At 44.1% G+C, this 226484-nt stretch overlaps 1 protein-coding gene across 3 annotated transcripts; it reads left to right on the forward strand.

The window, feature by feature from the left end:
* The first annotated feature begins 7820 nt into the window (after nt 1-7820).
* Nucleotides 7821-198072, forward strand: NEDD9 (neural precursor cell expressed, developmentally down-regulated 9). Of its 3 annotated transcripts, XM_030314849.1 has the most exons (8): nt 7821-8007; nt 80185-80370; nt 169473-169919; nt 189153-189254; nt 189996-190097; nt 191063-192298; nt 193555-193644; nt 195720-198072. In XM_030314849.1, exons 2-8 carry the CDS (start codon nt 80359-80361, stop codon nt 196227-196229), a joined length of 2499 nt encoding a protein of 832 aa, XP_030170709.1. In that variant the 5' UTR covers nt 7821-8007; nt 80185-80358; the 3' UTR covers nt 196230-198072. The 3 variants fall into 3 exon arrangements, with proteins under 3 accessions (XP_030170709.1, XP_030170710.1, XP_030170711.1); XM_030314850.1 differs by lacking the exons at nt 7821-8007; nt 80185-80370 and adding an exon at nt 149547-149923; XM_030314851.1 differs by lacking the exons at nt 7821-8007; nt 80185-80370 and adding an exon at nt 160830-160975.
* Nucleotides 198073-226484: the final 28412 nt, after the last annotated feature.

The following is a 226484-nucleotide window of genomic DNA, read 5'->3' on the forward strand; positions in this document are numbered from 1 at the left end:
TAAATAACAAATCCAGCAAAGATTTATGGAGGATACTTTGTGTAGGCACGGGGTCATTTAGATGATGCATATGAGTCCTCATGAGGCCTGATAAGGTGCTTTAGGACAGATCTCAAGATCATGTTGCCAGAGCTCAAAATCTACTGATGAAATTTAAAAAGAACATTTTAGAGACCTTGTGGCCCAAAGAAGACTTGCCTACCTTCACAAGTCAGTCTCGCCTAAAGTCTTAAAAGCCCTTAGGGTTCATTCATCGTCCACCCAATGTCAACAGGAGAGGGCTACTAATTGACACTAGAGTTATTGATACTGGTGAGAAGCACAGCAAATAAGACAGTGAGACTCCTTAGAAGGTACTTGTAAACCACTTTAGTGGTTAAGAACGCTTAAGAATGTGGCTGTGGTGAGTTAAAAATGTAGAACATGCCTGTAATACCAGTTCTCACTTGGGCAAGAATTTGCTAGTTCTTATCACACCAACCATCTTCAGGGCTTTGAATGACCCTAAACTTCATTTGGCATTTGGACAGCACAATAGGTACTTTGCATGACCTGATTAGAGAATAATGCAGGGCTGTTTCCCACTAGGTCACTTTGATCCAAGGCTGAGCCAAATTCCCCCGACCTCTCTCCAGCCAAAACATAACCCCAGATAAATGAAGGATGTAGACCAGATTTTTAGAAGTAGGGATCTCAGTACTTTTCCTCATGTTTTTATTCATCAAATATTTGTTGGATACTGTAATTTTTATTCTCAGCTGTTCATATGTGTAAGAATTACCTGGGAGAGTTCACTCCCCGGCAAACTGGTTCAGCAATCCAAGGGTGGGGCCTGGGGAATCTGTATTCAACCAGCTTCATGGGTGATTCTGATGCAAGACCTCTATAGACCACTTGGTAAAATGTTTAGTCCCCAAAATGAATAAGCAACAGCTCCCTCCCATCAGGAGCCTTGAAGTCCGGGGAAGGCAGACGCACCATTGTGATGTTGTGTAATCAGAGTAATAGAAGCCTGGTGACAGAGAGAGGAAAGACACCCGTCCAGGGGAATACAGTCTTAAAGGAGGCTGCCACAAGGAGAAGAGGGAAGGGCATTGTAGGCAGGGGTATGGCTTTTATAAGGTCATGGTCATGAGAGTGTATGAACCATTAGGGACCAAGGAGCAGTTCAGGGTGATGGGAAGGTTAACTGGCGCTTAGGGGCAGACCAGCAGAAGATAATCTAAGAGGATACCATCGATCTCAATTCACCACTAAGTCCTTTCAACTTTATTTCACAGGCAATTGGGAGCTGGGGGAAGTTTTGAAATCTGCCTTTAAGAATAGCTAGCATCGGGCAGATGTTTACTCTTGAGGATGCAACCTGTGCCCAACAGCGTGCTGAGTATTAGGGGCTAGAAAAGGAAGGGTTGTCACAGGTAGGAATTGTCGTGACGGTCCAAGGAATGCAAGTCTAAGGTGGTGCCAGTGAGGGTGTACAGAAATAATTGGTCAACAAGATGTGAGATAAAACAAAACAAACACGCGAACAAAACCCCCAAAGAATTTGGTGACAAGTTAAATTGAAGAAGCAAGGAAAAGAAAGTTTGCAGTGTTTGGGGGCAGAGAGACAGCTATAGACTGAACGTTTGTGGCCCCCACTTTCCAAATTCATATGTTGGAGCCTAATCCCCAGCGTGATGGTATTAAGAGATGAGGCCTTTAATCATGAGAGGAGATGATTAGGAGGTAATTCTAATGATGAGGGGAGGTAATTAGGTCATGAAGATGGAGCCCTCATAATAAGATTAGTGCCTTATAAGAAGAGACACAAAAGAGATTGTCTCTCCTGCAGGTGAGGGTATAGCAAGAAGATGCGCCTCTACAAACCAGGAAGAGGGTTCTAGCCGGAACCAGACCACACAGACACCCGGACCTCAGACTCCCAGCCTCCAGAACTGCGAGAAATAATTGTTTCTTGTTTAAGCTTCCCAGCCCCTGTGGCATGTTGTGAAAGCAGTCAACACTGAGACAGAAACTAAGGGTTTGATAACGATGCTACTGGAGAGTGCAGGGGACAAAGACTTGCCCCACACCAGATGGGACCTGATGAGCCCACCCAGAGACAGCAGGAGAGTGAAAATATATGCAGTCCAATGGTGAGACGTGGGGGATGGTAAGTGGAGAAGGTGCAGTGAGCCATGAAGGAGGTGACCCAGGGCCGAGTAGGGTCCCCCAAAGAACGAACGAAGTGCTCTGAGTGGGAAGAGGTGATCAGTTGTTTGAAATGCCCACAGAGGGAAAGACTCTGTATTGCCTATTGGCTTCATCACCTAGGATGCCCTGGGTGACACTGACAGGGACAATCTCCATGGGGGCCTGGGGTGGGATCCGGGTGTCAGCTCGGTAGGCATGCAGTGAGGAAGGAGGAAATGGAAGGTGTGGCTGTGCGGGCCCAGGATGTCGACTCCTCTGTCAGAAAAGTCGAGCCTGCGAGGAAGAAGAGAGGAGGCAAAGCAAGAAAGTAGACAGAGCTGAGGGACTGAAGTTTAGGGCTTCCACGACTCAAGGTTTTTGCTTTATAGAACAGGAAGTCGTACCGAAAGTAGAGGAGGAATAAGTTGGAGCTTTTATTATATTTTTAAAATTTCATTGTATTAGAGTAAAATACTTGTATAAAACCCAGAGGGACCATAAAGCGGTGCGGGGGTTTTAAATACTGGGAATCAGGAAATATATGCATATACATATACATATATATATTTCTCAATCTTTAAAATAGTCATCTCGCCATATGCGGTTGTGAACGGAGGCTGTTCTGAGGTTGAACAGAACGAAAATGTTCAAGGAAGAGGACAAAGAGTCAGGCAGGGTAGAGAGACAGGTGGCTACAAATGATCACAAACAGCACATGACGGTCCCTAGCTGGGGCTGGGGTCGCAGTCAGGGGCAGCACGACAAACCTAGGGAGAAGCACGATTTTGATTTGATTGTCTGGCTAAGTGGTCAAGCGGGCCAAGAGGAAAATCCAGAAGTTCACTTTATCAAATCACCGCTGGACCTTTGGCATTTGATCTGGGAATCTCAACTCAGAGACGAACCAGCTAGACCGAAACCCGCGTTTTGGTATATTTAGAAAACAAATGAGCAGACGCCAGACAAACGGAGGAGTCTAACCTCTTCAACCCTCAAAGGCAGCAGCGTCGCTTTATTTTGTATATTCTCCCGAATAAGATGTTGTTTTCAAATTGCTACTTGCATGTGAAACCAGAATAGTAGTTTATACAGTTCCCTCAGAAACTGAGGGTAATAGGATCGTTTCAGTCTCGTGCTCTCTTTGTATGCACAAGCACGCTCAAGGGGAGACAGCCCATGTGCCCAATTGCAAACTGACAGTGGTTACATACATTGATGTAAACGCTTAGAAAACGTCTTGGAAAACTACCAGACAGATAGCAGGGGTTCGCTGTGGGCAAAGCAGGGGAGGGGATTGAAATTAAGGCTGATGGTCAAAGGCACTTTAGTTTTACCTGCACTGTTAGTTTTTTTTTTTTACAATATAAAAAATTATTACTTGTAGATTTAAACACTTAAATAAAATTTTTTTTAATGTTTATATATTTTTGCGAGAGGGGGAGAGACACAGCATGAGTGAGGAGGGGCAGAGAGAGAAGGAGACACAGAATCCGAAGCAGGCTCTAGGCTCTAAGCTGTCAGCACAGAGCGGGATGCGGGGCTCGAGCACATGAGCCGTGAGATCACGACCTGAGCCAAAGTGGGACGCTCAAACAACTGAGCCACCCAGGTGCCCCTTTAAAATGTTAAAAAAAATTATGGAAAAATTAACACTAACAAGATTTTCCCAATTATTATAGGAAGGGATCCAAAAACGGTTACCGTGCAGCAGAGGGATAGGTGAACAGGATACAAGTTATGGAGAAGTGAGTGCGTGGTGTTTGACAGATGACTAAAGGCAACGGATGCTCCCCAAGATCGCAATCTTGAAAATCTGCCGTCAGTGCTCTCTTAAAACTAATTTGGCCTTTCTTCCTTTGGCCCTCCCAGGTGCCTGCATTTCTTCAAACAGCTGTTCTGTGACCTAGAAGAATGGTTTCATCTTTGCAAATGCCACTTACTTCCTAAGGATAAATGTCAAAAAATGGTAGCGATTGCTCTTATGGTCAAGTGGCAATGCTAGAAGCTACAGCTGAAAGGGTTGGAGAATGCGCAGAGAATGAGGAGCAGGAGGATGGAAGAACCGAGTTCTGCAGAGACTATGGAGTCTCTAGAAGCTCACGTCAGTACTTAACCCAGGGCACGGCGCAAGGTGAGTGCTGGGCGCACAGTTGATGGACGGTGGGCAATAGTATGGAAAGAAGACTTGACAGTCCGTGGGAGATGCACGAGAAGACTCCTGAGCGACTGAGGGGCTTAGCTGAGCTGATTGGGGGAGAATTTGCAAGGAAACAAATCCGCCTCGGTTAACTGGGTAGCTGTGGAGCAGGAGAGAAAGTAGACTGTGCTTCCACTCATGGCTGGAAATGCATAAACACCCAAAAGAACAAGAACAAGGAAATCGACATTAATGCGTGCGCGTTGCTTAAAGAGCTGGTCATGAGGTTCTGGGATCCGGGACTGGGGATTTGGCTGATGAGAGAACAGGAGGAAGACAAAGATGTCCTGAAACAAGAAAAAAGGAGGGTTGCAAGTGGTAAAGGAAGGTCGTAAGGGCAAAAGAGGAAGGTGGATAAGGTTCGTTTTGCCATGCCTACTGGCCTGTAATGTCCCTTAGGGAAGGAGCTGATTCTCGTTCATTTTTAATTTTTCATAGCACTTGCTCAATAAATGATTTTGATGGCTGAGTGAACCCATTAATGGGAATAGTTATCTCACCGGGTCACCTTGAGGGCAGGTCCCGTGTCTTGGGGACTGACGTACCAACATGCCCAGGAAAGCTCATAGGAGTTTGTAGGAACGCAGCACCTACTGAATGGACAAACGAACTGGATCTTTCTGAGTTCTAATTTCTTCATCTAAAAATGAAAACCACAAGACTGACTGCCATTCTTGAGCAGGGATGAAGCGCACATTATAATACTAGACAACTTTGCTCTTGAAATTTGCCAAACCAACTCTGGGGCATGTTCATTGAAATTCCTCTGTGGGTAGCTGATTCCCTATGGCTCATACTGTATTCAGTCATGGAGGGAAATGAGTCACGCATAGGGAATCATAAACACACACACACACACACACACACATACACACACACACACAAGTTGGCCATGGATTTTTAAACTTTTTATCTTCTCAAATTCTCACTTCCCCCCCCCCCCCCCCCCCGTCCCCGCCTGCCCCTCAGACTTCACTCCATACAACAGTCACTCCTTGGACCAAATACCCATGACAAATTCAAAACAGTTGCCTGGGGTTTGGCTACTGCTTAGCAGGTAGTTATAAACCATGCAGTGGTGCGAACTGAGCCGGCATGAAGAAGTTAATTAGAGCAGTCAAGAAGATTGTTTAAATAAAGACGAAAATGTAAACACGATCTTCATTGGATAGAGTGATTAGAAATTACAGGTGTTTGTTTTTATCAGAGCCATCTGGGGCCTGTCAAAATCTTGACGCATGGCATAATCTGCCACTAATCAAAAAAGAAGAAAACAAACCCCAAAAAAAGAAGAAGGAAAACATCTAAGACCGTAAGTAGGAAAACAGACATAGAAAACCTTCATCTTTCCAAGTGGAAAAAAAATATTTCAGTTGTTTTTTTAAAACAAGTGTGATCTGTGTTTGGAAAAAGTCTGAACTCCTTAGTTCGTCTTGACAGACATGCTCTCTCTCCATTTTAAAGCCTCAGCCGTGGGACGTGCAGTGGGAAAGAAAGCCATGGGGATGTGGACAAAAGAACAGAGTTAAGGATAATCAAGTTGCCTATCTCAAGTGCTTGATGTAAATGAAGGCCAAGCTTAGCCTTCTTATATATCTAAGGTGTCACTGACTTATGGAGACAGCTCGATAGCATTCATCTTCGAGGTATTATGGATAACTGGAAATTATTTTTTCCGAAATTGACACACTTAAATTTATGCTGCTTAAATATCTAGTGGAGAAAATAGCACATGATATGGGATAACGGGAAATGCACGGAGGGACATTTTGAAAAAATATGTACTGTCTAGACTTCCGCTCTGCTCGATTTGTTATGGATATGCTGCACTAGAAAATAAAAATTGGGGAATAGGATAATTCTATCTCAGATCTGGAACTGTTCCTGGTATATAGCATGTATGTAAGAGTGGTGTTTTAAGGAAAAGAAGAGAGAAAGAAAAAATAGATGATACTTTTACCGTGAATGTTGCTAATTACACCTATGGATGCAATATTTATGTAAGGATTACCATGGATGTTCTTGTCATCGATTTATTTATAAGTCCTAATTACACAAGGCATTGAGCAGAGTGTTTTGTTTCTTTACTTAAATATGGCATCTGCTGGGGTACCTGGGTGGTTCCATCGGCTGAGCGTCTGACTTTGGCTCAGGTCACGATCTCGCGGTTTGTGAGTTCGAGCCCCGCGTCTGGCTCTCTGTGCCGACAGCTCGGAGCCTGGAGCCTCCTTCGGATTCTGTGTCTCCCTGTGTCTCTGCCCCTCCCCCGCTCATGCTCTGTCTCTCTGTGTCTCTCAATAATAAATAAACGTTAAAAAAATTAAATATGGCATCTGCTTATGGGTGAAGTATTTCCTTCATATGACTCAGGCCGGCCCAACACTTAAAAATAGATGACACGGATCTGAATTTCAGAAAAGTATTGCAGGATATTAAGACACCCAAAACGGCAACGAAACAGAAGTCACAAGAGCACAGTGGATACCATGAGCGGAGATCAAAGATGAGGGGCAAGGTCAAGGGCAGTGCTTTTCTTTGTGTTGACCCTGGAGCAGGAACTCTACCTGATCACGGGGGAGTATCGATCCTTCAAACCATCTCCCTCTCTCCTCAACCCTCTCTGTCCCCCAGGCCCTTCCTAGGCACCAGCGAGGGATGGGAAGTGGGAAGAGAAGGAAAAACCAAAGGACTGAGCTTATAATAATATAACTCACCACTAGTGATGATAGCAAACGCTCATATCCTGCCTACCTACTGACTTGTGCCAGCCACTCTTTGAGCGCTTTACATATAGTAACTAATTTAACTCTCGCAACAATCCTATGACTGTCCCATTTTACAGATGAGGAAGTTGAGGCCCAGAAAGACCGAAGGCGCTTAAAGGGTAACCACCAGGTAGTTAGCCTCAGACCAGACCACTTGTCGGCTACCCAGAGGCACAGCCAGAAGACAAAGGTTTGGGACTAAGGAACTTCCAAAGTCCTTTCCACATGCTCAGTCTAGGCCTCCATTCCACACTGGGATGGTCCATCTGGGTGCCTAGCACCGAGCAGGGTGCCTATCAGTGCACAGACTCAAAAAATACTGGTCGAATGAAAAGTTGCTTCGTGTCAACTTCTAGTGGAATTCTTTAGAGTCTATTAAGTCCATAAAACCACAAAACCCTGATTTGGTTGGCCTTAACATAGCCGAATGTTTGCCTCCAGGCAGCCTAGAAAGGAGTTTATGCCACTCTGCAGAATGCCATTGCAATGATAATTTAAAGATCACCTCTCTTTCTCAAAAGAGCAAGCAGTACCGATGAGAGCTAGATTTCTCACCTGCCCCTAAACTACATATCGCCCCCAGTGTATGAAAAAAAAAAAAAAAAAAGACACAGAGAGGAAATGAACTGAGACAACATCACTTGCAGCAACCGGAAGGAAAAACACACACAAACCCTGTTCACAGTCTATGTGTGTGGTTGCTCAGTAGGGTAATGCTTGCAGCTGCCTTTAGAATCTGGTGGCCGGGGCAAGACACAAGCCTCATCGGGATGAGGCAGGACTGAGCTCCCAGCTCCCACCTGCCTGACTGGGGAGAGGGAGAGAATACCAGTGAGACCAGACGATCCAGCAGCAGTGGCTCTGCCCTGGGTAAGTTCTCAGACACTTGTTGTGGCCTGACGGGGGGTGGGACTCACTCAGACTCTGACTTCCTGAGCTGGTATCAGACATCTGTTAGTGTTCCCCTCTGTTGACACCCCTGAACTGGAGCTGAGAGGGCCTCAACACGTCCCAAAGGTGGAAAGAGGGACTCCAGGATTCTTTCCAGTCTACCCGCAGGCACTGGCTTTAAAGCAACCTGAAACCTACACGATTCTATTTTTGAAATCATCGTGGGGAGGTGCTTCCGGGTGTGTAAGCTGGATGGCTCCTCCCCCTTGCTGCCCTCCGCAGAGAGCATACCTGTGATAACCTTGAGCTTTCGCTTCTCCTAACTTATTTCAATACTTCAAAGTGTGGGCTGTCACTTGCACATTATGATGGACTAAAATCATTCATAATGTCATTTTCAGTCCCTCTGGGACTCAGCCTGGAGGGGTAGGAAATGGTGATTGGGGATTGGACTCAGGGTTGATTGGCTCTGCAGAGAACTGGCCATCAGCATCATCTCTAAGGGCTTGGGGACAAATCACACTATGTTCTACCTGTTCGCACTGGGCCACCTCAACTTCTCCATCCTTTCTTTATTCTGTATTTACTAATTCCCTTGAGTCATTCATTCATTTGGTAGCGTTTCTTCCACAAAGGAATTGAGGCAGACTTTTCATCTTGCTGAAATCATTTCAAAATGAAAAACACGGACAACTTTCAAGGGAATGCCATTCGAAAAGCGTTGTATGTTGTTCAAAGCTGTGTGGACGTCGGCGGGCTGGTTTTCTGCCCTGTGTGCCCATGATGAGAGCTGAGGGTGTGTGCTCCGGTCTTCTTAACCCCTGTTTGAGGAGCTCCCCCCTCCCCCCCCCGCCCAGAATGTTGGTTCCCACCAGAAGTGAGTGTGAAGAGCCCATGACAGGACCCTGGGAACAAGTCAAGTGATTTTCCTCCTTGTTTCTACTTCCTTCCAGTTTGGGGATAAATTCCTTCCAATCTGCAAGGACATCCCTGTTTCAAGAGTGGGGCAAAGTGGAGCAGTGGAAAGGGCAGGATGAGAAATCAGCTTTGAGTTGGAGCTCCACCATTTCTCATTACTTAGTTCATTCATGGGGCAGCTGCTTTTAAGTCAAAACTTACATAAGATGAAGGAAAACGGACATTGCCCTGCTTCCAAAAAGTTTACGGCGCAGGGGAGAAGCAGACGTTAATTACTAATTACACAAATGCGATAAGGATCACAACATATTGTGGGGGAAGCTGATCTCGTCTGGGAGGCAGGGAGGTTTCTAGAAAGAAAATGAGACTAGAATTGAAAAAAAGGCGTAGGAGTTCACAAGGCTATGCTCCAGGCAGAGAGAACAGCAGAGACCATTTCCTGAGGTAGGAGACCACAGAATTATCTGGCAAAATCAAGGCCAGTGTAGCGGGAGGCGAGGGGATAGTGGGTCAAATTAGCCCGAAGTGCAGCATGAAAGATGCTGCTTATTCTAAAAGCCACGGAGAAGGTAGAGGGGTTCTCCACGGCTTTTAGAATAGGTGTGGAGGACGGATGGAAAGGGACCACATCTAGAGACAGGGAGACCAATCAGAAGGTGGAGAAAGTCAGCCAGGCAAGTGTATCTACGTGAATACAGACAAGAGTGGTCGCAGTGGAGACAGAATTACACAAATTTAAAAGTCAACTAGAAAGGAAACTCGACGGCACTTGGTGGTGGACAGAAAAGGAGAGCGAGGGGGGAAGGGTCAGAGATGACCCCCAGTTTCCCGGTTTGCACATTCAAACGGATCTTGATGCTGTCATAGCCAGTCACTGAGACTAGGGAAGCTGGTGGGGACCAGGCTTGGGTTAGTTCAGGTCTAGAATTGATCCAAATGCAGATGTCAGTCAGGCATTCGACACTGGCCAATATCTAGAGCTCAGGGGAGAGGTCTGGGGATCCTTGGCATAGATTTGGTAATTGCAACCATGATTGTGGGTGATACATGCTTGAGGAAAAGTATCAAATGGGAAAGGAGAGGGTGGCTTAGAATCGAATCTCAAGAAATTCTAACCTTTATTTTATTTTAGTGTTTGTTTTTGAGAAAGGGAGAGAGAGAAGGAACATGAGTGGGGGAGGGGCAGAGAGAGAGCTGGCAGCCCAGAGCCCAACGTGGGGTTGGAACTTAGGAACCACCAGATCATGACCTGAGCCGAAGTCGGATGCTTAACCGACTGAGCCACCCAGGCGCCCCAAGAAATTCTAACATTTAAATAGAGGTAGAGGATGGGGTGCCTGGGTGGCCCAGTCGGTTAAGCATCCGACTTCGGCTCAGGTCATGATCTCGCAGTTCGTAAGTTCCAGCCCCACGTCAGGCTCTGGGCTGACAGCTCAGAGCCTGGAGCCTGCTTCAGATTCTGTGTCTCCCTCTCTCTCTGACCCTCCCCTGCTCGTGCTCCATCCCTCTCTCTCAATAAGTAAATAAATGTTAAAAAAGTTTTTTTAATAAATAAATAAATAGAAGTTAGAGGAGAAGGAGCCCCCGCAAGAAGACTAGCGCAGTTCTTGAAAAGAGAAATGCAAAATTGCCACGTGACCCAGCAATTCTACTCCTAGTAAAACATCCAAGAGAACTGAAGACAGGGACTCAAATATGTACATGTGTGCACACTTTCCTAGCAGCACTATTCACAACAGCCTGAGATGGCAAGCAGCTTAAATGTCCATCAGCAGATGAGTGGAGAGACAAATTGTGGTATGTCCATACGCAACGGAATATTATGCAGCCACCAAAGAAAAAATGAACTACTAATACATCCCACAGCAGGGTTAAGTCTCAAAGGCACTGTGCAAAGTGAAAGACGCCAGGCACAAGAAGTACTTGATTCCATTTACATGAACTACCCAGAATGGATAAGTCAGTAGAGACAGAGTGCAGGTTGATGGCTACCAGTGGCTATTACTGAGTAGGAGATTTCCTGTGGGGGTGATAAAAGTATTTTGGAGCCAGATGCAGGTGGTGTTGGCACAGCATTGTGACCATATTGAACGCCGCTGAATTGTCCTCTTGCAAATGTCTAATGTATGTCATGTGAATTTCACCTCGATGTTAAAAAAGAAGACGACCGGGAAGGTGTAACCAGGGGTGTAGAACACAGGCTGCCTGACTTTGGGCAAATGATGCCTAAAATGATAGAGCCTCTTTCTCTGTATGTAAATGAGGGGAAAGAGCCCTCTTGGAATGCTGTGGTATGGGTCAAGCATGACACGTTTTTGAAGTTTCTAGCAGAGGAAGGGTGGAGTGAAAACAGTTTCCTACCTACATCCTTTGGGCCTCATCAGGACTGAACTAACTTCTAACAGCCTGAGTCTTTATCTCAGGACCTGAGAGCTTTCTCCAAGCCAAGTAGGGCCACTGTAATTGCTTAAAGGCAAATGAAAAGGCCCAGAATCCAACTCTCGAGTGGGCCGTAAACATCCCAGCCCCCTCAGGCCTGAGTGGAATAACTCTAAGACGCATGTTTTACCGATTCCCTAAAGTTTCCACGTGAACTTAAGCTCTGTTGCCACAGGGGTAGCCGGCTTGATAACTGACCTTTTATGTGCCGTCCCTTCTCACGACTCTTCCCTGGCTTCCTGCTCTCCAGCAAGGTGTCCTGGGATCATTGGTTAAAGTACCCGCACTTGAGGGGGCCTGGATGGCTCAGTCAGTTAAGCATCTTGGTTTGGGCTCAGGCCCTGATCTCCTGGTTTCGCGAGTTTGAGCCCAGTGTCAGGCTCTGTGCTGGCAGTAAGGAGCCTGCTTGGGATTCTCTCTCTCCTTCTCTTTCTTTTCATCCCCACCTTGCACTGTCTCTGTCTCTCTCAGGACAAATAAGTAAACTTTAAAAGTAAACAAACAAAGTACATGCACTCGAATATGAGTCAGGGTCTCCTTCTGGGGAAATTCAAGCTGCTACACAGCCCTGTGCATACTCAGGTCATGTCACCCACTGTTCCCCGTTTACTTAGGCATCTGCATTTTGATATCCCTCATATCTATTCAGGGCCATATGGAGGACGTCCTCCTCAGCCCCTTATGAGATCCTGCTTAGAGAAAGGACCCAGGTACACAGGGAGAGATCCTTTATTTTTTTAAAAGAGCTTATTTTTAGGGCACCTGGGTGGCTTAGTCAGTTGAGCGTCTGACTTCTGCTCAGGTCATGATCTTGCAATTCATGAGTTCGAGCCCTGCGTTGGGCTCGGTACTGACAGCTCAGAGCCTGGAGCCTGCTTTGGATTCTGTGTCTCCCTCTCTCTCTGCCCCTCCCCTGCTCTCTCTCTCTCTCTCTCAAAAATAAATAAACATTAAAAAGTAATGAAAATAGTTTATTTTTAAGTAATCCCTACATGCAACATGGGGCTCGGCTCACAACCCCAAGATCAAGAGTCACGTGCTCTTCCAGTGGAGCCAGCCAGGCGCCCCAGGGAGAGTTCCTTTAGAAGTAACATGTCCTGGGGCGCCTGGGTGGCGCAGTCGGTTAAGCGTCCGACTTCAGCCAGGTCACGATCTCGCGGTCCGTGAGTTCGAGCCCCGCGTCGGGCTCTGGGCTGATGGCTCAGAGCCTGGAGCCTGTTTCCGATTCTGTGTCTCCCTCTCTCTCTGCCCCTCCCCCGTTCATGCTCTGTCTCGCTCTGTCCCAAAAATAAATAAACGTTGAAAAAAAAAAAATTTTTAAAAAAAGAAGTAACATGTCCTGTGCAAAACTGTATCACACCTTACTCCAAATGCCCTCCATTTTCCTTCCGCTTATCTGTCTCCTGGCAACTCCTTTGATCAAAGTTTCCAAACTGTGGGGCACCACAGGATATACACAATACACAGATATAGCATACAATCATGCTGTCACTAGACCTTGCCACAGAAAACTTTTCCATTTTCACTCTCCTGATCGTTTGAGATTGGCCTGATCTTAACATTCTCTAACCATTGGCCATTTACCTTTTTAACAAGGAGAAAGGGAGCCTTGGACCATGAGCCATCAGCAGTCAACGAGAGCCAGCTAAAATTCACCAGCATAGTTTTGTTTTCCTGCATCTGTTTTCCATGATTATCTTCTATCAACTGTAGTGGCACTGGCTATTCACCTGCAGGAGTGGTATAAACTTTCTTTTAGTATAAGTAAATATCTTCAAGTTAAAAAAAAAAAAGTGAGCCGATTGAAAGGAAAAAAAAATCATGTTACTAATTGTGCTGGGAGCACAACTGATACGGTAGACACCGGGAGGCAGGACTTTGAGAGAAGACTGGCAGAGCTTCATTAGAGCGGGAGCTCCTCAAGGCCACAGCTGAGTCTCATTCCACCCAGCACCTGCCATGTGTGCGTGCCACAGGGCCACGAATGACAGGGACGTCCCAGGCTGGGGTGTCCAAGCCACCCTTTGCTGCAGACTGTTTTGATCATTCAAATCAACACTGCACCCACGATAGCTCCCAAATATCCAGGCAGTGATGATAGCTTGAAATTGACACCCTTCCCGGCTCCATTACATGGTGGTTCTGCCCTAAGGAAGCATCCTGGGGGGTCAGAAGTAAGTCAAGCAATGGTGAAGGGAGGTAACGAGTGAAGGTATCAGTACATCCACAATTCTTTTTCACCTTCGGTTCCGACTGGAAGCTTTGGTGAATGGAGGTCTATAACTCCGCTAACGTTCTCTTTGATTTTTATAAGCAGCTGTTATCCCCCAAGCCCCTCCCTTCGTTTTCCAAGGAAGATGATAAATGAGGATTAATAATCTGCACAAATTTCACTTTAGGAAAAATTTTTAGGTATTGGAAAACATTTCATACTACAAAGAAGCATATGTTACACATGCCTACCTTCTAAATAGTAATAGAAATAAACCTTACCAACCCTTGAGGCCTGATTCATGCCCCCAGCCAATTGTATCAGTTTCTACCCATGCCCCCCACAAAGGGAACTGCTCTCTTAAATTTTGTGTTAATCTTTCTCCCTTACTTTTCTTTTTAGATATGCCTCATATGTCTATAGGTACAGATATATCATATGTGGACTGTAAGTTATGTCTAAATTTATTTATATAAAAATTAACTAATATGTAATTTATGTGTATTGTATATGCTGTTTATTTTTTCCTGTTTGGTAACTTCAAGCAAATATGATCATACAGTATATATCCTTCCATGACTGGAACGTGTTGGCTCAACATTGTTTCTGAAGGTTAATCCACACCGATGCAAATAGGTGTTGACGAGTTATTTTGATGGCTGTATAGCATGCTATCAAGTGGACATATGACAGTCTATTTATCATTTCTCCCCATTGACAGTGCTAGGTAATTGCCACCGATGAAGGCTCAGGGTATAATTTCAGGAATGCTCCCCAGATCTCTCCCTCTCTCATGCACAAAACACTACCAGCAGAGGCGTGAGGCCTGGCTTCATGCTAGAAACAGGCTTCCACTGGAGGTAAGAGGTAAATGAATTAGGGAACCGAGAGCCAGAAGGAAAAAGACATCAAAGGAGAGGAGGGGCCTTAAAGGGGAAGGAAGAAAGAGATAAAAATGACTCCCAGAGAGAAAACATACTCCCAGGGGTGAACTGTGCTTCCTGCAGGCACATTAAGGAAGGTTTTCACTCTCAATGTCCACTTCCCCTACCACACAAACCCTCAGTGGGAGGGTCTATGTGAATATGGACTCTACAGAAGCATCCTCCCTCAGGTCCACGGATAGACTCCGTGACTGCTAATCTCGTTGCTAGATCCCCAAGAGAACCAGATTTCATGCCGTGCTCCCCTAGAGGCTTCCAGCTGATGTATTTTTAGATTTGTCTTTTCCTTAGCCTTATGGGGGGACCAATCATCTGCCACACATCAAGTGGTACCGTGTCCGTGAACCTTTTGTAACCTTTTGGCTACTTTCCATGACGGAAATTCCCCACCCACAGCTTCACTCTAAAGAGTGGAAATATTTAGAGGAAGTGATACTATTAATGTCTCAGCATCGCCCTGGGAAGTATTTTCCCCTAAAATTACAGTAGTAAATTGGTGCCTCCCATAACACCATCACAACACAGCTTTGACAAGTACAGTGTTCTCTTGGCACCTGTTTCTCTAGAGAGATGTACAGGTGCTTTGCATCACGAGAGAAATGAAACTTTGAGGAGGTAATGCTCTCTGGTCCTCCACCAGAGTGGAGAAATTAAGGTCAAGAGCTGTCGGAGGTGGGGAGACACCTGGGTGGCTTAGGCAGTTGAGCATCCAACTCTTGAGTTTTGGCTCAGGCCATCATCCCAGGATCCTATGATCGTGGGATTGAGGCCCATGTCGGGCTCTGCGCTGAACATGGTGCCTGCTTAAGATTCTCTTTCTCTCCCTCTGCCCCCCTCTCCCACTTGGGCACTCTCTCTCTATCTCTCTCTCTCAAATTAAAAAAAAAAAAAAAAAAGCAAGCTATCTGGGTTGTGTCACTGGTCTGGCTTTGGCGGCTGTGGGGCCTCGGTGAGTGAGAATGATTCTTGGTAAATAGCATGTGTTGACTGATTCATTGAGAGAGTAAATGAGTAAGGCATATTGAATTAGCCAGGGTTCTTTAGACAAGCAAAGCCAATAGCATGTGAGTATATGTGTAACGATACAGAGAGCTTTCTTTTAAGGAATCGGCTTAAGCTTCTATGGAAGCTGGCAAGTTCCTCGGAGACCCGAGGAAGAGGTGATGTTGCAGCTGAGTGCGAAGGCAGAGTCGGCTGGCAGAATTCTTCCTCAGGGACAATCAGTCTTTTTCTCTTAAGGCTTTCAACTGATTAGATGAGGCTCACCCACATCATAGAGGGCTATCTGCTTTCCTCAGAGTCAACTAATTTAAATTTTCATCTTACCTGACTAGTAACTTCATAGAAACATCTAGAATAATGTTTGATCAAATATGGGGATCTCTTGGCTTGGCCAAGTTGACACATAAAATTAGCAATCACAGATACCATATCTCATTTCAGAAAATCAGTTAGTTATTTGCTCAACATTAGTCAAGGGCCCCCTATGGGCGGACACTGTGCTGGGTACTGAGGATTCAACAATGAAGCTAAGTAGACAAAATCCCCATCTTTAAGGAAATCATGCAGAAGAGATGCCCAAGGAATTAAAATCCCTTGTAAGATTTATGCCTACAAGAAGCACTACAAAGACAACATGAGCCAATCAAATCCAATTTACTTGATAATATGGTACTGGGATATAATAAGGTTGTGTCTTCATGGAATTCCTGGTTGAGGAGGGACCTCAGATGTAAATTATAGAACGACCATAAACACATTTCAACAATCACACACAGCATGCTATCCATTGTACAGCTTTCCAAAGTACATATAATTCAGTTATAAATGACAGTGAGGATTAACAAATTGCATACAGTTGTATTTAAAATAAAGTGACTGAACTATTTTGTACATAGTTTTTTTTTTCATATTTCTCTATTTTTATGGCAAGATGGATAAAAGAACCACTTAATAAAGGTGTTATGATTTGAGAAGCACTGATTTGGAAAGGCTCAGCTAGGACTGTTTGATGATATTCCTTTGGTTGGTTGCTTTAAGTTATTTACTTTATTGGCCTCTGTTTTCATTGCACTCTTGGTATTTTGTCTGAAGCAAGGGCAGTTATTAGAAATAAAGGGATTAGTTCATTTTATTTAGAACTGAGAATCCATTTTTTAATTAAAAGTTTGTTTAATTGTTTATTTTAAGAGAGAGAGAGCAAGTGGGGGAAGGACAGAGAAAGAGAGGAAGAGAAAGAATCCCAAGCAGGCACCCCGCTGTCAACACAGAGCCTGATGCAGGGCTCGATCCCACGAACCATGAGATCATGACCTGAGCAGAAATCAAGAGTCAGACACTCAACTTCCTGAGCCCCCAGGCTCCCTGAGAATCCATTTTTTTTTAAAGTGATGAGGTTATCTGTGCCTGCTTGCTAAGTGCTGTTATGTGGCTCTGGGCCTATGAGCCTAGGCATGACTTACACTCTAAGAACATTGGTATTTTACTGGGATATTCGAGGGCCACAAGCTAGGGGTTATAATCCTATCCAAGTATCCTTGTGCCCTTTCCAGCCCTTACCAAAAACATTGATTGGTATACTTCAGACAGTGGAATTTTACTGAAGAAAGAAAGCATCATGACACTTTATCACGGATTATCCACCCCCTCTCAGGAAGCTTACCCTCAAGTTGAGGAAAAAAACCATACATTTGTTTGCAAAGCAAAGACCACGCCGCTAAGTGGCCTCCTTAATGTTCCCCTAAAAGGCCAATTATGCACCCAACTCAAGACTTCTGCACTGGAAGGACCTTCTGAGTCTTACTTGCCAGGCTCCCCCCTTCCCTCAGCAATCAGGTCACACCTTATCACGCTAGTCTTCCCTGATCATTTTATATATAATAAATATATATATTTATATATAATATATATTATATATTTATATATATTTATATATAATAAATAAATATATATTTATATATATTATATATAATATATATACATATAAATATATAATAACATAATATATAATATATAATAATATACTATATTATATATATTTATGTATATTTATGTATATTTATATATAATATATATTATTTATATATAATAAATATATATATATTTATTTATACATATATATATATGCCCCCAACACTCCCGCCATTACCTGCACTTACCACCACCTGCCATTGTAAATACCTATGTATTTGCTTATTTCTTGTTTACTCCTCTGGACTTAGTTTTGTTCACTGCTGTGTCTCTGGCATTGATAGGCGCATAACAATGGATGGATAAACAAAGGAGTGAGTGAGTGAGTGGATCACCAAGTGAGTGTTAGAGGCCAGTGTCACCATGAAGAAGGAGAGTTCTTTGAGTCAGGCAGGAAGCCTGCTCGGGAGAGCTGAGGCTCAGATGGCAGGCCTCGCGGAGTGGGAAAGATCTAGAAAAGCATGAGGAGATTGTGAGGGGGAATAAGAGGTGGTCTGAGCAGCGGATCGAGGTGGCTGTGCACCAGAATGCTCCTGGGGGACCTGCGAGCTGGTCCCTTTGACTTGTGTGCAGATAGTGGGAGGGCAGAGGCAGGAGACCCCCCCCTCGCACACTGAAAGAATGGGGGGCAGGCCTGGTTGTCCCTGGTGAGGGGCCAGGAGCCCGCCCTCTTGGACTGCGCATGCTGGAGGCAGAGACAGGCTTTTCCTCAGGAAAGCAAATTTGGACCTGTTCCAGTATTTGAATAACAGCCTGATTGAAAAGCAGAGTTCATCTCGATAGAGCAGAGCAAAGAATGTTTTGGGCCTGAGCAGTCTTCAGAGAAAACATGGCTGGCTGCTTGCTTCAGCCATAGGAAAAGTTCAGGAATGGTTTTGTGTGATGCCTTCCTCCAAGCAGGCCCGTGATTGGCCCTCCTGGGTCCCTGCCAGCATGATTTAACAACGAAATGTCTATTTCACAGTTAAACAAAGTGTTGCGCAGAGAAAAGGGCTTTTATATACATGAGTTAATACCCGCAGCAGTAATATTCCTTAGAGAATATTAGCTTCATTGTTGAATCCTCAGCAGTAATATTCCTTAGAGAAGTGCTGGCCTTATCTCTGTCTTATTTTCTCTCTGCTGAATAATTTATTTCTTAATGGCACGGAAGAGCTACCTGACCCAACACTCTCTCTTTGACTTCAACCTAGCATGTGTTTCTTTACTTTGCGGTGATTTGAAATGCAGTTGTGCCTGATATCGAAAGTGTGAACACTGTCACAACGTCCATCAGGAGGATCCTCATTATAATTTGGGAATCCACACTTACGGATTACTGTGCTTCTGGGGTTTTGTGTGTGGTTTTTTGTTGTTGTTGTTGTTGTTTATTTAAAAATTGTTTTTAAGTTTATTTATTTTGAGAGGGGGGGGCAGGGGGGAGAGGGGGAGGGGGAGAGAGAGAATCCCAAGCAAGCTCCCCACTGTCTGCATGGAGCCCGACTCGGGACTCAAACTCACGAACCATGAGATCACGACCTGAGTTGAAATCAAGAGTCGGATGTTTCACTGACTGAGTCACCCAGGCGTCCCTATGCTACTGTTAAAAAAGAATAAAGGTGATCTATACCACAAAGATACGAAAAAATGTGGACTAAAATCGAAGCAACAGATACAATAGAGCAGAGAGTATTAGCCTATTTTTAACAAAATGAGGATTATTAACTATCTTCTTGTAAACAACAACAACAACAACAACAAAAAGGATCATCAGAGTTCAGGAGATCTGGATAACCAGTGGAATACTTAAGAGGGCAGCTCTGGAGCCAATGGCCTGGGTTTGAATCCCACCTCTACCTCTTTCCTGTTGTGTGGCCTTGAAGAGGTTACCACTGTACCTTTCTGTTTCTCCGTTTCTCATCTGCAGAAGGGAGCTAAGAGCAGTAATACCTCACTCGGTGGGGTTCTTTTGAGTCAGTACATGGGTTTGAGGGTTCTATGAGTCAATCTACGCAAAACACTTAGAGCTGTGTCTGACACATTAAATGCTCAGTACGTACTAAGTATGAGGAAGAAGAGGAGGAGAGAGAATAAGTTTTCATAAAAGAGAAGGGGCCTAAAGAGCGAATAGGGTTCGACAAGAGAAGAACGCCAGAAGAGAAGAGTGTGCAAAAACAAAACCCAAACACTTCTCGGATGAATAAAATAACCCAATTGAATTCATCTCCACCTCTGTAAAGAAGGTCAAAAGGATATTTCATTACCTAGATGATAAACATGAGCTCATAGGTATAAGTATTGAGATGAAATATAAGGAGGATATCCTTTGTCCTCGTGGAGATCAGCGTGCATATCAGTCACCAGTCAACAAATATTTATGGATTCCCTACAGCGTGCTGAGCTACTTGGAAATAGTACCAATAGTCCCCGCCAGCATGGGACTTTGTTCAAGTGGGCTTAAAGTCAGAAAACTACTGGGGTGATTTCTTTCATTGTATGTTGATTTGTAACATACCCAAGTGTTTTAGTAGTTACCCCCGTGTGACTCAAATAGAAAAACAAAATCGTTGTATTTACCTCTTTAGAGACATAGACAACCCTTGATTTTCTGGGCTTGTGAGGAATCCCAGGAACTGATAAATGACATAATGTTTATTTTATCTGTAAGTTAAACAGATCGTCATTGCTTTGCCTTCTAAGTTGAAAACCTTACTCCATCTCTTGGGATTCCTAGTTATCCTACATTCCTATCCCTGCTTCTCAACTTGCAAATGGCCCCGTGGGCCCAGGGGAGAAGCAACATCCAGGTGACGCACAGGACGTTCTAAGCAGTCCCTTGGTCATTGAGCTGGGAGACATTGGCAATCACCTCATCACCCTCACCCAATAAAATAAATGCAAGTGAGTCCCTGAAACACGGAGGCTTCTTTTTTTTTTTTTTTTTTTTTTTTTTTTTGCTTACTACCCCTGACCACACTTGAGGAGGCATTTTGAGGACCAAGATCCAGGCTTACAAATCTCTGAGGGTACAGACAGGGGGGTCAGGCATTTCAGAGCTCTGCAGGATTTCTTTGCAAGAGGTGCTATGTGGAAGGTGCCAAACAGCTAGTGGCTAAATTTAAGAAATTGCGGTAATTAATTGGTCCAAAGGGGTATCACTCACTCTCAGGATTGCACTGCCAAGAATTGAGCTGGGGAGTTTGGTCTCCAGGGAAGAGTTAAAGATCAGACAGGAACCATTACAAAAATTTCCACTGAAAAATAAGTTCCTTGTAAGAGAAGCTGACAGGCTTACTAATTGCAGCTTACTCTGAACTTAATGAGTCTGTATGCGGCATTTTTGAAGAGAGCGCAGAGTGTTTGAATGATGGGGAGCAGAGCAGGGGGGGAGGGGGGGATGGGGTGGGGGAGGGGGGTGAAGGGCTCCGAGCAGATGAATCTGAATCTAACAGGCATGATGAGTGCCTTAGAATAATGATCCATTTTAGAGTGAGCTGCATTGGGAAGTGACGCAACTTTGCTTTCTCCAAGATTCGTACCAACAGCAAAGATTGATAAAACACATTTGTGCTGCTGTGTGTTTTAGAAGTTCAACCACATAATAACTGTAGCAGGCACATCACACTGTGCTGCTTAAATCTCAAACATTGCCTTGATGTAGGATGATCACAATAGAAAGGAATGTTATTTTTATCCAGCCATTGGTGAGGGTGTTGACTTCCTTAATCCAAGAAACTAAATCACTGGCCACTCCAGAGACTCTGACCTAAGTCTTCATTGATGCCCAATCACCTTTTAGACCGCTGCGTGTGGTTTGTAGCAGACCAACCCAGGAGGAAGGATTAAGCTGCTACAATGAGGAAAAGTTAATATTTTGATTGGTCATACAACTGAGTTTATTGCAATACCCTTTCCATTTGTAATTTAGCATTAAAAGGCTCTACGCTTGAGGTAACTTACCCTCCTTTCTGAATGCTCAATACAATGAAAACTAGGTTTTTATTTCACGTTTGATTTTTCTCTTCAGTCTTGGTGATAGCTAACGTTATCGGAGCGAAACATTCATAGCTAACATTTAGGTACTAATTTACAGTTCAGTCAGCACATTGACCCACATCATCTTACCCAATGTCTACTGGCGTCCTGGGAGCATTATTATATCCCCCACTCTACCAGTGATGAAACTGAAATAGAGATAGAATCAATGAGGTAACTCATGTAAACTTGGGCAGGTTGAGCACCAGATATAGCTAGGACTGAAACTCGGGTTTTTTCACTGAGTCATTGGCTTAAAAGAGTTTATCCAATGACCAGGCAACTCTTCCCAGTGGATCCTGACAGTGTACTTGCCTTTGGTGTGAGGACATTGATTTTTCTTAGACGAAAATACACTTTATTTCAAGATAGGAGGTTTTGGTCTTTATTTACACCTCTTCCACATTGCTTACATCCTGCTGACCAGCAAGGGCCAAGATTTCCCATGGGGACGTCTGCTGTACAGGTAGGTCCCATCTCCTTCTTTTGGCACTCGTTGTGACCAAGTCCTCTTTCCAGCTATCTAATATTCATGGGCTCCTTCCGATTTTACTTTGTCAAAACGTGCTCACAGGGAAGGATTTGATCTCACTGATTCGGCATCGCCAGGCCACTGCTCACCCACCATTTACACTGTAAGTCATATTTCTTCCTACGAAATAGGACGTTTGTTTCCCTACTGAAAGGAATTCGGAGGAGGAGATGGAGAAGATGAGGTTTTACATCAAGGGCATCTTCCATTACCGTCCAAATTCTGCCATGTAGGTGTAGTGAGCTTTAGCCAACTCAGCTCTAAGTAGGACATCTGGATCTATCGACTAGGGCAACACAGCAAGTTGCCATACATTTGCTCTGACATATAGCCAACAGGCATTGAACAGAAAGAGTGGTTTTTCTTTGAAAGCAGTGCAAGAATAAGTCTGTGGAATGCTAAGGTCATTCCGTTTCCTCAAGTGGAAAGAGACTGGATGTTTCTACATTAACTAGGGGGGTTGAAATGTAGGAAGGGGTGATTGAGAAATAATTTTAGCAACCAGAATGTTAGGTATTCTGCTGCAAGACAATGTGTTCCCGTCTGGGGGCGGGTGGTAGAAAATAGGGTGACCATGATGAAAGGGGCTCAACCCAAGCTGCCCAGCCCCTCTCTCCTTTTGCTTCAGTTCTCCTAAACACCCAGCCAGCTCTGCTGAATTTATCACCACAGTGTCCAGCCCCTCCGTGCTGGACCCAAGGAGAGAAAAGAGGCAAGGGAAGAGGAGAGAAAGCGTAGAGGCTCCATTTGGCATATAAAGCAAAAGCCTTGTTATAAACATTTTTGTCTAAAAAACAGTCATTGGGTCACCTGGATGGCTCAGTTGGTCAAGGGTCTGACTTTGGCTCCGGTCGTAATCTTGCAGTTTGCGAGTTCAAGCCCTACATCAGGATGTCTGTTGTCAGCACAGAGCCTGCTTCGGATTCTCTGTATCCCTCTCTCTCTGCCCCCTCCCCTGTTTGTGCTCTCTCTCCCTCTCTCTCTTTCTCTTTGTCTCTCTCTCTCAAAAATAGAATAAACATTTAAGAAGATAGTCATGGAGTTGCATACCATTCCCCTTCCTTTTCCCTCCTCATGGATGTTTCAATTTCTTGGAGACATCTTATGTGTCATTGAGCTATGGGAAACGTATGGTAGTTTTCCTGGGTAGTGGGCAGAAGAGATAGAGGGCTTGGTGCCTCATAATATGATATAGTTTCATTGAGCATTTAGTATGTTCTGAGCAAACATATCTCCTTTGACTCGCAATCCACCAATGAGGGAAGTATTATTATTGTAAGTTTAGAGGCTCCCCAGGAGGAAACAAGGGCTCTGTAGCTATCCTGCCTGGGTTCAAACCCTGATGGTGCCATGTGCCTGCTGTGTGACCTTAAGATGTTTGCTTAAACTCTCCATGAAACCGCCTCCTCACCTTTAAAACTGAGATGATAATAATGTCACACACGTGTGCCATGGATCCCCAAGCCCACCCCGTGTGATGACTCACTAGGGGGACTCAGAGGACTCAGCATATAGTCATATCCACACTAAGACCTATTATGCCCAATGGAATCAAGCTGAAATAAGCAAAGGGAAAAGTACATGGGGCAAAGTCCAGAGGAAACCAGGTACAAGCTACCAAGAATCCTTTCCCAGAGGAGTCACACGGGATAGGCTTAATTCCTCCAGCAATGAGTCATGACAGGTATGAAATGGTGTCTACCAGGGAAGCTCATCAGAGACTCAAGGCTAGAGTTTTGATTGAGGGCTGGCCACTTAGGCATCCTCTGTCTGGAACATAGCAAAATTTCAAACCCCAGAAAGGGGAGCAGGTGTTAACACAAACCACATTGTTTTTACAAACAGCTACAGTAAGTCATTCTTATCAGGGAATGGTGGAAACCTTCCTGAAATCCAAGTTCCCAGATGCCAGCCAAAGGCCAACCTTTCAAAGGCCAGGGCTTTCTAAGGATAGCAGCCCCAGACCTGCTGTGTTAACTCTTCTCTGTACATCATCTCATTGGATTGTTGTGAATTTAGATGAAGTAAAATACATTCAGTGCCTAGAACAGTGTCTTTTTTTTTTTTTAGTTTATTTATTTTAGAGATAAGTGAATGGAGGAGGGGCAGACAGAGAGAGAGAGGGAGAGAGAGAATCCTAAGCCAGCTCCCCACCGCCAGTGAGGAGGCCAACGCAGCGCTCGAACTCACAAATCTTGAGATCATGACCTGAGCTGAAGTCAAGAGTCGGACACTTAACCTACGGAGCCACCCAGGTGCCCCACAACTGTCTTATACTTGGGAAACCCTAAACATTTTTTAGCCATGACTATTAAATGGAAAAAAAAATTGCTAAGATTTAGAATAACTATGAAACCAAGATTATTCCATCAGGAATCTTAATTCACTTCTACCCGACCAGAAAACACTCATGCATTTATTCACGTCACACTAGCATAAGCCAAAGAGTATCCTTCAAACCCCAGCTAGAAATGGGGGTGGTATAAGTCCCTCCCTTCTCAGGCCCACAGAAGCTGGAGCCTTGAAGTGTAGCTGACTGTTTGGAAGAAATAATTTCCTCAAAATACACACAATGCCACACTATGATGCGGAGCCCTTCTTGGTCAAACATACTCCTAGAGTCTAGTACTTTAATGTCCCAAACGAGCATAGTTTGGACTTACCACGGCCCTTCCCTCCTACTCAATTCCCTATGCTTTGTTGATGTCCCTCATTTTTTCAGGATATGTATTCTTAATGCTCTAAGAATTTTCTTTCATGACCTCTAGATGGTGAATCTTCACATGATCATTGAAGTCATCCAATTGTACATCGTTTTCAGGCTAACACAAATCCTGGCAAAGCAACTTCCCCTGCCTACCCCCTCCCAGGGCTAAGCAATTAATCACGACTTTACATCACAGAATTCCCTCTACCTCATCTTTCACCAGGTTTTCACGTCTTTGGCTCTGCAAACGGGATGAGCAGGAGAGTATCCCACAGGTGGCTGTGAATGCAGTGTAGACAGCTGTGGCACAAGTTAATTCAGCTGAACTAGAGAAACCTCTGTATTGAAACAGAGTCTCTCGATTGAGAGGGATATTTTAGTCAAAAAAAGGATTTGGAAATTGGTCAGGGCTAGCTGAATCCTTTGAATTTTGCCTCAATTGTTAGATTCTATGAGAGAAACTTTGTAAGGAAGGAATTTTCGGTTAAAAAAGTGCACTATCAATGGTGATTGCCATATCATCATAGAGTATGATGAAACCAAGAGTCTTGGCACAATAGTTTATTTCAACATTAGGACAGTTGTTATGCATCTGTCTCGTCCAATAAATGAAGCTTTTGTAAACGTCTTAGTCATTTCTGTCCCTTATAAAGCTTTGCATAGAATTTATACATAGTGAATGGTCAGTGAAGATCTGTTCCTTTAACATTCAATTCCTAGTGTATTGCTATTAATAAAAGAGGTTCACCTTTGACTTGGTGGTTTATGACATATCCCAAGTGTGTAGGTGTGTATTTCCTGGATGATTGTCATCAGCCAGGGCCAAATTTTGACATCTACACAATCTCTCCCTCCAGTGAGAAAAGCAAGCAAGAGAAGGAAACTAAAATGAAAGAATAACGTGACCCGGGTTGTTCACTTTCGTAATTTGAAGAATAAATCATGGGACCCAGAAAAAAAAGAAGTGAAGCTCAGAGAACATCGAGGTCAAAGTATTCATTGCAGCTCTGGTTGCTAGTAGCTAGGCCCAAGGGTGTTACCGAAGGACTTAAGACATACAGAGAAGAAGGGAGACCTAGAGCACACAAAGCAGGAAGAGAGATGAAATGGGAGGCTGTTAGCATACGACCATCCATCAAGACTTCATTTTTCTTCCTATATAATCTCCCAACTATCCCCTGAATATCTGTGTCTTCACCATTGTCCAGACTAATTTTCCGCTTTCTACCCATGTACCAGACTTACCTCTTCTTTCTTACATACTCCTTCTTTCTTGACATCTTTTCTTGAATGTACCTCTTCTTTCTTACATACTCCTTCTTTCTTGACATCTTTTCTTGAATGTTCCAGCCCCTAGCCCCCAGTGCTTTCTCCCTCCTTCAAATGTACAGCTTCCCTTGTTAATATTAGATATTGCTTCTTAGGGCCACACTTAGATTACGTATAATCTATTATACATACATTAGACATGTATGAATATATAATTAGATCATATATATGCATGAATGCATATATGCATGTATGCGTATATGCATATATAATTAGCTCATATATAATTATCGGTGGAGATTATATATTTATATATAAACATATTTTTAAACATTTATATATAACTATATTTTTATATAGTTATATATAAATATTCTTATATATTTATATATAACTATATTTTTATATATTTATGTGCACATATATGCATATGTAATTAGATCATATATAATTATCAGTGGAGATGATATATATTTATATATATAAATTTTTTTGCTACACTTCAAAGTTTCTTTTTTTAATAGCAACAAAAGATTCTTTCCTTAATGAAATCTTTTCATATAATTGACATTATGAATCTTTGACTATAACATTTAATTATCACATATGAAACAAAGTACCTCATTTTTACATCATTAATTGTTTATAGTGATTTAAAACATGATGGGTTTTTTTTCCTTCTTTTTAGATTTGGAAATTTCTTTTTAATTGAGGTATAGTTGACACACAATGTTCCCCTAAGTTTCTTAACAAAAACTGACAGGTTTTTTTTTCTTTCTCAGCAGCAACACGCATTTCTTAACCATCTACTGTGAAGAGGGTAAAAAGAGGGCACCATCTAAGGTTTGATCAGACTTTAACCAGGATCCCCTCTCCTCCAATTCCTACCTCAATGGTACTGCCGTCCAAGCACGAAAGTTTCCTTTAGCAAAACCCAAAACCAAGCTCACTAAAGGTGGTTTGCTTTTTTCCAGACCAAGAAGCTTGATTCGGGAGATCATGCCTCCACTCTTTCATTGAATAAGGCTTGAGTACCCCAAAAGTAAATGGCACTAAGAAAAAGTGCCTCGTGTGCGTACACACAAACGAGCTTACACATCAGTAGGATTTGGCCAGTCTCTTGACTTTGAGTGGGAAACTGTGCTGTGTACCCTTTCTCTTCCTGCCATACTGCCCTCCTGTTGTGAAGATGTCAGCTTCTCACAAAAGATCCACGTAGGCATGGGGTGGTACCCCTTCCTAGCTAAGCAGTGACCACACCATTCTGATTTGTGAGGATTGTTTCATTTCCTCCTCTTCCCCAGACTCTTGAAATTATTAGCAGACTCTTGATCCTGCTCTCCTTTGGCTGCTATTTTGCTGATATCTGGTGTGCATTGTAGTTTAACCCTTTCTCATATGTCATGCCCTCTTTACCCGGAGTGAAAGGTTTCTTTTGCGTGATGTCTCCTTAATCTATCCATACTTCTCTGTTGAGTGGCACTGGAGACTGAAGCTTCTTCCAACAGCAGTTCCCAGGAACCAGAGAACTTGGAGCTGGGAAGGACTACTGTTGCCCTGCTCTGTGACACACTGGCAACTGAAGCCGGCAGAATCCTAGCATGTGATGGGCAGTTTCACTATGAATTTCACACCCATCTCTGCTGATAGAAGAGTATCCTCCCTTTGTCATGATATAGGCAGAAGTTTCAGAAAATTATTTCATAAGGCCTATCCCCCCCCCCCATACTGCCTCAAGATGTGGTTTGTCCCTCAGTGGCATGAGACAAGTCTCAGCAGAGTAGGTATCTGGAAACAAAATGGCGCACCAACATGGTAAGCTCTCTTGACTAGAGATCTTCATGACAAAGATGGTGTTGAACAGATTGGATGCCAACCTTATATGATAGATCTCTCTAAAGCCTGGGGTCAACAACATGTGGCAATTTCTTTGGAATATTTGGGATATTATGAAACAGAACATTTTTCAACCCTGCCTAACAATGGTTGAAGCAGCTCTTGAGAAACTGCTGTAATGACAACCAAGCATCAACACGGAGGAATATGTCCAGAAGGACATGAGGTAAAAGTCAAGTTCATGCAGGAGAATGAGGGGAACTTATGAGATAACTTTGAACTGGCTTATATGCAGTTATCTCTTTAATGTGAATTTACCAAAGATTAACTCACCAATACGGACTATGATGAAATATTAACAGTCAGTCACTTGTTCTGTAAAGCCTATTGGGTATGTCTTCATAATGCCAGAACCATTAGGTAGAAACTTCCTCCACTCTCTTCCTCAGAGAAATCCGAACATGATCGGTGACTTCTTAGACTCCTGAGCAAAGGCTCATTTGCTTCTGGATTCCAGGGGTAAACAGGCTCTATTGGAAACTTCAGTCTGCTTCTTCAACAATTTCCTACATCGAGATATATGTATATTTCCTTCTCCCTGTGCTCCTCCACCCCCACCCCAAAAGAAATCCTTGCTGGCTTTCTTCCTGTACCTCATCTGACTTAGGTTGCTGAGGACTTGTCTTCCCACATGGCAGGAACTTTGTATTCTCTCTGTTATCTACAGAAGCCCGTTCAAGTCCCTCAAAGCTTTACAAACTAGTGTGTCTCTTACAAAATATTTGGTTCTGACCCATCATAAAAAAGATGGACTTTTAGGACTGCCTAGTTTCCCCCCTAGCAGTGGTAATATGCATCATTAAGCCGAGATACTTTTGCCTTCTCTGTTGCCTGCAATGGTGTGAACTTGACTTCTTCCTATTTGAATCTCTTCAGTCTCTATGAATGGTGGGAGTTGTTTTCAACTTCTCCTTGCGACACCCTTCCCTGACCATCACACACACACACACACACACACACACGCTTTGTGAACTGAAAAAGTCAAGAGGCACTTATGAAGATTGAATTGCAGGCCATGTTTCCTCCCTCCTCCTACACCCCTCCCCACCACCACCCACCGTGTTTCTGAAAGCCTGTAAGAAAAATACCCCATTTCCCTCTAGACTGACTTGACTCTTCAAAGGGAAAGTCAAAACTTTTTCAGCCCTCAGTTTTATTTATTATCTAACATGATATTTTCCTGTCAGTCAGGTTCAGAGGTTTTTCCTGCAACACCCATGTCATTACCACACTGAAAGGGTTTTGGAGCCTTCCAGATCACACATGGCCAAGCCAGACCAGTTTGCACCAGAGAACCGTTCCACATCGGCAAGCATTTCTGCCACCATGGCACTGGGGGGAAAGGCAATGTTCCTGTCATGCTGTTGGCAATGTGGAATAGCAGAGTGACTGCTCCTTTTAGTTGCTGACTAGTCACCTCTGGAGCTGAGGCCCGTGGGGACCGCCTGAGTAATGGGCAGAGAAGGCCACTTTTGTTCGCTGCCCCAGACTTGGCCATTTAGCCAGGCTGCTGTTGTAGAGCTGATCTAGAAGGGACTATTTCTCCATAATGATATGCCCTGGTCAAAAGCAAACCCTGTTTCCAGGGAGGGGCTGGGATGGTCCTCTGTTTCCTGCGTTTGGGGGCACATATCTTGTTTTCTGGGGTAACTAGACGGTATACTAACTAAACAGCTATCTGCAATATTATCATGGTAGCAGGAGTCTGAAATAAAGAGATGGAATCTTTACATTTGATTATTATTACTATTTGTGGGTTTCTGGGCGCTGTTTCTTGCTTCGAGTAGTTACGTACAAGGTACAAAGCCACTTAAACACGATCTGAATGTTCCTGCAGAACTTGGACAGTGTGCTCCTGTATTTAGCAGCTAATAGTGGTCAGTGGCTTTCTTTCTTTTTTTTTTTTTTTTCAAACTTTGTTTGGGGTGTGTCTGCGTTGAGGTCTGGACTGTGGTCGCATGTAGGTCTCTTTAGTACAAGAAACATTTCTTGTACTAGCGAGGATGGGTGGGAAGACGGTGCCAAGTGCCCCACAGCTGGTCCAGCACCAACAGAGAAGAAACACAAGCCGAAGGATGCAGGCATGATTCGGGGCCCCGCACAGCCCGAGCAGGGATTGGAGTAGTCATTCTTGGGCTTCCAACATGATGACAAGTTTACCCACAGAAATGAAAGAGTTACAGCAGTCAGAGTATGTTTAGGAAATGTCCTGGCAAGTCCATTTACAGGTTTAAATATAAAGACATTAAACATTTACATATAAGCTAAAGAAAGAGAGGAGCTGGTGGGTGAAAAGCAAATCTGCCAGCCTCACAGAAAGAGAGTGACAGGCAAGCAAAATGGAGTCTTGGGGAGAGTTCAATGTGCATGGCTGGAGGCCCCAGGACAGAATGTGGCAGTGACCTCATTGTATTTAGCACAAAGCCCCTAAATCCCAGAGCAGGAAATCCTGTTGTTCCCCACCCTCTCCTCAGCAGAGGTCCCATGAGGCAGTGTTCCTTAGATAACCAACAGAAATCTTTCTTACGTGCTAAGGGGGATAGGTCACGGTATTCTTCGGAAAGTGGTGGGAAGGTCACTGTCATCAATGAAACGTTTTACCCACACATTGTTTCATCAATAATTTACCCAGAACTATGCCAGGGGGACGTGAGAGGGGGATGTTACAATGATTGCGAACATTCAAGAGAACAGAGAAGACACTCAACTAAGTTTATTATGGTCTACAATGACGCCTACCTGTGCGCGTCAGAAATGCGAAGTGCCCGTTCTGCCCCAGCCCTACTTGAAACAGAAGCCCTGCAGGTGGGGTCCCTCCAGCTGTTTGAACAAGCCCTCCTGATGCATGGAAAGTTAAATATGTAATGGAAACAGTACCTCAAACAATGGTGCGTCTTGGCCATTTGTGAGGTGTGTGGAAAGTGATTTATTATTAACGATAGTTAACATACCAACATTTGTGAATAATTTATATCTATGTCACCTGCAAAGATTTTTAAAAAATACAGATCTCTGGCTCTGCCCGATTCTGGCTGAGTTGGAATCTCCGGGTGTGGTGGCTAGGAATGTATGTAGGTTTAAAGTTCCCCAGGTGACTGCAATGATCAGCCAGGTGCAGGAACCATGGTCTGTAAGAGCCATTTGCCCTGTAACAAAGAATATTAAAGTGGAATTCTAAAGGGTGGTCCTGCAAAGAGCAGGTTTCCCTATCCCCAACAAATCTCAGGCATATTATTTTAAATTTTTAAAAATTATTTTTAATTTGATTTTTTTAATTTAATTTTTTTTTATTTTAGTGAGAGAGAGAGCATGAGCAGGGGAGAGGGGCAGAGGGAGAGGGAGGGAAAGAAGGAGAGACAGAGAGAGAGGGGGAGACAGAGAGAGAGAGAGAGAGAGAGAGAGAGAGAGAATCTTAAGCAGGCTCCACACTCAGCATGGAGTCCAACATGGGGCTTGATCCCACAACCCTGGGTTAATGACTGAGCAGAAATCAAGAGTTGGAAGCTCCACCGACTGCCATGGGCAGACTATTTTTATTTTTATTTTTATTATTTTTATTTTTGAGCAGAAGAGAGATTCCTCTGACCAAAGCAGAAGAGATTGCTTGCCACCCTTTTACCTTTTGCAGTGACCACTGTAACTCTTTATGAAAACCTGGAACTCCCTGATGGACCATCCGGTTTTGCCCGGGCCAAGGTGATTCTGGGAATGGGAGACTGTCAATTTCAAAACAGGGACAGTACCACTGGACAAACCAGGACAAGTTGGTAGCCCTAGGTCAGAGCCCAGATGAAACCCACACTTCTTGCCTTTGGGATGGTCATTTTATTATTATCACGATTCCATATTACTACAAGAAGAATTCAGTTTACTGGTTTTTTGTTAACTTTTATTTCCCAATTCCAGAAGAATTTAAAAGAGTGATACCATCATTGTCTATTTGGAAATACTCTTAAATTATCTAAAATGCTTTCAAAGCTATTCCTATGTTCACATCTGTACCTTAGAAGCCCTTGGATCCAATAGGCCATACATTACATCTTGTATATTCTGTCTTCTACGTATTTTGGTGGTATTCTCTGTTGTCCTATTTTGCCTTGCTCAGGTCTGTGTGTTAGTCAGAACTCTTTAGGTTTCCAAGAAACCTAACTTCTAGTGGCCTGAGAAACTATAGGGCTAGAATTATTAGCTCACGTGACAAAAAAGAGCTTTAGGCACAGCTGGATACAGGGGCTCAGTCTCATCAGGACTCTCTCTCCATCCCTGAGCTCACTCAGACAGGCCCTTCCAACATGGTACCAAGATGGCCCCCAGAAGCTCCTGGTGCACATCTTCTTCTCTCAGCAACCCAGCTGACTGCATCTTGTTCTCAGTCGTTTTTGTAAAAGACCCTAGGATCGACTCTTTGGGCTGACATGCGCCCATTCCTAAACCAATTACTGTGGGGCCAGGACAACAGAATATCCTAATTGGCTGTAGCATGGGCACTCATCAGCCCTTAGTCGCAGGAACTGAGAAGAGAGAAGAGTGAGTTCCCAAAGAAACACCAGAACATGGTTCCCAGAAGCAAGGGAGGAACACATACTAGGCAGATGAAAGTCCGCTGTAGTCTTAAAACTGAGTCAAGAGCCACCGCACCCCCATCAGGTCTGATTATCCCATCAACAGAGTGTCAGCTGGTTTCCTCCATCCCAAACCCAGCTGAGATCTGAGTACTCTTTTACCTAAAACGTCATGCCGCATGAGTCCAAGGCCATCATCACAGGTTCTAATTTTTAAGACCTGTACAACATTTGGCTGAAGCTCACAGCAGCCTCCAAGCCAAGGGCACTCTATCAAGATAGACTCTATCAAGAGCCTTTTGCTGGGTTTCCAAATTTGGAGCTTCTGAAAGTTGGGAGCTCTGACTCATGCCCCTGTGCCCTCTCTGGCCCCACGTCTTCCAGCTGGGTCTGTGACATGTGACAATTCTTGTCTTCAATGTGTCCCATAGAAAAGGAATAAATAGCCCAGAGCTCTTTCTTCTTCTTCCTTCCTTTCTTCCTGTAATTCATACTCAGGCCAACTCAGCTTTGTTCAAACCACAGTTCACACTGTCCTGCAAGTTCTGACACAGCGACTTGCTTTATGCCTTTAGTCTTCTGTTTAGCCAGGAGTGAAGCTTCACCCTGTGGCTAATTTTTACTCTGTCAACCTTATCCTTTGATAAGTTGAAATCGTAGATTAAATTGGCACAGAAATGCCAGCCCTCCTGAGACCTATGAATTGTGGCCACTTTGGCCCCCATTTTAGACCTTCCCTACTTTTACAAGTCGCTTTGTCTTATTCATCAGGAGGGTGGTGCTTTGACTCTTAAGTGACTCTGTTCCTTCTGGATCCGCCTAACCCTGTTCCATTTTATCGATTTATTTCACAAGTAATCGCATAATATATCCCAAATTTGGGTAAAGAACTTGTCAGTTCTAAAGGTGTGCTTTAAGAATGTTTATCTCACAGGAGCACCTGGGTGGCTCAGTCAGTTAAGCGTCCGACTTCAGCTCAGGTCATGATCTCACGGTTCGTCAGTTTCAGCCCCATGTTGGGCTTCTGTCTCTGCCCCTCCTCTGCTCATGCTCTGTCTCTCTCTCTCTCTCTCTCTCTCTCTCTCTCTCTCTCAAAAATAAATACACATCAAAAAAATTTAAAGAATGTTTATTTCACAAATTGATGAACCTCTCAGTCAAGTGGACTCTAACCAGCAATGTGGCCAGGGTGTCAGTTTCCTGTGGCTGCTGTAACAAAGGATCACAAAGCAGGTGGCTTAAAATGACACATATGCATTCTGTCACAGTTTTGGAGACCAGATGTCTGAAATCATGGTATTGGCCATACTTAATTCCAAACCTCTAGGGGAGGACCCTTCCTTGCCTCTTCCAGTTTCTATAATCCCAGCTTCCTTGGCTTGTGATGGCAAAACTCCAATCTCTCTCTGTCTTCACAGACTGTCTTCTGTGTTCGTGTCTCCAAATGGTGTTCTCCTCTTATCAGGACGGCAGTCATGTTGGATGAGAGCCCACCCTAATGACCTCATCTTAACTCAATTAAATCGGCAAAGACCTAATTTCCAAATTAGGTCACATTCACAGGTACTGAGGGTTGGTACTCAACATACTTCCCTCCGCCCCCTGACCCAGGAGACGTGGGGAATGCAGAACTCAATCCATAACAGGCCAGAAAGAGATAAAAAGAGAAAAACAAGGGACAGAAAAGTGACTCTGATGTTAGGCAAACAAAAAGGAAAGCCTCACTTCTCAGAGACTATTTAACCAGAAAAAGCTTATGACCCCTGACAGGAACAGCCAAGATGGAGGGAAGAGTGCCTAAGGATGGAGATAATGGCTAAAAGGAAAGGGGTCCCTTGGAGAGAAAAAAGCAGGTACCTGCGCTCTAGGGCCTACTAGGTGCTTTGCACATGTTTATTACATTGGAGCCTCAAATAGCTCTACCAAAGAATTGCTGATATCCTCATCTAAGAGATGGGAAAACTGAGGCTCCAAGTAAGGCAGTAGACCCAGGGCATTCAGCTGTGAGCGGAAGAGCCAGATCACCGTTTTTCTTTATTGTTAACAGCCATCAGTTCTTGCAGGCCTGTACCCACTTTGTACAGAGGACATTACCTAAATGATCTCAGATCTTCATAGTTCTGAATATGATACGGTCAGCGTTATACAGATGAAGAAATCGAAGCTCAGACAGGCTAGGTCATTTGCCGGTAAGTCCCACAGGTGTTAATCAGCTGAGCCAGAGTTCAAGCTCAGATCCTTCTGACTCTGAAGACCGTTCTTACCATTATGCCACGTTGCCAGGGGAGCGCTAAGGCATCCCGCTTAAGATTTATCTACCCTCAGCAAGAAGAAACTGAATCATTATAAGTGAAGCTTAACAAAACAAAGCACCAAGAGTCCGTTTGGGGGGAAACTGGCAAGAGTGAAGAGAAAGTGGTGAGCCAAGTGAGCGGCAGTGGGGGAGTTAGCTAGTCAAAGAAGCAGTGCCAGAGATTGAGTGTTGTAAGACAAAGCAGCCAGGCCCAGTGTCTGTGTAGACACCTCTACTGCCACCAGGAGAGGACTCATCTGCGTCATCTGTGCCCGGATGGCCGATTGAGCATCTGTGGTGTAGACAACCCACTTAGAGAGGCAAGAGGGGAAAAACCGGAGTCTCCAAGCCCCACGTTTCCAAGGAGAAGCTCTTCTATATCTATGAGAAGAGGTAGAGGGATCCGCTTGTTAACCCTGAAAAGGAGGAAATATGGGACGCAAGTGGGAGAAGAAAAAGTCTTCCAATATGAGACCACCGCAGGAGGAAGGGCAGGCAGACCAGTGAGGCAGAACCAGGCTGATGTTCCTGGAGTCCATCTTTGGACTCCACTTGGACACACATTTTATTAACAAGTTGACCTGCCTCACGGTGGAATGAACTGCCTGCCAGGGGGACCACCGAAGAAAACTTAGAATGCACCGTGCTGTTTAAAACCTTCAGACTACCTTGTCATCTCTGGGATGAAGTCCTACCTTCCTACCTCCTTCACAAGGACCAGAAGCCTCCTCCTGATCTGGCCCCTGCTTACTGGTCCAGCCTCAACTGCCACCGTTCCCCGCCTGGACCTTCACACTGCAGTGGGGGGGAGGGGGGCTCTTGGCAGCTGCCTAAATGAGCAACAAGCTCGGTCACATCCCCTTGATCTTGCCTGGTCTTCCCCCACGTCTTCGTCTTGCCCTTTCCATCTCTCTTTTTCTTCTTCCAAGCTCTTTTCCTTTCTGGTCTCTCTGCCCTGCACATGCTATAAAGTACCTAGAACTTCTTCCCTCCCGCCACCTTTTTTTTTTTTTTAATTTTTTTTTTCAACGTTTTTTATTTATTTTTGGGACAGAGAGAGACAGAGCATGAACAGGGGAGGGGCAGAGAGAGAGGGAGACACAGAATCGGAAACAGGCTCCAGGCTCTGAGCCATCAGCCCAGAGCCTGACGCGGGGCTCGAACTCACGGACCGCGAGATCATGACCTGGCTGAAGTCGGACGCTTAGCCGACTGCGCCACCCAGGCGCCCCCCGCCACCTTTTGATCTTCTTTGGGCTTACTCCTTTTCTTCCTTCAAGACTCTACCTCTTCCGAAAAGCCTTTTCTGATTCCCCCCACCCCCCCACCTTGGGTGACATTCAGTCCATGAGCCTGAGCATTCAGCTTCACTGTATTTATCTGTGCATCCCAGTCTCTTATCTTCCTGTCTGCTTTTCTCCGAGGGGTTAGCCACAGTGTCCAGTTCAGCACCTTGGTCCTACCCATTCCAGTACCGACTCCAGCATCCGGCACAGAGTAGGTGTTCTGTAGGCATAGTGACTGACTGGTGACATTGAGGGAGGCCAGACACAGTGACCTCTAAGTTCCCATTTGCTCCAAAGTCTGTGAGTCTATTTCTACTCCCACAGTTAGTCACAGAGAGGAAATTGCCAAAGCCAGATGACGCGACTTCTGTTTGGGGTTGCCCAGGTCCACCTGGTCTTTGCAGTTTGGAATCAGTTGAAAAAGAAACCAAACCAAGAGAAAAACATAGCTTTGATGAGGCAAGAGTTGCAAAATAACTAGTTATGTAAAGGTGATGGCAACCTCTGAGACTATCTTTGGTCTGTCCAAATTACCTGAGACTTTGCATGCTCAGCTTTGCATACGGGCCAAGAGGATAACCATCAAAATTAGATCAGGAGTGTTTAAAAGCCCCTTCTCCCTCAAGGTATTGCCTCTAGAGGTCAGCCTGACACCTGAAATCCTCACCTTAAATGATTTTTCTTTAAGATTGCATTTACTTGAAGAGATTGAATATAAATGAAAATATATTACCTACGTGGTGTAACCCTTACTGCCATTAAAACCCAACTATAAATGAATTTGTTGTTTTGTAGATCAAACTGTGTTGCCCAGACTAGCTCCTGAAGAGCTGTGAACCATTTACTTCTAAACGTTTCTAGTGTGATCTTCTCAGTTTACAAGGTTGGGTAAGACTTTTAGTCTGTACACCATCTGTTACCTCTTTTGAATCTAGAGATACTCTGAGGCAGGCAAACTGGGAGTTTCATCACAGATCTACAAAGAAAGAAACTGAGTCTCAGAAAGAAGGGATTGGCCCAGCATTGCAGCTCAGAAAGATGAAAACAAGTAGCCAGGTGTCCCCATCTTTGTCTCCACAGTGCCCCTCCTCGCACTGTACCTCTCAGCCCTGTTTTTTTGGCGGAGAGGGGTATTCCCTGGACTAAAGCCAGAGGCTGGAGGTAGGGCTGGGCTATGCAAGGCAGGCTGGCTAAAATATACCCTGGGCGCCCCTTAACCCAAAAGGGGATCTATGAAGGGTGAGAGGAAGGGGTGGAGGCATGGAAATGCAGCTGTGAAGACTGGGAATAGAAAAGATCAGTTGACCCTTCACAACTCAGCTTTGGGTCAGCACTGACTCAGTAGCTCTGGGCTCTGAAGCTGGCTGAGTGTGGGCCCCACAGAGGAAAAAGGTTTTCACACCTTCTCTACATGAAGACCCAAGAGCTGGGACCCCACTGAGCACAAACTGCTGCCTGCAGCAGCTAATGGGTTGAGCGATCAAAGCAAGTGGAGGAGTCTTGAAAAGCTGAGGTGGGTAGCTGCTCAGTTAGCAAACAGGCCAGATCCCCTCTGCAACACCAGTGCTCCCAGCCCCAACCTTGTTCCTTAAGGAGAGTCGCCCTGGCCACAAACAGAAACTGTAGAGATAAGTCAAAGAGAGTCAAGCCCTCTCTGCCTGCAAATCCTAATATGTGCATCCTAATGAGATTGATTCTGCCAAGTAAACAGAAGGGATTTGAACGCACACGGGGGTCTCTGAGCCTTCTTATGACCACACAGCAAAAGTAACCACAGACATTTGCTTCTTTAATTAAGAGCATTGCTGTTTCACTGGGTCCTTAACAGCTAACTGGTCCCCTCATTCTTGCGTCTTTTAAAGACTGTACCCATCATGGAATAGAATAGTAGGACTGAGAGAGTCTACTGAATCAGTATGCAGTGCAGAAAAAAATGCCTTCTATGTAATTAAAAAAAATACAGATATTATATTAACAGGCATTTTTATTCATTCAATGAACATTTATTGGGCACTTTTCATGTGCCAGACAGTATCTTTGCTACTGGAAAAGATGGACAAGGCTCCTGTTCTCATGGAGTTTATATTCTAATGATGCAGACACAAATCAGCCAAATAAATAAATAGATGTATTAAATGATATCAGAGGGTGGGGAATGCCATAAGGAAACTGAATGTGGGTGATGCATTGTAGGAGACACTTTAGATATGGAGGTCTCAGAAGCCATAACCCTTGAGAGCTGGGGTCAGAGCCTTAAGGCAGAGAGCAGGTGCAGAAGTTGTGCTTGAGAAACAGCCAGAGGCCAGTGGGGCTGGAGGGCTTGAGCCAGGGACAGTGGTACAAGACAAGCTGGGAGATTGGTTATGCCCTCATCCATCACACTGGCTTGGGCCTTTTGATCTCAGATAAAAATACCTTTCAGTAGTGCTGCTTTGCTCAGCACTGTATTGGTATCTACAACTAACACATGGTGCATTGTGCACTTCCTATTCAGAGAGAAATCTTCTAAACCTGTTTGTGGAGTTGAACAGAAGATAATCTCTCCTTCGGAAAACCTCTTTGGAAACTCGGCAGCTGGGGACAGGGGACTAAGAGCAGCTTCAATCTTGCATGGTCTGAAGTTCACTGGGAAATGGAGCCATCACCCTCTGTGACTGTGACAGTACGGGAGGGAGACAGATCCTCAGTGTGCAGAGCTAAAGCTGGCAGAAGGAGAGCGTCTCCTGTAAGGTTTCAAAAGGCAGCACGTGTGCACGCGCACACACACGCACACACCTGCTGTCTTGGTCCTTGGTTCTCCATCACATGCACCGCTGTCCTGAATCGAGATAACTCCATACACAAGTAACACAAAACCCTGAAATTCCTTCACACTGTCCAAAGCTTCACACTGTCAAAATAAGTCATAAATGTCATGGCTTCTTGTTACTCAGTTTTCTTGGCTTGATTTCAAAGCACCCATGGGCTCATCTTCTCCACCTCCCACCCCCCTCCCCCAGCAGCTCCCTATCAAACCTTCAATACTCCCTTGGGTGGATATTTTCTCCTTCTTTCTTTTCTCAGTATCTTCATGTTTATTTTCACTCCCACTCTTACCCTCTTCCCATCCTGCCTCACCTCGGTCCCCTTTCTTAGGCCCCCTTCCCAGTCACCTTATTCCAGACAGGATCTTTTACAAAATACTTTCTTCTCTGATATCTTCTCCATTCCCACAAGAATGCCCTCAGATTCCATTTCTTTCCATTGAAAGGGCTGCCTCCTGGGACTTATAATTCCAGTAGTCAGAAGGACACGGAATGAGAAGTATGAATATGCCCCTCTGATCCCCACCCCTGAGTCCCTCTCCCCAGTTTCTTTGAGTACTAATTCTCTAATGGGGGCAGGGACGGGAGTAGGGGAAAGTGGGGGATAAAAAAGAAGAGAAGAAATGTGTTGCTGTTGCTCAATGATAAGAATAAACAAAGTAGGGGAGACAAGGTAGCTGTTTTCTGAACTTTGGAGCAGGAAAGACTGATATTCACGTTGGGGTGGGTAAAGGATATGTAATACTGGCCAGTGCCCAGGCAGAATGTGGTCACATGCTGGACCGTGTGCTACGTGATCTAAGTGCAGTGGAAAGCAGTGCAGAAGGAGGTTGGAGTCTGCCTTGGAGGGAGTGGCACTGAGGTCACACCTGTCAGAGCCATCCACATGGCTCTGTACGTTGGAATCTTATTTCATCAACTATGGCATAAACACACCCTTACCTGAAATTAGGAATCCAGTTTTCCCTTTCCTTTGGAAGGGTGTGATGCTCAGGAGAGGAGAATGACGCTGTTGGAATTTTGTGTAAACCCCCTTCTGAACTTTGGTCCACCTTGATGGAAGTCTCTCTCTTCAAGGTAAATCTCTTCAATAGGGTGGACCTTCCGATAGGAAGAGAACGAGGTGGATTTTTCTCACTTGTCTGAAGTTTGAGGCTAAATGAGATGCCTTAATCTTTGGAATTGAGGCCGTATTCATATTCTAATATTATGTCCACTGCAAGTGCTTATCAGCACTTGTCGGTAGCCAGAGATGGGACAGGCCCAGCCATCGCAAGATCAATACACTTAGGAGAGTTACACTTACTAACACCATGACAACAAACCAGTAAGCAAAACAGGAAGAAGCCTTGCGGTGGTGTGGGTCTTGGAGTGACAAATATCAGGCCACTCGCCTATGTCCCTGCCAACTACAACCCCACTCCCCTCCTCCTTATTATCCTGACTCCCTGGTTATATACATCTCTATCATCTAGTGGTTGTATTTGTTGTAAACATCCATAGTCATGGGAGAGCCTGGGTAAAGCATCTCACATGACGAGCCAACTCCTGCTCATGTACTCAGTCGGCGTGTAACACCTTCTTTACTTACGTTTCCTCCCTTCTTTCTTTGAGTTGGACTAAAATCTGGTGTCTTGAGTTTCACGACATACTACCGTAGCATCACTCTAGCGTACGTATGCAATCTTACTTTTGATACAAGTAAAGAAAGTCAACTCATTTCTTCATTTATTCATATGTTGATTCATGTAATCATTCATGGAGCATTTATTGAGCAGGTGTTATGTGCCTTGTACTGTTGTTGGCAATGTTCAGCAATGAAAGAAATGAGAAAAGCCATTGCGCATCTGGCAGCTACGTTCCAGAAGGGAGGATAAGATAAGACGAATAAAATATATAGTGCCAACTATACTTCAATAAAAACACTCAAATTAAATTTAAAAAATATGGGTGCCTGGGGGGCTCAGTCGGATAAGCATCCTACTTTGGCGCAGGTCATGATCTCACGGGTTGTGGGTTTGAGCCCCACGTCGGGCTCCGTGCCGACAGCTGAGCCTGGAGTCAGCCCTGGATTCTGTGTTTCCCTCTCTCTCTGTCCCTCCCCCACTTGCATTCTCTCTCTCTCTCTCTCTCTCTCTCTCTCAAAAATAAACATTAAAAAATTAAATATATATATGTAGTATGTTAGTGATACATACTAAGGAGAAAACTAATGAAGGGAAACAGTGGGGTACAGTTTTAAATAGGGTGCTCAGGGAAAGGTTGCAGAGAAGGTAACTTAAATTTTTTTTAACCCACCTTATTAAGATATAATTTTTTGCTATAAAATTCACACATTTTAAGTGTACAGATTGATGACTTTTGACTAGTATACACGTCTACTACCTAATCAAGCTATAGGAAATTTCTAGCCCCCTAGAAAGTTACCACTTACCTTTTATACACAATCTCATACTCCCACCCCAAGATACCACAGATATTATTCATATCATTATTTGCTAATTTTTCCTATTTTAGAATGTAGTACAAATGGAATCATACAGCATGGCATCTTTTGTTTTGTTTTGTTTTTTTTTTTTTTTTTTGTATTTTTTTTTTATATGAAGTTTATTGACAAATTGGTTTCCATACAACACCCAGTGCTCATCCCAAAAGGTGCCCTCCTCAATACCCATCACCCACCCGCCCCTCCCTCCCACCCCCCATCAACCCTCAGTTTGTTCTCAGTTTTTAACAGTCTCTTACGCTTTGGCTCTCTCCCACTCTAACGTCCTTTTTTTTTTTTTTTTTTTTCCCTTCCCCTCCCCCATGGGTTCCTGTTAAGTTTCTCAGGATCCACATAAGAGTGAAACCATATGGTATCTGTCTTTCTCTGTATGACTTATTTCACTTAGCATCACACTCTCCAGTTCCATCCACGTTGCTACAAAAGGCCATATTTCATTTTTTCTCATTGCCACGTAGTATTCCATTGTGTATATAAACCACAATTTCTTTATCCATTCACCAGTTGATGGACATTTAGGCTCTTTCCATAATTTGGCTATTGTTGAGAGTGCTGCTATAAACATTGGGGTACAAGTGCCCCTATGCATCAGTACTCCTGTATCCCTTGGGTAGATTCCTAGCAGTGCTATTGCTGGGTCATAGGGTAGGTCTATTTTTAATTTTCTGAGGAACCTCCACACTGCTTTCCAGAGCGGCTGCACCAATTTGCATTCCCACCAACAGTGCAAGAGGGTTCCCGTTTCTCCACATCCTCTCCAGCATCTATAGTCTCCTGATTTGTTCATTTTGGCCACTCTGACTGGCGTGAGGTGATACCTGAGTGTGGTTTTGATTTGTATTTCCCTGATAAGGAGCGACGCTGAACATCTTTTCATGTGCCTGTTGGCCATCTGGATGTCTTCTTTAGAGAAGTGTCTATTCATGTTTTCTGCCCATTTCTTCACTGGGTTATTTGTTTTTTGGGTGTGGAGTTTGGTGAGCTCTTTATAGATTTTAGATACTAGCCCTTTGTCCGATATGTCATTTGCAAATATCTTTTCCCATTCCGTTGGTTGCCTTTTAGTTTTGTTGGTTGTTTCCTTTGCTGTGCAGAAGCTTTTTATCTTCATAAGGTCCCAGTAATTCACTTTTGCTTTTAATTCCCTTGCCTTTGGGGATGTGTCGAGTAAGAGATTGCTACGGCTGAGGTCAGAGAGGTCTTTTCCTGCTTTCTCCTCTAAGGTTCTGATGGTTTCCTGTCTCACATTTAGGTCCTTTATCCATTTTGAGTTTATTTTTGTAAATGGTGTGAGAAAGTGGTCTAGTTTCAACCTTCTGCATGTTGCTGTCCAGTTCTCCCAGCACCATTTGTTAAAGAGGCTGTCTTTTTTCCATTGGATGTTCTTTCCTGCTTTGTCAAAGATGAGTTGGCCATATGTTTGTGGGTCTAGTTCTGGGGTTTCTATTCTATTCCATTGGTCTGTGTGTCTGTTTTTGTGCCAATACCATGCTGTCTTGATGATGACAGCTTTGTAGTAGAGGCTGAAGTCTGGGATTGTGATGCCTCCTGCTTTGGTCTTCTTCTTCAAAATTCCTTTGGCTATTCGGGGCCTTTTGTGGTTCCATATGAATTTTAGGATTGCTTGTTCTAGTTTCGAGAAGAATGCTGGTGCAATTTTGATTGGGATTGCATTGAATGTGTAGATAGCTTTGGGTAGTATTGACATTTTGACAATATTTATTTTTCCAATCCATGAGCAGGGAATGTCTTTCCATTTCTTTAAATCTTCTTCAATTACCTTCATAAGCTTTCTATAGTTTTCAGCATACAGATCCTTTACATCTTTGGTTAGATTTATTCCTAGGTATTTTATGCTTCTTGGTGCAATTGTGAATGGGATCAGTTTCTTTATTTGTCTTTCTGTTGCTTCATTGTTAGTGTATAAGAATGCAACTGATTTCTGTACATTGATTTTGTATCCTGCAACTTTGCTGAATTCATGTATCAGTTCTAGCAGACTTTTGGTGGAGTCTATCGGATTTTCCATGTATAATATCATGTCATCTGCAAAAAGCGAAAGCTTGACTTCATCTTTGCCAATTTTGATGCCTTTGATTTCCTTTTGTTGTCTGATTGCTGATGCTAGAACTTCCAGCACTATGTTAAACAACAACGGTGAGAGTGGGCATCCCTGTCGTGTTCCTGATCTCAGGGAAAAAGCTCTCAGTTTTTCCCCGTTGAGGATGATGTTAGCTGTGGGCTTTTCATAAATGGCTTTTATGATCTTTAAGTATGTTCCTTCTATCCCGACTTTCTCAAGGGTTTTTATTAAGAAAGGGTGCTGGATTTTGTCAAAGGCCTTTTCTGCATCGATTGACAGGATCATATGGTTCTTCTCTTTTTTTTTGTTAATGTGATGTATCACGTTGATTGATTTGCGAATGTTGAACCAGCCCTGCATCCCAGGAATGAATCCCACTTGATCATGGTGAATAATTCTTTTTATATGCTGTTGAATTCGATTTGCTAGTATCTTATTGAGAATTTTGGCATCCATATTCATCAGGGATATTGGCCTGTAGTTCTCTTTTTTTACTGGGTCTCTGTCTGGTTTAGGAATCAAAGTAATACTGGCTTCATAGAATGAGTCTGGAAGTTTTCCTTCCCTTTCTATTTCTTGGAATAGCTTGAGAAGGATAGGTATTATCTCTGCTTTAAACGTCTGGTAGAACTCCCCTGGGAAGCCATCTGGTCCTGGACTCTTATTTGTTGGGAGATTTTTGATAACCGATTCAATTTCTTCGCTGGTTATGGGTCTGTTCAAGCTTTCTATTTCCTCCTGATTGAGTTTTGGAAGAGTGTGGGTGTTCAGGAATTTGTCCATTTCTTCCAGGTTGTCCAATTTGTTGGCATATAATTTTTCATAGTATTCCCTGATAATTGTTTGTATCTCTGAGGGATTGGTTGTAATAATTCCATTTTCATTCATGATTTTATCTATTTGGGTCATCTCCCTTTTCTTTTTGAGAAGCCTGGCTAGAGGTTTGTCAATTTTGTTTATTTTTTCAAAAAACCAACTCTTGGTTTCGTTGATCTGCTCTACAGTTTTTTTAGATTCTATATTGTTTATTTCTGCTCTGATCTTTATTATTTCTCTTCTTCTGCTGGGTTTAGGCTGCTTTTGCTGTTCTGCTTCTATTTCCTTTAGGTGTGCTGTTAGATTTTGTATTTGGGATTTTTCTTGTTTCTTGAGATAGGCCTGGATTGCAATGTATTTTCCTCTCAGGACTGCCTTCGCTGCGTCCCAAAGCGTTTGGATTGTTGTATTTTCATTTTCGTTTGTTTCCATATATTTTTTGATTTCTTCTCTAATTGCCTGGTTGACCCACTCATTCGTTAGTAGGGTGTTCTTTAACCTCCATGCTTTTGGAGGTTTTCCAGACTTTTTCCTGTGGTTGATTTCAAGCTTCATAGCATTGTGGTCTGAAAGTATGCATGGTATAATTTCAATTCTTGTAAACTTATGAAGGGCTGTTTTGTGACCCAGTATATGATCTATCTTGGAGAATGTTCCATGTGCACTCGAGAAGAAAGTATATTCTGTTGCTTTGGGATGCAGAGTTCTAAATATATCTGTCAAGTCCATCTGATCCAGTGTCTCATTCAGGGCCCTTGTTTCTTTATTGACCGTGTGTCTAGATGATCTATCCATTTCTGTAAGTGGGGTGTTAAAGTCCCCAGCAATTACCACATTCTTATCAATAAGGTTGCTTCTGTTTATGAGTAATTGTTTTATATATTTGGGGGCTCCGGTATTCGGCGCATAGACATTTATAATTGTTAGCTCTTCCTGATGGATAGACCCTGTAACTATTATATAATGTCCTTCTTCATCTCTTGTTACAGCCTTTAATTTAAAGTCTAGTTTGTCTGATATAAGTATGGCTACTCCAGCTTTCTTCTGGCTTCCAGTAGCATGATAAATAGTTCTCCATCCCCTCACTCTGAATCTAAAGGTGTCCTCAGGTCTAAAATGAGTCTCTTGTAGACAGCAAATAGATGGGTCTTGTTTTTTTATCCATTCTGATACCCTATGTCTTTTGGTTGGCGCATTTAATCCATTTACATTCAATGTTATTATAGAAAGATACGGGTTTAGAGTCATTGTGATGTCTGTATGTTTTATGCTTGTAGTGATGTCTCTGGTACTTTGTCTCACAGGGTCCCCCTTAGGATCTCTTGTAGGGCTGGTTTAGTGGTGACAAATTCCTTCAGTTTTTGTTTGTTTGGGAAGACCTTTATCTCTCCTTCTATTCTAAATGACAGACTTGCTGGATAAAGGATTCTCGGCTGCATATTTTTGCTGTCTAGCACCCTGAAAATCTCGTGCCAATTCTTTCTGGCCTGCCAAGTTTCAAAAGAGAGATCAGTCACGAGTCTTATAGGTCTCCCTTTATATGTGAGGGCACGTTTACCCCTTGCTGCTTTCAGAATTTTCTCTTTATCCTTGTATTTTGCCAGTTTCACTATGATATGTCGTGCAGAAGATCGATTCAAGTTACGTCTGAAGGGAGTTCTCTGTGCCTCTTGGATTTCAATGCCTTTTTCCTTCCCCAGTTCAGGGAAGTTCTCAGCTATTATTTCTTCAAGTACCCCTTCAGCACCTTTCCCTCTCTCTTCCTCCTCTGGGATACCGATTATGCGTATATTATTTCTTTTTAGTGTATCACTTAGTTCTCTAATTTTCCCCTCATACTCCTGGATTTTTTTATCTCTCTTTTTCTCAGCTTCCTCTTTTTCCATAACTTTATCTTCTAGTTCACCTATTCTCTCCTCTGCCTCTTCCATCCGAGCCGTGGTGGTTTGCATTTTGTTTTCCATTTCCTTTAAAGCGTTTTTCAGCTCCTCGTGACTGTTCCTTAGTCCCCTGATGTCTGTAGCAAGAGATTCTCTGCTGTCCTGTATGCTGTTTTCCAGCCCAGCGATTAATTTTATGACTATTATTCTAAATTCACTTTCTGTTATATTATTTAAATCCTTTTTGATCAGCTCATTAGCTGTTGTTATTTCCTGGAGATTCTTCTGAGGGGAATTCTTCCGCTTGGTCATTTTGGATAGTCCCTGGTGTGGTGAGGGCCTGCAGGGCACTTCCCCTGTGCTGTGGTGTATAACTGGAGTTGGTGGGCGGGGCCGCAGTCAGTCCTGATGTCTGCCCCCAGCCCACCGCTGGGGCCACAGTCAGACTGGTGTGTGCCTTCTCTTCCCCTCTCCTAGGGGCGGGATTCACTGTGGGGTGGCGTGGCCCGTCTGGGCTACTTGCACACTGCCAGGCTTGTGATGCTGGGGATCTGGCGTATTAGCTGGGGTGGGAAGGCAAGGTGCACGGCGGCAGGGGGGGCAGGCTTAGCTCGCTTCTCCTTAGGTGATCCACTTCAGGAGGGGCCCTGTGGCAGCCGGAGGGAGTCAGATCGCTGCCGGAGGTTTGGCTCCGCAGAAGCACAGAGTTGGGTGTTCGCGCGGAGCGAGCAAGTTCCCTGGCCGGAACCGGTTCCCTTTGGGATTTTGGCTGGGGGATGGGCGGGGGAGATGGCGCTGGCGAGCGCCTTTGTTCCCCGCCAAACTGAGCTCTGTCGTCCGGGGGCTCCGCAGCTCACCCTCCCTTTGTCCTCCGGCCTTCCCGCTTTCCGAGCAGAGCTGTTAACTTATGACCTCCCAGACGCTAAGTCGCGCTTGCTGTCGGAACACAGTCCGTCAGGCCCCTCCGCTTTTGCAAGCCGGACTCGGGGGCTCTGCTTGGCCGGCGAGCCGCCCCTCCGCCCCAGCTCCCTCCCGCCAGTCCGTGGAGCGCGCACCGCCTCGCCGCCCTTCCTACCCTCTTCCGTGGGCCTCTCGTCTGCACTTGGGTCCGGTGACTCTGTTCTGCTAATCCTCTGGCGGTTTTCTGGGTTCTGTTTTGTTTTTTTTTTTTAATTTTTTTTATGTCTATTTATTTTGAGAGAGAAAGCACGTGCGAGCAGGGGAGGGGCAGAGAGAGAGAGGGAGAGAAAGAAGCCCAAGTAGGCTCCACACTGCCAATGCAGACACAGATGTGCGACTTGAACTCACAAACTGTGAGATCATGACCTGAGCTGAAATCAAGAGTTGGATGCTTAACGGACTGAGCCACCCAGGGGCCCCCAGCTTGACATTGTTTGTGTGTGGCTTCTTTGAGTCAGATCCATCCATGTTATTTCACTTACTAGTAGTTACTCTTTCTTATTACTGTTGGTCCATTGTATGCATGTGCCACAACTAGCTTAATTATTTGATATTTCTGTTACTTTTCATTCTTTCTGTAGTTTCCATCTGGTATTATTTCCCTATGGACTAAAGGACATCCCTTAGTATCTCTTGCAGTTCAGGTCCGCCGGTGATTAATTTTCAGATTTTGTTTACCTGAAAACGACTTTATTTCACCTTTGATTTTGAAGAATATTTTTCTTCATTATAGAATTCTGGAGGGACATGATTTTTCATCCCAAACTTTAAAGATGTTGTTTTATTGTCTTCTAGCCTCTATTGTTTCTGATGAAAAAGTAACAACCTTTCTTAACTTTGTGCACCCGTATGTAATGTGTCTTTTTTCTGTGACTGATTTCAAGATTTTGTCTTTATATTTAGTGTTCTGTAGTTTGACTATGATGTGCCTACGTGGGGCTCTATCTTTATCCTTTCTGAACTTCTTGGATTTATAAGTCATTTTTCAAAAAAAAATTGGGAAGTTCTTGGCCACTGTTTCTTCAGATATTTCTTTCTGTTTTCACTCTCTTTTTCTGCGACACCAATCACACATGTGTTAAACTGATACTATTCCACAGGTTCCTGACCTGCTGTTCATTTTTCCTTAATATTTTTTCTCTCTTTGATAATTTCTACTGATCTGTCTCCAACCTCACTGCTTCTTTCTTCTACAATCTCAAGTCCCTCGGTGAGTGACTCACTTTAGGTCTTGCATAATTCTAAAATTTCCATGGTTTCCATTTTTCTGCTAAGATTCGTTATTTATTCACTCATTGGAATCTTTTCTTAAAAAAAATTAATGAAAATATTTTTAATTCTTTGAATATATATTATAAAACATATACACTTTAAAGCCTTTATCTACTAAGTCCATCATTTGGTCCATTGTAGAATCAGTTTCTTTTGACTACTTTTATTTTTTACTGTGAATGACACGATGCTGATTAATTTGTGTTTTTGCCTGTCTAGTGATTTATGATTGACTACTGGACACTGTCAATTTTACACTGTAGAGTCTCGAGATCAACATTGCTCAGTGGCACTTTCTGAATTAAGGAAAGTGGTCTATGTCTGCACTTTGCAATATGGTAGCAACTATTGAACACGTGAACATGACTGAACAACTGAATTTAAAAATTTTTTAATGTTTATTTATTTTTGAAAGGGTCGGGGGAGAGGGGCAGAGAGAGAGAGAGTGAGACAGAGGATCCAAGCAGGCTCTACCCTGTCAGCACAGAGCCTTACGTGAAGCTCAAACTCATGAACCATGAGATCATGACCTGAGCCAAAGTTGGAGGCTTAACCAACTGAACAACCCTGGTGCCCCTGAAGAACTGAGTTTTAAATTTCACTTAATTTTTGTTAATTTAAGTTTAAATACTCATACATTTACCCCCAGAACGTCTCAACCTTTATTGTATTTGCATCAGTATCAAGCCCATAGTAGCTTGTATTTAGTAAGCCTTGGATGGTTTGCACATGTACAATCCAGCCCTAAGCCATGGACTCAAGGAGGACCTGCCCACAGATATACTGGGACTTCTAGGGCTTTCTTTCTACAGAGATTTCAGCTTTTTTAGTTGGCTTGAACTCTGATCCCTGCCTCTTCAGCTCAGTGGGACTAATGTGCTTTGCTCAAATTCAGCTCTCTAGGTAGAAAGCTGAAAAACTGTGGGGCTCACCTCATGCTCCTTTCTCCCAGGTACTGAAGTCTTGTGCTATTTATTTTCCATTATCTAAAAGCGATCTTACCTCACCTACCTTGTCAAGTTTCCGAATTATTCATAGGAAATGAGCTAGTCTGAAATCAGTTCCATCACCATGGTCAGGAGCCCAAGAAATTTCCTCTTAAGTAACAATTTGAAGGAGATGAAGAGTATTGGAGGGAAGACAGTTTCAGAGAGAGGGGAAAGCCTATGAGAAGGGCTGTGAGGCAGAAGCATACTGACTTCTTCGTAGAACAGCAAGGAAGCAACTTGGCTGGAGTACAGTGAGCAAAAGAGAGAGTAGAAAATAGGGCCAGAGAGGCTGTGGGATGGGGAAAGAACTTGTTTAGCCTAATAGGCCATTATTAAGACTCTGGCTTTTACTCTTGTGAAATGAAAGCCATTGGGAAGTTTTGGGCCCAAGAACTAATTTGAGTTAGCACAGGATAACACTGTCTGTTGAGCATAGACCTTATAGGACAAACGCAAGGGAACAAGGGAAAAGACAGGAAGCTTCACTGGAAGACCATTGAAATAATCAAGTGACTAAACTTGCAAATGAATTAAAATACTGTATTATACAAGTTTCATGGCCAGGTTTTTGTCAAGTTTGTATAATTTAGGGCTCACGAAAAGATAGACATCTTAAGGCCTAAGAATATATCATCTACAACCAAATTAGCTGTATGACTTTAGGCAAGTGGCTTAAAATGTCTCTCTTTATTTTGGGGCGCCTGGGTGGCTCAGTCGGTTAAGCGTCCAACTTCGGCTCAGGTCACGATCTCACGGTCCATGAGTTCGAGCCCCACGTCGGGCTCTGTGCTGACAGCTCGGAGCCTGGAGCCTGCTTCAGATTCTGTGTCTCCCTCTCTCTGACCCTCCCCTGTTCATGCTCTGTCTCTCTCTGTCTCAAAAATAAATAAACATTTAAAAAAAAATGTCTCTCTTTATTTCTATAAAGTGGAGATAATAATATCACAGAAAGGATGTTAAGACAATTAAATTAGGTAACACATGTACAATTCTTTAAATGGTGACTTATGTGTATTAAGTGAGTGCTCATAAGTGATAACTAATACTCTCTGATAATTTGAATGTGTGATGATCATCTCTTCACTCAGGAGACATTGGCTGATTTCCTGCTCTGACCAGTTCTGGTCCGAAAGGCATATGTGCAGCTTAGTAAAGGAAACTGGCATGGAAACAATATCTTACAACAACGCTGAAGGAAACAAAACCTAAGTAGAGATACACATTTTCAGATCTTGAATGAAGAGGGAAACCTATTCGTTCCATTGGGGGGATCTTTGAAGACTTCAGGAAGACAGTCAGTTAGACTTGGAAGGATAAATGGGATGGATATTCTGGAAAGGAATGGAATGTATTTCACACATATGTGCTGCCTGGCCTATTTGAAAGTCACAGACCCACTGGGATGAGGTTCCATGCAAGTCATGGCTTCTGAAGGTCACTTGAATCTTGGCCACGGTTAATGTTTTAAAGAGTTTTTTAGACTCAACGTGAAAAATAATGAATTAGAAATGGTCACTATCCCCTTAAGTTCACAGTTAGAATCAACCATATAAAGTAGGACATAGTTATACTACAAATGAGTCACTTTATTAACTAATTTTAGGAAATGAGGTGAAAAGTGTAAGAAGAGTTTTACAGAACCAGAAGCATTTATCATTTATCTCTGTGAGAATTTAGGTAAGGTTCAAAAAAAATGCAAGCAGAGAAAACTCAGGTGACTCCTGAAATCCCAGTACAGTAGCATGGGTCACAGGAAGTAAATGGACACATTACTCAAAGGTTTTGATTAATGCATGTGGCCTCACATTTCATCTGGCCCAACATGTATCCAAGTGAGGCTTTCTAGCATAACCCACGAGAGGGGAAACATTTGATGACATAGGACCTACAGGGCCAGTATGGGCCAGTCCCATGCCGAACACAAGCTGCTTTGCTTTGGAGACATCTGTATAAAACATAAGGAAAGTCAGCCTTTCCCAGAGTTTAAAGCATATTTACCAAACTTTGGAGGCAAAGAGAGCATCTATCTATTTAATGGGATAAGAGCAGTGAGCAGGATCAACTCTGTCTGGGCTGTGAAGGGAACTTTGGGAATGCTTCCTACTTATATTGATTAAGAAAAGTCAGCTAGAAATTTATTAAGAAGAAGCAGAAAATATCTATCAAAGAAATACCATGCAGTCATCAGAAAGAATAAGCAGTGTTTGTATATTCTAATAATTGTATGATAAAATCAAGGCAGAATAGTGTTTATAGTGTATGATCACTTATGTAAAAAATGAAATATACGTATGCATAGACATAAAAGAGGTTGCCTCTGGAGAGGGGGAGTGGATGGCAGGGGCTGACAGGAAGCAGAAGACTTATTGTTCAGTCTATCCTGTGTCTTTTGAAATTAGTTCTAAATATACCTAAATTCAGACAATTTGTTTTCTTCAGCTGAAAAAATTAAAAAGTATAGGAGAAAGGAAAATAATGCCCACAATTTAATTGTCAGAACAGCTAGAACAGGACCTTCTTTTTCTTATTTGCGAAAAGAGCCAGAATCATGCCAGATGCTGGCCAGCACAACGGTAGTTCAACAGAGGACATTTAGGATAGCATCCTCCTCTCTGATATTACTTCACTTAAGGGCCCTTGGGTATATTCGTTAACTAGAACTGCTATTAAAAAATACCACAAACTGAGTGGCTTAACAAGAGATGTTTATTATCTCACAGTTCTGGAGGCTTATAGTCTGAGACCAAGGTGTCCCTGGGGCTTGTTCCTTCTTAGTGCTCTGGGGAAGAACCCATGCCTCTCCGCTAACTTCTGGTGCTTTGCTGGCAATTCTTGGCATTTCTTGGCTCATCGAAGCACCATCATGATCTCCACCTTCATTTTCACATAGCACTCTCCCTGTGTGCGTGTGTCTCTTTGCCCAAATTTCCCCCTTTCCCAAGAACATTGTATTGGATTAGTCATAATGGATTAGGGGGTCCACCCGAATGACCTCACTTTAACTTAACTAATTACATCTGCAACAACCCTATTTCCAGATTAGGTCACATTCTGAGGCATTGGAGGTTTAGGACCTCAACATACGAATTTTGTGGGGGCACAACGCAACCCACAACACCAAATGACATTTCACTTATCCAGAATTATATTGCTCACAGAGGGGAAGCATTTTGCAGTATGTCTTTAAGGCACAGCTAATGGGATACACGCCCCAAATGGAGGAAGTGGATAAATGTTGGCCCCAATTGGAATACCTTAAAATTTGGGCATGGCTTACCCTCCTCATCTGAGGAAAGAGAGAGTCTAAACTTATTAACTAAAAATCACAGTTTCTACAGCCAGAGCAGGAAATCAATGAAAATAAGTTAAGATTCTTTCTCCTCCCCTCTCCCCGTCCACACCAGCTAAGGGTTTATTCACTCTGTAATGTCTATGAAGCACCTACTCGGGTGTGGCACTCGCCTGAGATCTGATCACAAGGATGGACAGAGACCCTCCTGCCCTTCAGGTGGAGAAAAGAGACTCATAACATAATAATGATATTGCTATGGAAAATGCTAAGGTGGAGATGTGAACAAGACAGAAAACCCCTAACTCTACCTGGAGATGCCAAGGAAGGCTTCCTGTGGGAAAGTCTGAGTCAGAGAGTAAATGATGTGGGTGAGGGCAGGGCAGAGAGGAGGAAGGGAGAGCAGAGTCCCAGGGGATTCGATGCTCATAGCAGAAGGCCCAGACAGCCTTGGGGTGGCCTGGAATGGAGACACAGGAGTCGCATTTGAACCTTGGATGCACACAAGCTTCTGAAGTGTTTTAATCTTCAGCCTGAGGATTTTGGACACCTTTGTCCTACAGAACCCCCTGGAGGATTTGGGGAAGCCACTTGGTCAGTTTTCCTTCTCAGGAAGACCCTTAGGAGAGAGAGTGAATTAAGGGTGGGAGAGACTAAAGACAGGGTGCCATGCAAGGAGAAATTTCTAGGTGAAAATAAGAGCAATAAACTCTGGTAGGAGCGACAGGACTAGAAAGTACAAGGACTACTTACTTTGCATGAATCTTTGTTTTCTTAGCATTTTGTATGAATTTTTCAGATTACACACGCTCCATGTAAAAAATTTGGAAAACAAATTTTAAATGTAGATGGAATAAAATTAAAATGACCCTTAACTCCACTCCAGGAATAATCATGATTTTTCTGTGTATATCCCATTAGGTTCTTTTCCAAATCACACATATATATACATATATGTAAACATTTCCTCAAACTATTTTATAACCCACTTTCTCCACTCTGTATATATTTCCTCGTTCCATGAAGTGACTGTGCACAACTTGATTTCTAATGGATGTGCCATATTTATCTAGCCAGATTTGAAAAGTGTTACAGAATTCTAAATAACAGCAGGAAGTGATGGGTTAGCTGATGGGGTATGAGGGGAAGGAGGAAAGCCCGGACAGCCCCAACTTTTGAGCTAAAGCCTTTCTCTCTTTGGCTATCTGCTTGTTGTGGCCCGAAATGAAGGGTATGTCATGAAAAAGATACGGCAAAAGGATATGCGAGCGTATGTTCCATTCAATCTCAACAGTGGTGAAAATAACCACCGCTCGGGGCATGCAGACACAGCCCCATGTTCAGAAACTGCCAGAGCATTCATTAAGGTAGATGAAATGGTCTGCAATGAAATCCTCAAAGGATGTGGTAGATAAAGCAAATGTTCTCCTAAACACAGCTGCGGGCTGCCCAAATCCCTGCCTCACTTGATGAGCAATCTGAGCGAAGAAGCAAGTAGAGACAGCCTTCTCTGCCAGGAGGGGAAACTTCTCCAGGCTGTGTGGCCCTGGCCCGGCCTCTGCACCTGTCACTCACCTGATGTCTTCCCCACATCCTGGGAGGGGTTGTTTGTCTTACCACTCCCTTGGTCTTTCCACAGCTAGACGGGAGGAGAAGGAGTGGCTTTTTGCAAGAGAGGCGTCTCTGCAGGTGAGACACCGTAAGTCCAAAGGAGGTGAATAATGAAGCTTATTCATTTCTGAAGAATGAAAAGGGGAGGTATTGGGAGATAAACAGACTAATTAATCAGGCACTTCATGTTAGGCTCAGTTTGCTTTCCATTGTCTAATGCAACTCCCACACTCCTGGGCTGCTTTATCAGTTGAAATACAGTTTGTTGAAATATAGTTTGTGTCTTTTGAAGGATTGGGAGCTGAAAGACATCCCTCTTCTAATCTCGTGGATGGAACATAATATATTCCGTCACTTTCTGGGTTTTTTTTTTCTTTTTTGGTTCATGGACCAAGCCTCAGAACAAAATATAAATAATTTCTTCTCTTGCATCTGACAGGGACTTTCAGAAGGAAAACTTTCTTTCCTTTCTTCCTTCCTTCCTTCCATCCTTCCTTCCTTCCTTCCTTGACTGAAATGTATGAATTACTTCTGTTCTCACTTTCTCCTTTCATTTTTTATTTGATGGGATTTAACTACATCTTTAACTATGTGGAGCTGATATGAGGGAAGTATTAACTTCTCTAATAGCATTTATTCTGCCAAAGAGAAAATATGGGATGTGCCTAGGTTGAAAAGGTCTCTATTATTTACAACTCACTGAAACTCACCCATTCCATCATTAAGCATTTATTAACCTGATATTACCTTTGTGCCCGGCACTGTGCTAGGCATTGGGGAAGCAAGGATGACTGCATCGTAGCATCACCCCTGGCCTTCAGGATCTCAGAGTCAAGTTGCGGGGTAATTTCAATAGGACACGATGTGCACTACAGTGAAGTTAAACATGGAGTGCAGAAGAGAATCTAATTCAAGCGCTGTTGAGGTTGTCACAGAGAAGATGCAAATGAGTCTGAGGGGCGTGCATGTGCCAGAGGGTGGAGTTATAAGAGACCATGGAGTCCTTGGAGAACCAGAAAGATCTCAGTGTGATGGGAGCAAAGGTCAGAGGCATACATGTGGACAGTGAGCTCCCCTCTCCAGCCTGGAGGTAATGGAGGCCACAGGTGAATTTTAAAGATTTTAAAAAGGGGAATTATATGGTCAAATTCATACTCAGTGGACTATGCCTTGAACCAGTGTTCAGTGCACCACTCCATATGAGTGACGACATCATCTCATGTAGCTAAAAGCTGGAAGTCTGATTGGAAACACTACCCCACAGGTCTGGTGATGGAAACAGGAAGGTACCTCAGGGCTTATAACCCTGAGATGAAAAAATATCAACGACATTGCATAGACCTTATTGCTCTGCTTTTTCTTGGAAGGCAAACACACATTAAAAAGACCCTCCTATGCTGCTCACTGTTACCAACATTTTCTTTTTTAATCTTCTATCTTTCATCCTAAATGCTCATGAAAGACATGTCGCTTCTGGTCCAAGTACGGGCCAATGGCAAAGCTTTTCATGTTTGTTGACCCAATAATCAGCCATTACACTCTCAAGACTTAGAGTGGATCAGCTTAAAAACAGCTATTAGTGCATTTGAACTGCAGCCCCCCACCCCATATGCCTGGGCTTGCTGCTTCCACCAAGAAGCTCCCACTTCCATCCAGGGAGGTATCATGTTTCTCAGCCTGTAAACGCTGTTTGTGTCAAGTACGGTTTAATTTCAAACTCAGTTATGATGTTTAGCATGTATGGCCAGAGGAGACAAACCCAAAGGCTAGTGGCAAGATTAGCCCAGTGTTCTGTTTTGAAGAATGGCACAGGGGTCGTTATGGGAAAGAGATGAAGCCCCTTTGTGTGCTTGCCTCAAGAAATTAGCTTTAAGTACCGTAGTTTTCTCTAATCAAGGATTCATTATGGAACTGCCATTTTATATTTAAACATCTTTTGAGCTCTTTATTTCTGCAGCCTTTGGTACTGGGATAAAAAGCTCTTAAATCACCACCCCCCCCACCACTGCCACTATTACACTATATTAAGTAATTGCCATAGAATGAGTGTCTGTGTCCCTCCACCCCCTCCATTCATATGTTGAAGCCTAATCCTCAATGTAATAGTATTAGGAGGTGGACCTTTAGAAGGTGATTAGATCATGAGGGTGGAGTCCTCATGAATGGGATTAGTACTCCCATAAAAGAGACCCCAGAGAGCTCCCCTGTCCTTTACAGCATGTAAGGACACAGTGGGAAGATGTCTATGAATCAGGAAGAGAGTTCTCACCCGACACCAAATCTGCCTTGATCCTGGACTTCCCAGGCTCCACGACTGTGAGAAATGTACCATTTTTTTAATGTTTACTTAGTTTTGAGAAAGAGAGAGAGCGCGTGAGTGAGGGAGGGGCAGAGAGAGAGAGGGAGACACAGAATCCGAAGCAGGCTCTGGGCTCTGAGCTGTCAGCACAGAGCCCGATGCAGGGCTGGCACTCACAAACTGTGAGATCATGACCTGAGCCGAAGCTGGATGCTTAACCGACTGAGCCACCCACATGCCCTAGAAATGTACGATTTTTCTTATTGCTCCCCCAATGGACTAACACAGAAATTGCTACTGAGCAGTGGGGTGCTGCTATAAATGCAGCTAAAATGTGGAAGCTTTGGAACCAGGTGATGGAGAGTAGAAGAGTTTTGGGGTGCATGCTAGAAAAAGCAAACATTGCCAAGAATGTCCCACTACGGGTGACTGTGGTGAGGGCTCAGAAAGAAAAGGAGAATTGCAGAGAAGGCCTTGATCTTCTTAGAGGATACCTAAGTAATCATGGGCAGAATGTTAGTAGAAATGTAGTCAGTAAAGGCCATTCTGATGAGGTCTCAGATGGAAATGAGGAGCATGTTATTGGAAACTAGAAGAAAGGCCATCCTTATTACCTACTGGCAAAGGACGGGGCTGAATTGTGTTCTTGTTCTAGTGTTGTGGAACGTACTACTAGTGAGTGATGGAATTAAATATTTAGAGGAACTGTCTCTAAGCAAAGTGTTGAAGGTGCAGCTTGGCTCCTCCTGACTGCTGATAGTAAAAGTCAAGAAGAGAGAAAAGATTTAAAGATGAGATGGTTAAACAAAAAGGAAGCAGGATTTAAAGATTTAGAAAACTCTCAGCCTATCTATATTGCAAAAAGATGAGAACACTGGAAGTGTGGCCAGGCGACTATTTGATAAGGTTAGTATGGATCAGCCATCTCAACAGAAGCCAGGGGTAGTTCTCTAAGACAATGAAAGGATGACCCTGAAAGCAATTCAGAGGTCACTGGGGATACTACTCCTACCACAGCCTTGAGGGACAGAGTGATTTCAAAGCGTGGGGCCACAGAGAGCCCCAGACTTGGGCTGTATCCGGTGGAACCATGGCATGGACAAGGCCATGTGGGGAGAGCTGCTGGGATCCAGCAGAAAGCCATGGTGGATCATGGCTCGGCAGAGAACTGGGGCGGGAGCAGAGATGGAGCCCTAGCTGAGAGACACTGAGGGGCTGTCCCATTGAGCCATGGAGTGATGTTGGCACCCCAGTGGGCTGAAAAGCAGAGCGCTAAGCTGAAGATTATTATCCTTGAGGCTTGAGGTTTAATACTGCTTGTCCTATTAGAGTTTGGGCTTACAAGGTACCTGACACCACTTTCTTCTGTCCTGTTTCTCCGTAGGAATGGCAGTGTCTATCCTATGCCTGCCCTACCACTGTATTTGCAAAGCAGGAGACTTGTCTGATTTCACAGACTCACAACTGGAGAGGAATTTGCCTTAGGATGAACTTTGAGTCTTACCTGTATCTGATTTAGATGATATCTAGACAATACTTTGGAGTTTAGACTTCTGAATTGCTGCTGGAATAAAGTTAAGATTTTGAGGCTATTGCAATCAATTGAGGTATTTTATATACAAGAGGATATAAATTTCAGGGGGACAGGGGCAGAATGCTGAAGACTGAATGTCTGCACCCTCCCCATTCATATAGTGAAAACTCATCCCCAGTGTGATGGTATTTGGAGGTGGAGCCTTTGGAAGGTTGTTAAGTTATGAGATGAAGCCCGCATGAATGGGATGAGTGCCCTTGTAAAGGAGACCCCAGAGAGATTTCTTGTCCCTTCCTTCACGCGAGGACATAGAAAGAATATGTCTATGAGCCAAAAAGAGGTTCTCACCAGATACCAAATCTACCAGTGCTTTAATCTTGGACTTTCAAACTCCAGGATTGTGACAAATAACTTTCTGTTGTTTACAAGCACACAGACTGTGGTATTTTTTGTTATAATAACCTACGTGAACTAGGACAAAAAAACTTCCTTTCACTGTCCTAAATATACCTACCTTCCCCTCCATACCACTTTCTCCTCTGCCATGTTCAGGCAAACTAGAGACTTGTGAACAAGTCAGTACTCACAACAATCTATTTTCTGGGTTATGCATCTCTCTCAACTCTGTCTTTCTGAGCAGAGGAATTCTCATTGTTTCGTTGTTGTTGTTGCTGTTGTTGTTGTTGTTGTTTTAGCTCTTTTTATACCCAAATCCCCATATCTCTGATATAACTTTGGTGGACTTACTCTTTCAGTTTGATCCCCATTGTTCCCCCATGGGAATCACCAAAACGGATGCCACCAGGAGCTCCAGCTTGAGCCCTAAGGAACATTTAGGAAGACAGGGTTTGGTTTGGCCCGCTCTGATTTAGTTTACTTAGTATTTTCCCCCAATATCAAGAAATATAGATAGATGTAGCTTACCCAGTGAGGTCGGTGACTTCTGTAGAAATTTTTACAGTGAGTACACAATATTCCATGTATGCAAATTGTATCATAAGCTAGCCATTCAATGGATTATGTAAAAATAGGCCCTAAAACTCAATCCCCAAAGCAGGGCTAGATTAACTAGGAGGGATTTGCTTGCTTAAGGCACCAGCAGAATTCAAAACAAATGGTTTTGATGGACTTATCCAGAATTTTGTAAGCAGGTCAAAAAAAAAAAAAAAAAGTTGTGTTTTGTGGTTCAGTATTGCTTTTGTTTGGGCTTACATACGGGAGGGGGCACCATATTACTTCAGTACTTGGAGACTTGGTCTAAGAACTAAAAGCCTGTAGGAGAACAGGAGACAGGCTCGTCTTTGTCATATTCTTTGTCTTTCCCACTGCCCTTTGGTCCTGGTGTTCACAGAACACGTGTCTGAATGGGAATGGTTGAGTATTTGGCTTCTCTTCTCAACAGAATGCACATGATTAAAGTGAGCAAAGGTTACTTTTGCTACCTCTAGCCCATGACTTCACGTTCTCCAGTTTATTCTAGATATCTCCCTCTTAGTCTGCCGCTCAGTCTCATGGTGTCCCCTCCTTCAGGTCAGAGCCTTCAGCTGTCTGGGATCCTGTCAAAACATCTTGCAGGTCCATTAGTCATATTAAAACTCAGCATCAGTTCTTTATACGTTAAAGGTCATCTCCCTCCCAGGGTAACGTGATACCAGTATGGGTCAAAGTCTTAGCTGAAAAAGGAGTGTCTAACTGAAGAATTGTAGTTATAAACCGGCAGAGTAGATAACTGGGTAGGGCAGGCTATCTCTCAGTGCTTCCAAGCCCCCATTATATGGACCTACCTGCACTGTCCAGTATAGTAATCATTAACTGCATAGGACAATTACAATTTCATGAGTTAAAATTAAATAACATTTAAAATTCAATTCCTCACCCACATTGGCCACCTTTCAAGTGCTCAAGAACCACACGTGTCTCATGGTGAGCATGCTGGACAGCACCAATGTGAAACATTTCTCTTATCCCAAAAGTTCCACTGGATAGTGCAAGTTTAGACAATTACTTTCTTGGCCTATGCAGAGGTGGTCTACTCCCGCCCTAATGCAGGATTTCTCGACCTTAGCACTACTGACATTGTAGATTGGGTCCTTTTTTGTTGTGGGTGGCCATCCCTTACATTGTAGGGTATTTAGAAACACCTCTGGCCTCCATCCCCTACATGCTAGTAGCACCCCTTCTCCCGCTTGTGACCATCAAAAATAACTCCAGACATTGCCAAATGTCCCCTCCTAGGGGACAAAACTGCTCTCTGTTGAGAATGACTGCACTAAAGTTGGCTGATGCTTTGGGGAGCGGGAGACATCTGTAAGCACTCTTGTGGGCAAGAAGGAAAGTTGTGAGCAGGAAGTTGTGAGCTCTTAGAGGGTGGGGACTCTGCAGGGGGCAGGCTGTGCACATTTCAAGTGCTCTTGAAACATTACAGATGAGGAGAATGTCAGAGTGACGTTTATAGCCAAGAAAGATATTCTTCCCTGGTCTTGGAAATTCCCTTGATGCTAAATTGTCATGTGTTTCAAAGCTCTAAAGAACTGCAGGGAAGGCTGTAAATCCAAAGGAAGGCAGAGAAAAGGCCCAAGAGACAGATTGTGGGTGAGTTAACTTATTCCAGCAAAGGTGAATGGGGTTGCCCCCGGCTTCACTCTGGGATTTTCAGCCTGGCGTGCTAAGCCCCCTGTTCCCAAAGTGGCCATTCATGCACTAAATGGCCATTACTGCCTCATCAGCAGCTTGTCAGCTGTAAATTCTAATCCCAGGCCGGGTCTCTCTTCCCAAGACCAAAGTCATAAAGATGTTTGCCCTCACGCAGATCTCTGACATGCACTAGGCCGCCTGTATGTGTTTGTCTTTGGGCCCTCTTGAGAGCTTAGCACTTCTCTCTGACCCATGCTTTACGTGGTACACGTTGCTCCTGACCACGATGGCATGCTTGTGCCTCGCCATGGAATTCTGAAGCAAGACACTAAGGGTGGAATCCAAAGACTGGAGGACTTAGAAGTCTCAAGCAAGCAAATGTTTTTCATTATTTAAGATACTAAGGAAGCCAAATTCTGAAATATTTATGGCCACAGCCTCCTTTGTGAGTTGTCAATGACCTCTTTCCTTTTAAGAGGCATCTTCTGGAGAGGGAGTCCTCGGCCTTCTCCCCCCTGGGGCCACTAACTCACAGCAAAGCTGAATCCACCGTTCCATGGGAAGACCGGTGGAAAGTTTGTTTGCTACACACTTCTAGCTGAAATGAATGGAACCAAGCTCAGGAGAAGTCCAAGTTTATCACAGACGGCAAAGCAGAGACAAAGGACCACTACGTCAGCTGCCTACTTGTGGCTTTAATGTTGTTCCAATTGTTTTTCTGTTTTGAGGGACAATGTCAACCATCTCATAAATAAATGAAGATAATTATTCAACAGTTCTGTCAACATGGAAAGAAAAAAAAACACCCCATAGAATACTTTTTATACTTTATCTTGGGGTGAGGATGAGTTGCACAGTGTCTTCTTGGGTGACCTATGCTCTTTGCTTTTATCCAGGGGCTATCAAAATTAACGTGCTCCATCTGGAACTTCTGCCCAATGGCCTGACACCATGGAAGTTTGTCCAGTGTGACTTGAGACCTCTTCCATGTCTAAGAATTCTTTATATAGAATAATTAAAAGCTGGGGTGCCTGGGTGGCTCAGTTGGTTATGCCTCTGACTTTGGCTCAGGTCATGATCTCACGGTTTGTGGGTTCGAGCCCCACATCGGGCTCTGTGCTGACAGCTCAGAGCCTGGGACCTGCTTCAGATTCTGTGTCTCCCTCTCTCTCTGTGCTCCTCCCCTGCTCATGCTTTGTCTCTCTCTCTGTGTGTCTCAAAAATAAATAAATGTTAAAAAAAATTTTTTTTAAGAAGAATTAAAAGCCATTCTGTTAGTTGGTGTTTCCCAGTGGGGATACTTTCAACACTTTGAGTGGGCTGACTGTTCATCGCGACAGTGATCTCAAGGGTTATAACAGGACATATTAGCATTCCCAGATTCTGGGCACAAAATTCTAGGGGTGACTGCCTTCAGTCACTGTCACAACCAGGTGCCTCCTAACACATTCATTTCTCAGCACCAGTTAGGGGTATCTCTACCACCACTGAGTGCATTGCAAGAAGTTGGGACCCAGAGATACTGACACTAAGTGACTTGCTGCAGGTTACACAGCTAGCCAGTGGCCTAGATTGGTTGTGACCACACCACACCAGGACAGTGTCCATCTGTGTCTCTTGTCCTAGCACACTTATCAACAGTAATCCCTCTCACTCTCAAAGAAGTCCCCGTTTGGATAATAAATGATGTGGTCAGCCTACCTAAAAGTCAAGTCTCCTAACCATCAATTTATTACTTTTCTGCTACACAATCTTCCTCTTTCTCTCTTTTTTGTGGCTTTCACACACCTTTTCTCCTATCTGAGTCCGTTTCTTGTGTTCTTGCAATCTAGTGATCCTCAAAGTTTGGGTGGCTATAAATCACAGTGGTAAGTCCAGACTGCCTGAACTCTGGGGCCTTTCGTTCCTGAGTGGACAAGGAAACAAATCACCCCAAGAATAGGATCAACCAGGCCCAGGCGAGCCCACAGTCTTGATATCGACCAAGCCATGGACAGCTACCCACATGCTCCCACATTCTCAATGACAAAGGCTGGAGGGGGGCAGGAGCAGGGAAGCTGGTGAATTTTTTTTGACTTTTGCTTTAAATGAATCCACACTGGATTGAAAAGAAATACACTGTAGAACACCACCCATTAGGCTGTGCACGTCCAGCACGTTCAGATAACTCAAATATGGTATCCGTATTCTTTGATAACACTTTGAAATACCCTAGTGAACAATAAAAGTTAGGAAGAATCCAGAAAGTGTTTCTCATAACAAAATCAATCCCTTTTCCTCGTCTGCCCCACGGGGCCAAAAGTACCAGCGTCTTTAATTGGTATATCGGGACCACCCTCAGGAATTTCTTATGTGCTGGAAGCACACAATGCAATTTTGGTGGGGTCCTCCGCAAGCTGTGATCATGAGCTGAGGGCAGCCTCGTTCTGCAGCTGTGCTTGGTTTACTATATTGCTTTTAACTTGCACAGGAGCTAAAAATACTTGTGCAAAAAAAAAAAAAAAAAAAAGGCCTTCTGATAACAAAGCTCGGTGGACTTGGGCGAAGCTAGATACGATGAAAATTTCTCCATGCGGAGGTGGGCCGTAAAAATGGCTTCTTTTTAACGTAAGGAACTTGGCTGTACTGTTTAATGAAAAGGCTGTTGTACTGACAAGTCTTTCTAATGAGTACTTTTCCTGACAGCCTTGGAAATACCTCTTCACGGACTTCATTCACTCCACGGTGAACAACGCAGTCTCCCGTGCTAGCAAACCTCGGTCTGACTCCATTGTATCCCTGAGGAGGCTGTGTGATCTCAGGCACGTTACTTAACCTTCCTTTGGCCTCAGCTTCCCCAATTGTGAAATAAGGATACCAGCCTCCACCTTACAGATACTAATTGTGTTGGTGTGAAAGGCGGAAGACGATAATGCGTATAAAGTACTTATAATAGTGCCAGGCTCCTATTAGCTGCCGTTATGGTTATCTATTCCGACCCTTTTGAGATCAGTCGCGGGCCAAGTGCTGCACAAGGCCGTGGGACTTCAAAAGTTAATACGATAAAGATTCGGAATCAAGGTCTTTCTAACTTAAGGGTAGTAAATATACACACAAATACTTACATCGGGACGTTAAGTGGCACGTAAGGAGAGGCTATTTGCATCTGTGGTGAATTCTCGAAGGTGGATAAAAATTCTCCAGGCAGAGAGGGTAAGAAGGCATTCCAAGATGGCTCAAGTAACCATGTACCTAGAGAAAGAAAACGATGAGAGGAGAAAGAAAACCTAGAGGAGAAAACGATGATAACTTTTTGTGAAGTATAGTCAATACACAGTGTTACATTAGTTTCAGGGACACAATACAACAGTTCTACCCATTTCTTAGTGCTCAACATGGTAAGTGTGCTCTGAATCCCCTTCATCTGTTTTACCCATCCTCCCGCCCACCTCCCCTCTGGCAACCACCAGACTGTTCTCTGCATTTAAGAGCCTGGTTTTTGTTTGTCTCTTTTTTCTTTGGTTGTTTGCTTTGTTTCTTAAATTCCACATATGAGAGAAATCATACGGTATTTGTCTTTTTCCTGACTGGCTTATTTTGCTTAGCATTATACTCTCTAGCTCCATCCAGGTCATTGCAAATGGCAAGATTTCTTTTCTTTTCTTTCTTTTTTTTGGGGGGGGGGGCTGAATAATATTCCATTGTACGTATGTATGGAATATGTCTTCCAAGATGGATTCCACATCTTCTTTATCCATTCATCTATCAGTGAATTAGTGTTTTCATTCTCTTTAAGTAAATACCCAAGACTGGAATTATTGGATGCTATGGTAGTTCTATTTTTAGTTTTTTGAGGAAACCCCATACTCTTTTCCGCAGCGGCTGCACCAGTTTGCACGAGGGTTCCTTTTGCTCCACATCCTCAACAACACCTGTTGTTTTGTGTGTTGTTGAGTGTAGCCATTCTGACAGGTGTGAGGTGATATCTCATTGTGACTTGAATTTGCATTTCCCTGGCGATGAGTGACGTTGAGCATCTTTGCATGTGTCCGTTGGCCACGTGTATGTCTTCTTCAGAAAAACATCTGTTCAGGTCCTTTCCCCATGTTTCGGGGTTGTGGAGCTGTAAAAGTCCTTTATATATTTTGGATAATAACCCCTTATCAGATATATCATCTGCAAATATCGTTCATTCTGTAGATTGCTTGATGGTTTCTTTCACTGTACAAAAGCTGTTTACTTGGATGTAGCCCCAATAGTTGACTTTTGCTTTCATTTCCCTTGCCAAAGGAGACATATCTAGAAAAAATGTTTCTATGGCTGATGTCAAAGAAATTACTGCCTCTGTTTTCTTCTAGGAATTTTATGATGTCAGGTCTCACCTTTAGGTCTTTAATCCATGTGCAGTTTATTTTCGTGTATGGTGCGAGAAAGTGGTCCAATTTCATTCTTTTGCACATCACCGTCCAGTTTTCCCAGCACCGTTTGTTAAAGAGACTGTTTTTTTTCCACTGGTAAACTTTTGTTTTAGTTTCAGCCTGATTTTCACAGTGTGGATTATGACTAATTTAAAAAGGTAGGACAAAGCCTGTTGTTTGTAAGTTTTGCTCCCCTGTCTCCCAGCAAACACGATGAGCTGGAGACGTTGTGGCACCGAGAAGATCATTAGGTCAAAAGAGCACATCCCCCTGAGGTCCGAGCCATTCAGTCTTCTCTCATCTGGGTCTCAGCCCAGATCTGCCCGGAACGTTGCTTGGTGGCAGAGTAGTCCGTGATGGGCCAGCTCTCCAAAGTGCCTTCCAAATGCCCTCTGACCGGCACAGAAAGATTTTTTTTTGTGTCAAACGTTTCAGTGTAAACCTCAGAAACCAACATATACAGCGGGCTCCTTTGGCCATGTCCGTAGTGTTGTTTTCTACCCCACCACCTGATCAGAGGCACGTGATCGTTGATACCTTACCGAACCCGTGGCCTTGGCAGAGAGAATCATAGAACTGGGAAGGATAGGTGAGCTTGCCCACAGCGTACTCAAATGTTTCAGCTGGAGAGGTCCTGGGTTTCAGGTGACGTAGAGATGCTGTTTTCGGTTGAATGAAAGTGACCGTTTCAGAGATCTTCCCAGGAAAAACTGGCCAGGCAGTGGGACCATGAAGGTAAGGAGCAGGCAAAGGGGTACTACCAAGGGAAGTCACAGAGCGGCTGGCTTGGTAACCCCCAGGGGAGCCTGGATTCAGTGTCCTGGAGGGGTTCACCGGAGCTGCCGTATTTATACCTCTGAATCTCTCAGCCATTGGGTCAGCACTGCTCCCAGGGAACATCCTGCCTGCTGTCCGCGCACACAGGCCAATGGATTCCTACAGCCTTAGCACAGTCCGCCCACGAAGAGACACTGGCTCTGGCCTTAGAAAATAAAAGCACACAGGCAGAGCTCAGTGCAAAATGGAAATGTAGGCACCCATTTTTTTTAAAGCAAGAAAAAGATGCCATTAGAGGTACTGAAATAAAAGCGTTCCCCTTTCATCCACAGTCTCTCTTTTCACTTGTCACAGCTTGTTTTTTTTTTTTTTTTTAATTTGCTACTTCATGCCGCTCTAAGAAGAGGGACATTTAAATTTTAAATTATTAGCGTGAATTTTACCTTTCATCTCTACATTGTGTGATGCCGGTTGTAAATGCAAATACAAGAGCGTTTAACTCATGCTCATTGCCAAAATTACCCAATTTGCATATTTTGTTCTCACCGTCAGGGTGGAAAAGCTGCGCAAAACTAACTCAGCTGCTTGTATGTCATTTCTTGATCACGCCCATTGTACTAACAGTCGCCACCTTTGGCTTAGAAGGTAAAGAAGGATAGGAAGGAAAGGAGCTCAGGGCTAGCTAGTACAGGGACGTAATGTCAGTACGAATGGACGAAGGGTATTTTGGTCATTGGTATGTCTTAGCATGTCATTCCTTTCTTTCTGTGTTTGAAGCAAGTTTTGGTTCGGAAGGAAAGTGTGGCCTCTGGGGGCTGCCAGTGTCCCACCCTCTCCCAGCTTAACCAGTGGAAGACCACCAGTGGTGTTCCTTTTGAATCGCCAAGAACTGCCACACATGTGGGTCCACTGGAATCCCGGTTCCCGGCGAACACGCTACAAGCACGGAGTCATGAGAAAAGGCAGACACTCATATTGTATGCATCTCTTGTGTTCTTGTGCATGCTCTGTTGTCCCATCAGAGTTCACTTACAACATACAAGTTCAAAGAAAAACACTATTAAGAATTTTAATATGGTGGCAACAGAGCCTTTAAACCCAGCCTGGGGTCCTTCTGAGAAGGGTCACACATACCATGACGGTGACCTGGCAAGCAGGAAGACAGCATGTACGAAAATGCTAAAGAGACCCCAGGGCACGTGGGTGGAGCCCAGAGAAAGAAAACTAGGAGGCTGGGCCTGCACCCAGGGGAGTTAGTGCAGGAGGAGTCCAGAACAACCAAAGAGACTGATTCTCAGAGGTTACAGCCCTAGAGCACAAGGCATGTCAGGAAAGAGGAGACAAGAAGAGACAGGGGATCAAGTGGAGGGAACAAAGTCGGAGCTCTGGTTAGCCAAGACACAAGTCACTAACCTGGAGGCACTGGGAGAAGTCCATAAAACAAAGCCAAGGATCACACAGAGGGGCAAGATACCAGCAAAGGTTGTCATAAACCAATGGCCATTTGGATCTGATCGCATCCCAGAATGCTGAGCGCCCCAATGGCATCCCTGTAAGTGTGGAAGGTACTTGTCATGGGCCTGCGAGGGGCAACCTCCCTCCCAGATCCTTCCCACCGCTCCAACCTCCTGGTAGAAAATGAGACAATCACTCTCCCGCTCCTGCAGAGAGCACTTCCTTCCCCTTCTCCAAAGCTCTAGGAATGCTTGTCCCCATGGCTTCATTGTGGAAACGAGCTGGAAACTGGCCCCGTGGAACGTGTGACATGGAACGCGGTCATGGTGACCCGTCAGTTCGCAGGCCACTGGGTCCCGTGGTTCATCCATAAGACTTTGCAATAACAGCAGCTGGAGACTGTCACTTGGGCGGTGTGTAAGCCACCTGCAGGCCTCCTTCTGTCATTCATGACTCAGTCATCTGTGTTAACTCACAGCAGGGTTTCTAGACGTTGGCAATATTCACATTTTGAGCCAGATGCCCTGTGTGAGCAACTGTCCTATGCACCATTAGACGGTTAGCAGCACACCTGACCTCTGCCCAGTGGATACCAGTAGTGTCTCCCAGTTGTGACAATCAAAAATGTCTCCAGACGTTGCCCCATGTCCCCTAGGGCGCATAATCGCCCTCAGTGAGTCAGTGACTTAGAGTTTGTGGTCCCTGCTGAGGAACACACCTACAAAGACATCACTTTCACTATGTGCTCTTAGCTGACTTACTCCACCCTTTTTTTTATAATGCTTATTTATTTTTGAAAGAGAGAGAGAGAGAGTGTGTGTGAGCAGGGGAAGGGCGGGGAAGGAGATACAGAATCTGAAATAGGCTCCCTGCTCTAACAGCACAGAGCCCAAGGTGGGGCTCGAACCGACAAACCATGAGATCATGGTCTGAGCAGAAGTCAGACGCTTAACCGACGGAGCCACCCGGGTGCTCCTGACTTATCCCACTTGTCTGTTAACTTGCATCTTTTTTTTCTGAAAGCGTCTCTTTAGGGTCTCATCTTCCTGAGAGCACAATATCCCCCCCTCTTGGCTATGCTAATAGGGCCTTAGCTGGTAGTAAAGCCACGTAATGGATAAGTCTTCTTGTTCTTGTCCATCCAAAAGGAGTTACATGAGCCGTTGCAAACTGCTGCAAAACATGCATCTCAACGTGTATTTATTTTTGGGACAGAGAGAGACAGAGCATGAACGGGGGAGGGGCAGAGAGAGAGGGAGTCACAGAATCGGAAACAGGCTCCAGGCTCTGAGCCATCAGCCCAGAGCCCGACGCGGGGCTCGAACTCACGGACTGCGAGATCGTGACCTGGCTGAAGTCGGACGCTTAACCGATTGCGCCACCCAGGTGCCCCAAAACATGCATCTCAAGGTCTGCAAAGCTCACTGGAAGCTCACCATCCCTTTTTTTTTCTCTCTCTTAGGGCATAGTGTACGAATACCTGGCAAGACCTCTGTTTGCTAGCCTTGTCACATGTCTTATCTCATTTAATCCTCAAGGAAAAAGTATAGATAACTCCTATAAAATGCCATATCCATCTTTACAGATGGGAAAATGAGGCTGGCAGTTACGAAGTAACTTGCCCAACATCACCCCAGTCACCCCAGTAGTAAATGGATTTGAACTCCAGTTTTTTTGGCTGCTAATCTAAGACCTTCTCACTTCTACCAATGCTTTTCAACTTTACTGCACATGGGAATCACCGGGAATGGGCAGGGGAGGGGTGTGGAGATCATGAACAATGCAGATTCCCAGGCCTTCTCCCACAGAGACTCAGAAGATAGTTTTAGGACAGGTCCCAAGAATCAAGATTTTAATGTTTATTTATTTATTTGCGAGACAGAGAGAGAAAGAGAGCTTGCATGAGCAGGGAAGGTGGGGAGAGAATCCCAAGGAGGCGCCATGCTGTCAGCACAGACCCCAACGTGAGGCTCCAACTCATGAACCATGAGGTATGACCTGAGTTGAGATCAAGAGTGGGCCGCTGAACCAACTGAGCCAGCCAGGTACCCCTCCCCGCCAAGAACCAGGACTTTAAACAAGTGCTCCCAGTGATTCTAATGCAGATGGTCTAAATCCATGGCCTTCCCTGGAATCAGTGCCTACCCTGGTTAGATCATGAAAAGTCTGGATCAGCTCGGAAGTTGGATGTCTGCATACGTTAGCTTTCAAATAGTCTGGAAAACAAGGGTTACAAGACATCTCAGTATGATGTGTTTCCAGGAAAAAAAAAATGTTAGCAAACCATAAGAAGAAGAATATTTGGAGGGCTCAGTTCCCATTAGAATTCAGCAAATGCCCCAGAGGATCTCCCAAGGTTCAGATCTAGTTTAAGGGGGGAAAAAACGGCGGAGGCAGGTTAGACTTGCAGACTTGAGTTTCTGACATGAGATCATGAGCCAAATCAAGAGTCGGACACTTAACTGACTGAGCCTCCCAGGAGCCCCACAATTTGAGGTTTCTACACCTTAGTGTGAGTTTTGAGTCACAGTTTTCTATCTGCCTCAGACACGGTAACATTTTAGGCCTATTCTCCATTGCTGAATATTGAGGAATAGTGGACTTTATCACAGGGAAGGAATTTCCAGTCTCATTCTTATAATATTGCACAGGATAGTGGGGAAGGAAGGGAGGTGGTCATTGTAAGGACAAGAATAGATCTCACGGTACCAGAAGCAGAAATGCGGTTATGCTCCCAAGTTCCCATGTGGAGAGGGGCTGTGTGAGTGACTCAGTGCGTGTGCGTGTGTGTGTGTTTGTGTATGAAGGACTTTTGAGTCTAAACTTGGGTCAGGCATTCATCCCAGGTCCAGGCAGCTGTGAACAGTAATGTGCAACCATGTTGCCCAAACAGAAATCTGGAACCGACCTCTCTGAGTGAACAGGACAACCAAGGGCGTCTATTTGAGCTGGGGAGATGTTTCAAATGGCGTGTGCAACAACCCCAAAACAAAATGGCTTATCATCATTACTTTATTTAAAAAAAATTTTTATATTCACTTATTTTAGAGAGAGAGAGAGACAAAGTGTGAGTGGGGAGGGGCAGAGAGAGAGGGAGACACAGAATCCGAAGCAGGCTCCAGGCTCCGAGCTGTCAGCACAGAGCCCGACGCGGGGCTCAAACCCACGAACTTCGAGATTGTGACCTGAGCCGAAGTCGGACACTCAACCGACTGAGCCACCCAGGTGCCCCAACCACCGTTACTTTAATACCAAAAAAGATCATAAAAATAGAGCAGAAACCAAATAAATTCTCTGTGCCCAATAAACCTCTCATTGAAATCACCTCCCTGGCTTCTGAGGTTATCCCATCGCTGTGTCAGAAATAAAACAGGGCGAGCTGGGCAAATTTTCACCTCTGCCTCAGGTTCTCTTCAGCAGGTAGTTTCCTAAAAACTGGCGTATCAAAGAAGATCTGTAGAGTAAAGCAAACAGAAAAAGTTTTTTACATTTTTTAAAACAAAAGTGTCTCTTTCATGAGTATCGGAAAAAAAAAAAAAAAGAACCCAACAGATTTCAGGGCTCGCCTATAGGGCATATTTCAAAGTGATGTGTAATGTCACTTTAGGAAAGTGAGCTGTTTCTTTTTCAACCTACAGATAAAATGACCAGGGAGAAGGCAGCCAAGACTCTGAGTAATCTTATTGAGGGTTCCATTTTCTGAGTATGAACTTATGCTAGCAACAGCTCCTTAGTAACATGAAAACAAGCCAAGCTAGGCAGTCCCGCATTTATGAGACATAACCTCCAAGGCAGCAAAGTCTGAAGGCTAATTCTGGTTACATAACGTTCATGAGTCACCGATGCCATCAGATATTACAGACAACTAGACAGTCACCCGCCCTCTCCCTGCATTTTCAGAGCACGTAGGCTCCCATGGACCTCATTCATCCAACACTTGCCTTTCGCTCTCCCTTCTTGCCTTATTTCCTATCTTGTTCCTTTTCTTTTCTTCTCCACTCTGTGCTATATTAGTCAGGGTCCTCCACAGACACAGCAGTAGTAGCATGGATATATAGCTATAGATATTATGATTTAGTGTAAGGAAGTGAATCATATAAATATGAAGATGAACAAATCCAAAGGTCTGCAGTCCGTTCAAAAGTCAGCTGTATATATAACTGCTTATGGGTTTTCTCCCCACATGACCTTCCCCACATGACCCTGGAACCTAACATGTCGTGTTAAGTTCATCATTTGCTCCCCGACTTAATTCTGAATTTTCTTTCTCAGGATGATGCTATCATCCACCCAATCTCCTCCACTTCTATCTGGGAGACAATTATTACAAACACTCCCTCCAACCTCACCTTCGAATTCCAATCGGGTATTACACTTTATCCCCCGACTGCCTAAATAGCTACTTGCTCGTCATTGTTTCTGTCTTGAGCTTAATGGGGACCCTCTGGTTTTGCATCTGGATTTTAGCAAAGCTCTGTGATGGATTTCTCGCCACCTCCACACCAGCCGCCTTTCCAATTCATCCACTGGATTCACTGTGATTTTTACGACAAAGAAATGTGATCGCATTACTTCCCAGTCAAAAGCTTTCAAAGTCTTCCCCTTTGCCTTGAGGATAAAGTGGCAAGAAAATTTCAGTGGTCCAGCAGCAAGAGTTAAGACAGTGGGAGCTGGCATGGCAGGTTGGGGAGCGGGGGGCATGGAGAAGGAGACCTTAAGGAGATAGAAAGGGCAAGACCCCATTGCTGAGGCGATGTGGGCAGTGACCATAAAGAAAGCACTGACGAAAACCTCTCTGCTTCTGACTTGGATGACTGAATAAATCACGGTCCCGTTCTCCGAGACTGGGGACAGACACTGTTCTCTCTTCGTGGCCAGTTGCGTTACCTGGGTGGGGCGCCAATGTCTGGGGAACCAAGCCTTCAGGAAACCTGAAAGTTTGGGTGGAGATGAGTCAGAGCCTAGTAAAGAAAAAGAAATAAAAATTAATACCAGATGGGGAAAGAAGGCAGTTGAAAGTCCCTGTAAACAGCATCCAAGAACTCCACAGGAGTGGAAGGTGCAGCAATGTCCTCTCTTCTGCTAAGAGATTCCTGAAAATTTGCTGGCAGAGACCAGGAAAAGAATCAGGGCCGTGAGCTCAGCAAGACATTACCTAAGCGCAGAAGGGTTTAAAGGACCTCATAACTCCGACTTCCACCCTCGTTTATTTCACGATCATTGCCATGCCCTCTTTCTTGGTCAGGGTTTTGGCCGCAGTTTGGAGTATCTTGATGTTTGTAAAAAATCTTAAAACACGTGTTACTTCATTGCTATGCCCCCAGGGTGCACACGTGGATGTGCCCTTGGATGAACCCACAGCCCTGTTCGTCCCACTGTTTACTGAGTCTTACCCATTTGCAACAAAGGGAAGGCTTGTTTCGTAGATCTCGAGAACACACCTGGGAATTTCCAACTCACTTAAAAGCCAGTCCCTTGCAGGGATCATTCTGAAAGAACCGAGGTCACTTGAAAGGCTATACCCCAACATTTAAATGGCTGCAACTGGGCCAAACCACCCAGTTTGAATGTTTAGCCAAATTCCAGTGTGTCCGACGCATTGGGGTATTAAATCCCCGACAAATTCCTCTTTGGCATGGCCTGACGAGATCACGGGTATTTATTTACTGTTTTGACACAAATGGAAAAAATATATACCGTAACTAAAAAGAAGTTTCTTAGGGAACCTGGTTAGAATCCTGAATGAGGCCCAAGGGCAAGCTGAGGCACACAATCTTTCTGCCAAAGCACAGCAAAGAATCTGACTTTTTCTCTGCAAGCAGGTGGCTGATGGACTGTTTTATGAAGGGTTTTAATTAACTCTTTCTGTCTTAGTTACCTACCCAAATAAACTATGTGAATCCCAATATGGTAGAAGGCCTCCATCAGCTGGCAAGCAACATCTCAGAAAGCCTCCACAGCCCAGGGACATAAAACTCCCAAGGAAGACAACTTAGTAAGTGCGTAGTTTCCAGAGGCCTCTATTTCAGGTGCTGTCAGCAGCCAGACAGTGGAAAGCCAGTGTGCTCCGCTGAGTGCATCGTCCCAGTTCCAGAATCGCGTTCACGCGGAAATGTAAGGGGCACCCGGCTGGTTTTAGCCCCTGCTCTGTTCCTCTTTCCCCAGGTCTCCTCCTCTGGGGGAGCATTGCCCAGTCTCCTGATGAGGGTCTTTCTGACACGTTTGCCCTTAAGCCTGACCTCAGGATACTCCCCAGGTGGCGAAGGCGTAACACCTTTGATGTTCACAACTGAGAAATGCTTAGCTTCTGTGCCTTTTAATTACGTAGTGCTGCAATTTCACTGGCACCTCCAAGGCCTTATCTAAAAGGCACAGCAAAGTAGAAACATCACCAAGGGTGACAGGGTCAGAGATAGACTGAGACATAGAGACGGAGAGAGAAAGATACTGTTTATGGTCAATAACGCCTTTCCTGGTGTCCGACCAATTACATATCCAGGTGATAACCTATATGACATATGCAATTGAGGACACACGCTTTTCTGGCTTTTCATCTTGCACATGAGGAAACAGGCAGAGAAATGGCTGAGTTGCCCAAAGTCACACACAATGGGGACTAGGGCCCAGGTCTCCTGACTTCCAGGGCACTCCCTACCACGAACATAGCCAGCTGTATATGGCGGCATGGGAGATAGAGAAGGTTGGAGAACCTGGTTTATGCTAGTAGCTCCCCAGGTCCTTTCCCCTCAAGGATTCCATTTCAGGTCCTTCAATATAAGGTTCAGATACCACATAGAGAAACATCCAAGGATAAATAAGAAAAATGTAGACTCGGGGGTCCACTGGCTTCCATATAGGAAATGAAACTATTGGCCAGGAAAAGAGGAACTTAAGACAGACTGGTCTGAGGAAGTCACAGGACTGCCTTCCTCCACTGTGCTTACCCCATCCCGCAGGTACCTGTCCTACAAGCAGAAACCCTGCCATTTTTTAAATTTTTTTTTTCAACGTTTATTTATTTTTGGGACAGAGAGAGACAGAGCATGAACAGGGGAGGGGCAGAGAGAGAGGGAGACACAGAATCGGAAACAGGCTCCAGGCTCCGAGCCATCAGCCCAGAGCCCGACGCGGGGCTCGAACTCCCGGACCGCGAGATCGTGACCTGGCTGAAGTCGGACGCTCAACCGACTGCGCCACCCAGGCGCCCCAGAAACCCTGCCATTTTACCCAGGCCTAGGTCAAGAGCACTGCCCCCTCTTAATGTCTTGGTGGATTCCATCTCACCCCCTCCTTCCTTTAGAAAGAAGTTCTGTTTTTTGTTGTTGTTGTTGTTTTTTATCACCAAGACTTCTCACAGAGCTTCAGGGAGTTTACTTCAGCATATGGCCTCAGTCAACAAATACTTACTGAGCACCTACTGTGCACCAGATATCGAACTAGGTCCTGGGGAAACAAAGATGGCGCAGCCACAGTTATTACCCTCAAGAACTCATTAGCTGCACAACCTGTTCGTGCACAGGCTCTTGTTCGCACACAGGGCTCAGTCCCAGGTGGACAGTGAGCATATTTTTAACCCCCAAATTCCAACACATGGTGCTCAAAATAAGATCGCTTTTCTATTTTTTTTTTTTTTGAGAGAGAGAGCGAGAATGGGGGGAAGGGCAGAGAGGGAGAGAGGGAGAATTCCAAATAGGCTCCACGCTGACAGTGCAGAGCCTGATATGGGCTCAAACTCATGGACTGTGAGATCATGACCTGAGCCGAAGTCAGACACTCAACCTACTAAGCCCCCCAGCTGGCCCAAGATCGCTTTTCTAATGTGTAAAGTTTTAGATGAAACTCTTTAAAAGGCATAGAAATTAAATTGCATTAGTAAGTCTTTTATCAAGTCTCTTTTACTGACAAGAAATAGATTTCATTAAATCAGGCCTTTTTGAGAAAAATCTGTGCAATACGTTCGTCAAACCCATAAGCTTTGACTTGCAAAATCTTATAATAATAGTCTATTGTGGTGAGAAAGGATCTGAGATATCACCTGAGCCAGCAGATTTAAATTTTGTATTTCATTTTTTAAACAGCAAAGTGTTTTTTTAAGCCAAATATCACCAAGAGCCCCAAATTGAAACCAGTTAAAACTGGAATGGCTGTGGCCAAAGGAGAAGTGCAGAGCTCAGAACCCTTGCTTCTGATCTCCCCCTCTCATGTGCCACCTCTGCTCCCACAGATTTTGGAACTGCACACCACAGAAATGACAATCTACCAACTCCTCTTGTCCCGGATGAGGAAAGTGAGATCCAGAAAGAGCATGGCTTCATTTTAACTGATTGCATCTTCAATGACCCCATTTCCAAATAAGGTCACATTCTGAAATACTGGGAACTAGTTCCACCACATATGAATTTGGAAGGTAGGGGAGGGGGACACAATCCAATCCGTAGCATTGCTTCTTGCCCTGTTTGGATGTTCTTGGCCAAACAAGGAAGTCTCTGATACCTGGTCCTTAAGGGAAAGACGTGAGCATATTTGACAACTACTGGGAAGAAGTCAGGAAAGAGAGATGTCAGGCACATAGAGATATGTCCCTGAGTGGGCATTGAGGCCAGATGGAGAGATACGTTTTGGCACAAGAGGAGAGACACTTCCTTTATTGTCACAAGGAGGCGGGCGGGAGAAAGGGATGAGTTTGGATACAAAATGAATCAGCAGATGAGGAGGAGAGAAGTCGAGGGAGTTCACCTGAGGTGGTTCTAGCTTTCTTCATGAAGCAGGAGAAGACACTGCCTGCTGGGGCTGACAATGGACGTGGGAACTACAGCTCAGTAGGAACGAGGGTTCAGCAGAGGGACTGGCACTGAAACCGGGGACTTGAGGAGAGTGGAGAAAAGTTTGAAATAGTCCTGTGCATAATGGACCAGAGCCAGCTGTGTCTAGAGTATGCACCCACTGCATCATTACAGGAAGGGATCTATTACTAGAATAGAAAGGTGGGGAAATGAGAGGGTGAGCAAACCAGGGGGAACAGAAAGGGGCTGCCTGACAGTAACAAGGGCCCAGATGGCATGGGTGACCAAAGTTTATAGTGGCACCATCTGCAGGGTGTGTAGTTTTTTTCAGCAATGCTCAACAGCTGGGCTATTGATGTAGAGAAAGTAAACAGTTGAGTACATCCAGAGCTGGGCTTTGTCCAGGAGGGTGCATTACAAGGACAAAGGGGCAAGGAGGTTGAGGATATGAGCAAGGGGAAGGTGACTTGAGAAAGCTCAGGGACGCGAGTAGGTGAAGAAGAAAGTGTGCAGTGAGGAGGCTCTGCTCATTTCTGCACAAGAGGCTGGTGTACGTCCCTTGCTTTCTGTTGACCAGAGCACATGGTTATTGCTGCCTCCTGGAGGAACAGATGTTGCCAGATGTGACATGCTAACGAGCCACAAGCTGATGGGCTCCCCCAGCTAAACTTCCTCCTCTAGGGTGGTCCTAACTGGCCCCAGCTGGTCATTTGTGCCCAGTGCTGCCACAACTGTCAGAGCATGCTCTGGGGACATGTGTGCCTCTATGGAAGGAAGAGGTCAATACCAACTGCATATCTAGTGTATTGGTTCAGCCCCTGGGTCAGTCTGCTAATCAGTGCTATTTTAAAGTGGGCCATCCCTATTGGTTTGGGTTTCATTGCTGTGAATCTTCCAAGGGCATAGATCTTCTCTTAGCTGCCATAGTTCAAATAAAAACTGTGGCTATTACTGCACATATCATTGGTATTATTATATACCTCTACTGATGTTATTAGCACTCAATTTGAAACCCTAAGCTCCTAGAATCACTTCAGTATTTTCAGAAACAAATCACTGGGGAGAAAAAGAAAAAGAAACTTTTGAGTAGGACACTGAAATATTCCTAGTACGGCAAGGTTAAAGCTAAAAAGAAATGCCAAACATTGTCAGGAGCAGTGGGGTCCCCCATACCCCACTGGTGAGAATATAAATTAGTACAACCGCTTCTATTTTCCAGTAAATAAAATAAACGCCTATCTATCATCCAGAAAATTCCATTCTTAGGTATATGGACAACAGAAATAGATAAAGGTCTACCTAGCAGTATTATCCACAATGGCCTCATACTGGAGATGACTCAATTGTCCCTCCACATTAAAATGGATAGGTATCTATATATCTATACACTGGAATACTATATGGCAATGAAAATTATGAACTACAGCTGTTGGCAACAACATGGACGAATGCCATGAACATAACACTGAGCGGATGCAGTTAACATAAAAGAATACATACTGCATGATCTATTTTTTCAGAGCTCAAATATAGGCAAAAGTGACTCTAGTGTATAGGAATGCCAATTTAAGGGGTAAAGTCTAAAGAAAGGCAAGGAGGGGATTACCATGATAGGATAGTTACCTTTAAGCAGGATCTCCTCTAACATTTGTGGGGCTTAAATAGAGAACTGCAGACCATCGTCCTAGGCCTAAATATTTTAAAGTCAGTTAAACTAACACTATATGAAATAAAAGCTGCTTTATCCTCCACCTCGACAAATAACATCTTCATGGCAATCTGGAAGACCAGGCTGGACCCTAGGATTCTTGGGCTGCTTAGAGCTTGTCACTGGAACGTGTGGCACAAGAAGAGGTGGCCCTCGGACTCCCAGGCCGTCCGTCTCCTTCCATGTCTGCTCCATCCCATACCTCAAGGGCCCCTGTGTCCATGTATGTTCATCTGCAGCCTCCCGCACATATTTGCCCCTAGGCCACCCCTTGGGAAGATGGGCCTGAGGAAGAGGCCAGAAAGTGGACTCAGAATCATTTGGACAGGGAATCCCAATGTCCCAGTACTTGGTGGCTGGTCTAGAAAGGGAGACATAGGTTCCAGGTGGACACGGCCTCTTGACCTCAAAGATTCCTCTCTCCTTGGAAAGCAATATTTCTGGAGGAAATCTAGAAGCCTAAAAGCACGAGGCTCAACATAGGGTCCACGGGATGGAGTTTAGGGTAGTATTGCCTCTAAAGAAAGGGGTTGTATTGGGAAGAGGACCTGAAAAATTTCTGGGGTCCTGGCAGTATGCTGTGCCTTAACCTGGAAGGCAATTTGTGACAATTTATTAAGCTCTACATTTGTTTTATATAGTTTTCTGTATGTGTGTTATATTTCACAATAAAGAATTAATGAAATCTGTCTACTATCTATCTATCTATCATCTATCTATCACCTATCTGTCTATATATCTATCTATCATCTATCTATCTGTCTATCTGTCTATCTATCTATCTATTCACCTATTGCTTCTGGTACTGTCATTTATGAGATCCCTCTGTATCAGCTCTGAATGCTTGCCTTTAAGCTCAGACACCTTGTACAGTTAAAATGCCTCAAGGCAGGAATACCTCAGGGAGAAATGGAGACAATTCTGGAAACATAGTAACTCTCACTGCTGGTTTTCTCCACCATCTGGGGCCCAGATACTTCGGTGACCATGGATGGGCTCGGCAGTGCACGTGAGTCATGGGGCCATGTCCTCTTGCCTAGCCACTGCAGAGCGCCTCAGAGGAAAATTCTCTTTTCCCCATCTTAACCAAGATTTTAAATACTGTGTTTATCAAACCGAAATTACAGGAAGCTATTCCCATCCTAGCAGAAGTGAAAAGAGACCAACTCCCAATTATCCTCTGTTTGGAAAGCAGTTCTAAGAAGCCTTCCCTTCCCCATAAGGGCAGCTGGATAAATTCATTAGTTTGCTAAGCTTCTACTATGTGCCAGACACAGTCCTTATTTTTCTGCTCCACACTTCAAAACACCCATTTGGTTTTGATTTTTCATCCTTGATAGGAAAAACACTTTCCTTTCACAAAGATTCAGATTCCCGGTTCTCAAAGAGATTTCTGTGTAGCCCATGTGGTTTAAATATCAGGACTTTTCTAAGAATATATATTTCAACTATGGTCCATATGGATACACACACATTCACACACACACACACACACACACACACACACCATCCCCAAACTGAACTTTATAGCAGTGAGATGATGAAAGGGAAGTGAAAATCTGGCCTCTACTAACCAACCAAAAGCCCAGTCAACTTTTTTCCCCAAAAAAACAAAATTCTGGGCTTTGCATCTAAGCTGTTTAAAAGCCACATTGCCAAAGCGCCAGTTTTCCTCATTTTAGGGAAACAAGAAAAGCATATGGCTGCAGTGACCTTCTCGAGCTGTTGATGAGAGGTAGAGTCAGGGACATGCGGTGGCTTCAATATGATAAAAGCAACAACATAAAGAGGGATAATGAAGCAGTGGGGGGGGGGGTGGAAGAACAAGTGAAGTCAATGTCAGTCAATGGCAGGACTAAAATTGTAGACAACGGACAGTGAAGGCTCACTCACTTCTACCGTTCTGTCCCAATATGAAACACCTGGCAAATATCTACCCATCACTCAAGACTCCACCCCAAGTTTCCCTTCTCCCTCCTTTATGCCCTCACCAGGTCCACTTCATATTCTATCAAAGTAACTGTAGCATTTTACGGAACGATATATTTTTGGTTTGTCCTACTAGACTGTGGGGTCATTGAGGACAGGATCATATTTTATGCCTCTTCGCAGTTCCAGCCAATACGTAGTGAGGGTCCCATAAATGTCTTCCTTGGTTGCGTGATTGAATGAATGAATGAACGAACGAATGATGGATTTCATTCTTGGGAGTATGGATTTGGCTTTTCCAACTGCTATGATGCAATCCTTAAGTGATAAAAAGTGTCTCAGCCTCTGCCAAGGTTCACCCATTTTCGCATTTTTAACTTCTTCTCAGATTCAAGAAGCTGTGAATTCCGTAATGTCACACACTGGCATGAGAATATCGTGTATTCTTGAAACAGAGTTATGAAAAGAAAGACGCTGGTCAGGAGACTAAAACAGGAATTGTCCTTTTCAAGATCCGGAACTCCAACATTCCTTGGCTTCACGGAGAGAAGCACCTGCGAAAATGTGGGCAAGGGTGAGTAGTGTTGGAAACAACGTACATTTCATGCACTTCCTTTTTGTCCAGTTCAACTCAGACTCATTCCTGTGGAACAATAATCCAAAGGGTGTTCCATCCTCGCTCAGGATTGTAATTGATGTTTGGAATTAAAGGGCTAATTTCAGGTCACCGGATTTTGCTCTGTTAGGTGAATCTTTTTTAAATTTTTTTTTTCAACGTTTATTTATTTTTGGGACAGAGAGAGACAGAGCATGAACAGGGGAGGGGCAGAGAGAGAGGGAGACACAGAATCGGAAACAGGCTCCAGGCTCTGAGCCGTCAGCCCAGAGCCCGACGCGGGGCTCGAACTCACGGACCGCGAGATCGTGACCTGGCTGAAGTCGGACGCTTAACCGACTGCGCCACCCAGGCGCCCAAGGTGAATCTTTTGAGATGGATCTTTTGCCCACAGGAAATCCTCTTCCACTCAGAAATCTCGAGGGAGGCAGTCTTCTGGAATAAAGGCAGAATATTCCCCTTAGTATAACCAGTTCCCAAGCAAGTCTGAAAGTTATACTCACTGACAACTCAGAAGTTGATCACCTCGGTTAGATTAGCCAGGTCTCTGGTGCCTCCATTCTCTCTCTGCCCATCAGTGCTAAACCATCCCCTTTCCATACAGTCATTCCACAAGAAAGTCAATTCGGCCTGGGGTGGAGGTTAGGGTTAAAATAGTTGATTCGCCCATCTAACCAAGGCTTCTTAAAAGTTTTATGGAAATTAAGTTGAAGAAGTGATGTGTGATGCACATCTGTTCATTGACTTGGAAGCAGGCAGCATGGCATGATGCAGTGGCCCTGGGGTCAGGCAGAGCTGGACTTATGTCACTCTTATGCTGAGCAGTAGAGTGACCGGGAGCAAGTTGCCTGACTCTTTTTAATCTTTGTCTCTGAATTTATAAAATGGACATAGGAAGTTTGTCCTAAGGATTAAATGAGAAAACGCACATGAAGCAATGTGTGCTCAGAGGAAGAAAGGTTAATTCCCTGATGTGCTGGGATCCACAATCTGCTGTCCGTATCACATGGAGAACTGACCATCAGGACAAAATAGAAGGCAACTGGGCAGTCATGTCAATCCAAAAAGTGCCGTATTTCGTTTGCAGGAGAAAGGCTAGGAGTCAAGTAAAATCACAAATGTGTCTTTAAAATATTTTGATGAGAAATAAAAGGATTTGCAGGGGAGTCTTTAAAAACCAAATGGCCATATCACTGTAATTGCTTTTAAAATAGCGATCTCTTAAAAGTCCCTCTAGTCCTAAGATCCTATGATACAGAATTCTGTCACAGAATTGGACATTTCAGAAGCGTCAACCAAACTGAATTACAGTAGTCCCCCCCTTACCCGGGGTTTTGCTCTGCATAATTTCAGCTACCCACGGTCAAGTGCAGACGATGCATTCTGGAAGCAGATGACCCTCCTTCTGAGTGTCATCAGAAAGTCAGTAGTTACCCCTGTCATAATGCCTACGTCATTCACCTCGCCGCATCTCACTTAGGCATTTGATCATCTCACATCATCACAAGAAGAGTGAGTAAGGGACAGTAAGAGACAGGGACCACATTCACATAACTTTTATTACAGTATATCATTATAATTGTTCTGTGTTACTACTGATGCTGTGAATCTCTCGTTGTACGTGATTTAGATATTAAACTTTATCATAGGCCTGTACGTATGGGAAAAAGCATAGTGTGTATTGGGTTCAGTGCTATCTGTTTTCCGGCATCCACCAGGGGTCTTGGCGTGTATTCTTTATGGATAAAGAGAAGACTACTGTATGAATTCAAACTGGAGCAAATTACACTTATTTGTGATTCCTCAAGTCACAGGCATGAATATTAATTTCTTGGGGTGTCTGGGTGGCTCAGTTGGTTAAGTGTCCAACTCTTCGTTTCAGCTCAGGTCATGATTTTACGGTTCGTGAGTTTGAGCCCCGTATCGGGCTCTGTGCTGACAGCATGGAGCCTGCCTGGGATTCTCTCTCTGCCCCTTGTCTGCTCTCTCTGTCTCTCAAAATAAATAAACTTAAAAAATTTTTTTTAAATAAAAAAAAATAATTTCTTAATGAAGAGTGAAATAAAACCAGTTTCTCCTCATTTTTTTTAGACCTACTCAGTTTCACTCAATTGAGATGAAAAAAAAAAAAAAAAGCAACTTAGCAATTCTCTAAAGCAAGCCAGTATTTCATTCCATTTGAGTCCCTGCAATGAACATTAGCACTGTGGTATTTCAAATACATGTTGATTCTCAACTTTTGGTATTCTAGATCTGAAAACCAGATAATTCGACCACCTGAAGTCTTTAATTTGCTTTAGAACTATCTGTTCCAAGTCCAAGGTCCTTTTGGATCCTTAATTCCATCACTTCTGGGTGGGTTGGTTTTTTTTTTTTTTATGATTGAACTGTATTTCAGTGTTACACACATGTACACACACACGCATACACACTTACATGTAACTTCACACTAGACTAGGTAGAATGGAAATATTTGGCAGTTATTAGTATCACCTAATAGCAAAAGAGAGCATTGATTCCTTGTCGTCAATGCTTTCTAAAGATATATCCCTACTGGTCTTTGGGGGACAGGGTGCTGGCTACAGATCCAGATCTGAAGCAATACCGCCTGATTTGAATCCCAGCCCTGTCACGAATAAGGAGTAGGAGAAACTACTAACAAACTATTAAACCTCTCTGTGCGTCAGTTTCTTCATCTATAAAATGGGTGAAAATAGCACCTTTTGGGAGGGGTTGTTGTGATGAGTAAGCATGCAAATTGTTTACACATATGTTTGGCACATACTAAACCCTCAACAGAGGCTTCCAGTGAAACTCAGAGTTCTACGGCACATAGGAAGTAAAGTCTACACGGCTCAAAGAAATCACTAAAGGCAGAAGATGGGGGAAGCAGAGTGTAAAAAAGGCCTTGAGAGACTGAGCCTCTAGGAATCTGGGTCAGACTAGATTTGATTGCTCTTTTGAACCCCCTCTGCTGTGATTTGCTGGTTTGGGGAGCCACAATGAGGACACTGTGAGGTCATGGCCAGAAACATCCTTCGGGGAAACCTGTGCTAACCTTATAAATACTCTTAAAAGCAAGCCCTTTACCAAAAAGCTCAGCAAGTGAAAGCAAGCCCCGAGGTGACTGCAAATACCAATGTGGAGGGAAGGTGGAGAGCCCGTGCTCACACCTGGGGGGCCATCTGACAGCTGCAGAGAGGCTGGGCAGTGGGCAGTCTCCCTCTGTGTCTCTACATGAATCAGTGGTGTGCTGGAGGCAGCTGGTTCCAGCTTCCTGGAGCCCACTGTGTCCATGCGTCCCAGTGAGTTCATGTAGGTAACTCAACAGTTGCCATAGTGGGGGTATTTACACCACAGAAACTGGCAGACTATAACTCAGGGTATTTTGTTTTGTTTCACTGTCAGAGAGCTGGTAGGTTAATATTTCCCAGTGCACCACTGGGGATGATAGAGAAGCTGGCTCAGAAAAACAAGAACACTGGCAATAAAAACCTTTTAAACTGCAAACGTCTTCTTTTGACATTCCTCAGTCTTCCCCGTTATACTAGGGCAGGAAGTTGGCAGTTGGACATGGTCTGTCGTGGTTTATCTAAAGAAGAAAAATCCAGGTGGACTATTGCTTCACGGATGGTCAATATGTATCGATTGACAGGACTTGAAAATGTTGTCCTTTTTTTCCGATTAAATACACGTTCACCCCAGGTCTAAAATAGTCATCAAACTGCATTTACACCTGCCCTAGGTTTGTAAAGTCCCAAAAAGGGAGATGCAATGAAGTGGAGTAATTCACATACTCTTTTTTCAGCCCTTACAAATAGTATTTTGATTATTCTAACATATTTTAAGGAATGTGAAAACTTTATGTACTGAGAATGAATACCTTATGTCCCAACACTTGAAGGACAGCTTAACTTGTTCAGATTTCCAAGGTTGTTCCTTGAGAGTGAAGATGAAAGAATAGGGACTGAAATGAAGAAGTTCCTCTAAATCTGCCTTTATTAGTCTGCTCGGCTAGCCATAACAAGTACTGTAGACTGATGGCTTAAACAACAGAAATTTATTTTCTCATGGTTCTGGAGGCTGGAAATCCAAGATCAAGGTGTCAGTAGGTCTGGTATTCCTGAGGCTTCTCTTCTTGGTTCACAGATGGTCAAGTTCTCCCTATGTCTTCACACAGTCTTCCCTCCATGTGAGTCTGCATCCTAATCTCTTCTTGTTATAAGGACACCAGCCATATTGGATTGGGGCCCACCCACATTTTACCTTAAATGCTCTTTTAAAGGCCCTATATCCAAACCATGTCTTAAAAGACCAAATATAGTCACATTCTGAGATACTGTGGGCTAGAACTTGAACGTATAAATTTGGAGGGGGACACAATTAAGCCCAGTACACTGCCTGAACATAACCATAATTTATCCACAAGGAAAATTAGATCTAACAACATCACAGGTCACGTTCCTAAGAGAAGCAGACTCTGAAGAGACGGAGATTGGCCTGCAGGGGTTTATGGTAGATGCTCTCAGGAAAACCTACAAGCAATGAAGGCAGCAGAATTAGGCATAAGGGGACTGCAGTGAAGTCATGGTCAAGGCCCAGGATGACCACAGAACTCTCCAGGCACGTGGAGAGTTGTTTGGAATTGAAGCAAGGGCACTAGGCCATTTTACTCCTGCAAGGACTAGTCATGGGGTGTAGGCTGCCCCCAGGAAAGAGGCATGATATTCATGAACAGGCTCTCTTCAGCTGAGGACAATCTCAGGCAGACTCAGTTGAGAGTTGCCAATCACCTGGTCTTTGGGAGCTGACAGAGGATTGCTCAGTCAAGTGGAGTCTCTGGTCAGTGCACTGGGTATCTACAGTATAAGGAAGCAGAGGTTCCCCATGTGAATGAATAGATTTACCATCATCTTCTTAAGAAATTTCTCATAATACCTCTCAGTAGTTTAAATGGTGACCTATTATGAACCCTAAAACACTTGGCCCAATTCTGGGTGCATCAAAAATGCCCAGCAGAATGGTCAGGGTGTATGGCCTCATGGGAAAAGTATGCTATTTGGAGACAAAGAGATCTGGGTTCAACTCTCTTCCCCACTATTTACTAATACTCTTTACCCTCTCCAGATCTCCAATGTCTCTTCTGCAAAATGAGGATAAGTAAGCCAACTTTGTTAGACTGTTGGAAAGATTCAAAGAAAAAAATACACTTCAGGGTGTCGGGCACATGCTTGACAAAGAAGGCATTCCAAAAGTGTACGTTTCCTTCCCTTTCTTTAAGCAAAAAATTAATCAGTGGTAACCAATTTCAAACCAGAAATAGACATTTGGTCTCCTAACATGAGGGAAACTGTTTCTCAAATTCTGCACTTGATCTTAGCCAAAAGGCTGAGAAGTGATGTTTCTCAAATTCTGGTGTGATCAGAATCACTGGTGAAGATTGTCAAAACAGATTCCTGGATCCCATTCACAGTGAATCTAAATCAGGAGGTCTAAGGTGAAGACCAGGCATGTGTAATTTTAGCAAGCCCCATGGGGGTTTCTGATACCTGGAAAATCTTGAGGCCCCCTGCTTGAGGCTGTGGGTGTTGTGTCAGTAAGAATGGGAGTTCAGTGCTTAGATGCCTGGGGACATTTCCGCTGTCTTCATTGTCATTTAGTTCTGTGGATGTAGATGTACACATCTCATCACAAAGACTTCTCCCCTTGTATAAATACTGTGCATTCCAAAGCTAAAACATGCATAAATTATGTCAGCTATAGAATCAAACCAATTCTCTTTTTCAAGATGTAGTTTTATTGAGGTATAAATCACTACTACAAGGCAATTTAGTGCAGACAGGAATTTTACTGGGGGATGCAGATCCCCTGAGCTTGTCTGGAAAATGGGAAGCATATTCAGAGTTGCAGGTGTAAGAGCTGCGTGTCCTGCAAAGAAGCTCCGTCTGGACAGAGATTTAACTTTCTCATCTAAGTCAAGGTAAATGGAGTTCCTCTGGATGGGATTGCTAAAGGCTTTCTGTGTTTGATTAGGGATCACAAAGCCCATCTGTGCTGCAGAAATTATACTGTCAAAAAGACACCTGACCGGGGTCCAGAAAGTAAACAGGAGCTGGAACACAGAAAGTGACCCCTGAGCGCAGACGGGCTTTCACATCCCTACCAGACTTCCCCTGATTTAACATGGGGCCATGTGGTTTCCCAGTGTCTTCTGTGGCTTTCTTTTCCCACAGAATGAGGCCTCATTTGTTCTAAAATATGAAGCTTTGGGGGTTTCTCGAAAATGGTACTTTCACTCAGTAAAAATAAGTCAAGACGAAAACGTTATCTGTGGGAATCCATTCTGAAAATGGATTGAACTGAGAACATGAGAGAAATGGTCTGTTTTTCCCAAATGATCAGCAGCCACCCAGAAGTGGTCCCTTTCCCTATGGCAACAACAAAAATTCTAGAAGTAGCACAACAGAAGCATTACGATCAGCGAGAAGTCCAAGATGGCTCTGTGCTCATTGTTTCCATACTAACACCACAAGTCCGGGAGTTGGTGAGCTTCTTCTATCCTTAGACCTACTCTGAGTTCTTATCGATGAAGGAGGGTTCCTTACAACTTGCCTTTATTTTCTTTTAAAAAATATTCCTCTGGGTTTGACTAGGGCCTTGTAACACACACTGAGTCCTCGTTACACTAGAGGAACCATGCATCCCCTAACCTTTAAATATTACCTAGAGTCCTTTGCTCTTTCCCTGGCTCACTTAGAGAAGCATCTTCGAGTACAACATCCAATTAAGTAGTAGGTTTACATCTAGTGCTTCTTTCTTGTATTCACATCTCTTTCTGACTCAGCCCTGTACTCTGCCATTCTTTAGCTACACAGAATTTTAGGGCCGGAAGAACACATTAGTCAGGTTAGTATTACAATGAGCTGCAGTAATGAGTAAGCCCTATAATCTTGGCATTGCAGCACAATACAGTTGTGTTCTCACTCCTGTGATAGTCACTGGCTCTCCTGGGCAGCTATCCTCAGGCATCTGGGCGTCTTCCACCATCTCAGAGTCCTTCCCTTCCAGCAGCATAGATAAAAAGAGAAAAGGTATGGGACGTTTCAGCAAGCAGGCCAGGAAAGTGGAGAATTGGTCCACCAGCATTCCACTGATCCAGAGATGGCTGACAAATGTTGACAAGTACACAGATGCTAATAGTGTTTGTCTCAGAGAGTCCTTAGATGCCCCTTGGCTTTCAATGCCTTCGAGTGTTTTCTAGTTGAGGCAACCGAGACCCAGAGTTACACAGAGCCAATCAGTGACAGCTCAATTCAGTGCTGGCCAAAAGGCCTCTTGCCCATTCCTATTAGTTCCAATTAATGTATAAAAAGGCTCATAAAATCTCAAGATACAGTTGGAGCATTGTTTCTAGAACTTTCTATCCAGGACTCCAGGGTGAGGAGGACTATGACCACCCTGCTCCAAAACCCACAGTTCCGATGCAGTCCTGTCCATCTGAGAGCTGGACAGATGAATGTTTCAAGGAGGAAGCGCCAGTAGCAAACCCTAATTATGGGAAATGCTTCTTGGCTCCTAAGGATATAAAATTACTTTGCGGAAAGTCAAGAAAAATAGAAACAGAATACACTGTAAAGCTTTCTTCAGAGGCCAAAAGTCACCTAGTAAGCCTTGCATATTGTTCTTGATTCTGTCAAGATAGCTTACAGGGTGGAGACAGCTGATAGGGAGAGAAAGTCTGGATGGGGTCAGCCTGGTTTGTAACCATTATGTTGGCTCATGGAGGATATGTCTTGAAAGATTGTCCTCCCCACGACTGAGTTCAAATGAGAAGAGACAGAGACTTCCAGAAAATACCTAATAGAGGATAAAGAAATGGGTGCAGGCATGGTCTCTTTGACAGGTTCTAAACACTATCTGGAGAACAGTGGAAAACCCGAGTGGAAAGAACTCCTGTGTGGGAATCCGGATGAACCACATTTCTTTCTTTTTTTTTTTTTTAAGTGTATTTATTTTGAGAGAGAGAGACTAAGCATGTGCACAAGCAGGGGAGGGGCAGAGAGAGAGGAAGAGAGAGAGAATTCCAAGCAGGCCCCTGAACTGGCAGCACAAAGCCCGATGTGGGGCTCGATCTCATGAACTGCGAGATCATGACCTGAGCCAAAACCAAGAGTCAGATGCTTACCCAACTGAGCCACCCAGGCACCCCAGAACCTTTGCCACACTTCTGACCATCTATATCAATGTCTATTGATCCCTCAGGTGCATACCTATTTTTTAAAGTCTGACTTTATCATCACAAAGTTTGTATATCTGGATTTTTTGCCTGAATCTTAAAATTTTCACCTGGAGTTCTGATGTGGAGTCATTAAAGACTTTATGTTAGTTTTCATCAGTTTTAGGGAAGGAAAAGAAATAAAAATAATACATGCCACTTGGCTGGAAACTAAGGTGCTGGTTTAAACTAAACATTATTACACATAATGTATTTTATTACATAAAATACATAAATAACAGTAATAATAGAATTAGATTTATAGAGTGAGTGCCAAATTATATTACTTCATTTAACCAAAGCACAATCACATTTCCTAGATTCACTGATAAGGTATTAAAAATAGTGCAGAATGTAATTACATGTGCTTTTATTTCTCAATCTTTTTACCTCATTCTCAATACTTCCCCTTTTTTATAAAAATTTTTCATCCTTGTGAGTTGGGGGAACATTGTGTCCACGTTACTAACAGTCACAGTGAAGCCAGTGAGACGAATGGATTTGCTGAATCCCATGATAGTTTATGGCAAAGCTTGGACTCAGATCAATGGTCAGCATGGTGAGCAAGAGAAATGGAGGCAGGCTTGTTAGGTACCTCCAAAGAACTTGGAAATAAGGCAGCTCTCAGAGTTAAACTAGTAAAAGGCATACATAAAGTGCATAAACCTAGTAAAACAGAAAGGATGTAATTGGCCAATTGTGGAAGGAAGCCAAGAAACCATCCATTTATATATAAAAAAAATAGAAGAGGTAAAAGCATCTCAGACTTCAGTCCCACTGATCTGGGGGTACGGTAATGAGAAGGATGCACATGTGATTATAAGTTAGTAAGCAGAAAACTTACTAACTGCATTGTAACTGTTTGGATTAAGACTATGTGAATGAAGGAGTTGGTTAACCAAAAGAGCAGGAAAAAGAGCCAGAGGGTCATAGAGGCCCTCTAGATGGCACAGTCCATCAACATGGAAGCACCTAAAGAAGACACAGTCTTGGCAGTGTTGGCCAAAGCATTATGGTTCCCTTGATGAGACTATCTCTGTTAGGAGCAAGAGTGCCCAAGCCATTGACAGCAACACTCTAAGATCAATTAAGAGCCCTTTCCTTCTGATTCTGTGGACGCCAGGCAACCCTGTGATAATTTGGTTCCTCCTGACAGAACTGTCTCAATGCTTTCTGGTCTATCTGCCAGTGGTAATTATTATTTTAAATTACTGTCATTGTATCTGACGGCTATGAGCTGGTCCCACCCTAAGCACGCCAACCAAATCCCTTTTATGAACCTGAGAGACCTGAGACCATGATGTGTTCTTCAAGGTAAACACCACCTTCTAGAGTCCACCTGGGCATGCAGTACTGTTACGTAGCCACAGCTCAGGCTTCACTCTGCTCTTCTTGAACTGTCGCTGAACCAGCCTCGTGCAATTTTGACGGAACCATACGTAAAGTCAAGATCAGGATGTTCTAATAATTGACAGAACAATTGCCATATTGTAAGCCAGAAGCAGCCTGCAGAATAAAGGGAAGGAAAGAACCTAAACCACTTTAACAGGCCGCGTGCCGATTTTCTATTGTATCTGGGACCCTGCCACAGACAGCTTCATCAAAGATACCGAATAGTTGACAGAGTAATGTTTTCCAGGTTTTCTCGCACCTTATCCAATTGCAGTAATTGTTAGGTGATAAATACAGTGACAGCTCATTACAAAACTCAGCTTCCAGAAGCTGAAAGGTTAGGTGGCACCTCTCACCTGCTGGGTGATAGGTTAGCATCTTACCCCTGTCCCTTTCCACTCCCAACCCCACAGTTCTGTCTGCAGTCTTGTGCACTCAAGGCATTAGATTTCACACAAAGCCTTTTGAAGTGAAAATAAAGTCAGAAGGCTCTACTACAGAACCTAGGAATAAAACTATGTATAAAACTATACACAGAGGGCAGGAATGAAGAGGATAAAGAATATGGCCTGAAAACTTGAGAGCATTATCCGCAGTCTCTTCGAGTTTTTAGATTTGTGTGTGTGTGCACATGTGTGTGTCTGTGTCTCCCTGTGTACCTAGGGAAAGGTTTGTATATTCTTGTGTCCTCACACGTATATTCCTAAGTCTGTAAGTGCTAACTCTCTGGGTTTTTTTTTTTAGCAGTTTTATTGAGGTATGATTGGCATACAATGAACTACACATATTTAAGATGTACGTTTTGATAATGTTGACACACATATACAGTTGTAAAACCATCATCACTATCAAAATAACAAACATATCCATGATCCCCAGAAGTTTTCTTGTGCTCCTTTATATTTTTTAATAATTATTTTTTAATGTTTGTTTATTTTGAGAGAGAGAGAGAGAGAGAGAGAGAGAGAGAGAATGCATGGAGGAGGAGCAGAGACAGAGAATCCCAAGCAGGCTGCATGCTGTCAGCACAGAGCTGGATGTGGGGCTTAATCTCTTGAACAGGGAGATCATGACCTGAGCCCAAATCAAGAGTTGGATGCTTAACTGACTGGCCACCCAGGTGCCCCTCTTGTGTTCCTTTATAATCCCACCTTCTGCCCCTTCCACCTCCCATCCCATCCCCAGGAAACCACCAATCTGCTTTCTGCCATTATACATTAGTTTGCAATTCCTAGATATTAATATAAATGAAACATACAATATATACCCTTTCTTCCTGGCTTCTTTTGCAGAGCATAATTATTTTGATATTCATTCATGTTGTGGTGCGTATCAATAGTTCATTTTCTCATTGTTGCTGAATAGTATTCCTTGTAGGAGTGGACCACAGTGTGTTTGTTTATCCATTCACCTGTTGATAGATACCTGGATTGTTCCCAGTTGGAGGCAATTAGAAATAAAGTTCTGTAAACATTTGCAGAAACATTTTTGCATGGACACGTGCTTTTTTTTCTTTTCTTTTTCATTAACTTATTTTCAAGTTAGTTACCATACAGTATAGTCTTGGCTTCAGGAGTAGAACCCAGTGATTCATCTCTTACATGTGACACTAGTGCTCATCCCCAAAAGTGCCCTCCTTAATGCCCATCACGCTCTATCCCCCCTTCCAGCAACCCTCAGTTTGTTCTCTGTATTTAAGAGTCTCCTACGGTTTTCCTCCCTCTCTGTTTTTATCTTATTTTTCCTTCCTTTCCCCTATGTTCATCTGCTGAGTTTCTCAAATTCAACATATGAGTGAAATCATATGATACTTGTCTTTCTCTGACTGGCTTATTTCACTTAGCAAAATACGCTCTAGTTCAATCCATGTTGTTGCAAATGGCAAGATTTCATTCTTTTTCATCGCCGAGAGTGTTCCATTGTATGTATATACCACATCTTCTTTATCCATTCATCAGTGGATGGACACTTGGGCTCTTTCCATAATTTGGCCGTTGTTGATAATGCTGATATAAACATTGAGGAGCATATGCCCCTTCAAATCAGCATTTTTGTATCTTTTGGGTAAGTTCCTAGTAGTGCAATTGCCCTGCCATAGGGTAGTTCTATTTTTAATTTTTTGAGGAACCTCCATACAGTTTTCCAGAGTGGCTGCACAGTTTGCATTACCACCAACAGTGCAAAAGTGTTTCTCTTTCTCCACATCCTTGCCAACATCTGTTGTTTCCTGAGTTGCTAATTTTAACCATTCTGACTGGTGTGAGATGGTATCTCATTGTGGTTTTGATTTGTATTTCCCTGATGATGAGCGATGTGGAGCATCTTTTCATGTGTCTGTTTGCCATCGGGATGTCTTCTTTGGAAAAGTGTCTATTCATGTCTTTTGCCCATTTCTTCACTGGATTATTTGTTTTTTGGGTGTGCTTTGTTTTCTTTTGGACAAATTCCTAGGATGGATGAGTAGGTTCCATGGCAGATGTGTGTCTAACTTTCGAAGAAACTGACAAACTGTGTTCCAAAGTGGTTGTACCATTTTATGTTTCCATCAGTGGTACGTGAGAATTCTAGTCTAGTTCCTCCACATCCCTGCCAACACTATGTATGATTCGATTTTTCTTTTGATTTTAGCCATCCATATAGTTGTACAGTGATAGGTGTACAGTGATACCTTCCTATGGTTTTATTCAGCATCTCTTCATGTGCTTAGTTGACATCTGGAAGTCTTCTTTAATAAAATGACTATTCATATATCTTGTCTATTTTTTAATTGGGGTGTTTTCTTCTCATTGAGTGTCAAGAGTTTCTTATCTATTCTGGATGCAATTGCTTTGTCAAATGTATGTACTGTGAATATTTTCTTCCAGTGTTTGGCTTGTCTTTATTCTCTTAACATTGTCTTTGGAAGAGTAGACATTTTTAATTGTAATGAAGTCCTATTTATTAACTTTTTTTTAATGGACTATGCCTCTCAGTGTGGTGGCTAAGAAATCTTCACTTAATCCAAGGTCACAAACATTTTCTCCTATATTTTCTTCTAGAAGTTTCACAGCTTTAGGTTTTACATTTACCTCTGGTGCATTTTGAGTTAATATTTACATGATGGAAGGTATAGATTGAAATTCATTATTTTCTATATGGATATCCAGTTGTATCAGCACCATTTGTTGGAAGGACCATGTTTCCCCACCAAATTTTCTTTCTCCTTTGTCAAAAATCAATTGTCCATATATGTTATTTCTGGTCCCTTGACCTATCTTTAAGCCAATAACACACTGTCTTGATTCGTGTAGCTTTCTAATAAGCCTTGAGCTCCAGTGTTCAAATCTGATTCTTCTTTTGTAAATTTTTTTTCTTTTGTTTTGTTTTACTTTTGCTATTCTAGGTCCTTTGTGTCTCCATATGAAGCTTATAATCCACTTGTCAATTTCTACAAAAAATGCTTACTGAGATTTTGATTGGGATGGTGCTGATTCTATAAATCAATCTGGGGAGAACTACGTCTTACCAATATTGAGTGTTCTGATCCATGAATAAATTCTATCTTCCCACTTATTTAGATCTTCTTTAATTTTTCTTGGCAGAATTTTTTTTAGTTCTTAGTGCATAGAGAACTGTAAACATTTCTCAGTCACAAACTATAAAGGAGAACAACCAGTTTCTTCAAGACTGACAAGCTAAAGGCACCAGAGTCTTAAACCCCAGTATTGTTTTACAGCAATACAATGCAGGGACTATAAAGAGGGGATTTTGAGCATTAAATGAGAGAGCACAAGTATACAGTTTAAGATAGCACAGGCCATGGTTCAGACTGGCTGGGTTCAAATCCCAGGTCCACCATTTAGAGCTGAGCAATCTTCGGAAATACACAATCCCTATTCAACTCAGCTTTTTGATCAGCAAAATGCAGAAAATACTAGTACTTCCCTCATAAGGACCCTCATGAGGGTATGATGAGCTTGCTAAACAGTTAGAAATATCTTGTCATATTTTAAGCAACAAATAAATGTTAGCAATGGGTGTTGATTTTATCATTAACGGCACTTAACACAGCATCTGGAACATAGTAAGCAACCGATAAAGGGTAGATTTAATTATTAGCTTATATAACAAACTAGGCTACCTGGTTAACACCTTCACATATGCTTCACATCAATTTGAGTATCACAGGCTGAATTGAATTTGCTGGAAGGATGTTTGTTCTTTTTTTTAAGCATGTTTGTTTTGAGAGAGAGAGAGAGAGAGAGAGAGAGGCAGCAGGGGAGAGGGAGAGAAAGAATCCCAAGCAAACTCCATGGTGTCAGCACAGAGCCCAACGCAGGGCTCGAACTCATGAACTATGAGATCATGACCTGAGCCAAAGTCAAGAATCAGACGCTTAACTGACTGAGCCACCCAGGTGCTCTAGGAGGTTTGTTCTTAAAAGACCTGACCCTGATACTGAACACAGACTCCCCTTTCTACTCTTTGAATGTCGTATTTGAGAGTTTGCCTCAGACATACCCAACACAGGATCTCAACATGTAGGCAAATCTCCCACAGCTAGCTTTACTATTAGCTTCCTTAATTTCTCTTCCACCCATTTTGAGATCTAGAAGTCTGAAAGAGATTGTATAAATCATTCTCTCTCATCACTTCCAACATCCTTAGAAAGCTGACTCCTTCCTGATGATACACCTACTCTACCCCTGACCCTTGCTATAGGGCAGAGAAGTGTCCAGGTTACATATAGACTGGTTCTATGGGGTAGTTTTATGATGTGATCTGATTTCAAAACCCAGGAAGGCCCCGTGCACCTCTCGTCACCCCCCACCACTACTTTCCACCCCTGTACACACACACACACACACACACACACACACAATCTCCCCTTCTAGTTTGCTGACACAAGCTGCCTAATTGGAAACCCATGTCTGCACTTGATGACTCAGTTCCCTGTAAAATTGCAAATTACCTTTGAAGAAAAAAAATGATCATGAACTTATTCATGTAGGTGACAGTGCGACGTCATGGAAGCCCCAAACCAGAAGAGTCAAGTCTTGGGTTCTAATCTTAGCTGCTCTTCTCCCTTCTCTGTAACCTAAGATTCCACTTAAGCTCTCTGCTGTACCCTAAGGGGATGGTGCCATTTGAGTCATTCATTCACCCAGCAAATCTTACCACAGCCACGTATTGTTTTAAGTGCAGAAGACACAGCAGTGAGCAAAACGAAATCCCTGCTCCCACGGAGTTCCTATGCAAGTCAGAGAGATGGATAATAAGCAGTAAACACATATGTAATAGATCGTCAAGGGGTGGTGAATTGCAAGAATCAAAATAAAGCAGAGCAAAGAGGCAGAGAATGAAAAGGAATGCTAATTTAGGTGGTGGCAAAGGAAGTTCTTTCGGAGGCAGTGACAATTCAGCAAAGGCCTAAAGGAAGTAAGTGAGGCGATGTGAGGCAAGCTGGCAGAAGAACATTCCAGAATGGGGAGTGGTAAGTGTGAAGGTCATTTTGCTCGAAGTGTTTGAGGAAAATAAAGAGGCCATATGGTTGCAGTAAAGAGTTAGCTGGAGAGGGGTCTAGGGCACAACACATATGGGGCATTGCAGGCCAGCATGATGACTTTGGAGAGTGTGTGTGGTCTAAGGGACACGGAAGTCACTGCAGGGTTTGGAGCAGGGGAGTCACAAGATCTGACTTGTTTTCGAGCACTCACTCGGGCTGACGTGCTCAGGACAGGTAAGAAACAAATGTTTGGAACATAACATTAAACAATTAGATGTAGGGGAAGCATTTCAAACAAAGGAATAAGAAAAGAGTCACAGATGACTCTAATATTTTGGCCTGGAGAAGAAGAGGATGGCATTAACTGAGACACAGAAGCCTGAGGAAGAAGAGGGCATACCAATAGTTTGTTGGGGACATGTTAAGTTGGGCTCATCCATTAGCTATGCCAGGGGCAGGTCAAGTGGGCAGTTGTGTATATGGGGTTGGAGTCATGAGTGTCTGCATGATAATGGAATTTACAGCAGCAAGTGGCGTCACCTGGGTGGTGACTGTTGCTAGAAAAGAAAAGAATTCCAACAAGAAAAGGGGGGTCCAAACAAAAGATTCCAGTTTATTAGTGGGTTAAATGAGATGGACACCTAAAACAGGGCATTGGAGTACTTCAGGGTACACCCCAAGTACCAGAAATCTCAAGTAAAATGAGCTTGAACAATAAGAACGTTTATTGCTTAATAGAATTCTGGAAGAAGAGTAGTTCTGAGTTTGGTTAATTCATTGGCTGAATGATGTCATCAAGAACCAAGACCCCTTCAGCCTCAGGGTGGCTCAGTTGGTTAAGAGCCAGTCTCTTTTGGTTTCAGCTCAGGTCCTGACCTCATGGTTCACAGGTTGGAGCCCCGCATCAGGCTCAGTACTGATAGTGGAGGGCCTGCTCGGGATTCTCTGTCTCCCTCTGTCTCTGCCCCTTCTCCACTCTCTCCCTCTCAAAAATAAGCAAATAAGGGGCGCCTGGGTGGCGCAGTCGGTTAAGCGTCCGACTTCAGCCAGGTCACGATCTCGCGGTCCGTGAGTTCGAGCCCCGCGTCAGGCTCTGGGCTGATGGCTCGGAGCCTGGAGCCTGTTTCCGATTCTGTGTCTCCCTCTCTCTCTGCCCCTCCCCCGTTCATGCTCTGTCTCTCTCTGTCCCAAAAATAAATAAACGTTGAAAAAAAAATAAGCAAATAAAAACTTAAAAAACAAAGAAGCACCAAGGTTCCTTCATCTTTGGACTCTGCTATTCTCATAACAGCAAGATGGCTGCCGTAGCTCCAGATGTCACATCCTCCCACACCGTCCACAGGTGGGATAAAGAGAACAACCTTTTTCGTCTCTTTTTAAGAGGAAACTTTACCAGTAGGCTCCCCGCAGAATTCCCTCTTCAACTAAACCAGAATGGGTCACAAACTCACGCCTACACAAATCTTAGCAGGGAGCACATAGCCATACGCAACCATACTATTATAGACTCCGGGGGTAGAAGAGACCTGGAAAGTTCATGTATTTCCAATGTCAAATCCGCATGACTCTGTGCATTAGACAAGGTTCCAGAGAGAAGTATAGGACCTATCCAAATTATCCTAATTTAGAAGGAACTCAGAGGATCTGATGCCAGCCTAAGCTATGAGTGAGAGCAGAACACAGCAAAACCATGGGATAGTGCATCAGTCCAGGCTAGTATGAGAGATGCCTTCCTCCCCACATCCCAATAAGAGCTGAGACCTTTGGTCCAGGGGCACAGCCAGCCAACCCACAGCCACCTAGAAGGATGAAGGATGCTAGGGAATAAATGCTCTGCCTCACCCCCTTTCTCCCTCCAACTAGAAAACAAAGGTGAGACCCTGAGGCACAAAACAGAAAAGAGTGGAGAAGGTTCTGGAAGAACAAACAGAGGATATCTGGCTTGCCCCATAGGTAAGATCAGCCACTCTGAGGCCACTCGTTTCACCTAGGGAAACTCTGGCTTCTAGAAATATCCCAGTCAACCCAGGGAAGTGGGGGGGAGGTGGGTGATCTATATAGAACAGGCCTAATTCCTCATCCCTGTGACAAAAGTTGAGATGGAAGACATAGTCAGGTGTTAGGGCAAAAGTCATTAAGATTAGTTTAGTCCTTGACCCCAGTGTCCACTGGAGATGGAAGGTTGGGGTCTCCATGTATCTTTTCCTTAGCACGGTGCCTCTCCGCCAGAGGCAGTTTTGCTCAGTGGGAGACACTGGCAATTCCATTGTCACAACTTCAGGGAGTGCTACTGGCATCTAGGGGGTAGAGACCAGGCATGTCACTAAACATCCCACAAGGCACAGCGCAGTAACCGCCACAAGGAATGACGTGGCCCCAAATGTCAATAGTGCCACAGATGAGAAACTTAGCTGGTGTAAGACCTTCCCGAGGGGCCACAGCCCAACGTTTCCCCTTACACTTGGGCCGAAATCTTTGGTTTCATGGTGAGCTAATACAAAAACAGTACCAGGGTTCTTTGAGGGCAGGGAGGGAAGGGGTTGGTGGCAGCAGAGTTGCAGGGGTGGGGGGAGAGGCAGGAGAGAGAGGAGGGGCTCTGTGCTCACAGAGGAATGGCCCTTGTTGAATTTCTCTCAGTCAGTGCACAGCCCCCAGCCAATGGCGGGGAGCAGCGAGCCCACGGGCCACACCGGACCCCCACCAGCTGTGGGGCTGCATGCGAGCTGTATCACACCCCAACACCCGCTCTTCGCAGGCAAGCCTATAAACAAGAAAGCCAACCGCGAGAACATAAGAAAGAAATAAAAGTTGTTTGGTCTGCCGTCAGGAACAGATTGTTGGAATATCCTAACCCCAGTCCAAAAGGAACAACCAACAATAACAATTAGGAGACCGCGTCTGACGTTGAACCACACGATGCCTGCATTTTCCCCGTGCCAGGACCATTTCCAAGGGGACTAACCACTGGCCCCGTCCTGTGTTCTTACCACGGCCTGAGGAGCCCTCCTCTCTATGTAATCACCAACGATAGGACCCAAACACATGAAAATGTCAGCCGGGACCATGAATTAGGAGCAGGTGAACTTAGCCTCTGCTAAAGGTCAGCGGATGTATTTTGATGGACATGTGCTGTCACACCTCGATTCCTCTTTCACTTGGCATCTACAGATCAATCGAAAATACTGTATTTTAAGTGAGTCTTCCAGATACCTGTAGTTACCCTGTTTAAGAATAACCTTACTGCTGGCATATTCAGGGGTGGAAAGCTTTCTAAACGGTATACATTTTCCTTGCTTCGATAAACAAAGCATATTGACAATAATTCTAGCCTTTCAAGTGACTCAGGACAATTACTCTAATATAATAATAAGAAAATAAGATGTTCTCAGACCTTGGATCACTTTGCCCAGGCATTAAATGAACCCAGATCATGCCTTCCCCCACCCCACCGCCCTGCTTTGGTTCTTGTGCAAACCCTCCATAGCTCCTCTTTGCCCTCCCTACAGGCAGCTGTCAGAGATTACTCTATTTATATAACCAGGCCTGCTCACCCATAGGCCTTGCTTTCTAGCACTTGCTGCCGAGGGCTACGTTTTTGCAGCATGCTGAAATCCCCTGGGTGTTTAAAAAAATCGTCCACGTCTGAGTCTCATCTCCAGAGTTGTGATTTCGTTAGTCTGGGGCATGGCCTGGGCCAGGGGATAGTTTAAAACTCCCCCAGGTGAGTCTGTTGTGCGGCCAAAGCTGGGACCCACCGGAACAGGAATAGTCTACCCTGTTAGAATGAGGCAGAAAATAAGAGCGAATTATGATCCGAATGATTTTCCTATGAATAAGCTTTAGTACATGAACCTTTCTGTGATGTGTTTTGGAGCTCTTTGGGTCTCGTGTTCTCCTTTTTAGCTGTGCTCCGAGGAAGTGATTTAAGCAGGGAAAGGGGTAGAATGGATCGGTGGGTTAGCGTTGGGTGTCTCCTGTGCGGCTGCACAGGATCAGACCTTGACTGTGCCATTTACTTGTGACCTTAGGTAAGTGGCTTAATCTTTCCGGGCCTCAACCTCATCAGTAAAGTGCCGGCATTATTACACTATATGTTAACTAACTTGGATTTAAATTAAAAAAAAATAAAGTGTCGTGAGGATTCAGGGGGTTAGTGCACACAGAGGACTGAGCCTAGAGCCTGGCACGTAATAACACTTCACAAAGTTAGTGCTGTTAGTTCCGGACGCGGCATTCAGGCAGTCAAAGTGGAGAAAGGAGATGTGGGCGGGGCTAAGGGAACAAAGCAGGGGTGTCGCAGCTCCCGGAGAAGGGCAATGCTAGGAAGCTGTTACCAGCCCAGGCCACAGGGGAGAAGGAAGTGGTGTTGCCAGGATCCAGTGCAAGCCAAGGCTGTGGAGACACAGAGTAACTGCCGAAGATGGCGAAGGAGCAGGGAGGGAACAGGGAAGAAGTACCCCGACCTCTCTCTCCCGCTGCCTTCCATTGGCTGAGCCCCAGATAGTGGAAGGGAAGAGGCCCTCCGGGGCGGGGTCGGCATTCTGCGGCACACAGCTAAGCACAAACGGAAGGAGATGAATCAGAATGGGCAGGGAGGTCGAGAGAGAATAACCAGCACAATTTGCTGTTACTAATTGCTGTATGAGCTGGGAAGTCACCAGAGAGAGTCCTCCTGGCCCTAGAGGGGGGTGCATCTACCCAGCATGCATCAGCTGTAGAATCCAGAGTGCCGCCCCTCAAGCCACACTCGTTTCGAAAGAAAGGCGCCATCACCGCAGCCCTTCAGCACCAAACCGGGGTGGCTCAACATGGCTGCGGGCGAAAGTCCAATCAGAGCACTGGCATGAGCTTGATGGGAATTGCAGGGTCTTGCTCCGCCCTCAGCCCTGTGGAGCTGCCAGGGTTGCCCTCCGAACCCTCACTTCACTTGCTCTCCTCAGCTTCTTTCCCACCCCTGCCTGAAAGTGTCAGAAACAGCTCCTCCTTCACTCCCTCTGTTCCCTGAGCCACATTCCTGAGCCTGATTTGCAGCTAAAGAATTTCTTCTTCCATCCCTTCCCCACCCCCAAACACCACTTCTTTCCCCTCCCTCGTGAATGTTGACCTTTTGTCCAATAAAGACGGCAGTCTTCCAACTTCCCACTTTCTACTCAAGTGGCCCTTTCTCGGCTGTGTTTGCGTTTGCCCTACGAAACCACCCCCCCCCCCGCCCCCAACCCTCGGAGTCTCACTACCTGTCAAGTACTGAGTGACGTGAGCGGAAGCAGAAGCCCCTATCTTCCGGCAACTTCCATTCTAAGTGTAAGGGGTGAGAGGCAGTGCTCACGGGGACTGGTGGCTTTCCCCATAAACATCTAGGCAGTGTGATTGCACTTTATGTTTTGTCCCTGCACCTGATTGCAAATGAAAATGATTAACTTTTGGATTCACGGCCGGGTGCCCTGGCAACTTTTCATACTGGGCTGATACATGCACTTGATTGCCCTGGGAACCCTGCTGTGACCCTGTCTTCATTGACATCATCAAGCCTTTTCCAGATCCTCCGACTAGATGCTCCTTTACCAGATTAAATTGAACTATTCATCCTTATTACTACTCCATTATGTTCATTCCAAATTCTTTCGGATTCATGCTTTCCATCACATACACACTGTGCTATCATAACAGCCATCATCCGGCTCTGTTCCCCTTCAGAAGCCTGGAAGACGTTACTACAGGGCTCTTCTGAGGCAAGAGAGAAGATGAAACCCTTCCTGTCCTCCTCCCAGTACTCAGGGGCCTGTGAGCAAAAGCATCATAATGATGTGCCAATGTCCCCAGAAGGAGCTGGGGATGGAAGTGAAGAGACACCTGCTCGGGTCTGAGTTGGCAGGATTTTAACCATTGATTTGGGTTCAGAGTGGCCAAAAGCAGCTGCAGCAGGAACAGTGGCACTCGCTCAACATATAGGTCCTAGGGATTCGATGAATCCCTGCCCTCGAGGAGCTTACATTTTATTTTTATTTATTTGTATGTTTTTGTTAAGGTCTGCACTTTTTCTTAACATAGCAGATGCACAAGGTTATGTTAGCTTCACGGGGACAACTTAGCGACTGGACAAGTCTAGACCTGTTCACCAGGAGTATGGCCATCATCCGTCCCACTGCATGGCTGTTACGATATCATTGACTGTATTCCTTACGCAGGAGCTTGCATTTTAGATAAGGAGGGAGGACACAGTGTGCATGCATGTGCACACACACACGTGCAACACGCTCCCACCCCGATAACGTAGGCTGGCAAAGGATGAATGCCAATTCAGTAGTACATAAATAATAATAATTGGATTCATTTTTAAAATCTGTAATGCAGGGGCAGCTGGGTGGCTCAGTCGGTTAAGCCACCGACTTCGCCTCAGGTCACGATATCATGGTTTGTGAGTTCGAGGCCCGTGTTGGGCTCTGTGCCGACAGCTCAGAGCCTGCAGCCTGCTTCGGATTCTGTGTCTCCCTCTCTCTCTGCCCCTCCCCTGCTCGCACTCTATGTCTCTCTCTCAAAAATAAATAAACGTGAAAAAAACTTTTCTTAATCTGTAATGCAGGCATTTCCCTTAATTAAGACTCTTTCTACCCAGGTGATTTCCATTTCAATTGATGTTGGTGGGATTTTTGCTATATTTCCTCGTGTGTCTCTGTTTCCATATGCATAACTTTGGTGACTGAAAAATTTCTCCCACTTCCAAATCCTCGGATGTACTGTTTGACATCCTGAATTCATGACACATCCACAAATTTACTAACAATTTATCCGTCCATATCTAAGGATATGTCTTGGGATGATGTCTTTTTTTTAATGTTTATTTTATTTTTGAGAGGGAGAGACAGAGCATGGTGGGGGAGGAGCAGAGAGAGAGGGAGATGCAGAATCCGAAGCAGGTTCCAGGCTCTGAGCCATCAGCACAGATCCCGATGCTGTGAACTCACGAACTGTGAGATCATGACCTGAGCTGAAGTCGGACGCTTAACCGACTGAGCCACCCAGGTGCTCCGAGATGATACCTTAAGATTTAAATACCTTAAAGTAGAAATTGTCTAAAAAATAACTCCCCATTTAGGTAGGATGAGGTGTATGCCTTGTATCTGCAGTCCTCATTTTTTTCAGGGTAGACACTATAACAAAGCCAATTCCTCCAAGAACAGCCCCCTCCTCCTGTCCACATCTGTCCACATGTGTCACTGGCATAGGAAAGGCAAAGTCCAATCCTGAGCAATGAGTGATTCTGAAGAATGTCTCAGCTCTAGCCCATAGTGGTCGGCATACAAATCAACCATCAGTTCGTCATACTGACACCTGCTTTATTTGCTTTGATGCCCTGTCCATATTTCTGTCACAACACTCCTCAAAGAGGCTGTGCCTGCTGCCTGCACACACAGATGCCTCATCCCGCTAGACTGTGCACTCTTGGAGAACATGCAGGGTTCGGCTTGGCATTTCCAACATGGAACACAGTGTTATAGGCTCAGCAGGCCCAGGGAACTGTGGATGAATGAATTGATTGAATAACCAACTAATGGAAAATGGGAAATCATAGGCATTCATACTCCTGGAGAGCAGGAATGGACCGACGAGTAATTCTGAGACAGGAAGCACTGTCTACGGGGTCACTCACCTTCCTTGGCAAAATCACACCCCAGAGTGTAGCACCATTTGCACTGAGGGTTGATGACTGAGCTGGTGGTTGGGGTGTCCCATTCTGGTCTGGGAAGGATCTCAGGGGCACAGTCTTCATCACCCTTCGGAACACACGGCACAGACCCTCCCAGATGATGGAACAGCCTAGACAAGGACCAGATTACTTAGCCCCTTTATCACGTCCCATTTTAATAAAACTCTCTGTCATTACTCCCATAAAACTGGAAGACCACGTTATGCGTAAACTAGGGTAGGTTCAAAAGTTCCTAACAAATCGTTACTCCAATTCTAACCTAGTTCTCAGGTTTGACGTAGGAAGAGACAAAGAATTTAGTCTCAAAGGGACATTTGGATTTTGCTTGGAACACATTTCAAGAAAATTGTCAAGGACGATAAGTGCCGTAGCATTTTGCGATTTAATTGGAGCCCGTGGCTAAATCCCATCATTAGAAAGGAGGCAAAGCGCATTTGGATGTTGAAGTGTCACTAATGTTGTCGTCCTCCTCTCTTGGCTCACCCTGGCAAAATGCTAATGAAGCAGGAACCCATCCAACATGAGCAAGCCACAGTGTGCGCTGTGCACAGCACTTCTCCCTCATCAGACATAGAAGTCACATCCGTGAAGATAAAGTGTGTCTAAATGGACAGAGTCATTTTCCAGGCAACAACCTTGTATTGAATGATGTGCTAAGAACTACTCACAGGTAGGTGTGCTAAAGGTCACGGGGCGTCGATTCTGCCTCCAGTCGGACGAACAATGCCTCGAGTCATTTGAACCCTGATAACATTTACCCCAAACCTCAAATAAATAAAGTCATACTGAGTCACTGGCAGGAGATATCTGCCAGCAGGACAGAAGTAGCTGGTTGACTGCATTCAGGGACTGTGTAAAACGCAGCCTGAGTAAACAGACACAGATAAGCACAGCCATGGAGTATTCGCACCTCGGCTTTGGTGATGCTACGTGACACGTGTCACGATTCAGGTTGTCCTTGCTTTAAGCAAATTTAACCTTTAGTATACTTGGGTTTTTTTTTTAGAAACTAAAGAGGGACTATTCACTTAAATTTTTTTCATTTAACCAGTCTTAAAGAGCACCTCTGTGCTCGTAGTTATAATAATTTTTTTTTTAAGTTTATTTATTTACTTTGGGAGAGAGAGAGAGTTGGGGAGGCGCAGAGACAGAGTGGGGCAGGGGAGAGAGAGAGAATCCCAAGCAGGCTCCACACTGCCAGCACAGAGCCCGATGTGGGGCTTGAACTCACAAACCACGAGATCACGACCTGAACTGAAATCAAGAGCCAGACGCTTAACCGACTGAGCCACCCAGGTGCCTCAATTTTTTTCAAGTTCGAAAATACACATTTTTCAGGAATACATCTATCACCAAGTACACGTTTATAAAGAAAGGCAGATAAGTAATCAAATGACTATTTAATTGACAATATCGTAATCTTGGATACTTCTTTCAATAAAACTTCACCTTGCCTACACCAAAGAAACTGCTTCCTTGACCGAGCTAGACAACAACTGAGCAACAGAGACGTCTTTTGTTCCCACCACAGCACAGAGCCAACAGTCCCTCTGATGATCTGTCGCTAACCGAGACAAGGAGGACCGTGTGGCAGATCTATTCATCCGCCAGGCACATCGCTGTGGGGGTCAGCGTTTTGGCATGAACAAGCCCATGGCTTCAGGGTCAAGAGAGAAGCAATTAATCAAACCGCAGGGAAGAGAAATGAAAATCGAGCAGACAGTTACGAAGACCAGATAAGAGGAACAAGAGTCCAATATGTGCGTGGATAAACAATGCTCCCCTTTGCACGCTGAAGAATGTGCAAGAGGGTGAAGCCAGAAATACAGAAATGGTGCTCTCGGCTGCAGTTTCCAGGCATGGCTTTTCTCTCCCGAACTTGGAGCCCCCTCCACAGCCTCATTCCTCAGGCTCTGCACCTTGGTCACCCACCTCCAGTGTCCAGGGAAAGCCACGGCCGGTGCCAGGCCGGTGCAAGGATCCGAGCAGCCCAGAAATAGGGAGGGATGAGATAACAACACGCCTTCCGCCGTTAGTGAAGAATGGAACTCGCCCAGTTAACCATCTTGAAGGAAACGCCTCAGGCAATGGTGTTCTCCTTCTTTTGGTCCCATGCTCATACATCCAACCTTAATCTGAAACGTGGCAGTGAAAGGCAAACTGAGAAGTCCAATCCAGATCAACTTGCGTTCAATTGTGCACGGAGCAAAAAGGCCGAAAAATAGGAGAGGATCGTTTTGTTTTGTTGAAATTTCAAAAGCGAGTGTATCTTCTATTCCGTGCTGAATGTCACTGTGACACGTGGTACCAGCTTCGCCTTCCTTCCACCTGGCTTTGGCGGAAGGGAGAAGCCACAGTGTGTGATGGCCGAAGAGAGACCTGAGGGTGGACGTGGACGGAGTGCTTAGATCTGATTTGTGTCGTGCACGAAGCGAGCAATCCATGAGCTGCGGAGATCCTTTGTCTCAGCTTCCTGAGAGAAGGGTAGACGGAGTCCCCAGGTTCAGGGCCAGTAGAAGAACACAGAAGGAGACAGTCTTCCGGATTTTTGCATGCCAGCTCTTCACTGAACTGTCCTTTGATATGGCAACCGCCTTCTGTGGTGGGGCCACCTAAGAAGTGCAGGAGGAAATATCTCAATAGGAGAGCCAGACGGAAATACGCGATTTCAGGGAAGGGATGTGTCTTGCCCATTGTGGTTTTACAATACATGAGCCTAGTTTATCTAGCAGCAGCAAAAATGCACTCTGTATAATATTGTCATACTTAAGCTAGGCACGTGTTTATCATTTCCTTACCAACAACAGCTGGAGAAAACGGTTAAGTGAGATGTGGGGGGAGGGAGGGGAGGAGGATGGGGAGGAATCCAAACACCAGAATGGACAACCTGTAACTAACTTCCTCGGTAATGAAGCTCTAGATACCGTCATATGTCATCGCTGTCAAAGTGTCCTGGCTCTGCCTTTTTTCTTCTCAACCCAGAGTGAGGGTGGACAAAAAACAGGACGGTGAAAATAAAGCGGATAAAGCTAAAAAAAACGTTTTACCTTGATTTCTTGAAGTTCTGTATTTGCCCCCCCGCCATGGGGCCCTTGTTTTATTTCGGAGGTGCAAACTTGTAACTGCTTACAATGTATCCGTTGACTCTTCTCCTGGGGGACACTTGCCCCCCATGGAGTGCAAGAGCTGAGATTGCACCTGCTAACTGCTATGACCCAGATCCAGCCATGCTACTAAATCCCTCTGCAACTTGGGACAGGCTCACACTGCCTGAGTAGGACTTTCTGCCCTGCCAAAGGCTGCTAAAGCAGGGAAAATGGTTCAGCAAAGGATTTTGAACTCTTTTTTTTTTTTCTTAATTTATTTTTGAGTGTTAGAGAGCTAGTACGGGAGGGGCAGAAAGAGAGGGAGAGAGAGAAAGAGAGAGAATCCCAAGTAGGCTACCTGCTGTCAGCATGGAACCTAAGGCAGGGGTCAAACCCACCAACCATGAGATCATGACCTGAGCCGAAATCAAGAGTCAGATGCTTCGCCAACTAAGCCACCCAGGCTCTCCAGGATTCTGAACTCTTAAAATGACATCAACCAAGAGCACTGCTCCACTGCTGTTTCTTAATAGCTTGTCTTTCCTCCTACCATCACCTTGGCTTGGAATGACTTCTACCCCTCATTCACCCACCCCCACCCCCCCTTTGTTACCTAATTCTTTGTCGTCCTTCTAGAAGCCTTTCCTGAAATCCTCAAGCAGCCCTCTTGCATTGACTCCCTTCTTTGGATTCCTCAGTAGCCCTTCGAGTAAGAGTCTGGTAGGCTGTTAAGTTGGTGTTAACACAGGAGTACTTTGGCAATTTCTCCAAATTCAGTTATTTCACTACCTGAGTTTACCTGGGATATTCAGCAGAGAAACACATTATACCTTCTTGGTTAACAGCGACAACAAAATGCAAATACGCTGATGTGAACTGAACACACTCTTGACGTGCTCGGTTCACAGTTATACAGACATCGGTGTCTCCCTCACACAAAATGAATAACGAGGGTGACCGCAGCCAGGGTGAATGAGCCCTTCCCAGTCACCTGATTAGTCAGACCACTTAAGCTCGTTGAGTCTCTAGGACCGTTTGAGCTCATGAATGCAGACGTGACACTGATTGCTATTCAGGATAAAGTTAAGTGCCCCAGAGTTTCCTGGCTTCACCACTGGGTCACTAACAACTAAGCCTCGGTCAAGACCTTTCAAGGTCTCCACTCCACTCCTAAGAGTGTCTACTTGTTTATTTTAGGTAGAGAAGTGCTGCTCTTGTTCCTGGGTGCATAGTGGATCACTGGAAACTCTTTAAACTAGAACAGTGTGAAGATAGGTTGGAATCTCCAGCACATTAAAGCGAAGGCGGAGGAGAAACAGCATACTTTTATCTGCATTTGGTGATACAGTAATTACAGTTCCCCTTAAGAGCAGTTAATAATCACTTTCCATTTTGTAACCTAAGAGTAATGAACACTGTAGCTTTTCTTGTTAATTGAAGTTGACAGAATGCTAGAAAGAGCCTCACGGCACGCCCCTTACGCCAGGGGCATATTTTCTCTTTGTTTATCAATAGGGAGTGTTTGTTTATTTCTTTATGGCTTACCCTAGGTTTCAATGAGAGAAAGCAAAGACTTTATTCTCAGGAAAGTCCTTGGGGGAAAGTTCCAGTCATCTGTTGTGAGCATGATCTCAGTATGTAACCTGGCCCAAACCAATTAATAAGTAATCCATTTTGCCACCATAATCTGAATGTATCCTGGGAATAAAAACAGACCAAAATAACTGGGACAGCTACAGTTCTCTCCATCCTCTTCCCAAAGATCTCACCAGCCCTCTAAAGAGCCTAGGACATCAAAGGTCAGAAACTGACTGTCCATACTGTTCCCGACAGCAAGAAGAATGCCCATGACCTAACCAGACAGAGCACAGGACAGAACTGCAGGACAGGCATTCCACTGAAGGCTGTTTAGAAGCCAGAAGGTCTACCCTGCAAAGTCATCACTAATGCCCACCCCCACCTCCTGACTGTCCCCCATCCCGGTCCAAAACCTCCCAAGGACACCCTTGGTAATGAGTGGGTTAGATTCACTGAACTGCAGTGAAATTCAAAGGCCCAGGCTTACACAAAGCATTCAAAACCTAGAAGACATTTGGCTAGAATTGTGTTGTTTTGTTTTGTTTTGTTTCAGTCACTGAGCCGAATCCCTAGTCTGTGTAACTCAGGACACCAAGGTGAAATAGAAATCTGGCCTATATTTATATCTTACAACGAACTTCTCATTGCGTTGTTTATTGTGTCCTATTACTTGTAATACATGCTATAAAAATAAAAAACGTCATCATAAAAAAAAAAAGCTAGAAGAGAGAGCACCACTTTCATGTGACAAGGAATTTCAGAAATTTGGGCCTTTACTTTAAATTTGTAAATTTTAATGTCAATTTTCAACTTCACTGAACTTTGTTATAAACAAGTAAAATTTCTTTTCCTAATTTCAAGTAGATTTAAAGGAAGCTATGTTAAGGAACTAAGATACCATAGACTACTCCCATTTCGGCCAGCTACAATAAATATAAATGTAGCCCCCGTTCCCAAATACTGGAAAATTCTTTATTACCCTTAAAAGGCAACAGCTTTAACCCAGTCTTATTTTATATGTATGATCTTTTATTTCTCTGGTGTTCACAACAGAATGCCTTTTATATGTATATTTGCTACCTTTTACCTTCACTGATAGATAACCAACATTGAAATTGCTACCAGATAATTTATAAATCAGAAAATAATTCAATGCCAATTAATTGAAGATCCATTTTAATTTTCTGCCATGTTTCAGCAAACAAAATAAGTTACTCCTGTTGCCATGTGTGTCCCAGAAAATATGTCCTCTCATTTTTTTTTTCATTTGCCACGTTTTGGTTAGAGGTCAAGGAAACAGAGATGCTAATGAGGGGGGAGGGGCCAGCCAGCCCAGCTGCTGGCCTCAGGTTTCCAGGTGTGATCACCACATTCGACCATAAGTCCTACAAGTCAAAAAAAAAAAAAAAAGTTTCATCTTTGTTCCAGGACAAACCCAACCCTCAGGAATTTACTCAGATTAACCAAATGGAGAAGAGACGGACACACAACCTGTAGAAATCAGTTGAAAAATAGTAGGTGGGAAAGTCAGATAGAACCCAGGATGGTTGGTACCTCCAGAAAGAGCTGGTGCTCTGCTTTGAAATCCCAGAAATTTGCTCCTATCTGTGTTCGTGGGTGACATCAACCAAAATGCAGATGTGCTTAGGGTATCCTCTAGAATGACAAACTTACTAAAAATACAATGGACCAGAATAAGCAACCACACGGGTGTGATTATCTCCCTGGACTCTATGGGAAACTCTGCCACAATCAGAAGCCGATCTGTTGGTTCCTCTTGAGACACTGTTGCCATAAGAAACAGGTTGCTGGCCGTTCACATCATCCCTACCTGAAAACTTACAGGGAAAAGCCAAGTATTAACCAGAAGGGGAATGGGTGTCCTGGGAATCAGAACAAGAGGCCTCAATCAATGGAAGGTTAATAGAATTGGGTCAAAACATCCCAAGGCATCCATCTGATAATAGGAATCATTTTACCAACAGTGGCAAAAATAGAGTCTAATAACTATACTCTTCCCATTAGCTGTTTCTACATTATGGATTTCTTTGCAATTGAAAAGTCCCAGAGTGCCCAGCTGCTCCCCTCTTCCCCCAGACAGTGGGCAAGCCCATGGGATCACACTTCTGATTGTCCTTCTAAGTCTCTAAAACTAATCAACATCCTTCACGGGGCCCTCTGAACAGATCTCTTTCAAGTGTTTTTGCATTGGAGAGGTATGTTATCAGCTCAAGAGTTTCCCGTCAAGTTTTTCAAAGGCTCAGGTCAAATATCTCTCTGAGCCTGAAATCAAGTCTGTTTTCCCCAATTCCATACATGTCCCTGATACCTGATTCTTCCACCCACATACCCCACTCTGAAAAAGGGATGCCCCCAAACAATAGACAAGTCACTGAGAAAGGAATAAAAACATGGCAAATTAGTAAATTGACATACTGGCTTATGTCTCGAGTATGTGGGATCTCCTGAAAGTTGCCCTAGATTCATTGGAAAATCAGAAAAAGAAGGTTTCCACCTGAGACTTAAATTATAAGATCAATACATAGAGTCCAGAATACTTGAAAGTATGCTTATTTCTATGTTCTCCAGACTCAGCAGAATAGCTCAAAAATGCCATGTAAGATTGTCCCCCCCCCCCCACCCCCTGCTGCTGGAAGACGAGCTAGATGGGGCTGAGGGATGACTGCCTAACCCGAGGGCAGGGGCATTTGCTGGTATGAACACCAGGACTGTTGGAGGGAATGGTGGGATTATTTTGCCTCTTTCCCATTTCCTCGTACCCAGATACAAAATCAGAGAGCAGGAAGGCCTGGCTGTGAAAATGATTCGTGGGGCGCCTGGGTGGCTCGGTCGGTGAAGTGTCAGACTCTTGGTTTCGGCTCAGGTCATGATCTCATGGGCTCGTGAGTTCGAGCCCCACATGGGGCTCCATGCTGATGGTGCAGAGCCCGCTTGGGATTCATTCCCTCTCCCTCATCTCTTACTGTCTCTGTCCCTCCTCTGCTTGCTCACTCTCTCTCTTTCAAAATAAATAAATAAATTTTAAAAAATGATTTGTAAATAATATAGTGCTACTCAAATGTAATATAATTAGTGATAACTGACGTCTTTGTTAGTGATAATATAAAATACCTGAGGCTCCAAATGTTACAAGCACTTTCCATCTTTAGTAGGAAACTAACATTTCTTTCGGGACTAGTCAGGCCAGAGAGAACAATGATACATGAATCCAAATTAAGGATAAAGTCAGGAAAGGTGATGCTCTTAGAAAATGTAGTGAAGGGGTGCCTGGATGGCTCAGTCAGTTAAGTGTCTAACTTGGCTCAGGTCATGTTCTCGTGGCTTTTGAGTTCAAGCCCCACATCAGGCTCTGTGCTGACAGCTCAGAGCCTGGAGCCTAGAGCCTGTTTCGGATTCTGTGTCTCCCTCTTTCTCTCTGCCTCTCCCCTGCTTGTGCTTTCTCTCTCTCTCTCTCTCTCTCTCTCAGAAATAATAAATGAATAAACTTGAAAGGAAGAAAGAAAGAAGAAAGAAAGAAAGAAAGAAAGAAAGAAAGAAAGAAAGAAAATCTAGTGAAAACCAACACAAAATGCTTGTACTTACCCATGACCAGGAATAACCATCTTTGAGTGAGGCTGTAAATGTGTGCTAAGGGAGACTTAGGAAATACATAAGTCTGTCCAGGAAATATCACTTTGCAACTATTGGCAATTACATTGCATCTTGCTGGGGAAAGGCCAGTCTGCAAAAGAATGGTAGAATTCATGGGTCTGGATACAGGGAGTGGAAGAATGTGTCCCTGTCCATTCATGGGGGCAAGGGAGTATACTGGACGGAGAGAAAAGAATGCCCTAAGAATCTGTCTTAAGGTTTCTGTCTGAAATATGACTAGAGGGATACTAGCCCACTGTTTTTCAGATCTTTTGAGTATGGGAGAAAACTTTCAGGGGAGAAGGGGCTTTTTTTGTTTGTTTGTTTGTTTGTTTGTTTGTTTAGATCTTAGAAAGCTCTAAGATTTGCCCATAATATAATTGTTCCTAAAAATTGCCTGCAAAATTCCCAACATTAGACTTCTGTCTTATGAGGAGCAAGTTGTTCTCAAGGAGCTAAAGTTTACCAAGAAAATCCTTTAGCCCAGTAGTTGACAGCATATTTTCAGCATTTCATACATGTTCTTTATTTTCATTCTTTCTCATGGCAAGTGCCTACTGGAAGCCTAAGTTGTGCCCACTTGGTCCAAAGACTCAATTGCGTTAGGTTAACGACATCTATGTGTGTGGCTCCTAGTTTCAAATGTCGTGTATCACTTCAGTTTCCACTTTTCGTAAAATAGTAAGTATGAAACTGAAAAAAAAAAAGTCAAACACAAGTATCAGTGCAAAAGGACAACACCACCAAAACTGAACAGCTGAGGTAGGCAACATCCTCACGCAGTAGCCTGGGGTGTACTAGTCAGTTAATGTCTAAACGGCGTGCCCAAACGGCCATTTAGAGGGCCAAAATACAATGAAGAATAGTAAAGGCTCATCAAAATACACTTGTAGTAACCACCCCCCCCAATACAGTAATGTTTTGAAACAAATGCAGCTACACATACCCACGAACTAGCAGAGCACAGATGTGATTAGAGTCCTGACTTCCTCCACAATAATATTTCTTGCTCTAAATTAATTTTCATTCTGTCTTCGGAACTGTCTTCTGAGCCTCATCGGCTCAGGGTGAACTGAGAATGTTTTTAGGGACTGTAGAGTTGAGGCTCACTGCTGTGGTCGAGGGCACTGACTCCTGTAAGGCAAAGCCCCTTACCCTTCTTACATTTCTCTACTTAAATGCAATCTAGGGTTGTGGCATATAGAAATAAGCTTTATCATAAGCCTCAGATAAAATATTCAGATGGGATCAGTTTAGGGAAGATAATTGAAAAAAAGCAATTATCCTCCCCCCAGACAAGACCCATATCTCAATAATCATTGATAATAATAGCTGCATGTTTTTCTTATTGTCCTAGTTCCTCAGTGCTGCCCCCACAACCCCCCCCCCACCCCATGCTCTTGCCCCCTAGGACCTCTGTTGTAAATTGATAGTGTATGTAGCAATCAGCATATGCAGCTGAAAGCCAATGCCTCTGACAACCCTGGATACCCACGTTGCTCCCCAGTACCAAAGGACTCTATATTATCATAAAGCCAAGTCTATGTTCTTAAGCTACATACGATAGAGTTGAGTCAATGTACAGGTGTGGAGGCATTATGAAAAGATCTTTGAAAACCACCTGCCTGAAGCCAAGGAAGTTGTAGCTTTTTATTTTTTGCAAAGACATCTGACCTTATCAAGGCTTCAGACCAGAAACTCAGTTCATCAGTTCATCTGGCATCTAACGAGCCCGAGAGCCAATTTGTTCTTTGCGCGTTGGAGTCAGACGGTGTGTCACAAGCCATTTCCGGGGTTAGTTTCTTGAAAAGACACATCTGCAGGAAGCACTGGCCAGAGAGAAATGACCGTGGCTCAAATAAAGGAATTGACTTCAAGGAATCTTGACTTCAGGAAGAGGTCCCGAGAACAGCAGCCAGAGATGCTGAGATTTTTCTGTGAGGGCTGTTTGTAGTCACGAGCCAGACAGGTAATTCCAACACGTAGAGGTTTTCTTTGGCACGGGTGCTGTAAGAGCTGTTGGGCTGAGAGCAGAATCTCTACTCAGCTGACGCCAACCTGCTTCCATCTGTTGATGGCTCGTCCTTATGGCGAATGAGGAGAGGGTACGCTTGTATATCAAAATGGGTCCAGTCTTCCTGCATTAACTTCCTGCTTCCTGCAACCGATCTCTGGACCATCCGCTGTTTTCATGGAGATGTCAAATAGCCTGGCTGGGCTTGCTCGGCTAGTAAAGATTAAGATCGGAGACCGGCTCAGTCCAGTTGGTACTGAAGGTACCACTGAAAACTACATCGACCCTTGGTTAGACTTACCCCCGTGATCACAATGACAATTTCTCATCCCTCGGTGACAAACAAATTGATACTGTAATTAAGGATTAATTAGGGCCCAATAAAAAGCAGAGAGGTTGTTTTTAATAAACGTACTTCGGCTAAAAACTCTAGTGGCCAGAAAGAATCAACTTAGCTTCTTAGAGAGATTTCATCTTCAAATAGGATCCTTTGCCTCGGGGCTCACTCTTGTGAGTGAATTAGTTGTCTATATAACGGTTTCTTTTCTAAGACTTTAGAGCAGTTTTTCTCTATGCTGGCTTTATTGACACTTGGGGCCAGATAGTTCTCTGTTCTGGGGGCTGTCTTGTGCATTTATGTTTAGTAGCATCCTTGGACCCCATACATTCCTCCCACCTCAGTTATGACAATCTAAAATGTTCCCCAGAGGGGAGAGAGTGCAAAATCACAGCCAGTTGAGAACAATGCCTTGTTTAGGGCATTATTTAGTAAATACATTTCATCTGTACCAATGACACCTCTCCCCCAATTTCTTATTCTTAAGCCCTCCAAAAGAATTGCCTCTTGTTCTACAAAAAGATGACCAGCTTTAGTTTAAACAACTTCCCCGCCAACATGACTGGTCATAAGGACAACGCATTAATTGATCGAAATTACTATCCCAGGATATAGCTCTAAGACAAAAGTTTTGCCATCCACACACACTAGAGAACTAAAATTGAAAACTCTCTGTAGAGGTTTGTTGAAAGAATGAAATACAAGTTAAAGTCCAGCAAATACCCTTGAAAAATTCAAGTAATGTAGGAAACAATTTTGGTAACATTTAAAAATCACCCAAAATCCAACCAGGCAGAAATCACCATTAGTGATATTTGGTGGGCATTCTTCCAGACATCTTTCCAGGTACTTATACAGGTATAAAGCCAGATGAATATATGGAAGTTCGTATCCCAAATAACCCAGGATAAATTATCCCATGATTCCACGTTGACGTTTACAAAAATGAGATTATACTTATGCAGTTTTAAATTAAAGGATTCGATTGAGTTTTCAGATGAGAAACTAAAAACTGAAGTGGCTGATGAATTTCAGATCAATGTTTCTTCGCCATCTTAAAAGAGCTCCCTAAATTAAGACAATGTTTATGCAAAATTTTAAGAGCTGATGTTATTGTTATTTTTAAGCTGTCCCTTCCAACGTGAAGTCGCACCTACTGATTCCCTCACAGAAAAGATGAGAAAAGAAGTTACCATATTTTTTCCTACCCCTTTCCTCCCATCCCCAATTGGATTAGTTATAATATTTACCTGTGATCTTTTAGTTCTATTCTTTAGCCATACTTCCTACGGTTGTTTGGTCTCGCTTCTATTTTAAATGGATCCACAGCCTCTCAGTTCCTGAATTCTTTATTTTGATTCATTTTTTTTTATTTGGCTGGATTGGTTTTCAAGACACAGTTTTTATTCGCAGAAAGGACCCACAGATGCTGTATTTCTTGAGCTTTTCAACCCTTGATGATCTCTGCCTGCTGCTTTCATACTCAAAGGACAACTTGGCCAGAGATTCAATTCTTGGGTGACCATTTCTTGCCCTCAAGCTTTACAGACACCATTCTGTGATGACTACCGGAGTAGATGGCTGGTTCCTACTCTGAGCCCATGCTGGATGCTGGGGCCGGATGGCTCCACCCAGCACCCTGGTTCCTTCTCTCAGGGAGTCAATTACAGAGCCCACACCTGCTGTGATCACCTAGTGGTCACTGCTGCCATTCAGAAGGTGTAGGAAGCCTGCAGGCTCTGGGGCCAGTCTCTTCTTGCCTATCTACCCCGTACCAGGAACAGTCACCTCTTCATCTCTGACAGTGACAACAGGAGCAGACCCTTGTTCCTCTCCCACTGCCCTTTGTTCACCTCCAAGGAACACTGGTGACCACTCTTTCCCTTCTTCCCATTCTCTTCCCATGGAATCTAGAAGGCATAGGGCCATCTCTTCCTCCCCTTTCCTAGAATAAGCCAACATTTCTGTCTCTTCCAGTCTTCCTTCTGCTTAATTTCCCCACTCAGGACCTGTAATTGAGTTCCGCCCTTTGGGTGCACCTCATTACTCTAATGGGTACCAAAAGGTCCCCCTGTATACTCTTAACATCCCCACTCATTCCCAATATGTGCATATGAAATAACCAAGGATTATTTATCCCATGATTCCATACTGACGTTCCAGTATTAAGCTCTTCTCCTTCAGGGCAGATAACTCCCAACTTCTTCAAGTGTCACCCGGTTTACTCTTGCCTACTATCTCCCTCCCCCACAAATTTTGACTGTCTTTCGATCTACTATACACACAGAAAGGCCAGACTGCATGAATAGTTAACTTGTTAGATTGTGTCCCAAAGCCTCTTGAAACAGAATGCCCTACGCATGATGGCGTTTGGCAAATATTTATTGATAAAGGGGATATATTGAGAATTCTATTGATATGTTCCAGGGCGCACGAAAGAAAGGATGCATAAGGGAATACCAAAAGTGAAAGATCAGGATATAGGGCTTTAATAATAATAGTAATAAATATTAACTCAGCGCTTCTTACGTACACGGCAACTGCTTTAAGTTGTACCCACAGTGGTCTTGTCCAATTTCTACAATAACCCTAGGACAGAGGTCCTGTTATTGTCCCTGTTTGAAAGATAAGGAAACTGAGACACAGAGAAATCAAGATATTTGCCCAGGGTCAGAGCTAATAAGCGGCAAAGTCTAGACCTGAACCCATTAAAAGTAGGAGATGCTCTACGTGGACTATTTTGGGGAAAATGGGAGGCTCTTCATCTTGACTATGGTTTGCAAGGGTACAGGCGTAAGGAACCGTAAATCAAAATTTTGGTGAGAACTAATGAGCTTCCTTTCTGTGAAGAGGATAGGCCTCCATCTACCACGAGAGGTGAGAGGCTTCCTGTGTAAATGTCCCAGACAGAAATGAACCTTTCCACATGTGACCTTAACGCACACTCTTCCATTCCAACCAAACGATGGCCTCATGATGTCGAAGGCCAGGAATGCGAGTTGGGGAGGAGAAAATAACAGCCTGCTTTCACTTTCCAAGCACAAGCACGCCAGCCCAAGACGGCTCTGTGCTGTGCATTCTCCACAGCCCAAGAGGGCCATCCATGTGCCAGACAGATTAAACACTCGGGGAATTTGATACGATCACTCCTGGGAGGGGTTTTTTCCACTACTCTCTAATCCAGTGAAGCCCGGGCTGGCAAAAGGCAGTTGAATTGAGAGAGTGACTAAATATGCAGGGTCCTTGGAGGTTAGAATACAGTCTGTCTACGAGAGGAAGGCATTTTGCCTTTAGTCTGTCTGGATTTCTAATATCCACTGCAGACTATTAATCATGCAGACCAGACTCTTGAACTTCTTTGAATTGTTTTACATTTAATCAGAACCACCACCACCACCCCCTGCAAAAAAAAAAAAAAAAAAAAGAAAAGAAAGAAAGAAAAGAAAAAGAAAAAGAAAAAAAAGCTACAAAATCCTGCCTGATTATCTGATTTAAATGATTTTAAACATTGAAACAATGGTTTATCTGGAATACATACCCCACACTGAGCATATGTTTAATCGTTTTAAAATGGCCTCAAAGCCAGAAATGCAATCGCTGTGCATATCATGCAATCATGAGAATTAAAAATTAGCCAAGGACTTATTGTTCATTTCCTTTAGATTTCCTGCTCCGCTATTAGTTATCCAAGATTTTCACCATCAGGAATACAATGGGGAAAAATGGAATAACTTCTTTTCTATTATCATTTCCCTCTAATTTTATTGGATGAGAATCTGGCACAGAGTTTACACTTTAATGGATGATTCTATATGTTAAAATGTCACCTGATTTTATTTATGACCTTCAGATAAAGCAGATGTCATGATTTACAAAAACACATCTATCTGAAGTCCAGGAGTGTCGCTTTTCTTCGCTCCTCCACAAACCTCTTTTCCATGTATTTGCTAGGCTTTAAATTATTTTATTATTTTAACAAATCTATATTGTGTTTAGTTCAACAGTTTTCTATTTTGATTTTCTGGGCTGTGTGGATGGAAATGCTTTTCCCCAAGAACGCTATCCTGAGATAACAATTGAAGCCAAATTCGAACTGTGGAATGGTAGCCAGGTTCCAGAATAGTCTTAACCACACATACATTCCTAAACTTGCTTCAGGCAGAGAATCTGAGGAGTGAACAAAGTCTATGTTTTCCTTCTACACTCAAGGAGGGTAGATTGCGTGTTTCCACCTAAGGGCAGGGAGGGAATCAAGACCCATACGCTCTTGAACGCACAAAGTAGGAAGAAAAAAAGAGAGCAAACATTTACCTGGGCCAAAAGAATGTTGCCACAAACCTGTCAGCGATGCAGCCGCCAGAAATTTTCAAGGGGCAGAAAAAGTAAATCTTTAGAGCAAAGCCCCTTTGGTCCTCTCTTCTGGGAAGTTTCTCGTTAATTTCCTCCTGCCCTACCCTGGACATCTGAGAGCCAGAGCTTAGGCACCATGGACTCACAGCAAACAGAATCGGGGCCAGCGGGCTGCAAGGCAAAGGGACTCATTAAACCACAGCCCTTTGCAAATCTGGTCCGGGCAAATATTTGCTGCCAATTTTCCATGTTGGGGAACTCTCCAGAATACTGAAGGTTTTTGCTTTGTCTATTTCTTTAAAAGAAATGCTTCAAAATCAGATGAAGCTGAGGAATTGGGGAGGTGGTTAAGGTGGAGGTTTCTTCCAAGGAGATGAGCTCCCGATGTGACGTCCTCAGGACGAGACAAGAGTCTTACGGATCACAGCAGTGGCTGTGTGGTGGTTTGTAGGCCTCATCCCTGAGCCGGTGTGATATTTCCTTCCCCACACTTAGCCCATTTGGGGATTTGAGTGGAGCAAGAATTAGGGGAAGCAGGGAAACTGAGATAAAAACAAGGTATGAGTTATCAACAACCACGATATATCCTGGACCTTCCATGACCTATGTCCATGTAATCTCTCCAGTCATTCCCATCAAAATAGACAAACCTGCCAGGTAGTCGGCCTCCATTTTTTTTAATTAGGAAAGTTAAAGTTATAAACCAGGTACGGTTTATAAAAGAGAGGATACGATTTAACCGTTCTTTGAGGACAGTGATTGCGACGCATTCATCTTTGTGTTTGTAAAAAATTTTTTAAATGTTTATTTATTTGTGAGAGGGGGACAGACAGAGAGTGAGCAGGGGAGGGACAGAGAAAGAGGGAGACACGGAATCGGAAGCAGGCTCCAGGCTCCAAGCCGTCAGCACAGAGCCCCATGCAGGGCTCGAACTCACAAACAGTGAGATCATGACCTGAGCCGAAGTCGGATGCTCAACCGACTGAGCCAACCAGGTGCCCCATCTTTGTATTCCTAATGCCCTATATGACCTGTGGCAAATAAAATATATGTTGAATGAACATATGATTTAAAAAATGAATAAGCTGTTCTACCTCGATGACTGATTTTTAGCATAAACTAAGCATCCAAAGATCTGACTTCTGATCCTAGCCCTGCAAAGCACTACTGAGAAAGTTACTAAGCCTTCCAAAGACTCAGTTTTCCCATCTATAAAATGGAGCTACTAACTTCCTTTACTGAGCTTATGTTACAGAGTTGTTATACAAGCCAACAAGACACTGAATGAAAATGCTAGGAGACTTGAAAAGAGGAATGCAAATGTAAACTTTTTTCAGGGCTTTTAAAAATTTTTATCATTATTTATCATTATGGTCACTAATGATCACGGTCCTACACCCCCGGGGTGCTCAGCTTCTCAAATCTCGTCCAAAAGAACATGGCTAGTAGCCCCAACAAATCTCAGGCTGTGTCTGAACTTTCCAATTGGCTTTGTTTTTATAATAATGAAGAAACAACTCATAACACTGCATGCTTTGTCCCCACAGTGAGACAACCAGGGCACAATCAAATGCTGGAAATTATACAGCACCAACTCCAGGAAGAATTCTTCAGCAACACACACGCACGCACACACACACCCCAATACCACATATCCTTCAGCACTGAGAATGTTTGCTGATAGGTGTGAAGAAGGCCCACCCCCAGGAAAACTGAGAAATAGTTCATATTCCATGACTAGCCAACGGCATCTTCTTCCTCTTCAACACCGTCCCCACTTCCAGATGCCCAGGTCCTCAAGGGGTCAAGAACCCTCCAGACGTGTTCCCATACCTGCCCCAGTCCTGTCAGTCAGTTGGTTGATGCAAGCCCTTTGCTCAAAGCCGGCAGCGGGGCGGGCAGTGAGTGGGGCAAGAGATCATCATCTTCCACCCAAAGGCACACAGCTTTTAAGCGGAGAGTCTGGATTGAAAACCTGTTCCACCTGATTCTAAGTCTGCCTCGCTCTACTACTGCCTTTCCAGGTGTTTCTACCACAGGGCAGTTTGGGGGTCTGCTAAGGCAGAGATTTGCAAGGGGGAAGAAGGACTTTGGGGAGCTCTTCACTGTACATCTTCAACTCTGTTCATGACTATTAATCCTTGTATTAAACTCTTGGGTACATATGGCTGACTATGCTAGGCCTGGAGAAATAGAAAGAACTCGGTATTTCCACAATATAAGTGACTACTAGCCCTTTTATAGGGTTACCTTTGTGGTGTTGTTGTTGTTGTTGTTGTTTTGCTTTTTTGAGAGAGAAAAGAGCACATGTGTGAGAGAGAGGGGCAGAGGGAGAGAGAGAATCTTAAGTAGGCTCTATGCTCAGCCTGGAGACTGTTGTGGGGCTCAGTCTCATAACCATGAGATCATGATCATGAGAGACCATGACCTCAGCCAAAATCGAGTTTGATGCTTACCCGACCAAGCCACCCAGGCACCCTGGGTTACCTGTGTTTTAAAAGAGGAGCTAAATCGGGGCACCTGGGTGGCTCCGCTGAGTGTCTGACTTCTGCTCAGGTCATGATCTCGTGGTTTGGGAGTTCGAGCCCCACGTCAGGCTCTGTGCTGACAGCTCAGAGCCTGGAGCTGCTTCAGATTCTGTGTCTCCCTCTCTCTCTCTGCCCCTCCCCTCCTCACGCTCTGTCTCTCTCTCTCTCCTTCTCTCTCCCTCTCTCTCAAAAATAAATAAACATAAAAAATAAAAGAAGAGCTAAATGAAAGAGTTCTAATGGTACCATCCCCGACAGTAAGGCAAGCAGATAGGGAAGAAGCTTTGTTTCTATGGGGTTTTTTGTTTGTTTTTGTTTGTTTCAAAGGGGCCATCATTGCAACCCTGCTCCTAAACACCACACCATTTAGGTGACCATCCAACCTGACCTCTCAAAGTTTTGATGTGTTGGTATTGCTTTCAATGTCCTCATCCTAAACGTAAAAATGGCTGGCTAATATTAATATTTGCTCAGCATGTCTTAAAACAGTATCTGCCCCTATTATTCAGCAAATCAGAAATTATGTTGATTATTCCTAGTGTTACGGAAAGGGGAGGGGATGTGTTTCAGACCACACATGTTTGCGTGTTATTTCTGTGGGGTATCTTTTTTGGTTTGAGTAAGAGCGTGCAAACAAAATTCCATTGTATATACAGTCGATTTTGCTAATAGTAAAGCATGCCTACAGCTCTAATATTAAATTACTGTATGTACCCATAACATTATTCACAGAGGCACTCCCTTATAAGGCTGGTTTTGGGGTGGACAGGACTAAAAACTCACCTTCAAAGTCTGCCCTATCACACCGAGCTTTCATGGGTTTCTGTTGTTTTCAAGGATCAGATACTTGAATTACAAGAAACTGAAAAAGTAATTTGCTTTTTTTTTTATTTTTTTAAGTTTATTTATTTTGAAAGAGACAGGGAGCACCCAAGTGGGAGAGGTGGCAGAGGGAGAAAGGGAGAGAGAGAATCCCAAGCAGGCTCTGCTCTACCAGCACAGAGCCCAACATGGGGCTCGAACCCACGAACCGTGGGATCATGACCTGAGCTGAAACCGAGTCGGATGCTTAACTCACTGAGCCACCCAGGTGCCCCAATAATTTGCTTTTTTGAAAAGCTTGGGATTTGCCATTTCTGCCCCTCTTCCAGGCGGGCCTTCGGGGCAGAAAGGTCATTAAACTTGGGTTAACTGGGAAATGTTTCTGAGTAACAGGGTTCCAGGGAGAGAGCGCCTTCCACACATACCTTCCCTGCAGAAACGGCACTCCCTGCAAGGCTCTCAGAGCAAAGGTAATGGGAGGATCCCTCGGGCTGGCAGAGGGTTCTATTTTGTAAGGCTTCTCAGCTTGCCTGGGGACACGGGAAGAGGGGAGGAAGGGACACCCTACCTACCTGGCGGAGCACAAAAGGCCAAGCATGGTTCCCTCCCGACCTCCTTCCCGTGTCTGGCTCCTTCACACAAACTGCCCAGATCTGGGTCGTGTTTCCAGGTCCCCCCTCCATCCTGCGCAAAGAGACTCCACTGGACACCCCCCCCCCCCCGCCTCACCACTCCAGAAAAAAAAAAAAAAAACCCAGCAGCAGCACCAAGTGCCAACAGAGAGAAATGAGGTGTGCGTTTTCTGGTTTCATATTGCAGCTCTTCTAGAAATAACATCGGCGATGCCAGAAGCCTATGAAGTAATAAATAACCTTTCCCCCAGACGGTCACCAGCTTTACGTTACTTTGAGGCACAATCAGCACTGAAAGGTTTATGACTCTGTGTCCTGCGATCTGAATAGACAGTACCCCTTCTGAGAGTCTAATGACCTCAGTCGGCTTCACACTCACCCTGGTTGGGAAGTGTGGGCACGGTCACCAAGGGGGTGTCCTACGCTGCCTGCATGGCTTCAGGTGGTTCCAAACCTTCAACCTTTGGTTCAGATTCTGGGAGAAGCACACAGAGAGCGAACGAGCTTCTAAAGAGGTCAAACAGCAAAAACGCTTCTTTGTGTCAATAACCAAGTGACACAAAACTTAAATGTAAAGAATGCACAAAAAGCCACAAAACCACTTCCCTTCAACTTCTGGATAGCAAACGTGTTTGATTATTAAGTGAGGCCTGCTCTTGGTGAAATTCAGAGAAGAGCAATGACACCTTCTAGAGCAGGGCCCATCTGGGGTGCCGGGGCCCCTTTCTCACATGGTCCCGATGTGAGAAAAATGCCGAGAGGCAAGGAGTAGTGGCCAGGCTGAGCCCCTGAGCCTCCCTGCTCGGCACATAGCACCCTCATAGCCTCGTGCCCTGAGTCCTGTAACACCAAGGTTACACCAAGAAATGGACTGTTGTGTCAGCAACATGCTTGCTGCAGCGCAGTCTGAGTTTGTCGGCCTTCACCCTGGGCTTTGCTCTGACATGATTCATTTAGAAAAGGTCCGCGGTCGTGCGCCACTGGAAGTTGTACGCTTCCTCTTTCGGGATATGCCCACTCTGTAGAAAATGATCACTTGCGGTTATTGCCCGTTATTTATACATTCGTGTGAACAAAGGCTACACGAATGAGTTCTAAAAGCAAAAGACGGACAGAAGGACACTTGTCCACACGTGAGATCTTACTCACCAGGATACGAGACAAGGAATATAAAGATAACCTGTCATGCTAGCCGATTAACACACACGCACGCACGCACGCACAAAACACACACACTAAATACACACCCGGCAACTATGTTGTGCCTGGTGGGCTGCTGGACTGCTGGCAAGGCAGAGATGAAAGGATTCGGTTCTCATCCTGTTTGGAATGTTACTTGGGACCTACTCTTCTGTCGGGTTGAAATTCAACTTAGCGAACGTCTCATTGCTTCCAGTAAGACCTCAGGAGCAAGAGGACACAAGAAGATTTTCGGACAAAAGGGAAGGGGAAAGGAGCAGTGTCCGGAGGGGGGACATGGACAGAAAGACACAACCTTGTTCAGAATAATCATCTGTTTGGGGGGTCCTGGAGACAGACCCCGCCTAGGATTCCAGAGACCTGTGGGTTCGTTCCAGGGTTGTTTCTACGGAATGGTGGACCCTCCAAAGCTATCCTTTCCTTTCCAGGTCCTGATTTTCCCATGGCATAAATGAGGAAGGTAGAGTACACGGGGGTTCTCAACTAGGGGCAATTCTGCCTTCTCGGGAATATTTGCTGATGTCTGGAGGCAGTTTTGGTTGTCAGAACTGGGAGGAAGCCAGGGATGCTACCAAACACCCTACAGTCACAGGACAGCCCCACCGCCAAGAGTTACCCAGCCCAGATGTCCTAGTGTCAATATTGAAAAACTCTGGGCTGCACCATTCGAAGGGTCTGTTAACCTCTAGTAAGATCCACGTGGTTGATGGAACCCCCAAAATAGGACTTGTCCGGAACCAGGAGTCTAACAGCCATACTTTGCATTTTTTCCAAGGGCCCGAGAGCCAATGTGACCCACTGTACTAACAAATTTTGCCTTCTTTCCTGGCATTCATGAACACAAGTCCAACATACCCAGAGGTTGGCCAGTGCTACTCAAAGGGAGGTTTGGCCTGTGGTAAAGTTGGGAGGTCAGCAAATATGTCACCCACACGGGGGCCGCTCCGAGTGTGAACAACACATGATGTCACCTACGTCAATTCATGCTTGTGGATATTAAAAGGTTACTTCAAGGGGTTCTTTTGAATTCCCAGAGTTTGTAACAAGCATGTAATGTACGAATTATATATCCAAGGATGCTGCAAAAGAGATGCCTCCTGCGTCACCAGTGTTTGGTGAATAAGGCCAAGAACAGCAGAGGTGCCCCTGTGCTTTTAGAACTGGCCGGAGAGGTTCCAAGAGTCATAGAACCATCCCGCTCTCCTGCCACAGACACGCCTGGGAAGAGAGGAACCAATGGGAGAGGCAAAGTGCTAGGACTCTGAAGGCCTCAACAGGAGGCTCAGTAGCATAAGCAGCTGGGGCTCTACCTTGGCAGGTGTGTGGCCTAGGAAAGGTGGTTCTGACAGCCAACTGCCTTTTGAGTTGGCCTGCATTCCCCGATGCCTCTGAGGCCTAAAATATCCGCTCGGGACTCCGCTGAACTGCCGCTGGTCAGTTATGATACCCCGCGCCCTACCTCCAGCAGCAACGATACATGGAGACCTGTGGAATTCTTCCCACCTTGCTGGGCCATCAAGACCCAGGTGCTCTGTGGCCATGCTGACTGGAAGCCTCATGCTGCTATTTCTGATTCCTCTGAAAATGAGGCAGAAAAAAATCATCAGGAAAGCTGGGGTATATGGGTTCCCCTCAACTCTTGCCCAAATTACTAAAGTAGCCTCCGAACTGGTCTCCTCACAGCTATCTGGTTTCCTTCCGGTCTCTTCTCACCAGTACAGCCAGTCATTCTTTCCCACTGAACATCAGCTATGTTACATTCCTACTTGAAGCATAGAATGACTCTATAGGGCTCAGGGGGTTGTGATAGAATTCCCTAAAAGATTCCAAAATGCCTTGCATGGCTCCAGGTGCTACCTACTCCCTGGCAGGCATAATATCCCACCATGCTCTCTATGCTCCAGACACAGCAGCTTTCTTTCAGTCCTTTGAATGCCTCCCGCTTCCTTCTGTCATGGGGCCTTTACACATACTATTTTATCTGTCGTGTACCCTCTTCCTCCCAGGCCCTCACCACCCCTGGTCACCTGGCTAATTCTACTCTCCTCCCAGAGCTCAACTCAACCACTGTCTCCCTCACAAAGACTATATCCGACCACCCTCACTGGGTCATTCCTCCTACACTACCCTTCCTGGGACTGTGTGTCTCTTCTTCGTTGCTCTTTATACAAGTGCAATTTTACATTAATGTATGTATTGGTGTTTAATAAAGATCTAGTCAACAAACGAATGACTCATTCCCTCCTCGGGTGGAATAGGGACTCTGACCACACATTCCTATTTCTGTCTCTTTAGTGGTTCTATCTTCGAGGCACTGGAGGTTGTTGGCTTGTATCTGCCCACACAAGATTCTTCCTTCCCCATGAGCTCGGTTCACCTACTCTCCTCCATGAAGCCCTCTCTCATCTCCCACTCCTCACAGAATTTATTCATCCCCATCGTACTTCCTCTGTATCTCCTCACATGTTGCTTTAAATTGGCATCAGTTGTCAACATGTTACTCTTCATTTTGGATTCTAAACTCCTTGAGAAAAGAGCCTCCTCCTAGCACACCATTCTGCAAAGTTGTACGTGCTCAGTAAGTATTCGGTAAACTGAAATGCCACTTGTCAAAGCTCTGGTGACAGGAATAATCACAAGTAGCAACTCTAACATTAATGCCAGTGCTGGTCCACGCACTCAGCTACTCACACAGGATATAGAACAGACGTGAGAAGAAGTTCTCTCCCTGCGGCAGGAGAGAGACTAGGTATGTTGTGAGCGTCTTCTGATTACCAGGAAGTTTCTATCATCTGTGAGGCCCCCGTGGGATTTCTCCTCTTGTTTCAGATGGCTGTCATGGCAGAGCACTGGTTCTCTGCATGTAAGCTTGTCACATTTAGCAAACAGAAATACAGGACTGCCAGTTAGTCTGAATTTCAGGTAAACAATAAATACTTTCTTGCATAAATATGTCCCAAATATTAAATGGGATCTACTTACACTTAAGATATTGTTCATAATTTATCAGAAACTCCACTGAAACTGGTCATCTTGTATTTTATCTAACAACCTTACTGTATGCTTTTAACATACGGTCGAAGATTCCATGGTATTAGCGGGTGCTTCCAAATGACAATCCACGAAAAAAATCAATACCAGTACAAAGTGATCAGATGAATGTAATCCTTGTCAATGTTTATTCACCATGGCTGCCATATCACTGCCTGAATCACCATTGTCTGAAAGGGAGGGTGGACCTATTTTATTCTCTGTATACAATCCTCAGGATGACATACTTACATATGCACTCAATGCATACTCAGGACACTGCCTATTATGTCTGAGAGGAGGGAGTAACCTTTGGGGATTGCTGTTACAATGTTCCTCCAGAAGATGGAGAGTTAAATTCCAAAATCATACCGTAGTTTCCCATACACAAAATTTTACATGAAAAAAAGTGGAAAAGTGGAAGCCACTTTTGAACATTTTGGGTCAGTGAGCACGAATATTCACAACGTAGCTCACCATCACTTGTGTTTGTCCCAGAACATGGGGTTGTGCAGGGCAATGAAAAAGCATATTTCTCCAGCAAGTTTCCTGGAGATCTAAGACTTCTCAGGGAGGAAGAAATAAGAGTGAAGAAGGAGCCTTGCACCCTGATCGAATTTGTCCTTCAGAAATGACAACTGCTACAGTGGACCTCACAACCTCAGTGGAGGAGGCCATGTTCCTATAACTGGGGAGGTTTTGTTTGATTTCATCTTATCTTTTCCTCCCTTATGATCCTGCAAGGTGAGACATTTTTAAAATTATTATTAACAAGACTTAAAACTCAGGTTGATAGGACAAGTTTTTGTGAGTTGAGTGACCATACTCATGTGTGAATGTGACAAAAACCAAAATAGGGCATTGCCTGGATGAGAAACTCAATGAGAATTTATTAGGACTGAAGTCGGGGCATTTTCTTTGACCATAACCTGATCCTTGTCTACAGGTTCTTGAAAGAACATGTCCCAGCTTCCTTGGGATGCAGCTGTGCGCAAGAATCTTAGATCATTAAGACAATCTTAAACATTCCTGTGTTCCTACTGTTTCCCCAGAAGATAATGCTCCTAGGTGACCATCAGCTAGCATTAAAAACATCTAGTTCAAAGCCCAGTTTTCCAAAAAAAAAAAAAAAAAAAAAAAAAATGATTTCTGTGTTGAAATTGAGGGGGGAAATGTATTCTTATCATCTCTGTCTTTTTTTTCTTTCTTATCATCTCTGTCTTTAGCTTTTCTTTCTTCCTTCTTCCCTTCCTTCTTTCCTCCCTCCCTCTTTCTCTCTTTTCTTTTCTTTTCTTTTCTTTCTTTCTTTTCTTTCTTCTTTCTTTCTTTCTTTCTTTCTGTCTTCTTTTCTTTCTTTCAAGCATATGTTGACCCTAGAGTACAAAACCAATTTACACACAAAAACAAAACATGTACTTGAGAAACAGAGCTCTTTCTTGGAAATTAGAACTTGGCCAGGCTAGGAATGAGTTTCTCTTCAATATTTGTCACTTCCAACTTTGCATATTAAGGTAGCAATGCTTGGCATGGGTAGAAGGTTCTGCACAATTAAACAGTGTAAGTGGCATGGAACTAAGATGTCTATTTCTCTATAGAGTTTCTTTGACCATGGAGGGGGTGCTTCTAGGAGGCCTGGGAAAGGTCAACCATAACTTCCAGGGTCTTTAACGCCAATTTGCAATGAATCATGTTTTAGTGCGTATCTGTGATTGTGTGTGTGCTGGGAGGGGGTGGGGTGGGGTGCAGGGGGCGCCTGTGTGCATGTGTTAATTTGTCTCACTCCCTTTAAAGGAAGAGACTGGCCCACTCAGACCCTCAAAGAATTGTATTAGCACAGGTTTGCTGAGGCATTCCAAATAAACAGAGATAAATGAGTTACTATGAGGTAGGGACCAGAGAGCTGGCTCAGATATTTCAAAAGGAACCAACTGCCCCTTTACTTGATTGGCACCCTCTTAGAGCCTCCGAGGACCTTTTTTGATTTTTGTGTTCATCTGTATTCTCAGCTGCCACCAGGCCGGAAAGTTCACGACATGCTTGGGCTGGTAGAAAATGAGAATACCAGTTGTCTCTGGAGAGGCCTTGACAGCCACTGCCAAGGCTCCCAGGCCAGACCTGAAATGAAGATCTGGCAGAGGTGGTCCTACCACGGCCAGGATAGCGGATGAGGCTCTAATTCAGGGCAGGAGATTGAAATGCAACCTGTGATTGACAGGAATCAAATAACACAGCCTCAAACCAAGGGGCAGAGCGGAAGCACACAATATGGGAAAGGCATTTGTGTGAAATGAGAGCAGGAGATAAGGAGAGAATTGTGCCCCTCATCTCACTCCCCCATACACACACACACATGCACATTTGCACAAACAGATGCATGAACCTGTGCATGCGCACACGCACGCGGCATGCTGGTGTTGAGGCAGGAAGCATCGCGGGGCCCACGGCAAACATACCTCTGGAATTGAGTCACAGAAATTAGTGGGGGACTCTGGGACGTCTAGAATATACAAAGGGTCATTCCTTTGTGGAAACGCCTGAGAAAAGGACCATGTTCTTCCATGAGACCAGACCTATTCCCAGTTCTGCCTTGTTTTCCCCTTGCAGCTCTGCTTCTGAATCCGTGCAGAGGTGAATGCCTGTCTCTGACGCTAGGTACTTTCACGGGGCACTGAAATCTACTGAGTAGGAGGGAACTGGACCCAAATCGGGAAGCGTGGAGTCAGGGTCCAGCCGGCCCTGCTGCCTGCAGAAATCAATGCTACAGAGGACGAGCAGCCTTCAGCTGTTTGACCCTCCAAAATTGGGCTCCTGATACGGGTCTGGCCCACGTTGGAGGGAGGACAGAACCTGGAGAGCTGAAGGTGCTTCCGGACGTAACTTGTTCACAAGGAAGGAAGCTATTTCCTCTCCAGCATGGACTTGAGCTCCTCATTTAACTACCCTGGACCCCGATGTCAGTATCAGTCCCCATCATAGGTGTCCCATTAAGAGAAGGCAACAGACCAAGAGAGGTGATTTAAACAAAACAACAACCGTAACAGCAAAACTCCTTTATTGGACTTGAAAACCTTCCCCCCTCCCCGAAACATTCGAATCGGGTTGAATTAATTAAGTTTCAATTAACTTTTTCATATTGGCAGAATTCAGATCGAAAGAATGGAATAATAGCCAGACAATTCTTGTAGGGCTTTATTTTTTTACAGGATTTCATTTATTCTTCCCATCATAGGTTATATTCCTTTAAAATCCAAGTTAAAGAGACACTTATCATATAACCCATCATCTCCTTAAATGTCCTTAGAGCGGGAAATTTCTGGAGACATTTCCGCAGGTGGAAGATCTGGGCACAGTACCTAGAGAATTAGAATACAGCACGTGGACTCACAGTTATAGTCAGAGTTAAAGTTTGTGTGTGGTTTTGCAGGTGTGTGGTTTTATTCCTCAATCTAGTAAGAAGGGCCGTTTCAATGTCGTTAACCAGGCGGCCGAGCCAAAGGCCTTATTAAACTGATCTGCAAATGAGAACTTTCAAACGCGGAGGGATGGTAAACTCTAAAAGGCAACCAATGGAATGGGAAAAGGTATTTGCAAATGACATATCGGACAAAGGGCTAGTATCCAAAATCTATAAAGAGCTCACCAAACTCCACCCCGAAAAACAAATAATCCAGTGAAGAAATGGGCAGAAAACATGAATAGACACTTCTCTAAAGAAGACATCCAGATGGCCAACAGGCACATGAAAAGATGTTCAATGTCACTCCTCATCAGGGAAATGCAAATCAAAACCACACCTAGATATCACCTCACGCCAGTCAGAGTGGCTAAAATGAACAAATCAGGAGACTATAGATGCTGGTGAGCATGTGGAGAAACGGGAACCCTCTTGCACTGTTGGTGGGAATGCAAACTGGTGCAGCCGCTCTGGGAAACAGTGTGGAGGTTCCTCAAAAAATTAAAAATAGACCTACCCTATGACCCAGCAATAGCACTGCTAGGAATTTACCCAAGGGATACAGGAGTGCTGATGCATAGGGGCACTTGTACCCCAATGTTTCTAGCAGCACTCTCAACAACAGCCAAATTATGGAAAGAGCCTAAATGTCCATCAACTGACAAATGGATAAAGAAATTGTGGTTTATATACACAATGGAATACTACATGGCAATAAGAAAGAATGAAATATGGCCCTTTGTAGTAAGGTGGATGGAACTGGAGAGTGTTATGTTAAGTGAAATAAGTCATACAGAGAAAGACAGATACCCCATGTTTTCACTCTTATGTGGATCCTGAGAAACTTAACAAAAGTCTATAGGGGAGGGGAAGAAAAAAAAAAGAGGTTAGAGAGGGAGAGAGCCAAAGCATAAGACACTCTTAAAAACAGAGAACAAACTGAGAGTTGATGGGGGGTGGGAGGGAGGGGAGTGTGGCTGATGGGCATTGAGGAGGGCACCTGTTGGGATGAGCACTGGGTGTTGTATGGAAACCAATTTGACAATAAATTTCATATTAAAAAAATTAAGAAAGAAAGAAAGAAAGAAAGAAAGAAAGAAAGGCTTCAGTGCTCAGAGGATTGGGAGAGCAGAGGTGGGAATGAACCTTCTAGAATCTCGGAGCTAAAGTCACAATGAATTACTCAAAGCACTTACCCCCAGGGAATAATCATTGTCAAACTTATGAACTGTGGCTGGACTCAGCAGCAGATCTCTCTTGGGGACCTGGGGAGGAGGGCCGCCCACTGGGTGAATGTCAGCATGCTGGGGAGGAGGCTTCTGAGCACTTGTGGGCCTAAGCCTGGCAGCAAAACCCTCTGGTAGATTCTGAATGATTCTAGGCACTAGCAGCCTCCCTCCTCCTCAGTGTGTTAAGGACGCACATGATGTGCTAAGGAAAAGGGGACCTGATGGAGCCCACCATGAGAAGGAGACTCATGGTGGGTGGCAGGTGGAGATTCCAACAAGGAACAGCACACAAATGTCTTTCTTTTCATGGTGTGTCAAACTGAATTTAGGATTTGGGTACTATGCTTGTCACGGGGCTTTACCTGTCATCCAGAACCAACATTTTGCAAAATTTTACAACTTGACACCGTCTTTGACCTCCAAGAATAATGGCCATTTGGGGAAAAGACCAGCAGGGGCCCTTTCCTCTTGAAGTCCCGGCTTTTCCCTCCCTTCCTATCTCTGAAACACATACGGGTGGGATGTTTGGCTACTCTTTGGTCACACCAAATCCACTTGTACTTCTCTTCATGTGGAAGGACAGGAAGAGGAAGGGCTCGTGGCCTGCATCAGGACCCAGCTGGCCATGGCACAGGCACCACTGTAGTTTGAAAAAAAGCTGGGAAAGACCCAGTCCTGGCTGGAGCCTCAGACAGGCCCTTCACCATGATGCCTACACTCACCACATTGTGCACGAGGAGGGCACACCCAGTGGTAGGAGCTGAGAGGAAGCCCACGCCAGCAGAAAGAACACAACCTCTGGGCAGGGGGAAAGAAATGCAACATACAACCTACTGACCCAGTATGACTATCTGTCATGAGCAGAGGGCTATCCTGACAGGCAGACAAAGCCTGACGCACACACATTTAGCAAATAGTTATTAAACACCTACTATACATAATTATACAGTAGGTACTTGTGGCTGACACTAACAGTCTTTCTCTAATACTCATTCTCCTCTTCCTTTGTCATGGAATGACCACCCAATATGAAAACTACATTTCCCAGCTTCCCTTGCAGGTAGTTGTTATCACGTGATCAGGGTCTGGCTAATGGGATATGAGCTGAGGGTCCCTTTGCATCTTCCAGAGTAGAGGCACATTTTCTTCACCTCCTTCTCCCTTCCTGCTGACTGGAGTGCAGATCTGTGGCTAGAAGCTGAGCAAGCTTGGACCTTCTATTGAGGACAGCAAAGCACAAAACAGGAAGAGCCTGAGTCCCTGCAGTCTTTAAGCCCTCAACCAGCCCTGGGCTGCTTTCTTTCAGATCTTTTTTTTTTTTTTTAAGTTTATTTATTTATTTTGAGAGAGAACCAGCAGAGGAGGGGCAGAGAGAGAGGGAGGGAGAGAGAATCCCAAGCAGGCTCCACACTCAGCACAGAGCCCAACACGAGGCTCACTCTCACAATCGTGAGATCATGACCTGAGCTGATATCAAGAGTCAGACACTTAACCAACTGAGCTGCCCGGGTGCCCCCAGACTTTTAATAAATGAGAAGAAAAGTAACTTCTACTTTGTTTAAGCCTGTCCTTCTAGGGTTTTCCGTCACTCACAGTCAAACCTAGTGCTATAGGACTCAATAAATACTCACTGAGTGACCAACTGACCTACTGGGTGATTAAGTAAAATATATATATGTGAATGAATGCAGTTCTTGGTGCCTAGCTCTTTATGCTAAGCCCCACCCCATAATAACACAGCCATAGCTCCAGCCCTCATGTGCCTATAACCTTGCAAGAAAGCTTGACTTTGAACAAGAAATATGTGTGATGAACGTGAGAAGCGTGGGGTGCAATGGTGGCGTATAACCAGGAAGCTCCAACACAATGTGCAGAGTGGTACTTCAGATGGATCCGGAACTCTGAGCAAGAGTCAGGAGACGGAATGCTTCAAGCCTTGCAATGAGAGACAGCGTGTGGCACCGGAGGAACTGAAAACGGCCAATGTCCGCAGCCCTGCCTTCAAGGAGAGGCACAGGGAGGGAACCAAAGAGGCAGGCAGGGGCCCGACCATGTTGTGTCTTCTGAGCCCTTGACACTCTAAGAGTGGTCTATGGACCAACAGTTCCATCATCCCCCCGGGAGCTTGCGGGGGATGCAGATTCCTGGGCCTCCCCCAGACTGTGGAATCAGAGCTGCATTTTAACAAGAGCTGCGGGGGCGCCTGGGTGGTTCAGTTGGTTGGGCGTCCGACTTCGGCTCAGGTCACAATCTCGCGGTCCGTGAGTTTGAGCCCCGCGTCGGGCTCTGTGCTGACAGCTCAGAGCCTGGAGCCCGTTTTGGATTCTGTGTCTCCCTCTCTCTCTGACCCTCCCCTGTTCATGCTCTGTCTCTCTCTGTCTCAAAAATAAATAAACATTAAAACAAGAGCTGCGGGACACAGGCGTGCTTGAGAGACTTTGAGAAGCACTATTACAGGCCAGCTTAGAGATTTAGGTTCTGTTTTGTTTTTGTGTTGTTACTTTTCCTTGAGAAAATTGGGATGTGACCCTTTTAAGCATAAAAGCATAGTGGGATTTGCCATTTCAAAAAGTCTCGGTGGCCCCAGTGAAGAGAACGCATAGAAGGCCTAAATGGATGCACAGAGGCTCAAGGAAGCTGTCAGGGAGTGACAACGGTGGCCTGGGATGTATGGCTGGGGACAGACAGTGCAAAGGGATGTGAATAGTTTGAAAGATACGTGCGAGGGGATTGTACTACTCAGGGCTCTCCAGAGAAACAGAACCAATAGGATGTGTGTATTCACAGAAAGAGACTTATTTGAAGGACTTGGTTTACGTGTTTGTGGAGGGTGGCTAGGCCACAATCTGATGGGAGACACTTAGGAAAATGAGTTGTAGTTCAAGTTCAAAGACAAGCTGCTGAGAACCAGGAAAAGCCAGTGCAGTCAAAGGCAGTCTTAGAAATCCCTCTTGCTCAGGGAACGGAGGCCTTCTGTTCAACTCAGGCCTTCAAATGATTACGTGAACCCCACCCACAACTGTAAACACTCTCACAGAAACACCTAGAATAATGTTTGACCAAATATCTGGACAAGGTGGCCCGGCCAAGTTCACATACAAAATTACCCATCGCAGAGATAAGAACTGGGGAGTCACTGGAGCGTGGTTAGGTGACTACGGAAGCATGGTGAGTGGGTGGCATTTGTCCAGGGAGAGAAAACAAAGGGAGAAAGGCAGGGCCCTGAGGAGCATCACTATTTAATGGCCAGGTGTAGGTGACAGCAGGTAGCTGGCAGGAGAGACCGCCATGTCACTTGACCAAGTCCTCAGAGACCAACCCATCGCAGAGCCACGTGCAGGTAGCTGGGCCACCCAAGGGGCAGGCTGGGACCTCTGTGTCCCATCAAGTAAGTTAGCAGAGTTGGAGCAAATCCAAGTAACTCTGGCACTCAGGAGGCTTAGTGCCAACCGGAGAGCTGGTCTTGGGGCCCAGAAGAAGCTGCTTCCGGATAAGAGCGGCCTCAGGGATGGCCAGAAGCTCTGATGGCTTTTCTGCAGAGGCCACAGAGCCTGAGGACCTGGGCAGCCTAAGAGAACAGCTGATGCCCTTTCCTGTGCAGGCTGGGAAAATGTTTGCATACCTGTCCCTGTTTCCTGGCTGTTTTCCATAGCATAGCAATTTTCTCATCAGGGTACTTTTTTAGGACCAGTTGGAAGATCCGTAGACCCACAGTGTTCAAAGGAAATAACAAAGTATTAAGAGCATGAGAGTTGAAGCCAGCAAGCTTTGATGAACCCCTTGCTGGGTGGTGCTGGGCAAAGCATTCACCTCTCTGAACATCAGGATCCTTCCTCATGGATAGCCTAGGATTCTGAACTCCTGCCTGATCGTTGCAGAGATTAGATAATGTTCTTAGCTCCATCTGGCACATGATCAGACCCTACGTTGTAAATACAAAGAGAATAATCTCCCTGTCTCTGCAAGACCTATTTCTCTCCTCTCTCCAAAGCTTTCACTCCCCAACTCTCTTCGACTCACCAACACCCCCTCCCAACTTCTGCTTTCCCTTTCTGTATTTAATTACCATTTTTTGGTTGTTATCACTCCACATTCCCTTGCAAGTATTAAATATGTATGTGTTCACGCAACCGAAGCAATCCTTTTAAATGCATACAGAGACTTTAATGAGCAATCTCGTGTTTGTGCCAGCTTTCCGAATTGTGCTGGAAAAAAAAAATGCATGAAGTCAGTTATCACTTGCTCTTGCCAGACGGAAATTAGATGGCTGGTCGTGGTCACCAGGATTTGGACGAGAGAGAAATGGGGAGTGACTGCTGGTGGGGAGAGGGTTTCTCTTCGAGGTGATAAAAAATGTTCTGGAATCAGTGACCATGGTGCTGCAACTCCGTGAATATACCCCAGATCACTGAAGGGTACACTTCAAAATGGCGAATTGTATGTATGTGAATTGTGTGTCAGTAAAAACCTGTGACTATTGGCTAAGTGACAGAGGGGATTGCCTACCTCCAAGGTCAACTGTCATGCAGACGTGAGGCACCTGCCACCAAGCAAGGCACCGCTAGGGATTCCCAAGTGATACCCAGTGATGCCAGGATGCGTCACACCCGCCTGTGAACATAGCACGGATCCTGGAAAAGGGCTCATCCATAGAGGCTGGAGTACATTTCAAGGAGAAGGTGAGGCTTGAGCTTAGTGTCAGGGAGCAATCGATAGGCTTGAAGAGGTGGAGTAAGACACACTCCAGAGAAGCCTCCAGAAGGAGTCAGAGGTCGCGCTGTTCTCTTTGCTTCGTTGTTGTCTTTTTCATTTCATTTCTTATTATAGTGTTTTCAAGGAGAGATGGGAAGACTGACTCCAGGGCAGAGGACAGGGGAGAACGGGTCTTGGCCAGACAGGGAAGTGCCACATTCGATCGTTTCTTGCTAGTCGAGCTCTGTCTGGACGCGGGAGGATGCAGGACAGAGCTCGAGGCCCTTGAGCTGTGCTGGACATTCACCCGTCATTCATTCCAACTCATTGGAACCCGTGTGGCCCACATCATATAACGACGTAAAAATCGCCTGTTGGAAAGGAAACGTTTTGACTGGCCTGGCCTTTGCAAGTCTTCATTTACGAGAGGTGACTAAACTCTGAGAGAAGTGAGGTTTCTTTGTTTTAAAGAAATACAAAGCTGCAGGGCGCAGGGGGAATTCCTAGGCAGGCATCTTATTTTATGTGGGTGTGAAGTGTAAAAACCTTCATTTTTTGCAAGCCGAGAGAAGCCAGGGTAAAGGGAGAACAAAATGAATATACCCGGGCTTTAAATACCACCTTGAAGACCCAGGGCAGCCTTCGCTGACATGTCTGGGAGGCTTCAGAGAAAAGGCTGACACACGAAGTCTTGGTTTTTCAGCAAAATGTCACAGGGGAGTCACCAAACTGCCATGCCGTACGAGCTGGTCGAGCCCAGAGCCCAGAAGGCCACAAAGAGGTGGTTCATTTCCGGAACCTGGGGCAGATCTATCTTTGCCTCTTCAGGGGGGGAACATGTCAGAGAGGGCGGACGAAACAGAGAAAGCTGGCATCTCCTGAAACCTCACGCCACTGCCCTGCTGGCAGGTGTGGGACCCTGGGTCAATGACACCAATGGTGTTTATGTCCATATTCTTAAATTCCATTTGGCTGGGATATCTGGTAAGCTCCTTCTTTGGGGTGATAGAAGTCTGAGTCTATGACATTCTGTATCCTTCGGTATTAACATTATTATTTTGTTAGTGGTGTAGTAAGAGTATGACTGCCATTTATATTACCCCCCCCTCCAAGTACTTGTTTACCCTGAAAAGAAGTGGTTTAGCATAAAGTCAAAGTTATTAAACATCCATTTTCCAGACCTCTCTGTTAAATGTATATATATATATATATATATATACACACACACACTCACACACACACACATACACACACACACACACACAAATAAAGCTAAACCATGTGAAATGCTCCTAAGTCAGTATTATTATTTACTAGACTCCTTATTCCATCTTATGGTATTTTATAATAAAATATCAGCAAGCTCATAAAGAGGGCTTTTTTTTTTAAGATCCATAATCTTTCTAACCATAACAAAAGAGCGGTAAATGTATTGTACAAGAGCGCGATGGAAAAATGTGCTAAAGTATTTCCATAAATCAAATGTAGCACTTTGGCATTGACTCTAAAGCATTAAATTTAGTAAATTAGAACCAGATGATTTTAAAATAGAAACTTACATAACTTTACGGTGTGATTTTTTTTTTTTTCTACACAAGTTTATCTTCAAGAAGTTCCCTTGGCCGCTACCGTAATAGGTATTTAAGAAGGAAGGGCAGCGTCTGGGTATTATTCATCTTTGTAATTCCCATGATGCCTAGCATTCTGTTGAGCAATTAGTAAGCACTGGTGGACGGATGAGTGAAATCTCAGCAGTGATTAGCAAGTACAAGTTAATTGGAAAGGCAATATAAAATAAATATTTATACGGATCCGTAGGTAGACAAAACACCGATACCCCACATCTCACAGTAAAAATATGTCTTGCTTCTCCTTTCATAGTGAAATGTGTGCATCTCAATCAATGAATTTAAAATCAAAAGGTGGATCTGCTTCTCATTTGGGCCACCACGCCCCCAGCTACCATCACCCTGGGAAGTTCTTCATCTATAAGTCTCTGTTCTATTTCTGCCATCATAGGAGCCACAGAAAATGTTCCTTTCTGTCATTTCTCCTCTCACACACAATTTCACAACGTAGCTGGTACCTTAAGAAGGACAAGCTGGGAATTCAGTGCAACACAGAGACCAAGATGTTCCTAAATGTGGTGCCACATTTAGGGGATACACATGAATAAGGTATAGTCGTTGCCCTTTAGGAGGATACTTTCTGGCAAAAGGGTTCATCGGGACACTGTCACTGAAAATGAAAGAAGCTCAATTCCAACTAGGTTAGGGAGAAAATGTGTTTATTGCCTTATGAATTGGGTTGTCTAAGAATGGACATCAGGTATGGCTTGATCCAGAGGCAGAGACAACAGCATCAGGGTTCTCTCTATTCCACTACTGCAAATATCTTTGCTTCTTTTTTCATGTGGACTCACTCTCTTACTATAGACACTCTGCACAATGAGGAAAAGAAGTTCACTACCAAACCTAGGTTTACAGACTATGATCCAAAGAAAGAGAGGTCTCCTATCTCCCAAGCTTCATTTACAAAATCTCAAAGAAGATCTCAGATTGACTCTGTGAGTCACATGCCAATTTCTTGGGCTTGTCATTGTGGAAAGGAGGATATCTTCTATGACAGACCAGGTCTGGGTGGTTGTTGGGGAATCTTCATTAGCAGACAAATGGAAAGGAGGGTATTTATGCCATAAATATTGAGGATGTAAAATTGACAGGGCTGATTGGATGTGGGAAGACGGTGGGGAAAAAAATCAAAAGATCGGTCTGAACTTTCAATTCTAGGCACCTTAGACAAAAGCAGCATCATAAATACAGGCAGATTAGTTAGAAACGGACATTGTTTCAATAGCAAGTATATATGAATATTAGCCAGAGTTCTCCACAGAAACAGAACCAATAAACCAATAGGGTGTGTGTGTGTGTGTGTGTGTAGACAGAGAAAGAGAGAGAGAGATGGATTTTAGGGAATAGGCACATGATTGTGGAGGCTGACAGGTCCAAAATCTACAGGGCAAGCCGGCAGGCTATAGACCCAGTGAAGAGTTAAAGAGTTGATGCTGTAGCTCAGGTTCAAAGGCAGGCTGGAGCAGAATTCCCTCCTCCCAGGGGGACTTTGTCTCTTAGGGACTTCACCTGATTAGATGAGGCCCACCCACAGGATGGAGAGTAATCTGCTTTACTCAAAGTCTACTGACTTAAATGTCATTCTCGTCTACAACATAGCTTCGCAGCAATGTCTACACTACTATCTGACCAAGCATCTAGGCTCTGTGGCCCACCCAAGTTGACATATAAAAGTAACCCTCGCAATCTGTGACTCGGAGGAGTGAGTGGGGTACCTCTGGACTATTTGGGTGCGGTAAGAGGTGAGAGTCTAGGACTCAGAACACAGGTCAGGAGACGTGATTGTCATCTACGTAGGAATGAGAGATAGAAAATGGGAAAATACAGGGTGAGGACACAACCTGGGGGGAGAGCCTACCTGGAAAGGGGCCTGAAGTATTGGTGAGGGAAGGAGAAGAGGAAGAAGTGCTGGCTGCCATGGAGGCCAGGAGAGGAGGCTGCTTCAAGAGAGGTGGGGAGAGGGAGGGGGCGGGAAATGTCAGGAGCTAGGGGAGCCCAAGGGCCCAGGAGGGCCCCCCGCACGGGCCCTCCAAATGTGACCTGCAGACCCCCAGCCGCCAGGCCGCACACTGCACAGGTCCACAGCGAGGGTGAGGCAGCCACCGAGTACTTCACAGCCCTGGCAGCTTTTAGACGGGGGCCATTTATATTGTTAGATTTAATTACAAAGACAACGGACAAGGCTTGTACGTCGTATGTCTCTTGTACTCCGTTTTTCTGATGACGCGTTACGTATTTTACAGTCCAACTGACCCGTGACGGACTGGGACATGGGAGGCACGGGTGGTTCTCTGCGGACGGCCTGAGAGGCGCCGGCTTGAAGGGTGGTGGTCCGTGGGATGGAAGGCAGAGGCCGAGGAGAGGAGGTCCGGCGGGAGGCCAGGCCTCAGACTGCTCACTCTGGCCCTCTGGTCGTGGCAGGTGGAAGAGAGAGAACGCCCGGCTTGGTGCTGGGGGAGGGAGAGGTGCCAAAGGGAAGATCTGGAGACACTGGATTGTATCCACACTCGCCTATCCACCGTTGTCAGGTATAAAGGTCTACAGTTCTTTCATAACTCATTTGGTGGCAGTACCCGACCAGGATCAGCCCGAGGCAGTGCATGTTCTCCATTTACCCCAGTTGGCATGAATGTGTGTACGTCTTCCTGCTGGAACATGAACGAGTTTGCAGACTGGATGCTGGCCCAGGTCTCACCGGGAGTTGCGTAGCATGGGGGATAGGCAAGTCTGGTTCTAAAACCTGGAATATTCAGCATTCCGCAAACTCATCTGACCTCCAGGGTTTTGAACAAGGGACTGTGGGTCTGTCTTTGGGATGAGGAAGACCTGAACGTGTGTGTAGAGAGCAGGATGTGAAAGACTGGGGGTAAAAATGAGAGAAGGCCTTGGAGGAGTCCCAGAGTGGGCTTGGAAGAGAAGAAAATGCCCAGCGCTGTCCGAGTAAGGAGCAAAGATACTTGTCTTCCCAGCGACCAAAACTGCACGGGAGATGGCTTTTGAAGATGCAGAGGGGTTCTGAGACCACAAAATCTAAAGCGGGGGAAACGGTTCTGCAGAAAGAGCAGAAGAAGCCTTGCTTCGTCCCCCGGCTCTCCACCCTTCGGAAGACCAGCAGCTCCTAAGGCTGGTTAGAGCATGAATCGTGAGAACCGCAGGCACCGGCGTTCGAGAAAACCTTTGCAACACCCCCTCTTCTCCACTCCCTAGTTGGAAGTCACAGGGTGCCAGGACACAAGCAAATTAAGGGAACTTACACTCAACATCTGTAAACCCCAGTGGTGCGAGCGAGTGAGCCTTAAGGTCTTGGACACGTTCATTGATTCTCAGGGCTCCCCCTCGGCTTTTCGTAGGAGGAAGAGAGCCGCTCTGCATTTCTTAGCCCCAGTGGGCAGAAAGGAACGCGCTGTCCACACACAAGGGTGGACGCCTTCGTCTCCGCCACCGCGACCCGGTGCCCCGCCCACGCTGGAGAGGCATTCGTCCTGCAGACAAAATAAAAGATTGCTGAGAGCTGGAGGAGTTTGTTTGCTTTCTAAAATGAATCAAGCTCTTCAAAAGCTTGGCTTGAACAGTGCCGGGTGAGCCGTGTCCCCACACCACATTCCTCTTATCCTGTCTTCCCCCCTCCACCCCCCAAGGCCCTGCATTACTCAGATTCCTTCCCCTCGCTCATCAGCGCCAGCTGGCGGCCGCCTGGGCTGGCCAGACAGGCCCGATGCCCTGGGACGGGGCCCACTGGCCACTCGCTGGCCTCAGCTGGTGAGGGCAGCAAGGGACAGGAGGCCGGCTTCCTTGGAGGGCTGGGTCAGCTGGCCCCTTTTAAGGGGCCAGTGTGGGGTTGGGGGGGGTGGGGAATGCATCTCCAAACCCTGAAGAAATAGTTTCGCCTGTGCCTCCAGGAAAGTGGGTATCTGGTCTTTAATTATTTTTTATTTATTTATTTATTTTTTTCAATGTATGAAGTTTATTGTCAAATTGGCTTCCATACAACACCCAGTGCTCATCCCAAAAGGTGCCCTCCTCGGGGCGCCTGGGTGGCGCAGTCGGTTAAGCGTCTGACTTCAGCCAGGTCACGATCTCGCGGTCCGGGAGTTCGAGCCCCGCGTCGGGCTCTGGGCCGATGGCTCGGAGCCTGGAGCCTGTTTCCGATTCTGTGTCTCCCTCTCTCTCTGCCCCTTCCCCGTTCATGCTCTGTCTCTCTCTGTCCCAAAAATAAATAAACGTTGAAAAAAAAAAAAAAGGGTGCCCTCCTCAATACCAGGTACCTGGTCTTTAAAACACCTTCCTTCCCGCCATGCTCCCTGATTCTTCCCCCCCCCCCACCACCACCTCGGCTTCCATCTCCACCCCCCACCTCCACCTGGAACCACACTGGATGCCGCATGTGGAAGGTGAACCTTAATGGCCCGTGTGCCTGGAGGAGTAGACTGGAAACAGAGCATCCGGCCTCATCCAGGCGCGTGGTCCATAAGCCCCTCTGTTTACCACACCTGGACAGGAGCAGAAAGTGGAGAGGGGAGAGGGGACAGCAAAGCGCCAGCACATCGCGTCACATCTTAGATACAGATGCAAGGAGAGGACAGGAAGACTTCAAACTTAAGAACAAAGAGAGAACAGACGCGAGCAAGAAGGAAGCCTGGTGCGTTTGTCCCGCCTTACTGAATACGAACTACAGAGCAATGTTACTGTGTCTGGTGGTGCCTTCAGGAAGAACAGGCCATCCTCCCCCCCGGGCAGGGGATTTCTGTCTATTTGGTCGTGGCCGATCACCTTGACCTTTGTAAAGATCCACGGTCTGCAGTTTCTACCAGCAGAAGAGACTTGCGGGACAGTTTCGGACAACAAATTGTTTATTTGGACGAACCAAAGCCTGCGATAAGGGGATACCTCGCAGCTAGAGAAAACAGGAGAACGCCGTGCCAGGCAGTCTGCACAATCTTAACTAATAAAGTCCTTTTGCTCCGCCAAACATCATTCCTGTGCCCAGCGGGATACATATAAATAGTAGAAATGTAAACCTTTGCCCACTTGGTTTTCTCATAATTTTGCCCCCGAGTTAACCCCCCAAATCCTTCGAGTAAAGAAAATGCTGAATGCTCAAGTGGGGCCTCATCATTGCTCATCGTATTTTACTACAGTGGAGCAAGTTGACTTGACATGTAATTTAATCTGTTTTGTTTTTCAGTTCTTTGCGGGGGGGGGGGGTTAGTAATTAAGGATTCCAAAGTTATAATAACACTACTATGTCTATATGTATAAAACACCAAAAGCGTCACAGTTACACAGTTTTTCAAAAGTCTAGTCGCCAGGGGCAATATACAGGGGTCTCTGTAGGTTTTTAGTAGCATGTGAGTGACACAGTATTACATGTATTTTTTGTCATGCTTTATCAAGGACTGATTGGGGTCTAAGACACTCTCCATTTTAGCACTTCCCCCTTGGGAAAATTAAAAGCCACCTCAAAGAATCTGTGATGGAGGGCAGAAGGCAGTGGGAAAAGCGGGGTGCGGGGGGAGGGAGAGGATGGTATATTTTTAAAAGGACAATAACAATGACACACTTATAAACTTGGCTGAATAAAAGAGGGCAGTGAGACCTCGTAAAGCTGTCACAGTGTGGGAATCCACCGTGTCATGCAATAAAGAGAAAATCTAGAGGAATCGTTCCTATTCTCTGTTGTTTAGAGCCCCACCCCATCCCAGGTGGCTCGTCACTGAGTGAGAAGAAGAAATAAGTCAGGAAGGCACCAAGTCAGAAGTAGTTTGGGGATCCTGAGGCAACAAGGCTTTTTAAGAAACGCCACCCTCCGTTACAAATATTGTAAAATAATGTTTTGAACAACTCTTGCAGAAATCAGAGTTTATCTCTTAGACACTATTGTTAAAAGGGGGGGGTAGGAAGAGAAACTTCAAATAATAATAACAATAATATTAATAATTGTTAAAAGGGGAGTGGGGGGGAAGGGTTAGGATGGGATGGCCTTCGTGAGTCTCTTTTACCGACTATTAGTGGAGAGAAAGTGAATGAGATCTCCTTTCCCCAGCCCACGAAGAAGCAAGTGTTAGAAACTGTATCTGGGACATCTCTCTAATAATAGACTTTCATTCATTCCAAGAGCTTGACCAGCTCAACAGATAAAAAAAAGGGCGATTGCCTGGAGTGAGAGATGTTCTTTCTTCTGCCTGCTGAAAAGTGACTTATTTTTTCCACGTTGACGTCAGTAAAGGCTGTGAGCATGGAAATGATTCAGGGCTTTGAGAAGACGTACGATGAGACTCAGTTACCTGCATAAATGCAGAAGGGGAGACAGCAAAAACAAGACAGGATCCCCTTTTACAAGTCGCTTGAAATCTCACTGTGGAGAAGAAGTGCCTCCTCGCAGGAGAAACAGTAAAGGCAGTACCTAAGCACTAAATGACAAGCGGTACCCATATAGCTATGTACAGAATCATCTGGGGATCTTTTCAAATGGATAGATTCCAAGTCCCCACCCCAGGTCCACTGAATCTATAAGCCTTCATAATTGCTTTTTCAGGGAGGTCAGGTTAGGGAAGTACCAACCTAGGGCACAGGTGAGGGAAGAGAGAGTGGGGTGAGGAAGAGATCAACACTGGAGAGGAAAGGTCTCATGAAGGAGACAGGGTACAAGCCGGGGTAAAGATGGGATCTAAAGAAACACAATGATAAAGGGGGACAGTCCACACAAGTGGGGCTCGAATGCACAGATCGTTCCTCGGTTGGGTTCAGTCCCGCTCTGGTGGAGAAGCTACCTTATTGACTTGACTGACAAATGGGGTTAGAGGATGCTGGGGAGAAGTATGCACAGTGGTTCAGGTCGCAGACTCGGGAGCCCGAGAGCCTGTCTCCATGTACAGGACCTGCACTCATCTGCCTGTAACTTTGTGCAAGTTGTATGACCTCTCTGGGTCTCAAGTTTTGTTATGTGTAAAATTAGGACGCTCCAACCTACCTTGCAGGGTTGCCCTATTAGATAAATACAGAATGAAATCACGTTTGTGATATATACCATAGGGCCCGGCACCTGTGGGGGGTTTCAACAATCAAGGTTGAATGTGGCAGGGGTCAGCTGGAAAACTCTCCGTGGCTCATCTTTGTTTGGGAAGGTTTCTGGAGATTTACAGGATTGAAAAGTTGCTGCCTCCAATTATTTTTTGAAATAACTTTGTTTTTTGTAGAATTTTTTTTAACCGATAGCAAACTAGAAATGGTGAAACATGGCCCTAGAATGGGTATTTCTAGATTGTTTCTCTGTGGATATACAAGGACCTCTACTCTAGTCTGAACCCGAGGATAGATATATGTTGCACTTTTCTAGGGCATGAGTCAATAAGCGTTTCCTGTGGAAAGCCAAATAATAGTGGGTTTGTTTTTTTTTTGTTTTTTGGGTTTTTTTGGTTTTGAAGCCTTTACCACTTCTATTACAACCACCCAAGTCTGCCATTAGAGCTCAAAAGATACCATGTAAAGGAATGGGTGCCCACGTTCCAATAAAACTTTATTTATAGACACTGAAATTTGAATTTCACATGATTTGCCCATCTCATGAAACATTCTTCTTTTTATTTTTTTTTTTTCCAACCATAGAAAAATGTAAAAACTATTCTTAGCTCATTGGTTGTACCAAGACAGGAGGCCTACAAGCTATAGTTTTCAGACCAAAACATGTCCGGGAGCCAGAACTGGCAATAGGCCTGGAATTGGTTCTGGAAAGTTGCATCTTAGCTCCACTTCTTACAAATGCAAACCCCACGACTGCCCTCAAAACTCGAGTTTTCTCCATTCCTTTCCTGAGCATCACACAGAACCTCAAGATAACATACATCCTTTGATGTTACTTCTGTCCTCTCATTCATTCATTCATTCATTCGCTCAGCAGGCATGTAAGTACCTGCAAAGTAGAAGCCTGCAGGGGACACAGAGATGAGCAAGATACCACCCTGTCCCTGGGGGGTTCGCCTTGAAGCTGGGACAACAGAGATCAACCAGTATTATGGCACAATGTGGAAAAGCCTTATAAGAGGACTGTGTTCCAAGTACAATGGGGGCAGAGTGAAGGGAGGGAGGAGTTAGTTCTGAAAGGAAGACGTGGGCAGAGTGGGGGCGGTTGGCAAGGAAGCACAAAAGGGTTCATGTGGGGGCTCGGCCTGACAGCTGACGTGAGAAGAGAGGACATGCCAGGCAGAGGAACCCATCTGTGCAAACTCAGGAGAGTACAAGGGTGTCTTGGAATTGGTGAGTCCCCCCTGTTTGGCTGCAGTGTGGGATGTGGGGTAGGGGGGATGGGAGAAGACGAGGCCAGAAAGGAAGGGTGGGCCCAAATCACAGTCCAGGCCAAAAAGTCTGCAGATTTTGTTTGTAAAGGCACTGAGGTATCCCCAGCGGTTTTTAATCATAGTAGCAACATGTCCTGCTCTGTACTCTAGAAAGTAAACAGGTAGCAACGTGGAAGATAGATTCCAGCAGGGAGAGATGGCGGGCCCGGGAAACTACAAAGGAATGACTGGAATAGATCAGACAAGAGAGACAGAGAATGGACCTGAAACGCTGATCGCTGTTACGAGCCAGCCAACCCGGAGGCACCCTGTGTGGGGCACCCAGCCCTCAGAGCAGCAGTTTCGTCTGCTTTAGAGGTGACTGTGCTAGATTCCCGAGGTCACTTCCTGCCCTCACTTGTTCTGACTTTGCCCTTACTTTTAGAGAGCAGCCACATGGGTTCCTCCCAAGTTGTGCATGGGAGAATCTCTTCTCTCTAGCATCTGCACGATTTTTTGCTATATCCATGCCCATGGCCATGGCGGCTGGAAAATCATTTGGACAGCATCTGGTGCCACTTCCCCCTCGCTCCTGCCTGTATCAGTGTCTGGGGAGATAGAGCCCTTGACCGACAAGCAGGCGGGTGGCAAGGCTGACGGGCGGACACAGTATTGGTGAGCACAGGGTAGGACCCGAGCCCCAGCATCCCGGCCCATTTTAGGAGGCTACCCACGGGGGTATGAGGGCGGTCCCATAAACCAATCGGCGATGTTTACACAGCATAGGTTAAACAGTGATTTGGGCACCCAAAAATCTCAGGTAATAGGCGGGGATGGGGCTGTTTTTCTATTCAGTGAGAGAATTTGTGTTTCCCCAGAGGGCTTTGAAGGAAACATATTAAATAACTAAGTACTAATAAAGCAGCTAAATACAATAAAGTCATGACAACTATCTGCATTATGTAAGCTGTGTTAAGACCAGAGCTCAATATTTTAACTAATAGCCTGCTGCCCTTGAGTGTTTAAACAAAGGGTAAAAACAGAGAAACAGATCACATCATTCTCTGCTCAAATCGCTCCAGTGCCTTGCTGTGGCCGTCAGGAGAAAATCCAAGTGCTACCGCCTACCTGTCTGAGTCTCAGCCACCCGTTTCCCAATCCCCCCAGGAGCCCAACTCCAGCGCCCTGGCTTTTGTGCTGTTCTTGAACACACCCAGCTCATTCCTACTCCAGGCGCTTTCCTCTATCTGGAATGTTCTTTCCCCAGATGTTTGAATGGATCCCTCATGTCCTTCAGATTTCTGCTTCAATATTACCTCCTTAGAGGGGCTTACGTGACCACGCTCTAAACCAAGACACCCCCCCACACGCACCTGCTAACCCTTCTCTGTTTCCCTCTAGCAATTTTCCCTGCTTAACTTTAATTCGTGGCATTTATCACTCCAAACTGTATTACATATTCATTTAATTATTGCCCTCCACTCCCAGTAAGCCGTAAGCTCCATGAAGGTAGGAGCTTTGTGTGGGCGGCTCCTGTCTCTTCCCCACCTGGAACGGTACCCAGCACGTGGTAGGTGCTCAATCGATATTTGTTAAATTACAAAGTGTCCTGCGAAAGAATGACACACGGATGAGGGCACCCGTCTGCCTTTTTCTCAATGCCTGCCACACTTAAGATATTGACCAGAGTCTAATAGTAATAACAGCTACAATTAATAATTAAGTGAATATTAATGCTTACATAACATACCATAATAATGTCATATACTATAGTAATAAAATAATATATGATGCATTTAAATATTAAAACAATAATTAATAATGGAACATTAATAAGTGAACATTTATTAAGATCTTACTATGTGCTGGGTAGTATTAACTTCTATCCACACTATCTCATTTAATACTCATTATAACCTAGCAGGTAGGCATTATTATTTTCTCCATGTCATACTTCAGGACACCAAAATCGAGAAGTTAAGACATTTGTTGAGACTATCACAGTATACCCGACTGCGGTGTGACTAACGCTGATCCAAACTCCCCTGAAATGAACTTGAGGTAGATTCCAAGTGTCTACTGAAGAGGAGAGAAGCAGGAAAGCAAGGGGGCCACCTAGTACGATTTAAACTTTCTAGCTAGAGAATGAAATGACAAAAAAGCCCTAGCAAATGCTTTGGAAACTGAAAGCATTTGGGGTGAGATAGTGTTGGCCTATTCAGTGGTACTCATCAAACAGAACAGAAAGCAGATTCAGCCCTGCTGCTTAGGAAGCCAAAGGAATGTTATCTAGATCTTCTGGAGGCCACAAGACTCATCTTACAGATGGGAAGGACTTTGACTGGTCCAGGCAGACACCAAAAACAATTTCCTGCAAACTAATGACTCTCCCATAAGCCGGTAGGACTGTCAGGAAGATCCTTGTAGTACAATATGCTGCATGCTTAATTTGTGTTCAGAAAGACCTTGCAAAATCACTCGGGCTTATTTTCACTCCAAGGCCAAAGGAGGAAAAGCAAAGTCCAAGTCTGAGGCCTGAATGGGTGTATCAACCTCATTATGACCAGTGGGGCGGGGGGAGGGGGTCACGTCCAAGGAATCGGTGCCTTATTAAACTGTGATCTGGAGCCTTGTATCTGGAAACCACTTTTGCAGGGTAGCTGCTCGCCTGTTCTATTTGTTTGGATCATAAAAGTAAAAGTTTAATTCACTGGGAATTTTGGGGGCAGGGGAATCAAACTGATTCTGATCCAACTAGGTCAGGAAAAAAAAAAAAAAGAGAGAGAGATGATTTTTCCATCCAGGTCGTGTAGTCTGCTTGGAGTCCATCCCACTCAGGGACAGCTATTGTCTGAAATCACCGAGTCTCAATCCTGAGACCCAGTGCAAAGGAATTTTCCCCTCTCTCCGCTTCACCCTTTAGAAGAGTCGCTAAAGGTGACCCTTTCTGTCTTCTCCTGGGTGATGTCTTTCTCAATAGAAATCATGAGGCTGAACCGAATGTTCTGTGCTTCAGTGGAGAGACTGGTCTTTTAAACCAGGCTCCTCAAACAGTGGGCATTTTTTTTTGTTTCCCCGATAATAAGTGTTGGTGGGTTAATGGGTCATCTTCAGGAGAGAGGTCAGAAGGAAAACACTGCAGTGTTCAAAGCTGGAGCTGGCAACGCCAGCCATCAAAGAACACACTGCTCAGTGGACAGCCATGATGTATAGGGCATGCACCGGCCAGCCTCATCTAAGGGGTCACATCTAACCTTTATCCTCAGCAAAGCCAGAGGAGATCACTGAATGTGGCTGACACTCAACTCTCCGAGGCCCTGGGGAGAAGCCGGCTAGGAAAGCCCTGGTGCCTGTGCTAGCGGAGTCCCTTTTCACAGAGAGAATTGTATTCTGGCTCCTCGCAGACTGACGTTGCAAGTACTTTGAACATTGAAAAGAACAAAAAAAGCAAACAGCCACAAAAAAGGGGAGGGGAGGGAGGAGAGAAAGAGAGAGAGAGAGATATCAGCAGGGGTAGTTAGTAAAAAGGGGCCTGGAGACAGAAAACCTTTTGTTCCCCGAATTCGTTTCATGTAGAGATTGCGAGGTGAATGGCTTTGAAATGAAATGGGTTTATGAAGGAGTTGCTAGGTCACAGGAAGCACGACTGTCAGACTGCTTTGTGAATTCAATTTCTTTAAAACTTAGGTTAATCTTAAAAAAGAATCTCCTTTGCCCGGGGCTTTTTTTGGGGGGAGGTGCCGGGGGGGGGGGCTGAGGGGATGGGGAGTAACGTTCGAGACGGTTCCCCACTTCGTTTTATTTTCCACCCTTTGGGCTCCTGTAAAAAAGAAATGACCACATTACAAGTTCTTTGTCAGTTCTCCGAAGTTAAGAGGTGGGAGGGGCCCCACATTACCTTCGCCGGCCAGCCAATGGCTGGCGATATGCAAATACGGTCGGGGCTCGGCCGGGCTCCATCAAAACAGTGAGCTCAGAGGCTGTGCGGGAGCTGGCGCGCTGCGACTGGCAAAGCCGCCCGGGGCCCGGACGCTCTCACTTTCATTTAGCACTGCACTCCATGGAGGCGCGGACACGCCAGCGCTTGATGCAGGCTGACTAGGGTAGGAAAACGGCTCAACCCACCGCCGCCGAGATGAAGTATAAGGTAAGAGGGTGCCTCTTCCGTCAGGTTTCCGCGCGCGCGCGTGTGTGTGTGTGTGTGTGTGTGTGTGTGTGTCGCCCACCGTGACAACTCCTCTGCAGGGACCTTTTCTGTGCCCCAGGGAGAGGGGGTCTCAGTCACCGAGGTTGGCATACAAGCAGGCAGGCAGAGACCCAGCCTCTGAGACCCACTCCGGGAGGGCACAGCATACCCGGGCCCATCTCCACTGAAAGACTAAGAATCAGTCTGATCGGAGCCGCCACTGGAGCCACTGGCATTCAGAGGGTGTCTAACTCGGAGCGGAGTTTAAGACTCTGCGGCTCCCCTAGGCCTGGCCTCCACGGGCCGAGGGCCGTAATGAGAGAGGAATCAGAACTGCCGAGTCCCCTCAGACTGGCTCCTAAAGCAGTTTTCAGCCTTTGCTCTAAGCATTTGGTAAGAGAAGCGGGTTGCCTTATGCACTTTTGGTGGGAGAAATTAAAAGCCCGAGGTACTCTTATGCAGCCCATGATGGAGCATACTGACGTCCTTAAATGAATCCTGGATGTACGAACGAATGAGCATTTGCCATTTCTTTAAAACACTTCTAGGCATTTGAATGGGCTGAGAGTCTGAATTGTCCAGTCAGCTTATTGTCCCCGAAGCGTACAGAGGCTCAGGATACATTATTTTCTCATGCATTATGCACCATTGTTTTTACGTATTCTTGGCTAAAGGATCATAATTTGCTCGGCATATCCCATTTGTTTAAGGGACCCCCATCGAATCAGGCAAGGAGCTTCCAGAGACACTGTACTTAGAAGCACATTGCAGTGAGTTGGGCGTGACTTCTAGAAGAGACGTGAGACCTAATGATTTGAAACAACGGTGCTATTATTAAAATGAATGTTGGCAAGGTGGCTATGCTTTGGGCTGACAATTTGTATTACCTGTCTGACCTTTGGGATTGTGCTAGCTGGGAGTTATTTTGCTTCCTTTCTGAATTATCTAGCTTCTGGCCCATCCTTTTTTAACGTGAGGTTGTAAATACTCGGTTCCAGCTAATAGCCACTGGCTAACCTCAGTGATAAATCTTATATTCGAAAGCTATAAATCTTGTTCAAAAGCTCTAAATCTAAATGCTGAAAGTCTTTATTATAATGCATGAGTTCTGGTTCTCCTCGGAAAGGTTACAACTGTCTGAAGAGACAGGTATTCGTGATCACTGTACTGTTAGCTTTCCATTTTCTGCCTCAAGAGGGAAGATCAGAGGCATGAAAAATCCTAACGATTCCTAATGCTTTTGACTTTAGGATGCCACCAGAAACAAATCCTTCTACCTGGCAGCAAAGTTCCCATTCTTGAAGTGGCTCACCCTGTATTTCCACGGTCCCTTGTTTAGAATAGTGGTTACTTAACCCGCAGTAGTTCTTTGGTCCCTCCTGTCCCTATTACTGAATGCCTTTAGTTTCATAATAACCAGCTTGCAGGGAAAAAATAAAAGAGAAAATAGGTTCCTACGTTCGTTATTGGAAAGTATAAATGGCTGAAATCAATATTGAGCGCTGCAATCTAGCAAGTGACAGAAGTGACAAAGTCTAAAGTCACTTTTATTCAGTGACCTCATTATGTTTTGATTTTACTCTTATGGAAACAAAGTGTGGCAACGGACGAAATAAACTGCGATTGGCATTCACGGAAAAACCCTCACCCTCCTGTTTTGCTGGGTCCTACCAGTGTTGAACACCCTTACCAAGTGATGTAAATATAGGGTCTTTATTAGCTCACCAGAAAAAATACTGACTTCTCTGACCGACCAAATGTCAGATTGACACTTTGTGGTGACTATAAAATAAACCAGTAGCTGAAGCAATCTGCTGTCCCTTTCTTAGAAAGCCTGGGTTCTCTCTAGTTAATAATGCACAGCTCGGGGCGCCTGGGTGGCTCAGTTGGTTAAGCGCCCAACTTCAGCTCCGGTCATGATCTCATGGTTTGTGAGTTCGAGCCCTGCATCCGGCTCTGTGCTGACAGCTCAGAGCCTAGAGCTTGCTTTGTATTCTATGTCTCCCTCTCTGTCTGCCACTTCCCCGCTTCCCCTCTGTCTCTCTCTGTCTCTCAAAAATAAATGAATGTTAGGGGCGCCTGGGTGGCTCAGTCAGTTAAGCATCCGACTTCAGCTCAGGTCACGATCTCACGGTCCGTGAGTTCGAGCCCCACGTCAGGCTCTGGGCTGATGGCTCGGAGCATGGAGCCTGCTTCTGATTCTGTGTCTCCCTCTCTCTCTGCCCCTCCCCTGTTCATGCTCTGTCTCTCTCTGTCCCAAAAATAAATAAACGTTAAAAAAAATTTTTTTAAAAATGAATGTTAAAAAAATTTTGAAAAAATAATGCACAGCTCTATTTCAGGAGACCATTTTGTCATTTTTAAGTAGAGGAAATGATGCAAAGGTAGAAGAGTGGTAAATAATATTAATTAAGAATTACCATGATAATACAAGATCGTCACATTTCACTCTTCCAAAAACTCTGGGGTGGGTTTTATCATATACTCATTTTTCAAATGTAGAAATTATGGCCCAGAGAGGCTAAGTAATTTATCCAAAGCCACACAGCTAAAAAAATGGTGGAGCTGTTAATTGACCCAAGGGGATCAGGCTCCAGAACTCGTGACTTTAAGCCACTCTTAAAGAAAGAATCATCTGTGACCTCCCTAAAATGCTCTGTGTGACTGGTGGTTTTGTCCCCCAGGAAGTTTAAAACAATTTCATCTCAAGTATTCCTGCAGGATTGATTTTTTTTTTTTTAACATAGAAACTCTACAAAGCAAAGTGAATTGCACGTTTGGCAGTTATTTGTTTAATCTGAGCCACTTAGGGCATAAAACCAGATAGTTATTAGATTGTAAAATCCTGGAGTCAGGAATGATCTTTTAAACACTGTGCTGCTCTACACACTATAAACCTAGCACAGTCAGACTTCTGTTCACCGAGAGATTTATAATTCAGCCACTATAAGATTTTTTTAACCAGATTATCTGGTTTGGCTACTTCAGGAATCGTAACCAGAGGACAGGCTAACCTCCACTCATTTGCACTTAGACACATAGCTCCAGGCCAGCCAGTTAATGCATTTATAATAATCTTGAGAACCCGGGAGCGCAAGCTATGCCTTACAAACTTTTTGGTGAGCAACAACTAGTCTAGCTTTATTTCGTTTTATGTTTTGTGGTTGTTGTTCATGGGAAGGCTGCTGTCTCCTATGCGCTTAATGCTCCGTTTCTCCTAAAAGGCTTCATTCAGTTTGAGGTTCTGTGATAGTAAATTACAGGCCCTTCACTTATTAAGAGTTTTCCACAAGCTCTTCGGAATATACAAAAAGCATGTCCTGAATTGGGGGGTGGGGGGTCGTTGAAGGAGCTTGTGCCTCAATGGCCGTGGCTTGCTCAGTGAAGGCTCCCCTTCCGAGGGGTCTGGAGGCAGATTGTTGCTGCTGTCTGCCAGGAGGGTGATGGAAGGATCCGTGCACAGCTGTGTTTGAGCAGAAGCCTGAGACCCCGCCCACTTTGTGCAGGCCCAGGCCTGGTCAGAGCTCAGCAGGCACTGCCTGTCTGATCTCTAATAGCTGAGCAGCTTTTGTGGCTTTGCCAAATTTCTGAACCCCGTGTGCCTACACGAAAATTCTAAATGATGAATCTAGTCTCCCATTCAACAAATTCTTTTTTTTAATTGAAGCATGGTTGACAACAAATTCATTCTTAAACGTTTTGAGTGAAGATAAAAGAATAGGTAAAACCTATGATACAAATAAGAAACCTACATGCTGAAATTCGGATCCCTGTGTTCTGGCGGGATGCGGGCAAACAAAGTGGGTCCTATTAAAAGCTTTTGGGGGGACTTTGAAAATACTTTTATTTTCCCAAGCTAGTGTGAGAAGAGATGATCAAGGGACTTCAGTTAAATCAACGTGGTCATTTGTGACGTATAATTACCAATTCTTGCCTTGCTTTGACATTTTGGTTTTAGGTTATTTGTTCCCTTGGATATGATTTGCTGTGCTCAATCCAAACCAGAGACTCCTGTCTCCCATGATCCTTTTTTTTTTTTTTTTTTTTTTAAGAGAGAGCATGGGAGAGGGGCAGAGGGAGAAAACCTTAAGCAGGCTTCATACTCAGCGTGGAACCTGACATGGAGCTTGATCCCATGATCCTGGGATCGGGACCTGAGCCAAAATCAAGAGTCAGGCACCCAATTGACTGAGCCACCCAGGTGCCCTGCCTCATGCTCCTTTTTTTATTTTTTTCTAATATGAAATTTATTGTCCAATTGGTTTCCATACAACACCCAGTGCTCATCCCAACGGGTGCCCTCCTCCATGCCCATCACCCACTTTCCCTCTCTCCCACCCCCCCATCAACCCTCAGCTTATTCTCAGTTTTTAAGAGTCTCTTATGGTTTGCTTCCCTCCCTCTCTAACTTTTTTTTTCCCTTCCCCTCCCCCATGGTCTTCTGTCAAGTTTCTCAGGATCCACATAAGAGTGAAAACATACGGTATCTCCTTTTTAAATCTTAGGTGAGATCTACGAATTTAAAAAACACCAAAAGATGTTAATTGTTTATGGATGCATGTATTTATTGGGCAAACCCATTTTGGGGGCTGAATGGCAATCTGCACAGAGCTGAAGGTCTTTGGAGAACTGGGGGTGTTCCGATGATACCAAATTTAGCACAGTGTGGGACATGCCAAGGATTTGTGTGGCACCCTTCCCTTACTGTAACATACGTCAGCCCTTTTCTCAGAGTTCATCAGTGGCTTCCGGTCTGCTGCCCCTACTCGTCCCACCAGACTTCTGAAAAAACTTCCTCTCCACTTTTTCCCCTTTACAAATTCCCTCCCCCTTCTGTGCCCTCATGACCTCCTCTTCTTTCATTTTCTCATTTAGGCAGTCTTTATGCTGCTCTAACACCAGACTTGTGTATGGCTCGCCTCCCCAACCCACGTAGACATGATGCTCTTAAGCACACCCTGTACCCCCTACCTCTCTCCTCTCTTTTGACTCTGCCGTGGCAAATCTTGGTCTCTTGCTGCTCCCATTCCTTTGTCCCTGTCTCTTTGCGCCTACCTGACTTGGTTAGTCTGTCACTTCCCACAAGCCGGGTCTCCTCATCCATCCACTCTGTAAAACCACCAAAAGCCTACACCTTCGTCTCCTTGACTGTCCTATAATCCCTACAACAGGCTTTATGTTTTCCACCTCTGCCCTGCTCTGTTAGCACGTCCTTACTTATTAACCCCTTTTAATCAAATCGCTATCTAAACGATAGCTGTTAACTCCCATAGATTGCCCGCCGGGGCTGTCTAGTTTTCGGTAAGCCCCACTGAAAATGAGAGACCCACCCTTTATTTGTGGGTAGAGAGAGACTGTTAGACAAGTAAGTCCTTGAGTAAAAAGTGTGATCTAGGATCTCTTACAGCCTGGAGGGGGCACAGCCTTGATCTTATATGTTCTTGTGGTAGATACAAGATAGAATGTGGGCTTTGGAGAAAGGCATTTCTGTTTCTTGTGACTCATTGCTCTATATAGCCTCTGGCAAATTAACCTCTCTGAGCCTCAGCTTTCTTATCTGTAAAACAGGGAGAGTAACTGTCTCATACCATTGTTCTAAGGCCTAAGTAAGATAATACATGGATGTAAAGGACCTACCATGGCTCCTGGCATGTAGTAAGTAGACAGCCTCAGCTCTCTTTGCACTGATGGATGTTGAAAGGATAGTGTGGACTCAAGACTCGGTGACAAGACTATGTCAAAACCCCAGTTACTAGGTAAAGGTGGTTGAGCATTGTTTAGTGCTCCATGGGCCTGGAGATGTTACGTGAAATACAGATGCCAGCCACAGGGATTTACCAACATACTTATGTGCCTGCTTGCACATTAATTAATTAATGACTTGGTATCGTCATTGTTATTCATAAGATTGATATTCCTGAGATCACAGGACCTTGCTCATAGTCAATACTCTAGAAACATTGAACTGAATGTTGAGTGACCTAACAAACTTATACAAAGAGCCATTAAAAAGAGTCTTCATGTAGGGCACCTGAGTGGCTCAGTCGGTTGAGCGTCTGACTTTGGTTCGGGTCATGAGATCACAAGTTCAAGCCCCACGTCAGGCTCACTGCTGTCAGCACAGAGTCTGCTTCAGATGCTCTGTCTCCCTCTCCCTGACCCTCCCATGCTTGTGCTGTCTCAAAAATAAACATTAAAAAAAAAAAAAAAGTCTTAATGCCGTATGGCATAGTGGAAAGAACCCACGTTTTGCTGCAAATCCCACTTTTGCTACTTTAGGCCTCTGTTTCCTTGTTTATAAAATGGGAGTAATAATACGCATCTTACCGGATAGCGGTAAGGATATGATATATGGAAATCATTAGTTTTTAGCCCATAGGCACTTGAAAATGGCAGCTATTATAATATGCATTATAAGACATATGTAATATGTAGGTATAGAAACATTATATAGATAAATTTTAAGAGGAAGCATTTACTAGAATTGCTTATCCATACCAAAAATATCACAGGACAAGAGAAAGTTATCAGTGTACAAAATCAACAGTAGAATGTGAAGGAGGTGATTGGAGGGACATAGAAGTTCAGGGGAAACTATATCCTTCATCCCACTGCAGCCACTTACTGATATAGATGTAAAGTAAGAGGCCTTGGTGATCTGTTTTGGGATCATTTTAGGGTTAGAAAGAAACGTAAACAAATTGGTTTGAAATGCCAACCACTGGGCCCCTGGCATTACCCCGCAGGAACATATAGACTTAATTACCAAGCCTCTTTGCCAAGATAAAGAAGGGCCACTGGGAAGAAGTACTGTATTTCCCACTTAAAGTGCAGGAGAATAGCTGCTGGTTTCCTAGGTGATGGATGATTGCAAAGAATATGGGCATGGAAGGGGACTCCCCTCCCCTCCCCAAAAAAACCCCTCTGTTCATACTCCATCAATGGCATCCCCTCCGTCGTATTTACTTAGAGCATTCCAGTCATCTCCCCGCGGTCATTCTTACTGGTTAATGAGGACGAGGCACGCCTGGGGAACATTATGGCCTGGCTGTAAGACTATCTTCCTGAAGAATCTTCGTTTTAAGATAAATGGCCTTGGTGGTGAACTTTGTCTACCATCCACTGGGAAGAGTGATTCTTTTAGAAGGTAGTTTTAGTAGACAATGAGATTGAGGTGAACTGAGACATATACTCCAAGGGAAATGGAAGAGGCGTGAGTTGCGATAATGTGTGACAGTGACTTTTCATACCTGAAGTTGGCACTGGGGCAGCTGACCGTGGAGATACTAAACTCGCCAGTAACGTGCATTCCAACACATCCGCCTGGACCCTGTCATGGGCTACTAAATACCAGTTTATTCTTAAAGAAGAGCTCATCTCTTTCCTCCCAACCTCCTCCCTAACCATTAATGGTGCTAAATGGTGTTTAAATAGACAGTTCAGGACCCTCATTCCAAAGACTCAGCCTTGCTTTGGAGATGTCGTATCTCTTCGTAAATCATGGTGTGTGTGTTGCAAAATGAAAATTCCTCCTGATATTTCTAACATGTCAAGGTAATAGTTACGTTACCAGAAATGTTCCTTAATGACATGTTGATGCCTATGCTTACCAGAAATAAGGATTGAGCAACTGTGAATACGTAAAAGCGCAAGCATTGCACAAAAATGTTTGATACGATCTTCTGAATTTGAGTTTAATTCCTTTCTTTACTCGTGTGTGTGTGTGTGTGTGTGTGTTTGAAGGGGGATTATTTGTGAAGCTAGACAGAAAGGTGCGGCAACCAAAAAGCGTATAAGGTTAAGATTTAAACCAGATCTTTCTATTTATTAAAGCAATATGTATTTAGACACAATGATGTGCCCTTAATATTTTTTCTGATTTTTTTTTTTTTAGTTACGTGGAAACCTTATGCTCTTATATGAATTAGCCTTATTCTCATTGATTTGTGGTAGTCAGTCCATTATTCTTAACTTAGCACCTCACTCCCACAGGGGATGTGGCTAACTCAGGGCTCATCTAGGCTTCTCTGTTGCCCGGCCGTGCACTCTACCAAAAGAATGAGCTGGAATTCAACCCCCCACCCGACCCCCAAATCACCATAACAAGCGAGACCAGCACACTGGGAAGCCAGTGTAGTAGACTTCTAAACACTCCAGCCTTCTTGGAGTTCAGAATCTTTAGTGTCTATCAGGACAGGTCAGTGATGATTTTTTGTTTTTGTTTTTTGGTTACTACTTGTTTGTGTTATGGGTCCAAGCTTGGCAAGAAATGGGCTATAGTGGACCATCAGTACTGCATTACCAATGACAACGGCATTGGCACAGCAAAATTTTGAAGTCCTCTTTCCTTGAGTGCCCCTCTGGGATAGAACTTACGTGCTCTTCTCCGATTCTCCAGCCTTCTGCACTCACAGCTAAGTGTGTTGAGCGTGACTTTATTTTTTTTAATGTTTTTTATTTATTTTTGAGACAGAGAGACAGAGCGTGAGCAGGGGAGGGGCAGAGAGAGAGGGAGACACAGAATCTGAAGCAGGTTCCAAGCTCTGAGCTGTCAGCACAGAGCCCGACGCGGGGCTCAAACTCACAAACCGCAAGATCATGACCTGAACCGAAGTCGGACGCTCAACCGACTGAGCCACCCAGGCGCCCCGAGCGTGACTTTAAATGGGAGTCAGGGGAAGGAGCAAAAAGAATACAGTCAGCCCAACGGCATTCCTTCTCTTAACCCTACTCGCTGGGAAGCCAGATTTCTAGACAATCTCACAGAGGTCCAGATGGCCTCGGAATATATCTCATTTCCTTATAAAGATCAGCTTGTCAATTACAGAAGATGTCCATTGACTGAATCAAAGCCTCTTATCGGCACCTTTTTTTTCCTCCCAAATCCTAAACTCAACCAAGGCAGACCCATTAGCAAGGTATATACTTGCACGCCTATCTTTTATTTTTAGTTTAAAATATATATAATTTCTGTGGATATGCATCCATGTTTCACACACCCAACCGTGGGACATATGGTCTGACAATGGGAAAGATATTTGAAACTGGGACTGTCTTAGAAAGTTCAGGAACACATGGTCACTCGAGACAGTCAACATGGGCTGTTCCAGAGATCAATCAACTGTTGAAGGCATTATCCCTCTTCCCTTATGTCAGCCCTTTGACAGGAAATTATCTAAGAGGTGCTTTTTTTTTTAGAGTGAATTCAGACACATTTTTTCACAGAGAGTCATCAATAATATTTACTTATAAATAATTGGTTGGTTCTTTTCTCTTTCCTTGCAGAAAAAGGCATCTCTAGAAATGAAGGAAAACCCTTTTTGAAATATGGACTTGTACTGAGAACACCTGGGAGCGTTAAGCAGTGAGGGGTGTTGTATTTCAATTGTTCTTGCTTTAAACCTGGCAGGGTAGCTCTGTGCCTTATAGCCTGCAGTGTCTGCATCAATCCTCCTGCCTCCCTTATTAAGATCTTAATTACAGACGCAGCTTATTTCATGGCTGCAGGGAAAGAATTTAGTTTCTCTGAACTATGTCTGTTTTTTGGTGTGGCAGGTGTAATCATGATGAGATCATTTCTGGTTTGTTTTCTTTTCCCGGAGGAATCTTTTTTTTTTTTTTTTTTTTCTGGGAGGGAGGACTACAGTTCTTGAGACAGAATTTCATGAGCTCATAATAATGCAGTGATAATAACTGTGCTTTGATTTTAGACAGAGCCTTTCTTCTGAAGAAATCAGAGCGCTTGGCATATATGACTCCCATGACTTCTCATAATATCAAGAATATGTTCATTATCCCCATTTTGCAGGTGGGGAGACAGAAGCACAAAAGGTGTGATTTCCTTGCCATTGATCTTACAGTACGAGGCCTGAGACTAGATTCCTTCAGTTCAGTGAGTGTCCCTTCCTCTATCCAGGGCTCTCCGTTCAGCACGGTTGACTTTTACAGCTCAATCATTTTTTGTTATGGGAGACTGCCCTGTGCATTGCAGGATGTCTAACAGCATCTGGCCTCTACCCACCGGTTACCAGCCACACACACACATTGTGACAACCAAAAATGTCGCCAAACATTGCCAGATCCCCAAATCCCCCTAGTTAGGAATCACCAGTCTAATCTCCCCTACTCCCTTCTGCTTAAAAATAATTGCCCTACTGGTTTTATGTGACAGAAGCACAAAAAGACAGCCCTAGAACTGTTTGCCATAATTTTACCATGATTGGGGTTGCGCTTCATGTAAGAGGTCCTAAGCAAGAGGGAGCTTCCTCTTAAATTCGTAGCCCCAATCTGTTCATGAGAATACCATCAAATACTAAGAAGCACGGGGTCTCACTCGGGCCATATATAAAGCCATCAGACTGTCTCTAAGACAACTTTAGTTCTCTGAAGCCTTCCTCTGCTGTGTGTGTGTGTGTGTGTGTGTGTGTGTGTGTATGCACACACACACACGCATGTGTATATAATGCATATGTATAATTTTATGTTGACATATATATAATAATAAACGTGCATTTAGCACTGAACCTTGAAGAAAGCTCTTTTATGCTAATAAACTGGTAAATAATACATACATGTAGGTGTTTGTCTATATACCTAGCCGCTGAGTAATTTCATTTAGAGGTTTTCTTCTGTTCCATTTGCTCCTGCCATCTTTCCTCTCTGTTCTAGCTGAGAAGCTACAGCATCTGAAGGTTCTTTCTGGAGGCCTCTCTGCAGGTGCAATGCTGACAGCATATGGTTGTAGATACCCTTTCAGCCAAGTATACTGCTCCATTTTTAAAAACTCTTTGAGGACCTCGCACGTGAAGTGGGATAATAGCATTCAGGCAGCTGACCTAGGTGAGGTGACATCTAAAAGATTTGAGAGGGGCATCCGAGGTGTCAGCTGGGCTCTAGCTGGGAGACAGACCAGAGTTGCCATAATGTGTACATATTTGTATTGGTGGGTTTAGATATCATACCTTGAGAGCTGCATCCCTTGGTGCCGGAAGATACGTGGGAATGTAAAAAATGGTAAGACCTTTCCCTTCTTTCAAATAATTTATTAGATGTGATAGCTTTTGCGCTTTGACTTTTAAGAAATGATCCTGTTTGGGGAAATAAACAACTAATATAATAGTGGTATTATAATAGTGGTAATATAGTGGACTGGCGTCTCCTACTCCTTTATAACTTAATTCTCATTTCACTTCCCCCCAAGTACCTGGATGTTGAACGGATTTGTCTAGACAGGCAGATAGATGTGATCTCGTGCCAACACTGTAATGTTGGCTGAAATCCAGATGGTTGTTTTATTGTTAATAAAACCTATGTTTTGGGTGAGTGGGTGTCAGGCCTTCATCATTATATGGCGCCTGTCAGATTTATCTAGGGACAGAACCCTGAAAAGAGTTTGCGCCTGCCCCGTGTTTTTGATCCTTTGCCAATATACTATACTTAAATCTATCAAAACCAGGCAACCTGGGACAAATGCTTATAAATTCCAAGGCTTAATAGCAACAGTACTAAATTCTAAGATGGAGAAGGTTCTCGGGAAGCACATCCTGGTCCAGTGGAAAAAATCCTAGATTAAGAGGGGAACCAGATGCTAGTTCTGGCTCTGCTGCTAATATCATAGGTGACCCCCGGGGCTGTAAAACAAGATTCTAGAATGATCTCTAGAATCTTATTAGTCTAAAATTCTAGTCTAATTGGTTCTGGTCAAGCTATGGGTGACTTCTGGTTCTAAGACATAGAAGGTTCCCTTCCACCTTCTTTAAGACCCTCTGGAGTTGCTTTAAAAAAATCTCAAAGACCACAGAGGATGGAAAATTGAGCTCCTGAAGACACATGTATTATTTATGATCATCAGAGTTGTGAGGAAATGCTCCTTTCTCACTATTTTTCTCAAATAACTGTCAGGATTCAAATTCATCCTCCACAGTTGGCCAAGAAATAATAGAAGTTGACTATGAAGTTTCTCTCGCTCTCTCTCTCGCTCTCTGTCTCTCTCTCACACACACACACACGCATGCATGCCTCCCTAACAACCCATTTGTAATTTTTCTTAGATGAAACAAAGGATTTGCTCCAGGCTTTTGCTGGCTTCATGATAAACAAATCCTGTCCAATGGATGTTTCTCTCCTATATCAACCTTAAATCAAGGGAAAATAGGTAGCATTCATTCTAGTGCAGGGAAGGAAGAGAAACTAGCATCTGAAGAAACACTGATTTAAAATCACAGCTATGCTGTCCATATGATGTGACCAAATCTGGTCAGATGGAAAGTTCTTTCTGAGATCCAAATATCCAAATTGCCAAAGAAGCTCACATTTTCTCTCACCAATCATCAATTGGTATCACTCTGGTACGTGAACCACCAAAATAATACGGGTTCTAAATGATGCCTCATCAAATGGGAATAGGCCAATAATGGAAGGAAGAGACGTTAAGATTCCCACATCTGGGTGCCTTGGGGTGACCACGCATAGGGTGCAGCCCCAAGGTGCCTATCAGGGCTGCTGTATGTCAAAGAGTACCTTTGGGAGACAGGTATCTAATGTCAGATTTCTTCAAGCATCTTCCATTCAGAAATGCTTAAAAGAGAATGCTATGTGTAGAGTTCACAAGGCTAGAAAATCCAAGAAAATGTGAGGACTTGGGGCAGAGTAAATGACATGAATGTTCAGAAAGCTCAAGACACTCATGGAAGCTTTGTGACTACCATAGGGGTTTAGAAGCACTTTCCAGAAAATGAATATCATTGGATGAAATGTGGTCTTGGTGCCAGAGGGATCTTTGTGGCATATGTTCGTCACCCCACACCAGGTATCAGAAGCATAACTAGGGAAATTCTGCTGCTGCGTTGCCGTGGGTGGTTCAAATCCCATAATAAATACCATGTCAGACTGCAGTCGACACATATTGCTGAGAAATAAACCCCAGAAGTGATATGTATCATATCTTCTAATGCCTCAACTTGAAAGTCTTATGTCTGCTACGTTAATTAACAGCCTTCAGAGAATTCAACTCCAAACATTCAACAGTCCAGATCATCCAATGAAAAAAACCCAGGTGTAAACCAAGTATTCCAAGAATTGAAATCCAGACACTTGTAGGTAGATATCCACGTTGGCTATTACCTGCTTTGAGGAAATCCCACATTTCCCTATATCCCAAACGTGACGATGGGGGAAAACCGAAGCAGTTTGATCGCCCTCAGCTGATTTTTGTCAGCAGGCACAAAAGCACATGAGGCTTTCTTTCTCTTCCCCAGTGTGTCCTGAGACTGACCGTGATGATAGTCATTCCTTAGCTACTTCCTTTAGGACTGATTTCCTTGACAATGACCATTTCCTTCTTTACTGTGTCTGTTTTTCAGAATCTGTCCAGTGTGTGTGTGTGTGTGTGTGTGTGTGTGTTCATGCACGCACACGAGCACGCATGCACCCTACCAGAGTCCAGGGCTAAAGCTTGGGAACTTGGGCACAGGAAAGGCATGTTGTTTAGCATGTGGCAGCCCCAAGGTCTTTGGCAGGAACTCCTACATGATAAATATAGAATGAAGTAAAAATAATAAGAGGAAGTTGGGCCATTGATGATGCTATCAGTCCTAGTGGGGTGACACATCAGCCATTGTGTCGCATTTCTCTTCAAAGAACAGCATGAATGGTCATGGAAATTATAAGTCACACCTCTCTGTATTTGGAATAGCAGATCATTTCCCTGGCAGTAGGAGTAATAAGCTTTCTTGACATTTTGATAGCAATGGAAAAAAAAAAAAAGGCAGGGGAGAGTGGGGGATGGTGTAGAAGCTGTCACATGACCTAGAGCTCCCTGTGCCCAGTGACTAGCTAGTTGCCCAGTATTTTATTCCCACTCCTTAGACATAGTTTGGGAACCAGGAACAGCAGAACCCAACGTCCTGGCAAAGTATGAATGGTGTTCAGTCACCTGCTGCCAGATGGAGGTCGCTGCACTGAAGGAAGAAAAAGCTCTTCCAGAGATGACTGTATTTAATCATTTAATGGTCAGTTCCTCCTGGCCTTCCTGTTTGCTCAGTGGTTGTGGACACTAGATTCAAGCTCTCTACGTCATTATCCTGTTTAATAGGGAGGGGCAGGCACTATCCTTCTTGCCATCTCCCACGTTCTCTGGCTGTGACGTCTGAACATGCTATTTATCTTTCAGGCTTCGTTAGTTCATCTTCCCAAGTCCGTATAAAATTTTAACCAAATATCCTCCGCAGTTCTCTAGAAAACAATTTCACCCAGGAGAACCAGGAATACAGAGTCTGGAGCCCATTTTAGGTTAGCGAACATTTAATGATGTGCATTTTGCTTCAGACACTGGAATGAAGTTCTGGAAATGCTAAAAAAAAAAAAAATAGGGCAGCCTCTCTGAACTTAAGGAGTTGACAATCGTGAATGAGATAATACAAGTCGTACTGTAAGAAATACTATTACGGAGAACTGGAAAGGGAAACAACTGGATAGGTTTGGAAAGACAACTCCTCTGGGTACATGGAGGATGGATTTTGAGGGGGAAGAGGGTGAATGGAGGAGAACCAATTGGGAAGCAGTTGTGTACTCCCAATAAAAGGTTGTTGGGGGGCCTGAACTAGGAGAGGCAGTGAGGCGAAAGGCGGGGTCGAAGCTGATTGGGTTCCAGATTGTGAAGAGACTCAGCAAACCTCTGAGGCTTCTTCCTACCTTGGGCAGCTGTGTCTGTGCTGTTAACTAAGAGAGATAAAGCAGGAGAAAGGGGTTTTTGCACCTGTTGCGTTAGAGGTGAAGATACCCATTAGCCGGTTGGAAATACGGAAATGGAGTGCAGAAGAACTATCTAGGCTGGAGCTATGGATCTGTTATCTGTGTGTTCAGATGCCACTGGTCTGGATGAGATTCTCCGTAGAGAGCGAGCATGTAAAGAAGAGCAAAGAACACAGGGGGGATCCCTTTGCAACATGATTAGCCTGTGAAGAACAAGGAAGATGAGTGGTCATGAGAACAACAGTGGAGAAGAAACCAGGAAGTGAAGTTCATGGAAATCATGAAAGCATGGAAGCCAAAAGAGAGTTTCAAGAAGGATTGGGGTGGGGGGTCAGTGCTAGAGGCTGTTACAATTAGGGTTCCCTCAAATGGGATTTATAACTCTCGATGCTGATTTCTAATCCTAATGAGAACCACGGTTTTGGTAGCATGCACATATGACTTTGTTAAATACTGTCCCAATTCTGGAGCTGGAGACAAGAGACCTAAATTCTTGCCCCACCTCTATGACCTTCTTGCCAGGTGTCTTGGCAAGTCATTAACTCCTCAAACCTCATTTCTCTCATTTGTAAGGTGAAGGAGCTGGAGTGTAATCTTTTGAAGTTCCTCTGGCTTTCAACTTCAGTGCCCCAACAGCTCTGGCACTTTGCCAAGCCCTAGCTGCATTTCTACCTGCCACCCTGCGGAGGCTAACCATCCAACGGGCTATAGAATGACATAGCTCTCTTATCTCTCCTGGGTTTGTTTCTGTGTTGACCTTTCCTGCCTGGAAGATAAATATCCCGGGGCGGGTGGGAGAAAGAGGAGATCTTCAATAGACAAACTGCTTCTTCTGGGTTTTTCTAAGATATTCAGATAATCACTCTCCTGACTTTGTGGCCTTAAGGAATCACACCTCCCACACGGAAGGAGGCGGTCTGTCCACCTTCTCCTAGGCAGAGGGATTAACTCTTGATCTGCCATCAACTCTGTGCACTTTTGCATGAGATGGTTTGTGTTCTGGATGACGTTCATTTTGCTGTTATCTTCTCGAATGAACTCTTGACCCCAAAATGCCAAGTATTTTCAAAAGCCAAGCTCCTCACCCATTTCCCCCCCACTCTCTGATGGATTTTACCCTGTTGGAATCTAAAGAGATGTAGCCATAATTCATTCAGTAATAATAATCAGGGTAGTAGTAATAATAACATTTTGTCTCGGTCTCTTGAGGGCAACCAATAGTTTCATTATTGCTATTTACAGGCAAATGTTCCACAAGAGGCTGCAAGTGTCGACAATTCATGATTAATTCAGAGAAATACTGACAGATACAGTTCTCCTGATATATAACTGAACAAGAGAAAGATCGGCTATGTATAAATATATATATAATAGCATCAATAGAGCAGAACTCAACCCTTGATGACAGGAGGCCAAGTGGGGAGAGAGGCCAAGACCAAAGTGCCACCCAGCAAATTAAATAAGTTGTCATAACGGCTTCCTAAGTCTCCAGTGGTGTTAAGGTATTTGACTTGGATTCACTTCTCTAATCCTCATAGCAAACCGGTGAGATGGGTAGTGTTACCCTCACTCTCATTTTATAGATGAGGAAGTTAGGGCACAAAGGGAAATGATCTATTTATTCTATAGACATGACAAGAATTGTCATCTTCAGAACTCACTATACGATGGAATTGAGCCCAGTTCGGAGGACAGCGTGTAGTTGAGCTAAGGCGGCTTAAGAGTTCTGGAAAGAGAATTGAGCCAAGAGACCATAGTTCCATTCCCATCTCTGACACCAATATTGTGGCTTTGGGCAAATGATAAACTGGCCTCCCAGACCTGTTTTTTTATCTATAAAACAGGGACACTGGGTTCAGGTCATTGCTAAAGGTCTCTGGAACTGTATGTAACCTTCTGTATGGGAGAGTGATGGGTGTAGACACTGATTCTCTCTCTATAGCTTGTATAGAGATTAAGCAACTCACTCCTGTTCAGCCAAGGCTGAGAATATCTGTGTGTGAGATGTCAGGCTAGCACTGGGGTGCATGCCATCAATGGTCATGCCAAGCTTTCTTCCTAAATCCTCATCTGTGTGGGCAGCAGGAGGCCTGCTGGGGAATCACGGACAAAGAGTCAGGAGAACTCACCCATGGTGCCTCCGTTGGCGAAGACAACAGTCTCTGAAAGTTGCCCCAGAGAAACTGTTCTTGAGGCACATCTGAAACATTAGCATGGTGCTTACCAGGTGGTGGGAAAGTCACTGGGATAGGAGACAAAGAACATCCAGAACGGCTCTCACACGGGGATTTCTATCTGCTTCTAATCAAGCACGGTCCAATGCTCCACTTCAGTGCTTCATGGAGTCCCATGGCAGTGACCCAGCTCCACATGCCTTGAGCTTATTTATGCTGATTAGGTCTGTGTAGTCCTTTGCCTTTCTACAGAATACAGTAGAGACAGTTTTCTGTTTCTCTTCTTTCCCTTCTTTGTAGCCGCTAGAATCATACAGCTATCTACCCTCGGCTCCCACAGAACTGGTCCTAGCTCTATCACTTCTGATTTCATCTTGGGGCTTTCGTACCAGCCATCCCCAATCATTGCATGGTCCCCAGAGCAAGGGACAGAGACGAGAGCGCTCGGCTCTCTCCCTACCCTATAATCACCATATAACTCTGGTAGAGTGATCTCCTTCAGATTATTTTGGTGCAAAGGACCAGAATCTTATCATCCGTAACTCTACGACTTTTCTTCTAAGTTACAGAACACCCAAAGATGGAAGAAGAGAAACAGAGATTTGGGGATTATGACACATCCTTAAATGGTTCCTCAAGCCAGGATAAAATGCTGCATGATTCTATCTCTATGTACGTGGACTTCTAATTGTTAGAAAAAATCCCAAAGTTTCCTAGCGTATAAATTCTAAGTAAAACCTTCACCTAGAACACAAACCCCCCCCAGTTTCCCTTGAGCTTCCCTGACCGCTCACCTGTCCACACCACAGATTTCTTGGATCTCAAAACTGATCCAAGAACAAGAACTTCAACCTTCTTCTTTTTTCTTTTTAATGTTTATTTATTTTTGAGAGTGGGAGAGGGCCAGAGAGAGAGGGGGACAGAAGCTCTGTGCTGACAGCAGCAAGCGCAATGTGGGGCTCAAACCCACAAACCATTAGATCATGACCTGAGCCGAAGTCGGACGCTTAGCCAACTGAGCCACCCAGGCGCCCCTGCAACCTTATTCTTAAAAAGCATCATCAAACTTCCTGGGTATGGCTTGATCTCCTTTTCTTAGGTTAAATAGTTGCACTAAGAGGATTAACAGCAAGAGTAGGACCCCTTCCCAGGTACTGACCAGAGGGGAGGTGCCTTACATAACGCAGCCCCCCTGCCCCCCAGAGGAGAGGACCAGCATACAGCACAAGCCTGTGGTTATGAGGCATAGTACAGGGGGAGATGATTAATGTATGTCAGTTCTAAAGGAATGAAAAGCACGAGGCTGAAAGATCAAGTCCATGTTTCTAGAGAAGCAAACAGGGGGCAGAAATCCAAACAACAACTGCCAAAAATTCCACGAATATGTAAAGTCCCAAACATGATCCGCCCAATAGGCTGTCCCTCCTCCCACAAAGGGTCACCATGGCCGTGACTCAAGTGCATCCAGACACTTTAGGGAAGCACCAGAGAGATCACTTTTAGTTTTCCAAGTGCTCGTGATGAATTGATAGCATCCCGACTCCTCTCTGTGCTGGGAAGGAGCAGGCATGTGGCGATGGCTGCCATCGTACTGCGAAACATTACTGACGCCAAGAAATGAAATCTTCGGAGCCTTTGAAAGGCTTCCAAGAATGTCAGCACGTACTGCCTGCCCGCTCTCTGCTGAATGCCTACTTTGGCTGTCTGCTTAGTACTGAATGTGCCAGACAGGCCTTCTTACAAAGGGAGAGAGTGTTTTGGGCCCATGAAAGGGGAAGGCACAGCGTTTCTGTTGTGAATGGCGAGATTCAAGAAGTAGGGGGAAAAGTGGCAGCGTGAGGAGAGGCCTTCAGGAAAGGTACAAATAAAAGACCAAAAAAGAAAAGGGATGGCATCCACCTACGTGTGGCAAATTCTGCCATCGCTCCCTGCCGTCAAATATAGAGATGGAGACTACTGTCACGCCATGCACCAGGCTCGATTTCCATGGGGGGGAAAGAAACCCCAAAAACGCTTGCTTGTAGATTCTCCCTGTATCCAAGGACTTCTTGATCAACTGAGAGTAAGAATTTTTAAGCGCTGGCAAGGCATATATAACTGTACGTTTGTTTCCATTTTCACACCAAATAGAAATGCCACTCGTACTGCTTGTTATTTGGGCTTTTCTTTGACTCTTTCTGCCTCCAATATATGAAGGGAAAAAAATGAGAGGCGTCCACTGTAGCACTTGGAATATTTTATTCTGCAAGCTGGCTTTAAGAAAGGAAGAAAAATGTTTTGTGTAGTGAACTCTTTAACGGTGCTGCCCATAATTCCTTGGCACAGCAGCTACTGCTAGAGGAAAGAACTCTTGTGGTGTTCTGGGCTTTTCCGAGGAGGCAGTCTGATGTCATTGGTGGCAGACGCAGTACGTATGTATCTGTCTTTTGTCTGCACCATCTGTTCTTCTCCTTACAGACTATTGTTCACGTTCATTCTTCTCTCCTTTCCAGGAAGTGTGCCTCTCCATAAAAGCGTGGGATTTAGGTGTGAAAAAGGACCGAGCTAGAATTCTAACACGATGTCCATCTGTTCTCTTCTTCTAGAATCTCATGGCAAGGGCCTTATATGACAACGTCCCGGAGTGTGCCGAGGAGCTGGCCTTCCGCAAGGGAGATATCCTGACTGTCATAGAACAGAACACAGGAGGACTGGAAGGGTGGTGGCTCTGCTCCTTACATGGTCGACAAGGCATTGTCCCCGGCAACCGGGTGAAGCTTCTGATTGGCCCCATTCAGGAGACCCCCTCCAGTCAGGACCAGCCTACTTCTGGACTCACGCACCAGACCTTTGGCCAACAGAAGCTCTATCAAGCGCCAAACCCACATGGCGGCCCTCGAGACACAATCTACCAAGTGCCACCTTCCTACCAACATCAGGGGATTTACCAAGTCCCCACTAGCCATGGTACCCAGGAACAGGATGTGTATCAATTACCGTCATCCGTGCAGAGAAGCATTGGGGGGGCTAACGGCCCCCACTTAAGCAAAAAGGTGAGTGAGCGACCAACTGGATTTTTCTTCCTATTTATTTATGTTTCCGTTGCACTCAGAGAAATTGAAATGTTCCCAAAACAAGAACTTGAAACTGCCAAGAAGTAAGTATGTCTTCCAAAGAGTAAGTAGACCTAAATGCCTGATCTCGGGCATCAGCTTTGCACCATTTTCCATTCATTGGTCAGCTAAACTTTGTTCCTGTGTCATGATAAGTTCATGTGTCATTCCAGATCATACTGGATCATTCAGTTGTTTCTCTCTTTCTGATAGATCTGCTTTTATACTTAAGCTCTGCACTCAAATTGTTTCCAGTCTTTTCTGTTTCTTCCTTGAGTGGTACAAGGCACCAAATTTTGTACAAGTACAACGATGCAGAAAGGACTCTCCTTTCACCAAAAGCTGAATCATGACCCTGTTGGCTTGGCTGCACAAAGAACCCACCAGAAGTAAAGGGAGCAAAGGAGCTGGAAGTAGATCATACGCACCTACTTGTCCCACAGAGTTGTTAACTTCCAGATTGACCCATTTAAAACACAGAAATGCTAGTGAATTTAGAAAGGAGACATCCTCTTGTCCTTCAAGTAATTCCTATGATAATGCTTGAGCCAGTGGGTAAAAACAGGAGAGCTAGAATTTTTAGGAAAGCATCATGTTAAAAAAAAAAAAAAAAGGAAGGAAGGAAGGACCTCTTCAGCACTCTATATAATTCAAAATGCCACAATAATTTGAGATAAATAGAAATTTGTTAACCGAATTAATTTTAAGTATTTAGCATTTATGTGTGTGTGTGTGTGTGTGTGTGTGTGTATTTAAGATTTTATTTTTTTAAGTAATCTTTATACCCAATGTGGGTCTTGAACTCACAACCCCGAGATCAAGAGTCACATGCTCCTTTCATTTAGTATATTTTTGATGCTTGTGATACATTGGTGAATTAAAAAGTGAACAAAGCCTTCACGATGCTTACATTGTAGAGCCCAAATTAAAAAACAAAACACACAAACAAACAAAAAAACTGTAATGTCAGGTGGAAATACACATGGGAAAGAAAATAATGTTGGTGAACTTTGGGGGTGATAGCCAATACCAAGGCCACGCTTATGTAAACAGTACAATGGAGGCTTTTCTCTTTCTTTTACTGGCAAATTCCAAGGGTCTACAATGGGTCCTTTGAGGTTTGGTATTAAGAATGGACTGATTTAATGGAATAAGAAATAAGGGAAGACGCAGTTAGATAGCAGAACGAGCTTGCTGGCTCCAAGAACACTACGTATACTTGTCCCCTGCCTCAAGAAAATCTAATACAAAGAATTTTAAAACCCATGTAAATTATGGAATGTCTATTTGCATGATAATGGAATGCTCTGTTGGACAAAAAAGGGGGGAGAATCACTGTTGGATTCCATAAATAACAAAGCCAAGAGTGTATTTCCAAATCACCTTTTATATAAAAGGAATGTATTACAAAACACTGCTCACGAAGGGCGCCTGGGTGGCTCAGTCAGTTAAGTGGCGGGGCTCAGGTCATGATCTCACAGTTCATGAGTTTGAACCCCGTGTCAGACGCTGCTGATGGCTCAGAGCCTGGAGCCTGCTTCAGATTCTCTGTCTCTCTCTCTGCCCCTCCCCCCACTCATGCTCTGTCTCTCTCTCTCTCTCTCTGTCTCTCTCAAAAAAATGAATAAACAGTAAAAAAAAAATTAAAACAAAAACACTGCTCAAGAGCACCTGTGTTGCATAAGCCGAGTAGCTGTATATTAGGAGAAATTCCTCAAGAAGTGGGCACTTGTCTTTTCCAAGACAATGATCGCTGTCTGGAGGCATGGCGACTTCACCATGACCTTTCAAAATCCTTCTTACCCCAGGAGCTTTAGATTCAAAGGGAAAGCCAAACCAAGCCTCTAGCTCCAGAGGGAAAAACAGAACAGTTGAAAGGTGTAACTCTAAATAAATAGCTTCTCTCATTCTTATTCCTGGTTGTTTGCACCTTAAAAATAGCTCTCCCTCATCTGAGCTGGCTTGAGGCGGACAAGGGAGGCCGAAACAGGAAATGCTTGGCTGAAAGGTGGTGGGGTCTAAACTTTCATCACAGTTTATTTTGGCAGGAAGGTGACATGTTTTCCTTTTTTAGACTCAACCTTTTTTAGCTCCAAGTCTGAAAAGTCCTTCAGACTTCTTCCCATTTTATTTGCTGTAACTGCACTGCTGACCTGCTCCCTGGCCCTGCATCCTTTTAAAGGGGAGACACTTTGACCACGCCTTCCCTTGGATTGATGCTGGGGTGTGCACTTGAGCTCAGAGTTTTGTTTGCTTAATTCCAAAATCCGTGGGACATTTTATGTTTAGCAAGAAGTAGGCGATTCCGGTAGGAGGAAGCCAGCTTCTGAATTGGACCTCTGCCAGTTCATATAGGGGGTGCAACCAGACGGGGGGTGGGGAGACCTTACCAGAACTGGGGAGTGGACAATGACTGCAGTGCTAAGCTTCGAGCAGTGGGGGTCTGAAGTCGTAACGTGGCCACGCAGATGGACTGGTCCTGGCTTCTCCCTGCCAAACACCAAGTGTTCTACAGAATATCCTGGCCTTACCTTGAAAGTCATTTTAGTGCCTCTGGTTCCCTACACTGCCTGCCTCCATCCTGTCCACTGGGCCACTGGCGTGAACCCCCATGGGCTTGAGGAGGAAGAACCTCTTCCTTCCTTTCCTCTCCTTCTCTTCCTTCCTTCCTCTCCTCTCTCCCTCCCTCCCCCTTCCTTCTCTCTCTTGCTCGCTCTCGCTGCTGCTGTTTCTCTCTCTCCCTTTCTTTCCCTTCCTTCCTTCCTTCCTTCCTTCCATCCTCCCATCCTTCCATCCTTCCTTCTTCCCTCCTGGTGGAGATGGCTTGGCTGCTCTAAAAAGATAATTTTAACCTTCTAGGCAATAATAGCTGCTTGAAAAACCTCTGTCAACATCCACCTCTCTGTAGGAATCTTATCAGTGGGTGAGAATCACAATACTGACTTAAGCCAAGGCCCCAGGAGTTAATCTGAGTACAGCAAGAATCAGGAAGGCTTCTTGGGTTTTGTTTTTGTTTTGTCTTTGTTTTGAGTTCTCCTTGTAGCTGACTCGCTACAAGTTTTCTCTTTACTTTCCCATCTTTTAAAGGGTGGTGAGCCTAGCACTAGACGTTTCTGGTAGTTTAAGCTATGGTCCCTAAAACTGTTCCAGAAGAAAAAGTGGAGGGCAGTGGAGCTTATTCTAAACCACTAAAGGGAGCTTTTGGGGAACATAAGAATCATCTGGAGAGGTAGGGAAGGTGAGTTGAAATGCAGATTTCCAGGCTGTCCTCACCAGAGATTCTATTCCTGGGGCCTGGGATCTGCCCTGGGGTGAGCTCCTCCACTAGTTCTGAGAGAGGGGATCCAGGACTGCATTTTGAGAAACTCTGTGAAGTGACCATGAGGGCGGTTGGCTGTGTTCCCATCTGATTGTGATGCGGGACTTTCCATAGTTAAAGATTCCCTTGATGTTGCTACAGAATATGGGCTTCAGGAGTTTTATCCACTAATGAATAATTTGAGAGGAAAGACAAAATTCTGCCTTCTATCACTTCAACTTTGCTCTTTGGCAACCTGCAGCCTCCACCCACCTAAGAAACCCCTACCCATCCCAACGACGTTACGCGACATGCACCACTTACTACATCAGGGGTTAGAAAAAGAAGGATAATGATATAATCCCCACCCTTTTACGAAACACAACAGCATCCGTGTTGTGCCAAGAGCGTGTTCTTTGGCGTTAGACTGACCCCTGGCTCTCTTCCTTCATAGCTGTCCATCCCTTGGCAAGTTACTCAACTTCTCCAGGCTTTCGTTTCTCCATCTGTGAAATGGGAACAATCACAACTGCCTCACAGAGTTCTTGTGAGAATTGAATACAACAGTCTACAGAAAGGATCTGGCCCGGAGCTGAACATAGCAGGGGGCTTAAAAAAATCAGTTCCTCTTCCTTGTTTGTCTTTCCTTTTCTCAGACTTTGTTTCGAAGGGCCTCAGCCCTGTTTGTGGTTCTGAACGTACATCAGATAGGCACGTACTTTATTGCTAGCACATCTGCTGTTCCTTTGAGCGTGTGGCTCTCTCTTTGGTTCTACAAGAATTTTGCACAGAGTAGAAAAGAACACTTAAAGTTATCTGGAAACCATATACACTGACACCTTTCTTAATTTCATTGGCCTTTTTCACTCTGCGTTTGTGTGCAGTGCCGTTTTATCCATGAGGCATTACGGGCAGAATGCCCAGGGCCTGCAAGAATGTTTGAGAGCCCAGATTAAAAAAAAAAAAAAAAAAAAATTGACTCCCAAGTATGACACACAAAGACTGCAAAGTGTAAATCAATAAACATTTACACAAATGTGCAGAAAGCCACTTAAGGTCAACCTCATTAATTGTTACATTTACGCCTCATAGCTATTTTAGTATATTTGAAAACAATTTGTAGGTTAGATTCTTCTTGCTTTGCGAAGGTTTCTAAATATGCCCCGTGATTGCCAAGAACTCACAGGCAATTTTAAATTAAATGAGTTACTCATAGTCCAATCATTTGGAAAGCTAAACTGTGTGTATTTTTTAATGTTCTCAATTTTTTACAAGTGACAGTTCTACTTAATAAGGGACTACGGTTGGGAGTGGAGCCCCCACATGTCTAAAAGCCTCTAAAATAGCCTCGTTTTTTCTGCTTCACAGATCAGTTAAACTGCCATCTGAGTTGGTCCATTCTGTGCCTTGATCGGAATCGAGAATTATGCGTGTTTCTGATTACTTTCTGGGCATGTCGCTTTTATTCCCAACTGATGGAATTAGGTCTGTCTTGCATCCTTCTGAAGATCAGTTTTGAGCTAAATTATAAGCTCCATAAAGGCAGGCAGGGTTCAAGGCTGCCATTTACCTATGTCATTTACATATACAGCATTTACTGCTATAGGCTGAGCTCATAGCCAAGTGTCAGCACACAGCTAACAGCCACTGAACGAATGAACAAGGCGGAAGCAAGAAACTAAGTGTCTAATTTGAGTTGACTTTTAAGTAAACTGAAAAGCGGTTCCGATCTTATCACCCATCGGACTATCACGCACTGTTCAAGTCTTATCACCCAGCTCATTACCATCTGTGGTGATTACGTGTCAGATTCCATATGGTAGTTTTCCCCCTAGAAGTGTCTTGGAGAATGCCACCGTCTCTTTTCTGGAATTATAACCATCTATACACAACAAGTGAGCATTCAAAGCATGAATGATGTGAAGTTCAGCTTGTCTGAGAGCCTAGCTTTTACACATTTTGCCCAGCGGAGACAAGATTAGTTAACGCTTCTGTCCTCACCTAAAGAGGAGAACTACACTTTTTTTTCACTGAGGAGTAGAGCTGCCTTTGCATAATTCTGTTACTTACTGAGAATGCCTTCTCTCCTCTATTCTATCTGTAAACTCCTGTTCATCCTTTAAAGCCCATTTCAATGTTCATCTCCTCTTACGGAGCGTCCTCTCTGCACCCCAGCAGTTTTCTCCCTCCTCTGTGGTCCCCAGAATATGTTGTACTTTTCACTTAATCTCAAGGGAGCTCATGGGTTCATCAAAACACTAATGGCCTGCCATCACAATGTGTATGACGGGTTAGGCTGGAGCTAGTGATGCATTGGTGGTAGCACTCAGAAAACTCAAGTAACAGGGCGCCTGGGTGACTCAGTCGGTTAAATGTCCGACTTAGGCTCAGGTCATGATCTCGCAGTTCGTGGGTTTGAGCCCCACATCCGGCTCTGTGCTGACAGCTCAGAGCCTGGAGCCTGCTTCGGATTCTGTGTCTCCCTCTCTCTTCTGTCCCTCCCCTGCTCACACACTCTGTCTCTGTCTCTGTCTCTCTCTCTCAAAAATAAATAAACATTAAAAAAACTAAAGAAAACTCAAGTAACATTAAGGTTTATCTAGACCCCATTACATCATCTCTAAAAACCATTTCTTACCTTCCAAAATGGGACATGGCTGAATGTTGGCAGGAGATGATGAAAAGATTTTAGCCAGGTCTTCCGGGTCCATTCCTGAAAGGTAACATAAGAACCAGAAATAGATTCACTACAGTATTTGTACCTTCTTAGACACTGAGTCATCATGAATTACACACACACACACACACACACACACACACTCTCTCTCTCTAACCCAAAGCCATTGGTTAGGGAACCGAGGATTTCCCATATTGGGATTTGAAGCATTGTGAAATCTGGTTGCTTACGGCAACACTCCGTTACCAGCCAACTAACTCCTATATATTAGCAGTATGATTTGTCTACCAGCAAGTAAAAATAGATTTAGAGGAAATGAAATCTCCCCAGGAAGATAAACTCTGACTTCACCTCACTTTCCTTTGTTGCCTTCTTATACACACACACACACACACACACACACACCCTGAAAAACAGCAGGGAGAATCAGAGTTTGACAGGGCACTAGGTACATCTGGTTTCTTCATTTATAAACTCAATGAAGTATGACTATGTTTCAGAATTGTGCATCGCTATATAAAGATAATCCAAATTTAAACGATTTTCCCCCTCAATACATGGCTCCGGGGGTTGTGTGGAGGAGTGAACGTTCATCTAAAATCCCTACCCACAAGGGTCAAGATGAATTTTAAATCTTACACAGAACTGGAGGTCCTTGAGCACTTAGGGGCAGGACTTCATGAGCTTACTTTGAAAATGAGAAGTCTCTCCTCCCAGCCGAGCCACCCACGCCGGGGGAATGAGCAAACTGTAACACCTCCCTAAAAATGTACAAAGGTCTTTTTTTTTTTTTTGTTTGGTCAATGCCAAGGCCTTCTAACTCAGGTGCAGCTTGTCACAAAGCTTAGAGATAGTATATATTTCTATGAATGCATTAGCAACTTCTTATGAACCCACACCAAAGCAAACAAAGGTAATTTTCCTTCCTTTTTCAATGATTTCATGCTATGTGAATGTGCTTATCACAGTGAATAGGTCAGATATTGTGTGTGGTATGATGTCTGGCTGAGTGGATAATGCTGTATTTGTGAGGGAGAGGAAAGAATGCATTTGTTTATTTGATTTGATGATAAAACCGAGACTTAATATTGGTTGAACGCATCTTTAAAAGCAGGCTTATGTTGGGGTGCCTCGGTGGCTCAGTCGGTTAAGCGTCCCACTCTTGGTTTCAGCTCAGGTCATGATCTCATGGTTCGCGAGATCAAGCCCCATGTCAGTCTCTGTACAGATAGGAACTTGCTTGGGATTCTCTCTCTCTCTCTCTCTCTCTCTCTCTCCCTCTCTCCCTCTCTCTCTGCCCCTTCCCTGCTCTCTCTCTCTCTCTCTCTCTCTCTCAAAATAAATAAATAAACTTAAAAAATAACATCCTTGTGTGGGTGCCTTGTGGAAAAAGCTAGATGCCATCAGAAGTACACTTGCTTCTCAAGAGTGCTACCCACCCAGTTGTCAAGGGACACTTCTAGAGAGGTATGCTGCTCCTGTTGAAGGAGTCAGGGTGTGACTCACTTAGGACAATGTGTCTCCTCTAAAAGTTCTATGTAACTCCAGTAATATCCGTAGAGTACCAAGGAATCCTCTGTTTAAAGGGACTCCAGAGAAGGTCCATTCTTGAAGCAAAGAATCTTCGGCAATGCCATAATCACATCTGATTTATCGGAGTAAATTTTATTTGGTTTTCTTAAAGCAGAGTGTGCTTGGGGCGCCTGGGTGGCGCAGTCGGTTAAGCGTCCGACTTCAGCCAGGTCACGATCTCGCGGTCCGTGAGTTCGAGCCCCGCGTCAGGCTCTGGGCTGATGGCTCGGAGCCTGGAAGCTGTTTCCGATTCTGTGTCTCCCTCTCTCTCTGCCCCTCCCCCGTTCATGCTCTGTCTCTCTCTGTCCCAAAAATAAATAAACGTTGAAAAAAAAAATTTTTAAATAAAAAAAAAAAAAAAAAAGCAGAGTGTGCTTAAACCAATTATTTATCAGAATAGCTATTTATTTTCAAATGCACCACCAACTGACTGCATGGCCTTTAGCATGCTATCAAGTGGCTCATTTTTCAAGATAGTTGTAGAACTAAAGTGCGGGTCACCCAAAAGTGCCCTGGAGCCCTGGCTCCATGTTAGGGACCTTATATCCATAATCTCATCTGATCTTCTCAATAGCCTCATAAGATGTTCATTACGACCTCATTTTACAGGGGAGGAATCTGAAGTCTGAGAGGTTAGTTAACTTGTTGAAGGACATCCCTCTAGTAAGAGGCAGCATTGATATTTGAACTCACATCTGTCCAGCTAATGGTTGATGTTGCCCAGCCCTAAAATAGGAAGCCATGTTTAGGACACTTTATCAGCAGTTCCACCTCATCAGAATCCTGGGTGCTAAACAGCATCCATTGGGCCAGGAAGAATGAAAGGCACTTCGGAAGGCTCCCATCCCAGATCTGGAGAGTAGCCTCCGTGCTGAGGGAATGTGGGTTTAGGAAGGTGGGAAATTCCCGCCACCCAGGTATAGTGGTCAGTTTCATGGCAGACTGATCCAGAAGTGCTGAGCAGATGATTAAGGGGATGTAAAGACCGTGGTACCACCAAGAACATTGCTGTGGTGGCTTTCTCTCTCATTGGAAATACCACCTTGTCACATGACTTCAAATTGGTCCAAATGGAGGACTTCATGTAACCAGACACAATTGTCCCCATTTATCCACTGTTTTGCTCTCACGATTTCTGTTACCCATGGTCAATCACAGTCCAGAAGTAAATGATCCTCCTTGTCACGTACTGACATTCCCCTCACCTGATGTCTCTTCACGTAGGCATTTTATCATCTCACGTCATTCTCAGAAGGGTGCGTACAGTACAATAGGAATATTCTGAGAGAAGGAGACCACACTCACATAACTTTTATTATAGCATATCATTATAATTGTTCTATTTTATTATTGTTGTTGTTAATCTCTGACTATGCCAAATTGATAAATTAAACTTTATCATAGATATGTATGTACAGGAAAAACATAGTATATATATAGGGCTCGGTACTAACCATGGTTTCAGGCACCCACTGGTAGTGGGGGTGGGGGAGGTCTTGGAACACATTCACAAGGGATGAGGGGAGACTGCTGTATAGTTAAATCTCCCAGAATGGTCTTGCCAGGGAAAGAGGACCCCCCCAAAATTTAAGACACCCAGATTTCAAGTTTTGCTTCTCAAGCAAGGAAGTGAGTTTCTTCGTGAAATTGGGAAAGTACTAAATTCCTAGTAAATTTCTAATCTGTCTTGCTAACGTAAGCAACAGGAACACTGAGAAAAGTAGTATGTGCCCAGCCAACCAGGTTCTCATTTACTTTGCTGTCATTAACCGTCTGAATAACCTCTCTGAACTTCAGTTCCCTGAACTGTGAAATGGGGAGTAGGGTTGAATTGTCTCTAATGGTCTTTGCTAAAATTTTATGATCCAGATATCCTTATCTGATTCTTTCCCAGAGTCACTTGAAAAGTTTAATAAAATGACTTGACCTCAAGATTCTTTAAAACACAACGCAAAACAACAACAACAAAAACAAGACACGCAGGCACTGATACAAATTTCGAGCTGACTCCCTACGTTTTGGCCAATCTTTTTACTCTTCCTGTAGGAGGCAGTCCACTTCCCATCTAGAAATCTCAGTCACCTCTAGAAGATTGAGCTGTGGCGATAGAAGGCAGGGAACAGGTGGAACACAAGAGGGAGGGTCGGGGTATGCTGAGCCAGGGAGAATCAGAGTTCTCACCCTGTCCCCCTACGTGGGAACATTTCCAGAGAGCGTCTTGTTAAGGAGAACTCTCTTCCCTGCTTTGCTACCAAAAGCTAAGAGAGTGTTTCATCCTAGACCTTGTCATTTTCTTCCCATTTTCCTGTGTTTAATCTTCTCGAATAAGGCAGAGGCCCTTCGTGGGTCAGGTGTCTCTCGAAGCAACATCCCTGCCGCAGAACCAAGCTCTGCCACGTGCGTGGTTTGTTCCATCAGCCATTGCATCTTGTCTCCCAGTGAAGCCGTGGGAGGAACTGAGAGCGCTAGGCATTTGGGTGTAGAAATTCTCATGCCTTGATCCCTTTCCATAATCACATCCTCTTCAGGGCGGTCTATGAGCATCTCTCTAAAATGCATTTCAGGGGCGCCTGGGTGGCTCAGTCAGTTGAGCGTCCGACTTCGGCTCAGGTCATGATCTCACAGTCTGTGGGTTCGAGCCCCGCGTCAGGCTCTGTGCTGACAGCTCAGAGCCTGGAGCCTGTTTCCAATCCTGTGTCTCCCTCTCCTCTGCCCCTCCCCCAGTCTCACTTTGTCTCACTCTGTCTCTCAAAAATAAATAAATAAATATAAAAAAAATTAAAAAAAAATAAAATAAATAAAATGCATTTCAAAATCTAGATTTAGTGCTCAGTGGCCTGTTGCATTTATTTGGACGTCAAAAGAACCAGAATGCCCATGCCGTTACAGTTCTCAAAGAGCATTTCGGTCCGCGGCATATAAAAAATGACTGTGGCACCCAGCTCTGTCACGGGTCACGTTCGGCTTTGTCCAGAGGAAGACCTCAGCCCCTGAGGAGCCCCGACGTCACTTCCCACCATGTCCTTTCACGTTAAATTCTTCTAGCTGCTCTTTGGCGCTTGGTCACTCCATAACTAAATATTGCTTTAGCACTTGCTGCACAAAGAGCTTCCAGAAAGCAGCAGGGGAGGCATGCTAGAGGCTTGACAATCGGGGCACTGTTTCCATTGAGTGTTTTGCCTCCTAAATGCTGTGTCCAATGAAAGTGACCCAAGAGCCCCGTTCCACTTCTGAGCCTTCGGTTGTGACTTTCTCCTCATTTGGAAAAAGAGACTGGCCGTGATGTAGACTGGCTCGCAAAAGGCTTGGTTCTCGCATAAAATCAGATGTCGAGATGCCTTTAAAGGAAAGTAAATCACCGCCCAAATACAGAGGGGGAGAAACCTCCGTGAGCACAAGAGAAGCATTAGGAAGGGTAAACTGTGCACTTGGCCCATGAGGGTGTAGTTTTAAGGCCAGACTGCGTTTTCATTATATTGTTGCTGTGCGAATAATAAATGAGCTCACTGCTACACCCAAGCTGGGCAGAGAGAATTTATAGAGAATTAATAAATCCAGTGTAGGCAACATGTGGTCTTTCCTCCCGTCATAGAAAAGAAACTAGTAATCTTGGATTTTAAACGGCAGACCTCTATAACTTTGCACTTTCGGAAACCTGGATCCAACTTCTAATGGGCAGGCAGTGATAATAGTGATGTTTCTCTTCCTAAGGGTTTTCTTTAAAGGGAAAGGGTCACACAGTTCATGGGCTTTAAGACAAAGAGGTTGTTATAAGATCTCATAAATACTGTGGTGGTTCTGTTCATGCTTTTTAAGGGCATTTACGTGAAAGAAGTCCTTTCCAGCAAGCAGTCTTAGAAATCTAAATACTCTCGTTAATGCATGAAACCCAGAGATAGTATAAATAAAACAGGGGGCTGGGGAGATTAGAGCTCGAAAGGAAGCAATCTAATTTTACTTTCCACATAAGCCAAAACAAAGAGAAAAAATGCAAATGGATGACTGCTAATTGGTGAGGCCTACTTTTGAATTCAGACAATCTCAGGTACTGTTAACGGTGAAGTTATAAATCTGTAGTGTAATTATTATGGCACAGCGGTACTTTTTAACTTCTCCTCGATTACTCATTATATTTCCTGAGCACCACCTGGGTTGCCTAGTTCTTGACTAGGCCCTGGGGCGGAACACCAGGAGCCCGTTCCACACGTTCCTGCTCTGCTAGATTGATGGGAAAACTCCACTGGTCAATTTTCAAGGCATTATCTGGATATCAGGAGAAAGGATTGTGTCATTCTGGCCATTGCTGATGTTGCTTTGGAATGTAGAGACTTAGACCCAGAGAATTAAATCATGGGACACAGCAACTAGGACTGTTACAAAAGATGCCTCCCTCCCCTTCCACGTGGGATTTCCTGTTATTCTTTAAAAATTCTATTAAAGTTGGGGAACCTGGGTGGCTCAGTCAGTTAGGCATCCGACTTCAGCTCAGGTCATGATCTCACGGTCCGTGAGTTCGAGCCCCGCGTTGGACTGTGCCGATGGCTCAGAGCCTGGAGCCTGCTTCCTCATTCTGTCTCTCCCTCTCTCTCTGCCCTCCCATGCTCACTCTCTGTCTCAAATAAATAAACATTTCAAAAAGAAAAGGTGAAAAAGAAAAAGAAAATTCTGTTAAAGCTATACAAAAATTACATTTTTGTGATTTTTGTAACTTTTGTAACAGGCATCTCTCAAATGTAGAAGTATGAGCAATAATATTGGTAATAATGCTCCAGAACAGTTCACCTGTGCTCCTCCCCATCCTATCTCAGTCCCTCATCCGTTCCACCCAATTCTTTCTGTCAAACAGTAGGATTTTTCCGCTTCCTTTGCACTGTTTCTGTTCTTCCTTATAGTTGCCGGTAGCATGGCAGGAGGGAAGGAAACAAAACAGGGTTGAATGTTGGAGGAGAGAGATGAGAAGTTGTCATAAGTGGTGAGCGGTAGGGCTGGCGTCAGAAGGAAGCATGGCAGAACATGGCAGGAACTGAGACCCTATTAATCGGCTCCCATAGGATTCTCAGGGAGAGGAGGGTCTGCCTTCATGATTGGCACAGCTTGTTCCCTCCCGCCTCCCATGGCGTGCCAATGAACTGGTGACCTGCAGCTGAGAAGCTAACATCTCCCTCACCCAGCGCCTCCACAGCAGCTACGCCCCACTCCCAGGCACCTGCCAGCTGGCTCCCCTTTCAGGGGGTAGAGTGGATGCCCAAGGAGACTTGCTGAGACCTTGGCCCCATTGATATCATGTGAGCAGGAGTTGTTCTGAGAGAAAGTGTTTTCTTCTAGGCATTCCAGTTGGGAATGTGCCCTACTTCTTGGCGAGATCCTCTTGATAAATCCGGCTTGTGATCTTCCACTGAAAAGACCTTGTCTGAAGAAAAATTCAATAAGGTGTCCTGGGTTTGGGACCTCCATGTTTCTCTTGGATAGTAGGTTTATTTCGAAGTCTCATAAAGCGTGTTTTCTCCTGGGGTTCTCCACTGAAGTGTCTTGGGCTGTTATGGTGATAACTGTGACAATGACAATACTGATATGACCACAGTAAAATGGTCACCCAAGTAAATCTACTGATGGCCATCAAGAACCAAAGTCTCTTGTCACTTACTGCTTTGATTTGAAATTCCCATTGCCTCATAGACCTCACTAGGAACACTCTATGCTTTGTAAAGATTAATTTATTTCTATTTGACTTCTATCTAAATGATTAAATCTTGTTTGCTCCCGTGGTTTAATCATAAAACACTGTGAAAGCAAACAGCCTCGAAGTCTGTGATCACTAAGACACAGACCACATCCTCATCATATAAGGAAGAAAGCAAGAATCCTCTGTTGTTTCTCTTCTTCCATTGTCTTGTCTCCTGTATTCCTGGTTATCTTTGCATAGTGGACATTGTATTTTTGAATATTTGTAAGAAATAATTTAAAGCCCATAAAGATGTTCTCTAATTCCAGACAGGATTTTCTTTCCTTCTGCCAGCCTCACAGCCACACGTAAATCTAATTTCAGGCTTTGAAATGTTCTTACCAACCCCAGTGAGTGAAAACCTAGCTTTAGCTGGTGCAAGGGTGGGTTCCCTTCTGGGTTAACTCTGACTTTTACATGCAGCCCTCAGGATCCCAACCCAAAGTGGGGATGGGTATCAGAGTCTCATCCTTGGTGAGCCCTAGAGTCTGATACCCCCCTCACCCAAAGAAGCAGTGAAAAGACACACTGTGGCCTCTCCGACGCCTGTTCCAGATCAACAAATGCCACCAGGAAAAAAAAGCAGCCTCAAAATTTGGGCTTACCTCTGGGGCCACTTCAGCATCCAACGGTTGATTTTGGCTCGGGTCACGATCTCACTGTTGGTGAGATAGAGCCCTGCGTCAGGCTCCTCACGGACAGCGTAGAACCTGCTTGGAATTCTCTCTCTCCCTCTCTCTGCCCTCCCCTGGTTTGTGCATGCACACATGCGTGCACTCTCTCCCTCTTTCAAAAATAAATAAACTTAAAAAAAAAATTGGGGCTTACCTCTATGAGTTCCTTCTCTACTCCCAAATTTGGACCTGATAACTCTTTACTATGTTGTAGTGCTTTAATGCTATTAAGAAGATTTTTAGTATCTTTTCCTCATTTTTTTAAAAGCTGTCTTCAGTAGGATGATTGATCTGAATTCCCTGGCCCACAATTTAAGTCCAAAAGTGGAATCTGTCTAATCCAGGTGACAATTATAATAAAAACAACTAAGGCTTAAGGGGGTTACTCTATGCCGGGTACCTTATGTCCTTGATCGCATTTAATACACTAATAGGCTATAAGTATTATTATTTCCATTCTACTAATAAGGAAACCGGCTTCAAATGGACAGATGCCTTGGTCATGCTCTCACGTGTGCTAGAGTCAGCCTGCCTGAGTCCAGCTTATATTCTCAGTCACTCCCCCCATCAGATCTAATCCTTCTTCCAAGGAGCTAAAGACCTAGCGTGGCCATGGCCTTTGACACTCAGCTTCTCGCGACACATGTCAGAAGTCCTGTTCCTTTCCATTGTATTTTCCTTCCAATATTAAGGTACAATGCAGAGTTTGTTTTGATTTCTTTTTGCCAGACCTCCCCCCGCCCCCACCTGCCATATGTTTCTAGCATGTGGCTGAGAAGAACGCAGATATTCATGTCACACACGGGCTCTAGACCGGGGAAAAGGAAACCAGCTAGCAGTCCTTGTTGGCCTCCAGCTGTGGTTTGTACCAAGCAGTGGTGTAGGCGATCATTCTTCCATGGTTTCTGATTTCTCGATTGGATCTAAGATTCACTCAGCTTTTCTGGCTTCTTCACTTGCCTGACGTTACTGCATGGCTGATCCGGCCAGCTCTGCCCCTTATCCCATGAGTCCCACTCATCCTCCAGCTGACTCACCTGAACACCAACCTTATCCCATACAGGCAGACCTTGTTTTCTGCCCCGGCCAGTACCACACCATCTTGCTTAAGAAAAGCCTTGAGTTTTCCTGTAGTTTGTTAATATCTTCAGCCAATGCATTTATCCAAGGCCTGCTGTAGTCAATGCCCTGTACTAGGCCCTGCAGTCTCCACCGTGCTGAGAGAGGAAATGAGGTGCCATGAAACAGACCACGAGTGATAAGTACCATTAGGAGAGGCATGGATAACATGCTTGGGGAGTTCTCAGGAGGGAGGTATTATGTCCGTCTGGAAAGCCCTGATGGGAGAGGCACTCAGCTTAGCCTTGAAAGTTGAATGAAATTTGAACATGAGGAAAGGAAGGAGAACACCTGGCACGAAGATACAGCGTGGGTGAAGGCACAGAGGTTCGACACGCAGGGCACGTGTGGTTCCGTCTTGCCGAGGCATGGAGTCCGTGAGGAGCTTTTTGGGCCCTGCGCTCGGAGGCTTTCAAGATATTAAAGGGAGGATGGCAGAAATACACAGATGAAGGCAAGAGCGGCCCCCTGGGGGCCAGAGATATGTTTAGCTTGGCCAAGACGCCGCTTGAAATATTTGAGCCAATTCTGGAAATCGGATTTCACGTTAAAAAAAAAAAAATCCAGATTTCCGGCTTCTCCTGAAAATTCGAGAGACTCGGCAACCTGGGGTGCATTTTTTCAGGGTGGCGGTTGGCGGGAGCCAAGCAATGGCTGCTTTCCATCCAGAGGGCGTGAGTTCTGTCTCCCCAGCACAGAATCCCAGCCTGTTTCTTCCTTCACCGCACCTGCTCAGCCCCGCAGGTATCTAAGTGTGAGGCCCTCGTTGGCTACAGGGGTAGTAATAAGCCCACGCCAAAGGCTGTCAGGTGTGAGTGGCGCTGCCCAAGGACCCCTCTTCCAGCTCTCTGACTCACACGTGCTGGTTGTTAGGGATCCCTGGCCCTTGCTGCCACCCCAAACACAGGCTCCTCTGCTCTAAAACGTCAGCATGCGTGGCTCTCAAGATTATGAGACCTGGAGGTATTTACAGCATCTCTGAAAGCAGCTCTTGGCGCCCAGGATCTGATGCTGAAAACGGTGTGAATCCAACGGGTCAAAGTGTGGGGTGGGGTGTGCCCTGTGTGTTTGCTTGTTTTTATGCAAAGCACATTCATTGGAGAGTTACCCTAACCCCAGTCCCTGGACTTTGGATACCACCCTGCTAGGCCCCGGCCTGGGAGATTTATTAAACGGGCTATTCCTTTCCTGTCTACATCTGCCCCTTCTTCTCTGCCTCAGAACTCTTCTCAAAGCGTCCACCTTCAGACTCTTCAGTTAGTTGACAAGAACAGAGTACTAACAGCTGAGAAGCTGTCAGATTCCTCATGGGGCAGAAAATTCGTAGTTGGGAAATGCAAATCCTCTGCCAAGATCATCGGAAAAGGGGTGGCGGTAGCCATTGTCAGAGAGCCCCAGGATTCCCCTTTTTAGCCCCGTTTGCATCAACTCTAAGGAACTAAGGGGTCCATTGGGTAGCTCCTGAGGCTAAGCCCTTGTAACTAGAGATAAATGCGCAGAATAAAAGGAATGCACAAAAGAAAAACTGACGGAGGAAAAAAAGGAAACGAAAAGCCTGACTTAATTTCATTGAGGAAAATAGTTTTGATGTGCCCTTTGTGCCCATTGTCCATCAAAGCCTTGCCATGCAAATGCCCAGGAGTGTGCCTCCGAAATTCACATCCTCTTAGCTAGACCTTGGTGTTCCTCCTAGGCTGAGGTTCAGTAATTCTGGGGCCCTAGAAAGGTTGTTTTTTTGTTTTTTTCTTTTTTTTTTTTTTTTTGGACTGTGTCAAGCGGGAAGAAAAGGTCTTATGACCACAAAACTGGATACTTTGTAAGGTACAGAACAGTCAGCACTTTCCTCCGAGGAGAGAACACACAATTGGCATCAAAGTCGCCCAAGCAATGGGTTGAGGAGGACAGTGTCCAAAAGTAGAAGACTTCCAGCTCCTCGTTCCTGCAGACGTCACAGAGTGGGTCGCGGTATGCCGTGGATGTGTCCGACCAGATGCAGAACGCGGGTCCCATTTAAAGGCTATTTGTGGACCGGTGTGAATTAGATGGTACCATGGGGAATGCTGGAATGGGGGGAGAGACTGTATTTTGTTGGCTTCTTCCCCCTGTGGTTTTCACCATCTGTTTCTTTTAATGCATAAACAAGGCAAATGACTGGTTTGGAATGCAAAGTTTTTAAAAACCAGATGACCACAGGCATCCTCTAAATGAGAAAGAGAGAGCGAGTTGAGGTTCTGTGACATTTGTCAGGAAGTGAGATGTTAAATACCGGGAAGCACTAATGCTCACTGCCAGGGAAAATCCACAGAGGCAAGGAAAAGCTTTGTCTATGACCCTGCCTTTCCGACGTCTTGCCATACGTTTACATTTCACCCAGGACTATTTTCAGACACCGGCACCACCACCCCCTCTATCTCCCAGCTCCCCCTTCCCATCTTTAAACTAAAGATGGAACCACTCAGCTGGCCTTCAGCATAACCAGCCTTGGTTTTCCATTAGCATTATTACTATCTTGGCAACCTTGGGCAGAATCCACTCTGAGAAACTTTCAGACTGAACAAAAGCTGTGTTGTTGCACAGGTTCTATTACAAAGCCAAAATAGAGAGCTATAAATAGAGAGGCTGATGAGATAGACTCCAAGAAGATACTTCATTTCTCTCCTGGACAATAGTGAGTGGGGGAAAAAAATTATATAAGGGCACTAGGAACACAGTGTGTTTTTCTTGAGCAAAGGGCATGCCGCTTTTAAAAGGAAGATTTGCTATGCACAATACAGTGGCCACTCTATAAATGGTTCTGTATGCTCCATGCCAACAAGCCTTAAAGCAATAGATTCCTTTTTTAAAACCCAAGGCGGCGGAGAGATTTGATGGGACGGTGACTGTGTACTAATCCCCTTTACCTTCATCGAGAGCAGTAATCAACTGCAAACACCAGGATTTAAGCGTCTTAGAGCTCCCCGGGGAGAAGGGTATTGATGCATTTGGCTGAGTTCCACCCACTTCAGCATAAGATGAACGCGAGCATTTTTCACATAGTTTTGTAGGCAGCCTGACGCCAGAAATGTTCACATTAGAGAACGGATAAAAGATGATGGTTTCTTAGGGAAGAACCAACTCATCCTAATTTACAAAGTGTTCTAAAAAAACCATCATGGGTGATGCTAAGGTGGGCGCTATTAGTCATTCGGGGTTGGGGGGGGCGCGGTTAGGCAGAAACAAGACCCTGGTAATTTAGAAGACCCTGGGGGACTAAATAGGCTTCCAAATGGGTTGAAGTTCAAAAATAATTTCTCTACCCTTGCTTAGGACACAAGGAAGGCTGTAGATACGAAAATCCCAGCCTGTCGGGTGAGATTCCTTTCACTGGCATTGGTTCCAGATGCCACAGTTGTGATGAGTGTGTTTGACTTCCCACATCCCTTGGACATAGGTACTGTCTGGGATGGCTGCTTCCCTGGTGGAAACAAGAAAATGATTAGAGACATGACCTCTGTTCCGAGTGGCTCACAGGTCCATCTGTCATTTGTTTCAAAGGTTAGATTGAAAGTTCCTGGAGGCTTCTGAGAGCACCACTGTCTGAGAGTTACTTTCATAAAAGTCCTCTAGTGACCTATGGAATTTTAGTTATAATAATAATAATGTCACATGAAGAGGCATCCTGGGGAAGGTATGAGAGGAATTTTAAGTAGCTGAACTCTCTATTTGCATTATTCACTTTACAAATAGTTTCAGAGCCTTTAAAAAAAAAAGTGCACCTTTTTTTCCCATTATCTGTGGTTTTGGTGCTCCAAAGGGATGATCTAGGACCTTCATAATTTAAAAATGATTCTCCCTTAAGTTGCATCCTGGGAATTGAGACTTTGACCTACTTTGAGATGATTTGTCACCATGAGGAAGAGGGTTGGAGCTATTTCAGGGATTTGTTCTTTGCTGGGATTCAAGAGGGGATTTAAAAGTGTTCTGACTTGATGTCTCCTTGTCTCCTTCTTTTTCTGTCTTCCGTTCTTTGTTTATGGGGGAGAGGTGAGGGAGGAGTGCCTGGTTAGGAGGCTAAGAGATATACTAGGACGGGGGCTTGGAAGTTTACACCTCTGTGTCTTCTTGCCCACAGGTGATAACCCCCGTGAGAACAGGCCAAGGCTACGTGTATGAGTACCCGTCCAGATACCAAAAGGATATCTACGACATCCCTCCTTCCCACACCACTCAAGGGGTATGTACCAGGGCCATGGTCACCAGCAGAGGGGACCACTTCAGGGTGGTATTCCTTCAAAGCTACAGAGCAAAGGGAAGTTCACAGATTAGGTGTGTTTCACGTGAAGAATTATTCAGTTCACACATCCAGAAGCCATTTTAGCCAATGTTATGTAAATTATGTTTTCTGGGGGCACCGGGGTGGCTCAGACATTTAAGCATCTGACTTCCGCTCAGGTCATGATCTCACAGTTCGTGAGTTCAAGCCCCACGTCGGGTTCTGTGCGGACAGCTCAGAGCCTGGAGCCTGCTTTGGGATTCTATGTCTCCCTTCCTCTCTGTCCCTCCCCCGCTCACATTCTTGTCTCTCTCTCTCTCTCTCTTTCTCAAAAATAAACATTAAAAAAATTTTTTTAATAAATTATGCTTTCTGGATTTGCTTTATCAGGAAATCCTGATAGGCTTTTACTTGACAAAGCTTTTATTGCTTATCATTTTGTTTCAGGAAGTGTAAACTTGAAACCACAGTTGAAAGTACAGTGTCGATATTTCACGTAATGTCATTTTTATATGTAGTCTGGGTCGAAAATTATGAAATATAAAAAGCAAAATTCCATCAAGCTCTTATCACGTAGAATGCAGTTAAAGAGCCAGGGTATACATAACCTGGCAAATAAATCCATAAGGAAAGGCTCAGTAGTGTAAAAAATGACAAGTATGCGACATTTCTGTTCTGGGTAACTCAAGTGTTTCTCTTCAGGTATATGACATCCCTCCATCATCAGTCAAAGTCCCTGTGTTTTCAGTTCCAGTGGGAGAAATAAAACCTCAAGGCGTCTATGACATCCCTCCTACAAAAGGGGTAAGTGACAGAGCAGCCCAAAAGGGGTGTGTGTGTGTTTATTGGAATAAAACAAGAAGGGCAAACCAAAGGGGAAAAACTAGTCTTTCTGAGAGAGTGAACGAGAGGAAGGAAAGGCGATAGTTAAAGATAAGTCTAAGGATTCCAGGGGCACGTGGCTGGCTTAGTTGGTAGAACACTTGACTCTTGATCTCGTGAGTTCGAGCCCCGTGCTGGACATAGAGATTATTTAAAAAAAAAAAAAAAAAAAAAAAAAAAGTGAAAGGAAAAAAACACCTCAAAGATAAGTCTAAGGATTCCATATTTAGGGGACTGTGCAAAAAACGAGGTAGTCCGTAAAGGAGAGCCAGTAAGAAGGTATGATAATTCAGTTTGGCAAGCAACTAACACATCTCATATTTATGGAAAGTGTTACAGCTTCCTCGGCCCATAGACAGGGGTCAGTGCGTTTGATGCACTCTGTTATCTGCTGGGGTATGCCTGCACAGGAAGTACAGATAAGGGAACTGTGTGTCAGAACATTTAAGCAACTTACGCAGCATTTCACGGCCGACAGGTCCAGGGAGAGACCTTGGGTCTCCCGACACCCAGTCCTGTGTGTTAACACGTAGTCTGCTGCCCAGCCCGGCTCAGCCGAGGAAGGAGGCCCGGGAGGTGGTCAGAAACGTGGGACTGGGACCCAGGGAGGGACTGGGACCCAGGGAGGGCAACTCAGCCAGGCTCACAACTCACACACAGGCGGCACAGAGGCCACGGGGCAGGACGATCCTGTCAAAGGATGAGGGACGAACAGAGCCGAGCAGAGCCTTGGGAAACGCTGGCCATCAAGTGGGTGGAAGGTGAAAAACAAAGAGCCAGAGAGGCGGCCTGAGAATTCTAGCCTCATTTTAATGTCCTTTTCCATTTCTGCATGTTCGTATGCGCCAGGCGAACAAATACCAGCTCCTGCTTCCTTTACTTTTCAGGTATATGCCATTTCACCCTCTACTTGCCGAGACGAGGCAGGGCTGAGGGAAAAAGAGTATGATTTCCCCCCTCCGGTGAGGCAATCGGGAAGGCTGGACGTCAGACCAGAGGGCGTTTATGACATCCCCCCAGCCAGCACCAAGCCAATGGGGAAGGACCTTCGCATAAAATATAACTGTGATGCTCCGGGAGCCGCTGAACTGGCCACACGAAGACACCAAAGCGTTTCGGTGAACCACCCACAGCTGGGACAGTCACTGGGCGCCCAGAACGATGCATATGATGTCCCCCGAGGGGTTCAGTTTCTGGAGCCAGTGGCAGAAAGCGGTGAGAAAGCAAACCCCGAAGAAAGAGACGGCGTGTACGACGTCCCTCTGCACAACCCACCAGATGTCAAAGGCTCTCAGGACGTGGTGGACAGTATCAACCGGTTATCTTTCTCCAGCACGGGCAGCACCAGGAGTAACATGTCCACGTCTTCGACCACCTCCAAGGACTCCTCGCTGTCAGCCTCCCCGTCTCAGGACAAAAGGCTCCTACTGGATCCAGACACAGCCATCGAGAGACTTCACCGGCTCCAGCAGACCCTGGAGACGGGCGTCGCCAGCCTCATGGCACTGGTCACCACAGACTGGCGGTGTTACGGATACATGGAACGACACGTCAACGAGATCCGCACCGCGGTGGACAAGGTGGAGCTGTTCGTGAGGGACTACCTCCATTTTGCCAAGGGAGCTGTAGCAAACGCTTCCTGCCTCCCCGAACTCGTCCTCCATAACAAAATGAAGTGGGAGCTCCAAAGAGTGGAAGACTCCCACCAGATTCTGAGCCAGACCAGCCATGACTTAAACGAGCACAGCTGGTCCCTGAACATTCTGGCCATCAACAAGCCCCAGAACAAGTGCGATGATCTGGACCGGTTTGTGATGGTGGCGAAGACAGTGCCCGACGATGCCAAGCAGCTCACCACAACCATCAACACCAACGCGGAGGCGCTCTTTAGACCAGGCGCGGGCAGCTCACACGTGAAGAGTGGGTCTGGGAACATCATGAACTCCGCTGAGTACCCACACGCCGCGTCCCAGATGCAGCTGCTGCATCCCGGGGACCACAAGGCCCAAGCCCTCACCAAGCCATTGCCCCCGAGCCTAGGCAAGGACCAGCCTCCTGACTGTAGCAGCAGCGATGGGTCTGAAAGGAGCTGGATGGATGATTATGATTATGTCCACCTACAGGTAAGGAAACCAGACCCATAAAAGCACCTATACTCGTGTCCGGAGAGCCTGGGACACGGAGGGGAGAACATGATTACTGGTTCACAAACAAAATTAGTAGTTCACAGATGGAGGCGATATCGTACTGTTGGGAGAACACTGGCCAGAGAGTCCTGAGTCCCCGGCTCTAGACCTTTCCCCGACACTAAGTGTGATTGACTTCTCAAACCTGCCAGGGTTGTAATTTCTTCATTTGCAACATGAGTGAAGCACAGAGTTGGAGTTATCCATTGATATGCCTCAGGCAAGCAGAAAGAGACTCCCCAAGTAGGAGAGTGGGCCCCCAGATAATCACATCCTCTCCACTTCTGTTGGCATTCTGTCATATAGTTCTGCGTGGTATTTTATTTGAAAAAGGAGAGAGGCACCGTTAAGGGAAAAAAAATGCAAACCTCTATACTAAAGCATGTCTAAGGTCCCTTCAGCTCTATAATGTGTGTGTGTGTTTAATTACCTACAGAAAAACTTAACCCGACCTCAGGCTTACCTTAAGGAACACTGGGCATTTGTCAATTGATGTAGAACTTAACCAGCACATGGGAAGCTGGACAGGCACAGTTGGCCTCCTACAAGTGGGAAATTCTACCAAGCTGACCTGGGATCCCTTTCACTTTGGGGAATTCAGACATTCTACCAGGGTCCATTACTTAGAATTTGGTGTGCTGTCTTATTTCACTTGACTGAGAGGCATGGATTATCCTGAGAACTGACGAACTACTACAATTCCCTTGGGTCCAAGAGAGTGGGGAAGGGAGAGAGCTGAGCCCGCCCTCCCTCCCCCATCTCCCAGTGCTAAGGAAAGGTGTGGAGAGAGAGTAGATGGGGGCATTCACCATTCATATGGCGGGTTGTCCAGCTCTGTCTGTTGGAAATACCGACTTGGTGTAGAGTCATAGGTGATTCAACGAAACCGGGAGCGCAGCATGGATCCCATTAGAACGCTGAGAAGCAGTGTTGCTTAAGGAGGTTTGAAGGGGATTGTGGATCTCCAAGAATGGTGAAGTGGAGCAGAGATGGTGGCCTCTCACATGGACACGGACTTTACTTTTCAGCCTTGACCTCCATGGTGACTCTGGAAGTCTGGCAAAGAAGCACACCAGGGCCTGTCGCCAAGGCACTGGAACATGAAAGGGTATTTCCACGTTTGTCAATGAAATTGTTAGCATAAGTGAATCACAGGGGTGATGTAATGTTTTCTTTGTGTTGAAAAATAATAGGGCAAGGAGGAGTTTGAGAGGCAACAGAAAGAGCTGCTGGAAAAGGAAAATATCATCAAACAGAGCAAGATGCAGCTGGAACATCATCAGGTAAGTTCACTCAGAGCAAAACCTACTGGGTATTGAAAAGATTTCCCACTTAATAAGGAAGGTGTTACTTCAAAAGATTATGGTTTTGATCCTTCCAGCATACTTTGGCATAAATAGGCTCTAAGGCACATAATAGGGTATAAGAACAAAGAGAAAGTTTATAGTGTTGGTAATCCAGCTGGTGTCCCTGGATTATGTCCAAACAGCCATTTTTTTCTGGGCTAATGCTGTATATCTAACATATTAGGACTCTTTGGGTTAAAGCTGTTGGTCTCAAGGAGCGGGACCCACTCAAGCTAGCCCAAGCAAACAGGTTTTATAGTAGGGGAATGCAAGAACAGAAAATGCAGATATAGCCAGGTCTGATGAGAGCTAGGACTATAAATTCTCTCTCCTTTTGTACTTCCTTTGCTTTTCTCTAAATCTGCTTCCTTCTCTATTTTCTAGCAGTTTCCTTTGCTTATCTATTCATTTGTCGCCCCTCTAACTTTACAGAACCCATAAATGGCCACTCAAAGTCCTTTCTACAGATGGCTTTTCGTCTCAGCTTCCTCAGCTGATGGTTTCCTACTGTGGTTCATCAAATTCCTCGAAAAAAAAAAAAAAGAGCCTAATTGGGTCATCTCTATCTCTCTCTCTCCTACAACTCAAGCCTATGGCTTGGCTGTTTGTTCTTGGTCCAATCGAAGAGAACGAGGGCAGGATCAAATGTTTTCAAATTACATGCAAGCTCTTAAACAAGGGATTTGGGCAGGGCAGGTTCACTCAACAGTTGGGCATGAGTGGGGCTGATAATGATGGGTATTGCTAGTAACTGGGCACAAAAAAAAAAAAAAAAGCAATGGATTGAGGACTTATAAGCCTTTTAAATTGAAACGAAATGGCATGCAGAGACATGTCCTTGCTTTCGGACCAGCCAACTATGTGACCTCAGGCAAGTCACTTAACCTCCATGAACTTCAGTTACTTATGTATAAAATGAGAAGATACCCCCAGCTCTCCATCTAATAAGATGATACATTTATGAACATATTTGCAACAGCATAAACGAGCTAACTTCAAACATCACATTGTACGTGGTTATATCCGCTTTGGCATTTGGCCAAGTAGGACAGCAAGGCTTTGGGGAACTTGTTGAAACCATAGCAATTCCTAAGAGGAAAGCAGAGTCGGTTGAAAAGTAAAGCTCATTGTGCATTTCTTGTGGGGGAAGCTGGACGAGGCTATCCCTACTCTGACTGAGCCCCACCTTGGAGCAGATCACTGAGTCCTAAGCTAAGGTCACAAATAGTCCTCACCTGCAAAAGAAGGGTCTTTCCTGAGATTTGGTGGAATAGCATGAAATTATTATCACTGCAGCTTAAATAATACACCAGCTGGACACAGGAAGGGAAGAAGAAAGCTAACGCTCATTGAGTCTGTGTGTGAGGAGCTTTTCTTTCAACAGCTCTGAGCAGCTAAATGGTATGATGCACAATTATTCAGATTCCCTTAGAGACGCTCTTCTCCACAATGTACATGCATTTACGTGCATTAGTCTCTCCTGCAGTGCTGGATAATAACATTCACGGATCTTGACTGAAAGAGTAGGAGAAATGGAAAGGGGTCACAGACTGTCATTTATCTAAGAGTCTGGAAGGGACAGAGTCAAGGCTTTCCCAGAGAAGGAACCAACTCTCGGTTTCCCTCGCCACCACTCAACACTCAATAAACATTTACACAGAGGCTACAATAAACCAAACACCATTCTAAGCACTCTGTAAACCTTAACTCATTTCACCTTCATAAAGGTGCAGGTAACAGAGCTGAGTCTAAGCGCGAGCTGCCTTCCAGCCTTAGGGCAGAAGGGACCAAAACGCAGTCACGGGGGCCTGAGCTGGCCAATTCCTTAGGGATCCTCTACGTTTCACACTTTAGGAAAGTCAGACAACCTGACCAAGGCCTCCCATCTAATGAGCACTTGACTCTTGTTGGGGATTAAAATCCCTGTCCTTGAACTCCAAGCCCCGGGGTTCATTTCCGGCACAGCGCACTTGCCTTGCCCTTCAGGAAATCTGCTTTTTGCTTCCTTGCAGCTAAGTCAGTTCCAGCTGCTGGAACAGGAAATTACCAAGCCCGTGGAGAACGACATCTCCAAGTGGAAGCCCTCTCAGAGCCTCCCGACCGCAAACAGCAGCGTGGGCTCTCAGGATAGGCAGCTGCTCTACTTCTACTATGACCAGTGTGAGACCCATTACATCTCCCTCCTCAATGCCATCGACGCCCTCTTCAGCTGTGTCAGCTCCGCGCAGCCCCCGCGCATCTTCGTGGCCCACAGCAAGTTTGTCATCCTGAGCGCACACAAACTGGTGTTCATCGGGGACACGCTGACGAGGCAGGTGGCCACCCAGGACATTCGCCACAAAGTGATGAACTCCAGCAACCAGCTCTGCGAACAGCTCAAGACTATAGTGATGGCGACCAAGATGGCCGCCCTCCATTACCCCAGCACCACGGCCCTGCAGGAGATGGTGCACCATGTGACAGACCTGTCCAGGAACGCCCAGCTCTTCAAGCGCTCTTTGCTGGAGATGGCAACCTTCTGAGAAGGGCAGGAAGAAGGGGGAGCTGAGCGCACCACCAAGGAAAACTGGAAATGCTATCTGGTTTTTGTACATGTTATCTATTTTTGTAGATAATTTTATATGAAAATGAAATATTTTAACATTTGATGGGGTTAGATGACATTCAGAAATTCAGGGAGCTCGAGGGGGAATTTTTTTTTTTTCCCGTGTGGTTCTTATGTAAACACGTAAGCATCTAAGGCATCAGCTGTACAGAAACGTGTCCATGTGCGTGCGTATGCCTGTGTAGGCACGTTCGTTTGTAGACATCTGTCCGAGACATTCCATTAGAAAACATGAATTAAGAAGCACCTTAGTAACCACCTCCTAATGCTGCATTTTTTTTCCTTTTTTTTCCTGTTTTTTTTTTTTTTTTTTTTTTTTTTAGAAAACATACCAGCTAGTTGTAATATTGCTATATGTATACTAGCAATTATCCTGAGCCTGTCACTTCCAAGTCTGGGAAGCACGTATACATGCAAATGTTCACCTTCCAATAATGAGGCATGATGTGACTTGTTCTTGTTTTGGGGCCCCTTTCAAAGTCGACCTTCTCGGGCACATTGTGGCAAAATGCCGCACTTCTGATGGAGGAAGCCCTGTTAGAAGTTTCAGGAAGTGTATGTTGATTCAAGCACCGATATTTTAGAAGTATTTCAAGGCCGTATCCCCAGTTCCGGCTGGGTTGTTTCAAAACAGAGAGGACATCACAATAAAAGGAGAGCACATGTTTCCCCGGGGCTTTTTGATCATCTGCGTTTATGAGTGATTTGGCCATGAGGCTTTCCAGAGGGTGTTTTAAATTTGCAAAGACCAGATTATTTGCAGCAGGAATTCATAAAGACATATCAGACTACGATTGTCCACAAAAAGAAGGGATGGTTCCGTTCTGTCAGGTTTAAGTAGAGGCCTTTTTGGACTCTCAACATTCACTTGGGTGCTACCACCGTCAGTACCTGAGGAAAACTGACCAGTTTTTTTAGTCACTTAAAGGTTAAGAGCCTCCAGGCCACATCCTATTCTATAAGAATCCATTGCTTGATCTCGCACCCTTCTTCAAACATCCAGCTGCTGACCCAACACTGAGCCCATCCAGTCTTTACAATTCTGTCTGGCCCACGGCCCTGTGTAAACAGCCCATTGCCATCTCACAGCTCAGCAAAGTCCGTTCCATAGTCTTCCCCCTTAAACCTGTTGGTGTTGGCACAGTACAGACACAACACAAGCCATCAGATTCATCTTGGGGCAGATGAGACCTTTCCTACCCAATGGGTAAAGGTATTCTCACATTACCAAGTCAGGAAGCATGTTATCTATGGGCTTTTGGTCCCATTCTTATTTAATGGTTCTAGTCTAGCCTATTGGAAAACGTTTTTATTTTGCAATATATGCCTTGACTTAATTAAGCTTGCTTGTTTTAAAGACCAAATCATTGGAACAGGAAGGGATTTAAGAGAGAAGAATGTGCGATCTAAGTGTGATGGAAAAAAAAAATCAGTGAAACATCATAGAAGGTGCTTTTGAAAACAGCCGTGATTGTAGCTCTCCAAGTTCTCTGTCAAAAGATGATTACAAATTGTATGGTTATATGACAAGTAAGTTTGTAGGGAGGAAGGAGACTGCTGAAAATCAACTAAGCAGGAGTTCAAAAGTGTCCCTATAGATTCCATTGTATAATAATGTGTATTTCTTAGGAGATGGCAGACTTGTTCTAAGCTACGTGGTGACATTTCACGTTTTCGAAACCAAAACATTCAGTCTGTATTACTCTTTCCCATCTTGTATGTAAAGGTTATTTTTTAAACATTAAATTTTTAGATCTCGATTTCCAAAAGCACTGGGCTTTCTTTTCCATATTTCTCTTTGTAACAGAGCAATACTAGAGATCTGGATTTTTTTAGGAGAATTGAGAGTTGTGTATTTTTTCACTTGGTGTCACTTCAGAGTATATTTACATATGAAGAAAATTCTGTGATCTGTGGACATTGCCAAAGCCAAATATCTGGAACAAGGCTTGGCTTCCCCAGAAAGCCTGTCCATTTAAATCATGGGTACGATGATTTCTACCATCATAATACGGATGATACCATTTGTGAGGTTTTAGAATCAAAGAGAGTTGCTTAATTCATTTTGGAAGAGACATAAAGAAACAGTTAAAAGAAAACTAGATTTGATGAAAATTAGACATTCATATACACATAAATTATTTTTAATGTTTAGCCCCCTCTTTCACACAGGTATCCTAACTGTGAGATGAACAGATGAAGTTATTTGTATGTATTTTGTATCATTTTGTCCACATCTATAAACATGAGCTGAGTTTTAAGAAAAGTGTCAAGACACTTCAGTGGGGAATGAAGTCTTTTGAAAACATCGTACAGGAACAACTGCATCTCTCCATGGAAAAAAACGAAGACTTACCTTACAGCCTACACAACACTGAAATGGAGCACAGACTTACATGTAATACTTCTAGAAGAAAACATAGGAGAAAATCTTTGTGATTTCAGGTAGATAAAAGTTCCTTAGATAGAAAAATAAATAAGTAAGTAAATAACGGGTGCCTGGGTGGCTGAGTCGGTTAAGTGTCCGACTTCAGCTCAGGTTATGATCTCCCGGTTCATGAGTTTGAGCCCCACTTTGGGTTCTGTGCTGACAGCTCAGAGCCTGCAGCCTGCTTCAGATTCTGTGTCTCCCTCTCTCTCTGCCCGTCCCCCACTCATGCTCTGTCTCTCTGTCTCTGTCTCTTTCTCAAAAATAAATGTTAAAAAAATTAATAAGTAATGAAATAACTAAATAAATGAATAAATCATAAAAGAAAAAAATCGATAATTTGGACTTTACCAAAATTAAAAACTCTGCTCTTCTAAGGAGACCATTAAAAATACAAAAAGGCAGCCCGCGAAGCAGGAGAAAATATTTGCATCACATAAATCCACCAGGGACATTAATCAATGAAGAGATGATGAAATTTTTTTTAATGGGCAAAAAATGTGAACAGAAACCTCACAAAGGAAGACATATGAATGGGCAATAAGTAAATGAAATGTAAACACACCAAATAGAGTCAATAAAATTCAGCAGGCAAGCCATCCCAACTGTTGACAAGATGGGAGCAAATGGAACCCTCACACACTATTGGTGAGAGTGTAAAATGCTACAAACACTTGGGAAAATACATAGGCAGTTCCTTAAAAAATTAAATTTATGCCTAATGTATCACTTAGGAAACCCTCTCGTACGTATTTACTCAAGAGAAATAAAAGCATATGTCCATACAAAGACTTGAAGAAGAGTGCTTATAGCAGCTCTATTTGTAATAGCCAAAATCTAGAAACAACCCAAATCTCCATCTGTGTGAATGAATAAAACCACTATTGTGTATCTACACAGTGGAATACTACACAGAAATAAAAAGGAAGGACAAAATTGAAACAAAAACAATATGATTGAATTTCAAAACCATTGCGACATATAAAAGAAGACAGACAAAACAGACTACATACGGTATGTTTCCATTTACACAAAATTCTAAAAATGCAAATTATAGTGACAGGAAGCAGCTCAGTGGTGTCCTAGAAAGAGGAGGGGTGGCAGGGATTCCAAAGGAGCTCAGGGAAACTTTGGGGAAATGATGAAAATGGCTATTTTATTGACCATGGTGATAGCTTCACAGGTATACACCTGTCAAATCATCAGTTTGTACACCTGAAATACATACGATTTATTCTTTTGTTAGTTATGACTTTTTTAAAACTAAATGATCTAAACGCACCAATTAAAAGTCAGATTCTCAAACTGGATTTTTTTTTAAAAGCAAGACTAAGCTATATACTATTTAAAAGACACCTGCACTAAGTGAAAATATACATATAAGTTTGAAAGCAAAGGGATGGAAAGAGATGTACCGTGCACATTCTGATCTAAAAAGAAAGCTGGAGCAGCTACATTAGCAGACAAAGAATTGAGAACAAGGACAAAGGAGGACACTGCAAGATAAAAGGGTCAACTCATAAAAAAAATTATTTATTTTGTATGTCCCTAATCACAAAGTTTCAAAATTTATGAAGCAAAAACTGATATAACTGAAAGGAAAAATGGGAAATCTGTAATTAAAGGTGGAGATTTAGATACTTCTGCCTCAGTAATTAATAGGACAAGTAAACAATTACCAGTAATAACTGCTAAAGATTATTCCAGGGAGCATCTGGAACTCCCTACACTGCTGGTAGGAATGTAAAATGGTGCCACCATTTTGGAAAATGGTTTGGCAATCTCTTACAAAGTTAAATATACACTTACCATATAACCCAGCAATTCCAATCATAGGTATTTACCCAAGAGAAATTAAAATATGTATGTCCACACAAAAAACTAACTTGCTTTATTCATCATAGTCCCAAAGGAAAACAATCCAATGGCATCCACAGGTGAGTGGATAAATAAATTGTGGTCTATTCATACAATGGAACACTATTCATTAATAAAAAGGAGTGAACACCAGTAATTTCTCTGACAACAGCCATAGCAACATTTTTCTAGCTATGTCTCCTGAGGCAAGGAAAACAAAAGCAAACATAAACTATTGGGATTACATCAAAATATAAAGCCTCTGCACAGTGAAGGAAATAATCAACAAAACAAAAAGGCAACCTATAGAAGGGGAGAAGATATTTGCAAATGGCATATCCAATAAGGGTTAGTATCCAAAATGTATAAAGAACTTATACAACTCAATACCAGAAACCAAATAATCCAATTAAAAAATGGGCACAAGGGGCACCTGGGTGGCTTAGCTGGCTGAGAGCCCGACTGTTGATTTCATCTCAGGTCATGATCCCAGGGTTGTGGGATTGAGCCCTGTGTCAGGCTCTGCACTGAGTATGGAGCCTGCTTAAGATTCTCTCTCTCCCTCAGTCCCTCTCCCCTGCTCCCTCTCTCTCTCTCTAAAAACAAATAAAAAGTGGGCAGAAGCCATGAACAGACATCTCCCTGAAGAAGAGATACAGATGACAAATTGATACATGAAAAGATGCTCAACACCACTTCTCATCAGGGAAATGCAAGTCAAACCACAATGAGATACCACCGCACATCTGTCAGAATGGCTAAAATAAGAAACACAAGGAACAAGTGTTGGTGAGGATGTGGAGAGAAAGGGACCCTCGTGCACTGTTGGTGGGAATGCAAACTGGTACAGCCACTGTGGAAAACAGTATGGAGGTTCCTCAAAAAATTAAAAATAGAATTACCATATTATCCAGTAATCACACTGCTGGGTATTTACCCAAAGAATACAAAAACACTAATTCAAAAGGATATAAACACCCCTATGTTTATTGCAGCATTATTTACAATAGTCAAATTATGGAAGCAGCCCAAATGTCCATCAATAGATGAATGGATAAAGAAGGTGGTATACGTACAAGGAATATCACTGAGCCATAAAAAAGAATGGCATCTTGCCATTTGCAGCAACACGGATGGAGCTAGAGAGCATGATGGGAAGCAAAATAAGTCAAAGAAGGACAAATACCGTACGATTTCACTCATATGTGGAATTTAAGAAACAAAACAAATGAACAAATCAAAAACGAGACGAACCAAAAAAAACTGATGGTTACCAGAGGGAGGTGAGTGTGGGGACGGGCGACACAGACAAAGGACATTAAGAGCACACTTATCATGATGAGCGCTGCGTAACGTACAGAATTGCCGCATCATATTGTACACCTGAAACTAACATAGTGCGATGTTAACTCTAAAAAAAGAAAGCAACCCAAACAAAAATAAATAAACAAAAAGGAGTGAATTAACGACATACGTAACAGCATGAATGGATCCACCTTAGAAACATTTTGCTGAGAAAAAGCCACCCAAATAAAGAGTACATATATACGAAGTTCTAGAAAACACAGATCTACTTGGCAGTTAACAGACATCAAATCAGTGATTTCCTGCAAGGGTGGGAGTTGGGAATAATTCGGAAAAGAGGACGAGGGAACTTTTTGGTGTGACGGACACGTTTTATTTCAGGGCCATACATACATGTTATATCTGCACTGTACGATGGAAATGTTTTATCACTTGCGCTGTCCAATATAGTAGGCAACAGTCACCTGCGGCTACGGAGCATCTGAGAGGTAACTAGCACAACCGAGGGACCGGTTTAAGTTTCAGTTCGTTTTAGTTCATTTTAAGTAGCCATATGTGGTTAGTGGCTATGGTATTGGACAGTACTGTGTCTACATCTTGAGCCTTAGGGTAATTACGCAAGTGCAGAAATTTGTCAAAATTATAATATCTACTCAAAACGGGTGCATGTCATCACAGGTACGTCTAGCTCAATAAAGTTGATTTTCAAAAGAGGTAAGGCATTTCCCAACTGATTCTAATGTTCCATTTTTTTGTCAAACCGATACTGCCAATGAATTCACCAGAAACGCTGGCAGCCCCCCCCCCCCCAAATAAAAAAAAAGGGCAAATCAGAAAGTTCAGCTTTTTAGTGACAACCCCGGGCTAGTTCAAGACTAGCCCGGAAGACAAAGACAGTTTCCTGCTCCCCTAGTCAGTTAAAAGTCTGTCTGGGCTTTAGATGTTTCCCCACATACCACATCCACATTCTTCACAGTTTTTGAGGAAGGATGACAAAAGAAATTGCCATTCACCAGAGGACATGAAAAACAAGGATTCATGCATTCATTGAACGTTTCTTGCCTGGCCGCCACAGCACGGATCGGCTGTGCCCATCAAGGCAAGGGTGGCCCCAGCCCGAGGAGTCATCCAGCCTCCCAGCCAGGGTCTCTACCTGCTCAGCAAATGTGTGGTGCCCCAGAGGGGGCAGGAAGGAAATGGAAGTCCTGCTCTGTGCTTTGCTTTGTTTGAAGCCAAAAGTAAACATGCTTTGGAAACAATTTAAGACAGATTACAGACAAAAGCCCAAGTGAAGGTCAATCTTGTATGAATAGCTTTAAAATACAAGTACTTTTTAGACGGGACCCAAGAAAGTGAGAGGACAATGAAATCCATCCAGAGAGAAAGAGAAGAACAGTCAAAGATTGCCTGGCCTGTCCGGGGCTTTGCTCTAAGGATTCCCATTTGCTTAACACTTGGGAAGTCTTCTCGAAAAGGCGGCCGTCATGATAACAGATGCCGTGTTCTGAACACAGCACTTGGTAGGGTGGAAGGCGGTGAGGACGGGCCTCGAGGATCCTGAGAGCTCAGTTAGGAAGCCCTCGTGTCCGTTGTAGGAGAAAGGGCGAAGGGAGCCTGGGCCAAAAAGGAGAGAGAAGCAGACTCCAGGCGTATAGGAGAGGGAATCAACACGATTGATGAATTGCACATGGCGACTGATGCAGGGGTAGCTATGCTGAGGGTTTCTGGTTTGGGCATCGGGACGGATGTGGACCCATTCTGAACTAGGAAGCACCACAGTTCTGGACGTCTCCACAAAAGCAGCCTGGGGTGAACACTATCCCAGCCTGGCACTGAACCCCGAGGCTAGGCAAAAGAGGGAATAAACAAGGCCATAGAAACCCCAAACAGTACCACGGGAAGACTCCGTTCAGCCCACCCTTCTTTCCTCCCAGGCCCTGAACGTGTAGGCACACGCTTATTTTGTGCTTGAAAGCAAGAAAAGAAAAGAAAAAAACAACCTTGAAAGGGTTTTAATGAGTAGAGGCCAGAACACCGGAGAGAAACCTTTAAAAGGGGCAACGGAAAAAGTTGGGCAGGCTGACTTTTATCTCAGGGTTTACTGTTACCAGTCTCTGACACAAATTCCTCCACCGCCTGGAGGGAAGACGGAGCCCATACCTCACAACACGATTTAAGCCCATCTCCTACCAACTATAATTAAGAAAACTGAGTTAACAGAAAGGGCACCCTCGTTTGTCTCCTCGTGGACAATTTTCCAGGGAGACAAGAGTCAGCAAGGAATGATGTTAAATGAAAACATACCCTTAATTTTCTCCGGCCCACCTGGCAGTTAGGATACCATCAGACATCAGACACTATCTACCCTTCCCCCACAGCAGTTACCACGCAAAAGCAGTTTATGAGTCTCCTTTATGACCCAGGGAGCATAACAGAGGGTTTTTTTCAGAACTGCCTGAACCCTTTGTGATTTAAATCCCTATCAAAGAAGTTGAAGTCTCGAAGAACAATGGTTCTGAACGGGACATTTTAAACACTGCAAAAAGAAGGAACATATTCCAGAGTCTTGCACAACGTTGAACTACCAAGACAAAGGGGTTGGTGTGGTGTATTTTTAGGAGGATGTAAAAATGTAAATGGACCGCTTGAGTTAAGGTTGTCCTTCCCCCTGGGCAATTATTTCCACCTATCTGTCTAGACATCCAATCAACACTAGGGAGAAAACCTAAGAGTTGACAAAAGAAGGTTTTAGTTGAATAATGGGTCCCCCGGTCTTGTTTGCAAAAGGAAAATCAACAAGCAAGAAAACAAAAGGTCTGCAAAGAACCTTCAGAAGAGGGCCTGTGGGGGCCTGTTGTGTGGAGGAAAGCGTTCTGGAGAAAAGTTAGTATGTCCTGTCGCTTGCAAAGGGGACCAGACTTGCGTGTTTACACTTCCCAGGCAGCCGCCCTTATTGGAAAGGGCCGTCCAAGAGTCCTTTATGTCCCTGCCACTGCAAATGGCCTTCGCTCATTCACTCCAGGTAACAATGGCTTTATCTGGACACCACCTAGGATGGTTCTGAAGCTTTTCATTTAGTGCCTACCATTTTGCTGATCTAAAGCAGAGTTCACTCGGGAACCCTCAGGGTAGCCTCACACAGCGCCCCCCTGTGGTGAGTTGGGGAAACAAAAAGTCCGGAAGGGCAATTTGGCTTTTCTGACAGATTCTGCCACCACCCTGCTTTTGCAGGAGATGCTAACGCAGACCTCGCTCGATGTTACACATATAAGCTTTTTTTTTAAATGTTTTTATTATTTATTTTTGAGAGAGAGAGAGAGTGCAAGCAGGGAAGGGGCAGAGAGAGAAGGAGACACAGAATCCAAAGCAGGCTCCAGGCTCCGAGCTGTCAGCACAGAGCCCGATGCGGGGCTTGAACGCACAAACCGGGAGATCATGCCCTGAGCTGAAGTTGGACGCTTAACCGACTGAGCCACCCAGGCGCCCTACAAATATAAAGCTTTTAAAAGAATTCTGCAGTGCTCTAGAAACACATAGCACTGCCATTATTTCTCTGCCTGCACCTGTCCCTATTCTATTGTATATTTCAGACATAGGGCATCTGGAGTTCTTCTTCTCCATCTCATGGCCTGGAGTTCAAGTCATGTTTGCTGACTGGCTAACTGACCACATGAATGAATCTATTCCCCGAACGTCTCCTACCAATCCCACATTGGAGAAGCCCTTTGAACCAAAAGGACTTTGCAGGATCCTTAAAGATAACAAATAAAATCTGAAATCCCTCCAAAGGGCAGGATTTAGAGTACTCATAAGTTCCGGTTGCATTGTTTCCCTTCATGTAAGTGATTTTCCATCATTCCTTTTAGTGCCTTCTTGTTGTGGTGGTTGTTGTTGCTGGGTGACTGTCATTTCGCTGCCAGCAATCTCCTGAGGTGGGATTTCCTGTTTCCTAGCTCCCTGCGGGCACAGCTCCAGGGCACTCCCTTGCAAGTTGGTGTAATGAGGCCAAACCCTCTGTCCCTGGATTTAGAATCCGTGGCTTTGGATTAACTGTGTTGTTACGTTACCTTATGTGCTCTCTCGATGGGACTCGCCACTTCTGTTTCTTCCCCATCCTGATACTCAGATCTTTAGACATCACAGCATTTACAGACCTTTCAACCACGGGACCTGGAAGTAAAAATCAATTACAGAGAAAGTTGACAAGAGGCTAAGTGTTCAAGAAAAGCTCTATTACCAATAAGCAAAGCAAAGCAAAGACAGACGTATTCACGTTTAAGCATCGGGAATGTTTTGTCTCTTCTGAGTAACTGATCAGTTTTTTGTCATGGAAGTGAGATTTTTGTAACTAATTGATCACGTTTTCCTTTTTGCCTTTCCAATAGAGAAGTTCTGAGACAAATTCGATGCCAGTGTTAGTAACTATTTAGTAACCTACGGCTTGAGTATATGGGTTCTAACTTTTCGTCTAATCTTCTCTACCTAGATTATTCACTGTCCTCTCTTTTTAGCATACTATCTTTAATATCACATGTATTCGTGGAAAATATTTTGGCTGTGTAAGAGCTCAGATGCTCATGGGTGTGTAAAGAACCAGGGCTCTGCTTCTCCTTCCGCAGAGTCAAGATGTTCTCTAGGAGGATGGGCTGGGTCAGTCCTAGTGGGCTCACAGCCATTCTGCCTACTGCCCAGGGTTCTGGGCTGGGACCAGTTCCACTGGCGATTTCTGACACCCTAAATCAATCCTTCGTTGCAACGTCTCCCAGGTTTGGATGTGAAGCCAGTCCAGATTGCCATTTCTGTTGCTGTCTGCCTTCCCTCAAGGAACCGGTACCCTTTCCTGAAATGTGGTCTCAGACATTACGGGCGAGGATCCCATTCCTTGTTCTCTCGGGAGGCATCTCAGCCGCTTTATCATTTCACAGATGCAAGCTTGACTCATCAGGGCCCAGAAACATCAAAGCCCCAAAGCTCTACCTGCGAGCAGTAACTCAGCCCTAACAAAATGCCCCGTGACGACTGGAAATCACAACAAAAGATGTGCGGACTTTCCAGCTGCAGGTGGAAGGAGCACGTATTCCCCGCTTGTAACATTCCCGCGGAAGGGAAGGGAAGAACTTGCTTCCACCCTCACACACATAGGCGTCTCCCTATGACTGGTGCCTCCAAGTGGCAGAGAAACATCCTTCAGCCTCCCCCCAGACGGCTTATTAGCGGCAAGGGAAAAATAGTAATTATTTTGTCTGAGAAATCAGACAACCGCTTGATGGAACATGGTGATCCGAGCTACCACCACCAGCGAGGGGCAGGCAGATATCGTGTGTCTCCGGAGATAAGATCCTGAGCCGGTCACCGCGTCTCCCATGTAGGACTGAATCTCCTTACCTAATCGCGACAAGGCATCAAACACAAGATGAAGAATGCTTGTTCTATTTTGTTAAAGGCAGGAGGGGAAACATACTCAGCAAAAAAAATATCAAGGTCACACAAGACACGGGAAGGGGATGAAATGTGTCCGGATGAAGGAGGCAAGAGAGATTTGACAACAAGAATACCTAGAACTAGTCTGGTTCTGGCGGAAATGAGAAAAGACCTTATTACTGGGTTAACTGTCAACACTGAAATATAGACCGCAAATGAATAGAAGTATCTCATCAGTGCTACATTTACTAAAGATAGACATGCGCTGATTGCGTGAAAGAACGGCCCTATTCCCAGCAAATACGCACTGACGTATTCTAGGGTAAAGGGCCACCGTGTGGGTATTTGCGTCTCAGAAGAAGAACGTTACACATGCTAACAACAAAGAATCTCAGGAAGTGTGATATTCCTTGTTGCACCTTCCTTTACAACCTTTCTGTAAATTTGGGATTACTTCCAAGTAAAACACTTTAAAAACAACAACAATACCTCAATCTTGGCCTCAGCAGAAGAACCTGGGTTTAAATCTTATCTCTGCCTCTTAGCTGTGGGATCTTCAGTGATCTTACTCTCTGCAAAGCTTGATCTCCTCGTCAGTAAAATGGGCATAATAATAGTTGCTGTGTAGGAGGCTTGTTTCAAAGCTGAAATTAAAACTTAATGTTTATGAAGCATTTAGAACAGGTTCTGGCATACAGTCAGCATCATGCGATTGGTTGAAAAATGTGTCACCACAATTCTGAAGTTAAAAACAAAACAAACACACAAAACAGCTTTTTCCAAACCTAAAAATCCCCTCTTAGGATCCATTGACTGACTAAATTAATACATCAGTGTTTTCAACGACTTAGCCTGAACTGTGTGTTAATCGCTAGGTGGCCAATCAGACACATATGGTTCATCGAGGAAGGTCAGAAAGGTGGGGGGGAGCCTAAGCTATTTGTGTAACTTTGCTTTTATAAGAACAGTGAAATATATTACAAATCAGATATTCAGTTAAAATAAACACAGCGAGGGGCACCTGGGTGGCTCAGTCAGTTGAGCGTCTGACTTCCGCTCCGGTCAGGATCTCATGGTTTGCGAGTTCGAGCCCCATATCGGGCTCTCTGCTGTCAGTGCACAGCCAGCTTCAGATCCTCTGTCCCTCTCTCTCTGCCCCTCCTCCACTTGCACTCTCTCTCTCAAAAATAAACATTTAAAAGAGTGAAAAAAAATAAAATAAAATAGAATACAATAAAATAAAATTAACAGAGAAAATAAGTACTCATTGAACTGAACTGAACACATTTGAGTATTATATTGAGTTTCCAATACATAAAGGGGGAGAGGAAATACAATAACATCCTAGATGGTCCAACCTTGGGGCGCCTGGGTGGTTCAGTTGGTTAAGCGTCTGACTTCGGTTCAGGTCATGATCTCACGGTTTGTGAGTTCAAGCCCTGCGTCGGGCTCTCTGCTGACAGCTCAGAGCCTGCTTTGGATTCTGTCTTCTTCTCTCTCTGCCCCTCCCCACGTGTGCTGTTTCTCTGTCTCTCAAAAATAAGTAAATGTAAAAAAAAAAAAAAAAAGAAAAGAAAAGAAAAGAAAAGAATTTAGATGGTCCAGCCTTGTTCGGGGTCACAAAGTAAGCAGCAAGTCAGAAATGGTCTCCTCACAGCTATGACTTGTTTCAAACTTCATAGGAGAATGCCCTATTACACCAAAAACCCAATGAAAGAAAGGTAAAAATCTCCTCTTTTCAGCCTCTACTGTTGTTTCTCCTGGAAGACAGCAGAGTTAGGGCAACTAGGAGACTTTTTTGCAAAGTTCCTCAAGACTCTTGTCAGGAAGCCCTCTTGTCGGCGGGGCCCGAGTGAGCTCTCTCTCCAACCATCCCTGGGCTCCAGGGTGCCTCAAAAGGCCACCTGGTTCATCCTCCGGGTTCCAAAACAATGATCACCTACAGCAACCAAGGGATGGCATGCCTCCAACCCAGCAGGTCAAGGTGATTGCAGCGTGGAGACGGTGATGAATATTCGCTTGGGCTACCCCAGAGATAACCAGCTTATTCACACTTCCCACTTTGCCAAACTTTATCCTGGCCAAGCCAGGATAAAACAGCCTCACCGTTCTCCTGCTGCAATGATGGGCTTTTTGATATTATTTTCAACAAAAAGTTTATGTAAATAAGACACTTGAGTTAAAAGAAAAGCCACTTAGGATTCATTTCCTTCCGAGAAATGTGTTCCAACTTAAAAACAGATTCCCCGCATGTAACAGCTATGTACAAAAGACTGTAAAATGTTTAAGTTGTCCTTGGTTTTACAATGATAAATGAAATCCATCGGAATTCAGCAGATAAAGTATGCAAAGGATTTTGTTGTTGTTGTTGCTTGTCAAACAATGAAAGCAAAATAATTTAATGGCATATAAAAATAAAAGTTGTAGGGCTCCTTGCTGGTTCAGTTGGTTAAGCATCTGACTCTTGATTTTGGCTCAGGTCATGATCTTGAGATCATGGGATCAAGCCCGCGTCAGGTGCCAAGCCGGGCATGAAACTTGCTTGGGATTCTCTCTCTCCCTCTCTCTCTCTGCCCCTGCCCTGCTCGCTCTCTCTCTCCAAATAAATACAAATAAATACTAAATAAATAAATAAATAAATAAATAAATAAATAAATATAAATAAAAGTTGAATGAGCACACTGCCAATGGGCCTTTTTACAGAAAGCTTTTTCTCCCCTCCATTTCCTTTGGATGTCAACAGAATACATCAATGACCCTTTAGTAAAAAAAATAATAATAGCACAATAAACCTGGTCACAAAAGCCAGTTACTTGAAGTACGACAAAAGAAAGGAGATGGGAAAAGGACCGAGTACAAGTCAGGGTGTGGTGGAATCGAACTGCCCTTTTCCAACTGAGAACAGCTTCTCATCTGAGTTCTGGAGGGAAGTAGCACATCACTTAATATTGTCATCCTTCGTCTCCACTGCACAGGTGCATTGGTTTCGCGGATTGCCCATCAAATTGGAATTTGATCTTCCTCAGTGACAAACCCTGTCATTCACAGGTTTTTATGCATTGGCTAGTGCTCACTCCTCGTAATCCCCAACAGAACGACCTGCCCCCCCTCCTTAAATTAACTGCCTCCCTGCTCCCTGTCTCGACCCTGCCTTGGGTTTTGCATCGGCCATGGCAGGTGCTGGACACTCTCCAGTCGCTGTGGCACAAGAGAGGCTCCAGGAGGGGCAGAGGGGGGGTGGCCGGGGGAAGAAGGGAGAACGCAGTGATGCTTTTGGGAAGAATTCTGCTGTTCCCAAGTGTCCCTTTCATAAGGCCTCCCTGAGAAATTGCTCTCTTGGGTCTCAGACCTAGAAATGGTTAAGGCCTCCTGAATAAGGGATTGGTTGTTGGAGGGCCCAGGGTTTGGTCCCATGCCCTACCCTTCTCCCTAAGGGATTTGACCCAGCCCCATCAACTTAATCCAGGCGAGAGTCATCTCTCTCTTAGATGGTAGCAAATGCCCCCCGAATGCGCCTCCCTGTTCTCATACTCGCCTTTTACAATGCAATTATCACACAGCAGCCAGGACGGCCTCTTAGAAACATAAATCACATCCTGTTACCCCCCCCCGCCCCCCGCTCAGTGCCCTGCAGTCCTCCTCTTTGCCCTTTGATTCAAACCTTGACTTATAAAGCCCTTCATGACCAGTGCTGACCTCTGACCTCAGCTCAGACCGCACTCACCCTCGCCTCCCACGTTCCAACCACAGGAGCCTCCTTTCTGTTCCTCAAATAAGCTAAAGTCACTCCTTGGTACCATCGGTCCTGCTGCCCTGAGGCTCCCTGCCGGACGGTCGAGATCAGGCTTTTTGTGGTTGCCCAGAGCTCAGCGGCTTTAACCTTCCAAACGAATGTCCCCTCCCAGCCACCTTCTAGCACATTCACTTCTCTTAACCCTCTCAGAACCCTTATTACTAGCTTTTCTATTTCTTGCCTTTTTTTTTTCTCTAATTCCACCTAAAATGGGATCCCCTGGGAGAAAAAAACCCTCCTATCTTGTCCACTGCTGTGTTCTCAGAGCCAAATGGCGGCTGCAGCACGATAATTGACAATAAGTATTTATTGAAAGAGTCTTAGGAACGCGGTAGACTTTGCAACCACGCGTTTTTCTCACAGCTGGGATCCCCAGTACTTTCAGAGTCAAAGGCGAGGCGCACTCCCACCCGCACCAGACCTTCCGGCATGCACTTCGGGGAAACATCCTTAACTCTGAAGTTTCTTCATGCTTCTCTCCTCATTTTCCTCTGGCACCAATTTGCTCATCTTAAACAGTAGGTGTCAAGGGCTTGCATGCGCCACTAAGCTTCCCTCAACCCCTAATAAAATGTGGTGGTGTGCAAATGAACCGTGGAGGTGGACTTCTGCTAAATGTTACAAGATAGGTTTGTGTGGTTAACAAGAAGAATCAGTCACCTGTGTCATTCACCAACCACAAGCTGCTCAGAACAAAACCCAACACCCTCCCTGACTGAGTCAGTGCTGGGGAGGCCATGAGAAAAATAAAGTGCGCTGCAGAAAGCCAGTGTGAATCCTCAGGTCATGGCCGATGTCAGTTACCAGGTGTTAAGGGAGCAGACACCAGGCTGAGCTGGCCCCAGGACCAGCGAAGGCGAACGAGGTGACAGGAACGGGTGGGTTGACCCTGCTCAGCCTCATCAGATGAGGCAACCTTTTTTTTTTTTTTTTAATTATAAATCAGGCTAAACGTTTTTATTGCTTATGTTATGTCTTTTTTTTTTAATTGTGGCAAGCGCACACACACACACACATCAAAACATACCATATAACACAAAATTTACCAACTTAACCATTTTTCAGTGCACAGTTCACTGGTGCTAAGTATAGTCACATTGTCTAGAACGTTTTTATCTTCCCACACTGAAGCTTTCCCAACCTCCGGCAACCACCTTTCTGCTTTTTGTCCATGAACCTGTCTACCCTAGGAAACTCATATCGATGGAAGTGCGCAGTATTTCTCTTTTTTTGTGGCCGGCTCATTTCACTCAGCATCATGTCCCCAAGGTCCAGCCATGTTGTAGCATGCATCTGAATTCCCTTCCTTCACAAGGCTGGATATTATTCCATTGTATGTATGTGCCATGTTTTGTTTATCTGTTCATCCGTTGGTAAAGCCAATTGGGCTTCTTCCGTCCCTTGCTTATTGTCAGATGGGACACTTCTGCACCCACGTGCTCCCTGCTTTGGTCTAAGGGACATCTGACCACGTCAGGGCACTGGTCAGCATTCGTTTCTTTCACAAGGTCAGGGAAAAAAAAAAATCATACAACCACGTACACAGTTCCCTTCGTGGTTCCCACCTGCAGGTGGACACAAATACTGCTGAACAAGCCTCTGGCCACCTCCTCACTCACTGTGCAGGTGGCTAGCTCAGGCCTTCTCCACTTTCCTCACGCCCTCCATGACGCGCAACTACGTAGCTTGCATTTTGCGGACAGCCTCTGTAGACACGGTCTGTTCAGTGATGGCATCACCTACCGCCTACCCTGTTGGTGAAGCCAGAAGCCAAAAGCCATTCCATTCTTTCAAGCTCCAGATCCAACGGTGATTTGGCCTCTAGCATCGTAGAACCTGTCTGCTTTTCATTGCCACTCCTATGGCGAGTCCTCCATTGCCAGGTACCACCTTCGTGAGCTAGACTACGGTAAGGGCCCCCTAAATGATCTGCCTGCGTGCACCCTGCCCGTCCCTATCCACGCTCCGTCCTGCATTCAGGGTAACTTTCTTCCAACTCCAGTGTGATTATGTCATCTCTCGGGGACACCCCAGTGTCCTCCTGGTGTGGCATACAAGGTCCTCCTTGACCGGAGCCTCGTCTCCTGCACCCTGTCCTGCCCACACTTGCCTCAGCCATGCCCTTCTTCACGCCATTTTACACCTTCTTAACTTTGCTCACTCCAGTTCTCCACCAAGCACACAACTGCCACGTTTCTTCACTGGCCTAATTCTTCGTTACTCGGGAGTTGCTCGTGCCTCCGCCCAATTCCTAAGCCCAGGCTCTTTCCTCCTGCACGTCTTCTCTACTACTGGAGCACCTGTTTCACACTTCTCTTTCAGTTTTTCCAGGAATCGTTTCTTTCCTCAGATTCCCATCAACAGTCTGAGTTTCTTGAACATGTTCCGGGGGCATAAAGTCACATTCTCCATCCCCCCACTGCCTTCTTTTCCATGCTAAGTAGACATTTCATAGGGTAATAGTGCATAGGAATCTCTCAAAAGCCTCACTGTTGAGCCTGAGTAACATATAAACAAATGCACTTTAGAATACTTAAATTGTGAATTATAGGTACAAAAGAAACCATAAACAATTTAAACTAGTGAAGAACTCCCCTGCTGTGTGCCTCTGTTTTATGTAAGTATTCATGCACAAGGGCTGAGTCACAGAACAATAAAGAATGGCTGTTCAGCTCAGCAGCAGAAACCACAAATGCTAAGGTCACAGACAGACATCCATTCTGTGTCCGCTTTTCAGTAGTTTATGAAAAATTAGCCTTTCAGTCTGAGGCTTTCTTTGTGTAAGCTGAAATTTCATTTTGGAAATTCTGAACAATCTCTCTTCAATTAAAATGAATCACTTTTCCACATTATGAAAAATTTTAAATGTTTATGCAGAAAGTTGGTTGAACTTGGAGAACTGGTTGGTCAGAAAGGAATGAGAGCTGTCAAATAATATTAATAATAAAGATTTTGGTTAAGCAGGGTGAGGTTTTTAAAAGAAAGATGCTCCTTGGGGGAACATACCTTTTTTGAATTAGCAGTTTTAGGAAATGGGAATTTGGATAATCCTAAGCTCAAGTGGCAAAAACGAAGGAGAAACATGGTCATCAAATTTCTTTATGTTTTCATAGAAAGACATCTTTTTAATTTACGAGACTAACAACAATCTTTTCTCTCTTGCAGATCTAACCGCATATTTTGTTTTATTTTTTTAAATGTTATTTATATTTGAGAGAGACAGACAGACCGAGTGCAAGTGGGGGGATGGTTGTTAGAGAGAGACAGAGGGAGACAGAATCCAAAGCAGGCTCCAGGCTCTGAGGTGTCAGCACAGAGCCTGATGCACGGCTTGAATTCACAGACTGCAAGATCATGACCTGAGCTGAAGTCGGACACTTGACCAACTGAGCCACCCAGGCGCCCCCTAACTGCATATTTTCCTATGAATTCTCTCAGATTGATTCCTCGAATAAGATAACATACTACAGTTATGTTAGCCACTGCTAGAATTTTCAGTTCTCTGGAGAAGGTGTCTGTCTTCATACTTATGTTTAAATAAAGAACAACATCAAAATAAAGCAATTAGAAATTAAGTAACTAAACTAAAATTTGCGTTCAAAAATAAGAAGAAAAGAACAAAATAAACCAAAATGAAGTAGAGAAAGAGGATTTCATCTCTCTATAGAGATAAAAGCAAAAAGCAATGAAAATTAAACAACAAACAAAATGTAGGATTGATAAGTAAAATCAAGATTTTTGGCTTTCAAATGTCCAGCAAAAAACACAAATTCCCAGTGCCTGTGTGCAGGAAAAAAAGAAAAAAAAAAGAACCATGAGTCTATAACATTAGAAGTGAAAAGAGATATATAATCATAGCATAGAGGAGAAACTACTAAATACAATTCTATGTGAGTGGGTTTGAAAATCTGGATGAAATAGGACAGTGCCTGGAAATTTTAATCATCAGAGCAAAACCAGGAAGAGATAGAAAACTTCATGAAAAATAACCCTTCGGAGAAAAAAAATGAAAAAGTTTCAAAGCACTATTTCCAAAATAAGACACTGCATTCAGATAGATTTTGAAGAAAGTCCTATCAAAGTCCAGAGGAGGACGTATATAATCCTGATGCGAATTAAAACTATTGCTGAATAGAGAAAAAGATGAAGAGTTTCTAATTCGTCTTACAAGGTTTGCATAATCTTGATTCCAAAACAAGAGAAAAAAAAGAGAAATAAGGACCAGTGTCCAAACGAATGAAACAGACACAGATTCTAAAAGGATATTCATAAATTGAAAGACATGCATACCTTAGTGCATTAAAAGAATCATGTGCCGTAACTAAGATTTAGTCCAGTTAGATAAAGCTACTATAACAGTAGAGAATCTGTTGGTGTAAACCATCACAAAAATAAGTTGAAGTTAAAAAAAAAAAGATCCATATGACCATTTCTATAAAGACAAAAAAGATATCCAATAAAATCCCACATCCATTCCTAACATACAAAAGCCCTTTGTATATTGGACTAGAAAGATGCTTCCATAATCTGAAACCAAAAGCAAAGAGCATACATGTTAATAAAACAATAGTGTCATTTCCACAAAGGTACAAAACAAGAGAAGGATGTCTAACCAGTGCAATAAAGCAGCAAGAAGATACTCGTTTTGAGTTTAAAAATTTACTTTAAACAAGAAAAGCTTAAGTGAAAGGCGATTTATTATAAAGATTAAGGAAACCAAAGAATAGGAAATACAGATGGACATCACAAGGGACTAAAAGTAAGACTTGAAAAAATCCCTGTACCGAACTGTTGTCTTTAAATATCTGCCTGTCTCTCTAGAAGCAGCATGATCCCAGATTTTATTCATTCTTCGTCCTCAGAAAATCTACTACCTCATCTACTTCTATATGATCCACAATGCTTATTCAAAATGGCAGCCTCAGCACTAAAAACTATATGACCTTTCAACCATTATCTTTTAAAATATTGCTATGCACCATTCTCTCTCTCCCCTCCTACTGCAACACCATTTAAATGTCTGTTAGACTTTCTCATTTGATCATATATGTCTCTTACCCTCTGGGAGGTACTTCTCTTTTTTTTTTTTTTTTTTTTTGTCTTTCTATGCATCATTCTGCCTTGCTGTTCAGTTTGCTAATTCTCTCTTCAGCTGTATCTATACTATTTTGAGTTCTTAATTTTAGTTATTTTATTTTTCAGTTCTGTAATTTCCATTAATTTTTCTTGTGAATTTAAAATATGGTTATTTTTTTCAGTTCCTTCTTTATTTTTTTTAAGTTTATTTTTAGGAGAGAGAGAGAAAGAGAGAGGGAGGGAGGGAGAGAGAGAATGTGAGTGGGGGAGGGGCAGAGAGAGAGGGAGAAAGAGAGGATTCCAAGCAAGCTCTGCACTATCAGCACAGAGCCTGAGGACAGGCTCAAACTCATGAACCATGAGATCATGACCAGAGTCAAAATCAAGAGTGGGACACTTAACCAACTGACCCATCCAGGCGCCCCTCAGTTCTTGAAATTGCTGATGAGAGTTTCAATATGGTGATTTTCTATTTCTGTATCTTTCTGCCTTTATTAGTTGTAATTCTCCCATAATGAATACTTTCCCTTCACCAACTATTTTGTTACCTAAAAACTCAGTTTGAAAGGAAAAACAGGAAAAATGCTTTATTCTTCCTAGAGTAAGAGTTGATACCCTAGCAATCTCCAACGCTAATCATTGTTTTTAAATGTATAGCATTATATACACTCACGAAATTTTGAAACAGCTTGAGACAGATTCATATGCCATAATGTTCACAATTTATACTACAACATTCAAGGGTGTTTAGTATATTTACAGAGTTGTGCAACCATCACCATAATCTAATTGTAGAATATTCTCATCATCACCCAAAGAAACCTTGTACCTATTAGTAATCATTCACAGTCTGCTGGGTCTCTGCCCACCAAGCTTTAGGCAACCACTAACATATTTTCTTCTCAGTAGATTTGCCTACTTAGGGTATTTCATATAATGGTATCATACAATATGTGGTCTTTTGTGACTGGCTTCTTCCACTTAGCAACATATTTTTGAGCTTCATCCATGTACTGTATCCAATACTGTATCAGTATTTCAGTCCTTTTATTGCTGAATAATATTCTATTGTAAGGATATACCACGTTTTGCTGATCCATTCATCAGTTGATGGACATTGGGTTGTATTCACTTTTAGCTCTATGAACAATGCTAGTATGAGCATTTGCATACAAGATTTTATGTGGACGTATGTTTTAATTTTCTTGGGCAGATAACTGCCTAAGGGAATTGCTGGGTTATACAGTAACTTTGTGTTTAACATTTTGAGGAACTGTCAAACTCTTTTCCAAAGTGACAGCACTTTGTACACTTACACTAGCAGCATATGAGTTTCCAGATTCCCCACTTTCATCAACTTATCATTGTCCTTTTTGTTATAGCCATTCTAGTGGGTATGAAGTGATATATCATTATGAATTTTATTTACATCTTTCTAATAACTAATGATATTGAGCATTGTCTTACATGTTTTTAGCCATTCATTATCTCTTTTGGAGAAATGTCTACTCAAAATCTTCACCCATTTTTTAATTGGGCTGTCTATTATTATGGAGCTGTAAGAATTCCTTATACATTCTGAATACAAGTCCCTAATCAGATATATGATTTGAGAATATTTGGGAATGTAGGTGCACAAGTTTTGCTCTTTTTCAAGATTGTTCACGTTGTTCTGATTCTCTTGCATAGCCATACAAATTTAGGATCAGCTTATCAATTGCTGGGAAAAAAAAAGCCACCTGGAATTTTGACAGGGATTGTGTCAAATCTATAGATAAAATGGGTATATTGATATTTCAACAATATTAACTTTTCTAATCTGTTAACATAGGATGTCTTCCCATTTATTTAAATCTTCTTTAATTTCTTCCAACTTGTAATTTTCAGTGTGCAATTCTTGCATCATTTCGTTACATTTATTCCTAAGTATTTTGTTGTTTTTGTAGCTGATGTAAAGGAAATTATCTTCTTCATTTCATTTTCAGATTGTTTATTGCTACCATATAAAAATGCATTTTTATATTGAACCTGATTATTAGTTCTAACATTTTTTAGCAGTGAATAAAAATAGTTTTACTTCTTTCTCTCCAACAGGAATGCTTTTCTCCTTCCTTCTTTTTCTTCCCTCCTTCCCTCTCTCCCTCCCTCTTTCCTTCCTTCCTTCCTTTTCTTTTTCTTTCTCTTCCTTCATTCATTCCTCTCTCTCTCCCTCTCTCCCTTCCTCCCTTCCTTCCTTCGTTCTTTTTTCCCCACCATTTGCCCTGGCTAGAATCTCTAGTACAATACTGAAGAGGCAAGAGTGGACAAGCTTGTCTTATTCTGAACTTACACATTTTTATATGATGTGTTTCTATCAATTGTAGCCATTATTCTCTTATTGAGCTAAAATTTTCCCATTTTTGGTCAGTGGGCGTCTATTTCTACTTAATTCCTGTGAACTTTTAATACGATTGCTTTAGCCTTTGATTGCTTTCTCACTTTCTGATATAAGAAGATGTCCCGGATCCAACTAGTGTTTCCCTGGTCCTGGAATCATCCAGTTTTCTAAAAATGCTCTCCTTTAAGTGGGGAATGATATTTAGAGACCACAATCTGGGCATAAGGGGTAACTATTCCTATGAGTCATCATTTCTTCCAGTCCCTATAGTTGACAGAACTAGGAAATAAGATTTTTTTATGTAATAAAGAAAAAAGTCACAAATTCACATTTATATTTTTAATTTAAATAGAAAATTCCAAGGTTTTACTTAAATTCTTTGTACACTTTTATCTCATTTCACTTACACTGAAAATCTTGATCCCTTTTAAGGGTGATATAATTAGATATTTGTTTTATCTTATAATATTAATATAACAGCTTCCAAGTAATAACATCAATAGTATTACTGAAAATTAAATACTGAATACCATTCAAGGTTTTTGAGGTTTTTTGGTAGTTATTTTTGTCGCTAGAATATATCCCATGAAAGATGTACAGACAAATTAGTATAATGTAAAGTCACTTAGAGATTCTTTTCTCTTTGTGATTATGGTACCAACTTGATATACACTTAGGTTTATTTGTTTCCACTCATTTACTATTTTTATTGCTTGCTTTCACTCCTTTTTAATTTTTGTATTTTAATTACATAGAACATTTATAGTTCTCCAACATCAAAACTACTGAAGAAGATATTTTCACAGAAGGTTTGCTTCCATCCATCTCCCCTCTATCCTACTCCCTCACTCCCCTGTAAGTAACTTTTTTTCCTTTGAAAATTATCCCCACACAGTATAGAAAAGGCAATAGTTAACAACCTTGCATCCTTGTCTAAACCCAATAGACTGGTTGTATTATATTACCATTTTCCTACACCACTAGGTTCAAATTGCCAAAATTTTGTTTAGAATTTTTGCATCCATATCCATAAGACAGACTGACTTGTAATTTTCCTTTCTTGCAATTTTCTTGCCAAATTATGCTGGCTTCATAAAAAGAGTTCATGAGTGTTTCTTCTTTGTTCATTCCTTTTATGTGGTGAATTAAACTAATTATTTTAAAAATAATAACCAAGCATTGTCCGTGGAATAAACCCAAACAAAACAGCATAGAGTTATGTTTTGTTCTTAAACCTATTCTGACAATCTTTGTCTTTTAACTGGAGTGTTTAGTACATTTATATTTACTGTAATCACTAATTATTTGTTGTTTATGTAGTTTACCTGTTTTATGTTTCTTTTTCTTTCCCTTCTTCCCTTCTTTTAAAGAATCATTTACTTTTACCTCTCCATTAGCTTTTCAGTTATACATTCTTTTACTATTCTTAAACTAAGCATTTCTTCTACTATTCTTACATAATGTATTTCTCAGGTTATAGTTATACTGAGTATCTTAGAGATTGCAACATGTGAATTAGTATTCACACTCCCCCCAAATATTCATTCCTTAGAACACTTTTCTCTATTTATCCCCATCCTTCTTTATGTTTTATTATGTTTTGATTCAATGTAAATTTTTAAAGTCATTTTATTATTATTGCTGTATAGTCAATAGTCACTTACATTTACCTATATATCTTTTCTATTGCTCTTTAATCCTTCACATATCTTCATTTCCATCTGGGACTCTTCTCCTTGTGCTGAAGGCACTCTTTTCTAAAAATAATTATTGATTTTTTGATGTATATTTCTATTAATCTTTTAAAAAAATTGTTAATGTTTACTTATTTTTGAGAGAGAGAGAGAGAGAGAGAGAGAGAGAGAACAAGCAGGGGAGGGCAAGAGATAGAGGGAGACGCAGAATCCAAAGCAGGCTCCAGGCTCCGAGCTGTCAGCACAGAGCCCAACACAGGGTTCAAACCCACGAACCACAAGATCATGACCTGAACCGAAGTCAGACACTTAACCAACTGAGCCACTTGAGGAGCCCCTGAGTCTTAATGCACACATAGATTCGTGTATGCACCACCACAATTGTGATGCAGTACATGAAAACTCCATTTAATACTTCTTCTAAGTCTACCAGTGACATATGTAATATATACCCTCAGCTTTTGTTTTTCTGGAAATACCTTTATTTACTTTAGAAGGTTATTATCACCAGATATAGAATTCTAGACTGGCTATTACTTCCTGTCAGCCTTTTAAAGGTGTCATTCCATCATTTGGTTTTCATAATTTCTGTTGAGATGTTAACTTTCGGTCTTGTTGCTTCTTTGAAAATAATGCATCTTGTTTTCTCTACTTGCCTTTATCATTTCCTCTTTGCCTTTGATTTTTAACAATTTGATTATGATGTGCCAAGTGTGTAGTTTCTTTGCCTTTATCCTGCTTAAGGTTCTTAGTAACTTTTGATTCTGTGACTCAAAATCTTTTACCATTTTTGGGAAAGTCTTGGTTATTGTCCCTTCAAATATTACTTCTGCCACATTCTCTTCTTCCCTTCTTGAATTCCAATTACATGTGTTAGAATGTTTCATATGATAGATCATGTCTCTTATACTCCTTTCTGTATTTTCTATCCTTTTAGTACTTCGGTCAAGATTTTTCTACTACCCTCTCTCCAGCTTGCCAGCTCTCTCTTCAGCTGTGTCCAACCTGCATGTTAAACCAACATGCTAATTTTGATTACTGTATTTTTCAGTTCTAAAATTTCTATATTATTATTAAATGTCTAGATTCTTGTCCTTTAACAAAATTCTTCCCTTTTCCATTTATTTTCTTGATCACATTAATTAGAACTATTTTAAATCTGTGTCTGATAACTGTAATCATCTGGAACACCTCTGAGTATATTTCTATTATGTTTTCCTCTTGGCCCCACTTCTTAGATCCTACTAATTTTAGATTGAACGCTAATCACTGTGCCTGAAAGAGTGTAGAGGCTCCAGATGAAGTGATTTTCCTACAGGAAGAATTCAATCTATGGTCTGGCAGTCAGCTAGAGTACGGACAGTTTATCTCAACGCGACTGAGTTGCAACAAGGTTTGCTCTACCCTAATGTGCCCCCTCATAAGGGTCTCAACTGAAAGTCTAGGGCATTTACTAGATGCTTGCTGCCTCTTAGATCCTGATTTCCAGTTTGTATCTCCACAACAACCTAAAAATTCCACTCTGCACTCCAGCTGCTTTTCTTGCCTTCATAGCCTTTCACTTTATGGACTAAGAATCCCCAAGTCCTTCAAAGAGAACACCACCAAATATCAGGCTCACTTCTCTGCACCTCCCCTTTTTTCTGGAACCTGGGCTTGTAGAGTCTTGGTTGATTTGGGAACCCACTCCAAGCATTAGCTCCTCAGACCTGTGAGACTGCCAAGGGCTCTGCCTCTTCTGTGCCTCTTAGCGGCCCCCCTCGACCAAATCTCTCAGCTTCGTTCTCAATGCCAAGGATCATCGATGCCAAGAGAAGAAAAGCAGCTTTCAGGATGTTGGGCTTACTTCAGTGTGGTTCCCTCTCTCTGATTCTTTGACCCTTCCACTCCAGGCTGTCCCAGTGGCTCCCTGAAAAACTCAAAAAGATCCATTTCAATTGTGTCCATCTTTGTCAGTTGTTCTCAGTGGAAGTCAACAGTTTTCCGCTACCTACTCCATCATATCTGGAAATGGGAGTTGCCCCTCCGTTTCCTTTGACAACTGTGTGGTACTTCACTTTGTAGATATGCTGTAGTTTATTGAACCAGTTCTCTGTTGAAAAACACTTCCGTTGTCCCAGCCTTTTGCTATAACAAATAAGCAAAATATTCACAGTGAATAGCCTTCTGCATATATCTCCATATATATGCAGTTGAGTATCTGGCAAATGCATATAAAATTTTGCTAGCTGTTCCCAATTTCACTCACAGAAGTTGTACTGTCTTGTGTCCCTACTGACGCTGTGTGAAAGCACCTGTTTTCACATAGCCTTGCCAAAATTTACATTGTCAAACTTTGGAGATTTTGTTTCAACCTGATAGATAAGAGACAGTTTCCCAGTAGTTCTGACACGCATTTCTCTTATTGAGAATGAAGGCTATTAGTGTACTTTTTCTGTGAACTCTCTATTCATACATTTGCTTATTTTTAAAATCAGGTTGTGTATCTTTCTCTTCTCAATTTTTAGGAAATCCTTATTACATTGAGCATATTAGTGTAAGTTACAAAATTTTTCCCAATTTGTAATTATCTTGTGATTCCACTTATTTTGTTTTGTTTGCACTGTTGTCAAATTTCTTCTCTTATTGAATCTATTTTGGGTTTTTTTCAGTTAGAAATTTCCATTCAGGTTATAAGATTCACCCATAGTTTTCTTCCAGTACTTGGGTGTTTTTTTTTTTTTTCCCCATTTTTGTTTTGTTTTCACTTAGATCTTTAACACAGTTGTAATTTATCCTGGACTACTTTATGAGAAAAAGATCTAATATTTTTCTTTTTCCTTGCTGTTACCTCTTTGCTCCACCACAATTTAAAGTTAATTTTCCCCTCTGATTCAGAGCCTCTTTTGTAATACACTAAATTTTTCTTAATTACATTTCTGGGCAATGTGTTAGTTTTTAAGTCTTTCCCTGAGCCAGTACCTTACTGCTTTAATTTAGAAGATTTTAAGTGTCTCGGCATATTCTAAGAGGATTAGCTACGCATTAGATATTCTTTCCAACTATTTCCTGGCTATTCTCAGTTGTTTATTCTTCCACATAAACTTCATAATCGACTTACCTAGTTCTGGGAAAAAAAAAGTCTGAGGAAATTTTTATTGAGTTTGCATTAATTAAATAACTAATTTAGGGATACAATAGCATCTTTAGGATCTTAAGTTTCCCTTTGAAGGATAGGTCTTTTTTTCAATTTGTTCAAAGCTATTTTAATATCTCTCAAGGATGTTTTACAGTTTTACTATTTTTGCATATTTCTTCTTAGGTTTCTGTGTAGGTGTTTAAATTTTTGTTGTTGTATACAGGGTCTTCTCTTCCATTGTATCTTCAAACTGCTTATCATTCATATATTTGAAGGCTATTGATTCCAGTATGCTCATTTTATATCGTACTAGTTTATTATCTTATGGTTGGTAGCACTTGTCCATTGATTCGTATCCTTTGGTTTTTTCCAGACATTACCAACAAAGGGTTTGCCTCTTCCTTTCCAGTTCTCAGGAGTCTAATTGTTTTCTCTTATTTAATGGGAGTAACTAACATTCCAATGCAATGTTAAACAACTGGAGAAGTAGTGGGTATCCTCCTCTTCTTCCTGACTTTGAGGAGATGCCTCCCTAAAGTGTTTGACATTTGACAATCAAATAGGAAGCTGCATTTTGGACTGATATGCGCACACACACACACACACAGTTTTATTAGGTTAAAAATAGTATTGCCATGCTATTTTTTTCATTATACGCTGGACATTTGCATTTGAAAAATTATTTGTAGAAATGAGGCCTAGGATGATATAGTTTGCTCCAGAGAGAATTTTTGTTGCTTATGCCATAATTTGGGGCACTATTAATAATCCAGACTAATCCTATTCTAATTTTAGGTTTTAGATTTTCTAGCCCTTTCAAATGACTTGAAAAGAGGCTGTGTTCCATAAGGGGGCCTATTTAATTCTAGTCCACCCTACCTTTAGGGGGCAGCTCTTCATGACTCTGATCCAAAGTGTCCCAAGGCCTCCAACCTTGGCAAGCTCTGGACCCAGAACTCTTTCTCATAGCCTCAAGAAGTTTTTAAAAGTGTAGCTCGGGGCGCCTGGGTGGCGCAGTCGGTTAAGCGTCCGACTTCAGCCAGGTCACGATCTCGCGGTCCGTGAGTTCGAGCCCCGCGTCGGGCTCTGGGCTGACGGCTCGGAGCCTGGAGCCTGCTTCCGATTCTGTGTCTCCCTCTCTCTCTGCCCCTCCCCCGTTCATGCTCTGTCTCTCTCTGTCCCAAAAATAAATAAACGTTGAAAAAAAAATTAAAAAAAAAAAAATAAAAAATAAAAGTGTAGCTCAATATTTCAGTTCCCTGTTCAAGATCTGCAAATGTTCCCCAGACAAGAGTAGCCCCAACACTAAGCTCACTCTTGATTTCTGTCTTCTCCCAGATCCTAACCAGTAATTTTTCACTACCTTAATTCTTTGATGATTTTAAAACTGAATTTATATTTTATCTAGCTTTAGTTTTATCTTTAGCAAGAGGGCTGGTCTGAATCACCTCGTTCTCTGTTAGCAAAAGCAGCGCACCTAGTTGATGACAACAAATTAAAAATTAGGGGACCCTGGGTGGCTCAGTGGGTTAAGCGTCCAACTTTAGCTCAGGTCATGATCTCATGATTCATGGGTTCGAGTCCCATGTCGGGCTCTGTGTTGACAGCTCAGAGCCTGGAGCCTGCTTCAGATTCTGTGTCTTCCTCTCTCTGCCCCTCTCCCACTTGCGATCTGTCTCTCTCTCAGACATAAATAAACATTAAAAGATTTTTAAAAATTAATTTAGGGGCACCTGGGTGGCTGAGGTGGTTAAGCACCTGACTCTTGATTTCGGCTCAGGCCACGATCTCACGGTTGTGATATCCTTTTATGACTAAGAAGTAATAAAACAACAAAATTTACGTCCACAACATGCTCCCCAAAGTAGCATAACCTCATAGTCATACCTTACATTTTATGTAATTTACACATCCTCTTAGCTCTCCTAGGCTTATCTTAAGGCACATGAGATGTTATAAAACACTTAATGTTCAGAAAATGCTGGGCTCGAGGCACCTGGGTGGCTCAGTCGGTTAAGCATCTGACTTCGTCTCAGGTCATGATCTCACACTCCGTGAGTTCGAGCCCCGCGTTGGGCTCTGTGCTGACAGCTCAGAGCCTGGAGCCTGCTTCAGATTCTGTGTCTCCCTCTCTCTCTGACCCTCCCTCGTTCATGCTCTTTCTCTGTCTCAAAAATAAAAATAAACATTAAAAAAAGAAAGAAAGAAAATGCTGAGCTCTTCCTTGATTCTTATCTGTTGCCTAAGCAAATTCTTCCATGGAAATCACTCTCTTCCCACGCACAAGCAAAAAAATAAGCAAACAACAAAACAACAACAGAAAAAGCATAAGGCATTTCTAATTCTTTGCTCCTTTACCACTGCGCCAAACATAACGTGACGTGAGATCTCTCGATTGGATCACGTACTTCGGTGGGACTCTATCCCCAAGTTCCTCGATCTCATTTCTTTCAGGCGCTCAAAAGCATGACTCATTGGTTTAACAACCATACTTAAGAATTTGAACCAAATACTCTTGTAACAGTTTAAAAAGCAACTATCCAGAAGATTACGAGTCTCTTGGGCAGGTTGGCTAATATCGTTGGCATTGGATCTGACACTGAATGAGAATTGGCAATGCAGAAAACAGCCCTTGAAGGCAGCAACCGTAGGGAACCTAGGGAGGGAAGGAGAGATGGACCCATTTCAGGCAGGGCCCAGAGGTGCTACACATTTGGTTACCAAGGTTCAAAATATACATCCATCACCAGGGATCTCTTCTGGAAACACAAAAGACTACCTAGGTGATGCAGGCCAGCCTTCCTTTTCGCTGCAAACACATAGAACAGTCAGATGTAATAGTTGTTTTTAATTGCGGGATTTCATAATGCAGCTACAAAGAAAGAAGGGGAGATAACTAGGAGCCAGGAACCAAGACAGAAATCAAAACTGGAGAAGTGAGAGGGAGCTGAGGCAGCACTGGGGTATGGAGGCCCACCAACAACAGGGTCCTGACAACGACCCTGGGACCCTGACAATGTGGGCAGCAGACGTGGGCTCCAAACGGCAGGGGGCAGAGGCAGTGGAAACAAGCAGAGAGGCATGAATCACTAAGCTTCACCTC

This window comes from Lynx canadensis, chromosome B2 (assembly GCF_007474595.2).
Source record: "Lynx canadensis isolate LIC74 chromosome B2, mLynCan4.pri.v2, whole genome shotgun sequence".
Classification (NCBI taxonomy): domain Eukaryota; kingdom Metazoa; phylum Chordata; class Mammalia; order Carnivora; family Felidae; genus Lynx; species Lynx canadensis.

Excerpts from the sequence above, each read along its gene's own strand:
- NEDD9 (XM_030314849.1), top strand. Across the intron at positions 190,098-191,062 it reads ACATCCCTCCTACAAAAGGG|GTATATGCCATTTCACCCTC; the intron begins GTAAGTGACAGA and ends TTTACTTTTCAG. Across the intron at positions 193,645-195,719 it reads TGCAGCTGGAACATCATCAG|CTAAGTCAGTTCCAGCTGCT; the intron begins GTAAGTTCACTC and ends GCTTCCTTGCAG.